This window comes from Mobula hypostoma, chromosome 8, assembly GCF_963921235.1.
Source record: "Mobula hypostoma chromosome 8, sMobHyp1.1, whole genome shotgun sequence".
Classification (NCBI taxonomy): Eukaryota; Metazoa; Chordata; class Chondrichthyes; order Myliobatiformes; family Myliobatidae; genus Mobula; species Mobula hypostoma.
The window spans coordinates 157,789,413-158,077,770 of record NC_086104.1 but is presented as its reverse complement, the minus strand read 5'-3'; the positions used below and the strand labels follow the sequence as shown (position 1 = coordinate 158,077,770).

At 44.9% G+C, this 288,358-nt stretch overlaps 4 protein-coding genes across 8 annotated transcripts in view; all 4 read left to right on the top strand.

The window, feature by feature from the left end:
* The window catches only part of sorbs3 (sorbin and SH3 domain containing 3), a 93,123-nt gene extending 17,954 nt beyond the window's left edge, over positions 1-75,169 (top strand). Inside the window, exons 3-22 of one of the 2 annotated variants that reach the window (XM_063057208.1) lie at positions 4,949-5,007; positions 7,017-7,259; positions 10,885-10,966; positions 13,663-13,814; positions 15,176-15,239; positions 15,624-15,665; positions 23,335-23,413; positions 27,012-27,123; positions 31,477-31,530; positions 32,248-32,346; positions 37,551-37,597; positions 42,491-42,624; positions 43,588-43,664; positions 45,974-46,020; positions 54,992-55,106; positions 56,001-56,126; positions 60,631-61,869; positions 64,146-64,246; positions 72,161-72,267; positions 72,363-75,169. In XM_063057208.1, coding sequence (XP_062913278.1) covers positions 4,996-5,007; positions 7,017-7,259; positions 10,885-10,966; positions 13,663-13,814; positions 15,176-15,239; positions 15,624-15,665; positions 23,335-23,413; positions 27,012-27,123; positions 31,477-31,530; positions 32,248-32,346; positions 37,551-37,597; positions 42,491-42,624; positions 43,588-43,664; positions 45,974-46,020; positions 54,992-55,106; positions 56,001-56,126; positions 60,631-61,869; positions 64,146-64,246; positions 72,161-72,267; positions 72,363-72,424 — 2,994 coding nt within the window. In that variant the 5' untranslated portion in view covers positions 4,949-4,995 and the 3' untranslated portion in view covers positions 72,425-75,169. Of the gene's footprint in view, positions 1-4,948; positions 5,008-7,016; positions 7,272-10,884; positions 10,967-13,662; positions 13,815-15,175; positions 15,240-15,623; positions 15,666-23,334; positions 23,414-27,011; positions 27,124-31,476; positions 31,531-32,247; positions 32,347-37,550; positions 37,598-42,490; positions 42,625-43,587; positions 43,665-45,973; positions 46,021-54,991; positions 55,107-56,000; positions 56,127-60,630; positions 61,870-64,145; positions 64,247-72,160; positions 72,268-72,362 lie in introns of both variants that reach the window. The other variant, XM_063057207.1, reaches the window with a different exon arrangement.
* An 11,213-nt stretch (positions 75,170-86,382) lies between these two features.
* On the top strand, positions 86,383-123,304 carry pdlim2 (PDZ and LIM domain 2 (mystique)). 2 transcript variants are annotated; one of them, XM_063057221.1, is made up of 9 exons: positions 86,383-86,537; positions 108,643-108,794; positions 110,369-110,429; positions 110,905-111,035; positions 113,860-113,938; positions 118,083-118,240; positions 120,474-120,619; positions 120,732-120,828; positions 123,007-123,304. In XM_063057221.1, the coding sequence occupies exons 1-9, from the start codon at positions 86,445-86,447 to the stop codon at positions 123,173-123,175; spliced, it is 1,086 nt and encodes a 361-aa protein (XP_062913291.1). In that variant the 5' UTR covers positions 86,383-86,444; the 3' UTR covers positions 123,176-123,304. The 2 variants fall into 2 exon arrangements, with proteins under 2 accessions (XP_062913291.1, XP_062913292.1); XM_063057222.1 differs by lacking the exon at positions 86,383-86,537 and adding an exon at positions 101,358-101,489.
* A 12,501-nt stretch (positions 123,305-135,805) lies between these two features.
* Positions 135,806-154,892, top strand: enkd1 (enkurin domain containing 1). 2 transcript variants are annotated; one of them, XM_063055349.1, is made up of 9 exons: positions 135,806-135,894; positions 136,352-136,454; positions 139,207-139,428; positions 140,403-140,575; positions 143,222-143,371; positions 144,782-144,951; positions 147,907-148,043; positions 150,553-150,726; positions 150,883-154,892. In XM_063055349.1, the coding sequence occupies exons 2-8, from the start codon at positions 136,370-136,372 to the stop codon at positions 150,711-150,713; spliced, it is 1,098 nt and encodes a 365-aa protein (XP_062911419.1). In that variant the 5' UTR covers positions 135,806-135,894; positions 136,352-136,369; the 3' UTR covers positions 150,714-150,726; positions 150,883-154,892. The 2 variants fall into 2 exon arrangements, with proteins under 2 accessions (XP_062911419.1, XP_062911418.1); XM_063055348.1 differs by having other exon boundaries at positions 154,732-154,877.
* Positions 154,893-159,033: 4,141 nt separating this feature from the next.
* Positions 159,034-286,646, top strand: polb (polymerase (DNA directed), beta). Of its 2 annotated transcripts, XM_063057206.1 has the most exons (15): positions 159,034-159,332; positions 167,363-167,420; positions 167,993-168,059; positions 168,426-168,500; positions 176,052-176,110; positions 181,732-181,781; positions 182,289-182,340; positions 188,033-188,087; positions 188,758-188,830; positions 190,512-190,582; positions 215,809-215,895; positions 265,972-266,036; positions 278,121-278,260; positions 283,020-283,153; positions 286,498-286,646. In XM_063057206.1, the coding sequence occupies exons 1-14, from the start codon at positions 159,272-159,274 to the stop codon at positions 283,112-283,114; spliced, it is 1,008 nt and encodes a 335-aa protein (XP_062913276.1). In that variant the 5' UTR covers positions 159,034-159,271; the 3' UTR covers positions 283,115-283,153; positions 286,498-286,646. The 2 variants fall into 2 exon arrangements, with proteins under 2 accessions (XP_062913276.1, XP_062913275.1); XM_063057205.1 differs by having other exon boundaries at positions 159,035-159,332; positions 283,020-286,646.
* The last annotated feature ends 1,712 nt before the right edge of the window (positions 286,647-288,358 follow it).

Here is a 288,358-nt window from a genome sequence, read left to right as displayed (position 1 = left end):
CTTTCCCTCTCAACCCCATTCTTCACTCTTTGCTCCATAACCTTTGATGCCTTTACTAATCAAAAACCTATCAATCTCCGCTTTAATTATACCCAATGACTTGTCTGGTTATGACAATGAATTCCACAGATTCACCATCCTCTGGCTAAGGAAATTCCTGCTCCTCTTTGACCTACAGGGATGTCCATTTCCCTGAAGGTGTGTCCTCAGGTCCTAGAACCTACCGCTATAGGAAACATCCTCCCTACACACACTCTTTCTAGTCTTTCAATATTTGATAGGTTTCAATGAGATCTCTATCATTCTTCTAAACACTGGTGAGCTGTCAAATGCTCCGTGTATGTTAAGATGAGAAAATCTGCAGATGCTGGAAATCCAAGCAACACACACAAAATGCTGAAGGAACTCAGCAGGCCAGGCAGCATCTATGGAAAGAGTAAACAGTCAACGTTTCGGGTCTCGCCCCATTGAACAAGTGTTACACCTGCCCCTATACCTCCTCCCTCATTACCATTCAGGGACCCAAACAGTCCTTCCAGGTGAGGCGACACTTCACCTGTGAGTCTGTCAGGGTCATCTGCTGTATCTGGTGCTCCCGGTGTGGCCTCCTGTATATTGCTGAGACTCGACATAGATTGGGAGACCACTTCACTGAGCACCTATGGTCTGTCCACCGGAAAAAGTGAGATCTCCCAGTGGCCACCCATTTTAATTCCACTTCCCAATCCCATTCCGACTTGTCAGTCCATGGCCTCCTCTACTAGAGTAGGTTACATGATCGGCACAATATTGTGGGCCAAAGGGCCTGTAATGTGCTGTAGATATCTATGTTCTATGTTCTACTGTTGCGATGAGGCCACACTCAGGTTGGAGGATTAACACCTTATATTCCACCTGGGTAGCCTCCAACCTGTTGGCATGAACTTCGATATCTCAAACTTCTGGTAATGCCTCCCCCCATCCTTTACCATTTTCCCATTCCCATTTTCCTCTTTCACCTCATCTCCTGGTTTGCCCATTGTCCTCTGGTGCTCCTCCCCCCATTTCTTTCTTCCATGGCCTTCTGTCCTCTCCTATTAAATTCCCCCTTCTCCAGCCCTGTATCCCTTTCACCAATCAACTTCCCAGCTCTTTACTTCACCCCTCCTCCCCCTCCCGATTTCACCTATCACCTTGTGTTTCTCCCTACCCTCCCACCAGCTTTCAACTCAACTCCTATCATTTTTTTCTCCAGTCCTGGTGAAGGGTCTTGGCCTGAAATGTTGACTGTACTCTTTTCCATAGATGCTGCCTGACCTGCTAAGTTCCTCCAGCAGTTTGTGTGTGATCCTCATCTGTTAACCACTTCAATCCTGGAATCATTTTTCATGAACTTCCTCTGGATTGTCTCCAATGGCAACACATCTTTTCGTAGTTAATGGGCAGAAACTGCTCACAATACTCCAAGTATGGTCTGACCACTGCTTTAAAGCCTCATCTTGCTTTTGTATTCGAGTCTTCTTGTAATGAGTGCTAACATTATATTTGCCTTCCTTACCACTGACTTGACCTGCAACTTAACCTTTAGAGAATCCTGCATGATGACTCCCAAGACCGTTTGCACCTCGGAGTTTTGGATTTTCTCCCCATTTAGGAAATAGTTCATGCCTTTGTTCCTTAGTGACCATTCACTTTCCTACACTGTATCCTATTGCCACTTCCTTGCGCGTTCTCCCAATATGTCTAAGTTCTTCAGCAACCACCCTGCTTCCTCAACACCTATCCATCCACCTATCTTCATATCATCTGCAAACTTGGCCACAAAGCCATCAATTCCATCATCCAAATCATTGGCATATAATATGAAAATAATCGGTCCCAATACCAACCCATGCAGAACACCACTAGTTACCGGCAGCCAACCAGAAAAAGCCCTCTTTACTCCCATTCTTCACCTCCTGCCAATCAGCAAATGTTCTATCCATGTTCTTCAGCGATTCCAATAACTTCCACCTTGTCAGCCTTATGGTGGAGCTCAGCCATCTGAGAGCGGGATGACACATGAGAAGGTTCAGATATCAAGAATCCCCACATGGGTACTTGTATTCTGAGTGACGCACACAAAATGCTGGAGGAACTTGGCAGGTCAGGCAGCATCTATGGAGAGGAATGAACAGCCAGCATTTTGGGCCAAGACTCGTCATCAGGATTTTTGTTCTGCACAGGCAATTTTAATCACACTCAGCGGCCGCTTTATCAGGAACACCTGTACACCTGCTCGTTAATGCAAATATCTAATCAGCCAATCATGTGGCAGCAACTCAATGCAAAAAGTATGCAAACGTGGTCAAGTTGTTCAATTGTTGTTCAGACCAAACATCAGAATGGGGAAGAAATGTGATCTAAGTGACTTCGACCATGGTATAATTGTTGGTGCTAGACAGAGCAGTTTGAGTGTCTCAGGAACTGCTGATCTCCTGGGATTTTCACCTGCAATACTCCCTAGAATTTACAGAGAATGGTGCAAAAAACAAAAAAAAATCAGTGAGCGGTTGTTCTGTGGGTGAAAACGCCTTGTTAATGAGAGAGGTCAGAGGAGAAGGGTCAGACGGGTTCAAGCTGACAGGAAGGTGACAGTAACTCATATAACCACATGTTACAACAGTGATGTGCAGAAGAGCATCTCTGAACGTACAACATGTCGAACCTCGGGCTGGTTGGGCTACAGCAGCAGAAGACCATGAATATACATTCAGAGGCCTAGTATAGGAGGTACCTAACAAAGTGGCCACTGAGTGTACGTTTCTGATTTAGGATAATGCTCACATTAGTGACTGACCAAACAAGGCAATTATTGCTAAATTTAGTTCTACGCCAAGTCACTGATTCAATTTAATCATTAATGCCTTCCCAGCCACTCTGCAAGGAGGAACTGTAAAATCCATTCACTGTGTGCTACCAATCTGGCATTAAAACAGGGAAAAGGCCTTGGATTTTAAGTGGATAAACCAAGGCGTGCGGATCAAAAGGAGAATTTTATTTGGATATCCCTGTGAATGAGCAATGCCCCAAGGTGGCATGAGAAACAGGAGCAGAATTAGGCCATTCGGTCCATCGAGTCTGTTCTTCCATTCCATCATGGCTGATTTATTTTCCCTCTGAACCCCATTCTCTCACCTTCTCCCTGGAACTGTTGATGCTCTGACTAACCAAGTCTATCGACCTCCACTTTAAATATACTCAACATAGCAGGTTACAGACAGCTCCCTTCGGACTTGGACTGAGAGGTCTCCCCAGCGTCTCCCTACCCCGGCCCGAGTGACAGAGGATGAAGCAAGATTCAAACACTGTCGAAGTTCTGGTTTCTAACCCAGGTTAAAACTGAAAACAAAGCCATTAAACTGAGTGTCCACATGAACCATCTGACTGCTGGGCACACTGGCTTCTTGTCTCCCCCCTGTGGTCAGAACTCTCCTGCTGTGCGAATTATCCTTTGTTTTTTAACTGCCTGACATTTTTTACAAATATATGTTGATTATAAATTCAAACTGCCTATTGTGTATTCTGTATTTGCCTATTACAAGCAAAAATCAGGTGAATCATAACTAACACTGTCGAAGGAAAACTGCATCCATCATCAGGGATCCCCACCACCCAGGACATACTCTCTTCTCGCTGCTGCCATCAGGGAGCCACAGGTCCCCCACCACCAGGGTCAGGAACAGTTATTACCCTACAACCATCAGGTCCCACACCACCAGGTTCAGGAACAGTTATTACCCCTCAACCATCAGGTCCCACACCACCAGGTTCAGGAACAGTTATTACCCCTCAGACATCAGGTCCCACACCACCAGGTTCAGGAACAGTTATTACCCCTCAGACATCAGGTCCCACACCACCAGGTTCAGGAACAGTTATTACCCCTCAACCATCAGGTCCCACACCTCCAGGTTCAGGAACAGTTATTACCCCTCAACCATCAGGCTCTTGAACCAAGGGGGATAACTTCACTCAGACCTCACTTGCCCTCACCACTGAACTGTTCTCATGACCTATGGGCTCACTTTCAAGGATTGTTCATCTCATGTTCTCAGTATTTATTGCCCATTTATTTATTATTATTATTATTATTATTATTAATTTTTGTATTTACACAGTTTGTTGTCTTCTGCTCTCTGGTTGATCACCGAAATTCGTGCAATCTTTCATTGATTCTGTTATGGTTATTATTCTATGGATTTATTGCATATGCCTGCAAGAAAATGAGTCGCAGGATTGTACATGGTGACATATATGTACTTTGATGATACATTACCTGAAACTTTGAACTTTTTAAACTAACACATTCCCATCTTCATTGAGGATGGCATTTATCTCCTGTGGTGCCCAATAGTCTCCGGACACCTCTGTGTTACCTGTGGGCGCTGCGTGTTCTTTTTCCACAGCGACCTGGACACAGACAAACCCGCTGAACATTGCCCATCAGTCAGTCCAGAGGGAACCCACACTGCCCATCTCCAGGGCCCGCGGGTAACTATCCAGTCAGTCCAGGGGGAATTCTCCACTGTCCTCCAGGGCCCATGGGTAATTATCTGGTCAGTCCAGGGGGAATTCTCCACTGCCCGTCTCCAGATCAAACAGATAGTTATTCAGTCAGTCCAGACAGAAGCCTCTGCTGCCCTCCAGATAGCTATCCAGCCAGCCAGCCCCGTGAACAGGTTAACTAGTGCCTCCCCCTCTCCCCTCCCCCCACCCCGCACTGGATGACCAAAGGTGAAGAGAATTAGGGCTAAGGTGCTGTCAGAAGCTGGGGAGCTTCCCTTTCAGATATGCGGATGGGGGCTGCAGCCTCCCACACTCCATGCCTGACTGGGGTTGGTATGTGTTGGACGGGGATGTGGAGATGTTTATGACTTTGTTTTTTACTACATTCTTATATTTACCCCTTCACTTTAACTCTGGACAGGTTTGTGACAGAGCCTGGGACCAGGAATACCCACTGGACTCCACACCATGCAGTCACAGGTAAGCGAATACCTCAGGCTCAGGTGTTTATTGCAGGTATTCCTCAGTGAAACATTCCTTCCTTGTGCAATTCTACACTGTCACCATACAGAGTGTCTTCCCATCAGCCATTACTGTCTGGGTTGGTGATTCCGTTGTCCCCAAAACACCCTGGTGTAATTCTACACTGTCACCATGGAGACCATTCTCACATCGGCCATTACTGTCTGGTTTGGTGATTCCAGCTTCTCACAATATACGAAAACTACAAACAAACTGTCAGGACAGCACAAAAGGTCATCACTGCAGGATTTGTGTGTGTCCGGGTCAAGGAAGCGGGAGGGAAAATCATTGCGGACACAACCCACCCAGCAAGATGCCTTTTCCAAAAGCTCCCTTCTGGAAAGTGCGATAGGGTAATTAAAACAAAAACTACACACCAGTTTAAAAATTCTTCCCCTAGGCCGTTAATCTAATCAACCATTCTAGTTAGCTCCCACACCCCCTCTATCTATTAGCCCTGTCACTGCACTGCACTGTAAACACTAAACTAATCTCACTAATCTCCTAATCCCACTATTCTGCCTCCCAGCAGTTATCCCTGCAAACAGTCAAAGTGCCCATTTACATCTTCCTTCACCTCCATTCAAGGCACCAAGCATTCCATACACCCATCACTCTCTGTGTAAAAAAACAGACCACTATTATTCACTAACCACCTTAAAATTATTCCTCCTCAGATTAACCATTTCCACTCTGGGAAAAAGTCTCTGATTGTCCACTCGGTCTCTGCCTCTTATCATCTTGTTCCCCTCTATCAAGTCACTTCTCAACCTCCTTCACTCCAAAGGGAAAAGCCCTCACCCACTCAATCTATCCTCTTAAAACATGCTCACTAATCCAGGCAGCATCCTGGTAAATCTCTGCCCTCAGCACCTTCACCCAAGCATAAATCATAAAGCTTTCAGAATGATATACAGAACATAGCCAAGTACAGTACGGGACAGGCCATTTGGCCCATAATGTGCCAGTCTTGATGTCCTCCTCCTGTGTGTCACCCATATCCCTCCATTCCCTTCATATTCATCTGTCTAAAGGCCCCACCAAACTGCCAGCTTCCATTACTACCCCTGTGCACCCAGTTCAGGCACCTACCACACTCTGTGTGACAGGTTAGCCCTGCACGTTACCTTTAAATTCACTTGTTATGGTCATTGCTTCCAAAGTGCTCACTTAGTATCGCTAGTAAATGTTGTGAAATGTGTTGTTTTGCTGCAGCAGTACAGGGCAATACATAAAAACTATAAATTATAATCAGAAATATATATATATAGATAATTTAAATTAGTGCAAAGAGAGAACAATAACATACTGAAGTCGTTTTCGTGGGTTCATTGTCTATTCAGAAATATGATGGTGGAGGGGAAGAAGCTGTTCCTGAAACATTGAGTGTGGGTCTTCAGGCTCCTGTACCTCCTCCCTGATGGTGGCAATGAGAAGAGGGCATGTCCTGGGTGGTGGGGGTCCTTAATGATGGATGCTGCCTTTTTGAGGCATCGCCTTTTGAAGATGTCCTCGATGGTGAGGGAGATTTGTGCCCCTGATGGAGCTGGCTGAGTTCACAACTTTCTGCAGCTTCTTCCAATCCTGTACGTTGGTCCCCGCCATACCAGACGGTGACGTGACCAGTTAGAAAGCTCTCCAGGGTACATCTGTAGAAATTTGCCAGAGTCTTTGATGACTTTCCAAAATCTCCATTACGACAATGTTAGGCAGGAGCTGTGGAGGGTAGGATGGGATTGGGGTTGAATCCATCTCTGACATATGGGGAGTGAATCCAGGACCAGTGTCCTCTCTCAGGTGAAAGGTCAGGATGGCAAAGTTCAGAAACACCAGATGGCAAGAGTTGTTGGAAGTTTTGTTAAAAAGTTAAAGGAAACAGCAACCCACCCCCACCCGATCAGAACTGACTGACTAATAGCTTGTCACTCCTTCAGTCACATCAACCCCTAACTCCCATCTTTTCACAGGATGCTCCCGCATCGCAGAACAAAATATTCCTGATTTCCAAGCACATGCCTTTCCAGTTGGCGGAACAAGCAAGCGGAACATTCCTGAAACTGACAGCTCCACGTTCAGACCTGGTCAGCCAGTCCCGTCTTGACCCCCCTGCAGTCAGTGCCTTCGCCTCCGGTGGGCTTCAGACAGAGCGGAATAAGGTTCTCCCAGTGGCCCCAGCAACAGGCAGCCTCAACCAGTCTGAACCATCGCAGGTAGGAACAGAGGTCAGCCTCTGACTACACAACTGATCTGCGACTATAACACTGGGCCACAATTCATTCAAGATTCAAGATGTCAAGTGTAAAGGAAAACAGAATAATTGTTACTCTAGATGTGATGCAGCACAAAAAACACAATAAGATAAAGAGCACAATAATAAAAAAACACAATATATATACAGTCTTAGGCACCCTGGCTACGGTATATATATGTCCCTAAGACTTTTGTACAGTAATGTATTTGTCAATGTGGAGAGGAGAACGAATTTGTAAATCTGGTGGGAGCAAAGGATGTTGGGAATGGCGAGGGTGGAGCACTGTGGGAGGGGTGAGGGACAGGTGGCAGAGAAGGAGAGCCAGGGGTGAGGGTGGTGTGGGTGCAGACACACCCAGTCCTGAGGCACTAGGCAAGGTCATTTCATTCCAAACAATTGGTTTATTGATCGTTACAGAATGTCTCTCTCGTGCTTCCCACTCCCTCCCTCTCCCTTCCCCTTTTCCCAACCATGAGTTCCCCTTCTCCGTAAGACCATAAGACACAGGAGCAGAATTAGGCTATTTGGCCTATCAAGTCTGCTCCACCACTCCATCGTAGCTGATCTTTTTTTACCCCTCCTCAGCCCCACTTCCCAGCCTTCTCCCCCTAGCCTTTGATGCTGTGTCAAGAATCTATCAAGCTCTGCCTTAAATACACCCAATGACCTGGCCTCCACAGTTGCCTGTGGTAATAATTTCCACAAATTTACCACCTTTTGGCTAAAGAAATTTCTCCGCATATTGGTCTTAAATAGATGCCCCTCTATCTTGGGACTGTTCCCTCTTGTCCTAGACTCTCCCACCATGGGAAACCTTTCCACATTTACCCTATTTTGGCCTTTCAACATTCGAAAGGTTTCACTGTTATCCCCCCCACCCCCGCATCCTTCTAAATTCCAGCGAGTGGACAGTGTCTGACATCATCATTTCTTTTGTCTTTTGGAAAGCCACCTGCCACTACTTTGTCCATGGCCATTCCTTCCTGATCTGTAGAAATGAATTCAAGGGGTGGAGCACAGTAGCCAGGTTTGGCAGGAACCTGTTATAGTAATTAACAAATCCTAGAAAGGACCGCGTCTGTGACAGGACTTTGGCTTGAATTTTCTCAGCACAGTTGTGTGAATCTTGTGTGTCAATGGTGTGACCACAGTAAGTGATGCTTGTTTTAAAGAATTCACATTTGTTGCATTGTACTCTGAGCCCATAATCTTCTAATCTTTTTAGCACTGTCTTGAGATTTTGGAGATGTTCTTTGTCATCCATACCAGGAGCAATGATGTCATCCAGGTAACACTGAGTGCCTGGGCAGCCCTGCAGCACCTGATCCATAGCTTTCTGCCAGAGTACAGGTGCTGATGCGACTCTGAAAATAAGCCTATTACAGTGATAAAACCCTTTGTGAGAGCTTCTGCTGAGAAACAGTTTGGACTCTTCTTCCACCTCCACTTGTAGGTGGGTCTCAACTAAGTCCACTAGCTGAAGTGTTTCCCTCCAGAAAAGTTTGCAAAGATATCCTCTATCCTGAGCAGAAGGTACTGATCTATACTTCTAGCACTGCGTTAATGATGGCCTTAAAATCACCACAGGTCCTGACAGACCCATTTTCCTTGGCTCCTGGGACCATCGGTGTTGCCCGTGGGCTCCACTCAACCTCGGAAGAATTCCTTCAGCCTCCATGTGATCGAGCTGACTGGCTACTTCATCATGGATGGTATAAGGAACTGGACAGGCTTTGTAAAACTTGTGTGTGGCATTGTCATTTAACACTGTCTTACCCTTGATATGTTTGAGCTTTCCAATGCCATCTTTGAGCACTGCTGTGACATCATCTAGTACCTTTCTTAATTCACTTTCAGTAGACACTATTGCAGGAGATGTGGCATGTAAATAGTGGATGGATCTCCAATCAAGTTGTAGCTGTCTCAGCCTCTCACGACCCCACAATGCTGGCCCTCCTGTTTTTACCACATACAAGCCCAATGTGGCTTGCCGGTTGTTGTATTTCATTGTTACAAATGTCATTCACCCAGGAGATACCTTTTCTCCAGTATAAGTTCTTAGTTGGATATCTGCGGCTTCTGTTCAGTATCTTTGAAATGCAGTTCAAGCTCATTTTGTGGAATGACTGAAATAGCCGAGCTAACGTCCAATACCATTTTAATTAATTAGCCGTTCATTGTGTCACTCTCATCATTATCAGATTTTTCATCAACAGTGTACAGCTAAAATCTCTTCGTGAAACTGAAATTTGACTTTTTATCTTTATCCCTGATTAGTCCACTTATTTTTGTCTGCCCAACATGCTCTTTGTATGTGTCCTACTTTGTTGCATTTTCTGTAAGTTTCGCCTTTAAACCAGCATTGGTCTGGTGTACGTGACCCCCTGCTACAACGGTTGCACAATTTGTTCAGCCAGGCTAGTTTCTGTTTAAATGTTGCAATTTTCTTCATGCTCACTTTCGTTTCTGATTGCAACTCAATTGTGTCTCTGGCTGCTGTTCTGTTGCTACAGCAATTTCAACTGCTCTTTTAAATGTGAATTGTGCTTCAGTTAAGAGTCAATTTTGAATGTTTTCTTGTAAGATTACACAAACTGAATGATCTCTTAGTTCACCATAAAGCCCATCACTGAACTGACGATGCTCAGACAATCTCTTCAATTCAGCCACATAAGCTAAAATGGATTCGCCTTCCTTTTGATTCCACTTATGAAACCTAAAGCGTTCTGCAATCTACACTGGTTTTGGTTCTAAATATTCCTGCATTACTTTCACGATATCATAACTTTCACAAGCTCATTTTAACTGGTTTGTGGAGCAGTCAAACTTCGAAGCAAACTGTATGCTTTTCCATCTTTTGCACTCAGCAACCCTGGCACTCGCTTTTCATCGCCTATTTCATTTGCTTCAAAATACTGCAGAATTTGCTCAGTATATATCATCCAGTTATCTGTTGTGCAGTCAAACTCATCTATCTTTCCGATGTAGCCAGCCATTCCTGCTTTTTATTTATTTATTATTATTATCACCCAGTACTCTCTGTTTATGAACCCTGAAATTCATCTATTTTCTGCCTTTTTTTAAAACCTGAATGTCTCCCTCCCTCCTTCCAAAGCAAAAACATGCAGTGCTTCAGCAGATAGGTGGCCATCTGGGGCTTGTTTTAAAACAATCTCGTTGCCACTGTTATGTTTTGTAACTCCAGAAGCTAATTGAAAGAAAAACACGGAAGCTGGGAAAATGGGTCTACTTAGTTTTACTTTAGTGAGGTGCTCACGTATATGATGTGGTGGTGTAATGATGTATGGCAATCATGTACTTTTACATATAACCCATAATTAATTATATAAGCAAACAAAGAATGCTGAATATAATCAAACAATAAATTTAGAATACTACTTAATTACTGAAATATTAAATACACAATATCCTCCTTCTCCCTCTTGATTTCTTCCCTTCCTTCTCCTCTCCATCCCCTCACTCTCCCACTCCTTCTTGGCTTGTCTCTTTCTCTTTTCCGTCCCATCTCTCTCTCCTCCTACCTCTCCTCTCTCTTCCCCCATCCTACCCTCTCCCCTCCCCAGGTTCCAGTGATTAATGGGGTTGGAGGACACACCCCACGCCCACCCTCTCCCCGCAGAGACGCAGATGAAGTGTCCACTGTAGGTACGTGACGATCCAGACTCACGCTAAGGGTAGGCATCAGTCAGCTGCAGGAGACATTACTTTCCAGCTGGTGTTTAACCAGGAGATTTCAAACCAATATTAGTGCAGAGATGATGACTAGAATAGAAAAGCAAGGATGTAATGTTGAGGCTTTATAAGGCATTGGTCAGGTTACATTTGGAGTTTTGTGAACAGTTTTGGGCCCCATATCTAAGAAAGGATGTGCTGGCATTGGAGAGGGTTCAGATGAAGTTCACGAGAATAATCCTGGGAATGAGAGGGTTAATATATGAGGAGCGTTTGATGGCTTTGGGCCTGTACTCACTGGAGTTTAGAAGAATGAGAGGGAATCTCCTTGAAACCTATCGAATCTTGAAAGGCTTCGATAGAGTGGATGTGGAGAGGGTGTTTTCAACAGTGGGGGAGTCTAAGACCAGTGGACACATTCTCAGAATAGAAAGATGTCCCTTTAGAACATAGATGAAGAGGAATTTCTTTAGCCAGAGGCTGGTGAATCTGTGGAATTCATTGCCACAGGCAACTGTAGAGGCCGAGTCATCAGTATATTTAAAGTGGAGGTTGATAGATTCTTGATTAGTCAGGGTGCCAAAGGTTACAGGGAGAAGACAGGAGAATGGGGTTGAGAGGGATAATAAATCAGCCTTAATGGAATGGTGGAGAAGATTTAATAGGCCGGATGGCCCATTTCTGCTCCTGTGTCTGATGGTTTCTGGATCCAGGGGAATCAGAGGATTGAGCAGATGGTGGCATTGAGTTTACCTCACCAGTTGGGCGACGGCTTTGGGGTAGGGACCTCAGAATCAGAACCAGGTTTCATACCACCGGCACTTGTCATTTTGTGGCAGTAGTACAACGCAATATATAATCACAGAAATTACCATAACTTTCAATAAGAAGTATATATTTAAAAATTTAATTGAATAAATAATGAAAAAAAGGGAGGGAAAAAAGGTAATGAGATAGTGCTCACGGATTCATTATCCGCTCAGAAATCCGAGGGGAAGAAGCTGTTCCTGAATCACTGAGTGTGTGTCTTCAGGCTCCTGTACCTCCCCTCCTGATGGTAGCATTGAGAAGAGGGCATGTCCTGGGTGCTGGGGGTCTTTAATGACAGATGCCGCCTTTTTGAGGCATCGTCCCTTGTATGATTTATTGACTGATTACCTCCCACTCCCTGGCTGTATTTGCTAGGGCGGTGGAAAGGCAGCTTTATAAACACAAGAGACTCTGTGGATGCTGGAAACCTGGAGCTGTGTGCACAAAATGCTGCAGGAGCCCAGCAGGCCAGGCAGGGAAACAGTCAGCGCTTCAGGCCAAGAGATGTTGGGATGTATTCATCAATGGCCCCAAGGAGAAGGGGGCACAGTGGCATAGCGCTAAGTGTAACGCTTTGCAGCACTAGTAATCGATTCCCACCGCTGTCTGTAAAGAGTTTGTACATTCTCCCCGTAACCACGTGAGTTTCCTCTGGGTGCTCTGGTTTCCTCCAACTTTCCAAGGAGGTATGGTTTAGGATTAGTGAGCTGTGGACATGCTATGTTGGCGCTGGAAGCATGGTGACACTGTCGGGCTATTCCCTAGAGCATCCTCGGGCTGTGTTAGTCATTGACACAGAACGATGCCTTTCACTGTATGTTTCAATGTGCATATGACAAATAAAGTTCACTGCTGGGAGGGTCATGAGCAAGAGGCCAGAGGTACAAAATAAATCATCCAGAACAGTGGTGGATGGGAACATTTCCCCTCTCGGAGGGAGCTGATTATCAGGAATTCTCCACCCGGGGGTGTTGGAGACAAGATTAGACATACCTAGGGTGGAGGTAGATAAATATTTGGAAGATGGAGGAATTGTGGAGTCTGAGAAACGGACACGGATGAGGAGTTGAAGCCGATGTAGGCAGGAGCAGAGTGACCTCCCGTGCCCCCGTGGCCCAGGGTCAGTGACGAGGGATTTCACTCTGTCAGTAGCTGGTGATCTAGAACACCCTCTGAAATGCCTGGGCCGACACGGAGTTGTATTTGTTGAATTGACAAGCTGCTTAAGAAGGCATATGATGTGTTGGCCTTCATTAATCGGGGGACTGAGTTCAAAAGCCGTGAGGTAATGTTGCAACTCTATAAAACACTGGAGAATCGTGTTCAGTTCTGGTCACCTCGTTATAGGAAGGATGTGGAAACTTTAGAGAGGGTGCAGAGGAGACTCAGGATGCTGCCTGGATTAGAGAGAAGGTCCTATGAGGACAGGTTGAGTGAGCAAGGGCTTTTCTCTTTGGAGCAAAAGGGGTAAGAGGTAACTTGGTAGAGATGTACAAGGTGATAAGAGGCATAGATCGAGTGGACAGTCAGAGACTTTTCCCCAGGGCGGAAATGGCTAATATGAGAGGGCATAATTTTAAAGTGACTGGAGGAAAGGATAAGGGGATGTTGGAGATAGATTTTTTTTTACACAGTGGTGGGTGTGTGGAACACACTGCCAGGGTGGTGACAGAGGCAGATACATTTGGGACATTTAAGAAACTCTTGGATAGGTGCATGGATCATAGAAAAATGGAGCCATAGGTGAGAGGGAAGGGTTAGATTGATCGAGGAGCAGGTTAAAAGGGCAGTAAAGCCATGTGGGCTGAAGGGCCTGTACTGTTCTATGTTCTATGACTGGCTTGTCTCATTCCCGTTAGATACAGCACCCCAGGGCTGTCATCCCCACCCTGTCACGATGGAATCAGCGGCACCCTGGAGGGAGAACAAACCTACACAGAACATAGTCTGGATAAAATACGATGGAGCCGGTCCAGTGGATGAAGTAGGGATGCCAATATCCTCCAGATCAGTAAGTGAGTGGGGTGACACCAGGCGTGGAGTGACCCGTTAGCCAGCTGACTCTTACACCACGCGCTTCAACACCTCCCGAGCTTACGGTCTGTGTGCAACCAACTGAAACAACTGGGTCCCCTGACTGGGCACCGCTGCCTGTCCCTACTGGGGGAGCAAAGGTTAACTTGCAGGTTGAGTCCGTGGTACAGAAGGTAAATGCAATGTTAGCATCCAGTTTGAAAGAAGACCAGAGAAGGTTCATGAGGATTATCCTGGAAATGAAAGAAGAATGTTTGATGGCTCTGGGCCAGTACTCACTGGGGTTTAGAACAATGTGGGGTCTCATTGAAACCTACTGAACATTCAAAGGCCTAGATAGAGTGGATGAGGAAAGGATGTTTCCTATAGCAGGGGGAGTCTAGGACTGGAGAGCACAGCCCCAGAATAGAGGGATGTCCCTTTAGAACAGAGATGAGGAGGAATTTCTTTAGCCAGAGGGTGGTGAATCTGTGGAATTCATTGCCACAGACAGCTGTGGAGGCCAAGTTATTGGGTACATTTAAAGCAGAAGATGATAGGTTCTTGATTAGTCAGGGCATCAAAGGTTATCGGGAAAAGGCAGGAGAGTGGGGTTGAGAGGGATAATAAATCAGCCATGGTGGAATGTTAGATCAGTCTCGATGGGCCAAGTGACATCATTCTGATCCTATGTCCGATGGTCTTATGGAGCAGCAGTACTGGGTGATTTCGCACTGAGGAGACCATGTTCAGCAAAAACTCGGCACACAGACTACCTGTACATCTGACAGAGGGATCAGCAACTGTATCGCCAGTACAAAGAGGGATGGAGCAAGCCCGGGAGGTGATCTCTGTCCAGTGAGAGGGAGGGAGGGCATCTCGGAGGGAGAAGGACCTGGGTCCGGTCGAGATCCCCATCCCTGTCGGATTTCAGTGCACATCTTATTTAGTTGTGTTGGTCAGCTCCCTGTCAGCTGTTCAGTGGTGAACTATGTTCCTTCGTTAAGGGAAGCAGTCAGGACCTCTTCAGTGGGAGGGTGGCGGAGATAATGGTGGGCCACGAGTGAGGTGTGTCAGGGTAAATGTTGATGACTTTCTGTGTCTCTCTCCCTCATTTCCACTCTCCACACCTCTCTTTCTCTCTCCCTATCTGTCTGTCTGTCTCTCTCTCTTCCCCCTCCCCCCTGTATTTGTCTCTGTCTCTCTCTCTCTCTCTCTCTCTAACTATCTTTCGGCTCTCTCTCTCTCTGTCTGTCTCTGCTGTCTCTAACTCTTCCGTTTGTCCATCTCTGCCTGTCTCTCTCTATTCCCCTGGCCTGCCTCTCCCCCTGTCTGTTTATCCCTTCCCCGGACGGACAGAGCGTGAACAAGACAAGAGACTGGTACAGGAAGATGTTCAACCACATCCACTGGAAGCCCACAGGTACCTGCTCACGTTGGCCGCCAGGAGATCGTGCTGGGAGGGGGGAGGTCGGGGGTGGAGGTGCGGGAGTGAGAGGTGAAGGGTCAAGGTAGAGGAGTGGAGGGGTGTACCAACGGAGAGCTCAGCCCTGAGCTTCAGTGGAGGCTGCTGACAACAAGTGCCAAGGTAGCAGAGGAAACACTCAGCTGAGTGCCACAGCTGTAAAAATCAGATCATAATCGGGTTTGTGGAATAGCCTCTCCCACAGATGGGGAGAGAAGTCCAGAGGGAAGGAATACCGTGTTCCTGGGCCTGTTTAGTGTTTGGGGAAACTTGGCACAATTGAGCTAATTTGAATGACTTTGTGTTGACTGTTTGCTGTGAGAGTGTACTGTTCTGTTACAGATGATAACTTTGAAATGGACGATGTCACCGGCTCATCGGACAGTAAGTGTCAGCCTTCGTTATTGCTGGTACATAGATGAGAGAACGTAGAACATACAACATAGACTGGAGAACATAGAACATAGACCAGACAGTATAGAACATACAACATAGAACATAGACCAGATGGTATAGAACATACAACATAGACCAGAGAACATAAAACATAGACCAGACTGTATAGAATATACAACATAAACCAGAGAACGTAGAACATAGACCAGACAGTATAGAACATACAACATAGGCCAGAAAGCATTGACAATACAACACAGACCATAAGAGTTTTGACCAGAGAGTATAGAACATAGATCCCAGGCCATGGAAGATAAAACATAGACCAGCACAGTGCAGGAACAAGCTCTTTGGCCCGCAATATCTGTACTGAACACAATGTCAAATGAAATTAATCCCACTGCCTGCACGTGATCCATATTCCTCTGTACATCTCCCTCCACCATCACCCCCAGCAGCCTGCTCCAGGCACCCGCCTCCCTCTGTGTAAAAAACCTGCCCCGCACCACCCTCTTCTCACTTGACACCTGTGCTCTCTGGGATTTGCTATTTCCTCCCTGGGGAAGCGGCTGCCAGTCTGGTTCAGATCTATCAGCAGATGGCGAGTGAGAGGTCTGACTGATGCGGACCTGTATTTCAGCTGTATGGGATCTTGCTGTATTGTGAGACAGTCCCAAGGGACTGAATGGCCTCAGCCTGTTGGTGCCCTGAATCCTTTCACACTGGTTACCGAGCAAGGGGTTTAACAGTGGACCAGCCCGTGGAAAATGGGGTTCAAACACCCCAGCGCGGGAGCTCACTCTTCTCCCCCCAAATAATAACAACCCCCAGCCCTCTACTCACCCCACAATCACTAACTCTGTCGCCACCCACTGACCGAGCAGACAGAGCAAAGAGTTAAATTGTACCACAGAGGCAAAATTCAAAAGGGTCAAGAATGCAGGACTGAAGGTGCTGAATTTAAATTCATGTAGCAGTCGGAATAAGGTGGATGAACTCGTGGCGTAATTAGAGATCAGTCGGTATGACATAGTGGGCATCACTGAGTCGTGACTGAAAGAAGGCCATGGTTGGGGGCTTAACATCAAAGGATATACTTTGTATTGGAAGGGCAGGCAGGAAGGCATAGGCAGTGGTGTGGCTCTGTTGGTAAGAGATGGAATTACGTCTTTAGAAAGAGGTGACATTGGGTCAGAGAATGTCGAATCTTTGTTAATGGAGTTAAGAATCTGCAAGGGTGAAAAAACCATTTTGGCAATCATATATAGGTCTCCAAATAGAAGTCAAGATGTGGGGCTGAGATTGCAAAGGGAGCTGGGAAAGGACTGTAATAAGGGTAACGACACAATTGTAATGGGGGACTTCAAAATGCAAGGGGATTGGGAAAATCAGGTTGGTGCTGGTTCGCAAGAGAGGGAATTTGTTGAATGCCTACAAGATGGCTTTTTAGAGCAGCTTGTGCATGAGCCAGTTCAGGGATAGTCTATCTTAGATTGGGTGTTGTGTAATAACCCAGATCTTATTAGGAAGCTCAATGTCAAGTAACCTTTAGGAGGCAGTGATCGTAATATGATTGATACTGCAGTTTGAGAGGGAGAAGCATAAATCACATGTATCAGTATCACAATGGAAAAGAAGGATTTACAGAGGCACGAGAGAGGAGCTTGTCCAGGTGGATTGGCGGGGGATATTGATGGGGATGATGGCAGAACAGAGGTGACTGAAGTTTCTGGGAATAGTTCACAAGGCGCAGGACAGATATAAGATCATAAGAAACTGGAGCAGGAGTCGGCAATCTGGCCTGTCGAGCCTGCTCTGCCAATCAATAAGATCATGGCTGATCTGGCCAAGGACTCCCATCTTCACCTAACTGCCTTTTCCCCATAACCCTTAATTCCCCCACTGTGCAAAAATCTATCCAATCTTGTCTTAAATATACTTACTGAGGTAGCCTCCACTGCTTCATTGGGAAGAGAATTCCACAGATTCACCACCCTCTGAGAAAAGCAGTTCCTCCTTATCCCTGTCCTAAATCTATTCCCTTGAATCCTGAGGCCATGTCCCCTAGTTCTAGTCTCACCTACCTCACCTACCTGTGGAAACAACTTACCTGCCTCTTATCTTATCTATCCCTTTCAGAATTTTATACGTTTCTATAAGATCTCCTCTCATCCTTCTGAATTCCAGCGAGACCAGTCCCAGGTGACTCAATCTCTCCTCATAGTCTAATCCCCTCATCTCTGGAATCAACCTGGTGAACCTCCTCCGCACCGCCTCCAAAGCCAGTACGTTCTTCCTCAAGTAGGAGACCAGAACTACACAGTACTCCAGGTACGGCCTCACCAGTGCCCTGTACAGTTGCAGCAAAACCTCCCTGCTCTTAAATTCAATCCCTCTAACAATGAAGGCCAACGTTCCATTTGCCTTCTTGATAACCTGCTGCACCTGCAAACCAACATTTTGTGATTCATGCACAAGTACCCCCAAGTCCCTCTGCACAGCAGCATGCTGCAAACTTTTACCATTTAAATAATAATTTGATCTTTCATTTTTCGTTCCAAAGTGAATGAACTCACATTTACCAACATTGTTCTCCATCTGCCAGACCCTTGCCCACTCACTTCACCTATTTGTATCTTTCTGCAGACTCTCTGTATCCTCTGTGTAAATTGCTTTTCCACTCAATTTAGTATCATCAGCAAACTTAGATACACTACACTCAGTCCCCTCTTCCAGATTGTTAATGTATATCATGAACGGTTACAGGCCCAGCACCGACCCCTGCAGCACACCATTCACCACTGATTGCCAACCAGAGAAACATCCATGTATCCCGACTCTCTGCTTTCTATTTTAACCAATCCTCTATCCGTGCTAATACATCAGCCCCAACTCTATGTATCCTTATCTTATGGATAAGTCCTTTATGTGTCACCTTATCGAATGCCTTCTGGAAATGCAAGTAAATAACATCTATCTGTTCCCCTCTATCCACTGCGCTTGTTATATCCTCAAAGAACTCCAGTAAGTTTGTCAAACGGGACCTGCCTTTGCCGAATCCATGCTGCGTCTGCCTGATGGATCCATTTCTTTCCAGATGCCTTGCTATTTCTTCTTTAATGAAGCTTCAAGCATTTTCCCAACCACAGATGTTAAACTAACTGGCCTATAGTTACCTGCCTTTTACCTACATTCTTTTTTTGAACAGTGCCGTGACATTCGCCTTCTTCCAATCTGCTGGAACCTGCCCAGAGTCCAGAGAATTTTGGTAAATTATCACCAAAGCCCCTACTATTACCTCTGCCACTTTTTTCAGTACCCTGGGATGCATTCCATCAGGACCAGGGGACTTGTCCGTCTTTAGGCCCACAAGTTTTCTCAGCACTACCTCTTCAGTTATAGCTATTGTATTGAGGTCCTCACCTCCCATCACATCCATATCATCTCTCTTTGGCAGTTTAGACATGCCCTCCACCATGAAGATCAACACAAAATAGTAATTCAAAGCCTCGGCCATTTCTTCATTACCCAATTTCAATTTCCCTTTCTCGTCCTCCAAGGGACCTACGTTGACTTTAGCCACCTTTTTCTGCTTTGTATAATTATAAAAACTTATGCTCTCCATTTTTATATTTTGAGCTAGTTTATTTTCAAAATCTATCTTCCCTTTCTTTATTGCTCACTTTGTGGTTCTTTGTTGCTTTTTAAAGTTTTCCCAATCTTCCAGTGTCCCACTACTCTTGGCAACTTTGTACACACAAGTTTTTAGTTTGACGCCTTCTTTTATTTCTTTAGTTATCCAAGGCTGTCTCTCCCCACCCTTACTGTCCTTGCCTTTAACTGGAATATACTTTTGTTGAGCACCGTGAAAAATCTCTTCGAAAGTCTTCCACTGTTCCTCAACTGTCCCACCATATAGCCTGTGTTCCCAGTCTACACTGGCCAAATCCTCCCTTATCCCATTGTAGTCTCTGTTGTTTAGACATAATACACTGGTTTTAGATTGAACTATTGCACCCTGCATCTGTATGAGAAATTCAATTATACAGTGATCACTCTTTTCAAGAGGATTCCTAACTACAACATCACTAATTTTACCTGTCTCATTGCACAAGACCAAATTTAAGATCCTTATAGGTTCAGTAACATGCTGTTCAAGAAAGCTATCACCTACACATTCCACAAAGTCTTCCTCAAGACTGCCTTGACCAACTAGATTCAGCCAATCTACGTGCAAGTTAAAGTCCCCCATGATATTTTTACATGCCTCAGATATTTCTCTGTTTATTGCCTGTGCCCACTGTAATGTTATTATTCAGTAGCCGATAGACAACTCTCACCAGTGATTTTTTTCCCCTTTACTATTCCTAATCTCCACCCAGCTGGATTCAACATTCTGCTCCTTAGATCTTATATCGTCTCTCACTATCACCCTGATCTCATCTTTAATTAAGAGCGCTACCTCACCTCCCTTACTGTCCTGCCTATCCTTCTGTATTACCTGATATCCTTGGATATTTAATTCCTAATTCTCTCCACCCTGCAACCACGTCTCTGTAATGGCCGCTAAATCATACCTCTTTGTACTGATTTGTGCCACACATCACTGACCTTGTTTCGAATACTACGGGCATTCAGATAAAGTGCCCTTGCACTCATCATCCCTTTAAAATCTAGTAATCTTTGTCTCTTAAGCACTTGACTTTTCTGTACTCCACCCTTACTTTTCTCCTTTTTAACTTTTGCTTTTACTTTATCTTTATCCACTCTTTTCTCTTTCTCTTTTCCTTTATACGTGCTTCTCCAATTTGATGAGCCCACACCCCTGCTATTATGTACTGGAATGGCAGGGATAGGCAACCGTGGCTGACAAAGGAAATTAAGGACTGCGTAACAGCCAAGGGAAGGGCATATAAGGTAGCAAAAATGAGTGGGAAGTTGGATGATTGGGAATTTTTAAAATCGAACAAAAGCAACTAAAAAAGCCATAAAAAGGGAAAAGATTAAGTATGAGGGCAAACTAGCCAATAATATAAAGCAGGATACTAAAAGTTTTTTCAGATATATAAAGAGTAAAAGGGAGGTGAGAGTTAATATTGGACCACTGGAAAATGATGCTGGTGAGGTAGTAATGGAGGACAAAGAACTGGCAGATGAACTTAATAAGTACTTTGCTACAGTCTTCACTGTGGAAGACACTAGCTGTGTGCCAGAGGACTGCGAGTGTCAGGGAGCAGGAGTGAGTGCCATTGCTATAACAAATGAGAAAGTGCTAGACAAACTGAAAGGTCTTAAAGTGGGTAAGTCACCTGGAGCAGATGGGCTACATCCCAGAGTTCTGAAAGAGGTTGCTGAAGAGAAACCGGATACATTGGTCATGATCTTTCAAGAATCACTTGATTTTGGCATGGTCCCGGAGGACTGGAAAATTGCAAATGTCACTCCACTCTTTAAGAAAGGGGTAAGACAGAAGAGAGGAAATGGCACTTATCCGTGTAAGCGGAACAAGTGCTACACATGCCCTTACACTTCCTCCCTTACCACCATTCAGGGACCCAGACAGTCCTTCCAGGTGAGGCGACACTTCACCTGTGAGTCGACTGGGGTGATATACTGCGTCCGGTGCTCCCGATGTGGCCTTTTATATATTGGCGAGACCCGACGCAGACTGGGAGACCGTTTTGCTGAACATCTACGCTCTGTCCGCCAGAGAAAGCAGGATCTCCCAGTGGCCACACATTTTAATTCCACATCCCATTCCCATTCTGACATGTCTATCCACGGCCTCCTCTACTGTAAAGATGAAGCCACACTCAGGTTGGAGGAACAACACCTTATATTCCGTCTGGGTAGCCTCCAACCTGATGGCATGAACATCGATTTCTCTAACTTCCGCTAATACCCCACCTCCCCCTCGTACCCCATCTGTTACTCATTTTTATACACACATTCTTTCTCTCACTCTCCTTTTTCTCTCTCTGTCCCTCTGAATATACCCTTTGCCCATCCTCTGGGTCACCCCCCCCGTCTTTCTTCCCAGACTTCCTGTCCCATGATCCTCTCATATCCCTTTTGCCAATCACCTGTCCAGCTCTTGGCTCCATCCCTCCCCCTCCTGTCTTCTCCTATCATTTTGGATCTCCCCCTCCCCCTCCCACTTTCACATCTCTTACTCACTCTTCCTTCAGTTAGTCCTGACGAAGGGTCTCGGCCTGAAACATCGACTGTACCTCTTCCTAGAGATGCTGCCTGGCCTGCTGCGTTCACCAGCAACTTTGGTGTGTGTTGCTTGAATTTCCAGCATCTGCAGAATTCCTCTTGTTAGAGGAAATTACAGGCCAGTTAGGCTAACCTTGTGGTTGGGAAAGTGTTGGAGTCCATTAATAAGGACGAGGTTTCGGGGTACTTGGAGACTAATGATAAAGTAACTCAAAATCAGCATGGTTTCTGTAAAAAGAAATCTTGCCTGACAAATCTCTTAGAATTCTTTGAGGAAGTAACAAACAGGGTGGACAAAGGAGAGGCAGTGAATGTAATTTACTTAGATTCTCAGAAGGCTTTTGATAAGGTGCCTCACATGAGGCTGCCTAACAAGATAAAATTCTATGGTGTAACAGGAAATAAACTGGATGGATAGAGGAATGGCTGATGGGCAGGAGACAGCGAGTGGGAATAAAGGGGACCTTTTCAGGTTGGCTGCCAGTGACTTAGTGCAGACTATTATCTAAATGGGGAGAAAATTCAAACATCAGAGATGCAAAGGGATTTGGAGTCCTCATTCATGACTCCCTGAAAGTTAATTTACAGGTTGAGTCTGTGGTAAAGAAGACAAATGCAATGTTGGCATTTATTTCGAGGGAGTAGAATATAAAAGCAAGGAGATAATGTTGATCCTTTATAAGACACTAGTCAGGCCGCATTTGGAGTATTGTCAACAGTTTGGGCCCCTTATCTCAGAAAGAATGTATTGTCATTGGAGGCTCACGAGGATGATTCCAGGAATGAAGGGGTTAACATATGAGAAGTGTTTGGCAGCTTTGTGTCTGTACTCACTGGAATTTAGAAGAATGTGTTGAAAGGACTAGATAGGGTGGATGTGGGGAGGATGTTTCCTCTGGTGGGGATATCCAGATCTAGAGGACACAGCCTTAAATTTGAGGGGTGACCTTTTAGATCAGAAGTAAGGAGGAATTTTTTTCAGCCAAAGAATGGCGAATCTGTGGAAAGCTCTGCACAGGTGGCCTCGGTGGTGGAGGCCAAGTCCGTGCATATATTTAAAGCGGAAGTTGGTCGGGTCATCAAGGGATATGGTGGGCAGGCAGGTGTAAGGGTTTGAATGGAATCTGGGATCAGCCATGATGAAATGGCAGAGTGGACTCGATGGGCCGAATGGCCTAATTCTGCTCCTCTGTCTTATGGACCCCTCCGTGTCGTCCCCCAACCCCAGCACGGCGTGACACACCTCCATGATCTGGATGTCCCACCATCGCCTCCTTGTCCCCAGGTCAGCAGGTTTTCATTCAGGATGGGGGTAGACCGTCCTGTTGTAGTCGACCCTCTGCCTGTGACACCGTTTACCAATACCCCCTTTGACAGTGATGCAGTTTACTTCACCCCAACCTCCCAGCTGATTTTCACTGGGCATCTCTCCACACAGGGCCGGAATCGGTGGGGCTGTCAGAGGGGGACCTGACACCTGACAGTGGACTGGCGGATATCGGCCTCTTCTCCGAATGGTGGGTCCCTGTTTATCCCTGCAGCGGGAATAAAGCTGAGACCTGCCTGGACATCGCTATGAGGTTACAGGCCGGACAAGGCCGATGGGGCTAGCATGGATGGGCAGCTTGGGTGATGTGAGCCAACTGGGCCGAGGGGGAGCCTGTCCATTCCCGTGGAGGCTCAGATGAGCTTTAATTCTCCCTCACCCTCTGCTCCCACTCACACTACCAACCCCTCTCTACCCACTTCCTCCTTCCTTTCTCGTTCCTTCCAAGCCCCCCACTCCCCTCTCTCCTCCCACATTCACTTCCTCCATCCCTCTTCCCCATCTGAACTCCTTCCTCCAAGCCCACCTCCCTCTTCCCTGCCCCCCATACTCACCTCCCCACACCCTCCTCCTTCCCCCATACCTTGCTCCATTCCCATCCCTCTATCTCCCCCTCTCCTCCCCTCAAACTCAGCCCATTCCCTTCTTCTCTTCCCTCTCCCTACCTCCTCCCTCTCCACCCTTCCTCATTCCTTCCCCCTACCCCACCTCCCACTCCCTCCTCCTTCCCCTACCCCACCTCCCACTCCCTCCACCTTCCCCTACCCCACCTCCCACTCCCTCCACCTTCCCCCTACCCCACCTCCCACTCCCTCCTCCTTCCCTCTACTCCACCTCCCAATCCCTCCACCTTCCCCTACCCCACCTCCCACTCCCTCCTCCTTCCCCTACCCCACCTCCCACTCCCTCCTCCTTCCCCTACCCCACCTCCCACTCCCTCCACCTTCCCCCTACCCCACCTCCCACTCCCTCCGACTCCCCTCCACCTTCCCCCCCTCCACCTCCCACACCCTCCACCTTCCCCCTACCCCACCTCCCACTCCCTCCACCTTCCCCCTACTCCACCTCCCTCCCTCCTCCTTCCCCTACCCCACCTCCCACTCCCTCCACCTTCCCCCTACCCCACCTCCCACTCCCTCCGACTCCCTCCACCTTCCCCCACTCCACCTCCCACACCCTCCACCTGCCCCCTACTCCACCTCCCACTCCCTCCACCTTTCCCCTACCCCACCTCCCACTCCCTCCGACTCCCTCCACCTTCCCCCACTCCACCTCCCACACCCTCCACCTTCCCCCTACCCCACCTCCCACTCCCTCCACCTTCCCCCTACCCCACCTCCCACTCCTTCCTCCTTCCCCATACCTTCCTCCATTCACCTCCTCCATCCCTCTATCTCCCCCACTCCTCCCTCCAACCTTGGCCTACTCTCTTCCTCTCTCCCCTGTCCCCCTTCTCCCTCCCCCCACCCTCCTCTCCTGCCCCCTCTTTCCCCCGCTCACAGTCCGCAGGCCACGTTATACTAGATGTTATGTAATGAGACAGGATTGGTGAATGTTCTCACCGTGAGGGACCCCTTGGGAACGTACGGTCATCCTATGGAAGAATTCCAAAGTGGGAAACTTGTGTCTGAAGACGAGTGTCCTAAATTTAAATAAAGACAATTCCAATGGTATGACTGCACACTTGAATGAAGTGAATTGGCAAATAGATTAAAGAGTTGGACTTGAACAGAGACAGGCGCTGAAGAACAGATTTCAAAAATCTAGAAGAAAATTTTAAAAAGCGCAGGATGAGATGTTAATGTCCCTCATGCCAATGGGTCGTGGGCACTTGCTGGAGACTGCCTTGATGATGGGAGTGGCTCAGGGTTGATGCGCAGGGGTTTTTCAAGTGGGCACCCTCCTTCCCCGGTGTTTCATTGAGTAGCCCACTGCACACTTACACCCCATCCGCCGCCCCCCCCCCCGTTGTGTCTTCCCACTCTCTTGATGCTATTGAGCCCAGGAGAGGTCTTTTCATTTGATCCAAAGACAGTGACTGCTTTTTTCCACCACCTCTGATGTGAGTCTGATGGTTTGCCGTCAAGTCTGACCATGGATCTCCTGCAGCAATTCGATGGTGGATGTGGCTATAAATCCCCTACAACCCACTTCCACAGGACAAACGTTGGTTTTCCAGCCCGTCGCTGAGCTTCAGCTGCTAGATCTGCATAGCATAGCCTCTTCCGCTCATATGCTTCAGCCACTGAGTCCTCCCACGGGGCTGTGAGTTCCATGATGTGGACCATCGGTGGTGAATTGGACCAGAGAACCAAGTCTGGCCTAAGGTTGGTGGCAGCAATGTCCGGTGGAAAAGTGAGTTGTTTATTGACATCCACCAGCATTTTCCAGTCACTGGCCATGTTAATCTGTGCTGTTTCCGGCTAAGGAGGGAGATTAGTTGGTCTTTTCTCTCCCTCCCAGACAAATACTGTTGACGTAAGAGCATTAGTCGTTCTAGGGGGCAAGGAGTTGGTTGCTATCCTCTTGACCTTGATTGCCGCTGTCAGACCCTTTAAGACTTGGTTGTGACACCATGTGTATCTGCTTTTTGTGAGGCTGGTTTTGCAGCTTGCCAGGATATGCTTGAGGGTTGCCGGAATCGGGCACAGGATATAAGTTGGGTCCTCGCCTTACCACAGGTGGAGGTTTTTTTTGTGAGGGAAGCATGTCACATGTAGCTCTGATGAGAAAGCTAAGTCTATCACACGTATATTGAAAGATACATTGAAATGCATCATTTGTGTCAATGGCCAACACAGTCCAAGGGTGTGCTGGGGGCAGCCCACAAGTGTTGCCATGCCTCTGGTGCCAACATGGCATACCCACAACTCACTAATCCTAACCAGTACAACCTTGGACTGTGGGAAGAAACTGGAGCACCTGGAGGAGACCCATGCAGTCACAGGAGAACGTGCAAACTCCTTACAGTCAGTGTTGGGAATCGAACCCTGATCAGTGATTGCTGGCGCCAAAAAGCCATTGTGCTCACCACTACGCTACTGTGCCATCACATTCACAGGAATGGAGGGCTGGAGTTATAAGGGGCGATTCAATTGGGTGCCACAGTGGTGTTGCCGTCAGTGTAGCTCAAGGCGTTCCAGAGCCCAGAGTTCAGGATTAAATTCCAGTGCCATCTGTAAGGAGTTTGTGACCTCCCCCCATGACCACGTCGGTTTCCTCCCACTCCCCACCCTCCTCCACTCCCATCCTTTCTACCTCACCTCCCTGTTTCCCCCTCCCCTCTCTCCCATTCCCCTAAATCCCTCCCCCTTCCCCACTCTCCTCTCATCCCTCACCACTCCCATCCTCTCTCCCCTCTCTGCTCCCCACTCCCCCAAACATCCTCCCCTTCCCCTCCCACACCTCTTCCCCTCCCTTCCCACACCCATATCCTTCCTCCCTCACCTCCCATTCCCTCCCCTACCGTCCCACACCCCTCCTGCTCTCACCCTTCCCGCCTCTCTGCTCTCCCCCACACCCCCTTCCTTCGCCCTCCTGTCAGTGTGGTTTGCAGTTGTGATGGGGAGGGTGGGGAGTCACTTTGGTCGGAGGGACGGGGTGGGGGAGTACAGAGATTGGCGCCTCTGTGGGTGTGGAATGTGAGAGTCTGTTTGCTCCCAGAGTTAGCAGACACACACTCACTCACTCAGTCTCAACGTGTTGTGAGATGTTCACTGGCTCAGACTCACTCGCGTCTCCCCGAGCAACCATAACACATTATCTGGCATTTCCTCGGCGGGCTGCAGGAGTGAGCTGGCGCCGGGAGAGGCCGGAGAAAGTCACAGGCTCCGGGCAACGCACAACAGTATCTTCAGCTACGAGCCGGGACGCTGCTCCGAGCGGCTGCGAGAGCCACAGGTCAGTGTCTGTTCGTGTTTTCTCTTGCTTTCTCTCTCCCCCCTCCCTCTCTCCTCTCTCTCTCCTCTCCCTCTCTCCATCTCCCTTCTCTCTCTCACTATCTATCTATTCCTGCCATCTTTTTATCTGCTCTTTGAACTGAAATTCCTACAAAATGCATTGGAATCAGCCCAGTCCATCGCGGGCAAAGTCCTCCCCACCATTGAGCACATCTACACGAAACGGTGCCACAGAAAAGCGGCATCCATCGCCTGAGATCCCCACCCCCAGGCCATGCTCCTTCTCACCGCTGCCATCAGGAGAAGGTACAGGAGCCTCAGGTCTCACACCACCAGGTTCAAGAACAGTTACTCCCCCTCAACCATCAGGCTCATGAACAAAAGGGGATAAGGGGATATACACTCTCTTGACCCATCATTAAAATGTTCCCACAACCAATGATCTCACTTGAAGGATTCTTTATCTCATTATCTCATGTTCTTGTTATTTATTGTTCTTTATTTATATTTGCATTTTACACAGTTTGTCGTCTTCCGCACTCTGGTTGATCTTTCACAGATCCTGCTACACTTACTATTCTATAATCTGCTCAGAATGCTTGCAGGAAGGTGAACCTCAGGGTTGTATATGGTGACATATCTGTACTTTGATAAGAAAACTTACTTTGAATTTACTACCTATCTACTCTTTCCTTCTCTCTCTCTATCTATCTCCCCACTCTATGTATCTACTCTGACTATCTCCTCTCTCTATTTCTCTCTGTGTGTGTATATATGTAATATCCTCTCTATATTCTTTCTTTCTCTTTCTCTCACTGTCTTTCTGATTCCCTCTCTCCCACCTCCCCTCTTCCCTCTCCCTCTCCCCTTTCTTCATCTCTCTCCCCCTCCCCCCTCACCCTCCCCCTCTTTCTCACCCTTCTACCTCTTCTCTCCCCTCCCTCCTCTCTCTCCCCTCCTCCTCTCTCTCCCCTCTCTCTCCCCTCCCCCTCTCTCTCCCCCTCCCCTCTCCCCTCCCCCCTCTCCCCTCCCCTTTCTCTCCCCCCTCTCTCCCCTCCCTCCTCTCTCTCCCCTCCCCCTCCCTCCCCTCCCCCCCTCTCTCTCCCACAACATATCCTCCATTTTTCGATCACCCAGGAGCCTATATAACAGTTTCTTAAATGTCCCTGATGTGCCTGCCTCCTTTTAACCCCTGTGAATGCCTGCAAGGAAACGTATCTCAGGTGATATATACACACTTTGATAATAAATTTGAACTTTGAAATGTCGGGGAGGTTGATAGAGTCATTGGCGGATGATGCAAAATTAACCGTCTGGCTGTCAGTGACAGGTAGAATGATGCTGACGGCTGGGCAGACAGGTAGGAATAGGAAATTAAATCATAGAATGTGGCCCCACAGTAGCGTAATAGTTAGCACAACACTTTTACAACACGGGGCGTCGGAGTGCAGAGTTCAGTTCTGACAATATCTGTAAGGAGTCTACGTTCTCCCCGCGGAATATGTGGGATTTCCGCCGGGCACTCTGGTTTTCTCCCATGGTCCAAAGGCTATCGGTTGCCAGGTAAATTGGTCATTGTACATTGTCCCGTGATTAGGCGAGGGTTAAACCAGTGGGTTGCCAGGTGGTGCGGCTCGAAGGGCCGGAAGGGTCTTATGGGAAATGGGACCAACTTAGGTGGGCATCTCGGTCAGTACGGACTGGTTGGGCCGTGGGGCCTCTTCTCCATAGTGTATTGCTCTAGGGCTCTCAGTAATTGTTACTTGTCAAGGTTCCTCTGTCTGAGTTAGTGTATATGTGTGCCTGCATCTGCCGCTTGGCCTCTCTCCTGCAGATTGTTGTGAGTGGCTCTAGCCAAGGCTTACCAGCCACTCTGGCCTTGCGCACCATGTTCCGGCTGTTTCGGTACAAGCCCGGTGTGTGCATCGTTAGCTTGAACATCTTATGTGCCCTGACTCGATTCTTCTTGCCCAGTAAAAGCTCAGTATATAGCAGCTGCTTGGGGATTCAGAACTCCTTCACACGCCTCTCACAGCCTGTCCGCTAAAGCTGTCCTTTCACAATCAAGGCCTCACCACTTGTGGACCCCGAGGTTTGTGACTCGGTCCAGCCAACGGATGCCAAGGTTCAATCTCAAACAATGCATATGCAATCCCTCTAGCATGTTGAGGTGTCTTCCGTAAATGGTCCAGGTGTCACATCCATTCGGGAGACTTCTGAGGACAACAGCATCAGTTCTGTGGACAGTCGGATGTTGTGCTCTTTCAACACATGGAATTGCAGTCGACCAAGGCTCTGGCCGTCCTTACAAATCCAAGAGATGATTCCCCTGTTTAGTGAGAGATATATATATGTTTATATGAAGACGATGGCATGGCTGGAGTCCATCGATGCTTCTAAAATCCAATTCATCCACTCCACAGAGATTTGGCCTATACAGTTTCACTAGAACCCTATGGCCGGCCTTACCATTTCCACCTCTCACGACAGAGATATAGGCTGGACTTTGAGAGGCATAAATTACAATAACATATAATTATTATATTATAATATATAAGTATCTCATTACTGTACCTGACAGTATAATTTATGTATTGACCAGTACTGCTGCTGCAAAACAACAAATTTCATGACATATATCACTGATAATAAAACCTGATTCTGATTGTGAATATTGTCCCCAGGACAGGTACACCAGGACCACAGGCGCTGGGGGTGAGGGGTTAATGGACAACAGTGTGCCGGAGATGGATTAACATTGGGCAGTACACAGGGTGCTGGGATTGGGTGTAACATTGGGGAGTACATAGGGTGCTGAGATTGGGTGTAACATTGGGCAGTATACAGGGTGCTGGGATTGGGTGTAACATTGGGCAGTACACGGGGTGCTGGGATTGGGTGTAACATTGGGCAGTACACAGGGTGCTGGGATTGGGTGTAACATTGGGCAGTATACAGGGTGCTGGGATTGGGTGTAACATTGGGCAGTACACGGGGTGCTGGGATTGGGTGTAACATTGGGCAGTACACGGGGTGCTGGGATTGGGTGTAACATTGGGCAGTACACGGGGTGCTGGGATTGGGTGTAACATTGGGCAGTACACGGGGTGCTGGGATTGGGTGTAACATTGGGCAGCGCACAGGGTGCTGGGATTGGGTGTAACATTGGGCAGTACATGGGGTGCTGAGATTGGGTGTAACATTGGGCAGTACATGGGGTGCTGGGATTGGGTGTAACATTGGGCAGTACATGGGGTGCTGAGATTGGGTGTAACAATGGGCAGTATACAGGGTGCTGGGATTGGGTGTAACATTGGGGAGTACACAGGGTGCTGGGATTGGGTGTAACATTGGGCAGTACACAGGGTGCTGGGATTGGGTGTAACATTGGGCAGTACATGGGGTGCTGGGATTGGGTGTAACATTGGGCAGTACACAGGGTGCTGGGATTGGGTGTAACATTGGGCAGTATACAGGGTGCTGGGATTGGGTGTAACATTGGGGAGTACACAGGGTGCTGGGATTGGGTGTAACATTGGGGAGTACACGGGGTGCTGGGATTGGGTGTAACATTGGGGAGTACACGGGGTGCTGGGATTGGGTGTAACATTGGGGAGTACACGGGGTGCTGGGATTGGGTGTAACATTGGGGAGTACACGGGGTGCTGGGATTGGGTGTAACATTGGGGAGTACACGGGGTGCTGGGATTGGGTGTAACATTGGGGAGTACTTAGGGTGCTGGGATTGGGTGTAACATTGGGCAGTACACAGGATGCCGAGATTGGGTGTAACATTGGGGAGTACACAGGGTGCTGGGATTGGGTGTAACATTGGGGAGTACACAGGGTGCTGGGATTGGGTGTAACATTGGGCAGTACACGGGGTGCTGAGATTGGGTGTAACATTGGGGAGTACACAGGGTGCTGGGATTGGGTGTAACATTGGGCAATACACAGGATGCCGAGATTGGGTGTAACATTGGGCAGTACACAGCGTGCTGGGATTGGGTGTAACATTGGGGAGTACACAGGGTGCTGGGATTGGGTGTAACATTGGGCAGTACACAGGGTGCTGGGATTGGGTGTAACATTGGGGAGTACACAGGGTGCCGGGATTGGGTGTAACATTGGGGAGTACACAGGGTGCTGGGATTGGGTGTAACATTGGGCAGTACACAGGGTGCTGGGATTGGGTGTAACATTGGGCAGTACACGGGGTGCTGAGATTGGGTGTAACATTGGGGAGTACATAGGGTGCCGGGATTGGGTGCAAGTGGTCTCTGCTTGGGGATTGGTTCTCAGACAAACAGTCCCCCCCCCCACCCCACTTACCGTTACCTTCTCTTGTTGACAGACGGACTCATCATTGGGCCATTCTTCAGCCAGGATCCAGGTTCTCTCTGTTGAGGTAAGGCCCAGGGACACTGTTCTGAACGGTCTTCAGTGCACCGCTTCGCCCCTCTCATCCCCTGCCCAGTTTGGGACCTGGCAACGTGTTCCCCGGACGCGCTGTGGGGTGACTTTCGTCAGTAGGAGGTGTGAGTGCAGGACTCTGAGTGCGCCACGGCTGAAGACCACTCCTCTCAGCCGTAACCCCCGACCATCCCACATTCCTGTCCGAGTGTCACAGTGGTGTAGTGATTAGCAGGAAGCTATGACAAAGCCAGGTTTAATTCTTACCATTCCCCGTACGGGGTTTCTACCTTCTCCCCGTAACTGTGTGGGTTTGCACCGAGTGCTGAGGCTTCCCCTGATGGTTCGGGTTAGTAATCTGTGGGCTTGTGTTGGTGCTCGAAGTGTGCTGACACTTGAGAGCTGCACCCAGCTCATTAGCAATTTGCTATGGTGAGTTGGCCAGGGTGCAACAATCAACAAAACCAACACTCAACAATTATAAACAATAAAGTTATATAAAAATAAAACTACATGTACAGATATGGAATAAAATGTATTTTAAATACATAAATTGCAGCGTGCAGTTCCAGTGCAAGCGGTGTTATAGAAAGTAGTTTGAAGTGTTTATCCCACGTAATAGGGGAGGGTGGGGGGAGAGGTGTCTTCACTCTGTTTCGATGTACATGTAACAAATAAAGCTCATCTTTAATATCTCTCCCCGTCGGCACAGGCATCCTTGCAGGAAGAGCTGAACCAGCTGGAAGCTGAGTTGGATTCCGACCTGCAGGAGATCGAGCGGCGGCTGGCACAGAGGGAGGGCAGGTCCCAGGTCTGTATCTGTCTCTGCCTCTGCTCTACCCTCTGTAAACGTCAGCCTGGCCGAGGTGCCAGTCTCACCCACCACTCACTGCTCACTGACTGTTGCAGCCAAGACTTGAATTAAAATTCTCACCGCTTTTTACTAACTCCTGCATGTCTTTTCCTTCCTCTTCCAGCCCTTCGAGCTGTTCTGCCCAGCAACCCCCAACAACCCTCGATTTAACCCTAGCCTAATCATAGGACAATTTACAATGACCAATTAACCTATTATGTCTTTGGACTGTGAGAGTAAACCAGAGCACCTGGGGAACACTCCCACATTCCACAGGGAGAACGTACAGACTCCTTACAGAGGACACCAGGGTTGAACTCTGACCCCCCCCCGAGCTGTAATAGTATCATGCTCACTGCTTTGTTACCGCGGCTGTAACCGTGTCCCCACTACCACCTCCGGGATCGCGATGCTCCTCCGATTCTGGCGGTTTGATGACTCAGTTGTCATGGTGCCTTCTGCCCCTGAGCACGAGGCTCAGTGACCAGCACCCCACCCGCCCCGTCCTCCTCACTCCCTTCCCTTTAACCTCTGGACTTTGACCCGAACTTTAGTCGTGCCCTAATGTCTCCTCTGACTCAATGTCAAATTTGATTGGAAATTACTTTGCTAATATTTCTAGTCAAGTCCACTCTCTGCTTTGCCGAATCCAGCAGAAATGGACATTGAGAGTGCAAAGAAAATTTACAAAGATGTTGCCAGCACTTGAGAACTAGAGTTACATAGAAACATAGAAAACCTATAGCACGATACAGGCCCTTCAGCCCACAAAGCTGTACCAAATATGTCCTTACTTTAGAAATTACCTAGGGTTACCCATAGCCCTCTATTTTTCTGAACTCCATATACCTGTCCAGGAGTCTCTTAAAAGACCCTATCATATCCCACTCCACCACCATTTCCGGCAGCCCATTCCACACACTCACCACTCTCTGAGTAAAAAACTTACCCCTGACATCTCCTCTGTACCTACTCCCCAGCACCTTAAAACCGTGCCCTCTCATGCTAGCCATTTCAGCCCTGTGAAAAAGCCTCCGACTATCCACACGATCAATGCTTCTCATCATCTTATACACCTCTATCAGGTCACCTCTCATCCTCCATCGCTCCAAGGAGAAAAGGCCAAGTTCACTCAACCTGTTCTCATAAGGCATGCTCCCCAGTCCAGGCAACATCCTTGTAAATCTCCTCTGCACCCTTTCTATGGTTTCCACATCCTTCCTGTAGTGAGGCGACTAGAACTGAGCACAGTATTCCAAGTGGGTCTGACCAGGGTCCTGTATAGCTGCAACATTACCTCTTGATTGATGAAGGCCAATGCACCATATGCTTTCTTAACCACACAGTCAACCTGCGCAGCAGCTTTGATGTCTTATGGACTCGGACCCCAAGATCCCTCTGATCCTCCACACTGCCAAGAGTCTTATCGTTAATACTATATTCTGCTATCATATTTGACCTACCAAAATGAACCACTTCACACTTATCTGGGTTGAACTCCATCTGCCACTTCTCAGGCCAGTTTTGCATCCTATCAATATCCCGCTGTAACCTCTGACAGCCCTCCACACTATCCATAATACCCCCAACTTTTGTGTCATGAGTTATAGGGAAAAGTAGAACATGTTCAGACTTCATTCCCTGGAGTGCAGGACAAAGAGGGGAGATTTGATAGAGGTATACAAAATTAAAACGGGTATAGATAGGGTAAATGCAAGCAAGCTTTTCCCACTAAGGTTGGGTGAGACTACAGCTAGAGATCATGGGTTAAGGGTGAAAGGTGAATTGTTTAAGGGGAACCAGAGGGGGAACTTTCTGAGACAGAGGGTGCTGCTAATGTGGAGTGAGCTACCAGTGGGTTCAGTTTCAACATTTAAGAGAAATTTGATAGGTATATGGATGGAAAGGATATGGTCTGGGTGCAGGCGGAATAACCGATTGGCAGACTAAGTGGGCCGAAGGGCGGCAGCACTCTTCCAAAAGGGCCTGTTTACATCCCCCCTCTGCTTTGCTGAACCTGGCAAAAATGGACACTAAGTCTTGCCGATTTTTCTCTTATTTGGCTCTTGGTCCCCTCTTGTACCTCCTTGTTACATTCCCCCTTTTCTTCAGGTTCTAACAAACCAAACCTTCTTCACTCAGATCCAATGGACAGTCTCAGTCTCACTCAGTGCCTGGTTTGCTCACCCAGTCTCAGACTCACCCAGTCTCAGTCAGTGCCTGGTTTACAGGGCTCACCCAGTCTCAGTCTCAGACTCACCCAGTCTCAGTCTCAGTCTCACCCAGTCTCAGTCTCACCCAGTCTCAGACTCACCCAGTCTCAGTCTCAGACTCACCCAGTCTCAGTCTCAGTCTCACCCAGTCTCAGTCTCAGACTCACCCAGTCTCAGTCTCAGTCTCACCCAGTCTCAGTCTCAGTCTCACCCAGTCTCAGTCTCACCCAGTCTCAATCTCAGACTCACCCAGTCTCAGTCTCACCCAGTCTCAGTCAGTGCCTGGTTTACAGGGCTCACCCAGTCTCAGCCTCACCCAGTCTCAGTCTCACCCAGTCTCAGTCAGTGCCTGGTTTACAGGGCTCACCCAGTCTCAGACTCACCCAGTCTCAGTCTCACCCAGTCTCAGTCAGTGCCTGGTTTACAGGGCTCACCCAGTCTCAGTCTCAGACTCACCCAGTCTCAGTCTCACCCAGTCTCAGACTCACCCAGTCTCAGTCTCAGACTCACCCAGTCTCAGTCTCAGTCTCACCCAGTCTCAGTCTCACCCAGTCTCAATCTCAGACTCACCCAGTCTCAGTCTCACCCAGTCTCAGTCAGTGCCTGGTTTACAGGGCTCACCCAGTCTCAGACTCACCCAGTCTCAGTCTCACCCAATCTCAGTCAGTGCCTGGTTTACAGGGCTCACCCAGTCTCAGACTCACCCAGTCTCAGTCTCACCCAGTCTCAGTCAGTGCCTGGTTTACAGGGCTCACCCAGTCTCAGTCTCACCCAGTCTCAGTCTCACCCAGTCTCAGACTCACCCAGTCTCAGTCTCAGTCTCACCCAGTCTCAGTCAGTGCCTGGTTTGCTCACCCAGTCTCAGTCTCACCCAGTCTCAGACTCACCCAGTCTCAGTCTCACCCAGTCTCAGACTCACCCAGTCTCAGTCAGTGCCTGGTTTACAGGGCTCACCCAGTCTCAGTCTCAGACTCACCCAGTCTCAGTCTCACCCAGTCTCAGTCAGTGCCTGGTTTACAGGGCTCACCCAGTCTCAGACTCACCCAGTCTCAGTCAGTGCCTGGTTTACAGGGCTCACCCAGTCTCAGTCTCACCCAGTCTCAGACTCACCCAGTCTCAGTCTCAGTCTCACCCAGTCTCAGTCTCACCCAGTCTCAGTCAGTGCCTGGTTTACAGGGCTCACCCAGTCTCAGACTCACTCAGTCTCAGTCAGTGCCTGGTTTACAGGGCTCACCCAGTCTCAGTCTCAGTCTCACCCAGTCTCAGACTCACCCAATCTCAGTCTCACCCAGTCTCAGTCTCACCCAGTCTCAGTCAGTGCCTGGTTTACAGGGCTCACCCAGTCTCAGTCAGTGTCTGGTTTACAGGGCTCACACGCTCTCAGGAAAACAGATTGTTATCTGAATGGTGGCCGATTAGGAAAAGGGGAGGTGCAACGAGACCTGGGTGTCATTATACGCCAGTCATTGAAAGTGGGCATGCAGGTACAGCAGGCGGTGAAAAAGGCTAATGGTATGCTGGCATTTATAGCAAGAGGATTCGAGTACAGGAGCAGGGAGGTACCACTGCAGTTGTACAAGGCCTTGGTGAGACCACACCTGGAGTACTGTGTGCAGTTTTGGTCCCCTAATCTGAGGAAAGACATCTTTGCCATAGAGGGAGTACAAAGAAGGTTCACCAGATTGATTCCTGGGATGGCAGGACTTTCATATGATGAAAGACTGGATCGACTAGGTTTATACTCTCTGGAATTTAGAAGATTGAGGGGGGATCTTATTGAAACGTATAAAATCCTAAAGGGATTGGACAGGCTAGATGTAGGAAGATTGTTCCCGATGTTGGGGAAGTCCAGAACGAGGGGTCACAGTTTGAGGATAAAGGGGAAGCCTTTTAGGACCGAGATTAGGAAAAACTTCTTCACACAGAGAGTGGTGAATCTGTGGAATTCTCTGCCACAGGAAACAGTTGAGGCCAGTTCATTGGCTATATTTAAGAGGGAGTTAGATATGGCCCTTCTGGCTACGGGGATCAGGGGGTATGGAGGGAAGGCAGGTACAGGGTTCTGAGTTGGATGATCAGCCATGATCTTACTGAATGGCGGTGCAGGCTCGAAGGGCCGAATGGCCTACTCCTGCACCTATTTTCTATGTTTCTATGTCTCAGTCAGTGCCTGGTTTACAGGGCTCACCCACTCTCAGCCCGGTAACTGAACGGGCAAGGTCTCCTGAGGTTACATAGCTCCTGAATCAGTCAATTCGCTTAACAAGGCTGTCTGCATTTCCAGTGGATACGGAGTTGGTTGGAACAGGCAGGTTTATTATCACTGACGTATGTTATGAAGTTTGTTTTGCAAGAGCAGTACAAAGTTCAGTGCATTCAAATGACTGGAAGTTACAATAGGAATTTTTTAAAAAAGTAGTGCAGGAATAGGACAAAACAGTGGAGTAGTGTGCGTGGCGAGGGCCCTTGACGGACCTGGCTTTTGTGAGGCATTGCCTTCGGAAGATATCGTTGATGGTGAGGAGGCAAGTCCCCATGGTTCTCTGCGTCACTGGGTCATGCACAGTGCAGATCAGATACCAGTAAATCTCACTTTATTTTGCCTCATCAGTAGCTCCCGGAGCACAGATTGGACACTGAGTAATTACTGCTTTCCACATTCCAACAAAAAAACCCTAGATGAGCGACCTCTCGGGTTAATGGTGTGAAACAGACAAGTATGACTGCTGTGGAACAGAAGGCAAGTGACTGCATCTTATGCGAGTAGAATTAGTTTATTGATGGTGAAGACGTGAAACAGGGTGGAGCTTAGGACCCTGTACAGACATGCTGGCTGACAGTGTCACGAACTGAGAGCTTCCAAGAATTCCCCATTCCACTCATTCCAGCCTGTCTCTCCTGGGTTCCAGGCTGTGATCTTCTGACACGTTTCTGTCTGCTCTCTCCCAGGGAAGCTCGGAGAACCGGCAGGTGGACGGAGAGCTCCGGAGCACCGGGTGAGTTGACCAGGTGTGGTGTGGGGGGTAAGCACCGAGCCGGGAGACTTTTCAAAGTGTTGCTTCAGGAACTTTCCGCTCTGAGTTCACAGCCACACAGTCCACGCAGACAGCCACAGAGACACAGGCTTATGAAATATTTATTGGTCTGCATGTTCCCCCCCACCGAATTACAGCCGGAACCTGTACAACACGACGTGTATATACATTGTGAGATGTGTCAGAGTGTTTCTGTAAGGGGTGTGGGGTGTGACAGTGTGACTGTGAGGGGTGTGGGGTGTGTCAGTGTCACAGTGAGGGGTGTGGGGTGTGTCGGTGTGTCAGTGAGGGGTGTGGGGTGTGTCGGTGTTACAGTGAGGGGTGTGGGGTGTGTCAGTGTGTCAGTGAGGGGTGTGGGGTGTGTCAGTGTCACAGTGATGGGTGTGGGGTGTGTCGGCGTCACAGTGAGGGGTGTGTGGTGTGTTGGTGTCACAGTGAGGGGTGTGGGGTGTGTCGGTGTGTCAGTGAGGGGTGTGGGGTGTGTCAGTGTCACAGTGAGGGGTGTGGGGTGTGTCAGTGTTACAGTGAGGGGTGTGGGGTGTGTCAGTGTCACAGTGAGGGGTGTGGGGTGTGTCTGTGTGTCAGTGAGAGGTGTGTGGTGTGTCGGTGTCACAGGGAGGGGTATGTCAGTGTCACAGTGAGGGGTGTGGGTAGTGTCAGTGTCACAGTGAGGGGTGTGGTGTGTTTCAGTGTCACAGTGAGGGGTGAGGGGTGTGTCGGTGTGTCAGTGAGGGGTGTGGGGTGTGTCAGTGAGGGGTGTGGGGTGTGTCAGTGTCACAGTGAGGGGTGTGGGGTGTGTCTGTGTGTCAGTGAGAGGTGTGTGGTGTGTCGGTGTCACAGGGAGGGGTATGTCAGTGTCACAGTGAGGGGTGTGGGTAGTGTCAGTGTCACAGTGAGGGGTGTGGTGTGTTTCAGTGTCACAGTGAGGGGTGAGGGGTGTGTCGGTGTGTCAGTGAGGGGTGTGGGGTGTGTCAGTGAGGGGTGTGGGGTGTGTCAGTGTCACAGTGAGGGGTGTGGGGTGTGTCAGTGTGTCAGTGAGGGGTGTGGGGTGTGTCGGTGTCACAGTGAGGGGTGTGTCAGTGTGGGGTGTGTCAGTGTCACAGTGAGGGGTGAGGGGTGTGGGGTGTGTCAGTGTGTCAGTGAGGGGTGTGGGGTGTGTTGGTGTGTCAGTGAGGGGTGTGGGGTGTGTCAGTGTCACAGTGAGGGGTGTGGGGTGTGTCTGTGTGTCAGTGAGAGGTGTGTGGTGTGGCGGTGTCACAGTGAGGGGTGTGGGGTGTGTCGGTGTGTCAGTGAGGGGTGTGGGGTGTGTCAGTGTCACAGTGAGGGGTGTGGGGTGTGTCGGTGTGTCAGTGAGGGGTGTGGGGTGTGTCAGTGTCACAGTGAGGGGTGTGGGGTGTGTCAGTGTGTCAGTGAGGGGTGTGGGGTGTGTCAGTGTGTCAGTGAGGGGTGTGGGGTGTGTCAGTGTCACAGTGAGGGGTGTGTCAGTGTGGGGTGTGTCAGTGTCACAGTGAGGGGTGTGGGGTGTGTCAGTGTGTCAGTGAGGGGTGTGGGGTGTGTCGGTGTGTCAGTGAGGGGTGTGGGGTGTGTCAGTGTCACAGTGAGGGGTGTGTCAGTGTGGGGTGTGTCAGTGTCACAGTGAGGGGTGTGGGGTGTGTCAGTGTGTCAGTGAGGGGTGTGGGGTGTGTTGGTGTGTCAGTGAGGGGTGTGGGGTGTGTCAGTGTCACAGTGAGGGGTGTGGGGTGTGGCGGTGTCACAGTGAGGGGTGTGTCGGTGTGTCAGTGAGGGGTGTGGGGTGTGTCAGTGTCACAGTGAGGGGTGTGGGGTGTGTCAGTGTCACAGTGAGGGGTGTGGGGTGTGTCGGTGTGTCAGTGAGGGGTGTGGGGTGTGTCAGTGTCACAGTGAGGGGTGTGGGGTGTGTCAGTGTGTCAGTGAGGGGTGTGGGGTGTGTCGGTGTGTCAGTGAGGGGTGTGGGGTGTGTCAGTGTCACAGTGAGGGGTGTGTCAGTGTGGGGTGTGTCAGTGTCACAGTGAGGGGTGTGGGGTGTGTCAGTGTGTCAGTGAGGGGTGTGGGGTGTGTCGGTGTGTCAGTGAGGGGTGTGGGGTGTGTCAGTGTCACAGTGAGGGGTGTGTCAGTGTGGGGTGTGTCAGTGTCACAGTGAGGGGCGTGGGGTGTGTCGGTATTAAAGTGTGTCAGTTTTCCTTAATTCTGCTTACCAAAGCCATCTCATGGTCCCTTCTAGCTCTCCTAATTTCATTCTTAAGTTCTTTCCCGGCAAACTTCTAATTTTCTAGAACTCTATCAGTACCAAGTTTCTTGAACCTTTCATAATTTTTCTTTTTTTCTTGCTAGACTTGTACACCATGGTACTTTTTCCCTGCCTCAATGGAACATATCTATGTAGGATGCCAAGCAAATTTTCCTTGAACATTTGCCACATTTCTGCCATGCATTTCCCTGAGAACATCTGCTCGCAACTTATGCTCCCAAGTTCCTGCTTGATAGCATCATATTTCCCCCGACCCCAATTAAATGTTTTCCCAATTGGTCTGTTCCTATCTCTCTCCAGCACTATGGTAATTTACCCTAGGAATTTACCGGGCCCTGTCCCCCTCCGATGCCCTGATGAGGACTGGCTCGTGGACCTCCAGTGCCCTCCTCTGCAGTCATCTGCTCATCTCTTTGGTCTTGCTGGCATTGAGTGAGAGCTGGCATCACTCGGCCAGAATTTCAAGCTCCCTCCTTTCTGCTGATTTCTCACCACATTTGATTCAGCCAACAGTGGTGTTGTCAGCAGGCTGAAACACGGCATTGGAGCTGTGCTTGGCCACACGGTCATGGGTGTTAAGCGAGTAGAGCAGGGGGCTAACGCACAGCCTTGCGGTGATGGAGATTGAGGAGATGTGGTTGCCAATCTGGACTGACTGAGGTGTACAGGTGGGGAAACCGGGGGAGCAGTTGCTCAGGGCGGTATCGATGTGTGGTATTGGAGCTTAGTGATGTGCTTTAAGGGGATGATAGTGTTCAGTGCTGAGCTGTAGTCCTGGTGAATGCATCTTCATTGTCTGGGCATCTGCTCCCTCTCTCAACCTGTGAAACTGGGTGGGACGGAAATCCAAGTACATTTGTTCAGCAATGATGCACATCTTACATCCGATGCACAAGTGTGGGGTCTAAGTGGGATTAATCTTGTTTATGTGTTGTAATGTAGCAGAATTTAAATGTATTGTGGGGTTTAGAGTTAAGGTTATCCCGGGATCACTCAGACTGAGATCATCAGGAGCCACAAACACTCCCGTAGCTGGTCCGCATTTGAGGACAGCAAGGTGTCCTGTCTGACGCAGGCTCTCAAGGTGGGAACAACCCACCAACCTAAAAGCAGGGCTTTCCCTTTGGGTTTTTTTTAAAAGTACATTTATTATCACAGTATGTATGCAGTATACACCCCTGAGATGCATCTTCCCACTGACAGCCACAAAAACAAAGAAAACCATTCAAAGAAAAACATCAACCCCCCCCCACCCACAAGAAAATACACACTGCTCAAACGTTAAAAAAAACACAAGGGACAAACACAGAATATAAAACACAAAATCAAAAGAGTCCAGGCACGTTCAGTTCATTTTTTATTTCTTTATTTAGCGATACTGCACAGAGTAGGTCACGCCGCCCCACAGCCCTGACTAACCCTAACCTAATCACAAGACAATGACCAGCTAACCTACCCGGTACGACCTTGGACTGTAGGCGGAAACGGGAGCACCCGGAGAAAACCCAAATGTTCCACGTCCAGAGGCTCCTTACACAACTCCGAACTGCGGAATGCCCCCAGCCGTAACAGCATTGAGCTCATTGCCACACCACCCCGGGTGATGGACAGGTAGAGGTTAAGTTGTCACAGACAGAAGTTATACCGCAGCTCCACACTGCTCCAGGTTTGGCCACACCTTGTCAGTGTTCTGGACAGTGCAGTCCATGCAGAAGTGGTTTATTTGATCTGCAAGGAGTCTGTTCAATAGTCATGTAACAGAGGGATAGAATCCATTGTTGAGACTGGTACTATATGCCTTCGTGCCTCTGTATTTTCTCCCTGATTGGAGTGGGGAGAAGAGAGAATGTTTGGGGTGGAGGTGTCTTTGATTATGTTGGTTGCTTTCCTGAGGCAGTGCGACGTGTAGACAGAGTCCATGGAGGGGAGGCTGTTTCTCTGATAGACTGCACGGTGTTCCCAACTCCACAGTACCCTGTGGTCATGCTGACATTTCACAGCTACCTTTACTGTGGCCCCTGAATTCCCAGATTTCCATATATTACTCTGGAATGGGGCTGGACTTAAGGATTAGCTTAACCTGTCGCCTGTATGTCGGAACATAGGGTGAGATGTGCTGTTTGCGTCAATGACCAGCACAATCTGAGGGTGTGCTGGGGGCAGCCTGCAACTACCGGCACTTTTCCGGCGCCATCATTGCATGCCCAAAATTCACTAGCCCTAAGCCATACACGTTTGGAATGTGGGAGGATCCGAAGCATTCGGAGGAATCTCATGTGGCCACAGAGAGAAGGTACAAACTCCTTATTGAGAGCGGGGGGAGGGATTGAACCCCGATCAGTGATCTCCGGCGCTGTAAAGCATTACGCCATCCGTGTCCCAGAATAATGGTTTTGGCCAAATTTCCCACAACACAGCCCTGAACTGGCTCCAAGTAACGAGGGTTTCCATTTTGCTGGAGGCGCCAGGAGGAGAGATTGTGCAGACATTGAACTTTGGACTGGGACGTCAGCAATAGCAGTGAGCAGTGTGTGCATCATAAACTTCCAACAGAAATCTAAATCCGTAAACTTCACCTTCCCCCCCAGACCAATGACCTCACCTCCCGGGTGGGAAAAGTCAGCTGTTAATCACGGACCCAACCACCAGCATGCTGTGTTGCCTAGCAGCAGGAATATCCAGAGAGGAGAAGATAGGACAGATCAGCCATCTTCCTCAAAAGGTACGCTCTTGCACAATGGGATTTCCACGGTGCCCTGCTTCACCTCAGCTAGAGCACAGGACTGTACAGGCCCTTCAGCCCACAATGCTGTGCTGACCATTTCACCTACTCTAAGATCAGTCTAACCATTCCCTCCTATGTGGCCCTCCACTTCTGCTTTCATCCAGGTTGCTATCTAAGAATCTCTTCGATGTCCCGAATGTATCTGCTTCTACAACCCCCTTCGGCAGGATGTACTTATACTTTATTGTCGCCAAACAATTGATACTAGAACATACAATCCTCACAGCGATATTTGATTCTGCGATTCCCGCACCCTGGATTACAAATATTAAATATTAAAAATTTAAATTATAAATCATAGATAGAAAATAGAAAAATGGAAAGTAAGGTAGTGCAAAAAAACCGAGAGGCAGGTCCGGATATTTGGAGGGTACGGCCCAGATCTGGGTCAGGATGTAGTTCATAATCAGAATCAGGTTTAATATCACGGCATATGTCGTGTAATGACTTGTTTTGCAGCAGTAGTACATTGCAATACATAATTTTTAAAACAAAGTTATAATATATATATTATATATAGTATATAAAATAAAATTAAACAAGCAGTGCAAAAAGAGAGGAAAATAATAACGAGGTGGTGTCCAAGGGTTCAATGTCCATTCAGGGGGGAAGAAGCTGGTTTTGAAGAGTTGAGTGTGTGTCTTCAGGCTCTACCTTCACCTTGATGTGAGGTGGAGAGGGTTTAACCCCTGATGGACTAACTTTTTGTAGGATTTTCTATTCAGGGCATTTTGTGTGTGTGCTTCTCTGTGTTAAGGTTGGCCGAGGGAGAATCCTCGTCTCAGGATACGTTGACTCTCCATGCTCCTTCTAGTGTGAGTGGGAGATGAGTCAATGGCTCGTCCAGAGTTTGATGCGTGCAAAGTTAGTGTCTCTCACTCTTCTTCTCTCTCTGTGTAGGTCCTTGCCCTTCAGGGCACAATGGAACGGGTCCTGACTGTGCCTCAGAAAGATCCAGCAACTCGGAAATATCAAAGGTAATGGTGGACACATTGAGGTTTACTGCCCATCTCTCTGTCTGGATGTAGCCTTGAGGTGTTGCCCTGACCTAGACAGGCTAATGAATGGTGACAGGGTTGAATCACGCCCGCGAGCTGTGGGCTAACACCCGTAACTAGTTCCCATTGTCTTTGTGAAAGGAAACCTGCCAATCTTACCAGCTGTCGCTGGCATTACCACAGAGAGCAAAGTTTCTTTTACACTATCCCACTAGATAGACAATAGGTGCAGGAGTAGGCCATTCGGCCCTTTGATACTGCCAGAGCTGGGAGACTATGGGTGAGGGACGTTAGGTAATGGACTTTCTATATCATTGTTCATTTCTTCAATATTAAACCATAAGACATAGGACAGAATGAGGCCATTTGGCCCATCAAGTCTACGATACTGGGGATTCCCTGGTTACTGAAGACCAGATTTACAGAAATCTGACAGAACAAATCCTCTCCAAAAAATTAAAGCATTTTTCAAAACAGGATAGTCAGTTACAGAAATGAAAACATCTTCAAGAGCTGTGGAATTTAAAAAGATAACCAGTCTCAGTAAAAGTGTGCACAGATAATCGGCCTGCAGTGACCAAACACGTACAGAGTTCTGATCCTCATAATCCGAACAGTTTGCAAATTGGAAATGTAGTCACACAATGAGGAGTTTCAGTAAACAACATATACAACTCAAGAGCAATGAAGGCCATTCCCAATTCTCTGCCAGATACGATGGTATTGCCACAAACCAATTTCTTACGCAACAGAAGATGCCTGGAGAGCCGTAGGAACCTGCGAATGCATTCCATACGCTCGTCCGTATGTACGGGCATTAGTACACATTCAGTGGCAACTTTATTAGGAACACCTGTACACCTGCTCGTTAATGCAAATATCTAATCAGCCAATCATCTGGCAGCAACTCAATGTATAAAAACATGTAGACATGGTCAAGGGGTTCAGTTGTTTATCAGACCAAACATCAGAATGGGGAAGAAATGTGACTTTGACCATGGAATGATTAATGCTGCCAGATGGGGTGGTTTGAGTATCTCAGAAACTGCTGATCTCCTGGGATTTCATGCAGAACAGTCTCTAAGAGTTTACAGAGAATGGTGTGGAAAAACACAAAAAAACATCCAGTGAGCGGTTGTTCTGTGGGTGGAAACACCTTGTTAATGAGAGAGATCAGAGGAGAATGGCCAGACTGGTTCAAGCTGACAGGAAGGTGACAGTAACTCAAATAATAAAATTACAACGGTGGTGTGCAGAAGAGCACAACATTGAACCTTGAAGTAGCAGAAGATCACGAACAGACACTCAATGGCCACTTTACTAGATTCAGGAGGTACCTAATAAAAGTGGGCACTGGGTGTATATTTTCCTGGGACAGTGCAGAGGGAGGTCTGCTATATGGTCCCTTCCCAGGAGTGCATGACAGAACAGAGCAGGGTCACAATGGTGCAGCTGTACAGCCCCTGTTTCACCGCTCCAGAGACGTGGCTTCAGTGCTGTCTGCGTGGAGTTTGCACGTTCCCCTACGTTTCCTCCAGCTGCCCCGATTTCTGCTTTCCACATTCCAATGACGTGCAGGGACAGGGGAAGCTGCAAACCCTGGAATATGTGGCAGGAACTCGGTGGCTCGAGCAGCATCCATGGGGGGGAGGAACAATGGAAGTTTTGGGTCAAAAGCTTGTATCTCACATCCCAAAGACATGCGGGTTGCTAGGTTAATTAGTCTCCATTAAGTACCCCTGGCGTGGAGGTGAGTGGGAGACTCTGGAGACGTGGTGGAGGGGGGAGATTAAGGAAAGATAGACTTTATTTGTCATATTTACACCGAAGCATCCTGTGAAATGCATCATTTGTGTTAACAACCAACACAGTCCGAGGATGTGCTGGGGGCAGCCCGCAAGTGCTGCCATGCTTCTGGCACCAACAGAGTACATCACAGCTCACTAACCCAAACCCGTACATCTTCAGAATGTGGGAGGAAAACGGACGACTCTGAGAAAACCCACATGGTCATGGGGAGAGAGTACAAACTCCTTCCACTCAGCAGTGGCAATTGAAACCCAGTCGCTGTTTCTGTAAGGCATTACGCTAATGTACTGCTCTGTGTGAGTGTGTGTGAGTGTGTGTGTGTGTGTGTGTGTGTGTGTGGCAGGATGCACTTGATGGGCCAAAGGGCCTGTTAGCATTCTGTCCAACTCTGACTCTAATGTAGCTGTGTGGTTTTACGAGGCTGTATTGTTACCCTGAGTCAAACCTTTTTCCTAAGCATTTCCTTATTGCTCCCACAGATGAAGGCAGCGCGGGCAATCTTTGATTTCCAAGCCCAGTCTCCCAAGTAAGTAGAGGCGGTGGTGTGTGGAGAAGAGGGTGGGGACCACTGCATTCATATCAGCCCCTCAGCGACTTTCACTTTACACTGACACTCCACACCTCATACCCACACTGACACACTCCTCTCCACAGTCCCTCACCACCCCCTTCATCCCCCCACTCACTGACACTCCACACGTCATACCCACACTGACACACTCCTCTCCACAGTCCCTCACCACCCCCTTCATCCCCCCACTCACTGACACTGTACACTGACACTCCACACCTCATACCCACACTGACACACTCCTCTCCACAGTCCCTCACCACCCCCTTCATCCCCCCACTCACTGACACTCCACACCTCATACCCACACTGACACACTCCTCTCCACAGTCCCTCACCACCCCCTTCATCCCCCCACTCACTGACACTGTACACTGACACTCCACACCTCATACCCACACTGACACACTCCTCTCCACAGTCCCTCACCACCCCCTTCATCCCCCCACTCACTGACACTGTACACTGACACTCCACACCTCATACCCACACTGACACACTCCTCTCCACAGTCCCTCACCACCCCCTTCATCCCCCCACTCACTGACACTCCACACCTCATACCCACACTGACACACTCCTCTCCACAGTCCCTCACCACCCCCTTCATCCCCCCACTCACTGTCACTTCACACTGACACTCCACACCTCATACCCACACTGACACACTCCTCTCCACAGTCCCTCACCACCCCCTTCATCCCCCCATTCACTGTCACTTCACACTGACACTCCACAACTCATACCCACACTGACACACTCCTCTCCACAGTCCGTCATCACCCCCTTCATCCCCAATTCACTGTCACTGTACACTGACACTCCACACCTCATACCCACACTGACACACTCCTCTCCACAGTCCCTCACCACCCCCTTCATCCCCCATTCACTGTCACTGTACACTGACACTCCACACCTCATACCCACACTGACACACTCCTCTCCACAGTCCCTCACCACCCCCTTCATCCCCCCATTCACTGACACTCCACACCTCATACCCACACTGACACACTCCTCTCCACAGTCCCTCACCACCCCCTTCATCCCCCCACTCACTGTCACTCCACACTGACACTCCACACCTCATACCCACACTGACACACTCCTCTCCACAGTCCCTCACCACCCCCTTCACCCCCCATTCACTGTCACTTCACACTGACACTCCACACCTCATACCCACACTGACACACTCCTCTCCACAGTCCCTCACCACCCCCTTCATCCCCATTCACTGTCACTTCACACGTCATACCCACACTGACACACTCCTCTCCACAGTCCCTCACCACCCCCTTCATCCCCCCATTCACTGTCACTGTACACTGACACTCCACACCTCATACCCACACTGACACACTCCTCTCCACAGTCCCTCACCACCCCCTTCATCCCCCCACTCACTGTCACTGTACACTGACACTCCACACCTCATACCCACACTGACACACTCCTCTCCACAGTCCCTCACCACCCCCTTCATCCCCATTCACTGTCACTACACACTGACACTCCACACCTCATACCCACACTGACACACTCCTCTCCACAGTCCCTCACCACCCCCTTCATCCCCCCATTCACTGTCACTTCACACTGACACTCCACACCTCATACCCACACTGACACACTCCTCTCCACAGTTCCTCACCACCCCCTTCATCCCCCCATTCACTGTCACTTCACACTGACACTCCACACCTCATACCCACACTGACACAATCCTCTCCACAGTCCCTCACCACCCCCTTCATCCCCCCACTCACTGTCACTGTACACTGACACTCCACACCTCATACCCACACTGACACACTCCTCTCCACAGTCCCTCACCACCCCCTTCATCCCCCATTCACTGTCACTTCACACTGACACTCCACACCTCATACCGACACTGACACACTCCCCTCCACAGTCCCTCACCACCCCCTTCATCCCCCATTCACTGTCACTTCACACTGACACTCCACACCTCATACCCACACTGACACACTCCTCTCCACAGTCCCTCACCACCCCCTTCATCCCCCCATTCACTGTCACTTCACACTGACACTCCACACCTCATACCCACACTGACACACTCCCCTCCACAGTCCCTCACCACCCCCTTCATCCCCCCATTCACTGACACTCCACACCTCATACCCACACTGACACACTCCTCTCCACAGTCCCTCACCACCCCCTTCATCCCCCCACTCACTGACACTCCACACCTCATACCCACACTGACACACTCCTCTCCACAGTCCCTCACCACCCCCTTCATCCCCCCACTCACTGTCACTGTACACTGACACTCCACACCTCATACCCACACTGACACACTCCTCTCCACAGTCCCTCACCACCCCCTTCATCCCCCCACTCACTGTCACTGTACACTGACACTCCACACCTCATACCCACACTGACACACTCCTCTCCACAGTCCCTCACCACCCCCTTCATCCCCCCACTCACTGACACTCCACACCTCATACCCACACTGACACACTCCTCTCCACAGTCCCTCACCACCCACTTCATCCCCCATTCACTGTCACTTCACACTGACACTCCACACCTCATACCCACACTGACACACTCCTCTCCACAGTCCCTCACCACCCCCTTCATCCCCCCACTCACTGTCACTGTACACTGACACTCCACACCTCATACCCACACTGACACACTCCTCTCCACAGTCCCTCACCACCCCCTTCATCCCCCCACTCACTGACACTCCACACCTCATACCCACACTGACACACTCCTCTCCACAGTCCCTCACCACCCCCTTCATCCCCCATTCACTGTCACTCCACAACTCATACCCACACTGACACACTCCTCTCCACAGTCCCTCACCACCCGCTTCATCCCCCCACTCACTGTCACTTCACACTGACACTCCACACCTCACACCCACACTGACACACTCCTCTCCACAGTCCCTCACCACCCCCTTCATCCCCCCACTCACTGTCACTTCACACTGACACTCCACACCTCACACCCACACTGACACACTCCTCTCCACAGTCCCTCACCACCCCCTTCACCCCCCCATTCACTGTCACTGTACACTGACACTCCACACCTCATACCCACATTGACACACTCCTCTCCACAGTCCCTCACCACTCCCTTCATCCCCCCATTCAATGTCACTTCACACTGACACTCCACACCTCACACCCACACTGACACACTCCTCTCCACAGTCCCTCACCACCCACTTCATCCCCCCATTCACTGTCACTGTACACTGACACTCCACACCTCATACCCACACTGACACACTCCTCTCCACAGTCCCTTACCACCCCCTTCATCCCCCCATTCACTGTCACTTCACACTGACACTCCACACCTCATACCCACACTGACACACTCCTCTCCACAGTCCCTCACCACCCCCTTCATCCCCCCACTCACTGTCACTGTACACTGACACTCCACACCTCATACCCACACTGACACACTCCTCTCCACAGTCCCTTACCACCCCCTTCATCCCCCCATTCACTGTCACTTCACACTGACACTCCACACCTCATACCCACATTGCAACACTCCTCTCCACAGTCCCTCACCACCCCCTGCACCCCCCCAGTCACTGTCACTTTACACTGACACTCCACACCTCATACCCACACTGACACACTCCTCTCCACAGTCCCTCACCACCCCCTTCATCCCCCCACTCACTGTCACTTCACACTGACACTCCACACCTCACACCCACACTGACACACTCCTCTCCACAGTCCCTCACCACCCCCTTCATCCCCCCATTCACTGTCACTCCACGCTGACACTCCACACCTCATACCCACACTGACACACTCCTCTCCACAGTCCCTCACCACCCCCTTCATCCCCCATTCACTGTCACTTCACACTGACACTCCACACCTCATACCCACACTGACACACTCCTCTCCACAGTCCCTCACCACCCCCTTCATCCCCCATTCACTGTCACTTCACACTGACACTCCACAACTCATACCCACACTGACACACTCCTCTCCACAGTCCCTCACCACCCCCTTCATCCCCCATTCACTGTCACTTCACACGTCATACCCACACTGACACACTCCTCTCCACAGTCCCTCACCACCCCCTTCATCCCCCCATTCACTGTCACTTCACACTGACACTCCACACCTCATACCCACACTGACACACTCCTCTCCACAGTCCCTCACCACCCCCTTCATCCCCCCACTCACTGTCACTGTACACTGACACTCCACACCTCATACCCACACTGACACACTCCTCTCCACAGTCCCTCACCACCCCCTTCATCCCCATTCACTGTCACTACACACTGACACTCCACACCTCATACCCACACTGACACACTCCTCTCCACAGTCCCTCACCACCCCCTTCATCCCCCCATTCACTGTCACTTCACACTGACACTCCACACCTCATACCCACACTGACACACTCCTCTCCACAGTCCCTCACCACCCCCTTCATCCCCCCATTCACTGTCACTTCACACTGACACTCCACACCTCATACCCACACTGACACAATCCTCTCCACAGTCCCTCACCACCCCCTTCATCCCCCCACTCACTGTCACTGTACACTGACACTCCACACCTCATACCCACACTGACACACTCCTCTCCACAGTCCCTCACCACCCCCTTCATCCCCCATTCACTGTCACTTCACACTGACACTCCACACCTCATACCGACACTGACACACTCCCCTCCACAGTCCCTCACCACCCCCTTCATCCCCCATTCACTGTCACTTCACACTGACACTCCACACCTCATACCCACACTGACACACTCCTCTCCACAGTCCCTCACCACCCCCTTCATCCCCCCATTCACTGTCACTTCACACTGACACTCCACACCTCATACCCACACTGACACACTCCCCTCCACAGTCCCTCACCACCCCCTTCATCCCCCCATTCACTGACACTCCACACCTCATACCCACACTGACACACTCCTCTCCACAGTCCCTCACCACCCCCTTCATCCCCCCACTCACTGACACTCCACACCTCATACCCACACTGACACACTCCTCTCCACAGTCCCTCACCACCCCCTTCATCCCCCCACTCACTGTCACTGTACACTGACACTCCACACCTCATACCCACACTGACACACTCCTCTCCACAGTCCCTCACCACCCCCTTCATCCCCCCACTCACTGACACTCCACACCTCATACCCACACTGACACACTCCTCTCCACAGTCCCTCACCACCCACTTCATCCCCCATTCACTGTCACTTCACACTGACACTCCACACCTCATACCCACACTGACACACTCCTCTCCACAGTCCCTCACCACCCCCTTCATCCCCCCACTCACTGTCACTGTACACTGACACTCCACACCTCATACCCACACTGACACACTCCTCTCCACAGTCCCTCACCACCCCCTTCATCCCCCCACTCACTGACACTCCACACCTCATACCCACACTGACACACTCCTCTCCACAGTCCCTCACCACCCCCTTCATCCCCCATTCACTGTCACTCCACAACTCATACCCACACTGACACACTCCTCTCCACAGTCCCTCACCACCCGCTTCATCCCCCCACTCACTGTCACTTCACACTGACACTCCACACCTCACACCCACACTGACACACTCCTCTCCACAGTCCCTCACCACCCCCTTCATCCCCCCACTCACTGTCACTTCACACTGACACTCCACACCTCACACCCACACTGACACACTCCTCTCCACAGTCCCTCACCACCCCCTTCACCCCCCCATTCACTGTCACTGTACACTGACACTCCACACCTCATACCCACATTGACACACTCCTCTCCACAGTCCCTCACCACTCCCTTCATCCCCCCATTCAATGTCACTTCACACTGACACTCCACACCTCACACCCACACTGACACACTCCTCTCCACAGTCCCTCACCACCCACTTCATCCCCCCATTCACTGTCACTGTACACTGACACTCCACACCTCATACCCACACTGACACACTCCTCTCCACAGTCCCTTACCACCCCCTTCATCCCCCCATTCACTGTCACTTCACACTGACACTCCACACCTCATACCCACACTGACACACTCCTCTCCACAGTCCCTCACCACCCCCTTCATCCCCCCACTCACTGTCACTGTACACTGACACTCCACACCTCATACCCACACTGACACACTCCTCTCCACAGTCCCTTACCACCCCCTTCATCCCCCCATTCACTGTCACTTCACACTGACACTCCACACCTCATACCCACACTGACACACTCCTCTCCACAGTCCCTCACCACCCCCTTCACCCCCCCATTCACTGTCACTTTACACTGACACTCCACACCTCATACCCACACTGACACACTCCTCTCCACAGTCCCTCACCACCCCCTTCATCCCCCCACTCACTGTCACTTCACACTGACACTCCACACCTCACACCCACACTGACACACTCCTCTCCACAGTCCCTCACCACCCCCTTCATCCCCCCATTCACTGTCACTCCACGCTGACACTCCACACCTCATACCCACACTGACACACTCCTCTCCACAGTCCCTCACCACCCCCTTCATCCCCCATTCACTGTCACTTCACACTGACACTCCACACCTCATACCCACACTGACACACTCCTCTCCACAGTCCCTCACCACCCCCTTCATCCCCCATTCACTGTCACTTCACACTGACACTCCACAACTCATACCCACACTGACACACTCCTCTCCACAGTCCCTCACCACCCCCTTCATCCCCCATTCACTGTCACTTCACACTGACACTCCACAACTCATACCCACACTGACACACTCCTCTCCACAGTCCCTCACCACCCCCTTCATCCCCCCATTCACTGTCACTGTACACTGACACTCCACACCTCATACCCACACTGACACACACCTCTCCACAGTCCCTCACCACTCCCTTCATCCCCCCACTCACTGTCACTGTACACTGACACTCCACACCTCATACCCACACTGACACACTCCTCTCCACAGTCCCTCACCACCCCCTTCATCCCCCCATTCACTGTCACACCACACCTCATACCCACACTGACACACTCCTCTCCACAGTCCCTCACCACCCCCTTCATCCCCCCATTCACTGTCACTCCACGCTGACACTCCACACCTCATACCCACACTGACACACTCCTCTCCACAGTCCCTCACCACCCCCTTCATCCCCCATTCACTGTCACTTCACACTGACACTACACACCTCATACTGACACTTACACACTCCTCTCCACAGTCCCTCACCACCTCCTTCATCCCCCATTCACTGTCACTGTACACTGACACTCCACACCTCATACCCACACTGACACACTCCTCTCCACAGTCCCTCACCACCCCCTTCATCCCCCATTCACTGTCACTCCATACTGACACTCCACACCTCATACCCACACTGACACACTCCTCTCCACAGTCTCTCACCACCCCCTTCATCCCCCATTCACTGTCACTTTAGACTGACACTCCACACCTCATACCCACACTGACACACTCCTCTCCACAGTCCCTCACCACCCCCTTCATCCCCCCATTCACTGTCACTTTACACTGACACACTCCTCTCCACAGTCCCTCACCACCCCCTTCATCCCCGCATTCACTGTCACTTCACACTGACACTCCACACCTCATACCCACACTGACACACTCCTCTCCACAGTCCCTCACCACCCCCTTCATCCCCCCATTCACTGTCACTGTACACTGACACACTCCTCTCCACAGTCCCTCACCACCCCCTTCATCCCCCCCATTCACTGTCACTTTAGACTGACACTCCACACCTCATACCCACACTGACACACTCCTCTCCACAGTCCCTCACCACCCCCTTCATCCCCCCACTCACTGACACTCCACACCTCATACCCACACTGACACACTCCTCTCCACAGTCCCTCACCACCCCCTTCATCCCCCCATTCACTGTCACTGTACACTGACACACTCCTCTCCACAGTCCCTCACCACCCCCTTCATCCCCCCCATTCACTGTCACTTTAGACTGACACTCCACACCTCACGTCAAGAGACTCTTAGTCACTTTATCGTCTGTCAGTCACCTTATACTACCATGTACGAAGTGAAATGAACTTGTGTTGTGAATGCACATTAGGGTTTTATTCTACGTTTCAAATGTACAGTATAGTTCAAATTGCATTGATTATCAATGTGTGTATACCGTATACAATCTTGAGATTCTTCTTGCAGGCAGCCACAAAACCAAGAAACACGATAGAATCCACAAACACCTCCCACACTGCAGATACAGTCAAACATCCCATGTACAAAAAAACCATGCAAACAATAAGAGTAAACAAATACCGAGGCAATCTTCTAAACATCAGTCTTCTGGAATATACTTCATTATTTGTTAATTTATTTGTGGTACTTGTACTTTATACGCACTCCCAGCCCTCATCCTTGCTACCTGTCTCCTTGTTATCTCTGTCTCTCCCCATCCCTAACCCAGCCCACACCTACAACCCTGAACTGTGCCCCGGTCTTCTCTTTTTGTGAGGTTCACACTCCCTGTATCCATCACACTGCTCGAGGGCCTTTCGCTGGAGCAGATCACCTCTCCGTCACTCACTCACTCACTCTCCCCCTCACTCTCGTTCTCTTTTGCTCTATCTCTCTCTCCCTCCTTATCCCTCTCTCTCACTATCTCTCTCTCTCTATCTATCTATCTCTATCTCTCTGCATTACATGCTCTTGTGCTCTGAGGACACTCTCGGAATAACCTTTCCCTTCATCAGGATACTTGTTGGTGAAGCTTTGTGCGTGGTTCTGATCATTCCTGTGCGTGGTTCTGGTTACTCCTGTGAGTGGTGTGTAACATTTCTCCCTGATTCTGCAGGGAGCTGACACTTAAAAAGGGTGATGTCGTTTACATCCACAAAGTCCTCGACCAGAACTGGATGAAGGGAGAGCATCATGGGAGACTCGGAATCTTCCCCATGTCCTACGTGGAGGTATGGCACGCCCGTTTCACCTTGCACTGGTTTCATTCCCAGAGCAGCGGGCTATTGGTTCGATGTGGAATCACTGGGGACGGGAGGGGAGGGGGCTGGTGGTCTGTACATCTTGGTTGTAGAGTCGTCAAAGTAAATTTATTATCAAAGTATATATGTCACCATATACAACCCTGAGGTTCATTTCTGCAGACATTCACACTAAATGCAAAGAAATGAAAAATAAATAAATAAATAAAAAGCAATAAATATTCAGAACATGAAATGCAGAGTCCTTGAAAGTGAGTCCATAGTTTGTGGGAACAGTTCAGTGATGGGGTGAGTGAAGTTATCCACTCTGTTTCAAGAGCCTGATGGTTGAGGGGTAGTAACTGTTCCTGAACCTGGTGGTGTGAGTCCTGAGGCTCCTGTACCTTCTTCCTGATGGCAGCACCGAGAAGAGAGCATGGCCTGGGGGTTGGAAGTCCCTGTTGATACAGTAGATGCTGCTAAACTGCAACAACACACTGTGTAGATGTGCTCGACAGTGGGGGGGGGGGGGTGGGAGGTGGGTGGGATTTACCCTGATGGACTGGTCCGCTTTCACTCCCAGTACAACACACTGTGTAGATGTGCTTGACAGTGGGGCAGGGGGGAGATTTACCCTGATGGACTGGGCTGTTTTCTATTATTACTGCTACTACTATTGGACCCCCACTGTTTCTGAAACCTCCCTCACCCCCTACACCACCTTATTCTGGCTTCCTGTGACTTCCTCTCCAATCCTGATGAAAGATCTCAGCCCGAAATGTCGTCGGTTTATTCCTCTCCATGGATGCTGCCCGACCTGCTGAGTTCCTCCAGCATTTTGAGTGCATTGCCCACAAACTCTGTCCCCATGTTTTCCTATTTCAGATTATTCCTGCTAATGAGAGACCGACTCCAATTAAAAGCCCTCCCACCCATCTGGTGGAGTATGGGGAAGCTCTGGCCATCTTCAACTTCAAAGGCGACTCAAATATAGAGTTGTCCTTCCGAAAGGTGGGTACTTGTGCATTTGTGTTGTGTACGGGTGGCTACATTTGTGTGTTTGAGCTGTACGTGGGTGTATACATGTATCTGTATACACATGTCCACATTCCTGTGTTCAAGTTCGAGGTTAGTTTGTTGTCATTCAACCATACACCGCCCAATGAAAGAACATTCCTCTGGACTAAAGTTTACAACACAGTACATATAACTCACACACATAACACAAAGTAATACCACCACAAACAAATTAGCAAATAATAAAATGCATTTATGACACAATTTAAAAAGTAAAAGTATGTGTGCAAATCCATATATGTACTGTATCTGCATACCTACAAGTTGGTCTTTATTTGTCTCTGTGTGTGTATGTGTGCATATGTGTGACCATGTGTGTTTATCCTTGTTTAGCGGTGTGGCGTGTGTCTATACATATATATGGCAGTGTTTCCCCAGGCATATTCTGTCCACACTCGTGTGTGTGTGTGTGTCTACATGCATATATCCACAGCTCTGTTTCCCCAGGCATATTCTGTTCACATTCGTGTGTCTGTGTGTGTGTTCATGTGCGTACATATATCCACGGCTGTGTTTGCCCAGGTACATTCCATCGCATCCGCATGTGCATGCGTATACGTATATCCACGGCCACGTTTCTGGCCACGTGCCTGCATCTGAGTCCGTTTCTCATGCCCACCTCACAGAATAAAGATGAAAGATCTTTAAAGATGAGCTTTATTTGAGACCTACAGTGAAATGTGTCATTTATATCAGCACAGTCTGAGGCCGTGCTGGGGGGCAGCCCACACATTCCGTCGCTAACAGAGCATGCCCAGTAGTAATATAAAGTACAAAAACAAGGAACTTGGGCCAAAGATTTGAAAATTTCTGATTTGATTCCAACTGCACTTTGCTCTCTGTATCTCTGTCTGTCTACCTGTTGTCTACCTTCTCACTTCCCCTGTGTCTCTCTCTCCGTTTCTCTCTCTCTCTCCTCTCTCACTGCAGTATGACACTCCTGCGGCCTAACCCGGCCTGTGTGAGATTCAGTTCCATGAAGAGGTTAACTGACCTGGACAACACGTTGTATGGGTGGGAGCAGAGGCTACGGCGTTCGTTCCAGGTTTGTGAATGGGCTGCAAGCTCAAGAATATAAGAACGGGAGCCAGCCACTCGGCCCCTCAAGCCTGTCCTGCCCCAGGCCGCCAGTTCCCCACAGACTGCTTTCAACAATTAAATACCCCAGTTATCCAGTCTCCACCATCCTGTGGGGTACACCTTCATTACCCTCTCTGAGAAATCTCTGCAATCTTCATTTTTTTTAAAAGCTGCCCTGTATCCTTTAACTCTGTTCTCTCGAACAGGGCTCTCCCACCAGTGGAAACATCTCCAGACCTACTCCTCGGGACCTGACTTGTTTCAGTCAGACTGTTCCTCCTCCTCAAAAGCTCTAAGGAACACCAGTCTAGTTTGTTTAGCCGCTCATGATCACATTACACCGCATGGTAACCGTTACTGCCTTATTGCTGAAGAAATGCTAAAGATATTTGCTATGTCCCCATCAACCAGGGGTTCCTAACCTTTTTTTATGCCATGGACCAACACCATTAAGCAAAGGGCCCGTGGATGCCAGATTGGGAGCCACTGCCCATCAACCCTCACCAATTTCTATTGATGCACCATAGAAAACATCCTATCCAGCTGCCTCACAGTTTTGTACAGCAACTGCTCTGCCGTGACAGCAAGAACCCGCAGAGGGCTGTGGACTCAGCTCAGCACATCACAGAAACTAGCCCCCCCTCCATGGACTCTGTCTACACTTCTCGCTGCCTCGTAAAGCAGCCCTCATCACCAAAGACCCCACCCACCCCAGATATCCTCCCATCTCCCAGCAGGCAGAATATTCTGAAGCATGAAAGCGCGTACCAAAGGCATAGCATTTATCCCTCTGTTATAAGACTATTAAATAGTTCCTTAGTATGATAAATTGGAATTTGACCTCACAATTACCTTGTTATGATCTCCACCTTAGTGCAATTTGGGTAAATAATTTCTCTGTAGCTGTTACATGTTATTCTGCATTCTGCTATTGTTTGACCTTGTTCTACCTCAATGCACTCTGTAATGATCTGATCTGTATGAACAGTGTGCAAGACAAGTTTCCCAGTGTATCCCAGTTTGTTCGTTAAGTGCCGTGTCGTATGATGTGGGCAGTCATGGTCTTTCTGTGACCTTGATTGTTCTTGGCAGATTCTTCTACAGAAGTGATTTGCCATTGCTGCCTTCTGGGCAGTGTCTTTACAAGACAGGTGATCCCAGCCATTATCAATACTCTTTAGAGATTGTCTGCCTGGCGTCAGTGGTCACATAACCAGGACTTGTGATCTGTACCAGCTGCTCATACGACCATCCACCACCTGCTCCCATGGGTTCACATGACCCTGATTGGGGGCTAAGCAGGTGCTACTCCTTGTCCGAGGGTGACCTGCAGGTTAGCGGAGGGAAGGAGCACCTTACACCTCCTTTGGTAGAGACATATCTCCACCCCGCATGATACCAGAGACGAATCTCCACCCCTCACCCAATATCCCAGGATGACAATAATAAACCAGTTATTATAGCCATTAGTTACACAAACTAGATCACTGAATCTTTGTGTGCTGAGCTTCCCCTAGTGTGGAACCAAGCTGTCTGTCTGATGGTGTCCAGGAACCCAGCGTCCAAGGACATGGTGTTGAGACCTTGAATAAGTTCAGGCTGACTGCCGAAGGGAGGGGTCCCAACCTCAGCTGCACAGACCCCTCGGTTAATGGTACAGGGAGGTGGGTGCTAATGGGACGCACCATACTCTGGGTCACAGACCCCTCGGTTAATGGTACAGGGAGGTGGGTGCTAACGGGACCCACCATACTCTGGGTCACAGGCCCCTCGGTTAATGGTACAGGGAGGTGGGTGCTAACGGGACGCACCATACTCTGGGTCACAGGCCCCTCGGTTAATGGTACAGGGAGGTGGGTGCTAACGGGACGCACCATACTCTGGGTCACAGGCCCCTCGGTTAATGGTACAGGGAGGTGGGTGCTAACGGGACCCACCATACTCTGGGTCACAGGCCCCTCGGTTAATGGTACAGGGAGGTGGGTGCTAACGGGACCCACCATACTCTGGGTCACAGACCCCTCAGTTAATGGTACAGGGAGGTGGGTGCTAACGGGACCCACCATACTCTGGGTCACACACAGAAAATGCTGCAGCAACTCAGCAGGCCAGGCAGCATCGATGGAAAAAAGGTACAGTCGACTTCTTGGCCCGAAACGTCGACTGTACTCTTTTCCATAGGTGCTGCCTGGCCTGCTGAGTTCCTCCGGCATTTTGTGCGTGTTGCTTGGATTTCCGGCATCTGCAGATTTTCTCCTGTTTGTGACTGGATATCTGGGTGAGGTTGAATCAGAACCAGAGTTCCCCATCTTTTTTATGCCATGGATCTACACCATTGGAGGGGTCTGTGGACCCAGGTTGGGAACCCCGGAATTCGAGTAGTAGGGAACAGAACAGACCCTTCTACACTCTGCATCCACGTTGACCAATAAGCAGCAGGGAACATAGTTAGCGTAAACACTATTACAATGCGTAGCTGGCGGGCCACATACCTCGGAGAAATAAAGGCGTTATTTTCTCATTTAGAGATACTGCACAGCCGCACCACACCAGCACCCCCCAACTACTCCGATGAAACTCTAACCTAATCACGGGATAATTTACAGTGTCTGTGGAAGGAAACTAGAGGACCCACAGAGACTCCTTGGAAAGGACACTGGAATTGAACTTTGAACTCCGATTCCCCAAGCTGTAATAGCCTTGTGCTAACCGCTATCCTACATGCCCGCCCCAGCATGTAAAGTCAGCTCCAGTGGACTGGGCGAATGAGATTTACAGTGCCATCTAACGGCCAAGATGGCGGTCCTGCAACACTCTGGACAGCAAAGAGCATGCCAAGGCACGGATGAAGCCATGGTCATCCACTGCAACCAAGGGAAACCCCGGTTGTGAAGATAGTTTGAGCCACTGCACTCGGTCTTCTCCACTTTGAAAACTTTCCCATACAGATTTCCTGTCATTGTCAGATATGATGGACAACCATTACTTTACGGTGCCAGCGGTCACCAATTAGGGTTCAGGGTTCTGACCACTGCCCATAAGGAATTGATGTAGTCTCCCAGTTTCTTCCCACATTCCAAAGATGTACGGTTAGGATTAGTGAGATTTCTCCCTTCCCCATCATTCTTCTGAACTCCAGCGAGAATGGGCCCAAGTCATGAAATGCTCTTCGTACATTAACCCTTTCATTCCTGGTATCATTTCTGTGAACTTCCTCTGAACCCTCTCCAATGCCAGCACATCTTTTAGATATGGGGCCCAAAATTGCTCACAATGCTCCATTTGTGGTCTGACCAATGGGAAGAGATGTTACCTGATGAGATGTCCATCTACTGAAAATCCTTTGTTTGCTACTCAGGGCGAAACAATTTCACTCATCAGACAAGTTGATGATAACTGGCTGGAGGGGAGAATAACTGGGACCAATCGACAAGGCATCTTTCCATCAAACTATGTGCAAGTGGTGAAGTTGCCAAAGATCAAGGTCTCTAGTGAATTTTCTATTGGCCCAACATCCCCAAATCCCAATTTCCCCAACCCTTCACCAAACCCCATCAACAAGCTCCACTCTAGCACCTCAGTAAAGCTCCCATCTCAGCCCTTCTCCACCTCTCCAACCACCACCACCCAATCCTACCCCAACACCTTACCGAGATCCACCAACACCCAGTCTCACCCCAACACCTTGGCAAGATCCACCAACACCCAGTCCTACCCCAACACCTTACCAAGATCCACCAATACCCAGTCCTACCCCAGCACCTTGGCAAAATCTAGCACCACCCAGTCCTACCCCGACAACTCACCAAGATCCAGTACCAAGCTCCAACCCTACACAAGCTTAAACCAGTTCTACGACAGCCCTTTGCCAGCCACCAAAGTCCAACCTTACGTAAATGCTCCAACCCCCACAGCTCAGCCCTACATCAATGCCCCGCCAAACCCCACAGCTCAGTCCTACGCCAATGCCCCACCAACCTGCACAGCCCAATCCTATGCCAATGCCCCACCAGTCACCACAGCTCAGTCCTATGCCAATATCCTACCAACCCCCACAGCTCAGTCCTACCATAACACCTCGCCAGCCCACATAAATCTGCACTATGCCAGCATTGCACTAACCTCACCAACCCAGACATACGCCAATGATTCAGCAACCTCCCAATCCCACCAATTCCCCAACCCACTGACTCCTACAGCCCTGTCTAACCCAAAAGCCTCATCTATTCCCCAAACCCAGCCATACATCAACTCTGAAAGTAAGCCCCATCCCATTGCCACACCACTCCCTACATCCCAGTCCTATCCCACCACCATACCACCCAGACATTCCCAGATGCATGCCAAATCCTCCACTATCTCCCAAGGCCATCCCTATTCCGGCACTTCACCAAGCCTACAAATGGATTCCTCAATGACCAGGGTACCAGCCAATCAGCAGCCACTTCCAGCGTCACTCACCAATCAGCACTCAGCGTCAGTTTTGTCGGCCAACCAGCACCATCCGACTAGGTTCTTGCACTCAGCATCATCACCAGAGGCTGGCCGAAGTCCAGTAACCATGGCATCAGCATCCTACACTCAACGTCCACTCCAGGTAAGGATCTTTAACTGAAATCTTTCTACTTATTACTAAAAAGGCCCACCAAAACTCATAAACCTCACATCCCAGAAATCAATCTAACAGCAGGAAATTGTGGGGAGGTGTGGGAGCTGTAACAAGGGCAGTGGGTGTCTCTCACTGTGGACCCTTGAAGGTAGCCGTCACGGAGAAACGCCATCTGCTGGCAGAACTCAGCAGGTCAACATAGAACGCTGAACGGTCTAGCACAGGAACAAGCTCTTTAGCCCATGATGTTGTGCTGAACCATTTGAATTAGTAATCGAATGGCCAACTAAACTAATTCCTTCTGCCCACACGATGCCCATATCCTTCCGTTTTCCTTACAATCAGTGTGCCTATCTAAACATCTCTTTTAAGTCTAATGTTTCTGCCTCAGGCAGTGCATTCCAAGCACTCGCCACTCTCTGTGTGTATATATATAAAAAAACTGTCCCTCTCTTCTCCTTTGAATTTACCCCCTCTCATGCCTTCTGGTTTTAGACATTTCAACTCTTGGAAAAAGGTGTTGTCTCTCTACTCAATCTATGCCTCTCATAATCTTGTGAACTTCTATCAGATCTCCCCTCAGCCTCCACGGTTCCAGAGGAAACAACACAAGTTTATGCAACTTGTTATAGCACATGCCGTCTAATCTAGGCAACATCCTTGTAAACCTCTTCTACACCCTCCCGAAAGCTTCCTATAATGGGCCAACCAGAGCTGTATGGCCAAGCAGCGTCTGTAGGGGGAGAGGAATTGTCAACTTTTCAGGTTGAAACTCTACCTCAGGATGGCATCAGGGTTTTGACTTGAAATGTCAGCAATTCCTCTCTCCCCGCCCCCCAGCAGATGCTGCCCAACCCGCAGAGTCCCTCCAGAAGATGGTGTTGCCCTGGATTCCAGTTTGTTAACTCTCCTGTATCTCCAGATACAGACCATCGCATCCCACAACCCTTCAACACAACTTAGCTGTAAACATGGCACATGTGATGGGGTTCAGGCCCAGTATTTCGGAGCAGTGGTGAACCACTCTAGTGCCAGTGACACCCATGGGTGCTGGGTGCTCTCTCTCCAGACACACATGGCCAGAGGGGCTAGGTGACTCTCTCTTCCTTGTTTGCTAAATAAAGATTAGCTTTATTTGTCACATGTACATTTAAATAGAAATGCACCATTTTGTATCAACGACTAATAGTCATAGTCATACTTTATTGATTCCGGGGGAAATTGGTTTTCGTTACAGTTGCACCATAAATAATAAATAGTAATAGAACCATAAATAATTAAATAGTAATATGTAAATTATGCCAGTAAATTATGAAATAAGTCCAGGACCAGCCTATCTGCTCAGGGTGTCTGACCCTCCAAGGGAGGAGTTGTAAAGTTTGATGGCCACAGGCAGGAATGACTTCCTCTGTGTTGCCTCTCGGTGAAATGAGTCTCCGGCTGAATGTACTCCTGTGCCCACCCAGTACATTATGTAGTGGATGGGAGACATTGACCAAGATGGCATGCAACTTGGACAGCATCCTCTTTTCAGACACCACCGTGAGAGAGTCCAGTTCCATCCCCACAACATCACTGGCCTTACGAATGAGTTTGTTGATTCTGTTGGTGTCTGCTACCCTCAGCCTACTGCCCCAGCACACAACAGCAAACATGATAGCACTGGCCACCACAGACTCGTAGAACATCCTCAGCATCGTCCGGCAGATGTTAAAGGACCTCAGTCTCCTCAGGAAATAGAGACGGCTCTGACCCTTCTTGTAGACAGCCTCAGTGTTTGTAGACCAGTCCAATTTATTGTCAACTCGTATCCCCAATATAATACAATCCAAGAATGCGCTGGGGGCAACCCACAAGTGTTGCCTTGCTTCTGGCGCCAATATAGCATGCCCACAACTCACTAACCCTAACCCTGGAACGTGGGAGGAAACTGGAGCACCTGGAGGAAACTCGCATGGTTCCGGGGAGAACATACAGGCAGGGGTGGGAATTGAATCCTGATTGTTGGAGTTACACCAACCGCTTCACTACCACGCCGCCCCTCTCCTCTACACCATCCATGGACAGATGGGAGGAAGTGTTGAGAGGTTGGGTGGAATGCAGACGGTGTTGGCAATTCCCAGAAGCAGAGGCTGGCACCGGTAGGGAATTCTGTCCCGTTATCATGAAAAGCGCACTCTGGGCCTTGTCCCGCCAGCCTGCATCACGTGGTCACTTCCTCTGTCCCCTCCTGGCGTAACACCTCTTCTCTGCTCCTTGAACAGTGCCAGCTGCCCTCTGACCCCAAACCGCAGGCAAGCACAACGTCCACCCAACCAACTGGAAGCACGATGGTGTTGCCAACTGCCGGTGTCAGCTGGAGCACGTGAGTAATCACCTCATTCAAACACCTCCTGTGGGACGGGCTGGAAAGTGTCCCTGCTGAGATCTGGTGCAGAAACCACAAAGGGCTCAGGACTGACAACTGCCTGGCGATCATGTAATTCAGGGGAGGATCTGAGGCTGGGCAGTCCCTGAGAGGGAGCCTCGGAGAGGGGGGATTCCTAATCAATAGGGCAGGATAGGATTGGAGCAATACGCATAAAATGCTGGAGGAACTCAGAGGCCAGGCAACATCTTTGGAAAAGAGTACAGTCGACATTTCGGACTAAGACCCTTCAGCAGGACCTGATGTGTGTGTTGTTTAGATTTCCAGCATCTGCAGATTTTTGTGATAGGATAGGATTGGATTCCACTAGGCCATTAGACATAGAATTCGGCCATTCAGCCCATCGAGTCTGCTCCACCATTCCATCATGGCTGATTTACTATCCCTATCAACCCCATTCTCCTGCCTTCTCCCCATAATCTTTAACACCCTTACTAATCAGGAACCTATAAACCTCTGTTTTAAATATACCTGATAACTAGGCTCCTACAGCTGTCTGTGGCAATGAATTCCACAGATTCACCACCCTCTGGCTAAAGAAATTCCTCCTCATCTTTGTTCTAAAGGGACATCCTTCTGTTCTGAGGTTGTGTCCTCTGGTCCTAGACTCTCCCAATATTGGAAACATCCTCTCTATGTCCACTCTCTCTAGGCCTTTCAATAGGTTTAAATAAGATCCCCACTTATTCTTCGAAACTCCAGTGAGTACAGGTCCAGAGCCATCAGAAGCTCTTCATATGTTCTTTCTTTTTTCTTTTTAAATCTTTTTATTGAGTAAGTATACAAAAAAGGTAAGCCATATAAACATTAATACAATGTTAAAGTATAATAAAATTCCAAAAGGTATCAATACCAAAAAAAAATACTACAAACAATGTAATTTAAACATAAGAAACCAAGATAACATAATAGTATACTAAATTTTATATATATCAATGGAAAAAAAGAAAAAAAAAACCCCCAAAAAAAACCCACCGTGCAACTAACTAAAAGCAAAGCAAAGCAATGGGCTAACTTGAAACCAAACAGAGTTAAACTTAAAATCATGTCCTCAATCCCGACCTCCATTAAAAACAGTGAAAAAAAAAACAAGGATAAATATTACATTAAATGAAAATATCGAATAAAAGGTCCCCAAATCTGTTCAAATTTAAATGAAGAATCATAAAGGTTACTTCTAATTTTCTCCAAATTCAAACATAAAATCGTCTGAGAAAACCAAAAAAAGGTAGTTGGAGCATTAAGCTCTTTCCAATGTTGTAAAATACATCCTTTCGCCATTAAAGTAAGAAATGCAATCATTCTACGGGCTGAAGGGGAAAGATTACTAGAAATTTTAGGTAGTCCAAAGATAGCAGTAATAGGGTGAGGAGAGATATCTATATTTAATACCTTAGAAATAATATTAAAAATATCTCTCCAAAAAGTTTCCAAAGTAGGGCAAGACCAAAACATATGAGTTAAAGAGGCTATCCGCCCCGAACATCTATCACAGAAAGGATTAATATGCGAGTAAAAACGCGCTAACTTATCTTTGGACATATGTGCTCTATTAAACACTTTAAATTGAATTAGGGAATGTTTAGCACAAATAGAGGAAGTATTAACTAATTGTAAAATCTGCCCCCAATCATCCACAGAAATGGTAAGCCCCAATTCCTGTTCCCAATCTACCCTAATCTTATCAAATGGAGCTTTCCTAAGTTTCATAATAATATTATAAATCATAGCCGATGCACCTTTCTGACATGGATTGAGGTTAATTATCGAATCTAAAATATATGTAGGAGGAAGCATTGGAAAGGAAGAAAGTATAGTACTTAGGAAATTTCTAACTTGTAAATATCTAAAAAAATGTATTCTTGATAAGTTATATTTATTAGATAATTGTTCAAAAGACATAAGGGAACCATCTAAAAATAAATCCAAAAACCGTAAAATACCCTTAGTCTTCCAAGTTTGAAAAGCGCGATCCGTAAAAGAGGGAGGAAAAAATATGTTACCTAAAATAGGAATCGCTAACCCGAAAGATCAGAAAATTTTCTGAATTGAAACCAAATGCGCAAAGCATATTTAACTATCGGGTTAGAGACCTGCTTAAGGCGTTTCGAATCAAAAGGGAGAGAGGAGCCTAAAATAGAGCCAAGTGTATAACCCTGAACAGATTGTAATTCCAATGCTACCCATTTAGGAATAGATAGTATGTCCTGGTCAAGTAACCAAAATTTCATATGTCGAATATTAATAGCCCAATAATAGAATCTAAAGTTAGGTAATGCTAAACCTCCATCTCTCTTAGCTTTCTGTAAATGTATTTTACCCAGTCTCGGATTCTTATTCTGCCAAATAAATGAAGAAATTTTAGAGTCAACTTTATCAAAGAAAGATTTTGGAACAAAAATTGGTAATGCCTGAAACACATATAAAAATTTTGGCAAAAAAGACATCTTAACTGCATTAATACGACCAATCAAAGTTAAATATAAGGGAAACCATTTAGATGAAAGTTGAGTAATATGGTCTATTAATGGTAAAAAGTTAGTCTTAAATAAATCTTTGTAATTACAAGTAATTTTAATCCCAAGATATGAAAAATAATTATTAATCAATTTAAATGGAAATTTATAATATAAGGGAAGATGTTTATTAATCGGAAAAAGTTCACTCTTACTAAGATTTAATTTATAACCTGAGAAAAAACCAAATTGTGCTAATAACTCTAAAACAGCAGGAATGGATTTCTCAGGATTAGAAATATATAAAAGTAAATCATCAGCATAGAGTGATAATTTATGGGACTTTAATCCCCGAGTTATCCCAGTAATATTTGAAGATTCTCGAATAGCAATTGCAAGAGGTTCTAATGCAATATCAAATAATAGGGGACTAAGAGGACAGCCTTGTCGAGTACCTCGAAAGAGAGGAAAAAAAGGTGAGTTTAAAGAGTTAGTACGAACCGAGGCTACAGGGGAATGATATAACAGTTTAATCCAGGATATAAATTTCAAGCTAAAATTAAACATTTCAAGCACCTTAAATAAATAAGGCCATTCTACTCTATCAAAAGCTTTCTCGGCATCTAAAGAAATAACACACTCAGGAACATTTTGTGAGGGAGTATAAACGATATTTAACAATGTACGAATATTATAAAAAGAGTAACGACCTTTAATAAAACCCGTTTGGTCTTCCGAAATAATAGAAGGAAGTACTTTTTCTAGTCTATTTGCTAATAACTTAGAAAAAACTTTAGAATCAACATTTAATAAAGATATTGGTCTATAAGATGCACATTGAGCAGGGTCTTTATCCTTCTTTAGTATTAGAGAAATTGATGCTCTATTAAAAGATTCAGGAAGTTTACCAAGTTTCAGAGAAGCCTCAAAAACCCTACAGAGCCAAGGAATCAATAAAGAAGCAAAACGTTTATAAAATTCAACGGTAAACCCATCCGGGCCAGGAGCTTTCCCCAGATTCATAGAAAAAATAACATTCTTAATCTCATCCATTGTAATGGAAGTATCTAATAAAGAAGACATATCCTGTAAAATCTGAGGGAAGTCTAACTTATCTAAAAAATCATTCATATATTTAGAATCTCGAGGAGACTCTGATTGATATAAAGAAGAATAAAAATCACAAAAGGTTTGATTAATCCCCACATGATCCAGTATCAATCGATCATTTTGGTTATAAATCTGATTGATTTGAGATTTAACATAATTAGATTTCAATTGATTAGCCAGCAGCTTGCCAATTTTGTCACTGTGAACATAAAAGTCACTTCTTGTTTTCTTTAATTGGTTTACAATCGAGGACGAGAGTAGTAAACTGTGTTCCATTTGAAGTTCAGTTCTTTGTTTGTATAACTCCTCAGAAGGAGCCATAACATATTTCTTATCAATTTCTTTAATCTTGTCCACAATTGCCATCTCCTCCTGCTTCTGTTTCTTCCTCAAAGCAGCAGAATACGAAATAATCTGACCCCGAATATAGGCTTTAAAAGTGTCCCAAAGAGTGTTAACCGAAATATCTTCTGTATGGTTAATTGTAAAAAAAAGCTCAATCTGTTCATTCATAAAATTAACAAAGTCCGAGTCCTGAAGCAACAGCGAATTAAAACGCCATTGTCTATTATTTGGTATATTGGCCATAATTTTAATAGAAAGCTTAAGTGGAGCATGATCCGAAATGGTTATAGAATCATAATCACATTTAATCACTGAAGGAATAAGACGAGAATCAATAAAAAAATAATCAATTCTTGAATAGGAATGATGAACATGTGAAAAGAAGGAAAAATCTTTTTCCTGAGGATGCAGAAAACGCCAAATGTCCGTCGACCCAGAATCAGAAAGGAAAAAATTAATCAAATTTGCAGATTTATTAGGTAAGGTCCGTAAAGGAGCCGAACGGTCCAAAGCTGGAGACAAACAGGTATTAAGATCTCCGCCCCAGATCAATGAAAACTCGTTCAAATTCGGAAACTGATTAAACAATGATTTATAAAATTCCGGACAATCCATATTAGGAGCATAAACATTAACCAAAACTACTTTTTTATTAAATAGTAAACCACTAACCAATAAAAATCTACCATTCGGATCAGAAATAATATCCTGTTGTATAAAAGTAACTGAGGAATCTATAAAAATAGAGACGCCTCGAATCTTAGCATTGGAGTTCGAATGAAATTGTTGTCCCTTCCAGAATTTAAAAAAACGTAGTCTGTCCCCCCTCCGTACATGGGTCTCTTGTAAAAATAAAATTTGTGCTTTAAGTCTCCGGAACACTTTAAAAACTTTTTTTCTTTTAATAGGATGATTAAGACCGTTAGTATTCCAGGAGACAAAATTAATAATAGACTCCATAAATCCTAAAGTCAACCCACAACAAGGAGGATTGACGATAGGCTCGACCCACAAACCCGGAGAGGAAACAGAACATACGAAAGATACCGGGAAAAAGGACGCAACCAGTACTTCAATAATGTATATAGCCCAAAGAGAAACAAACTAAAACGTGAAGCCCCTCCCACCACCGCCCCTCCCACCACCCCCCCGCCCCAAGACCCCAAGGCAAAATCTAAAGCAGACCTGCCCGAAAGAAGCAAGCGCTAAAACTACCCCCATGACTTCCGGTATATGCTCCCTAAAAAAAAAGGTATAAATATGAAAAAGATCAGCTAATTGTAAAACAGTAAAAAAGTAAAAAAAAGGTAGCTCAATTAAAACACACACACAACAGAACAAAAGCCAGAAAATATATATTAAAAAAAAACCACAATAAACCCCAAACCCATGAATAAACACAGCAACAAGAAAAAATAAGATTATTGACATAAAGTGGTTATAAAAAACAAAACAGAATAAAATTTTAAAAAACTACAAAATTTAAGGCCACACAGGAAATACGTAAGATGACAAAAAGGAAGTAACCACCCAGAATCCCCTGGAAAAAGAAAGAAATGATGCAGTTGAAAAGAAAGTTTAGCAACCATATTAAGAAATCAAAAATAAACTTTTCTGCCCAAATAGGGCACGAAAAAGTTAAAACCAACCAATTCACAGCCTCCGATCAACGGAGATAATTAAAAAAAATAGCAATTAAGATGTTGAAGGTGAAAATTGATCCAGATAACTCTGGGCATCCGATGGAGAATCAAAAAAACGAAGGACTCCATCTGACATGCGAATCCTTAGACGTGCAGGGTACAGCAATGCTGGTCTTAAATCCATCTTATAGAATTCCGACATCACAGATCTGTAGCGAACCCGTTGGTCCCAGATTGGTTTACTGAAATCTTCCACGAATCGGAACCTAAGATCCGAAAAATCAATGAAACCTTTAGATCGAGCGAATCGAAACAGTCTCTCCTTGTCTTGAAAGTAATGAAAACGTAAGATAACATGCCTAGGTCTATCTGACCTAGACGAGTATGATGGGATTCTGTGAACACGATCCAGTAGCGGTGGTTGGTCAGGAAATACAGTAGGGAATGCATCTTTTAAAAGTTGAGAAAAATACTTCATGGGGTTGTTAGATTCCACAGCTTCCCGCACCCCAATCATTCGTAAATTCTGCCGTCGCATTCTAGATTCCAAGTCAGAGTTTTTAAAAGTCAGAAAGTCAAGTTTCTTCTTCATTACATTAATTGTTTCTTCGATTTTCCCCATCTTAAGCTCACTTTGTTGCGCGAATTTTTGAAGATCAGATATAGCCGACTGATGTTCCGCAATAAATGTTTGCATCTTATCAATTGAATCGGCAATTTTCTGGAGATTAATTGAGATTTCCGTATGAATCAGGTCTTTAACAGAGTCTGCAATTTCCGTACGAATCATCTCCCTAACAGAGGTTGAAATTTCCCTCTGAATTAACTCCGATATAGCTTTCAAAGTCACCGGTGATTCAGTCAGGGGGAGATCCGTACCTTTCGGTTTAACCGGAGGTTTACCATCCTTGCCGTTTTTCCCGTTCTTAGACATAGCAGATCTAAGTTTCATCCAGTTGTCGGAGAATTCAGTTTAATTCAAAGTATTGTAAGAGTTGATGCCTTAATGGTTAATTAAAGTATAGCTGACCATAGAGAAAAAAAACTCAGAGGTAATGGAGCGAGTCAAGAACGCGACTTCACTCCATGAGCGCTACCGGAAGTCCCCCGCTCTTCATATGTTAAACCTTTAGTTCTAAGGATCATTCTCTTGAACCTCCTCTAGACTCTCTCTAATGCCAGCACATCTTTTGGAACCATATTGGGCCCATAACTACTTACAACACTCCAAGTGTGGTCTGACAAATGCCTTACAGTCACGCCATTATATTCTTGTCCTTTCGAAATGAATGCTAACATTGCATTTGTCTTCCTTACCACCAGCTCAACCTGCAAGTTAACCTTTAGGGAATCCTGCACAAGGACTCCCAAGTCCTTTTGCAATTCCAGTTTCTGAATTTGCTCCCCCCCCCCCCGTTAGAGAATAGTCTATGCTTTTATTCCTTCTGCCAAGGTGCATGACAATACACTTCCTTCTGCTCTATTCCATCAGACACTTCTTTGCCCACTCTCCCAGTCTGTCCAAGTCCTTCTGCAGACTCCCTGCTTCCTCAATACTACCTGCCCCTCCGTTTATCATGAACAAACCTGGCCACAAAGACATCAATTCCGTCATCCAAATCATTGATACATAATTTGAAAAGAAGTGGTCCCAATATTGATTCCTGCAGGCAACCAGAAAAGGTCCCTTTTATTTCCACTCTTTCCCTCCTGTCAGTCAGCCAATCTTCTATCCATACTAGTGTCTTTCCTGTAACACCATGGGCTCTTATCCTGCTAAGCAGCCTCATGAGTGGCACCTTGTCAAAGGCTTTCAGAAAATCCAAGTAAATAACATTCACTGACTCTCCTTTGTTTATCCTGCCTGTAATTTCCTCCAAGCATTCCAACAGATTTATCAGGCAAGATTTCCCCTGAAGGAAACCATGCTGACTTTGGCCTGCTTTGCCGTGTGCCTCCAAGTTCCCAGAAACCTCATCCTTAATAATGGATTCCAACATCTTCCCAACCACTGAAGTCAGGCTAACTGGCCTCTAGTTTCCTTTCTTCAGCCTCCCTTCCTTCTTAAAGAGTGGAGAGACATCTACTATTAGTCACCGGTAGCCAACTAGAAAAGGCCCCATTCATTCCCACTCTTCACCTTCTGTCAGTCAGCCAATCTTCAGTATGACCCCGAGGAGGGGTTCTGGGGGTTCTGATGTTGGGGTTCCAGGTATCGAGGGAGGGACGGTGAGTGAGGGTTGGTGGAATGCCTGTCAGGGGTACTGGGTCTCATGTTGACCCTGTTGCTGTTACAGGTATCGGGCACTGTACAGCTACCAGCCGCGGAACTCGGACGAGCTGGAGCTGAGGGAGGGAGACCTGGTGCATGTCCTGGAGAAGTGTGACGACGGCTGGTTCGTAGGTAAAGGGTGTGACTGTGTCTGCGTTAGGACTACAGCCCCAAACCAAACTCATTTTCATTCGCTCACTGGACCTTTCCACTTCTCCCCAACACAGGGACGTCTGGACGGACTAACGGCTTCGGAACATTCCCTGGGAACTACGTACAGCCAATGTGACCTTCCGCCATTGGCTACTGGACGTCTGGGAAACAGACTGGGCTCTCAATCTGTCTTGTCGGTTACCCCCCCACACGCTTGCGCGCTCTCTCTCCCTCCCTCCAGTCTGCTCCTATCTCTTATATATTTTTTTCTTTTATCTGTAATCTTTTTAACACCATTCTCCCTCTCATTCTCCTCCTCTGTATGTTTTTATCTCTCTCTGTCTCCACCCTGCACCTTCCGACCTGCCCCTCTTCTTCCTTTCTTCAGTAGTGAGCTTCTTCACCTGCGACCTCCGTCCCAACCTGGCCTCACCCCCCCCCCCAACCCCCAGAGTGGACACAGCAGCCTTACCCGGTTGCCCTAAATCCCCCTGTTGATGCAGGCTGTGGGAGATGGGACTGCGGTGGGTGGGGGGGGGGTGGAATCAGAGGTTTCGTGTGGTGTGAAACTCCGCCAAACACCCACCAATTCTCAGCCCTCTTTCCTGTCACAGTCTCGGCTGGTAACCCTTGCTTGGGAACAACAGGCTCCATCCTGTGTGGGTGTGCATGTACCTGAACCAGCGCTGGGCTGTAAAATTTCTGCTGCTTTTCAATAAAACAAGATCAGAATCAAACTCTTCCCTCTCGTCAGTAACAAGGTGAGCTGCCTACGTTTACAGCAAAGCCTCGTGCGAACGGTCAGGGTCCCCGCAACACCGTGGTCTCAACAAACCGTGTGGGGACAGCAGAATTCCCAAAGTTTTCAGCCAGGGGAGGGCCTGGAGCACCATCAGTGAAGGAGATTTTAAGAACACAGAACAGTACAGGCCCTTTGGCCCACAATGTTGTGTTGATCTTTCAATCTAACCTTTCCCTCACACAATAGCAGGAGGGAGAATTTTGAAGAATATTTTGTAATGTTGATGGCTGTTCAGCCCATCGAATCAGCCCCATCAGTCTCCTTGCCCCTCTCATTTCACTGGATGCCCACAAGCCCATATATACCCATTTGTTTTTACCAGTGATCAACATTACGGGGCAATTTGCAGCCACAATTAACTTTCGTACACACCGTTGGAACGTGGGATGAAACCGAAGTATCTGGGAGAAGCCAGCGTGGTCACAGGGAGAATGTAGCAACGGTCCCTGATGCTGAAAGGAATGGCTCTATCCACTATACCACTAGGCTGAGGTGGGGGAATTGGCTCATGAGCTGAGGGTACAGTTGTCAGTGGAGGGAGCAGTCTGAAGGTGTGGGGGAGTCCGATGAAGATTGAGCACGGGGCGGGGGCGGCTGAGAGCGATGGTGGTCCAGATAGTTGAGATATTGCCTGCATGACTGTTAAATGAAGCCTGTGAACCAAGAGGAGATGAGGAAACTTCCTGCCCAAAGAGGGTGGGTGGGAGGTGGGGGCAGACTCTGTCAATGGTGTAAGGCCCTTCCCTGTCCAAGCACAGCTGTACGGCAGGATTGTGGAGTGGAGATACAGTGCGTTCTGAGGTGCAAGGTGCTCCTTCCCTCTGCTAGCCTGCAGGCCACCCTTGGACAAGGTGTTGCCACCCCCCCCCACCCCCACACGAAGCCATGAGAGCCGGCGGTGGATGGTTGCATACAAGACCATAAGATATAGGAGCAGAACCATTTGGCCCATCGAGTCTGGTCTGCCATTTCATTGTAGCGAATCCAATTTTCCTCTCAGCCCCAATCTCCTGCCTTCCCCGTATCCCTTCATGCCCCGACCAATCAAGAATCTATCAACCTCTCCCTTAAATATACATAAATACTTGGCCCCCACAGCTGCCTGTGGCAAAGAATTCCACAGGTTCACCACTCTCTGGCTAAAGAAATTCCTCCTCATCTCTGTTCTAAAAGTACACCCCTCTATTCTGAGGCTGTGTCCTCTGGTCTTAGATTCTCCCACCATAGGAAACTTCCTCTCCACATCCACTCTATCAAGGTCTTTCACCATTCGACAGGTTTCATGAGGCCCCCTGGTGAATACAGGCCCAGAGCCATCAAATGCTCTTCATATGACAAGCTATTCAATACTAGAATCATTTTTGTGAACCTCCTTTGAACCCTCTCCAATTTCACATCCTTTCTAAGAGAAAGCACCCAAACCTGCTCACAATACTCCATATGAGGCCTCACCAGCACTTTATAAAGTTCCAATATTATATCCTTGTTTTTATATTCTAGTCCTCTTGAAATTTGCCTTCCTCACCACGAACTCAACCTGCAAATCAACCTTTAGGGAATCCTGCACAAGGACTCCCAAATCCTTCTGCATCTGTTTTTTATATTTTCTCTCCATTTAGAAAATAGTTAACTCTTTCATTTCTTCTACCAGTGCATGACCATACGCTTCCCAACAATGTATTCCATCTGCCATTCTTTTGCCCATTCTTGTCTAAGTCCTTCTGTAGCTTCTCTACTTCCTCAAAACTAACTGCCCCTCCACCTATCTTTATATTGTCTGCAAACTTTGTAACAAAGACATTAATTCCAGTATCCAAATCATTGATATGTAACGTAAAAAGAATTGGTCCCAGCACAGACCCCTGTGGAACACCACTAGTCACTGGCAGCCAACCAAAAAAGGCTCCTTTCATTCATCTTTCCTGTAATACCATGGGCTCTTAGCTTCTTAAGCAGCCTCAACTTTGGCACCTTGTTAAAGGCCTTCTGAAAATTAGAGTACACAACATCAACTGATTCTCCATTGTCTGTCCTGTTTGTTACTTCTTTGAAGAATTCCAACATTATGTGCCGTGTCACATGACGTGGACGATCATGGTCTTTCCATAACCATCATTGTTCTTGGCAGATTTTTCTACAGAAGTGGTTTGCCATTGCCACCTCCTGGGCAGTGTCTTTACACGATGGGTGACCCCAGCCATGAGGAAACCATGCTGACTACTGCCTATTTTATCATGTGCCTCCAAATACCCTGAGACCTCACCCTTAATAATCAACTCCAACATCTTCCCAACCACTGAGGTCAGATTAACTGGCCTATAGTTTCCTTTCTTCTGCCTCTCTCCCTTCTTGAGGAGTGAAGTGACACTGCAATTTTCTAGTCTTCTGGAACCATTCCAGAATCTAGTGATTCTTGAAAGATCATTACTAATGCCTCCACAATCTCTTCATCTTCAGACCTTACAGTTTTCCAAGAAGTTTCTCTCTAGTTATGGTAACTTCACACACTTCAGGATGCCTGACACCTGGACCTTCCAACATACTGCTAGTGTCTTCCACAGTGAAGACTGATGCAAAATACTTATTCAGTTTGTCTGCTACTTCATTGTCCCCAATCACTACCTCTCCAGCATCCTTTTCCAATATCCACTTTCACCTCTCTTTTACACTTTATATCACAAGTCCTGGTTATGCGACCACTGACGCTGGCAGTCAAATCTGAAGAGTATTGATAATGGCTGGGGTCACCCATCGTGTAAAGACACTGCCCAGAAGGTGGCAATGGCAAACCACTTCTGTAGAAAAATCTGCCAAGAACAATGATGGTCAGGGAAAGACCATGATTGCCCATGTGATACGACACGGCGCAGAATGATGATGACGATGACTGCAGGAGGTCCCTGCAACTACACACCATCTGGGGGCATCCGCAGGCTAGAAAGGGCAGCTCAGACATTGAGGGAGGGAGGGAGAGAGAGTGTGAGGCAGAGAAATACACAGACTGTGAGGAGAGAGGTAGAAATATGAGAGTGAGAGAGAGAGGGTCTGTGAGAGGGGGAGGGTGAGTGATGGAGGGGCTGAGAGAGAGGGTGTGAGAAAGAACTGTCAGCAGACTGAGGGAGGAACGGGAGGGAGACCTGTGCTGAGACTCCCAAGTTATTGTTGGACCGGGATGGTGAGGCACTGACTGCCCCAACCACAGGGTTCCTGTGTGTGGCTCTGACATTGTGATGCTGAGGCCTTGTGGAGATGGTAGGATGTGGGGGCATCAAATAATCAACTTTATTCACCACATACACTCAAAGGCCACTTCATTCGGTACCTCCTGTCTCTAATGGAGTGGCCACTGAGTGTAAGTCTGTGGTCTTCCGCTGCTGCAGCCCGTCCACTTCAATGTCTGACATGTGTATTCAGAGATGCTGTTCTGCACACCACTGTTGTAACACGTGGTTATTTGAGTTACTGTCACCTTCCTGTCAGCTTGAACCAGTCTGGCTATTTTCCTCCTCCTCGCTCACTAACCCAAGGCATTTTCACCCCCCACAGAACTGGCACTTACTAGATGTTTTTGTTTCTTGTTTTTCCATACCATTTGCTGTGAACTCTAACAACAGGAATTCTGCAGGAATTCAGGACAGTCCTGACGAAGGGTCTCGGCCTGAAACGTCGACTGCGCCTCTTCCTATAGATGCTGCCTGGCCTGCTGCGTTCACCAGCAACTTTGATGTGTGTTGCTGTGAACTCTGTTGTGCATGAAAATCCTAGGAGATCAGCAGTTTCTGAGATACTCAAACCACCCCATCTGGCACCAACAATCAAAGTCACTCAGATCACATTTTTTCCCCCATTCTGATGCCTGGTCTGAACAACAACTGACCATGTCTATATGCTTACACGTTTGGAATTTGCCGTGATATGCAAACTCAGAGTCATGAAACACTACAGCACGGAAACAGGCCTTTTGGCCCATCTAATCCATGCTGAACCATTATTCTGCCTAGTCCCATTGAGCTGCACACAGACCATCACCCTCATACCCCTCCCATCCATGTACTTATCTAAAATTCACTTAAATGTTGACATCGAACGCACATCTAGAACGGGCCAGATTGAGGCTCGAAATGTCAACAATTCCATCCCCCCTACACAGATGATGTTCGACATGCTGAGTCCCTTCCACAGATTGTGTCACTCCCTTATGTGCAGGTTGGTTTGGGGTGGCATCATAACTGTGTCTCAATCCTGGAACACCTCAACCAACCCTCCTGTATCCTGGCCCCTGACCTCAATCCATCAGCAGCCCAGCTCTGGCGTGGAGAGGGACTGTGGACGCTGAGGTGAAACTCCCTGTGAGACAGGAGGGAGGTCTGCTCCGTGAGCTGTGCAGGGATGTTACGTCAGATGATGCGGCCTTCTGGCGCCAATCGCAGAGAGATTCTCAGCTTCCTGTGTTTCTATTCCCTTTGACTGGTGAGGTGTACACCTCCCTGCCACAGCACCGAGGATGGGCTGCTACAACAGTCAGGGAGCCCCGACTATCTCACAGCCAGTGAAGTACAGTACATCTCAGGTGCAGTCACCGTAGGAGTGGGAAAATTGCAACCGTCACTCCACTCTTTGAGGAGGGAAGCAAAAGACTATTGAAGACTAGAGACTATTTGCGAAAGAACATTGAACTCATTGCCACAGTCGGCTGTGGAGGCCAAGTCATTAGGTTTATTTAAAGCAGAGGTTGATAGGTTCTTAATTAGAAAGGGCATCAAAAGTTACGGGGAGAAGGAAGGAGAATGGGGTTAAGAGGGATAATAAGTCAGCCATGATGGAATGGCAGAGCAGACTCGATGGGCCAAATGGCCCAATTTCACTCCTTTGACTTATGGTCTAGGAAGCACGGCAGGCAATTTGTACACAACAGGATCTCACGGAGACATACCAATTATAATCTTAGTGATAGAATGACAGATCCTTACAACATAAAACAAGCAGGCCTTTCAGCCCATCGAGTCCATGCTGAACAACTAGGATCATTAAGACTGATCCCATTTCATTCCCCCACCCCCTGTCTCTCCCCTCATCCTGCACCCCCGGACTGGGGGTGACTTACAGCTGCCAATTAGCACATATCGTCAGGATGTGGGAGGAGACTGGAGCACTGGGTGGAAACCCACACGTCGTCACAGTGAAAACGGACAGCGTCAAAGGCTGGGATCGAACCGGTGTCTCTGGAGCTGTGACGCTGCGGCTCCACCAGCCGTGCCACTGTGTCTGTCCGAGGACTCTCCGTCGGCTTCTGTCAGAGCAACGCAGCTTTGTCCCCTTGCTGTCTCAGCGTGAGCTCTCTCCACACACAAGCCCAGGGCCTCGTGCTTTCTCCTCACTTGCACACGGCAGCAGCTGTCTGGACTGCATGTAAAATAAGGTTCATACTGCATCGTGATACGAGTGAAAAGAAACCATAAAGCCCTTAATGCTGCTACGCAACTCAATAAGGTGGTTAGGGAGGAGTTTGGTGTTTTATCTATTTGTTTATTGAGATACAGTGCAGAAAAGGCTCGAGCTGCACTACCCAGCAATCCCCCAACCTAACTCTAGCCTAATCACCGGACAATTTACAGTGAACAATTCACCTACCAACTGGTACATCTTGAATTGAATTGACTTTATTTCTTACATCCTTCACATACATGAGGGAAAAAATCTTTACGTTACATGTCTGTCTGAATGTGCACCTTATAGTAATTTGTAATAAATAGTACGTACAACAGAACAGTCAATATAGCATAGAAATACAATCGTGTCAGTGGGAATTAACCAGTCCAATGGCCTGGTGGAAGAAGCTGTCCCAGAGCCCGTTGGTCCTGGCTTTTATGCTGCGGTACCGTTTCCCAGATGGTAACAGCGGAACAGTTTGTTGTTGGGGTGACTTGGGTCCCCAATGATCATTTGGGCCCTTTTTACACACCCATCCTTGTGAATGTCCTGAATCATGGGAAGTTCACAACTACAGATGCGCTGGGCTGTCCGCACCACTCTCTGCAGAGTCCTGTGATTGAGGGAGGTACAGTTCCCATACCAGGCAGTGATGCAGTCAGTCAGAATGCTCTTAATTTGTGAAGAAAGTTCTTAGGATCTGGGGACTCATGCCAAACTTCTTCAACCGTCTGAGGTGAAAGAGGCGCTGTTGTGCTTTTTTCACCACACAGCCGGTAGGTACAGACCAAGTGAGGAATTTAAAGCTGTTCACCCTCTCAATCCCAGATCCATTGATGTCAATAGGGTGAGCCTGTCTCCATTTCTCCTGTAATCTACAACCAGCTCTGGACTGTAGGAGGAAAGCAGTGCACCCAGAGGAAACCCACATACTAACAGGGAGAATGTACAAATCCTTTACAGGCAGCAGTGGGGATTGAACCCCATTCACTGGTTCTACGTGCTGGCATTTATTAGTCAGGAGACTGAGTTGAAGAACTGTGAGGTAATGCTGTAGCTCTATCAAACCCTGGTTAGACCTCACTGGGATTACTGTATTCAGTTCTGGTCACCTCATTATAGGAAGGATGCTGACACTTTGGAGATGGCTCAGAGGAGATTTAACAGCCTTCTGCCTAGATTAGAGAGCATGTTTTAAGAGGATAGGTTGAGTGAACTAAGGCTTTTCTCTTTGGAGTGAAGGAAGATGAGAGGTGACTTGACAGAGGTGTAAAAGATGATAAGAAGCATAGAAAGAGTGCCAGCCAGAGACTTTTTCCCAGGGCAGAAATGACTAATATGAGGGGGATCATTTTAAGGCGATTAGAGGAAAGTATAGGGGGGATGTCACAGGTAGTTTTTTTTTGTAAGAACACAGGAGTGGTGGGTGTGTGGAACACACTGCTAGGAGTGTACAGGATGATAAGAGGCATAGATTGAGTGGAGAGCCAAAGACTATTTCCCTGGGCAGAATTGGCTAATGTGAGGGGGCATAATTTTAACGTGGAAATTATGGTAGAAAGTGTTAGGGAGATGTCAGAGGGAGTTCTTTTTTTATACACAGAGTGGTGGGTGTGTGGAACACGCTGCTGGAGGCAGATACATTAGAGCAGGGACTCCCACCCTGGGTCCATGGACTACTCGGTTAATGGTAGGGGTCCATCCTGGGTCCATGGACCGTTTGGTTAATGGTAGGGGTCCATGGCATCAAAAAGGTTGGAACCCCTGCATTAGAGGAATTCAAGATAGTTACCCCTCCATTTTCCTTTCATTTATGTGCCTATGTGGGAGGGAAGGGTTAGATTGACTCTGGAGTAGGTTAAAAGGTCAGTACAACATCCTGGGCTGAAGGACCTGTACTGTGCTGTACTGTTTGATGTTTCAACAAGAGGCACCAGCTTTGCCTTGGAAGTCATTGACTGGACAACACGGTCAAAAGGGAATGGGAGAAGTTTCACAGGGGATCAGAACGAAGTACTTTGATAAAAAAAAATTGACTTTGAACTCCAATCACCTTTGTAAGGAAACTCCAGGACATGATGCATCTATAGAAGTTTATCAAAAGACTTTGGAACTTGGTGATGCTAGTCAGGCAGAGTGTGTGAACTATTGGTTGTTACCTTGACACACCACACAGTATTTCAGTTTTTTAATGTGCTACACAGCTGTGTAAAACTCTTTCCAGAGAACTCGCTGAGCTTAAGGGAAAGATACCAAGGGTCCAAATGCCAGCTCCATCCATGCTGTGGAGTAGCCATGTGTGGAATGTCAGGTCTGGATGACACACTAACAATGGCTTCTCACTGTGGCTCGACACACCCTGATTGTACGCCGCACCCTGAGGCTGGCCACAGATCCCCACCCCTTGTGCTCCAGAACCCAGCTCCCAGCTGAAATCCAGACCTTTGGCAATGAGTACACACCCTCCATATCCTCGGCTCAGATCCCCAGTGACTGAGTGAGCCAGCTGCTGAACTAGATTCAGATTTGTATTTATTTACCACGTGTCCCTCGAGACACAGAGTGAAATGCGTTGATCGCGTCAACAACCTACTGTCTGAGGACGTGCTGGGAGCAGCCCGCAGGTGTCACCACACATTCTGGCGCCAGCGTCACATACCAACAACGCTCAGCAGGACAACATGGCAAAATAAGCAACTCTCACAAAATGCTGCAGGAGCTCAGCAGGCCAGGCAGCATCTATGGAAATGACCCTTCTCTCGTCAAGTATCTTCAACTGTTAACTCTTTTCCATAGATGCTGCCTGACCTGCTGAGTTCCTCCAGCATTTTGTGTGTGATGCTCCGGATTTCCAGCATCCACAGAATCTGTCGCCTCCTACCCACAACATCCTAACTATCCACACATTATCACGAAATCTAAAAAGATATTTGTAAGTCTGGCTTTCTCTGGCCAGGAATGTTTTCCCCACTTGGAAAACCCCTCCTCCACTGAAGTCAATCCCCCTATTAAACTGAACCTTGCTCCCCCCATTACTCCCTACTTTGGCCAATCTCTTCACCAAGGTTCAACTCCTTGCTCCAGTCCGACCAACCAGTGGGATGATTTACAAAATAGGAAAAGTACATGCCTTCAGCCCCACAAATGTTGTGGTAACCTTTTAATTTACTCCAAGATCAATCTAACCCTTCCCTCCTACACAGTCCTCCATCTTTCTACCATCCATGTGCCCATCTAAGAGTCCCTTAAATGCCCCTAATGTATTTGCCTCTTCCCCAGCCCTGGCAGTGTGCTGCACACACCAACCAGTCTCTGTGTGAAAAACCTGCCTCTGACATCCTCTGTATACTTTCCTCCAATCACCTTAAAACAATTCCGCACCCCCCCCCCCAATATGAGCCAATTACACCCTGGGAAAATGTCTCTGACACTGTATCCACACCCCTGATCATCTTGTACACATCAATCAAGTCACATCTCATTCTCCTTCACTCCAAAGTGAAAAGCCTTAGCTCATTCAGCCTCTCCTCATAAGACACGCTCTCTAATCCAGGCAGCTCCTCTGCACCCTCTCTAAAGCTTCCACACCCTTCCTGTAATGAAGCAACCAGAACTGAACGCAGTAATCTCCATTCCTGTGCCTTCTCCCTGTAACCTTTGATGCCCTGACTAATCAAGAACCTATCAACCTCCACCTTAAACATACTCAATGACTCAGCCTCCATAGCCATCTGAGGCAATGAATTCCACAGATTCACCACCCTCGGGCTGAAGAAATCCTCCTCATTTCTGTTCTAAAGGGACATCCTTCTAGGCCCTCTGGTCCCAGACTTTCCCACTGTAGGAAACATCCTCTCCACATCCACCCTATCCAGGCTCTTCAATGTTCGATAGGTTTCAATGAGAAACCTCTTCATTCTTCTAAACTCTAGCACGTACAGGCCCAGAGTCATTATACATTAACCTTTTCATTGGAGAGGGTCCAGAACGGGGGTTCCCAACCTTTTTCAAGCCATAGACCCTTACCATTAACCAAGGGATCTGTGGACACCAAGTTGGGACCCTTGTTCCAGAAGACGTTTACAATCATTCTCGTAAACCTGTCTGGACCCTCTCCAATGCTGGCACATCCTTTCTCAGCTAAGGGACCCAAATGTGCTGACATACTCCAGCACAGCAGCATAGACTGGGAGACTGAGTAGACCCTTCAGCCTCTCAGATCCATGAAGGGTCCCAGAGGAGAAACCCCATCAGTCCCATTGCCCTGTATCCCTGTAACCTAGCAATTTCCCCCCTCATATTATGACAAAGGACATTCAGCCCATCATTGATGCTAGATCCAAAAACAATCTCATCAATCCATTTTCCCCTTTGATTCTGTCTGCGGTAGGCGGGCACCACAGTGCGATGCCATTATAGCTCGGGAATCACAAAGTCCGATCCTACATCCCCGTTGTGAGGGGTGAGGGGTGGAAACGGGCAAGGTCGGCCAACAGCGCTCCGGTGAAGCTGTGGAGGCCAATTCCCTGTACAGTGGATACGACGGATTACTTCAGCCAGAGCATCGACTTTGTGAGGACGATGGAGGCAAGAGGTCATCGACAGCCGACGCTCCACTGGGAGCTGAGGGCCCAAGCTGGCATTACAGCTCAGGGAGTTTGTACATTCTTCCCATGTGCGCATCGATTTCCTCCGGGTGCTCTGCTTTCCTCCCACAGTCCACAGCAGTCAGTAGGTCAACTAGTCACTGCAAACCGTCCTGCGACTAGGCTAGAGATGAGAGCAGGGCGACTCAGTGGGCCGAAGGGCTTGTTTCACTCTGCATCTCTAAGTAATAATTTATAAATCCATTAACCCTGTGTTGCCCAAGTTCCTGGTCACCGGCTCCTTTGATCCTCTATATACAGTTCCCAAGAAGTTAAACTGCAAGACACAGGCCATTCAGCCCATCAACTCTTCTCCACCATACCATTTTGGCTGATTTATCATCCCTCTCAACTCCATTATCCTGTCTAAGTTAACGAACAACATTTTGTATTTAATAATTTCGGAGAAATACACACAAAAATGCTAGAGTAACTCAGCAGGCCAGGCAGCATCTATAGAGGGGAATACACAGTCAACATTTTGGACTGAGACCCTTCATCAGGGCTGGAAAGGAAGGGGGCAGAAGCCAGAATATGAAGGTGGGGAGAGTTGGGGGGAGTAAAAACGGGCAGGTGATTGGTAAGATCAGGTGGGGGGGGGGATGAAATAAGAAGCTGGGAGGTGATAGGTGGAAAAGGTAAAGGGGTGAAGAAGAAGGAATCTGATTGGAGAGGAGAGTGGACCGTGACAGAGAGGGAAGAAGGGGAATAGGAGGGATATGAAGGGTGAGAAGAGGAGGAACAAGAGGGGAACCAGAAAGGGGAATGGAAAAAGAGAGGAGGAGGAGTGGGGAGAAATTACCAGAAGTTAGAGAATTCCACGTTCACGCTATCAGGTTGGAGGCTACCCAGCTGGAATATGAGGGGTTGCTTCTCCAACCCGAGTCTGGCCTTGTGGTGATTTCAGAGGAGGCCATGGACCGACATGTTGGAGAGTGAATGGATAGTGGAATTGAAATGGGTGGCCACTGGGAAATTCTACCTTTTGTGGTGGACCGAGTGAAGCAGACCCACCCCCCCAATCCATGTAGGGTCTCACCGATGTAGAGGGGGCCCCACCAGGCTGTGTTTATGTTTCAGGCAGTGACCACCTCCCCAGCCCACCTCCTTTGCCCATTGGTTCCTTACGACCTTGTAACCTCTGACCCATCCCAGTTCTGACAAGGGGTAACTGAGCTCACCATTGGCTGCTCCCTTCTCCATAGATGCTGCCTGACCTGCTGAGAGTTCCCTTTGTGTTGCTGGGTGAGGCTGGAACACATCCAGCTCATGCCCAGACTGTCGTTGGAACCGGTATGGCAGCATTCAGCTCGGAGCCAGCCTCACGAACAGCAACCTGATCTTGCGATTAGGTTCCACCCGCCTGCTGCCCTGCCTTCAAGGCCTCAGAGAAGCAGCTCTGTTTACAAAGTTACCTGTGTCCTGTCAAAGTGTATCTGCTGGCGCCCTGTGGTCGGCTATTCCGGACCAGTGTTCAGTAAACTTGTTAGCAAAGTGCACATATATCCCCATATACTACCCTGAGATTCACTTCTTGAGGGCATTTGCAGGAAAGCAAAGAAATACAATAAAATGTATGAAAAACTATACAAACACATAATGTGCACGAAGACAAACTATGCAACTGAAAACAAAGTAACACTAAGCACGTGAATTGTCGAGTTCTTGAAAGTAAGCGTGGTAAGTGAGGGTGGGAGGCTCCCGGCGATGGAGTAAAGGATAGGGAGACACTGGGCACATCTCCCTGGCGGCCACCTCCCACCATTGAGCCTGGGCACCCGAAATATTCTTCCGGGGGAGGACTCAGAGATCACACCTTCGACTTGTGCCAAAATGCGGGCACCAGGGCAGGGATCGACCTTGTTTATACATACATTCCACAAAACTCCTGAATACCTCGAACCAAACAATAACAAGTTCCAATGTCGGTCCTCCAGGGCACCATGCCTTTGTACATTGGCATTCACCCTGGTATGTACCTTTGGCACAGGACTTTTTCTCTTCCTGACCTCCGTTTCTGGTTGGAAATTGGTCGCCTCTGCCCGGGTAGTTCAGGGATGTTTCAAGCGTCCCGTATCTCAGTCCTTGCAGTTTTCAACTTCTCTCTCTCTCTCTGCGGTGTGGCCGCCAGTCCGATTACAAGGTAACACCATCCTTGGTATCTCTGCAACCTTTAGAAGCAGTCCATGTCCATCCCAGGTCGATCTGGTCTCCTCAGTCAATGCTCAGTTCACACAGGCTCCTTAATGACACAGCCAACAGGGTGGCGGAGAGCACAGCGGTTTACAGCGATAGTGGCCTGGGTTTAGTTCCTGCTGCCGTCTGTAAGCAGTTTGTACATTCTCCCCGTGACCATAGAGGCTTCCTCCTGCTACCCTGGTTCCCTCCCACACTCTACCAGTTAGGGCCTGTAAGCTATGGTTGTGCTACGTTAGCACCAGATGATGTGATACTGTACTTGCAGGCTGCCCTCAGCACATCCTCGGACCATGTTGGTCTTTGACAACAAAGCAACGCCTTTCACCGTTATGTTTCCCTGACCTGCACCCTTCCCTCAACAGTCAACCCCACTCGTATTGTGTGACCCTCCCTCAGTCCCGCCCCTCCCACAGCGCGACCCCCCTCAGTCCCGCCCCTCCCACAGCGTGACCCTCCCTCAGTCCCGCCCCTCCCACAGCGCGACCCTCCCTCAGTCCCGCCCCTCCCACAGCGCGACCCCCCTCAGTCCCGCCCCTCCCACAGCGTGACCCCCCTCAGTCCCGCCCCTCCCACAGCGCGACCCTCCCTCAGTCCCGCCCCTCCCACAGCGCGACCCTCCCTCAGTTCCGCCCCTCCTACAGCGCGACGCTCCCTCAGTCCCGCCCCTCCTACAGCGCGACGCTCCCTCAGTCCCGCCCCTCCTACAGCGCGACCCTCCCTCAGTCCCGCCCCTCCCACAGCGCGACCCTCCCTCAGTCCCGCCCCTCCCACAGCGCGACCCTCCCTCAGTTCCGCCCCTCCTACAGCGCGACGCTCCCTCAGTCCCGCCCCTCCTACAGCGCGACGCTCCCTCAGTCCCGCCCCTCCCACAGCGCGACGCTCCCTCAGTCCCGCCCCTCCCACAGCGCGACGCTCCCTCAGTACTACACCTTGGTCGTGGCGTCTCTCCAGCCCCTCCCTCCGGCTGCCGGCTAATGAGGTCGGAGGGCGGGACCTGCGGGGTGGGGCCGGTTTAAAGGAGGTGGGGCGGGCAAGTATTGCTCTCGGTGCTGCCGCTGTGGCCGACGAGCTGCGGGGCCATGTCTCGCTCCGTCACCTTACCGGCGCCAGGACCCTGGGGATTCCGCATAAGCGGTGGCCGCGACTTCAACAAATGCATTTCCGTGTCCAAGGTGAGCGCCAGGGGCGGGGGCGCCGCTCAGTCGGGGGCTCGGACCCTTCTCCTCCTGGATAACCTTCCATTCTGCCCGCTCCCCTTCTCCCGTCTACCCCGGAGACCGGTGCCGGACGTGGTGGGTGGTCGCTGGGTCCAAGCGAGCAGGCACTGAGGGCGAGGGGAGTTACACACCCTTCCCTGCCCAGGAGAGTGGCAAGGTAAGGCAGTTGGTGTTCCTCAGCCTCTGTCCCCCATCTGGGCTGCGTGGGCGCTTTCAACAGGGTCTGGGGTCTTTTGAACGTCCCCCGGATGGATGGTTGGAGAGTTGGGACAAGTACTGAGTTGACGATTTAGTCGGAGAGAGAGCACTGAGGCTCGGTGTCCCACTGCACCGGCTCCGGGAAGTTCTTTGGCAGGGCTCCTGTTGTCACCCGGTATGCAGGGGAGGTTGGGGGTCTGGCACTCGGGAGGTGTTTTGTGGGATCAGCGACAGATCACTGACTCACCTGACGACCTGGATCCAATGCTCAGGTGTATCTTGCTCAAAGGAGGACACTGAATCACCTGACGATCTGTGTCACTGCTCAGGCTTGTCCTGCCCAAAGGAGTGAACGTGTGACAGGCCTTTCGGCCCCAATGTCGACCCGAAGTGTTTATTGTCACGTGCACTGTGCAGAACTTTATTTGGCATGCCGACCGTGCCGATAGTTTTACCCATCATAAGCATACGAGGGAAAATGATAGCCGAGAGCAGATCTGTGTTAGAGTCACAGAGAGAGGGTGCGGGACAGGGCGTTAGGGTCACGGAGAGAGTGCGGGACAGGGCGTTAGGGTCACGGAGAGAGTGCGGGACAGGGCGTTAGAGTCACAGAGAGGGTGAAGGACAGAGTGTTACAGTTACAGAGAAAATGTTACAGTTGCAATGAGAATGTTACAGTTGCAGTTAGACAATAGACAATAGGTGCAGGAGTAGGCCATTTGGCCCTTCAAGCCAGCACCGCCATTCACTGTGATCATGGCTGATCATCCACAATCAGTATCCAGTTCCTGCCTTCTCCCCATATCCCTTGACTCCGCTATCTTTAAGAGCTCTATCCATCTCTTTCTTGAAAGCATCCAGAGACTTGGCCTCCACAGCCTTCTGGGGCAGAGCATTCCACATATCCACCACTTTCTGGGTGAAAAAGTTTTTCCTCAACTCTGTTCTAAATGGCCTACCCCTTATTCTTAAACTGTGTACTCTGGTTCTGGACTCACCCATCAGTAGGAACATGCTTCCTGCATGTCCAGTCCCTTAATAATCTTATATGTTTCAATCAGATCCCCTCTCAGCCTTCTAAATTCCAGTGTATACAAGCCCAGTCGCTCCAATCTTTTGACATATGACAGTCCCGCCATCCCGGGAATTAACCTTGTGAACCTACGCTGCACTCCCTCAATAGCAAGAATGTCCCTTCTCAAATTTGGAGACCAAAACTGCACACAGTACTCCAGGTGTGGTCTCACCAGGGCCCTGTACAACTGCAGAAGGACCTCTTTGCTCTTATACTCAATTCCCTTTGTCATGAAGGCCAGCATGCCATTAGCTTTCTTCACTACCTGCTGTACTTGCATGCTTGCTTTCAGTGACTGATGAACAAGAACACCTAGATCTCGTTGTACTTCCCCTTTTCCTAACTTGACTCCATTTAGATAATAATCTGCCTTCCTGTTCTTACCACCAGAGTGGATAACCTCACATTTATCCACATTAATCTGCATCTGCCCACTCACCCAGCCTGTCCAAGTCACCCTGCATTCTCATAACATCCTCCTCACATTTCACACTGCCACCCAGCTTTGTGTCATCTGCAAATTTGTTACAGAATGTTACAGTTGCAGAGAGAGTGTTACAGTTACAGAGACTTAGAGTTGCAGAGGGTGCTGGACAGAGTGTTAGAATTGCAGAGAGTGTTACAGTTGCAGAGAGGGTGCGGGACAGACAGTACGGTGTGAGGGTTAGGACGAGGTTGGAATATGTGGTTGATTGGAAGTGAAGCTCGCAGGTCCAGAGGCCTGCACTGGGGTTATTTATTGATTGAGATACAGTGCAGAATAGGCCCTTCGAGCTGCAACGCCCCACAGTCCCTGAATTTAATCCTAGCCTAATTGCAGGACCAATTAACCCACCAACTGGTACGTTTTTGGACTGTGTTATGGATTGTCTGTGGAAGTGGGTGGTTGGGATGGAGGCAAGAGCATATTGTGTTGTTAGTTTGTTGCTGGTTGTGTTCTGTGTTGCTTTGCCGAGCGTTGTGGGCACGTTGTTGGCACCAGAATGTGCAAGGACACGAGGGGGCGGCCCACAGCTCAGCTTTAGGGCGTGGAACATGGAATACTCCAGCACAGTACAGGCCCCTCAGCCTGTGATGTAAAGGCGTCTAGCCTTTTTATAGATGCATCTCTACCAAAGGAGGTGTAAGGTGCTCCTTCCCTCCGCTAGCCTGCAGGCCATCCTTGGGCAAGGTGTAGCACCTGCTTAGCCCCCGATCAGGGTCATGTGAAGCCATGGGAGCAGGTGGTGGATGGTCGTATGAGCAGCTGGTGCACATCACAAGTCCTGGTTATGTGACCACTGACTCCAGGCAGACAGTCTCTGAAGGGTATTGATATTGGCTGGGGTCACCCGTCTTGTAAAGACACTGCCCAGAAGAAGACAATGGCAAACCACTTCTGTAGAAAGATTTGCCAAGAACAATCATGGTCATGGAAAGACCACAATCACCCACGTTATACGACACAGAGCATAATGAACAAACATATTAGCCAATTCCGCCTTGGGAGAATGTCTCTGTCCACTTGATCTATGCCACTTATTGTCTCGTACATCTCTATCATGTCACCTCTCATCTTCCTTCACTCCAAAGAGAAGGGCCCTACCCAGCTCAGTCTACCCGTCCTCACAAGAGATAAGGTTGTGTTGTTTGTTAACACAGGCAATGGATTTCTCTGTATGTTTTGATGTCCATGTGATTGATAAATCTGAATCTGAGGACTCTGCCTTAAGCTGGAGAAGATGCTTTGCATGAATGACAAGATGTAAGGTCAGTGTGGGTAGATGGGAACGTGATTAAAATCTGACTGGCTGTGATCATGGAGATCTCCCAAAGGTGTGGGAGGGCTGTGGCCTCTCCTGCCTCTCGTTTGGACAGTGACTCTGACCAGGACTGGCTGAATGACCCTAACTGTCATTTTGAGTGCTGAATCTCCTGGCTGCACCCCTTCATTCATGGAAATGTGTCTGACATCCTGTTGGCAGGACGCGTGCGGCCATCGCAGTGAGTGTTTTGTGAGGAGTGCCGCAGGGTGCTGGGGACAGTGCAGCCCTCTCAGCCAGAAGCTGACCATGATGTGAAGAAGAAAGCCCGTGGCCTACAACTGTCGTGAGCACTGCCCCCATTCATGTTCATCAGAGCAGAATTAGGCCATTTGGCCCATTGATCATTCCATCAAGCTGATTTACTATCTCTCTCAACCCCAGTCTCCTACCTTCTCCCTGTTACCTTGATGCCCTTACGAACCAAGAACCTAGCAACCTCTGCTTTAAGTATACTCAACGACTTGGCCTCCATGGTCATCTGTGGCAACGAATTCCATAGATTCACCACCCTCTGGCTAAAGAAATTCCTCCTCATCTCTGTTTTAAAGAGACGTCCTTGTATTCTGAGGCTGTGCCCTCAGGTCCTAGATATTCCCACTATTGCAGCACTGGGGCTCCACAGGGGACTGTCTTGTCTCCCTTTCTCTTCACCATTTACACCTCGGACTTCAACTACTGCACAGAGTCTTGTCATCTTCAGAAGTTTTCTGATGACTCTGCCATAGTTGGATGCATCAGCAAGGGAGATGAGGCTGAGTACAGGGATACGGTAGGAAACTTTGTCACATGGTGTGAGCAGAATTATCTGCAGCTTAATGTGAAAAAGACTAAGGAGCTGGTGGTAGACCTGAGGAGAGCTAAGGTACCGGTGACCCCTGTTTCCATCCAGGGGGTCAGTGTGGACATGGTGGAGGATTACAAATACCTGGGGATACGAATTGACAATAAACTGGACTGGTCTAAGAACACTGAGGCTGTCTATAAGAAGGGTCAGAGCCGTCTCTATTTTCTGAGGAGACTGAGGTCCTTTAACATCTGCCGGACAATGCTGAGGATGTTCTACGAGTCTGTGGTGGCCGGTGCTATCATGATTGCTGTTGTGCACTGGGGCAGCAGGCTGAGGGTAGCAGACACCAACAGAATCAACAAACTCATTCGTAAGGCCAGTGATGTTGTGGGGATGGAACTGGACTCTCTGACGGTGGTGTCTGAAAAGAGGATGCTGTCCAAGTTGCATGCCATCTTGGTCAATGTCTCCCATCCACTACATAATGTACTGGGTGGGCACAGGAGTACATTCAGCCAGAGACTCATTCCACCGAGATGCAGCACGGAGCGTCATAGGAAGTCATTCCTGCCTGTGGCCATCAAACTTCACAACTCCTCGCTTGGAGGGTCAGACACCCTGAGCCAATAGGCTGGTCCTGGACTTATTTCATAATTTACTGGCATAATTTACATATTACTATTTAACTATTTATGGTTTGATTACTATTTATTATTTATGGTGCAACTGTAAGGAAAACCAATTTCCCCCAGGATCAATAAAGTATGACTATGCCTATGACTATTGGAAACATCCTCCACTCCGTCCAGGCCTTTCAATATTCAGTATCAAGAGAACTGGAAGTGATGATTGGACTGCATCCATTTGGAAGAAGAAACTTACCCCTGACATCTCCTCTGTACCTGCTTCCAAGCACCTTAAAACTGTGCACTCTCGTGCTAGCCATTTCAGCCCTGGGAAAAAGCCTCTGACTATCCACACGATCAATGCCTCTCATTGTCTTGTACACCTCTATCAGGTCACCTCTCATCCTCCATTGCTCCAAGGAGAAAAGGCCGAGTTCACTCAACCTATTCTCATAAGGCGTGCTCCCCAATCCAGGCAACATCCTTGTAAATCTCCTCTGCACCCTTTCTATGGTTTCCACATCCTTCCTGTAGTGAGGCGACCAGAACTGAGCACAGTCCTCCAACTGGAGTCTGACCAGGGTCCTATATAGCTGCAACATTACCTCTTGGCTCTTAAACTCAATCCCACGGTTGCTGAAGGCCAATGCACCATATGCCTTCTTAACCACAGAGTCAACCTGCGCAGCAGTTTTGAGCATCCTATGGACTTGGACCCCAAGATCCCGCTGATCTGCCACACTGCCAAGAGTCTTACCATTAGTACTATATTCTGCCATCATATTTGACCTACCAAAATGAACCACTTCACAATTATCTGGGTTGAACTCCATCTGCCACTTCTCAGCGCAGTTTTGCATCCTATCCATGTTCCGCTGTAACCTCTGACAGGCCTCCACACTATCCACAACATCCCCAACCTTTGTGTCATCAGCAAATTTATTAACACATCCCTCCAGTTTATAAAAATCATGAAGAGTAGGGGTCCCAGAACAGATCCCTGAGGCACACCACTGGTCACTGACTTCCATGCAGAATATGACCCGTCTACAACCACTCTTTGCCTTCTGTGGGCAAGCCAGTTCTTGATCCACAAAACAATGTCCCCTTGGATCCCATGTCTCCTTACTTTCTCAATAAGACTTGCATGGGGTACCTTATCAATGCCTTGCTGAAATCCATATACACTACATCTACTGCTCTTCCTTCATCAATGTGTTTAGTCACATCCTCAAAAAAAATTCAATCAGGCTCGTAAGGCACAACCTGCCCTTGACAAAGCCATGCTGACTATTCCTAATCATATTATACCTCTCCAAATGTTCATAAATCCTGTATCTCAGGATCTTCTCCATCAACATACCAACCACTGAAGTATGACTCACAGGCCTATAATTTCCTGGGCTACCTCTACTCCCCTTCTTGAATAAGGGAATAACACCCGCAACCATCCAAACATCCAGAACCACTCCTGTCCCCATTGATGATGCAAAGATCATCACCAGAGGCTCAGCAATCTCGTCCCTTGCTTCCCACAGTAGCCTGGGGTACATCATAAGACCATAAGACAAAGGAGCAGAAGTCGGCCATTCAGCCCATCGAGTCTGCTCTGCCGTTTGATCATGAACTGATCCATTCTCCCATTTGGTCCTACTCCCCCGCCTTCTCACCATAACATTTGATGCCCTGGCTACTCAGATACCTATCAATCTCTGCCTTAAATACACCCAATGACTTGGCCTCCACTGCTGCCCGTGGCAACAAATTCCATAGATTCACCACCCTCTGACTAAAAAAATTTCTTTGCATTTTTGTACTGAATGGCGCCCTTCAATCCTTAAGTCATGCCCTCTCGTACTAGCCTCCCCCATCATGGGAAACAACTTTGCCATATCCACTCTGTCCATGCCTTTCAACATCCAAAATGTTTCTATGAGATCTCCCCTCATTCTTCTAAACTCCAAGGAATACCGTCCAAGAGCAGACAAACGTTCCACATCCCGCCCTGTCCCAGTGACCTATCCAACTTGATGCTTTCCAAAAGCTCCAGCACAACCTCTTCCTTAATATCTATGATTTGCATCACAGTGGGTACAGACATTGTGGGCTGAAATACCTGTCTCTAATCATAAAGCTGGGTGTGAAGAAACCTGCTCAGCACCAGTTCTGCCCAGGGTAGGCCTCAGTATGCAAATGAACCATTCAAATGATCTCTCACTCTGTGTAACACACACAAAATGCTGGAGGAATAATGTTGAAAAAGTCCAGAGAAAATCCCCAAGGATATTGCTGGGTCTGGAGGGCCTGAGTTACAAGGGAAGATTGAATAGGTTAGGACTGTATCCTGTAGAACACAGAAGATGAGAGGAGATTTGATAAAAGTATACAAAATGATGTGGGGTATAGATAGGGTGTTGTAAGCTGGCTATTTCCATTGAGGTTGTGTGGGACTACAAGCAGAGGTCATGGTTTAAGGGTGAAAGGAAAAATGTTTAACGGGAGCATGAGGCAAAAACTTCTTTGCTCAGAGGATTGTGAGAGTGTGGAATGAGCTGCCAGCACAGGGGATTTAGCAGGTCAGGCAGTGTCTACAGAGTGGAATAAACTGTTGATGTTTCAGGCCATGACCCTTCATCAAGGCTCCAACTCTGCCCTGATGAAGGGTTTTGCTCAAAACATTGACTGTTTATTTCCCTCCCTAAATGCTGTGTGACTTGCTGACAGTGTTCCCTCTAAGCTGCGCAGTAACTGAAATGCCCCTACGCACATAGCCTTTGTTGCCACGCAGCTGAAATTTTTCTCTATTCAATGTTAATAGAAAGGGCCGTGCAGTTTTCAGGCCGTAAAAATGTCCTGCTCAGGGCAATGGTTGTTCTCCACAGTGTGAAAAATTAATTAAAGGTGACATGACCTGCTGAGTTCCTCCAGCATTTTGTGTGTGATGCTGAAGATTTCCAGCATCTGCAGAATCTCTTGTGTGTGTCTCCCATTCTGTGCATGCCTACTGCTCTGGTATCTGCCCCACTGGCCTGTGAGGGCAATTTTGCTCTGCATCTCTGTACCTTTCCCATGACAAGTGTCTCTACACTTCAACACTTGCCGTTGTCTGACGGGGAGGTTAGAGTCGGTCTACTGCTCGAGCTGGCAGCAGTGGTTTTGCTCATTTCACCATCGCTTCCTGGCCTCCGTGTCTCCGTGTCATCCAGCGTGGCTTCTCAGCAGCACAGACCAGATGCGGAAGAGTGGTTTGCTGATGGTGAGAGCGTGGCGGGGGAGGGGAGAGAGAGAGAGAATGGAAATGAATCAGAATCTGGTTTAATATCACTGGCATATGTCATGAAGTTTGTCGTTTTGCGGCAGCGCTACAGTGCAATCATCATTGTGTGACGTGGGCAATCCATGGTTTCCATGACTGTTCTTGGCAAATTTTTCTATAGAAATGGTTTGCCATTGCCTTCTTCTGGGTAGTGTCTTTACAAGACGGGTGAGCCCAGCCATTAACACTACTCTTCAGAGATTGTCTGCCTGGCGTCAGTGGACACATAACCAGGACTTGTGATCTGCACCGGCTGCTCGTACGACCATCCACCACCTGCTCCCATGGCTTCACTTGACCCTGTTCGGGGGCTAAGCAGGTGCTGCACCTTGCACAAGGGTGACCTGCAGGCTAGCGGAGGGAAGGAGGGACTTGCACCTCCTTTGGTAGAGACGTATCTCCACCCTGCCACCCAACATCACAATACAGAATAATAAAAAACTTTAAGTTACAAAAGTACATATTAAAAAAAAGTTCAAAAAGAGAGCAAAAATATAGTGAGGTAGTGTTCATGATTCATTCAGAAACCTGATGATGGAGGTGAAGAAGCTGTTCCTGAAACGATGGTGGCAATGAGAAGCAGGCATGTCCTGGGTGCTGGGGTCCCTAATGATGGACGCCGCCTCTTAGAGGCATCGCTCCTTGAAGATGCCCTGGATGCTGGGGAGGCTGGTGCCCATGGTGGAGCTGACTGAGTTTGCAACTTTCTGCAGCTTTTTCCAATCCTGTGCAGTGGCCCCACTGTACCAGACCATGAATGCAGTCAATGGTAGAGAGAGAGAGATGATAAACTCGAGATTCTGCAGGTGCTGGAAATCTTGATCAATGTGATTTGAGGGTTGATGGGCAGGAATTTCCAACCTGGGGTCCATGGTCCTCTTGCTTAACGGTATTGGTCCATGGCATAAAAATGTGGGAACTCCTGCCCTAGAGTGTAGGAGAATGAGGGGAGATTTGATAGAGGTATACAAAATTGAGGGTACGGAGGGGTATGCAAACAGACTTTTTCCACTGAGGTTGGGTGAGACTAGAACTAAAGGTCATGGGTCAAGGGTGAAAGTGAAATGTTTAAGGGGAACGTGAGGAGGAACTTCACTCAGAGTGGTGAGAGTGTGGAACGAGCTGATAGCAGAAGTGGTGAATGAGGGTTAGATTTCAACATTTAAGAGAAATCTGGATGGGTACATGGATGGGAAGGGTATGGTCCCAGAGCAGATCGATGACACTGTGCAGATTAATGGTTTGTTACCAAAGGTCTGTCTCAGTACTGTAGAGTTCTATGGCTCTATGACCTATGACCCATGACCTAAATCAGCCAGTCAGGCAGCGACTAAAGGTGAAATGTCTTGGCCCAAAATGTTGACTGTTTATTCTTCTCTGTAGACGCTGCCTGATCTGCTGAGTTCCTTCAGCATTTTTTGTGTCTGTCTGTATGAGAGAAGGAGATATCTAAAGATAAAAAGATAAGTTTGATTGGAGGTTGGGACAGAGATCAGTGTATGGGGCAGTTGCTGAGCCACTCCAAGTTCCTGAAATAATTGAGCAGAGCGCAGTGGAAGTTCCCCCAGTTGTAGCAGCAACAATGCATTCTGGGTAGGCACAGGAGGAGCCCATAGGTCGGGGGTAGGGTGGGGTGGGGTGGGGAGAGAACTACATTGCTTTAAACATCTCCGAGGAGAGGAAATGGTGGAGGCACAGGAAGAAGGAAGCTACATTACAGCAAGAAACTCTTGCACAGATATTAACTTGGGCTGTTGCTATGGTAACTCACCCTGAGCCTGTTTTGGCCTCCTGATCTATTCTAGAGTTCAAGAGCCATGGGGTCTTGGTATTGTTGAAGGTCTAGAAAACTCTGGTGAGACCTCCTGTAGGCCCCAATACACTGCCAGAGTTGGAAACTCGTTAACACTGCACCCAGTGTTGGGGCACAAAGGGTTAAATCATATAACACAGGTCAAGGGAGCTAATATCGGTTGGCGGGGGGGCTTCATATGCCTTTCTGGGCAAGAACAGGTTAATTCAGAGCAATTCAGTATCTCTTTTGATAGGTTGAGCAAGCTAGGGCTTGCCTCTTTGGAGCAACTTGATAGAGACGGACAAGGTAAGAGGCGTAGATAGAGTGGACAGTCAGACTTTTTCCCAGGGTGGAAATGGTTAATATAAGGGGGGGAGAATAACCTTTAAGGTGATTGGAGGAAAGTGTGGGGGGGGAGGTCAGAGGTAGGTTTACACAAAGAGGTGGGTGCATGGAACAGGCAGCTGTGGATGGTGGTAGAGGCAGATGCGAAGGCGAGGCGAGGCATGGCGGAGGTGCGAGTGAGGGAAGTCCCGATGTCTGAACGATTTAAGTGCCAGGCCGAATTGGAAAGGGCAGTCACGGGACGAATCGTGACGGTAGGGCCCAGGCTCCAGAGCTGTTTGGGAGCGAGGAACACCCTGATGTTTGGACAATTTAAGCCCCTGACCAGATTGTTGGGACGGGAGGCGCGGGGCCAGTTCTGTTCACCACTCCGTGTTGTTTACTCAGCTCTCCGATGAGCTGTGGGCCTGCTCCGACCGCAGTGATGCCTGGGTTCCTGTCCGTGGTCCCATGATATTTATCCAGCTCTGCACTGAGCTGAGGCTGAGGCTGTGGGCCTGCTCCGACCGCAGTGATGACTGGCTTTGAGCTTCAGTTCTGAATGCTATTTGCTTATTTTTATTGTTTGCGCGATTTTATTACTCTGCCCATCGAGTGTTTGATGATCTTTTTAATGGTTCCTATTGGGTTTCTTTGTCTTGTAGCGGCCTGTAAAGGGACGAATCTCAAGGTTGTATAATATATTCATACTTTGGTAATAAATCTACTTTGAACTCTGAACTTTAGACACGTGGATGATAGAAGAATGGAAGGCTATGTGGGAGGGAAGGGTTAGATTGATATTGGAATAAGCTGAAGGGTCAGCACGATGTTGTGGGTTGAAGGGCCTGTACTGAGCTGTGTTCTACTGTTTGTTTATTTATGTATAGATGTCTAGGGCCCTTCGAGCCACTCTATCCAGCAACCCGCAACAACTCCAATTTAACCCTAACTTAATCATGGGACAATTTACAATGACCAGTTAGCCTACTAACTGTACGTTTCTGAACTGTGGGAGGAAACCAGAGCACCCGGAGGAAACCCACGCATTCCATGGGGAAGGATGTACAGGGAGACTCCCTATAGTGGATGCCGGGACTAAAGTCTGACACCTCAAGCTGTAATAGCATTGCGCTAACTGCTACGCCTCGTGGCTTGACCAGTGACTAGATGTTCTGAGAGGTAACCAGGTGTGTCGATGAGGGTTGGACGTGGAATTTGGAAAAGTATTTGGCAACTCGCACTCGCAGAGGGATCCCTTGAATATAGTGTGATGGGTTGGTGGTGAGGATGTGTCAGGGCTGTACAACACTGGATGGGGCACCGCTGGAGCTCAGCCCACTGGTCACCCCAGCACAGGGAGCACTTGGCAACAGTGGGAAGGGTTTACAGGGATGTTGCTAGGGCGGATATCTGGAATGAGAAGAGACTGAGCAGGCCAGGACTCTTTCATTTATTTAGAGATACAGCACGGTACAGGCCCGTGGTAGGGGAGTCCAGGACAAGAGGGCACAACTTCAGGATTGAAGGACGTCCATTTAGAACAGAGATGTGGAGAAATTACTTTAGTGAGAGGGTGGTAAATCTGTGGAATTTGTTGCCATGAGTGGCTGTGGAGGCCAAGTTATTGGGTGCATTTAAGGCAGAGATAGATAGGTTCTTGATTAGCCAGGGCATCAAAGGGTATGGGGAGAAGGCGGGGGAGTGGGGATGACTGGAGGAATTGGATCAGCCCATGATTGAATGGCGGAGCAGACTCGATGGGCTGAATGGCCTGCTTCTGCTCCTATTATCTTATGATTTTAAGGTCTGGCCCACCAAGCCTGCACCACCCAGTTATACCCATGTGACCAACTAACCTGCTAACCCATACATCTTTGGAAGTTGGAAGCCCTCGTGGTCACAGGGATAATGTGCAAAGTCCTTATGGGCAGTGGCAAAATTGAACCTGGCTCATTGGCAGAGTAATAACATTACACTAACTGCCCTGTTACCAACCAGGTAAATGTAACTGGATCAAATGTATTTATGTGTACGATATAACTAACTTGGATAGGTATAGAATATTAAACAGGGCTATTATAACAAAAACTTCACACCATTTTAAAAGTTTCTTCCCCCAGGCAGTTAATCTGATCAACCATTATAGTTAGACCCCCTCTATTACCCCGTCACTGCACTGTAAACACTTTAAACCACTTTTTATAAAGCTGAGATATATTGTAAATTACTTAATACGTACATTCTCATAATTTATGTATTTATGCACATTTTATTCCAAATCCATGCTTTAACCTCCAACTTTATATAATTCTTTATTCATTCTAATTGTTGAATGTTTTTTTTATGCTTGTACTTTGAAGCCAGAGCACATGGTTAGTTGTAGGATTCCTAACAGTGTATCGAACAGGGACATATTGAGGTCCACATCCATAGGCACCTCGAAGTTGCCGTACAATGGTTAAGAAGGTGTATGGTGTGTTGGCCCTCATTAGTCAGCGATTGAGTTCAAGACCAACACAACACAGTAATTTTCAAATACTTGGTGAATAGAGTTGATCTTTGATACACTGAGATCGTTGTGTATTGTAGGCCCACATCCTCCTAAATCGGTGGCAACTGCATGTTGTTAGCATAGTTACAGACTAGCTCAGTCTGCTCTGCATACCATAAGGCCGTGTTCACAGGAGCAGAATCAGGCCACTTGGCCCATTAAGTCTGGCCCCACCATTTGATCACGGCTGATTTATTATCCCGCTCCATTCCATTCTTCTCATAACCTTTGATTCTCTGACTAATCAAGAACCTCTCAACCTCCACTTTAAATATACCCAATGACTTGGCCTCCACAGCTGCCTCTGGCAATGAATTCCACAGATTCACCACTCTCTGGCTGAAGAAATTACTCCTCATCTCTGTTTCTAAAGAGATGTACTTCTATTCTGAGACTGTGCCCTGTGGTCCTAGACTCTCCCACCATAGGAAACATCCTCTCCACGTCCATTCTTTCTTGGCCTCTCAACATTTGATAAGTTTCAATGAGATCTCCCTAACCCCCCCCCACCCCATTCTTCTAAACTCGAGCGAGTACAGGCGCAGAAGCATTAAGTGCACCTCGAGCGTTAAGTGCAGTTATACTGTGATACTGCACAATTGGCAGCAGCAGGAAGTGTTGTCGGGAAACAGAGCTGGGCTTTGGACAGGATGCAGAGCTGGGCGAAGAAGTGGCAGATGGAGCTCAAGACAGTGAAGCGTGTACTGATTCACTTTGGAAGGCAGACTACAGGGTTAGTGACAGGATTCTCAGCAGTGTGCGGGACAGGGGGATCTTGGGGACCATGTCCGTAAATCTCTCAAAGTTCCTGTGCAGTTGATGAACGATGTTAAGGAGGCATATGGTGTGTCGGCCTCCATGAGTCAGGGGATTGAGTTCAAGAGCCATGAGGTAATGTTGCAGCTCTCTAAAATTCTGGTTAGGCCACACCTGGAATATTGTGTTCAGTTCTGGTCACTTCATTATAGGAAGGATGTGGAAGCTTTAGAGAGGGTGCAGAGGAGATTTCCTAGGATACTGCCTGGATCAGAGAGCATGTCTTATGAGGAAAGGTTGAGTGAGCAAGGGCTTTTCCCTTTGGAGCGAAGGAGGCTGAGGTGTATCAAACGATAAAAGGCTAGATAGAGTGGACAGACACTGACTTTTTCCCAGGGTGGAAATGGCTAACATGTTGGGGTATAATTTTAAGGATGTCAGAGGTAATTTTTGACACTGAGTGGAATGCCCTGCCAGGGGTAGTGGTAGAGGCAGATACATTAGGGGCACTTAAGACACACTTAAATAGGCAACATGGATGATTAAAAAAAAAATGTAGGGTTATGTGGGAGGCAAGGTGTAGATCAGAGGTCCCCATCTTTTTGATGCCATTGACTGAGGGCTGTGTGGACCCCAAACTGGGAGCCCCTGGCTGAGACCGATCTTGGAGAAGCACCCATAATGTGCACCTCCAAGTACTCGCACCTCTCTCAAAGTCATCTCAAGACCACTCCAGATGCTGGTGGCTGGCGAGGCAGAACGCCTGAGTGTGGGGATGAGTCACTGACTGGCATAGGTTCTGCCAAGCTGTTCCCTGAGTGAGCAGGGGTCCGGACAGCAGGTACAGCGGGTCCCCTGTCATCGAGCACACAGGGAGTGTGGCCACAGTGGTTGGGTTTTGGCACTGGACGCAGTCACTCAAGTGCAGGCAGGCAGTCTGAGGCCTGTGGGCTCTCCTGGAGAGAATGGAAACTTTTTTTTCTCCTGGGTCAATGATATCACTCAGCACAGGGTCGTGCTGAGAATGTGCAAGTCTTCAGCATTGCAGAGAGAGTGAAAGGGGAAAAAGAAATGTTCAGGCTGCAGAAATCTGCTCTGAAATATATCACTCGCTCTAATCTCCTGCAAAGCCACAAGGTTGAATATCCTGTTTGAGAGACGTTGGAGCCACAGCTTTTTGTAGCAGCAGAGAGTCATGAAATTAACACTCCTAAAATGCACGAAACTGTGTGCAATTTTAAGCTGAAAAGTAGCAACTTTATTGAATTGAGAGAGTCTGTTTTGCATATGGTGCTGGAGGAATATGTTCATCACAAAATGTCTCACAGCTGTTTGGAATGTAGTGTTGTGGCTTCAATGGAGACAGCAGCCAAAATATGCTGAAGGACTCTCTTTTGCCAGGTGCAAGCATTAGGTTGCTTATATCAAAAGCAAAGGCTTTCAGTTTCAGTCCAGAGGTGGTGCCAAATAATGTTGCCACGGTAATGGCAAATGTCCCTGATAGGACTGCTATTTTTTTTAAGAAGCTGTAGAGAGGTGCAGCCATTTTAGCTGCCACATCATGGAGCTAGGAGCCCTGGCTCGATTCGGAAGTGGGTGCTGTGTGCAGAGTTGTGGCCCCTCTCAGTAATCGTGTGGGTTTCAGAGACAAGATGGTGCTGACATCGTAAGGTGATGGGTGAAGCCAGGTGGGCGGGAAAGGTAAAAGGCTGGAGAGGAAGGAATCTGATCGGAGAGGAGAGTGGATCATAGGAAAAAGGGAAAGAGGAGGGAACCTGGGGGGAGGTGATAGGCAGCTGAGAAGAGGTAAGGGGCAGAGTGGGGAAAAGAAGAAGGGAGGGACAGGGAGTTTTTTAAAACCGGAAGGAGAAATCGATACTCATGCCATCAAGTTGGAGGCTACCCAGACCCCGATGGAATTGTCAACTTTCAGTTACTGAAAACAGCTCCTGGTAATGGCTTGCATGTAAAGTTGGAATTTAATTCTGTAAGGGTCTTTCTGCAGAAACCGAGAACTGCCAGGAGAACAAGCACATTCCAAACTGAAATAACCTCCATCTGCTGACAAATTACCCAGATACCTGTGATCACTCAGTGATAATGGATGAATCAAGATTCCTGTGATCGCTCAGTGATAATGGGTGAATCGAGGTTCCTGTGATCACTCAGTGATAATGGGCGAGGACTGGGCAGGAATGTAGTCAGCTAATGCCCCCACCGTGAAGTTACTGGAACAACTGCTCTACTTTCTGTTTTAACACGGGCAGCAAAAGGCAATGGTCTTTCTCTCTGGTGAAGGAAGTGGGGTGGTGGGCCCCAAGAAGCTGGGTGGATGAACTTCAGGAGTAAGGTTGGGGTGTTAGATGATGGCTTCAGTGGTGGGTAAATTACAGGAGGGATTCTGAGGGACAGAACCTGCCAGTGTCTGGACAGATCGAGTCTGATGTAGGAGAAACAGCAGGGATTAGAGAGGCAGTGCGGAATAGGCCGTTCTGGCCCTTCGAGCCGTGCTGCCCAGCAACCTCCGATTTAACCCTAGCCTAGTCATGGGTCAATTTATGATGACCAAATAACCTACCAACCGGTACGTCTTTGGACTGTGGGAGGAAACCGGAGCACTCGGAGGAAACCCACGCGGTCAAGGGGAAATCGTACAAACTCCTTAGACAGTGGCGGGATTTGAACCCGGGTCACTGGTACCGTAAAGTGTTGTGCTGACCACTATGCTGCTGTGCTGATCTGTGTGTGGGAAGTTGTGTCTGAGAAATTTCTCGGTTCTTCAGGGAGGTTGCTGAGAGAGTAGATGGGGTTAGGGCAGTGGATGTTGTCAGTATGGACTCTCTGGCCTTTGATGTTGTCAGTATGGCCTATTGACAAGGTTCCTCAAGGCAGGCTGATCTACAAGGTTAGATTGCATGGAATCCGGGGGCAGATAACAGATTAGATTCATAAGCACAAGATATTCTACAGATGCTGTAAGCCTTGAGCCACATACATAGAATTTTATGCCATGGGCCAATACCATTATGCAAGAGGTCCGTGGACCCCAGATTTCAAACTCCTGTTGTAGAGGAGCTCAGCAAGGGTCTCGGCCTAAAGTTTCGCCTGTTTATTCTCCTCCGTAAGTGCTGCCTGACTTGCATAGTTCCTCCAGCATTTTGTGTGTGTTGCTCAGTTTTTTCGATTTAGATTATTCTTTAAATTAGACTCGCAACTTTCTTGGTGGTAGGAAGCAGAGAGTAAGGGTTGAGAGTTATTTCTCAGACTGAAGGCCTGTGTTTAGTGGTAAGCCACAGAGTCAGTGATGGGACCTTTTGTTGTTTGTAATTTCTGTGAGCGCTTTCGATGTACAAGGCATACTTGTAAGTTTATAGATGATACTAAAATATCTGGTATTGTAAACAGTGTAGAAGTTATGAAAAATGACAAGGGAGTCTAGATCTCCAGGTGTGTGGGCTGAGGATTGACAAATGGTTTACACTGAACTGCAGTAAGATGTTAAATTAAACAAGTAGTGAGGTAGTGTTCATGGGTTCAGTGTCCATTCAGAAATCAAATGGCAGAGGGGAAGAAGCTGTTCCTGAATCATTGAGTATGTGCCTTCAGGCTCCTGTACCTCCTTCCTGATGGTAGCAGTGAGAAGAGGGCACGTTCTGGGTGATGAGAGTCCTTAATAATGGACGCCGCCTTTTTGAGGCATTGCTCCTTGAAGCTGTCCTGGATACTACAGAGGCCAGAGGCCATGATGGAGCTGGCGAAGTTTACAGCTCGCCGCAACTTACTTCAATCCTGTGGCACAGCTTCCCCCAACCCCACCGTACCAGACGCTGATGCAGCCAGTCAGAATGCCCTCCGTAGTACATCTGTAGAAGTTTGAGTGTTTTAGGTGACAAACCAAATCTCCTCAAACTCCTGATGAGATATAGCCCCTGTCGTGCCTTCTTTGTAGCTGCATCGATGTTTTGGGACCAGGTTAGGTCCTCAGAGATCTTGACAGCCAGGAACTTGAAATTGTTCACTCTCTCCACTTCTGATTCCTGGATGAGGACCGGTGTGTGATCCCACTTCTTGCCCTTCCTGAAGGTCCACAATCAACTCCTTAGTCTTGCTGACTTTGAGGTGGTTGTTGTGACACCACTCAACTAGCCGATATATGTCACTCCCGTAGGCCCTCTTGTCACCGTCTACCAACAATCCAGATAGACAGATGTATATTTGTTTTATGTATTGCACAGTACTGCTGTCACAAAAAAAATCAAATTTCATGACATGTGTGAGTGATGATAAATCTGATTCTGATATGTGTCTCGATTGTGGACTGAGAGTGGAAAAGGGGGCAGGGAGAGGGTTATCCTGGTTGGGAAAAGGGGCAGGGAGTGGGAAGCACCAGAGAGACATTCTGTAATGATCAATAAACCAATTGTTTGCAATCAGATCACCTTCTCAGGGCTGGATGAGCCTGCACCCGTGCCATGGTGCCCCCCCACACACACTTGGCACTCCTCTGCCACCTGTCCCGCAGCGCTCCACCCTTGCTGTTCCCAACATCCTCTGCTCCCACCAGATTTACAAACTTGCTTTTCACTTTCACTGACAGAGAGAGTCCTGTGCAAAAGTCTCGGGTACCCTAGCTAAGAATACTGAGACTTTGCACAGGACTGTCATTCACTGAAAGAGACATTTCAGGAAGATAGGGTAACGCAGAGAGCATCTGGCACACTGGACTCCATCAGTCAGGACATTGAGTACAGGAGCTGGGAAATTATGTTGCAGCTACATAAGACACTGGTGAGGGCACACTTGGAGTATTGTGTGCAGTCTTGGAAGAAAGAAGTTTTTAAACTAGAACTGTAGAAAGATTTGCCAGGATGTTGCCTGGACTTGGGGGACCTGCATAGACAGGGCCTCTCGAACGTAGGAGATTGAAGGCTGAACGAGATCATGGTGGGGAAAGGGGGGCATGGATGTTTCCTCCAGGGATTGGTTGCTAAAAACAAGAGGGCGTAGGTTAAGATCAGACGCAAGCAATTTAGATGGGACATCAGGGGCAGCTTCTTCATGCAAAGGGTGGCCTGTATTTGGAATGAGCTGCAAGGCATAATGGCTGAGGCGGGACATGAGTGATGTTTAAAAGCCGTCTGGATAAGTACATGGAAAGAGGTTTATAGTGGGCTATAGGCCGAATGTGGACAGGTGCAGTTGGTATGGGCAAGTTAGGACAGAGGACCTGCTTCTGTGTTGAAGAGATGGATCTCCTGACGATGCTGGGGCGAGTCATAACGCTGAGGGTCTACATGGCATTGGTCAGATCGCGCTTGGAGTATTGTGAGCGGTTCTGGACCCTTTATCTAAGAAAGGATAGGTTGGTATTGGAGAGAGTCCAGAAGATATTCACAAGGATGATCCTGGGAACAAAAGCGGAACATATGAGGAGAGTTTGGCTCGGCCTGTGATCACTGGTGTTTAGAAGAATGGGGGGGATCTTATTGAAACATTTTGGATATTGAAAGTCCTCGATGGAGTGGATGTGGAGAAAACGTTTCCTCTCGACCAGCGGTTCCCAACCTGGAGTCCATGGACTCCTCGGTTAATAGTAGAGGTCCATGGCATAAGAAGATTGGGAATCCCTGCTATAGTAAAGTCTAGGACCAGAAGGTACAGCTTCAGTTACGAGGACGTCGCTTTAGAACAGAGATGAGGGTGGTGAGTCCGTAGAATATTTTTACCACAGATGGCTGTGGAGGCTACGTCACTGGGTATATTGAAACTGAAGTTTGATAGGTTTTTGATTAGTAGGTCAAAGGTTATGGGGGAAAGACAGAATGGGGTTGCGAGGGATAGTAAATCAGCCATGATGGAATGATGGCGCAGACTCAATGGGCCGAATGGCCTAATTCTGCTCCTGTGTCTTGTGGTCTTGTGCAAGGCAAACATCTGATGCCACACTGAGATAGGAGGGTGCAACGACTGAGGAACCAAATGCAGCAGATTGTTGAAAAGCTCATTTAGAAAGCGAAAAAGCTGTGCAATGTGTATATATGTACAAGTCAGTCACATGGGTGTGGGATGAGGCAGTGCCATCAATCATGTGTGCATTGGAGATTATGCTGCTGTTGGGTGATAATGTTCTGTAGACTGTCCACACCCCGGTTCTGTGCTCCTGTTGTCTGAGCATTATTGCTATTGTTTGACCTTGCCAGCACTCTCAGCTGAGTCCAATGTCCACCCTTAGGTGCTGGCGTTTATTTACGCACGTCTTTTTCCATGTCAGTCTTTAACCTCCGACTTTATTAGCCTTTTAAATTTCTTTTCTTTCATGTTGAATTTGACACCAGCACACCACAGCAAATTTCTAATCCATGGAAATGTACCTCCTGTACCTAATAAAGTGGCCACTGAGTGTATGTTCATTGTCTTCCCCCTCCCCTCTTCACTATTCCCTACTTTGGTATCTTGCCTCTTTTCACCTTCCCTTGGGTTCCCTCCTCCTCTCCTATCAGATTCTTTCCATTCCAGCCCTTGACCTTTCCCACCCACTTGGCTTCACCTATCACCCAACTATCCTCCTTCTCCCCCCCCACCTTTTTATTCTGCCATCTTCCCCCTTCCTTCTCAGTCCTGAAGAATGGTCCTAGCCTGAAATGTTGGCTGTTTATCCATTTCCATGGATGCTGCCTGACCTGCTGAGTTCCTCCTGCATTTTGTTTGTATTGCTGTGGATGTCCAGCATCTGAAAACTTCCTTGTGTTCGTGGTCTTCTGCTGCTGTAGCCCATCCACTTCAAGGTTCGACGTGTTGTGCGTTCAAAGATACTCTTCTGCACATCACTGTTGTAACATGTGGTTATTTGAGTTACTGTCACCTTCCTGTCAGCTTGAACCAGTCTGGCCATCCTCCTCTGACCTCTCTCATTAACAAGGTGATTTTGCCAACAGAACTGCCACTCACTGGATTTTTTTTTTGTTTCTCTGTGAACTCTAGAGAATGTTGTGGGTGAAATCCCAGGAGATCAGCAGTTTCTGAGATACTCAAACCACCCCTTCTGGCAACAATCATTCCACGGTCAAAGTCATTTAGATCACATTTCTTCCCCATTCTGATGTTTGGCCTGAACAACAACTGAACCTCTTGACCATGTCTGCATGCTTTTATGCATTGAGTTGCTGCCATGTGATTGGCTGATGAGATATTTGCATTCATGAGCTGGTGTGCAGGTGTTACTAATAAATCAGGGTCACGTAAAGCCATGGGAGCAGGTATGAGCGGCCGATGCATATCACAAGTCCTGGTTATGCGACCACAGTTGCCACGCAGACAATCTATGAAGAGTGTTGATAATGGCTGGGGTCACCTGTCTTGTAAAGACTCTGCTCAGAAGAGGGCAATGGCAAACCACTTCTGTAGAAAAATTTGCCAAGAACAATCATGGGAAGACCATGATCGTCCATGGTATATGACACGGCACATAATGAGTGAACACCACAGTAACGGGTCCTTCTGGCCCAATGACCTCTGTGACCTATTAACCTAGCAACCTGTCTGTCTTCGGATTGTGGGAGGAACCAGCGCACCTGGGGAAACCCAATTGGTCACGGTCAGAGCAGACCCATTCCTTACAGGTCGCTGGTACTGTAAATAATGCTATGTTAACCACTACGCTCCTGTGCCTGTCAACTAGTAAAGTAGATTCTAAACTGATCCTGATTCTGGTTACATAACACTCACAACCAGATACACAGTCAAGGTGGTGAACGGGAAAATGGGGGGTGTTGGCGAATGCGGGGAAAGTACGAGAGGTGTCAGGTAGGATTTTGTGCGGAGTGTGGTGGGTGAGTGGAACACGATACCAGGGATGGTGGTGGAGGAAGATGCATTAGGGACAATTAAGAGATTCTTAGATAGGCAGATGGATGATAGAAAAGTGGAGGGCTACGTGGGCGGGAAGGGTTAGATTGATCTTGTAGTAGACTAAAAGGTCAGCACAATATTGTAGGTCAAAGGATCTGTACTGTACTGTTCTACATTTGCCCAGGAAGTCGTTAATGGATGATGTGGGCAAAAGGGAATGGAAGAAGTTTCACAAAGAGGGGACATTCTTCACCCAGAAGGCAGGAGGAGGTGGCGAGGGGGTGCCTGTTCCTCACAGTGCTGGAGACACAACCTTCCCTGCACTTAAACCCCACTAGGTCACGTGAAACATGAACTTCTGAAAGTCGATGAGGTGGGAGGTGACAGTGTTCCCACCTCCAGCCGGGTGTCTGTCCCTTTGCTGCTGACACCTCTGTTCTGATACCTGGATTCCTTCCCTCGGGGAGTTGGTAGGATTCTTATGGTGATCTGACCTCCTGGCCACTTCACTTCAGGTTCTGGGATGGGAGTTTTGTACTGTTGGGCCAGCCTGGGTCTACATCATCTGTTCCCTCCACCCCGTAAAGTCGACTGTTCATTCCCCTCCACAGACACTGTCTTACTGATGATTTCTGCCAGTATTGTGTGTGTGTGTGTGTGTGTGTGTCTGTCTGTCTGTCTCCACCCCTCAGCTGAACCTGTACCCTGTGATCGGAGGGTGGGTTCCTTTGAGGGGTGTGCTCCCTCACTGTGACTAGGCTCCCTCTCCCTATGCAAATGCAACCTGGCCATTTCCCCAATTCTCCTCACAACCAAACGTCAACCACTAGCTGGAGAGTAATTAGAACAATGGAGGCTTTTCGACGTAGAGTCTGTCTCCCTGTGGCTTGTTGCGTCTGCTTGGCCCCCGCCTCCCTTGGCACTTGCTGTGCTTTGACTGGACTGATTCCCCTCCCTTTGTTTCCCTGTCTTGCAGGTGGTAGTGGGGAGTAAAGCAGACCTGGTGGAACTGAAGCCCGGAGATGTGATTATCACCATCAATGGGGCTGAGACATCAGAAATGATCAACATGGAGGCACAGAGACAGATTAAACAGTGTCGGGGAGACCTGGTCCTTGGTATCGAGAGGTAGGCCATATGGGCAAGGTGGAGGGATCTGTGGGCTGGAGGAGGAGAGAGGGTTGTGGTTTGGGGAGGGGCGAGGGTAGAGAGTCAACAGTTGACCTCATGTGGAAATCAATTTAAGCCTGTCCTCCTCTCCCTCCCAGCCCGATACCCTCTCCCCCTTTCCCCACGAAGGAAAACCCGTCTGTGCCTGAGCCGTGGTCCCTCTGGAGAAGGGGAAAGATTCGCTTTAGTTCTCACGTGTGTATCACACACAAAATGCTGGAGGAACTCAGCAGGTCAGGTGGCGTCTATGGAGGAGAATAAACAGCTGACGTTTCTGAAGAAGGGTTTCGGCCCAGAATGATTATTTCCCCTTCATAGCTGCTGCCTGACCTGCTGAGTTCCTCCAGCATTTTGTGTGTGTGTGTGTTACTCCAGAGAGTCAGTAACGTCGTCTATAACCTAGCGATTCTGGCGAGGGGAGCCTGAATCTACTCCCCCCCCCCACCAGCAGATCCTGGGGAGGGGTCCCAGCCCAGGGTCCTGCTGTACTACTGAGAGAGGGCTGCACTGCAGGGATCCAAACAGACCTCTTAATACAGAGCCTGGGGCCCAGGCGAGGAGGCTCATACAAGGCCCTGTCCTATCTGAGTCGCTGTGGCTACAGACAATGTTTACCCACAGGGCCACACCCAGTCAGTTTAACCCTCACCCAGGTAGCAGAACCCAGCGCCTCCATCCTGCAGAGATTGAAATTGAGGCCACCGGTGCTGATGCTGGTTGAGATTCAGGTTCATTAATTTAATCGACGCAGTGAAATGCATCATTTGCGTGAATGACCAATACGTTCCGAGGATGTGCTGGGGGTCAGGATTGCACCGTCCACCACGCTTAGCAGAATGACATGAGCAGCAGCAACAATGAATAAACAACAGCAAAACAAGGGTTTTTGCCCCCTCTCTCGCACCCCTGCCCCACACGCACACACCTCCAACCACAGGACAGGATGCCTCCAGGCCTCCAGCAGACCTGAGTACTGCACTGATGCCTTTACACCGAATGCCATCCCATCAATGATCGGGGATCAATTCCCACCGCTGCCTGAAAAGAATTTGTTCTCGCTGTGACTGTGTGGGTTTCCTCTGGGTGCTCTGGTTTCCTCCCACAGTCCAGGGGGTTAGTAAGTTGTGGGCTTGCTTTGGTGCCGAGGTATGGTGAAGGATGTGGGCTTCTCCTGGCACATCCTCGGGCAGCGTTGGTCGTTCCCACAAATGACACGTCTCACCATCTGTTACAATGTACAGGTAACAGATAAAACGAATCTTTATCCTTATGAACACGTCCAAAATCCTCTTACATGTTAGAAATGAACCCACATCCGCCTCGTCCTCTGGCATGAGGCAGAGGCGGTGGTGGAAGTGAGATTGGGGGAGGGTAGATGTTTCTGGGGGAGAGGAAGGAGGGATTGCTGGCATGAAACCCCAAATGAGGTCTCGGGAGGGGGTTTCGAAGGGAGCAGATGGGGAGGGGGGGATGAGACTGGAAGCTCACCAATGTTATGTCCTTCTCATGACTCGGATCTACATTTGACACAGGCCAGAATCGAACGCGCTCAATGGATCTCCCACAGACACATTTGTCGCACAGAGATTCCAGGTCAGTCTGTGGCGGAGAGGTATTGAGGGGTGGGGGGGGGGAAGTGTTATTATGGGGTTATTGGGGAGAGGCTGGGTCCACACCAGTGAGGCGCTGATTGGCTGGTGTGCTCTTCCTGTGACTGGGCGCGATGGCCTCTGACCCCTGAGCCTTGCTTCTCTCGGGCGCATGATGACTCTCTAGGGAGCCTGGTGACCCAGGACAGCGGTCGAGGTCAGTGCCCCAGAGGGTGTTGAAGGGATAATTCTACTGAGTGGGTTGGGTTCTTGACCATATTGGCTGGAAGTGTGAGTTGGGTGGGAGGGGGTCATTATTTATACATCGGCCCCCACTGCTGAAAGAAATGGTTGGGACATTATCTGAGGATTGGAACTGAGCCCTCAGCCCACTACGCCTCCAGTGAACAGAGCAGTAGGTGTTCCTAGGAGGGAAACCTCACATGAAATTGGTAACTCATGTACTTCACCTTCACCAGGCCGTCCTTCATGTGGGAGAGGACGAGAGCCAGAGCACCAGGGAGCAATCCTGGAGGTCAAGTCCGAGCAGGAGCCCAGCCGTATCTCCCACAGCTGAACTACAAGCTGCATCTCAGGGCGTGAGCTGGAGGTGAGTCCATAAGACTGCCAGGCCTCGGGAGCCCTCCCTCCGCCAGGCCTCGGGAGCCCTCCCTCCGCCAGGCCTCGGGAGCCCTCCCTCCGCCAGGCCTCGGGAGCCCTCCCTCCGCCAGGCCTCGGGAGCCCTCCCTCCGCCAGGCCTCGGGAGCCCTCCCTCCGCCAGGCCTCGGGAGCCCTCCCTCCGCCAGGCCTCGGGAACCTTACCTCCGCCAGGCCTCGGGAACCCTACCTCCGTCAGCTTGGTTGGCCAAGCCCCAGATCTAAACAGGCCCTGTTTGAATTGAATTGACTTTATTACTTACATCCTTCACATACATGAGTAAAAATCTTTACGTTATGCCTCTGTCTAAATGTGCAATGTATAGTAATTTGTAATAAATAGTATGTACAACAGGACAGTTAATATAACATAGAAATACCATTATAACACTGTGAACTAATCAGTCTGATGGCCTGGTGGAAGGAGCTGTCCCAGAGCCTGTTGGTCCTGGCTTTTATACTGTGGTACCGTTTCCCAGATGGTAGCAGCTGGAACAGTTTGTGGTGACTCGGGTTCCCACACACCTGTCTTTGTCAATGTCTTGAATAGCGGGAAGTTCACATCTACAGATGCACTGGGCTGTCCGCACCACTCTCTGCAGAGTCCTGCGATTAAGGGAAGTACAGTTCCCATACCAGGCAGTGATGCAGCCAGTCAGAATGCTCTCAATTATGCCCCTGTAGAAAGTCCTTAGGATTTGGGGACTCATACCAAACTTCTGCAACTGTCTGAGGTGAAAGAGATGCTGTTGTGCCTTTTTCACCACACAGCCGGTATGTACAGACCACGTGAGATCCTCAGTGATGTTTATGCCGAGGAACTTAAAGCTGTTCACCCTCTCAACCCCAGATCCATTGATGTCAATAGGGGTTAGCCTGTCTCCGTTCCTGCTGTAGTCCACAAACAGCTCCTTTGTTTTTGCGACGTTGAGGGAGAGGTTGTTTACTTGGCACCATTGTGTCTGTTCCACCTATTGTACTGACCTTCCATCTTGGCTCACTAATTTAATTTGGCCTCTAGCTGGGCACCTCACTGCTTTGAATGTCTTACTTTAGTTCTCGAATCCCTCCATGTTTCTAAATGTTTCTCCGTCCACACCAGCTCTGTCCTCCTCCTGACCACTCAATGTTCCAATGGATATTTATTTATGAAAGGCGTTGTGTTGTGAGGAGGGATGGCGTGGTTAAGAAGAGCAAATGAGGCAAACAATAAAACCATAAGACGTAGGACCAATACACTCAAAATGCTGGAGGAGCTCAGCAGGCCAGACAGCATCTAGTAAAAGAGTACAGTTAATGTCTCAGGGCTCGGATTTCCAGCATCTGCAGATTTTATCTGGTCTGAGATAGGACATTAGGCCATCCAGCCCATTGAGTCTGCTCCACCATTCCATCACGGCTGCATTGCATCTGAGGTAACAATTATTTCGTACTCCTTTACACTTGTGTACCGGACATGACAGTCACAATCTTGAATGCATCCGTACCCAGACCATATCCCTCCAAACCCCTCCATGTACCTATCCAAACTCTTAAATGTCACTATTGAACCCCCATCCACTACTTCCACTGGGAACTCACACCACCCTCTGAGTTAAGAAGTTTCAAGAGACAATAGACAATAGGTGCAGGAGTAGGCCATTTGGCCCTTTGAGCCAGCACCACCATTCACTGTGATCATGGCTGATCATCCACAATCAGTATCCAGTTCCTGCCTTATCCCCATAACCTTTGATTCTGCTATCTTTAAGAGCTCTATCTAAGCCTTTCTTGAAAGAATCCAGAGAATTGGCCTCCACTGCCTTCTGAGGCAGAGCATTCCACAGATCCACAACCCTCTGTGTGAAAAAGTTTTTCCTCAACTCCGTTCTAAATGGCCTACCCCTTATTCTTAAACTGTGGCCTCTGGTTCTGGACTCCCCCAACATCGGGAACATGTTTCCTGCCTCTAGTGTGTCCAATCCCTTAATAATCTTATATGTTTCAATCAGATCCCCTCTCATCCTTCTAAATGCCAGTGTATACAAGCCCAGTCACTCCAATCTTTTCAACATATGACAGTCCCGCCATCCCGGGAATTAACCTCGTGAACCTACGCTGCACCCCTTCCATAGCTAGAATGTCCTTCCTCAAATTTTGAGACCAAAACTGGACACAATATTCCAGGTGTGGTCTCACCAGGGCCCTGTACAGCTGCAGAAGGACCTCTTTGCTCCTATACTCAACTCCCCTTGTTATGAAGGCCAGCATGCCATTAGCTTTCTTCACGGCCTGCTGTACCTGTATGCTTACTTTCAGTGACTGATGAAAATTGGCCTTGGATTCCCCCGGAATATTCCAGCATTCATCCTGAGCCCATGACTTCTAACTCCAGTCTCACCCAACCTCGGTGGAGAATGCCTGCTTGCGTCCGCCCCAACAACTGTGAGGCTCTGTTCCTTTTCTGGACGTTGGGACTGGCGCCTGGGGATACCACTCCGGGGCTGCTGCAAGACTTCATTCACTTGACCATTGAGGCGTTGGGCACTTGGGTGACGATTGTGTACATTCAGAGCTGGTCACGTACACAGTTCCGCAGGGGTTTGATCTTGGGCCGTTGGCAGGAACTGGGTTAAAGGGTCAGCTGCAAGGAGGGGTGCCTTCTCTGGCCTTAAAGTGTTATGCCAACCGCTGTGCTGCTGTGCCCTGTGCTCTGTCATCCAGGCAGCACTGTGTCAAACCTCCACAGTTCATTGGTTTTTTATCACTAACTCCTCATGTACCTGTCGATGTTTCAGGTCGGTGTCCCCAGTCTCAAGTCAGTGGAGGCCAATCGAGAGGACTCCATCCCCAGTGGATCTGGCACTGAAGGTGAAGGTGAGTTTTCTAGGGGCTGGGATGGCAGTGGGTTGGGAGGGTGACGAGTCTGACCGGACGGGGGAGAAGGGACCCCCTCGAGGTGCCAGTGAAGTATATTGTGGCTGTGATGAGGTGGTTAGCACGATTCTATTGCAGCTCAGGGTATCGGAGTTCAGAGTCAACTTCTGGTGCTGCCTGTAAGGAATTTGTACGATCTCCCCGTGATTGCGTGGGTTTCACCTGGGTGCTTCAGTTTCCTGTCACATTCCAAAGACGTACAGGTTCGTAGCTTGGTTGGTTATTGTAAATGGTCTGCTGATTAGGCTCGGGTTAAATAGGGTTGCTGGGCAGTGCAGCTCGTTAGGCTGGAAGGGCCTGTTCTGCTCAGTAAATACGTTACATTGCGGTCTGTTCATGCATAGTGACATTACACAGGGCAGTGTCATAATGATAAATCGGGCCCAGGGCTCTGGAGTTGAGCTCCCCTAAGAAAAGTTTAGACTGAGTAGTCAGCGCCTCCTCTTGGACCCTTTCACTGCCAGCGTTCCCCCAGCGCTGCACGAGATGTCTTACGCCGAACCTCCCAGTGCACCTAAAGATCCCACACATTATTGAAGCAGGACAGGGCTGCAGTTAAATTGCTGAGCCAACCTTCCAGAGGATGAGAGGTGACCATTAATCCCATGCAGGTTGATGGGACTAAGTAGGATAATAGTTTAGCATGGATTAGATGGGCCGAAGGGCCTGCTTCTGTGCTATAGTAACCTATGACTCCGGAAGTAGTATAATGTGGCATCCGTGCAGGGTTGGAGGTTGGCCTGTCCTGTCAGTGCTGCCATCCAGTGTTCGATCAGTGGAATGGCAGGCTGGATTGCCAGGAACTATGACATCAATTTGCGAGACATTTCACTCAGGGTCTTGGATTATATATATGCTTTTTTTGCATGACTGCTTTTTTTTTGCTTGCTATTTTGAATGTGCTGTGTATATTTTGTACCTTGGCCTCAGAGGAAGGCTGTTTCATTCAACTGTATCCACGTACGGTTGAATTATAATTGAATTTGATTTGATGAGTCAGTGACTCGATTGAGGTGCACAAGTTGATACGAGGCATAGATCGAGTGGAAAGGCAGCACTTTCTCCCCAGGGTGGAAATGGATCATACAGGGGCATAATTTTAATGCAATTGGAAGAAAGTACAGGTGTTTTTACAGTGATATCTGCATGAAACAAGGGTTGGTGGTAGAAGCAAATACTTCAGGGATATACAAGAGACTCTTGTATAGGCACTTAGAAAAATGGAGGGCCGTGTGGGAGGGAAGGGATTAGATTGATCTTGGAGAGGTTAAGAGGTCGGCATAACGTCATGGGTCGCAGGGCCTGTACTGTGCTGTACTGTTTTGTGTTCTAAATCTCAGCAGGGCAGCTGAAGTGTTTAATGGTCATTACAGTAAATATATTGGTATATTACTGCAACATAACAAGGTACAGTGAGAAACCTGCCTTGCACACACGTATAGAACACTGAGCTAGAGCGGGGCTCGGGGCACTGAGGTGGGGGCGAAGCACAGAGCGTTGAGGTGGGGTGAGTCGAAACAATAACAAAGCTGTCCTTCTGTGAGTTTACAGTCAATACTTGTGGATACAGTTATTGGCCCAACTTTTAAACCATTTCTTGCACTGCTAATGATGAAATCATTCACCCCAGGTATGCAAAGCTGGAGATGTCACTCTGGTGGGGAAAATTGGCCAAAGTGGCTCTTTCACATAAAGCTGAACCATTCTAAAGATAAAGAATAGCTTTATTTGTCACGTGTACATTGAAGCATCCAGGGCATGTTCAGGCAAAAGCTGATGTGTGGCAGGTCTCACTGATGCTGCGTACCAAGCTATAAATAACTGTAACTGCTGACTCAAAACTTTTAAAGTTCAAGTAAATTTATTGTCACAGTACATATTTGCCCCCGTATACAATCCTGAGATTCATTTTCTTGTGGGCATAATCAATAAATCTATCATAGAATAATAACTATAATAGACTCAATGGAACACCACACAACTTGTGTGTTCAACCAGTGTGCAAAAGACAACAAACTGCAAATAATAAAAGACAAATAATAGTTAATAGGTAGGCAATAAATATCAAGTACGAGATGAAAAATCTTTGAAAGTGAGTCCGTTTGGTTGTGGGAACATTTCAATGATGGGGCAAGTGAAGTTATTCCCTCTGATTCACAAGCCTGATGGTTGAGGGGTAATAACTGACCCTGAACCTGGCAACGTTGGTCCTGAGGCTCCAGTACCACCTCCCTGATGGCAGCAGCAACAAGAGAGCATGTGGTGGGAGTCCCTGGCGACGGACGCCGCTTTCCTGCGACAGCGTTTCGTGTGGATGTTGTCAATGGTCAGGAGAGCTTTACTTGTGATGGATCGGGCCAAATCCACTTTTTTCTTTGTTTGTTTGAAGACATTCCTGCCAGAGTTGGTACCAAACTATCCTGTGTTTGACTGCTGACCAGAGACTCGGTAAGGATACGGTGGCTACAAGGTGGGGATGCAGAATCAGGATTGGACTCAAGTTTGTTATCAGTGACATAAACAAGCTACTGAGGAAGTGCTCATGGGTTCAGTGTCCATTCAGAAATCTGATGGCGGAGAGGAAGGAGCTGTTCCTGAATTGATGAGTGTCTCCTCAGGCTCCTGTACCTCCTCCTCTAAGGTAGTAATGAGAAGAGGGCACGTCGCAGATGATGGAGGGTCCTTCACGACGGATGCTGCCTCCTTGAGGCATCACCATTTGGAGATATCCTCGATGCTGGGGAGGCTAGTGCCCATGATAGAGTTGGATGAGTTTGCAACCCCTCCATACCAGATCCGTCAGAATGCTCTCCGTAGTACCTCTGTATAAAATTGTTAGAGGGGAGAGAAAATTTGGGGTCATCCGAGTCGGTGAAGGAAGAGGCCTGTGAGCTGGATGACATCCCAAATCTCCTCAGACCCCGATGAAATGTAGCCACTGGCAATTTGGTGGGGAGTGACTTGCCTCCTGACACTGTTCACCCTATCTTCAAGACACAAGGAGAGTGATGGGACACTCTTGGCTTGCCTAGATGAGGGCAGGACCAACTTAGATGCAGTTCAACAACATCTAGGTCCAAGCAGTCCAGTTCCTCATCAACCTTCCCAGACTCTCTCACCATTACTGTCACACTGCGGCCACAGTGTGCACCATCTATAAATGTAGGAGAAATAGCGACCGTACAGGGGTGTTGAAAATGATGAAGGCGGATAAGCTGGATGATGTCAGTCTTTCCCACCGGGTAGCAGAGTCCAAAACTAGCATCATACTTTAGGTGAGAGTGGAAAAATTTCAATGTTTATGCAAAAACTGGTGAGTTAATGGAAGGAGCTGCCAGAAGAGGTGGTTGATGCTGGTACAGTGGTATCATTTCCAAAGCTCTTGGAATGAATGTTTTAGCTGTAGGAACAGTCTCCTAACTCAAAGGATCTAATACTCTTCTTCAGTGAATGGATGCAAGGTTTCTGGGACAAGGTATCTCTTTATACCCAGGAAGAAATCAGGCCCAGAGTCTGATATGTCAATGGTGTCAGTATTAGAGTCAACCTGGTGGACAACTGGGCTGGGCCTACCCGTGCTGACAACTGGGCCTGGGCCTACCCGTGCTGACAACTGGGCCTGGGCCTACCCGTGCTGCAGAGATGGCTGACAACTGGGCCTGGGCCTACCCGTGCTGCAGAGATGGCTGACAGCTGGGCCTGGGCCTACCCGTGCTGACGGCTGATAGCTGGGCCTGGGCCTACCCGTGCTGCAGAGATGGCTGACAACTGGGCCTGGGCCTACCTGTGCTGCAGAGACGTTGACCCAGTTGCCAATTCTGTATCCAGAATGTCTCTGCTGAAGCTTTTGAGTCTCTGTCAGTAAGCTGCAGATCTTCTTGTGCTGAAGTCTGTTCTCAATTAGCAGAGTTATAGGGACAGAAAAGTACAGCACATAAACAGGGCCTTCAGCCCATCTAGTCCATGCCAAACCATTTAAGCGGCCTACTCCCATCGAACTGCACCAGGACCAGAGCTCTCCATGCCCCTACCCTCCACGTACCTGTGCAAACTTCTCTTAAACATATCCCTCCTTGTTTTCCAGGATGTCTCGTCAGGTCCCGGACAGCGGAGGAGCCTGTCGCCCGCCCACATCTCCCAGCCCGACCCCAGGCTGACCCGTTCGGCAGAGTCCAGCCCCCGAGAGATGAGGGGTCCTGTTGCCAGGTCACTCTCGCCCAGCCCGGTGTCGGTGAGCCAGGGGTACGTGATGTCACTGTGCGGATTCACCCCCCCCTTACTTCGTACTTGTGGGTGACACAACATTCGTGTCGTGTTACCTCCCATGGACAGGAGCGATGAACCGGGGGAGGGGGGAATGGATGGAAATTGTAGCTTTGAAGGGTGACTATTTTTCCCAAAAGCGGGCAGCAGTAACGGGCCAGGGACACGTGTATGTTGGGATGGTGATTGAGTGTCAGTGAATCTGTGGAATTCACTGCCACAGGCAGCTGTGGAGGCCGAGTCATTGGTATATTTAAAATGGAGGTTGCTAGACCCTTGGCTAGTCAGGGCGTCGAGGGTCATAGGGAGACTGCAGGAGAATGGAGTTGGGAGAGAAAATATGTCAGCCATAACAGAATGGTGGAACAGACTTGATAGGCTGAATGGCCTAATTCTGCTCCTGTGCCTTATGATTTTTTGAGGATTGTGAGTCTCTCTGGAGCAGGGTTTCCCAGAATGTTTATGCCTTGGAGCCCTACCATTAACCGAGGGGTTCACGGACCCCAGGTTGGGAACCCAGACCTGGTCCAGAGTATCTGTTGGAACCAGAAGCCGTCCGATTCCTGGCAAGTGTGCAGAGTTATGTATCGGGAGACCTGATAGAAGTTTATAGAAGTATGAGAGGGGTAGTCAAACAGACCTTTTCTCCCCAGGCACGAAATAACAAATACTTTAACTTTAAAGCTTTCCCTCTCTTACCTTAAGGTTATGTAAAGTCACAACACTTGGATAGTTGTGTTCCGCTCTGGTTGCCCCAATATAGAAGGGATGTAGAAGCTTTGGGGTGGCCAGGCGGAGATGCGTCTCCACAAAAGGAGGTGTAAGATGCTCCTTCCCTCCGCTAGCCTGCAGGTCACCCTTGGACAAGGTGTAGCACCTGTTTAGCCCCCGATCATGGTGACGTGAAGCCATGGGAGCAGGTGGTGGATGGTTGTATGAGCAGCTGGTGCAGATCACAAGTCCTGGTTATGTGACCACTGACGCCAGACAGACAATCTCTGAAGAGTATTGATAATGGCTGGGGTCACACGTCTTGTAAAGCCACTGCCCAGAAGAAGGCAATGGTGAACCACTTCTTCAGAGAGGTTTGCCAAGAACAATCATGGCCATGGAAAGACCATGATCACATACACCATACGACTCAGCACAGCGAATGGACATAAAGCTTGAGAGAGGGTACAGAGGAGATTTACCAGGACGCTGCTTGGATTAGAAAGCATATCTCATGGGGATAGGTTGAGTGAGCTAGGGCTTTTCTCTTTAAAATGAAGGAGGATGTGAGGTGACTTGATAGAGGTGTACAACATGATCGATTGTGGACAGCCTTTTTCCCTGGGCAGAAGTGGCTATTACGATGGGGCATAATTTAAGCAGATGGGCGGAAAGTATTGGGGGGGAGGGGTGTCGGAGGGAAGTTTTTTTTAAAGAGTGGTGGGTGCATGGAATGCACTGCCAAAGTTGGTGCCAGATACATTAGGGACATTTCAGAGATCTTAATAAGCACATGGATGAAAGAAAAATGGAGGACTATGTGGGAGGGGAGGGTTGGATTGATCTTGGAGCTGGTTAAAAGTTGGGGAGGGTGTACGGATCAGGGCTGGAACTGAACTTTGAGCTTGGGAATGCTCCTGAAAGAGTGCAGGGAAAATTTACCAGGACTTGAGGACATGAGTTAGAGCGAGTGGTTGAATAGGTTCAGACTTCATTCCCTGGACCTTAGGAGAATGAGGGGAGATTTGATGGAAGTATACAAAATTATGAGCGGTATAAATAGAGTAAATGCAAGCAGACTTTTTCCGCTGAAGTTGGGTGAGACTCAAACTAGAGGTCATAGGGTATGGGTGAAAGGTGAAATATTTACAGGGAACTTCCTTCACTCAGAGGGTGATGAGAGTGTGGAACGAGCACCCAGCAGAAGTGTTGGATGTGTACAGTATTCGATGGCAACAATTCAGAGAAGTTTGGATGGGTACATGGATAAGAGGGGTATGGTTGCAGTGGAACTGGGCAGAATGACAGTTCAGCACAGACTAGATGTGCTGAATGGCCTGTTTCAGTGGTGTAGCTCTCTGTGACTCTACACGGGGGCTGTAGCGTCAGTCAGTTTTGACCATCTGAGGCAAGACTGTCTTAGCTGTCTCCTACACCCGCACAAGAGGACACAGTGTCTGCTGGTTGCTCTTTAGCCTGTTTTTCTCCCTGGTCCCCTAAGAACCACAGAGCACCGGCCAGTCAATCGGATCGACAAAGACTCCGAGGTGTATAAGATGCTTCAGGAAAACCGCACAGCAAAGGAGCCACCTCGCCAGTCTTCTCGCTTCCGGCAGCTTCAGGAGGCACTCGACACCGATCAGGAAGGTGAGCTGGCCCCAGCGGGGTGCGTGGCAAGGGTACCGGGGACGAGCTGGGGTGGGGGGGGGGGCGCTTGTGGCTGGCCTGGCTGACTGTTCATCCTCTGTTCCCCTTTCAGCGGCCGCGGCTCAGTTTCCGGGCAGACTGTCACCCTCTGCCCCACGCTTTGGCATCCCCAGGTACCACGTGTGTGAGAAGTGTGGCTCCAGCATTGTGTGAGTATCCAGGCAGCGTTATCCATTAGAGCTCCACAAAGGGTGGGGTCTGGGAGTTGTGCTTAAAGTTGCAGTCCCTCGGTCCATCTAACTTCAGTGGGAACCTGCCGTTCACCCTGGACTTGTCCCAACCAATTCCTCTGCCCTGTCCTTTCCCACAGCCCTAAACTGCTTCTCTCGTCCATTTCATCCTGTCCCTCTCCGTCTCTCACCATTCGAAACGTTTCCCAACCCTTTCCCCATGGCTTTGTATCAACCCCACACTGACAACACGTTCCACCCTCCCCACACTCGACCCCTTGGCAGGGCACAATCCTCAATCGGTCTGGGGTGGCGGGAGTGGACGCGGTCTCTGTCGGTGTGTGTGTGTGGGGGGTGGACGGTCTCTGTCGGTGTGTGTGGGGGGTGGACGGTCTCTGTCGGTGTGTGTGAGGGGTGGACGCAGTCTCTGTGGGTCTCTGTCGGTGTGTGTGAGGGGGTGGACGGTCTCTGTCGGTGTGTGTGAGGGGTGGACGGTCTCTGTCGGTGTGTGTGTGTGGGGGGTGGACGGTCTCTGACGGTGTGTGTGAGGGGTGGACGCAGTCTCTGTGGGTCTCTGTCGGTGTGTGTGAGGGGGTGGACGGTCTCTGTCGGTGTGTGTGAGGGGTGGACGGTCTCTGTCGGTGTGTGTGAGGGGGTGGCCGCGGTCTCTGTGGGTCTCTGTCGGTGTGTGTGAGGGGGTGGACGGTCTCTGTTGGTGTGTGTGGGGGGTGGACGGTCTCTGTTGGTGTGTGTGTGGGGGGTGGACGGTCTCTGTCGGTGTGTGTGAGGGGGTGGACGGTCTCTGTCGGTGTGTGTGAAGGGTGGACGCAGTCTCTGTGGGTCTCTGTCGGTGTGTGTGTGGGGGTGGACGGTCTCTGTCGGTGTGTGTGTGGGCGGTGGACGGTCTCTGTCGGTGTGTGTGGGGGTGGACGGTCTCTGTCGGTGTGTGTGTGTGGTGGGGTTGGACGGTCTCTCTCGGTGTGTGTGGGGGTGGACGGTCTCTGTCAGTGTGTGTGGGGGTGGACGGTCTCTGTCGGTGTGTGTGTGGGGAGGGTGGACGGTCTCTGTCGGTGTGTGTGTGTGGTGGGCTTGGACGGTCTCTGTCAGTGTGTGTGGGGGTGGACGGTCTCTGTCGGTGTGTGTGTGGGGGTGGACGGTCTCTGTCGGTGTGAGTGTGGGCGGTGGACGGTCTCTGTCGGTGTGTGTGGGGGTGGACGGTCTCTGTCGGTGTGTGTGTGTGGTGGGGTTGGACGGTCTGTCTCGGTGTGTGTGTGGGGAGGGTGGACTGTCTCTGTCGGTGTGTGTGTGGTGGGCTTGGACGGTCTCTGTCGGTGTGTGTGGGGGTGGACGGTCTCTGTCGGTGTGTGTGTGGGGAGGGTGGACGGTCTCTGTCGGTGTGTGTGTGGTGGGCTTGGACGGTCTCTGTCGGTGTGTGTGGGGGGGGTGGACGGTCTCTGTCGGTGTGTGTGTGGGCGGTGGACGGTCTCGGTGTGTGTGGGGGTGGACGGTCTCTGTCGGTGTGTGTGTGTGGTGGGGTTGGACGGTCTCTCTCGGTGTGTGTGGGGGGGCTGGACGGTCTCTGTCGGTGTGTGTGTGGGGGTGGACGGTCTCTGTCGGTGTGTGTGTGGGGAGGGTGGACGGTCTCTGTCGGTGTGTGTGTGGTGGGCTTGGACGGTCTCTGTCGGTGTGTGTGGGGGTGGACGGTCTCTGTCGGTGTGTGTGTGGGCGGTGGACGGTCTCTGTCGGTGTGTGTGGGGGTGGACGGTCTCTGTCGGTGTGTGTGTGTGGTGGGGTTGGACGGTCTCTCTCGGTGTGTGTGGGGGGGCTGGACGGTCTCTGTCGGTGTGTGTGTGGGGGGTGGACGGTCTCTGTCGGTGTGTGTGGGGGGGTGGACGGTCTCTGTCGGTGTGTGTGGTGGGGTTGGACGGTCTCTGTCGGTGTGTGTGGGCTTGGACGGTCTCTGTCGGTGTGTGTGTGGGGAGGGTGGACGGTCTCTGTCGGTGTGTGTGTGTGGGGGGGGGTGGACGGTCTCTGTCGGTGTGTGTGTGGGGAGGGTGGACGGTCTCTGTCGGTGTGTGTGTGTTGGGGGGGTGGACGGTCTCTGTCGGTGTGTGTGGGGGGTTGTCTCATGCTCTCTTGCCCTACTGTCTGTTGCAGAACGGAAGCGGTGAAAATCCGGGATGGGTGTTATCGTCACCACGAATGCTATGCCTGTGCTGACTGTGGCCTGAACCTTGGCATGAGAGGCCACTTCTGGGTCAATGACACGATGTATTGCGAGAAGCATGCACGGGAGAGATACCAAGCTGCTGAGGGAAGCTCGTGACCCAGCCGCTTGGGGCCAACACACACCTGACCTCTAAGACCATAAAAATCAGCACAATGCAGATCCTTGTAATGTATAGAGTGAATAATTAAAAGAAAGAAATAGCAGTTTGTGGATGATTCTCTCTTCTGCCCTGCCTTATCCTTATCCAGAATGTTACTGTTTTCATCCCCAAGACAGGGTGCATTCTGTTTGTCGACTTAATCAGTGTCCTTGGCACTGTTCCAATTGTCTTTCTGCAGTCTGTCAAGGACTCGGGATTTGTCGCACGATGATGTGTGAACGCTATTAGCGAAGCACTATGGTACTACACAGGTTCCATTTTGTTACAAAAATATCATTTTGTTACTACAGGGAAGGTATATTTCTGCATGACAAATGACAATGGGCCCCAGCACCAGCCTCTAGGGATCATAGAACATAGAATAGTACATGACAGGAACAGGCCATTTGGCCCACAATGTTGTACTGACCCAGCTAAAAAGCAAATCAAAAACACCCAAACACTATTCCCTCCTACCTACACCATGTCCATATCCCTCCATCTTCCTTACATCCATGTCCTTATCCAAACATCCCTTAAAAGCCTTCAATATATTTGCCTCTACCACCACACCAGGCAGAGCATTCCAAGCATCCACCACTCTGAGTAAAAATACTTGCCCCTCACATCCCCCTTGAACCTCCCCCCACCTATCTTCAATACATGCCCTCTGGTATTAGACACCACGTTACTGGCCTTCAGTCTGTAAAACAACTCTCCAGCATCAGCTCGTGTGTAATGCCATTAAGCCAATCATGTCCATATGATCTAAGCTTCCAGAGCAGCCTACCATGTCCAACCTTCTCAAAGGCTTTCTCAAGTCCACGTAGACAAGGTCTGTAGCCCTGTCCTCATCTTTTTCTTGGCCATATCATCATTTTAATAAAAACTCAAGTTTGTAGGATGGGATCTCCTGCTCACAAAGCTGTGCTGACTACGCTTGATCAACCCCAGTATTTCCAGGTATGTTTGTATCCTGTTCCTTGGACTCCCCTTCAACTTGCCAACCCACACATGATCGACATACTGGTCTCTAGTTCATAGGTTTTCTTTTGCTCCCCTTCTTAAATAATGCACAACATTCGCAACCCTCCAGTCTTCCGGTACCTTAAGATGCAAATCTTGGCCAAGGGAGATGTAATTTGTGTAGTTTCCTACACTGTTCGTAGATACACCTTATTATGACCTGCCTGCGTACATTTTAAGACACCCTGCAGCATATTTGCCATAATGCAGAGCATCTCTAAGGCCATCCCTAGTTCTGAATTCGTCTCGTCTTCCTCCATGGTAAAACCAGAGAGGAAATTCATTAAGGACCTTGCCCATTTCTTGCATTTCCACACAAGGATGTCCTTTTTGGTCTCTTCTCTGTCGTTACTCCGGCTTAAGACGATGCTGCTGAAGGCGGGGTACAACTTACTGGCAGTTAACAAACAAGAAATACAACTAAATACTTTATTACATAAAGTGTTATTAACAGGAAAAATATGGTAAATGATTACCGCAAGCAAAGGTGGGGCTGGGTTAAGGGTCGAAGATTGTGGGTGCGAGGTGAAGTTGGGGTGAGTTTGAGGCATCTCCAAGAAGAAGTTGGAGTGAGGTAGAGGCAAATTCAGAATGAAGTCGGGACGAGTGGAGTGGTGTAGAATCGGAGTGAGGTCGGGACGAGCGGAGTGGTGTAGAATCGGAGTGAGGTCGGGACGAGCGGAGTGGTGTAGAATCGGAGTGAGGTCGGGACGAGCGGAGTGGTGTAGAATCGGAGTGAGGTCGGGACGAGCGGAGTGGTGTAGAATCGGAGTGAGGTCGGGACGAGCGGAGTGGTGTAGAATCGGAGTGAGGTCGGGACGAGCGGAGTGGTGTAGAATCGGAGTGAGGTCGGGACGAGCGGAGTGGGGTAGAATCGGAGTGAGGTCGGGAGGAGCGGAGTGGTGTAGAATCGGAGTGAGGTCGGGACGAGCGGAGTGGTGTAGAATCGGAGTGAGGTCGGGACGAGCGGAGTGGTGTAGAATCGGAGTGAGGTCGGGATGAGCAGAGTGGTGTAGAATCGGAGTGAGGTCGAGGCAGATTCAGAATGAAGTCGGGACGAGCGGAGTGGGGTAGAATCGGAGTGAGGTCGGGAGGAGCAGAGTGGTGTAGAATCAGAGTGAGGTCGGGACGAGCAGAGTGGTGTAGAATCGGAGTGAGGTCGGGACGAGCGGAGTGGGGTAGAATCGGAGTGAGGTCGGGAGGAGCGGAGTGGTGTAGAATCGGAGTGAGGTCGGGACGAGCGGAGTGGTGTAGAATCGGAGTGAGGTCGGGACGAGCGGAGTGGTGTAGAATCGGAGTGAGGTCGGGATGAGCAGAGTGGTGTAGAATCGGAGTGAGGTCGAGGCAGATTCAGAATGAAGTCGGGACGAGCGGAGTGGGGTAGAATCGGAGTGAGGTCGGGAGGAGCAGAGTGGTGTAGAATCAGAGTGAGGTCGGGACGAGCAGAGTGGTGTAGAATCGGAGTGAGGTCGGGACGAGCGGAGTGGTGTAGAATCGGAGTAAGGTCGGGACGAGCGGAGTGGTGTAGAATCGGAGTGAGGTCGGGACGAGCAGAGTGGTGTAGAATCGGAGTGAGGTCGGGACGAGCGGAGTGGTGTAGAATCGGAGTGAGGTCGGGACGAGCGGAGTGGTGTAGAATCGGAGTGAGGTCGGGACGAGCAGAGTGGTGTAGAATCGGAGTGAGGTCGAGGCAGATTCAGAATGAAGTCGGGACGAGCGGAGTGGTGTAGAATCGGAGTGAGGTCCGGACGAGCGGAGTGGTGTAGAATCGGAGTAAGGTCGGGACGAGCGGAGTGGTGTAGAATCGGAGTGAGGTCGGGATGAGCAGAGTGGTGTAGAATCGGAGTGAGGTCAGGACAAGCGGAGTGGTGTAGAATCGGAGTGAGGTCGAGGCAGATTCAGAATGAAGTCGGGACGAGCGGAGTGGGGTAGAATCGGAGTGGGGGGGGGGTAGAGAGGCAGATTTGGGATCCATCCACCCAAACAGAGAGTGAGGTTTGATCACCGGGTCGGTTTGGGAAGATCGGGTATGGGCCGAAGTGTGGCAGGGGGGTCCAGGCCCAAAGTGGATCAATGCAACGGGGCCATGGTTCTAGAGTGAAGAACAAGCCCAAGTTTGGACAATTTAAGTGCCGGGCCGGATGGCAGGCTGTCGGGACCAAAGGTGAGGATCAGGCCGGTTTGGCTCACTGCTCGACACTGCACAGAGATGGAGGCTGCCCCAGGCGTTATGTCTGCAGGCTCACTTTTGTTCTAAATGCTATCTGCCTACTTTCATTGCTTGCACTATTTGTTTCTCTCTCTCTGCACATTGAGCGTTTGTTGGTCTTTTATTAATGGGCTCTTCCGAGTTTCTTGTTTTGTGGCTGCGAGTAAGGAGATGAATCTCACGGGGTCTATATCGTACACAAACTTTGATAATAAATGTACTTTGAACTTTGAAAACCAAATTGGAGAAATGATTCAAACATTGGTGCGGTCTTCCATTGATTCTATTATAGTTATTATTCTATAGATTTATTGAGCATGCCCGCAAGAAAATGAATCTCGGGGTTATATATGGTGACATGTATGTTCTTTGATAATAAATTTACTTGAACTTTGAATTCAGTTGGTTGAGCGGCATCCGTAGGCTGAAAGGAAAGGTCAACGTCTCCTTTGAAAGGTCAAAGGAAAGGAAAGGAAAACCTGAAATTTAGGTTTAACATGGAGGACAACAGTTTAACAAAAAACATCAGTTTGATGACTTGCAGATGGTTCTACAGTTGAAGAACTTAGCATTGAATCTGGACGGCTGTCACATAGTCAGAAGGAAGATGAGATAAGCCCATAAAATTTGGGAGCAGAGGCAGGCCATTTGGCTTATCGAGTCTGCTCCGCCAATTCTTCCAGTCATCCCCACTCCCCTGCCTCCTCCCCATACCCTTTGATGCCCTGGCTAATCAAGAACCTATCAATCTCTGCCTTAAATACACCCAATGACTTAACCTCCACAGCCGCCTGTGGCAACAAATTCTACAGATTTACCACCCTCTGACAAAGTAACTTCTCCACATCTCAGTTCTAAAAGGACATCCTTAAATCCTGAAGTTGTGCCCTCTTGTCCTAGAATCCCCTACCATGGGAAATAACTTCGCCATATCTAATCTGTTCAGGCCTTTTAACATTGGGAATGTTTCTATGAGTTCTCCTCATTCTCCTGAACTCCAGGGAATATAGCCAAGAGCTGCCAGACGTTCCTCATACAGTAACCCTTTCAATCCTGGAATCATCCTTGTGAATCTTCTTTGAACCCTCTCCAATGTCAGTATACCCTTTCTAAAATAAGGAGCCCAAAACTGCACACAATACTCCGTGTGGTCTCATAAGTGCCTTATAGAACCTCAACATCACATCCCTGCTCTTATATTCTATACCTCTCCTGCCTTCTCCCGGTAACCTTTGATGCCCTGACTAATCAAGAACTTATTAACTTCCACCTTAAATATACCCAATGATTTGGCCTCCACGGCTGTCTGTGGCTTTAAATTACGTAGATTCACCATCCTCTGCCTAAACAACATTTGCCTCATCTCTGTTCTAAATGGATGTGCTTGTATTCTGAGGCTGTGCCTATGGTCCTAAACTCCCCCACTGCAGGAAACATCCTCTCCATATCCACTCTATTCGAGGCCTTTCAATATTTGATAGGTTTCAGTGAGAGAAACCCTCACATTCTTCTAAACTTCAGCAAGTACAGTCCCAAAGCCATCAAATACTCCTCATGTTAATCCTTTAATTCCTGGAATCATTCTTGTCAACTTCCTCTGGACCCTCTCCAATACCAACACATCTTTTCTCCGATATGGGGTTCAATACTGCCCCCCACTACTCCCAGTGTGGCTTGACCAATGCCTTATGAAGCCTCGGCATTACGCCCCTGCCAACAGGAACTTGGTAGGAAGCAGCAAAGCATCCTAAAGTACAGTGACCGACAGCAATCCGTGCATGTGACAGGGCAAGTTGAGGAAGTGGGAGAGTTTGTAACGTGGAAAAGCCCTTGCACTGGGTCAGCTCTACACTCTGGACCTTGGAAGTCCGGATTCAGTGGGACAGACAAGCTCCACAAACGGGGGTCTTCCTTGGTTACAGTCGATGCCCGTGACGTCTCCTGTGCCTTGCGATGTCTTTCTAGCTAAATCAGCATTTCTAGAACAAAAAACATACATTGCTGTCTCACTCAAAATGCTGGTTTTTAAAGTTGTTGTAAATAACTTTCTTTTATGTATTCAGTAGTCCTGATTATTTTACAACTATTCATTTGAATGAGCAACTTGAGTTTGAGAAATTGCACACAGTTGTATAACAAAAGGTGGACAGAATATGATATGCGAGGGGTGACTGATAAGTTCGTGGCCTGAGGGAGAAGGAGTTAATTTTAGAAAACCTAGCACATTTATTTCTCAACATAGTCCCCTCCTACATTTACACACTTGCAGGGAGGGACGAATAGATAAGGGAGTGGCGTAGGGAGTGATCATTGTGGAAAGCAGAAAGTGGGGGGAGGGCAGATGTGTTTGGTGGTGGGATCCAGTTGGAGGTGGCAGTAGTTTCGGAGAATTATGTGCTGGTTGTGGAGGCTGGTGGGGTGGTAGGTGAGGACAAGAGGAACCCTATCCCTGGTAGCGTGGCGGGAAGATGGGGCAAGAGCAGATGTGTTTGAAATGGAAGAGATGCCGGGATGCCCAATTTCTCCTCTCCTTTTTGCGCTATATATTGAACCACTTGCCCAACTAATAAGACAGAGCGAAATCGTAAAAGGTATCAAGGTGGCAGGGATTGAACAGAAAGTGGCGTTATTCGCAGATGATGTTTTGGTCTATCTGAGTGAACCAGAAAAATCATTTATAGGATTGTTTACACTGTTGGATGACTTTGGGAAAATATCAGGTTATAAAGTAAATGTAAAGAAAACGCAGGTTATGTCCCTAAATTATACACCATCCAAAAAATTGCAGGATACATACGATCTTAAGTGGGAAGCTAAATCATTAAAATATTTAGGAATAACCCTGCCGAAGGATCTTTCAACACTGTCACAGGTAAATTATGGGCCATTAATCTCAGAGATAAAAGCAGATATGCATAGATGGAATCTTATCCCCTTTTTAAGTTTAAATTCAAGGATAAATACTATAAAAATGAATATTCTTCCTCGGTTATTATATCTTTTCCGTACTTTACCAGTGGAGGTGGATGATAATCAATTCAGGGAATGGGACAAATGGATTTCCCGCTTCATTTAGCAAGGAAGGAAACCTAGAATTCGATATAACACCTTACAGTTAGGGAAGGAAGGAGGAGGTATGGTTCTTCCTTGCCTGAGAAATTATTTTTATGCCTCACAGATAACCCCTCTGTTATATTGGTGTAATAGGGAATATAAGGCTAGATGGAAGGAAATAGAATTTGGATTAGTTGACAGTTTTCCTCTTCAGGCCTCAATAGCTGACAAAGGATTGATGGCCCAGTTGGAAAAATTTAATAATGCTTGGATAAATCTTACATTAAAAGTATGGCAGAAGGTGGTTAATTCATGTGGAATTAATAACATGTTAAAACTCTTTAGATGGTGTGCATATGATACCGAATTCCTTCCCAACAGAGGAGATAAAAGATTTGAGCTATGGATAAAGAAAGGTCTTACAACCTACCTCTCATTTATAGATAAAAGAGTATTACAAAGTTTCCAAATCCTGCAGGACAAACATGGCCTAGAACATAATGACTTTTTTAGGTACCTTCAAATACGAAACTATGTTAACCAGAGTTGTAGATATACAGACCTATCAACAGTAGAATTAGAATTTTTCAAGATTCTGAATTCGGCTTGCAGTTCAATACCTAGTAAATCAGTTTCTCGCCTATATAATGCACTCTCCCATGCTAAAAATGTAAATACACTGTATATTAAAGAGAAGTGGGAGAAAGAAGCGGGGTTGGTACTTTCAGAGGAGGCTTGGGGGAAAATCTGCAGCTTTCAATGGTCCTCGACTAATTCTTTGACTTGGAGAGAACATTGTTGGAAAAACATTATAGAAACATAGAAACATAGAAAATAGGTGCAGGAGTAGGCCATTCGGCCCTTCGAGCCTGCACCGCCATTTATTATGATCATGGCTGATCATCCAACTCAGAACCCAGCCTTCCCTCCATACCCCCTGACCCCTGTAGCCACAAGGGCCATATCTAACTTCCTTTTAAACATAGCTAATGAACTGGCCTCAACAGTTTGCTGTGGCAGAGAATTCCACAGATTCACCACTCTCTGTGAATCTCTGTGAATTATAAGATACTTCAAGACCCCATATCAGGAAAAATATAAAGATACAAATGTGATGTGTTGGAGAAGGTGCGGCTCCAAGGAGGCAAATCATTTTCATATTTTCTGGGATTGCCCTAAATTGTCTATTTTGGGAAGGTATCCATAGAACATTAGTTAAGGTACTTAGGTCCCAGATACCTCTGAACTTTGAGACGCTCTATTTGGGGCATGTATTGTTCCTTGAACAGAAGGAAGATATAAAGTTGCTGCAGGCCCTCTTAGCGGCAAGTAAGAAATCAATCACTAGAAAATGGCTAAATCTAATACCACCTACATTAGAAGATTGGTACGAAATTATCTTGGAAATATTTAAAATGGAAAAGTTGACTTACTCACTGAGAACTCAAAAAGAAACATTTTATCAAATCTGGAATAAATGGATTGAATATATAACCCCAATGCGAGCAGACTTTAGATGACTCTCCTAATGATTTATATTGCTCTTCTCATCAACACAGTAATATTGCTAACGTAAGCACCCCTAGTCTAAATGTTTGTTTTTTTTTTTGGAAAATAGAGAATTAACACAAGTAAAGGGAAAGATTTGGGAAAGGGATAAAAAAAAAATGAAAAAATTAAGTAAATAAGTACATAGGGATTGGATAATTATGTCTGCGGGCAGGAACAAGCACGAACAAATTGGGATATAAACACCTACAATGGTTGGTATATAGGCTTGTATGCAACATTTTGGACCAGTGGAAATGGTCCAGAAGGGTTGTATGGAAACTATTATTACCATTTTTCTTAACAACTAATTTCATTACTTAACCTAATAGGTTAGATTTACCACAATACATAATTATCTATTTAAATGTTTATTTTCCTTTTATATCATCTCAATGTGTACTTAAGAATGTATAACTAACTTTAGTTTTATACATATAAAAAAATGGAAAAGGTTATATGTGTGAAAAAAGTACATGATAATTGTGAATTCCTTATCCAAATAAAAATAAAATTAAAAAAAAAAGAAATGGAAGAGATGCCGTTGAGGGCAGCATTGATGATGGAGGAAGGAATTCCCTTTCTTTGAAGGAGGAGGACATCTCCTTTGTTCTAGAATGAAAAGCCTCATCCTGAGAGCAGATGCGGCAGAGATAGAGGAACTTAGAGATGGGGATGGTGTTTTTACAAGTAACAGGGAGGGACGAAGTATGGTCCAGGTAGCTGTGAGAGTCCGTGGGTTTATAATAGATATCAGTGGATAAGCTGTCTCCAGAGGTAGAGACAGTGAGATCGAAGAAAGGGAAGGGAGGTATTGGAAACGGACCAGGTGAATTTGAGGGCAGGGTGGAAGTTGGAGGCAAAGTGGATGAAGTCAATGAGTTCAACATGGGTGCAGGAAGCAGCACCAATGCAGTCTTTGATGTAGCGTAGGAAAAGTGCAGGATGGTCTCCAGTGTAGACTTGGAACATTGACTGTTCCACGTAGCCGACAAACAGGCAGGCATAGCTGGGACCCATGCGAGTGCCCATGGCTACCCCTTTTGTTTGAAGGAAGTGGGAGGAGTCAACCTTGTGTTCTGTTTGGGTAGCCTCCAACCTGATGGCATGGACATTGATTTCTCTAATTTCCAGTAATGCCCCCCACACCCCTTCCTTCACCATTTCCCATCCCCTTTTCCCTCTCTCACCTTATCTCCTTGCCTGCCCAGCACCTCCCTCTGGTGCTCCTCCCCACTTTTCTTCTTCCACGGCCTTCTGTCTCTTTCACCAATTAACTTCCCAGCTCTTTACTTTATCCCTCCCCCTCCCGGTTTCACCTATCACCTGGTGTTTCTCTCTCCCCTCCCCAACTTTCAAATCTTCTCCTTAGCTTTTTTTCTCCAGTCCAGCTGAAAGGTTTCTGCCTGAAACGCCGACTGTACTCTTTTTCATAGATGCTGCCTGGCCTGCTGAGTTCCTCCAGCATTTTGCATACGTTGCTCCATTCCAGAATCCAGTGGTACTTGAAAGATCATTACTAATGCCTCCACAATCTCTTCAGCCACCTCTTTCAGAACTCGGGTGTAAATCATCTGGTCTAGGTGACTTATCTACCTTCAAACCTTTCATATTCCCAGAAACCTCTCTAGTTAGGGTAACCTCACATACTTAATGATCCTTGTAACCTGGAACTTCCACCATACCTGGAACTTCCCAAACCTGTGTCTTCCACAGTGAAGACTGATGCAAAATACTTATTCAGTTCATCCGCCATTTCCTTGTCCCCCATTGCTACCTCTCCAGCATCGTTTTCCAGTGGTCCGGCATCTACTCTTGCCTCTCTTTAACACCTCATGTACCTAAAGAAACTTTTGGCATCATCTTTAGTATTATTGGCTAGCTTACTTTCAAATTCCATGTTTACCTTCTAAATGACTTTTTAGTTGCCTTCTGTTGTTTTTTAAAATCCAATGCTCTAACTTCCCACTAATTTTTGCTCTATTATATGCCTTCACTTTGGCTTGTATATTGGCTTTGACTTCCCTTGTTAGCCCTGGTTGAGTCACCCTGCCTTTAGAATATTTCTTCCTCTTTGACATGTATGTATCCTGTGCCTTCCGAAATGTTTCCGGAGATTCCAGCCATTGCTGCTCTGCCGTCATCCCTGCCAGTGTTCTTTCCAATCAATTCTGGCCAATTCCTCTCTCATGCCTCTGTAATTTCCTTTACCCCACTGTAATACTGATACATCTGACTTTAGCTTCTCCCTCAAATTTCAGGGTGATTTTGATCATATTATTATCACTTTCCCTTAAGATTTTTTTTAACCTTAAGCCCTCTAATCAATTTTGGTTCATTGCACAACACCCAGTCCAGAGTAGCTGATCCCCTAGTGGGCTCAACCACAAGCTGCTCTGAAAATAAATCTCGTAGGCACTCCAGAAAATCCCCCTCTTGGAATCCCGCACCAACTTTCGGCATGCATTTTCTATCTCCCATTGTAACTTGTAGATCACATTCTTACTTCTGTTTGGGGATCTGTACGTATCTCCCATCAGGGTCTTTTTACACTTGCAGTTCCTTAGCTCTATCCACAACGACTCAACACCTTCAGACCTTACGTCACCTCTTTCTAATACTTGCACAGTATTACACTTTCTACCATCAGAGCAATGCCTTGCTACCCATCCTTTCAATACAATGTGTATCCTTGGATATTAAGCTCCCAGATACAATCTTTCAGCCAAGATTCAGTGATGCCTGCAACATCACACACGCAATCTGCAACTGTGCTACAAGTTCATCTACCTTATTCCATCCATATACTGTACTGAGCGCATTCAAATAGAACACTTTCAATCCTCTATTCATGCTTTTTGAGTTTGTCTGCCTTTTACGTTACAACTCAACCTGTTGGCTGTAGTTTTGCCCTATCATCAGCCTCTCCTTGCTAGGAGTCTCAGTTCACATTGCCTTTGTTTGTAACCCAACCACCCCATTTTCAGAACGATCCCCCTGCCAAATTAGTTTAAACCCACTTGAACAACTCTAGCCAACCTGTCTGCAAGGACGTTGGACCCCTGCGGGTTTGGGGTGTAACCTTTTGTTTAGTCCTGATTATTTTACATCCATTTGAGAAATTGCATGCTGTTGTACAACGAAAGATGGTCAGAATCTAATGGTTTCTTGAGCAATAAAAGCATAATTTGCAATTTCTTCAAAAACACTTGAAACTTGTTTTAAACAGTTATATTTCATGCATCTCATGCTGTAGTGTTTTAGAATTAATTATAACATTGTGTAACTTAAGTCTGAGAAGTCACATGCAGTTGTTTAACAAAACGAGCACCGCAAACGCACAACATACATCAAAGTTGCTGGTGAACGCAGCAGGCCAAGCAGCATCTATAGGAAGAGGCGCAGTCGACGTTTCAGGCCGAGACCCTTCGTCAGGACTAACTGAAGGAAGAGTGAGTAAGGGATTTGAAAGCTGGAGGGGGAGGGGGAGATGCAAAATGATAGGAGAAGACAGGAGGGGGAGGGATAGAGCCGAGAGCTGGACAGGTGATAGGCAAAAGGGGATACGAGAGGATCATGGGACAGGAGGCCTAGGGAGAAAGACGGGGGGGGGGGTGACCCAGAGGATGGGCAAGAGGTATATTCAGAGGGACAGAGGGAGAAAAAGGAGAGTGAGAGAAAGAATGTGTGCATAAAAAGGAGTAACAGCTGGGGTACGAGGGGGAGGTGGGGCCTAGCGGAAGTTAGAGAAGTCAATGTTCATGCCATCAGGTTGGAGGCTACCCAGACGGAATATAAGGTGTTGTTCCTCCAACCTGAGTGTGGCTTCATCTTTACAGTAGAGGAGGCCGTGGATAGACATGTCAGAATGGGAATGGGATGTGGAATTAAAATGTGTGGCCACTGGGAGATCCTGCTTTCTCTGGCGGACAGAGCGTAGATGTTCAGCAAAGCGGTCTCCCAGTCTGCGTCGGGTCTCACCAATATATAAAAGGCCACATTGGGAGCACTGGACACAGTATATCACCCCAGTCGACTCACAGGTGAAGTGATGCCTCACCTGGAAGGACTGTTTGGGGCCCTGAATGATGGTAAGGGAGGAAGTGTAAGGGCATGTGTAGCACTTGTTCCGCTTACACGGATAAGTGCCAGGAGGGAGATCAGTGGGGAGGGATAGGGGGGACGAATGGACAAGGGAGTTGTGTAGGGAGCGATCCCTGCGGAATGCAGGGGGGGGGGGAGGGAAAGATGTGCTTAGTGGTGGGATCCCGTTGGAGGTGGCGGAAGTTACGGAGAATAATATGTTGGACCCGGAGGCTGGTGGGGTGGTAGGTGAGGACCAGGGGAACCCTATTCCTAGTGGGGTGGTGGGAGGATGGAGTGAGAGCAGATGTACGTGAAATGGAGGAGATGCGTTTAAGAGCAGAGTTGATAGTGGAGGAAGGGAAGCCCCTTTCTTTAAAAAATGAAGACATCTCCCTCGTCCTAGAATGAAAAACCGCAAACGCGCCCCGGCCCTCAGTCTCAGGACCGTCAACCAGATCCGAGCTTTGGCCCCCTCTTCCCCAGTCCCGTCACTCCACCCCTCCGTTCCGAGTTTCGGACCCCAGCTTCGACAGTCCTCCCCTGCTCCCCGGGCCCGGTACTAGAGGGAGCGGCGGCCCGGGCCTAGGGACGCCGAGGTGCGGGGCTGCCATGACAACGAACCAGACGTCACAGCGTCGTTCAGCGCACGCGTGCCTGGGGGACGCCGAAGGTTCGGGGCTGTCATGACAACGAACGCGACGTCACAACGTCGGGCATCGCGCGCGTTCCCGCGGACGGGCTGTTGGGCTCGGGGTAAGTGGGTCGGGGTCGGGGGCGAGGATGGGGTGGTAGGCCCGGGCCTGATTACTACCCGTGTCCATAACGTAGAGCTGGGCTGGGCTGGGCTGGGCTGAGGGAGTTTATGGGTGGGGGCTGATGAGCGGGGAGAGGACTGTGGGGTGATTTGATGGATGGGGGGGTGTTATGGATGAGGGAATTGGTTGTTTGGGGGAAGTTTGTGGATTATGACCTACAGAATGATCAAATTAATGATCACTTCTTCATTGTGCCTTCACGATAACCATCAGGACTCTTCACCAGGTCTGAGTCCCGTTGAGGGGTCTCAGCCCAAAGAGTCGGTTCTTTATTCTCTGACCTGCTGAGATCCTCCCGCATTCTGTGTTACTCAGCATAATGTGCTTGCCAGACTTGAAAGGATTCCAATTCCTGAGTTCCTATTTTTAATCAAGCTATTTGTGCCCTGTTGCAGTGTCACCGGCACGGAAAGATGTGTGAAGGCCCCTCCAACATTTCCGGCCCTATTCCACCAGATCCAACGCTATTCCCGGACTTTTACCATCGGCCAGTATCAGGTAAAAGAATATTTTGTTTATTTTTTTAAGATGAATTGCTCCAAATTTTTCTTTTGGAGGCATGGTTCAATTGCCAGTCTGATCCGGATGGGCATAAAGCAGAAGGCAGTGCAACTGTTTAGCAAGGCAAGGAAGTACTTGGTTGTTGCACGTGATCACCTTTCAGTTGTTCTACATCAGAATCAGAACTCAGCAAGAGTATGAAAGAAACAAAAATTAATTCCATAAGATCATAAGACATTGGAGCAGAATTAGGCCATTTGGCTCATTGAGTCTGTTCTGCCATTTCATCATGACTGATCCAATTTTCCTCTCAGCCCCAATCTCCTGCCTTCTCCCCGTATCCCTTCATGTCCTGACTAAACAAGAATCTATCAATTTCTGCCTTAACTATACCCAATGTCTTGGCCTCCACAGAAGCCTGTGGCAATGAATTCCACAGATTCATCACTCTCTGTCTGAAGAAATTCCTCCTCACCTCCATTCTAAATGGACATCCCTGTGTTCTGACAGTGTGTCCACCGGTCTTAGACTCCACCACTATAGGAAACATTCTCTCCAAATCTACTCTATTAATATCGTTCAACATTCGATAGGTTTCAATGGGATCCCCCTCCCCATTAAGTTCTCTTGTTATTAAAAGTAGAAAATACTGGAAATGGTCAACAGACCAGGCAACATCTGGGGACAGAGTTACAGTTACAGTTTCAGGTTGTTAGTCTTTTATCAGACATTCATCTTGAGGAATGGCTGACAGGCAGGAGGTGGTGAGTGGGAATAAAAGGGGCCTTTTCTAGTTGGTTGCCAGTGACTAGTGGTGTTCCTTGGGGGTCAGTATTGGGACTGCTACTTTTCACATTGTTTGTTAACGATTTAGGTAATGGAATTGATGGTTTTGTGGCAAGGTTTGCGGATGATATGAAGATAGGTAGAGGGGTAGATAGTGCTGAGGAAGCAATGTAATTGCAGCAGGACTTATACAAATTGGAAGAAAGGGCAAAAAGAGTGGCAGATGGAATACAGTGTTGGGAAATGTACGATAATGCATTTTGGTAAAAGGGACAATAGTGCAGACAGAAGGTTCAAACATCAGAGGTACAGAGGGACTTTGGAGTCCTCATGTGAGACTCCCAGAAGGTTAATTACAGGTTGAGTCTATGGTAAAGAAGGCAAATATAATGTTGGCATTTATTTCAAGAGGAGTAGAATATAAAAGTAAGGAGATAATGCTGAGGCTTTGTAAGACACTATTCAGGCTGTACTTGGAGTACTGTCTACAGTTTTGGGCCCTATATTTCAGAAAGGATGTGTTGACATAGGAGAGAGTCCAGAGGAGGTTTATGAGGATGATTCCAGGAATGAAGGGGTTAACATATGAGGAAATTTGGCAGCTTTGGGCCTGTACTCACTGGAATTTAGAAGAATGTGTGGAGATCTCATTGAAACCTACTGAATGTTGAAAGGACTAGATAGGGTGGATGTGGAGAGGATGTTTCTTGTGGTGGTGGTATCCAGAGCTAGAGGGCACAGCTTGAAAATTGAGGGGTGACTTTTAGAACAGGTAAGGAGGATTTTTTTTAGCCAGAGAGTAATGAATCTGTGGAATATTCTGCCACAAACTGTGGTGGAGGCCAAGTCCGTGGGTATATTTATGGCGGAAGTTGATAATTTCCTGATCGGTCAGGGCGCTAAAGGATATGGCGAGAAGGCAGGTGTATGGGGTTGAATGGGATACAGGATCAGCCATGATGGAATGATGGAGTGGACTCGATGGGCTGAATGGCCTAATTCTGCTCCTATGTCTTGTGGACTGTTTTGCAAATGGACCGATTGGGCAAATGCATTACTATCTTGGGCACCATGAGAAGTATTACAGATGGAATCTTATTAGAAGTTTAAAATGTTTTATTTATAGAATAGTTGGTGTGATTGCAGGGCAGATTTTTCATCAAACAGTTGGAATTGTGAGGATGGATCTCCCCTTTATTACTCAAAATGGTGAAACTTTTATTGGACATGGTTAAAGCATTATAATTATAAAACTATGATCTTGTTCGGAATTGTGCCTTTTTTTAGTGAGTGGATCCCGTTGATTTGTGATATGACAGACAAATGTTTGTAATTGATTACCAGTAGCTACCTTGTCCAGCGTGTGTTATACAGAGGGCAAGTGATTTTCTGGATGAGGTTATAATACACTTAAGTCTTGAATGGAGATGCAAGAGACTGCAGATGCTGGAAATCTGGAGAAACTCAGAAGGTCAGGCAGCATCTATGGAGGGAAATGAACAGTCAAACGGTTCTTCGGTTCATTGTTCATTCAGAAATACGATGGTGGAGGAGGAAAAAGGCAGCTCCTAAACCAGTGACTGGGTGTCTTCGGACTCCTGTACCTCCTGCCTGATGGTAGTGATGAGAAGAGGGGATGCCCTGGATGGGGAGGGTCCTTGATGATGGATGTCGCTTTCTTGAAGCATTGCCTTTTGAAGATGTCCACAGTGTCCATGATGGAGCTGACTGAACTTACAACCCTCTGCAGCTTTTTCCGATCTTGGGCATTGACTCCTCTATACCAACTGGTCAGAGTGCTTTCCATGGTACATATTAAATAAGAGAAAATACAATTCAGCATCTTTCTGTTATCTGTTGCTGAAATCTGATCGTCTTTTGACCACATTGCCAGCTTTGTGGATAGTGATGAAACGTGATTGATGTCCATCTAACTTCTCTTTCCTTCTGTTTATGTCTGCAGCTCGGGGAAGGTTAGAAGGAAACAGCCTGAAACTTGACTTTCTCTCAGGGCCGTTACCTCCGGATCCCACTTTGTACCCGTCGTGCTACAGTGCCAGGCCTCAGCCAGCTCCTCGTGTGCGTCCAAATGCTAGAGAGATCCTGGAGAGAGGACAAAAGGGTTCTGTTGGTGTGCTGCTGCAATTGGAGGGAGTGTCACTACACAGACAGTTCTCACCAAGAAGTAAGTGGACTCCTTTATTGCTTAATTTATTTCAGGGAGTTACATTGCTAACAATTGTGTATCCATTAGTTTTGGGTCTGCAATTTCCTGTGCTAAACAGCCTAATTGCTGCAGTGGGATATCTCTGTTCATAAAAAAGCAGACAAAAAATGACTGGAGATATTATGTGAGGCGAGGGACCTAGGCAAGGATGGTTAGGACCCAAGTGCTGGAGTGAAATCGAGATACGATACGAGACTGGAACATGAACAGGGTACGAAACTGGAGGCTAGATGAGAATCCAAGTGGAGCTGGCGATTGAGCACCGAGCCTCAGTTCAGGTGCTCTTTAAATATTAAAATCCTATCACCAAAACATTGCTGCCAATTAGCGGGCGGGCCTGATCTTTAAAGGGGCTGCACCAGTGTCTAAACCCCAGCAGCTGGCGCTGTTCGGTGTGTATCATAACATTATGAGTATGCTTTGTCTAGGTTTTAGTTCTCTGTTGGTTGGTGTTGTCTGTAAGGAATTTGTATATTCTCCGGGTGCTCTGGTTTTCTCTCATATTTCAAAGATGTATGGGTTAGGGTTAGTGAGCTGTGGGCATGCTATGTTGGCACTGGAAACGTGGCAACACTTGCAGGCTGCCCCCGCACATCCTTGAACTGTGTTGGTAGTTGATGCAAATGATGCATTTCACTGTATGTTCCGATGTACATGTGACAAATAAAGCTAACCTTTATATTCTTTAATCTTTACGTTCACTTCCTGTGGTGGGGTAGGGTGGGGGGTGACCATCCCTTAACTACAGGTCTTTTTTTCCTTCCCAGCCACTCACTGGCTATTCACTCTGTGTGAATGGAAACAACACATTTGAGTGTATGTGACAAATAAAGCTAATCTTTATACTTCAGCAGTTAGCACTGTGAAAGTCAGGAGGTCTCTTGGTAGTTCATAGTCACTGGAACATTTACATTCCATCTTGTTCCTGGCAGAGAAGGAACCAAGGGATCATGAGAAGGAGAACGTGAGACGAATGCGTGAGATCCAGAAGAAATGCAGGGAGAAGGACCAACAGCGTGAGCAAAATGGCCCCAAACCGGTCAAAGCCCTGTGGAAGTCCCAGAAGTATGAATCTGTTCCTTCCAAAGTGATGGCCCGCTTACAGGTAGATACTTGTGAAAGCAGTAATGAACTGATGGAAAGTTCCTGAATGAACATAGAACAATGCGGCCCACATTTTAACCTACACTAAAATCAATCTAACACTTCGCTCCTACATTTTTCCATCATCCATGTGCCTATCTAAGAGTTTCTTAAATGTCCCTAATATGTTTGCTTCTACCACCACAGCTGGCAGCCTCTTCCACACACTCAGCACTCTCTGTGTAAAAAACTTATCTGTGACATTTCTTCCCGCCCCCCCCCCCCAATATTTTTCTCTACTTACCTTAAAAATATTCCCATTGTATTAGCAATTTCTTCCCTGGGAAAAAGTCTCTGTCTGTCCACTCAATCTTTCCCTCTCATCATCTTCACCACTATCAAGTCACCTCTCAGCCTTCATTCCAAAGAGGAAAACTGTAACTCACTGAACCTATCCTCATAAGACACTTTCTGTAATCCAGGCAGCATCCTGGTAAATCTCCTCTGCACTCTCTTGTAAAGATTCCACATCCTTCCTATGAGGCGACTAGAACTGGACACAATATTCCAAGTGTGGTCTAACCAGGGTTTTATAGAGCCGCAATATTACCTCACGGCTCTTGAACTCAATCTCCCAATGAATGATGGCCAACACATCATAACCCATCTTAACAACCCTTATCAACATGCACAGCAACTTTGAGAGATTTAGATGTGGACCCACAGTGGGAGGAGAATTGTCTGATAATGACTAAGCAGAACACAGTAAATGACTGGTGTCTGTAGGAGGAGGTGCTGGATTAAGATTTACTGGGGCTCTGGATATTGGAGGAACCCTTCCCCCTGACACCCCGCACCATGACAGGCAGTGTGTATGTGTAGCAGAAATACTTGGGACAAATTGTGCCCAATAACTGTGGCCAATGTATAAAATTAGAATAAGAATCTGGATTATCATCACTGACATGTTGTGAAAGTAGTTGTTTTGCAGCAGCAATACAGAATAATTGATAAAATAATTACTACAAGTTATACTAAGAAATTTTTTTAAAGTGCGAGAAGTGAGCAGAATAGTCCTGATGAAGGGTCTCAGCCTGAAATGTCAACTGTTTACTCATTTCCATAGATGCTGCCTGACCTGCTGAGTTCCCGCAGCATTTTGTGTGTAGTAGACACTAAGACCATAAGACAAAGGAGCAGAAGTCGGCCATTCGGCCCATTGAGTCTGCCCCGCCATTTTATCATGAACTGATCCATTCTCCCATTTAGTCCCACTCCCCCGCCTTCTCACCATAACCTTTGATGCCCTGGCTACTCAGATACCTATCAATCTCTGCCTTAAATACACCCAATGACTTGGCCTCCACTGCTGACCGTGGCAACAAATTCCATAGATTCACCATCCTCTGACTAAAAAAATTTCTTCGCATCTGTGTTCTGAATGGGCGCCCTTCAATCCTTAAGTCATGCCTTGTCGTACTAAACTCCCCCATCATGGGAAACAACTTTGCTGCATCCACTCTGTCCATGCCTTTCAACATTCGAAATGTTTCTATGAGGTCCCCCCTCATTCTTCTATACTCCAAGGAGTACAGTCCAAGCGCAGTCAAATGTTCCTCATATGTTAACCCTCTCATTCCTGGAATCATTCTAGTGAATCTTCTCTGTACCCTCTCCAACGTCAGCACATCCTTTCTTAAATAAGGAGACCAAAACTGCCCACAGTACTCCAAGTGAGGTCTCACCAGCGCCTTATAGAGCCTCAACATCACATCCCTGCTCCTATACTCTATTCCTCTAGAAATGAATGCCAACATTGCATTTGCCTTCTTCACCACCGACTCATCCTGGAGGTTAACCTTAAGGGTATCCTGTACGAGGACTCCCAAGTCCCGTTGCATCTCAGAACTTTGAATTCTCTCCCCATTTAAATAATAGTCTGCCCATTTATTTCTTCTACCAAAGTGCATAACCATACACTTTCCAACATTGTATTTCATTTGCCACTTCTTTGCCCATTCTTCCAATCTATCCAAGTCTCTCTGCAGACTCTCTGTTTCCTCAGCACTACCGGCCCCTCCACCTATCTTCGTATCGTCAGCAAACAGCCACAAAGCCATCTATTCCATAATCCAAGTACTTTAGCAAAGTAATGGGGTAGTGTTCATGGTTTCATGGACCGTTCAGAAATATGATTCTGGAGGGAAAGCAGCTGATCCTAAAATGTTGAGTGTGTGTCTTCAGGCTCCTATACCTCCAGAAGAAGGCATATCGTGGATGGTGAAGGTGCTTTATGCTGGATGCTGTCTTCTTGAGCCATCAGCCCTATAAACTATACGGACACTTTAAAAGTGCATTTTTAAGAAAATGAACTAAAATTATTTAATCATGCCTGTAAGTATCGTTGGGAAGTCAAATAAGCTTACTATACTGGGAACCGTAACCTTGGTTTTCATCTCTGCATTTCCTAATTTCTCCTGCGTAACAGTGGTAGAAGTTAGAGTAGAGCGAAGTTACAAGAGGTATTTCCAATTTGTACCCAGCCAGTGGCCTAGCACAAAACATGAGGTGGATTCTTAAATATATGCCAGTTACCACTGGCACAGTGTACAGATTTTCCCAAAATCTACCTGATTTCCTTTCCATTTTTGATTTGATTAATCTTCAGGAGAACTCATCGGTGAAGCCTTTGGATAAACAGCACTACCTTAAAGCACATTCACGATGTGGGACTGGGATTAGCCCAAAAAGATCCCCGTCGCCAAACCCAACAAAAGCGGAGATCTGTGCCGAAGCATTAGAGAAGGCTAACCTCGATGTGAGTGTACTATTGGACAAAATTCACAGGGTACTTTAAGCATGACTGTTATATTCTGAATAAGATGAAGCTTTATTCTAACTGAGCAAAAGAATCAAAATTAACTTTATTATCATTGACATATATTGGGAAATTTGTTGTTTTGTGATTGCAGTACCATGTAATACATAAAAGGTACTATGTTATAAGAAATGTATGAATATTTCTTATTTATATTATATTTATATACCGCATGTACACTCTGACCACTTTATTAGGTACAGGAGGTGACCTGGTATTGTCATCTGCTACTGAAGCCCATCTACTTCAAGGTTTGACATGTGCATTCAGAGATACTCTTCTGCACGCCACTGTTGTAACATGTGGTTATTTGAGTTATTGTCATCTTCCTGTCAGCTTGAACCAGTCTGGCCATTCTCCTCTGACCTCTCTCATCAACAAAGTATTTTCACCCACTAGACTGCTTACTGGATTTTTTTTTTGCACCACTCTTTCTCTTTTTGCCTTATGTATATAGTGCAAAGGGTGGCGGGATGGGGTTTTGTCTCTACCAAAGGAGGTGCAAGGTGCTCCATCCCTCTGCTAGCCTGCAGGTCACCCTTGGGCAAGGTGTAGCACCTCCTTAGCCTCCCCCCACAACCCTATTGGGGTCAGGTGAAGCCATGGGAGCAGCTGGTGCATATCACAAGTCCTGGTTATGCCAGGCAGACAATCTCTGAAGAGTATTGATAATGGCCGGAGTCACCCATCTTGTAAAGACACTGCCCAGAAGAAGGCAATGGCAAACCACTTCTGTAGAAAAATTTGCCAGGTACAGTCATGGTCATGGAAAGACCATGATTGCCTATGTCATATGACATGGCACATAATGAACAAATGATATAGTGCATAACTAATTAGGTAGTACTCATTGGTCCATTGTCTGTTCAGAAATGTGATGGTGGAGGGAAAGAAGGTATTCCTAAAATGATGAGTGTTCCTTCAGGCTCCTGGACTTCCTCTGTGATGGTAGTAATGAGAAGAGGGTGGTGGGGGCCCTCAGTGATGGATTTTGAGGCAAGACCTTTTTTGGATGACCTGGTTGCTGGGGAGGCTAATGCTCATGATGGAGCTGGCTGCATCTACAACTTTTTCTGATCCTGGATTGTGGTCCCTGCATAGCAGACAGTGATGTAACCAGTCAGAATGCTCTCACAGTTCACCTGTAGAAATTTGATAGAGTCTTTGACGACATACCAAATATTCCAAAAATCCTAATGAAATTGGAACTTGGAAGCATGCTGCCCAGAATAGATTTAGGAAGCCTTTAGTGTGGAACCATCTTGGTAATTAACCTTTTTTTGCGATTGTGTAACTAAATCACTATCACTGTTGTTAATTACCAATCTGCTTGTTTTTGTTTTATTACAGACTCAGGTCAAAGGTGTAAATATAGATTTCATTAGGCACAATGCACAGAATGCAAGAAGAATGCCAGTGCGACGCTCCAAGTCCCTACAGTCCCTTGCAGATGTTCTGGACAGGAAAGCAAAGGAACAACAGGAGTACATAAGCAAGAATAAAGGACAGCTACCCCAGTAGTAAGCATAGATTATTGGGGAACTTAATTCATCCTTTTTCCTTTCCTCCTTCTGGTTTATTTAAAATGGTGCACTCAAATAACTCCCTCCATTTCCTTCATATTCCCGTGTCTACCTAAAAGCTTTTTAAAAAAAAGATTCTTTCTTTCTTAAAAAGAGAAATAGTGGATTATCTTTATTTGTCACATGTACGTTGAAATATACAGTGAAGTGTGTCATTTGCATCAATGACAACACAGTCCAAATGTGGGCCGAGGGCAACCCCTCACACCTTACTAATTGTAACTTATACTTCTTTGGAATGTGGGTGGAAATCGGAGTATCCGGAGAAAACCTATGGGGCCACAGGGAGAACATACAAACTCTTTACAGACAGTGGCGGGAATTGAGCCCTGACCTTAGAGCTGGTGCTGTCATGGCATTACGGTACTGTGCCACCACCAAACTGTCTGCTTGGTAATCCATTGCAGCTATATACACTTTCTGCGTAAAAGAACACTTACCCCTTAGATCTCCTTTAAAATTCACCTCTCTAGCTTTAAAACTATTGTTCTCTGGTGTTTAATATTTCTAGCCCAGGGTAAATAATCTGACTGTCTACTTCAGGGATCTAACCTGGGACCCACGGACCCCTTGGTTAATGGTGTTGGCCCATGGTATAAGAAAGGTGAACCACTGGTCTACTATATCTATGCTTCTTAAAATTTGAAAAAACCTCTATCAGGTTCAGCCTCAGCCTCCAACGTTCTAGGGAGAACAACCCAAGTTATTCTAACCTTTCCTCATAGGTCATACCCTTCCATCGAGGCAGCATCCTGGTAAACCTCTTCTCCACCCTGCCCCGTCTCCACATCCTTCCTGTAAAGGGGTGACCAGAACTGTACACTCAATAAATAGTGATTTGACTAAAGTTTTACATAACTACAGAATAACCTGCTTACTCTTATTCTCAACTCCCCCACCAATGAAGGCAAGCACCTTCTTAAAGCCATTTCATCAAAGCTGATCCAATTTTACTCTCAGCCCTATCTCCTGCCTTCTCCCCCTGTTCCTTCGTGCCCTGACCAATCAAGAATCTATCAACCTCAGCCTTAAATATACATAGGGACTTGGCTTCCACAGCTGCCCATGGCAAAGAATTCCACAGATTCACCACTCTCTAGCTAGAGAAATTCCTCCTCATCTCCGTTCTAAAAGGACCCCTCTCTATTCTGAGGCTGTGTCCTCTGGTCTCGTACATCCCTACCATAGGAAACATCCACTCTATCAAGGCCTTTCAACATCCGATAAGTTTTAATGAAGTCATCCTCATTCTTCTGATTTCTAGTGAGTAAAGGCCCAGAGCCATCAGATGCTCTTTTTATCCCGTCTATATCACTCATAATATTGTGTACCTCTATCGACTGTCTTCTCATTCTCCAACCCTTTAGGGAATAAAGTCCTAAAATAGTCAACCTTTCCCTGTAATTGAGGTCCACAGGTCTTGGCAACATCCTCGACCAACCTCCCATCCGGGGCCTTGTCAAAGCCCTTGCTAAAGTCCATGTAGACAACATCCATTGCCTTGCCTTCATCAACTTTCCTGGCAACTTCCTCGAAAAACTCTATAAGATTGGATAGACATGAAATACCGCATACAAAGCCATGCTGACTACCCATAATCAGTCCTTGCCTCTCCAAAGACTTGTACGTATGTCCAGTCCCTTGGAATTCCTTCCAATAACTTACCAACTACTGATGTGGATAAATTATTCTTACACGTATTTACAGGAAAATAAAAAATACCATAGAATTTATGAAAATCTATACATAAATGAGGTCTAACAAGACAAATTATACAAAAAATACTAAGAAGCTGAGTTGTAAAAAGTCCTTGAAAGTGAGTCTGTAGGTTGTAAAACAGGAGTTCTTAACCTTTGGCAGTCCAGTGAATCCGATAGACGCCTTCTCAGAATAATGTGTGTAGATATATAAAATAAAATACCTAGGATTATAAAAGAAACCAATTCTATGGAAATACAGTTATCAAAATGTTAAAAAAAACAAACTTGTGATACAGCAATATATGTGCTTTATTTACACAATAAATAACAAGACTATATATTTAAAATATAGGCAAGTTTAAAATAAAATTTTATTTCTTTAAAAACATATCAGTGTTAAGGACCATCTGTCCTACTTGCAGAGATAAGTTGCAGGAGGGAGGTCAGAGGGGAGGGATGTGTGAACAAGGGAATCATATTGAATGCAATCCCAGTGTAAAACAGAGAATGGAGGGAGGGAAAGATATGTTTATTCCTCTCCATAGATGCTGCCTGACCTGCTGAGTTCCTCCAGCAGCTTATGGGTATTGTAAATGGTAGTATATGTACTTTGATAATAAATTAACTTTGAGCTTTGGGTAAAGACCAGTGTGAAGGTTCACCGTCCTCTGGTTAAGAACCCCTGTTGTAGAATCAGATAAGAGATATGGTAAGTGAAGATATCCACGCCAGTTCAGGACCCTGATGGTTGAAGGGTAATAACCATTCCTAAACTTGGTGGTGTAGGACATATGCTTTCTGTACCTCTTTCTTGATGGTAGTAGCACCTTATCCAAAACACAAGAGGTTCTATAGATGCTGGAAATCCAGAGTAATGCACACTAAATGCTGGAAGAACTCAGTTGGTCGGGTTGAATCAATGGAAAAGACATTTGAGGTGAGGCTCTTCATTAGGACTGAAAAGGAGGAAGAAAGTTCCTCTAGCGTTTTGTATGAGCACTTTAATCACTAGCATAACCACTTTCAGTGAATTATGAACTTGGACCCCAAGATCCCACTGTACCTCAATGCTATTAAGGGGCATTCAAATTGGAATTGCCAAATTAAATGCTATTTGCTTCCCTACCTGTAACTTTTCTGTGATCTTAGTTTTTCGTTGAGAATATCCAAACAATATTTGCTTTGTTTCCAGCTTAATTGAACGGCGGAACCAGTGGAGGAAAGAGGAGGAGGAACGACAGAAAAACATCCCTGATCCAAGCATGCCTCCGGGTCACACTAGGATGCCAGAGGATGAAAGGCTGGAAACACTCAGCTCCCTTCATCAAAGTACGTCCGTGTGCTCTCCTTACTTTAGAGGATAACATATTGAACTAAGAATTTGTTAATTACTCTGCAGCATACACAGCACAAGACACATATAGCACATATAAGATAGTAGTAAAATACAGTCACACAAAAAATATAGTCCAAAGCCCTAAGGTCATGAATGTTGCATCAGTCTGCAGTCGAACACAACACCATTTGTTTAATGCCGAGCGAACACTGGAGAGCAACACCGGTGCCTCTCTCTTGGACGGCTACTAACAGGCGACACTGCAGCTTGAGGCCTAGTCCTCTCTGTGACCAAGGCCATGGAGCTCCTCTGCTGCCCGCACACCACACAGCAAATGTAGCACATATAAGATAGCCATTAAATACAGTCATACAAAAAATATATGTAGTTCAAGTCCATGACTCCATGAATGTTGCAGCAGTCTGCATTTCAACACAATATAGCTTGAGGTCTAGTCCTCACAATGACTGGGGCCATGCAGCTCTTCCACTCCCTCTGCCAACTGCACAGCACAAGGCACATATAAGATAGCAGTCACACAAAAAAATAGTCCGAGTCTCTGAATCCATAAATGTTTCAGCAGTCTGTAGTCAAGTACAATACGGCTTGCTTTCTGCCGGGGGCAGCACCAACAACTCTCTCCTGGACAGCTGCAAACAGGCGACACTGCAGTTTGACGCCTAGTCCTCCCTATGACTGAGGCCACGCAGCTCCCCACCATTCACCAACAAGCTACCGAACTGGCTGGAATGGTTTTTCACTCTGGGTAATCCCACACACTTATACCTTAATACCTTGTGTAAATCAATTTCAGACAAAATAATGCTCAATGATTATAAATCTTAAAACAAATAAGTGAAATTGTTTGGAAGTTACTGCAAAAGCAGAATGTGAATGCACATGTCATCATTGATTCATCGGACTCTTTGAGAAACTCTCACTCGTTGCTCAATCACCTTATTTATTTGTGCACGGGGGGAACAACGTGACCCCTGACACCACATTGTTCTGAAGTCTGAACAAAGAAATGCCATTTTTACACAGAATTGACTAGTTGCATACAGATAATGACCAATTGGTAACCTTGTGGACATTTAGGTCCCTTATTTACATAATCAATCACTGCAATAATACAGATATTAAGTGAATAGAAACTATAAGCTAACAACTGATGATACGTTGAAGTTAATAAGGTAATTGTCCCCTCGTTTGTGTGTGTACCTTGCATCCTTGCATTACATCCTTGTCTCTGTATGCCAAATGGCTTTGGTTCCCTGCTGTGCAAAGGGATGCGAAGCACTTCAAAGACCTCTCTTGCCTGGGCTGACTGCACTCTATCCTTGCCTAGACATTGTCCTAATCTTGGGCAACTTCCACACATAGAACACATCTTTGAACTTGCTTTACCTAAAAATGGAAGTGTTTGTTGGATAAGTGATTTATACCTTCTGTTCCATGGAGATCTGTATGGTAGCTCTCCATGTGGATAGAAGCAAAGCGGAGGGAAGAGGTTTGGATTAAATACAACTCAACTCAGCTGCTAACAATCGAACTAATTATAGAGCAACACTTCTAGAAATCTTATAGTAATTTTTGAAATGGATGATAAAATGTGGTACAGACTAAACTTTACAGATTTAAAATTTTTTTTCTAGATGATGAAACCTCTTTCCTCATCATAACAGCACTAGTGTTGTTCAGTTTTCCTTTAATTTTGTGAGAGCCATTTTTTTCCTCTTCTTGTCCAAATCCAAGAAAAAGTCTTTTCAGGTCAGGCTTGGCCAGAGTAATTGCAGTGTTTTCTTCGGAGAGCTCCTAGATGTGGTAAAAAGGAATTTTTTTTTTAATTACACAAGAGAATGACCTTTGAAGTAAATTACTAAGTGTGCATTCAGAAAATTAGAATAACAGTTGCTGGAAGTTTCAAATAAAAGCAGAAGATACTAAAATACATAGCAGACCAGTCATTGTCTGATGTTGGTTGTCCATTGATGATGATAGGAACCTGTGTGGGAAAGCTTTTAAAGTGGAAAAGCCATTGCACTGGGTTAGTTCCACTCCCTAAACCTCACAGGCCCCATTTCAGTGGTACAAGTGATCATCACAACTGGAGGCCTCTTCGGTTGCAGTGGGTGGCGATGACATCTTCTGTGCCTGGCCCTCCATGGAGTGTTGTAGAACCGCCATCCTGGCCATTGGACCTCACTGTAGATCTCATCCACCCAGTCCAATGGATCTAACTTTGTAAGCTGGGACAGGCATATCCCTAACTCACCGGTGTCTGAGGCATACCCTTCACCCTCAACTGGCTTAGCCTGCCCGTTGAAGCAGTGTAGCGGGGTGTGGCTGCTATCGCTGAAACCTGATGAAATATCATTCACCTGGAGCATTAACCCTGTTTCTGTCTACACAGGAGCCATTTTATTTGTAGTTCCTGTGTTAGTTAATCTGAACTAGCTGCTCACCTTGCTTAATCTGCTTCTTGCCATCCCTTACCTACAGCTCAAAAGCAGCTGACCAAACAACTGCTGATGTTTCCCGTACAAGTGGATACCATTGGCATGCAGAATCGACGCACGGACCTTGAGAAGAAGCTGGCAGAGATTGAAGAGGCAATCAAAATCTTCTCACGACCCAAAGTTTTCATCAAAATCAATGACTGAGCAGCTCTATGAGGTAAAAATCCAGTTCATAGCAACATTTCTGTTTATAATTTGGATTAACATTTTTGATCAATATGGAAAGGGGAGAAGAGAATTAAGTAGGTTGTTAGCTGTTAGACTATATATGATTTATTGCAGATTGACAGTTTATTATCATTTATTTATTTAGAGATACAGCACGTTGACAGAGATCCTGCCCAAAGAGCCTGCATAGCCCAATTACACCCAATTAACCTACTAACCCATATTCCTTTGGAATGTGGGAGGAAACTAGAGCACCTGGAGGAAATCCACACGATGACAGGGAGAATGGTAAAAACTCCATATTGTACAGACAGCGACGAAATTGAACCTGGGTCACTGGCGCAATAGCATTATGTTAACCACTACACTACCATACTGCTCCTAACTGTTTGTGACATTAAGCCCAGAAGATGGATTGTTTGACATCTTTTTGGCCCTAAATGAAGAAGAGGGAATCAAACATGGTTCTGGTCCTAATGGCCTTATAATAACTATTATTATAAGTGTGAATTGTCTATACCCTAATTGTTCTGATTCATGTTTTCGTATGTCGCCAAGGTCTCACCACTTACTATTACAACTTTTTCCAGCTATATAACTCTCAAAGAAAGATATCCCCCTTTTTAATTAATATCCCCCTGATGGGAGTTATCTACAGGCCCCCAAACAGTAGCCTGGATATAGAGTGCAAGTTAAATCAAGAGTTAAAATTGGCAAGTAGCAAAGGTAATTCTACGGTTGTTACAGGGGATTTTAACATGCAGGTAGACTGGGAAAATCAGGTTGGTACTGGACCCCAAGAAAGGGAGTTTGTGGAATGTCTCAGAGATGGATTCTTAAAGCAGCTTGTATTAGAGCCTACCAGGGAGAAGGCAATTCTGGATTTAGTGTTGTGTAATGACCAGATTTGATAAGGGAGCTCGAGGTAAAGGAGCCATTAGGAGGTAGTGACCATAATATGATAAATTTTAATCTACAATTTGAGAGGGAGAAGGGAAGATCGGAAGTGTCAGTATTACAGTTGAACAAAGGGGTCTATGGACACATGAGGGAGGAGCTGGCAAAAGTTGACTGGAAAATACCCTAGCAGGGATGACAGTGGAACAACAATGGCAGGTATTTCTGGGAATAATACGGAAGGTGCAGGATCAATTCATTCCAAAGAGGAAGAAAGATTCTAAGGGGAGTAAGGGGCGACCGTGGATGACAAGGGAAGTCAAGGACAGTATAAAAATAAAAGAGAGGAAGTATAACATAGCAAAGATGAGTGGGAAGCCAGAGGATTGGGAGACTTTTAAGGAACAATAGAAGATAACTAAAAAGGCAATATGGGGGGGGGAAAGATGAGGTATGAAGGTAATCTAGCCCAAAATATAAAGGAGGATAGTAAAAGCTTCTTTAGGTATGTGAAGAGGAAAAAATTAGTTAAGACCAAAGTTGGGCCCTTGAAGACAGAAACGGGTGAAATTATTATGGGGAACAAGGAAATGGCAGACGAACTGAACAGGTACGTTGGATCTGTCTTCACTAGGGAAGACACAAACAATCTCCCAGATGTAATAGTGGCCAGAAGACCTAGGGTAACAGAAGAACTGAAGGAAATTCGCATCAGGCAGAAAATGGTGTTGGGTAAAATGATGGGACTGAAGACTAATAAATCCCCAGGGCCTGATGGTCTACATCCCAGGGTACTTAAGGAGGTGGCTCTAGAAATCGTGGATGCATTGGTAGTCATTTTCCAATGTTGTATAGATTCAGGATCAGTTCCTGCCGATTGGAGGATAGCTAATGTTATCCCACTTTTTAAGAAAGGAGGGAGAGAGAAAACGGGCAATTATAGACCAGTTAGTCTGACATCAGTGGTGGGGAAGATGCTGGAATCAATTATAAAAGATGTAATAGCGGCATATTTGGATAGCAGTGGCAGGATAGGTCCGAGTCAGCATGGACTTACGAAGGGGAAGTCATGCTTGACTAATCTTCTGGAATTTTTTGAGAATGTGACTATGAAAATGGACATGGGAAAGCCAGTGGATGTAGTGTACCTGGACTTTCAAAAAGCCTTTGATAAGGTCCCACATAGGAGGTTAGTGTGAAAAATTAGAGCAAATGGTATTGCGGGTAGGGTACTGACATGGATAGAAAATTGGTTGGCAGACAGGAAACAAAGAGTAGGGATTAATGGGTCCTTTTCAGAATGGCAGGCAGTGACTAATGGGGTACCGCAAGGCTCGGTGCTGGGACCGCAGCTATTTACAATATATATTAATGATTTAGATGAAGGGATTAAAAGTAACATTAGCAAATTTGCAGATGACATAAAGTTGGGTGGCAGTGTGAAATGTGAGGAGAATGTTATGAAAATGCAGGGTAACTTGGACAGATTGGGTGAGTGGGCAGATGCATGGCAGATGAAGTTTAATGTAGATAAATGTGAGGTTATCCACTTTGGTGACAAGAACAGGAAGGCAGATTACGCTCTGGATGGTGTCAAGTTAGGAAAAGGGGAAGTACAACGATATCTAGGTGTCCTTGTTCATCAGTCACTAAGCATGTAGTGAAGAAAGCTAATGGCATGCTGGCCTTCATAACAAGGGGAATCGAGTATAGGAGCAAAGAGGTCCTTCTGCAGTTGTACAGGTCCCTGGTGAGACCACACCTGGAATATTGTGTACAGTTTTGGTCTCCAAATTTGAGGAAGGACATTCCAGCTATTGAAGGAGTGCAGCGTAGGTTCACAAAGTTAATTCCCGGGATGGCAGGACTGTCATATGTTGAAAGATTGGAGCGACTGGGGTTGTATACACTGGAATTTAGAAGGATGAGAGGGGATCTGATTGAAACATATAAGATTATTAATGGATTGGACACGCTAGAGGCAGGAAACATGTTCCCGATGCTGGGGGAGTCCAGAACCAGAGGCCACAATTTAAGAATAAGGGGTAGACAATTTAGAATGGAGTTGAGGAAAAACTTTTTCACACAGAGGGTTGTGGTTCTGTGGAATGCTCTGCCTCAGAAGGCAGTGGAGGCCAATTCTCTGGATTCTTTCAAAAAAGAGTTAGATAGAGCTCTTAAAGATGGCGGAGTGAAGGGATACGGGGAGAAGGCAGGAAAAGGGTTCTGATTGTGGATGATCAGCCATGATCACAGTGAATGGTGGTGCTGGCTCGAAGGGCTGAATGGCCTACTCCTGCACCTATTGTCTATTATCTATTGTCTAATTGTTGCGCCTTCGGTGGTTGTGGCTCATTCCAAAGTTCTGGAACTCCTAACATAGGCCTTGTTAACTCCATTGTTCCTTAAAGCCCATTTAATAAGTGTGCTTTAATTTTTCTTTCCGTAAATTGAGTCAAATGTTGAAATATAACACACTTGTAACTCTCACAAAATGCTGGAGAAACTCAGCAGGTCAAACAGCACCTATGGAGGGGAATAAAGAATCAATGTTTCAACTGAGACCCTTTATCAGGATGAGGATCTCAGCTTGCAACACCAACTGTTTATTCCTTTTCATAGATGCTGCTTGACCTGCTGAGTTCCTCCAGCTTTGTGTGTGTGTAACTTTGGATTTCCAGCACCTACAGAATCTCTTGTGTTTATAACACACTCTGACGTACTTTGATATTTTGAAAGATATTTTGTTCTGTTAAAGAAGCTGTTAAAGTACAAGTCAGTAATGAAGTGGAATGAATATAGAAAGATTAAATTGAGCTTGTTCTTGGGCTTGACTAAAGTGAATCCCTTTGGAAGCTGGCTCACTTGCACCTACTATGAATACCCAAGTGTGATACTGATTCTGTTAAAGTTTAGGAGAGATGACAGTGAAGGTGAGAATGTTATCTGAAATTTATCTTTAGAAAGCTTGTGATTTTGTTCATCTCTGAACTAGAATTAGAGAGATGTTATGGAAGATGAAAATGGAACCCGTTTTATGGTCTAATTACTTGACTCCTCTGAACTGTTTGTTGGTTGTGGTCCCTCTACATTACAGGCTTTGAGCCGAGATGTTGCTGGACGCCAGAAACCTACATGAAGGCAAGGCACACTGTGATTCCTGACTCTGATGATAATCTGTCCCACAGATCTGTAAATAAATTATCAGAATATTTTTAAAAAAGAATTACATGTTAATTTTGTATTATCAATGTTATTAAATTCATTAATTTTTGAAAGAAAAGTGATTTAGTTTATTTTATTTACCTAATAAAGTAGTGACTGAATGTATAACTGTATGTTGGCATAGACTCAATAGGCCAAAGGGCCTGCTTCTGAGATGATTCTGGCTATGACTCTATATTGGTGCAATTTCAACCCTAGTTCTTTGATGAACATTACCAGTTTTATAAAATTGCTTTTGAATTTACACATGTGCATGTCAAGGTAAGTTGACACACACTCCAATGCAGTGGCCACTCTGGGTCCGACTAAAGGTGTATTAGTTTGTCCTCTACCTTTTTTAAGATCTCAAGTTATTGGTGGATACTAAGAATATCACACACTGCAGGACTACCCCATCAGTGTTATTCAATAGCAATGGAGCTGGACTTACGGTGTACCGTTGTTGTGTTGTCACCTGGACTTGCTGCATACCATTATGCTGAGATGGTGCACGATGTGAGTGATTGTCTTGGAGGTTTTTTATTGCAATCACAAGACTCTGTTGGACTTCAGTAACATAGAATACTGCAAGTCTGGTTCACTAGTTCATTGGTGAGACCGACAGCAGGGGAGCTGCTTTGCCTTGGTAGTGGCAAGGAGTAGGCCCTCACAGTTGCCTGGGGGTGGAGATGCCGGAGGTAGTGTGGGAGAGAGCAGAGGCCTCTGTGTGCTGTGTTGGTATCCGTACAGGCCCCACCTGTCAGTGCTGCCCTCCAGTGTTTGCTCAGTGGAATGACAAGCTGGACCAGAACAACTTGCCATCAATCAGTCATGCCACTCAGGGACTTGGGCTATATTATTTTTTTCTTTGTAACCATATATTTTCCTGAAATCGTAACCTTATGTGTTACTTGTAGTATGTGCAGTGTGTTGTGTGTTGTCGGTAATTTGTTTCGCAGCTTGGTCCCGGAATAACACTGTTTTGTTTGGCTGTATTCATATATGATTGAATGATAATTAAGCTGTACAACAGATTAGAGGGGAGCTACAGCTGTGTGTTTCTCACCTTACTGATGGCATTTGACCATGGTTCACAGCTACCCTGTACTTGTAACAAAGTAGGTACCTGGCACTCTAATCAAACACAAAACAATTCTGCCCTCCAAATACTTACTTTCAGCTTTTCGTTTTGTAGCTGATTTTCCTATTTGGTCAGTCATCTATATTCCCATCACCTCACACACATACGAAAGAAATCAGCTGGAAATAATGTCTATGTGTTGAACATATGAAAAGATAGAATACTACAAATTGATTTCTTCAGGTCAGCAGTGGAGATGAAACATTTCTTCCTTGTATTTGTGCTTGTAATGACAATACTTTAAAATTTGTTACTGATTCCTTTCTAGTTCCACAACAAAAGGTATTTACAAACAGAGCACTGTGCATGCATTAAAGGTTATAAGAAATTACCTTTATTGGAATGATATAAAATACAGAAAGAAAGAAAAATGGTTAATAAAGTAGTAAAATACAAAATAATAGTTATCAACCAATCAGTAAAGCGTGTCACACAAAATACTGCCAGAAGGAACAGCCTCTCTCCCTCTCCTTAGCCCCATCTCCAGCTGTGGACTGGTTCCACTTCTCAAAACATTCCCAATTCCAGACCAACACCGCATTTTTCCTATAAATTTCCATTTTGTGTTACGCATTTTAGCAGATAACCAGGGAGGATGTAGTGGCACAATTAATGTACACCAAGGCATCCTGCATGCATGTGAAGAACAGGAGGATGACCAGAGTGAGGTTAGGACCAATCAGAGTTAAAAGAGGAAACGTGCCTGGAGATGGAGGAGGTAGGGGAGGTCCTTAACATTGCTTCAGCATTCATCAGTGAGAGGGACCTGTATTAATACGAAGACAGGCTAATATTAGAGAGCATCTGATTGGAAGAAAGCATTGGGACGATGTCAGGCAGTTTATTTTACACAGGGTGGTAGGTGTACAGAACTCCTCGCCAGGGCAGATATTAGAGATGTTTAAGAAACTTTTAGATGGCCACATGGATGGTAGAAACATGGAGGATTATGTTGGAGGGAAGGGTTAGATTGATCTTTGACTTACTCAAAGGTCATGCGACATTTTGGGCCATTGAGCCTGCACGTGCAGAGGACCCGTCCTTGGCCCAGTATGTAAGTGCAATTATGAAGAAAGCACAAATACTTCCTTTGTAGTTTGCGGAGATCCCGCATGACAGCTAAAACTTTAAAAAACTATAGATGTGTAATGGAAACTATATCGATTGGCTGTATCACATCCTGGTGTGGAAACGCCAATGACCTGGAACCGAAAATCCTACAAAAATTAGTGGATTGAGCTCAGTTCATCACAGGTAAAACACTTCTAGCCATAGGAAAGCAGCATCTATCATCAAGAACCTTCACCACTCAGGACAAACTCTCTTCTTGGTAACATCAGGTAGAAGGTACAAGAGCCTCAGGACTCACACCACCAGGTTCAGGAACAGTTCCCCTCAACCATTAGGCTTTTGAACCAGCGGGGATAACTTCCCTTTCCTCATCATTGAAATGTTCCCACAACCTATGGACTCACTTTTACGGACACTTCATCTCATGTTCTCAATATTTATTTATTTTTTGTTTCATTTGTTTCTTTTAGTATTTGCAGTTGTCTTTTGCACTCTAGTTGAGCACACTAGTTCTGCATCTTTCATTGATTCTGTTATAGTTACTATTCTATAGATTTGTTGAGTACGCCCCCAAGAAAATGAATCTGAGTTGTATAAGGTGACATATATGTAGTTTGATAATAAAATTTACTTAGATTTTTGGTACGCTACTATGCATTACGTATTGTATTTCCCGCAGATCTTTGACGTTCTGATGAAGGGTCTCGGCCTGAAACGTTGACTGTTCATTGCCCTCCACAGATGCTGCCTTGACTTGCTGAGTTCCTCCAGCATTTTGTGTGTGTTGCTCTGCATTGCAAGCACCTGCAGCATCTCTTGCATTTATATATAGCCATATAACAAATACAGCACGGAAACAGGCCAACTCGGCCCTTCTAGTGCGTGCCGAACTCTTACCCTATCCTATTCCCACCAACCTGCACTCAGCCCATAACCCTCCATTCCTTTCCTGTCCATATATCTATCCAATTTAACTTTAAACGACAACATAGAACCTAACTTGTTCAACCTTTCTCTGTAACTTAGGAGATGAAACCCAGGCAACATTTTAGTAAACCTCTGTACTCTCTCAATTTTATTGACATCCTTCCTATAATTTGGTGACCAGAACTGTACACAATACTCCAGATTTGGCCTTACCAATGCCTTATACAAATTCAACATTACATCCCAACTCCTATACTCAATGCTCAGATTTATAAAGGCCAGCATACCAAAAGCTTTCTTCACCACCCTATCCACATGAGATTCCACCTTCAGGGAACTATGCACCATTATTCCTAGATCCCTCTGTTCTAAAGCATTCTTTAATGCCCTGTCATTTACCATGTATGTCCTATTTTGATTAGTTCTACCAAAATGTAGCACCTCACATTTTTCAGCATTAAACTCCATCTGCCATCTTTCAACCCACTCTTCTAACTGTCCCAAATCTCTCTGCAAGTTTTGAAAACCTGCCTCATCATCCACAACACCACCTATCTTAGTATCAACTGCATACTTACTCATCCAATTTACCACCCCATCATCCAGATCATTAATATATATGACAAACAACATTGGACCCAGTACAGATCCTTGAGGCACACCGCTACACACCGTCCCTCAGTCTGACACACAGTTATCCACCACTACTCTCTGGCGTCTCCCATCCAGCCACTGCTGAATCTTATGAAATAAAAGTACTTTGCCTCTCCTCCACTGGGACTTCCCTCAGCCTGCAGAACATTTATCCCTACCCTGGCGCCCCACGCACTGAGCTTGATGCAACCACAAACAAATAAGCAGATGATCTAAACGCTCCTTCTCTTTATCGATTTACCATGGACCGCGGCTGGAGCCGAGGGTTTAAACGCTCCGGTGATGGCAGGTTACGCGCGAGGGGTAGCGACGTCACTAGAGCGCGTGTCCGCGATGGTTTAAATGCCCTGGTGCCGGGTCGCGCGCCTGCGGCTCTTTAAACGTCCCTCTGACGATTATCGGGTCGCGCGCGCGCTGCTGGAGATACCACGGGCGTGCGCGCTCGCGACGGGTTAAATGCAGCTGTGACCGTTGTCGGGCCGCGCACGCGCGCCGTCTGTGATGTCACGCGGGCGCGCGGGTTAAATGCTCCGTCCGGTTGGCGGGCCGCGCGCACGCGGCCTGTCGACGCAGCTGCAGCCTCGGTATTGTCCTGAGCCGAAGCTCGGGTCGACTCTCTGCGGGTCTGAGCGCCGCCACCATGAGCAAACGGAAAGCGCCGCAAGAAACGCTGAATGAAGGGATCACCGACTTCCTCATCGGTAAACGGCGATCCGGGGGACCGCGGCCGGGGCCATAACATCAATGCTCTGTCAGAACTGAGGACATTAATCCTCCACTCCTCTCCTCCTTCCCTTTCTCTCCTATCAGATTCCTCCTTCAGCCCTCTGTCTCTTCCACCTATCACCTTTCTCCCCACCTGCCTTCCCCTTCACCTGGTTCACCTGTCACCTTGTATTCCTTCCTCTTCCGCCACCTTTTAAATCTGTCTTCTTCCCCCCCTTTTCCAGTCCTGTTGAAGGATCAAGCCCGAAATGTCGACTATTGACTCATTTCCGTAGAAGCTGCCTGACCTGCTGAGTTCCTCTAACGTTTTGTGTCTGTTGCTCGGGACTAATTCCTTTGCACCATTAGTGGGTTCCAATATTAACCCCGAGTCTCTTCTTTTAAGCACTAAGTCTGTTGTTCAACTTTATGTTTATTGTTATGGCCAACTCTGAATCTCACTGTCATTATGTTCTGTGTCATATGAGATGAGCAATCATAGTCTTCCCATCTTGATTTAATGATCAATGGGAAGTTATAATGGGCTCTTCAGAACTTTTGCCTCTCAGTCCCTTGATTTAAATCCTGAATGTCAAGCATTGTCAACCACAACTTTTTTTTCCATTAATTTTTGCCATCTCTGCAAGGTGTTCGAGCTTCTCTTTCATGGTAAAAAGTTTTCATTTTAATCACCCTTAACCTCAATCAGTTCCAAGTTGGAAGGTGTCAGTGGTTATTGTAATATATATAGATATATGGATGAAAGAAAAGAGAGCTATGTGAGATAGATGGCGTACATTAATCTTAGAGTTAGTTGAAAGGTTGGTGCAGCATTGCGGGACGAAGGGCCTGTACTGTGCTGTACTGTCCTATGCTCTATTACTGATGTGGGTTGACTACTTTGTCAGTAATCATTGCCTTATCTCTAGTAAAATTCTACTTTTAATGTGGATGGGAAAAAAGATAGCCTTATTAAATAATTTATATTAGATTAAGAAATTAGTCAACTACTGTCATATTTATAAAGTGATAATGCAGAAAATAAACTCTGTAGAAATAAACAATGTAGAGAATAAAAAATGATCTGATCTGTAAGAACATTGAAATGAATAGAGGGGTATATGGGCGGTGGGGTGGAGATACGTCTCTACCAAAGGAGGTGTAAGGTGCTCCTTCCCTCCGCTAGCCTGCAGATCACACTTGGGCGAGGTGTAGCACCTGCTTAGCCCCCGATCAGGGTCAGGTGAAGCCATGGGAGCAGGTGGTGGATGGTCGTACGAGCAGCTGGTGCAGATCACAAGTCCTGGTTATGTGACCACTGACGCCAGACAGATAATCTCTGAGGAGTATTGATAATGGCTGGGGTCACCCATCTTGTAAAGGCACTGCCCAGGAGAAGAAAAAATTGCCAGGTGCAATCATGGTCATAGAAAGACCATGATCGCCCACGTCACAACACATAATGATGACGATGATGAGAAGGGCATGAATCGCACATGAATTAGAAATGCAAAGACGAGGAATTCTGCAGACGCTGGAAATTCAAGCAACACACATCAAAGTTGCTGGTGAACGCAGCAGGCCAGGCAGCATCTCTAGGAAGAGGTACAGTCGACGTTTCAGGCCGAGACCCTTGGTCAGGACTAATGTTATGGTTCGTCTGAGACGAAGGGTCTCAGCCTGAAATGTCAACTGTACCTCTTCCTAGAGATGCTGTCTGGCCTGCTGCGTTCACCAGCAACTTTGATGTGTGGCACATGAATTAGACCTTGTTTTGTTCTGTTTGTAGAGCAGCACATTCATTGGAGAACTGAGTTCAGAGTAAAATGTGAGCTGATGAACAAGGCACTTTGGATTTATGAGTCAAATCAAAGAGGTGGTACCCCTTGAAGACTTCCTTGATGGCAGGAACTGGCCAAGTCTTTTGATCCTGTGTGTTGGAGTTCTTGTTGCAGGGAATGATAAAGCCAATAAGAATGCTCTCCACACTACATCTGTAGCAATTGGCAAGATACCAAATCTCCTCAAATTCCTAATGAAGTAGAGCCCCTGATATGTCTTCTTCAATGATTGCATTAATGTGTTGGGGCCAGGTTAGATCCTTTGGGATGTTGAGTTGAAACTGCTCACCCTGTCCACCACTGACTTCTCAATGTGGACTGGCTGTGTTCTCCTGAATTCCCTCACCACAATCTTGGTCTTGCTGACATTGAGTGTGAGGTTGTTGTGACATCACTCAAACAACCAATCTATCTCACTCCTGTATGCCTCCTTATCACTATCTGAGATTCTGCCGACAACAGTGATGTCATCAGTGAACTTATAGGTGGCCTTTGAGTATGCCTAGTCACATAGTCATGATTGTAGAGAGATTGGAGCAGTGGGCTAAGCCTACGTTCTTGAGGTCTGCCTGTGTTAATTGTCAGTGAGAAGGAGATTTTATTACTGATCTGTACTGATTGTGGTCTCACGATAAGTAAGTCAAAGATCCAATTGCAGAAGCCCAGATTTTGAAGCTTGGTTTTTAGTAGTGAGGGGAAGGTGGTGTTGAACACCAAGGCTACGTCCACACTACGCCGGATAATTTTGAAAACAAAGCTTTTTCTCTTAGTTTTGACCCTCCGTCCACATTGAAACGTCGTTTTCATCCCCGAAAATGGAGCTTTTCTAAAACACTCTCCAGAGTGTGTAAATTTGAAAATGATTGTTGTGCGTTGTAGTGTGGACGGGGTAAACGGAGATATTTAAAAACATTGTCATGACAACACTACAACAACAATGTTTTTTCTGCTTCTGCTTGGTACTGCACAAGCCCTGCGGGACGGCTGTTATAATGCGCAGTTGGTGTGAACGGCGTGAGAGTTAAATTGTAAAGTGAGCTTTTTTGACTAGAACCCCTAAATTGATTTGATTGAGCCTATCTTAAAAAATATTAATGTCAGAAATACTGTGCAGGTCTGGCGGCAGAAGATTCCACTCTCTTGCTGATCTTGGGTAGAGGACGGCTTCATGCATGTGATGTTTTCTTTATTGTCTACGTTAATAGCTTGTTTGGAATTAAACATCTCCACGTTCTCCACTGCTTTGCTGACTTTGTAGTCGTTTGTAACTCGCACAAACAGCTCGACTTCATTGTCTGTCTAAACGAAGAAGTCCGGTCTGCTTTTTCCAGCGGAGGTTTTCTTTGTATTCCTCGAAGACATTGTTGAAAACTTTCTTTTGCTGTTGTTGTTGGACCTCTAGTTTTTGACCAATGGGAATAGCACAACGCCGCTGCGGAAATGTAAATATTATACTGTTTCCTCTTCGCTTGTTTTCTGTAGATATGTCTGTGCATGCCCAGTAGGAGTAGATTTGCCCAAATATCCGTTTTACTGTGGACAGAGATATTGTGAAAAACGCCTAGTGTGGACACCTGTCGTTTTCACTCGGAAACCGGTGTTTTCAAAATTATCCGGTCTAGTGTGGACGTAGCCTGAGTTGTAATTGATAAATAGCAAACTAGCATGTTTTGCTGTTATTTAGGTGCTCCAAAAGTGGGTGGGGATCCAGAGAGATTGCATCCGCTGTAGACCTGGTAGACAAATTGTAACAGGAGATGAGCTTTTCTGAAAAAATGAAGATTTATTGGAATTTTGCAACATTTGGCTGTAAAACTATTTATCTTTTGAAATGTTCACTAATGTAGTATTTTTTCAAATTGAGTTTTCTACAAATAATTTAAAAAGAACTTAAATAAAAGTGTATTCAAAGAAAAGTTACAGCAACACACACAAAATGCTGGTGGAACTCAGCAGGTCAGGTAGCGTCTATGGAAGTGAACAGATAATCAACGTTTTAGACCGAGACCCTTCTTCAGGAAAAGTTATAGCCAGCTCAACCAAAATTTCAATATTGTGGAATTGTTGCTGGGTTGGAAATGAACAAATGTGATCTTGCTTCTGTAGAAAGGAGGGAAAGGGAAAAGTAGAGTCACAAGACCAGTTAGCATCAATAATATTGGAATCAGATTTTAATATCATTGGCATATGTCGTGAAACTTGTTGTTTCATGATAAGTGGTGGTGCAAAAAATAGTGAGGTAGTGTACATGAAATCTGATGATAGAGGGGGAAAATCTGTTCTCAAAATGTTGAGTGTGTGTCTTCAGACTCATATACTACCCTCTTGATGGTAGCAATTAAAAGATGGCATATCCTGGGTGATGGGGGTCCTTAACGATGGATGCCGCCTTTTTGAGGCATTGACTTTTGAAGGTATATCCTGGATGCTGAGGAGGGTAGTGCTCATGATGGAGCTGGCTGATCTTGCAACTTTCTGCAGTGGCCTCTCCGTACTAGTCAGTGATGCAACCAGTTAGAGTGCCCTCCATTGTACATCTAGAAATTTGCGAGTGTCTTTGGTGACATACCAAATCTCCTCAAACTCTGAATGAAGTATAGCCACTGTCATGCCTTCTTTGTAATTGCATCACTATGTTGGGCCCAGGATAGGTCTTCAAAGAAGTTGACACCCAGGAACTTGAAACTTCTCATCCTTTCCTCTTCTGATCCCTCTATGAGGATGGGTGTGTGTTCCCTCGACTTCCCCTTCCTGAAGTCCGCAATCAATTCCTCGGTCTTACTAAGGTTGACTGCAAGGTTGTTGTGACACCACTCAACCAGCTGATCTATCTTACTCCTGTACATCTCCTCGTCACCATCTAAAATTCTGCCAACAATGGTTGTGTAATCGGCAAGTTTATAGATGGTGTTTGAGCTGTGCTTAGCCACACAGTCGTGAGTGTAGAGAGAGCAAAGCCACACGGTCAGGCCACACTTAGATCCCCTCCAGTTCGTCTACCAGGCCCGATTAGTCTACCTGCTGAACCATGTCTACGCCCACCTGGACAAGCCAGCGAGCACTGTGAGGGTCATGTTTTTTGACTTCTGCAGTGCGTTCAACACCATCCACCCTGCTCTGCTGGGGGAGAAGCTGACAGCAATGCAGGTGGATGCTTTCCTGGTGTCATAGATTCTTGATTACCTGACTGGCAGATCGCAGTACGTGTGCTTGCAACACTGTGTGTCCGACAGAGTGATCAGCAGCATTGGGGCTCCACAGGGGACTGTCTTGTCTCCCTTTCTTGTCACTATTTACACCTCGGACTTCAACTACTGCACAGAGTCTTGTCATATTCAGAAATTTTCTGAAGACTCTGCCATAGTTGGATGCGTCAGCAAGGAAGATGAGGCTGAGTACAGGGCTACGGTAGGAAACTTTGTCACATGGTGTGAGCAGAATTATCTGCAGCTTAATGTGAAAAAAGTCTAAGGAGCTGGTGGTAGACCTGAGGAGAGCTAAGGTACCGGTGACCCCTGTTTCCATCCAGGGGGTCAGTGTGGACATGGTGGAGGATTACAAATACCTGGGGATACGAATTGACAATAAACTGGACTGGTCAAAGAACACTGAGGCTGTCTACAAGAAGGGTCAGAGCCGTCTCTATTTCCTGAGGAGACTGAGGTCCTTTAACATCTGCCGGACGATGCTGAAGATGTTCTACGAGTCTGTGGTGGCCAGAGCGATCATGTTTGCTGTTGTGTGCTGGGGCAGCAGGCTGAGGGTAGCAGACACCGACAGAATCAACAAACTCATTCGTAAGGCCAGTGATGTTGTGGGGATGGAACTGGACTCTCTGACGGTGGTGTCTGAAAAGAGGATGCTGTCCAAGTTGCATGCCATCTTGGTCAATGTCTCCCATCCACTACATAATGTACTGGTTGGGCACAGGAGTACTTTCAGCCAGAGACTCATTCCACTGAGATGCAACACAGAGCATCATAGGAAGTCATTCCTGCCTGTGGCCATCAAACTTTACAACTCCTCCCTTGGAGGGTCAGACACCCTGAGCCAATAGGCTGGTCCTGGACTTATTTCCTGGCATAATTTACATATTACTATTTAATTATTTATGGTTTTATTACTATTTAATTATTTATGGTGCAACTGTAGCGAAAACCAATTTCCCTCGGGATCAATAAAGTATGACTATGACTATGATAAAGCAGTGGGCTGAGCACACATCAGGTGTTGTCAATAAGGAGGAGATGTTATTTTTAATCCACACTGACTGTGGTCTCCCAATGAGGTAGTGAAGGATCCAGTTGCTGAGGGAGGTACAGAAGCCCAGGATTTGTAGTTTGTTGATTAGTACTGAGGGTGTGATGGTGTTGAATGTTGAGCTGTATTCAATAAATAGTAGCTTGATATAGGTAATGCTATTGTCAAGGTGGTCCCAAGACCGAATGGAAAACCAGTGAAATTGCCTCCACTGTAGACCTATTGTGGTGATAGGCAAATTGCAGCGGGTCCAGGTCCTTACTCAGGCAAGAGTTGACTCTGGCCATGACCAAACTCTCAAAGTACTTCATCACAGTAGATATGAGTGTAACTGGGTAATAGTTGTTGAGGCAGCTCACTCTGCTCTTCTTGGGTGTTGATATGATTGCCACTCTTTTGAAGTACCTCTGACTGCTGCAATGCGGGATTGAAGATTTCCTTGAACACTCCTGCCAGTTGGTTGTCGGAGGGTTTCAGTGCCCTATCAGGTACATCATTGGGGCCAGACGCTTTGCAAGGGTTCACCCTTATGAAAGGTGTTCTGGTGTCAGCCTCTGAGACAGAGATCAGAGAGTCACTATATACTACAGGAGTTTGCACAGGTGTTGTTTTATTCTCCCTTTCAAAGCATACATAGAAGGCATTGAGCTTATCAGGGAGTGAAGCATCGCAGCCATTCATGGTATTAGGTTTCACCTTGTGGAAGTAATGTCCTACAAACCTACCAGAGCTGACATGCATCCAATTTCATCTCTAATGTCAATCAGAATTGTTTTTTCACTCTTAAGATAACCTTTCATAGTTTGTACCTGGAGTTCTTGTATAGTTCTGGATCACTGTTCTTGAATGCTTCAGATCTTGCCCTACAAATCTCCAGGTTCATCCACTGCTTTTTGCTTGGGTATGTCTGGTATTTTCTTGAAGACACACAGTCAACCACACAGGTCTTGATAAAGTTGGTGATAACTATGCTGTATTCATTCAGATTCGAAGATCAATTCCTGAATATTATCCAGTGCTCTGATTCAAAGCAGTTGTATAAGTGTTTTTTTGACTCCCTTAACCATACATTTGTGGTCACCACCACTGGTGCCGTGGTCTTTGCCTGTTTGCCAGACTTGCCAAAGTGTGGGTGTGGGATGACATGGTAAGCATTCTTAATGATGGTGGTGTAACAGTGGTCAAGGGTGTTGCCTCCTCTTGTTCCACAGATGACATTTTGGTGGTAGTTGGTCAGAGACTTCATCAAGCTGGCTTGTTTGAAATCTCCTGCAATGATTGAGAAAGCATCAGGGTGCACTGTTTTGTGATTGCCTTTCATGGTGCTCAGCTTCTCCAGTGCCTTTCTGATGTTGGCCAGGGGTGGAATGTACACCACTACTGTAATGAGGGTGGATAGCTCCCTCGGCAGATTAAAGGACTATGATCAGAATCAGAAGGAGGGAAAATATTAATTCTTTTTATGAAGAAATGATAACAAAGTGCTTTATAAAACAGGATGTGCATAGTTATGAGGGTGTTTATTTATTTAAGTCTATTACAAGCCTTGCGGACTGTGAGGGTGGGGTTCACCAAGTTGTTCCTGGCATTAAATGAATACATTATCAAGAGAAGCTGAGAGCTGAGTCTCTTCAATCTTGGTGGTAAATAATTGACAATCTTGTTCAAAAAAATTCAAAATATTAAACAGCGTAGATCATGATAATGGGAGACAAGCTAGTATTAGTAAAGAGGATAGTTTGGAGCAGTTTCTGAAAAAAATCTTTAAGAAAAGAATGATATATACAGTACCTATGAACAATTGAAGTATTGGAGTTGAAGATTGTTTGAAACTTTTTTTGATGTGTTGAAAGATGTTCAGTGTGGCTTTGGAAAAGCTTCTGTACACAGAGTTTGAAGCAAAGCTTTGTCTGTTTTGTTTACAGAGCTGGCGAACTTTGAGAGGAATGTGAATCGAGCGATGCATAAGTACAATGCTTACAGGTAAATCCACTCACGAACAAGAGAAAATCTGCAGATGCTGGAAATCCAAGCAATAAACTCAAAATGCTGGACGAAGGGTCTTGGCCCAAAAATTGAGCTGTAATTTTTTCCATAGATGCTGCCTGGCCTGCTGAGTTCCACAAGCATTTTGGTTCCAAGATTAGCTAGAGTTTAAATTAATTTCTGTCCAGGGTTCGTGACTTAATGTTGGCCCACTCAGTTTCCTATCAGGTGATGCATCCAATTGGATCTAGTATTCTCACCACAGATGAGGTTCTTATGAGCTGAACTCATGCAATGGTTACCAGTATGAACCACATGATTGAGTACAACTCAAGCTTAATCTTTCATTTTATTTGTAAATAAAAATGTATCTTAAATCTGATTTTGCAATTTTAGATTCTTAATAGAAAAGTATACTGTACTTGTTTTCTATTTGAGACTCCACTAGTATGAGAGAGCACATGTAATACAATTTTTTGAAATATTTTTAACAGCTTTTTGTTCTGTAATACCCCTGACAATGTACACATTTCCAATGCTAGCGCTTTTTAAAAATTATTCTCTTGCAGGAAAGCAGCTTCAGTTATAGCAAAATATCCAACAAAAATCAAGAGTGGTGCAGAAGCTAAAAAGCTGGTGAGCTTTTTCATTCTTCAAAAAAAATGAGAATTGTTGTGATATTAAATTTATTTTGTATAATTTAAATTATTTTTGCAACATCCTTTTGTAATATTTATTGTATTACCATATATATATATATATACACAGTTTACTCTGTGGTTTTAAGTAATTAGATTGCGTCAGAATGTATATGACAATAACTTAAATTGTCTTTGCACCGTCCTGTTGTAGTATTTATTATTGTATTTGTTTTACTATATATACAGTTCATACTGTGAGTTTTATGTAATTTTATTGCACCATGATGTATATGATAATAATCTAAAATGACAGATAATCTGAACACAGGTCCTCTGCATATTATATTTCCAATACTTTCAGGAAGGTGTTGGTGACAGGATTGCAAAGAAGATTGATGAGTTTCTAGCGACAGGAAAGTTGCAGAAACTGGAAAAGGTAAGTCATTGATTTATGTTCAATTAACTCCTTCAAGTATATTGATCACCATACTGTTAGGGGTCTAGATGGTTTAGAGTTTGTAAAATGTGTTCAGGAAAGTTTTCTAAATCAATATATAGAGGGACCAACTAGAGGGGATGCAATATTGGATCTCCTGTTAGGAAACGAGTTAGGACAAGTGACAGAAGTCTGTGTAGGGGAGCACTTTGGTTCCAGCGATCATAACACCATTAGTTTCAACTTGATCATGGACAAGGATAGATCTGGTCCTAGGGCTGAGGTTCTGAACTGGAAGAAGGCCAAATTTGAAGAAATGAGAAAGGATCTAAAAAACGTGGATTGGGACAGGTTGTTCTCTGGCAAAGATGTGATCGGTAGGTGGGAAGCCTTCAAAGGAGAAATTTTGAGAGTGCAGAGTTTGTATGTTCCTGTCAGGATTAAAGGCAAAGTAAATAGGAATAAGGAACCTTGGTTCTCAAGCGATATTGCAACTCTGATAAAGAAGAAGAGGGAGTTGTATGACATGTATAGGAAAAGGGAGTAAATAAGGTGCTTGAGGAGTATAAGAAGTGCAAGAAAATACTTAAGAAAGTAATCAGGAGGGCTAAAAGAAGACATGAGGTTGCCTTGGCAGTCAAAGTGAAGGATAATCCAAAGAGCTTTTACAGGTATATTAAGAGTAAAAGGATTGTAAGGGATAAAATTGGTCCTCTTGAAGATCAGAGTGGTCGGCTATGTGTGGAACCAAAGGAAATGGGGGAGATCTTAAATAGGTTTTTTGCGTCTGTATTTACTAAGGAAACTGGCATGAAGTCTATGGAATTAAGGGAAACAAGTAGTGAGATCATGGAAATTGTACAGATTGAAAAGGAGGAGGTGCTTGCTGCCTTGAGGAAAATTAAAGTGGATAAATCCCCGGGACCTGACAGAGTGTTCCCTCGGACCTTGAAGGAGACTAGTGTTGAAATTGCAGGGGCCCTGGCAGAAATTTTTAAAATGTCGCTGTCTACAGGTGAGGTGCCGGAGGATTGGAGAGTGGCTCATGTTGTTCCGTTGTTTAAAAAAGGATCGAAAAGTAATCTGGGAAATTATAGGCTGGTAAGTTTAACGTCGGTAGTAGGTAAGTTATTGGAGGGAGTACTAAGAGACAGAATCTACAAGCATTTGGAGAGACGGGACTTATTAGGGAAAGTCAACATGGCTTTGTGCATGGTAGGTCATGTTTGACCAATCTATTGGAGTTTTTCGAGGAGGTTACCAGGAAAGTGGATGAAGGGAAGGCAGTGGATATTGTCTACATGGACTTCAGTAAGCCCTTTGACAAGGTCCCGCATGGGAGGTCAGTTAGGAAAATTCAGTCGCTAGGTATACATAGAGAGGTGGTAAATTGGATTAGACATTGGCTCAATGGAAGAAGCCAAAGAGTGGTAGTAGAGAATTGCTTCTCCGAGTGGAGGCCTGTGACTAGTGGTGTGCCACAGGGATCAGTGCTGGGTTCATTGTTATTTGTCATCTATATCAATGATCTGGATGATAACGTGGTAAATTGGATCAGCAAATTTGCTGATGATACAAAGATTGGAGGTATAGTAGACAGTGAGGAAGGTTTTCAGAGCCTGCAGAGGGACTTGGACCAGCTGGGAAAATGGGCTGAAAAATGGCAGATGGAGTTTAATACAGACAAGTGTGAGGTATTGCACGTTGGAAGGACAAACCAAGGTAGAACATATAGGGTTAATGGTAAGGCACTGAGGAGTGCAGTAGAACAGGGGGATCTGGGAATACAGATACAAAATTCCCTAAAAGTGGCGTCACAGGTAGATAGGGTCGTAAAGAGAGCTTTTGGTACATTGGCCTTTATTAATCAAAGTATTGAGTATAAGAGCGGGAATGTTATGATGAGGTTGTATAAAGCATTGGTGAGGCCGAATCTGGAGTATTGGGTTCAGTTTTGGTCACCAAATTACAGGAAGGATATAAATAAGGTTGAAAGAGTGCAGAGAAGGTTTACAAGGATGTTGCTGGAACTTGAGAAACTCAGTTACAGAGAAAGGTTGAATAGGTTAGGACTTTATTCCCTGGAGCGTAGAAGAAAGGGGAGATTTGATAGAGGTATATAAAATTATGATGGGTATAGATCGAGTGAATGCAAGCAGGCTTTTTCCACTGAGGCAAGGGGAGAAAAAAACCAGAGGACATGGGTTAAGGGTGAGGGGGGAAAAGTTTAAAGGGAACATTAGGGGGGGGGCTTCTTCACACAGAGAGTGGTGGGAGTATGGAATGAGCTGCCAGATGAGGTGGTAAATGCGGGTTCTTTTTTAACATTTAAGAATAAATTGGACAGATACATGGATGGGAGGTGTATGGAGGGATATGGTCCGTGTGCAAGTCAGTGGGACTAGGCAGAAAATGGTTCGGCACAGCCAAGAAGGGCCAAAAGGCCTGTTTCTGTGCTGTAGTTTTTCTATGGTTTCTTAGGTTTATACCAGATTAATGGTAAGGGGATGCTTGGACATTTATTTCAAAATAAGAAATTATGTTATATTTGTGGAGAATGTAATTAACTTCTGTTCTCTTGGAAGGATGCAAACTAGCCTCAACCCCATGTACTCACCAGTATTTATCCCTCATATAACACCTCAATGTGGAATCTTGCTCTATATGAATTCATTTCCACATTTCAATTCCACTCTAAGTATTTAATTCATTATAAGCTGTTCTGGCACACCCTAAGAGTTTTTTTTTAGTGCAGCAGAAGTGCTAATCCACCTTCATGTCTGGCATCATGCTTTATTTGCTGTGTTCTCATCTATTTTGTTAAAAGCATGCTGAAGTTCTGCATTGTGTCCTTGGGCATTTACTCTGCTTTTACAAAAAAAATGTTATTTTTTATATAAGTGATTGCACTGCAAATTATCATTTATACTTATGAGTACAAAGTATTAGTAGCATCGACTGCAACGATGGATTGTGCCTTTATTCAGAATATACACATCATGTTTTGTTGGGGAAATTTTCTTGCAATGGGCATTCATATAGTAAATCTGTCAAATTTTCTTTCTCCTCAGTGAGAAATAGCTACAAATTTTCTGATCAAAATTGTAATTCTCCTTTTCCGTTGTATGCAAATATAAACCATTGTTCACCTCACTAGTTAGTAACAATATGTTTCTTTGGAAAAACAACTTAATCCTTTTTATTATGTTTTATTTTATGGCAAGAACTGTACAGGTACTTATGAGGGTGTGTTACAAGTGAAAGTGCAAGGTTACAGCTGGCTTCTCTTTGGAAATGAAGATTGAATAGGATAGCTAATAGAGATCCTTTAAAATTATAAAAAAGATTGTGAAAGAGTAGACAAAGGGAAATCAACAACATTCAAAGTACATTTATTATCAAAGTATGCATGCAGTATGTAACCTTGAGATTCATCTTCCCAACAGACAGCCATGAAACAAAGAAAAACCATGGAATCTGTTCAAAGAAAAAACATCAACCCCGCCCTACCTCCCCGCACAAAAAAAAACACATCATGCAAATGGCAACAAAAAAAAGAGCAAAAACCACAGAATATAAAACACAAAATCAAGAGTCCAGGCAGGATCAGTTTCGTTCAGTGTTTGTTATCTACAGGGCACCCCATTCAAAATCGCCCAAAATAACAACAAAAAGAGCAGCAACTAGAAATCAATGGTTCAGTGATTCAATTTAATATCAGAGAACGTACACTATGCATTCGTTTGCAGACATCCATGAAACAGGAAAAAGCCTAAAGAATGATTGACAGAAAACCATTAGAACCCCAAAGCCCCCCTCCCCCATGCACAAGCAGCAGCAAAAGCTTCAACCCTCCCCACCCCCACCACTTGTTCCAGCAAAACATCAATAGCAAAAGCAATAGACCATGATCTAGAGTCCATCAAAAACTACTGTCCATCCCAACACTTCGAAATCTCAGACAGGCTCTCTCTTTCATGAGGGAGAGAGATACTGCTCCTGCCACAATGAGAGGGGTGACCAACAGCTTGCTGTTTCGATGTTGCAGTCTGCTGTGTTGCTTGTCTGAGTTCCCCTGACTCGAGGACCAACAGACTCTCACTCACCATTACGTTGCACATTTAGATGGAGATGTAGCATAAAGATTTTTACTCATGTATGTGAAGGACGTAAGAAATACAGTCAATTCAATTTGAGAGATAGAGATTTCTCGAGTGCTGGGGCCTTCTTTCGACAGCAGTGTACACTGCCTGCCTGCTGTCTCAATGTTTCAATTTCCTGCGACACTTCAGTTGGTGACATTGGCGAGGAACTAAGTCGCCACAGGGCCACGCCCGGAAGGTGCATGTCTTCCATGCTGTACCTGGAGGTATTAAAAAGTCAGGCCATCTGGTGAGTTCTAAAAGTGAGAACCCACCTCCCAAGAAGAACCACAGTTTGAGCTGCAACTGTAGATCATGGACTCCTACAGGACCCCAGCCTCCTTGAAAAAGAAAAAACAGACATGAGAAGAGAAAAATTAAACTGTTTCACAGACGAACTGGAAGAAATCTCCCAGGTTCACAAAAACCTCTGGAGCCTTCTTTAGCTGCTCTCACTCCAGAACCAGAAACACATCATCATGTGAACTACAGAGGCCAATCCACATCACGTTCATTGTCATGAACATGATTTAGCAGAACTAGAGGCAATCAAGTCAGAAGAACACTAAGAAATCATGTAGGGAAATTTGGAACAAACATTTCTCTAGAAAGTTGTGGACATGTCATCTTGCAAATTTAGCCTATGATCTCTTTTTGGGTTTGGGAGCAATTCTGAACAGGAAGCTTGCATTTTTATCATGCACGAGGTCTAAGGTAAAATAGCTTTTTAAAGTGAGATATTATGTATGTGCAGCGAGTTGGCAGATCCGAGGGGGGTTTACGCAAGTGACAGAAGTGTATAGGAGATAAGATCAAGGAATGTGCATTGACACTTTGGAGTGAAGAGAGGAAAGAGTGGGCAACTTCAGGTTCCTGGGTGTTGATATCTCTGATGTTCTATTCCTGGGCCCAACATATTGATGCAGCTACAAAGAAAACACAACAGTGGCTGTATTTCATTAGGAGTTTGAGGAGATTTGGTATGTCACCAAAGAGACCGTGGAGAGCATTCTAGCAGGCTGCATCACAGTCTGGTATGGCAGGGGGTGCTACTGCACAGGACCAAAACAAGATGCAGAGAGTTATAAACTTAATCCGCTCCATCATGGGCACCAGTCTCTGTAGTGTGCAGGATATCTTCACGGAGAAATGCCTCAAAAAGGTGGCATCTATCTTTAAGGACCACCATCATCTTGAACATGCCCTGTTCTCATTTCTACCATCAGGAAAGAGGTTCAGGAGACTGAAGATACACACTCAATGATTCAGGAACAGTTTCTTCCCCTCTGCCATCCGATTTCAGAATGGACATTGAACCCATGAGCAATGCCTCACTTTTTTATTTTCATTTTTGCATTACTTATTTAATTTAACCATTATATGTTCATATTTCTTCCTATTATTATGTATTACTTTATATTGCTGCTGCAAAGACAACAAATTTCATGATATATGCTGATTCTGATTCTGAAGATTGGTGAGGTCACCGTTTGGGTATATCATTGGGAAATGGACAATGCAAATACTGAGGTATTGGCAATAAGTAGATCGCTGTGAACGCTTACAGTAGAAACTATACTTTAAAAAATCTACCAGAAGGGCAAATGATACCCTGGTCCCATAGTAAGTCAACTCAAGTCAAGTCACTTTTTATTGTCATTTCGATCATAACTGCTGGTACAGTACGCAGTAAAAACGAGACAACATTTTTAAGGACCATGGTGCTACATGAACAATACGAAAACTACACTGAACTACGTAAAACAACACAAAACTACACTAGACTACAGAGCTACCCAGGACTGCATAAAGTGCACAAAACAGTGTAGGCATTACAATAAATAATAAACAAGACAATAGGCACAGTAGAGGGCAGTAGTCATAGTCATACTTTATTGATCCCGGGGGAAATTGGTTTTCGCTACAGTTGCACCATAAATAATTAAATAGTAATAAAACCATAAATAATTAAATAGTAATATGTAAATTATGCCAGGAAATAAGTCCAGGACCAGCCTATTGGCTCAGGGTGTCTGACCCTCCAAGGGAGGAGTTGTAAAGTTTGATGGCCACAGGCAGGAATGACTTCCTATGATGCTCTGTGTTGCATCTCAGTGGAATGAGTCTCTGGCTGAAAGTACTCCTGTGCCCAACCAGTACATTATGTAGTGGATGGGAGACATTGACCAAGATGGCATGCAACTTGGACAGCATCCTCTTTTCAGACACCACCGTCAGAGAGTCCAGTTCCATCCCCACAACATCACTGGCCTTACGAATGAGTTTGTTGATTCTGTCGGTGTCTGCTACCCTCAGCCTGCTGCCCCAGCACACAACAGCAAACATGATCGCTCTGGCCACCACAGACTCGTAGAACATCCTCAGCATCGTCCGGCAGATGTTAAAGGACCTCAGTCTCCTCAGGAAATAGAGACGGCTCTGACCCTTCTTGTAGACAGCCTCAGTGTTCTTTGACCAGTCCAGTTTATTGTCAACTCGTATCCCTAGGTATTTGTAATCCTCCACCATGTCCACACTGACCCCCTGGATGGAAATAGGGGTCACGGGTACCTTAGCTCTCCTCAGGTCGACCACCAGCTCCTTAGTCTTTTTCACATTACTTTGGTGTCAGTCCAGGCTCTGGGTATTGAGGAGTCTGATAGCTTGGACTGTTACATAGTCTGGTCGTGAGAGCCCCCAATGCTTCGGTGCCTTTTGCCGGATAGCAGGAGGGAGAAGAGTTTGTATGAGGGGTGAGTGGGGTCTTTCATAATGCTGTTCCAGTATTGATCCAGATAAGGCAGATCCCTTTTCAATAAACGAGAAGAAGTGTACAAAGTCCTGTCATGCAAGGTAGAATATTGCGTGTGATATTAAACATTTTGTGCAGTTTAATGCCACTGCACATTTCCTTTACCACTCATGTGATAGTCTGTCCTGTAAATGAAAGAGCAGGCAAAGACTTCGGCTCCAGGTTGTCTTCATTTATCTTAATAAAAGTGATGGCACCTGTAGGGTAAACATATGAGTGAGAAGAAATAGAGGGTTATATTGCTGGGTGGATGAAGAGGGATGTGAGGAGTGAATTATAAATTAATTTATAGACCAGAAAGATTGACTGAACCACCTGTCCAGCTCTTGGCTCCATCCCTCCCCCTCCTGTCTTCTCCTATCATTTTGGATCTCCCCCTCCCGCCCCCCAACTTTCAAATCTCTTACTAACTCTTCCTTCAGTTAGTTCTGACGAAAGTGCTTGGCCCGAAACGTCGACTGTGCCTCTTCCTAGAGATGCTGCCTGGTTTGCTGCGTTCACCAGCAACTTCGATGGAGACTGTACCTGTGGTGCATTTGATTCTGCTTTTTCACATTCTCAATGTAACATTGAAATTCTGCTTTATTTTCTTTCCAGATTCGTCAAGATGACACCAGTTCATCTATTAACTTTTTAACAAGAGTGACTGGAATAGGGTAAGGACACAATCATCTATCAGAGTATTTCTTTTGTTCTGTTATGCATATCCTAATCATTTTACTCCTATGATGCCCCAGTGTTTAATCTTGAATCTACTTTATTAAAACACCCAAGAAACAAAATGTTGACAGAACTGGTACAAATGACAGGAAATTAAATGCATTGCATTATTTGCTATCAAAGGAGAAGAATTTCTTTAAAAGCATTTGCAAGTTATCATGAAACAACATGCTCTAAAATAGTGGTCACCAACCCGTCGATCACGATTGACCAGTTGATCTTTGAGACTTTCCCAGTAGATCCAGAAAAAAATCAAAAATAAATGCACAAATACTGTTGTAATGTGAGCATTATAAAAATAATCAATACTAATTAGGATAATGGTAATATAGCAATAGAAACATAGAAACATAGAAAATAGGTGCAGGAGTAGGCCATTCGGCCCTTCGAGCCTGCACCACCATTTATTATGATCATGGCTGATCATCCAACTCAGAACCCCGCCCCAGCCTTCCCTCCATACCCCTTGATCCCTTTAGCCACAAGGGCCATATCTAACTCCCTCTTAAATATAGCCAATGAACTGGCCTCAACTGTTTCCTGTGGCAGAGAATTCCACAGATTCACCACTCTCTGTGTGAAGAAGTTATTCCTAATCTAATCCTAAAAGGCTTCCCCTCTATCCTCAAACGGTGACCCCTCGTTCTGGACTTCCCCAACATCGGGAACAATCTTCCTGCATCTAGCCTGTCCAATCCCTTTAGGATTTTATACGTTTCAATCAGATCCCCCCTCAATCTTCTAAATTCCAACAAGTACAAGCCCAGTTCATCCAGTCTTTCTTCATATGAAAGTCCTGCCATCCCAGGAATCAATCTGGTGAACCTTCTTTGTACTCCCTCTATGGCAAAGATGTCTTTCCTCAGATTAGGGGACCAAAACTGCACACAATACTCCAGGTGTGGTCTCACCAAGGCCTTGTACAACTGCAGTAGTACCTCCCTGCTCCTGTACTCGAATCCTCTCGCTATAAATGCCAGCATACCATTTGCCTTTTTCACCGCCTGCTGTACCTGCATGCCCACTTTCAATGACTGGTGTATAATGACACCCAGGTCTCGTTGCACCTCCCCTTTTCCTAATCGGCCACCATTCAGATAATAATCTGTTTTCCTATTTTTGCCACCAAAGTGGATAACTTCACATTTATCCACATTAAATTGCATCTGCCATGAATTTGCCCACTCACCCAACCTATCCAAGTCACCCTGCATCCTCTTAGCATCCTCCTCACTGCTAACACTGCCACCCAGCTTCGTGTCATCCGCAAACTTGGAGATACTGCATTTAATTCCCTCATCCAAGTCATTAATATATATTGTAAACAACTGGGGTCCCAGCACTGAGCCTTACGGTACCCCACTAGTCACCACCTGCCATTCTGAAAAGGTCCCGTTTATTCCCACTCTTTGCTTCCTGTCTGCTAACCAATTCTCCACCCACACCAATACCTTACCCCCAATACCATGTGCTTTAAGTTTGCACACTAATCTCCTGTGTGGGACCTTGTCAAAAGCCTTTTGAAAATCCAAATATACCACATCCACTGGTTCTCCCCTATCCACTCTACTAGTTACATCCTCAAAAAATTCTATGAGATTCGTCAGACATGATTTTCCTTTCACAAATCCATGCTGACTTTGTCCGATCATTTCACGGCTTTCCAAATGTGCTGTTATCACATCCTTGATAACTGACTCCAGCAGTTTCCCCACCACCGACGTTAGGCTAACCGGTCTATAATTCCCCGGTTTCTCTCTCCTTCCTTTTTTAAAAAGTGGGGTTACATTAGCCACCCTCCAATCCTCAGGAACTAGCCCAGAATCTAACGAGTTTTGAAAAATTATCACTAATGCATCCACTATTTCTTGGGCTACTTCCTTAAGCACTCTAGGATGCAGACCATCTGGCCCTGGGGATTTATCTGCCTTCAATCCCTTCAATTTACCTAACACCACTTCCCTACTAACATGTATTTCGCTCAGTTCCTCCATCTCACTGGACCCTCTGTCCCTTACTATTTCTGGAAGATTATTTATGTCCTCCTTAGTGAAGACAGAACTAAAGTAATTATTCAATTGGTCTGCCATGTCCTTGCTCCCCATAATCAATTCACCTGTTTCTGTCTGCAGGGGACCTACATTTGTCTTTACCAGTCTTTTCCTTTTTACATATCTATAAAAGCTTTTACAGTCCGTTTTTATGTTCCCTGCCAGTTTTCTCTCATAATCTTTTTTCCCCTTCCTAATTAAGCCCTTTGTCCTCCTCTGCTGAACTCTGAATTTCTCCCAGTCCTCAGGTGAGCCACTTTCTCTGACTAATTTGTATGCTTCTTCTTTGGAATTGATACTATCCCTAATTTCTCTCATCAGCCACGGGTGCACTACCTTCCTTGATTTATTCTTTTGCCAAACTGGGATGAACAATTATTGTAGTTCATCCATGCAACCTTTAAATGCTTGCCATTGCATATCCACCGTCAATCCTTTAAGTGTCATTTGTCAGTCTATCTTAGCTAATTCACGTCTCATACCTTCAAAGTTACCCCTCTTTAAGTTCAGAACCTTTGTTTCTGAATTAACTATGTCACTCTCCATCTTAATGAAGAATTCCACCGTATTATGGTCACTCTTACCCAAGGGGCCTCTCATGACAAGATCGCTAATTAACCCTTCCTCATTGCTCAAAACCCAGTCCAGAATAGCCTGCTCTCTAGTTGGTTCCTCGACATGTTGGTTCAAAAAACCATTCCGCATACATTCCAAGAAATCCTCTTCCTCAGCACCTTTACCAATTTGGTTCACCCAGTCTACATGTAGATTGAAGTCACCCATTATAACTGCTGTTCCTTTATTGCACACATTTCTAATTTCCTGTTTAATACCATCTCCGACCTCACTACTACTGTTAGGTGGCCTGTACACAACTCCCACCAGCGTCTTCTGCCCCTTATTGTTACGCAGCTCTACTCATATCGATTCCACATCTTCCCAGCTTATGTCCTTCCTTTCTATTGCGTTAATCTCTTCTTTAACCAGCAACGCCACCCCACCTCCCCTTCCTTCATGTCTATCCCTCCTGAATATTGAATATCCCTGAACGTTGAGCTCCCATCCCTGGTCACCCTGGAGCCATGTCTCTGTGATCCCAACTATATCATAATCATTAATAACAATCTGCACTTTCAATTCATCCACCTTATTACGAATGCTCCTTGCATTGACACATAAAGCCTTCAGGCGCTCTTTTACAACTCTCTTAGCCCTTGTACAATTATGTTGAAAAGTGGCCCTTTTTAATGCTTGCCCTGGATTTGTCGGCCTGCCACTTTTACTTTTCTCCTTTGTACTTTTTGCTTCTACCCTCACTTTACACCCCTCTGTCGCTCTGCACTGGTTCCCATCCCTCTGTTGTGAACTAACCTCCTCACGCCTAGCCTCTTTAATTTGATTCCCACCCCCCAACCATTCTAGTTTAAAGTCACCTCAGTAGCCCCCACTAATCTCCCTGCCAGGATATTGGTCCCCCTAGGATTCAAGTGTAACCCGTCCTTTTTGTACAGGTCACGCCTGCGCCAAAAGAGGCCCCAATGATCCAAAAACTTGAATCCCTGTCCCCTGCTCCAATCCCTCAGCCACGCATTTATCCTCCACCTCATTGCATTCCTACTCTCACTGTCGCGTGGCACAGGCAGTAATCCCGAGATTACTACCTTTGAGGTCCTTTTTCTCAACTCCCTTCCTAGCTCCCTATATTCTCCTTTCAGGACCTCATCCCTTTTCCTATCTATGTCATTGGTACCTATATGTACCACGACCTCTGGCTCCTCACCCTCCCACTTCAGGATATCTTGGACACGATCAGAAATATCCTGGACCCTGGCACCAGGGAGGCAAACTACCATCCAGGTCTCTGGACTGCGTCCACAGAATCGCCTATCTGACCCCCTTACTATCGAGTCCCCTATCACAACTGCCCTCCTCTTCCTTGCCCTACCCTTCTGAGCTACAGGGCCAGACTCTGTGCCGGAGGCACGGCCACTGTCGCTTCCCCCGGGTAAGCTGTCCCCCCCAACTGTACTCAAACAGGAGTACCTGTTGTTAAGGGGCATAGCCACCGGGGTACTCCCCATCACCTGACTTTTCCCCTTTCCCCTCCTAACCGTGACCCACTTGTCTGCCTCCCGTGGCCCTGGCGTGACCACCTGCCTTCCACTCCTCTCTATCACCTCCTCACTCTCCCTGACCAGACGAAGGTAATCGAGCTGCAGCTCCAGTTCCGTAATGCGGTCCCTTACTTTCGCTACTGAAAACTGTTTGTAAAGAGAGATTGTTTCCGGGTTGCGGGGTTTTAGTTCTGTCCTTTCTGCCCAGTGCGCATGTGTGTAGCACCCCGGCCATGCACCGCATTTTCAGCGTAGCTTGTGCTGCATCAAAGTGACCAATTAGATTAAATAAGAGTACAGACTGTCGCAAACATCAATATATATGTCACTCGCTCATGATATCCTGATAGCATGGCGGAGGCTCCACGAAAGAAGGCGAAAATGTACAAATTCCATCCAGAATGGGAAGAGGAATTTCTGTTTACCTTGGTGAAAGACAAGTGTGTATGTATGTTGTGCCACCAAACACAAGCACTGACTAAAAGAGGGAATCTGGAGCGGCACAACACCAACCACCAGAAATTTAAAGAGCGGGAAAGGTTTGTCTCATGGCATCATTGTAGAGAAGATGACCTATTGACTGTGGAGGCAGATGGTGAGGATAGAGGAGAGCTTTCTTTGTTCAGCATTGTTACAATTAAGATTGAGAGGCTGTCATGTGGTGGAGGGGAGAACAGTTGAAGGAAATAAAATAGGCACATTGGAAGGTGGCTTTGTCAGAACTGTGCAATAGAGACGGAAAAGCTAGGTTACTAGTATCCCAGTTGAAAAAAAATGTGAAGAATCCTCGTCAGGGTAGGTACTGCAGTCCTTGTACTTGTAGGGGGCTCTGATTGTTGGTTTATTCTCTCAAATGGAAAGTCAAGAAAGAGACAAGAAAAAATTAAATGAATCAAGTGTAAGAGAGAGAGCAAAGTAGAATGTGGGAAGTGATACTGAAGCAGTTACTGATGAACCAGAAAAAGAGAAAGAAAAGGCTTGAGCTGGACTGAAACAAAACATATACACAATGAGCTGGGGGCAGCTAGGACCCCTACACATTCGCAATGGTATAGGAGCAAGGAGCAGCACAGACATAGAGGTGTGGATCTTTAAAAACTGATAAAGTATTTATATTATGTATGGGATGTTTGGTTTTGTAAGTAGGAACATTGAATATAAAATCATCTAAATCCTTGACAAATCATTTGTTAGGTCACAAATACAATGTGTATAGTTCTGGTGGGATGTCAAAACCTTGAGACAAGAATGAAATTTCATGACATATATCAATGATAATAAATCTGATTCTTATTCTGGAATTAAGAGGTTGGAGAACCTGGAGGTGTGTCTATAACTTTCAGAACAGAAAGTTCCCTGCCATGCGCACTAATACTTGTTGTCATTTTACAGACCTGCAGCGGCAAGAAAGTTTGTGGAGGAAGGAATCAAAACTTTGGATGGTATGATTTTTAAGTCCCATTGATTTTTTGATTAAAATAGCAAGTCTACTATTAACTACCAATAGTAACTACCAATAAATAACCAACATATGAAAATGTTTCTTTACTTATTTGGTATAGGTAACTTACCTATATTATAGAAGTTACACAAGTAATGTAAGTTTTCAAACTGCAGGATATCTATTTCACTTTATATGCTGTAGTATTCTGTAAATCATTAATGTATTCATGATGAAAAGCAAAATTCTGAAGTTACTGGGAATATAAACAAAAAGTGCAGGAGATGCATAGCAGGTCAAGCAGCATCTTTGGAGGCTGAAACAGTTAGCTTGAACTAATCTGTACTTTTCAGATCTGATGCAGGGTCTCAGCCCGAAAATTGGACTGTTTATTCCTTCCATAGATATTCTATGACCTACTGAGTTCCTCCAGCATCTTGTGTGTTTCTATACTTTTGAAATTTAAGTTCTGGATAATGATTTAAAATGTAATTTCTTTGATATATAGATCTCAGGGAAAATGAACACATACTCAATTATCATCAGCGGATTGGCGTGAAGTAAGTGTTTTTGTGATGGAGATTTTTCATAGCTGAAATGGGAAGCAGTGTAGGATTGAACATTAATGGTTTAAAATTTGCTGCTATTGAAAATTGTTTGCCTGTTGTCCATTGTTTATTGGGATGTCTACAAGTGTTATATGAAAAATTAAACCCAATACTTTAAGGCCCTCCATTGGCTGGGGTCAAACATGGATGTTGCAACCTATCTGCCTATGTGATGAGCAAGCCAGTATGCAAGCCAGAGCAATGCAATATCAAGAGCAAACGGATGCCTACGTAGCAGGCTCCCCCTGTCCATAAAGCTGATGAATCCAAAGGAACAGCAGAGACCAATGCAGTTTGGCACCAGTGGCGTCACTGGAGTTGCTAATCAGCATAGGACTTCATTAGGGGCTCATCTCTGGATTTTTCCTTGGAGTTTACTCCTGAGGCTTTTCCTACACACGGGTATAGCTGCAAGGCAGCTGAGGTTTAAGATCAGAGTTTTCCTTCTCCTAGATGAGCTACCAACCAAAGCTGACAAGCTCTAACTGCCTGAAGTGAACAGTTTTAAGGCACTAATAACCCATCTTTGCCCCTTATCCTGCCAGTAGAAATGTTTCAGCTGGGGTTGGTAGCTAAGCCACATGTGAAGGCTAGAAGCTGGACTTGGTTGTCTAAGGCTATTTGAGATGCATGTCATTGGGAGCATTTAATAGGTAGTGGAAGCTTATCCCCACTGCACTCCCTCCCGGCTATAACAGCCTTAAGGAACCAATCCCAATACTGCAGCGGTCCCCAACCACCGGACCGCAAAGCATGCGCTATCGGGCCGCAAGGAAACCTTTCCTCATTCCCTATCATGGCCACTGTTGAGCCATTATGCACGTGAGGTCATTACCTGCGCGTCATCCATGTCAGCGTGGGAAGGAGATCAACTCCTCGAGCTTGCAAATGACAGCGGGCCGAAAAGTATGTTTGACATAACATCTTTGCTGGCATTCTGGATCAAAGTAAAGGCTAAATATCCTGAGATAGCCACGAAAGCACTGAAAACTTTGCTTCCATTTCCAACATATCTCTGCAATGAATGCAACGAAAACTAAATTGCGGAATAGACTGGACATAAGGAACCCCCTTTGAGTATCGCTGTCTCCCGTCACCCCTCGATAGGACCATCTTGTTGCAGGAAAACAAGCCCAGGGCTCCCACTGATTCAGCGATATTGGTGTGTTGCAATGATTTTAAGTGTTCATACGGGGAAAATATGTGCTGCGTGTTTAATATCCAAACGTTACTTAAAATGATATGATGCTATTGACTTACTTATATAACCATATAACAATTACAGCACGGAAACAGGCCATCTCTGCCTTTCTAGTCCGTGCCGAACTCTACCTTGTCCCACTGACCTGCACTCAGCCCATAACCCTCCATTCCTTTCCTGTCCATATACTATCCAATTTTTCTTTAAATGATAATATCAAACCTGCCTCTATCACTTCTACTGGAAGTTCGTTCAACACTGACTTCAAGCTTCCCTGTCCTCCCCTGATAATTGACTTATCACTATATTCATGCGAGGAAAATTTGCGCTGTGTGTTTAATATTAAGTTCGTTAGATAAACCCTTTTAGGAAGGAAATTGAGTGTATTAGCCACTTATCACCTATATTCTGGCCGTGATTAACAGAATCGCCAAAAACGATTTGTAGAAAAAAAATCGGCACATACACACATGCGCACTGCTGCCCGCACAAGGCTTCATGGTCATTGTAGTCTTTCTCGGGGTAAACACAACGTATTTGACTGCTACTCTTGTCCGTTGGCAACCGTACCCCCCCCCCCCCCACTGCCCCCGGGTTGGCTGGTCTGCAAGAATATTGTCAATAATAAACCGGTCCGCAGTGCAAAAAAGGTTGGGGACCCCTGCAATACTGTAAATCAAATTACTGGAAATACTGGGAAATACTTGGGAGTCAGGCAGCAGAGCAAAGACCTGTGCTGGAAATGTTGGATAAAATATGTTTTCAATTCCAGTGGAAGATGGGGTTGGGGAAAGAAGGTAGGAGAGAGTTGGGCAGTTTTTTAAAAAGTTGCTTAGAGATACAGCATAGTTATAGGTCCTTCCAGCCCAATGAGCCTGTGCCACCCAATTACACTCATGGGACCAATTAACTTACTAATCGGTGTGTCTTTGGAATGTGAGAGGAAACTGGAGCACCTGGAGGGAACCTACACAGTTACAGGGAGAATGTATACACTCTTTACAGACAGCGGTAGGAATTGAACCCTGCTTGCTAGTGCTGTAAAGTAATATGCTAACTGCTACGCGATCATGCTGTCCCACAGTAGAGTAGCGATTAGTTTTGTGGAATAGAAGCACAAGGATAGAATGAACCAAAATGAAAGTCTATGACCAGGTATACATACTGTAGCCAACTTTGTTGTTAATCACCAGAACCTTTATAATCCTCTTTGGCCTGCTCTATCATCTCCTTTGTCCTTTGTCATTCGACCTTTCCTGCCATCCACTGTATCTCACACCTTCTATTTTTTCTGCAATTTATTTCTACTGGTCATTTTGAAGGGGCAATAATAAAGGACAATATTACCTCCATGGGATGTTTCAGAAAAAAAATCAGCTTTTCAGCAAACTGACAGGTGGATCTAAGTTTCTTTCAAACTGGAAGCGTAGGGTGGAGTATATCCTGGTAATCACAGCATTGCTTCTTATTGTCGAAGTTTCATTATACCAGTGGTAATTTCAAGTGGAAGGAAGATTATAGTTTTGTGGATTTCAAGATTCAACTGATTTGGTACACTGGCAAAAGATGGAATTGGAATGAACCTTAATGATTTGATATAATTTTATTATTCTGAAATCTTGAACAATAGAGTAGTGCAGGTATGTGTTTAATGTGCTGATGTCCTCTGGTGGCAGTAAAAGAGATAGCAAAATAACTAGAGAAACAAGAGACTACAGATAAATCGTAATCAGAATCAGGATTAATATCAGTGACCTATGTTGTGAAATTTGTTGTTTTGTGGCAGCAGTGCAGTGTAATACATGATAATCTGGAGCAAAAAACTAACTGCTGGAGGAATCCAGCGGGTCAGGCGGTATCTGTGGAAAGAAATTGGCAAACAATGTTTAGGGTTAAGTCCTATCATCTGGATATTTCCCTTCTCCGTTGCTGCCCCATCTCACTGACTTCCTCCGGCAGCTCATATTGGCTTATAACAAAGTAACTTCTTGTGTCCACAATAACTATGCAACAGTCTCTGAAATATTTTTATTGAAACCAATCTCAAAATGGAAACGCACACTGCTGACTGAACTGAGGGGGCTATGGATCAAGAGATATGGCCCGTGGATCAATGCTGTTGAGTCATAAGCCAGAGCCTGATCAACCCTGGCTGGGTTGCTTGGGCGAGAGTGCCTTGATGTTGAAAGACCTGATACACACAATGTTCCCAGGTTACATGACTGATGATGTGTCCCTGCACATCCTAGGTTGTATCTTATCATTAGACTTGGCAATATACATTGTTTGATATATCACTCAAATGACAATTTATAATTTGGGTTTTAAACTTGAATTCCTACCTTATGCTTCACTTTTGTTGAAGTGCTACAGTTTATCTTTAATTTGCATGTTTGTTGTTGTTGCAAAGTTGCTGTAATTTCTTCTTGGTGCTAAACTTGATCCACATGGCTGCATTACATTTACGACTTGGGGGTCTAGGAGAGGGTGCAGAAGAGGTTCACCAAGTTGCTGCCTGGACTAGAGGCTGTTAGCTGCAAAGAGAGGTTGGGCAAATAGGGGTAATCTGATAGATATATATATATATAGTTGTGAGAGGTATAGATAGGGTAGATCAGGGGTTCCATATGCCATGGACCAATACCATTAAGCAAGGGGTCTGTAGAACCCTGGGATAGATAGTTTTTTTCTGAAGGTGGAAGTGTCAAATATTATAGGCCATTACTTAAAGATAAAGTTTAAAGGAGTTTTACCGGGCAATTTTTTTGTGGAGTAGTGGGTGGTAGTGGTTAATTCCTTGAGGTTGTTGTAACTGGGGGGGGGGCAGTGGTAATGGGGATAAGCTCCCACTACTTAGTAAATGCTCCCAGTGGTTAAGAAGGCATATGGTGCATTGGACTTCATCAACCTTGGAATTGAGTTAAGATGTAATATTAAAGCTATATAGGACCTTGGTCAGATCCCACTTGGAGTACTGTGCTCAGTTCTGTACCTCTGCACCTCACTACAGGAAGGATGTGGAAACTATAGAAAGGGTGCAGAGGAGATTTACAAGGATGTTGCCTGGATTGGGGAGCATGTCTTATGAAAACAGGTTGAGTGAACTCTGCCTTTTCTTCTTGGAGCGACGGAGGATGAGAGGTGATCTGATAGAGGTGTATAAGATGATGAGAGGCTTTGATGGTGTGGATAGTCAGAGGCTTTTTCCCAGGGCTGAAATGGCTAGCATGAGAGGGCACAGTTTTAAGGTGCTTGGATGTAGGTACAAGGGAGATGTCAGGGGTAAGTTTTTTATGCAGAGTGGTGAGTACGTGAAATGGGCTGCCGGCAACGGTGGTGGAGGCGAATACGATAGGGTCTTTTAAGAGACTTCTGGATAGGTACATGGAGCTTAGAAAAATAGAGGGCTATGGATAACCCTAGGTAATTTCTAAAGTAAGTACATTTTTGGCACAGCATTGTGGGCCGAAGGGCCTGTATTGTGCTGTAGGTTTTCTGTGTTTCTATGGTGTGCTCCTCAAATAGCCTCTGACTACTAAGTCCAGCTCCTGGCCTTTGCGTGTGGCTTAGCTGCTAAGCCCAGTGGAACTGTTTCTCCTGACAGGAGAAAGGGCAAAGGCGGGTTACTGGCACCTTAAAACCAATCGCTTTAGGAAGATGGGGCTCATCAGCTGTGGTTGGCAGCTCACCTAGGAGAAGGAAAACTCTGATCTCAAACTTCCACTGCCTTGCAGCTGTACCTGCTCATGGGGGAGACTTCAGGAGTAAACCCTGAGGGAAAAATCCAGAGCTGGAGTCCCTAAGTCACTCCTACATTGAGTTCAGCACTGACTGACAATTCCTGTAATGTTGCTGGTACCAAACTTTGTCGGTCTCTGACTTTTCTTTGGCTTCATCAGATACATGCAGAGGGAGAGCTTGCTGTGTGGACATTTTCCTATTATTTTGGATCTCCCCTCCCCCTCCAACTTTCAAATCCCTTACTCACTCTTCCTTCAGTTAGTCCTGACGAAGGGTCTCGGCCTGAAACGTCGACTGCACCTCTTCCTATAGATGCTGCGTTCACCAGCAACTTTCATGTATGTAGCTTAGTCTCCATATTGTATTGCCCAGGTTTGCGTATCTAGACAACGTCCATGGTTTACCCTGACCGATAGAGGCCTCGCTCAGGTGCCTGGATTGTGGTGCTGGGAAAGGGGTGGAACCCAGTATATGGTAATGTTTAAGAGGCCTTTAGACTGGCACTTGAATAGGCAGTGAATGGAGGCTTAGGCATTGTGGGCCTGTTACTGTGCCTAATTGTTCTGGGCTCTAAAAGTAAAGCCTAACCTGACTGAAGCGACACAGTGTAAGGAGGGAATTGTTAACTGAACACTTAATGATCTCTTGATAAGACAGTTCACAATGACTGCTTGCTCATTGACATTTTATTGATCTCCAAAGGTATTTTGAGGATTTTGAAAAGCGAATTCCTCGGACAGAAATGGTGAAAATGCAGGTAAGATGAGAGCTAAGACTACACCTGGTCCTGATGCAGGGTCATGCTCCAAAGTGGCAAACATTCCCCCACCCTCCACAACAAACAGGGTCATATGAAGGCAATGATAGTTATTTGAGCAGTTGATGCATATCGCAAGTCCTGGTTATGTGACCGCTGATGCCAGACAGACAGAAGAGTTTTGATAATGGCTGGGGTCACCTGTCTTGTAAAGACACTGCCCAAAAAAGGCAATAGATAAAATTGCCATGAACAGTCATGATCATGGAAAGACCATGATCATACACGTCATGTGACTTGGCACATAACAATCAATCTAAAATATTCCCAATTCAGCAACTTCCAATATCTCAATATTCCTAATTCATCGATATCTCACAACTCGCTATCAATGTCCTAAACTACCAACCTCATATCCTGCATCCTTGCTTCTCATTTTAGTCACTCACCTAAAGGAAATAGCCTCTTATTACCTATCATGTCAATCCATCTTGGAATTTTCACTCCGATGTCTTGTTCTGCAGTTAATCTAGGGCCAGCTTACTAAAGCTTTCTTTGCAGGGAAGCCATGAAGCTGAGATTTTAATACATTAGAGTTGCGGTGAATTGCACTCACCTGAAACATCTATACTCTCTTAAACTTTAATTATTTTTGTCCCCTTTTACTCAGGCGATAGTTCTGCAGGAGGTGGAAAAGCTAGATCCGAAATATATCGCCACTGTTTGTGGCAGTTTCCGACGAGGTGGGTATATTCTTTCAGCATTAGCAAAATTGGGATACTTGCTCTTGTCCTTTTTAGTTAATGCAGGATCCCATTTCATTATTTAACCACTTTCTCAACTCCCTTTTGCAGATAATTGGAAATGTCACCAATTCTTTTTACGTTGTCTGTGTGAAAATTAACAAAACAAAAAGTAGATTATGAAATAGAAGTTACTAAAAGTGGATGGCCTTCAACAGAGAATAAATATTACAAACGTTTATCATAAGGAAATTAATCATTAGCATAACTGTAATTCTATGAAAACCTTTTCTTTTGTATCAGATCACAGAAAATTCACAGCATGGAATGAAGATATCTTGGTCTACTGAGTCCATGATGACTCTCCTGTATATAAGAATAAACTAGCTTGACCTTGTCCATAGTCCTGCAAATTCTTTCCCCACCCACCTTCTCCCTCACCTGGCTTTACCTATCATCTGCCAGCTTGTACTCCCTCCACTTTCCCCACCTTCTTATTCTGGTTTCTTTCCCCGTCCTTGCAGTCCTGATGAAGGGTCTCTGCCCAAAACGTCAACGGTTTATTCCTCTCCATTGATGCTGCCTGACCTGCTGAGTTCCTCCAGCATTTGGTGTGTATTGCTCAAGATTTCCAGCACCTGCAGGATCTCTTCTGTTTAACACTACCTCACTTTTTGTTCTCTTTTTAATACAACTTGTTGTAATATGTAGTAATTTTTTTTATATTTTGCTTTATTCTGCTGCCACAAGACAACAAATTTCATGGCATATGTCTTTGATAATGAATCTGATTCCGATTCTTCTGTATACTTCCACCAGTTTAAAAAAACATGTTTGCTATATTTACATTGTCATGTGTATATTAAAGAAAGTAGGAAGTAACTTTATTATTTAAGAGCTGCGAGTGTTGGAAATCTGAAAGAGCACAGAGGTTCTGACTTTGAGGACTACAGGATGTATATGTAAGTTAAGCAAAAAACTGCAATTGCTGGAAATCTGAAATAAAAGCAGAAAGATTAGGCAGTATCTGTGAAAACAGACACCAAATTAATGTTTTGGGTCAAAGACCTTTCATCAGAACTTGCAAAGAGAGAAAATGGAAACCTCATTCTTCTCCTTCTCAGTTCTGACAAGGTGTAAGATTCTGTTTGCTTTCAGGTTTTTGTTGCAAAGAGTCATCTGCCTCCATCAAATGGTGGCATTTGCAGAAGTACTAATTCACTCTGTATGCATGCAAACTGAGACTGGATGTGTTGTGGGGATGGTTGATCATGGAGCTTAAATATCAGATGGGCTAGTTGAAATGTAGAGCAACAAGCACAAAATGCAGGAGGAACTTCAAGTCAGGCAGTATCTATGGAGGAAATAGTCAATGTTTCAGGCCAAGGTGCTTCATCAGGACTAGAAAAGAAGGGGGCAGAGAAGGGTCTTGGCCTGAAAGATAAACTGTTTACTCCCCTCTCTCTTGATGCCTGGCTTGCTGAGTGAGTGTGTGAGTGTGTGAGTGAGTGTGTGAGTGAGTGAGTGAGTGAGTGTGAGTGTGTGTGTGTGTGTGTGTGTGTGTGTGTTGCTCAAGATTTCTAGCATCTGTAGAATCTCATGTTTAATATTTGAGATGTAGCCGTGGTTGCTGGTTAAGGGGTGTTTTGATTAACTCACTATTTTTCCCTCTTGTTTGCAGGTGCTGAGTCCAGTGGTGATATGGATATTCTTCTGGCTCACCCAGACTATACTTCAGAAACAGTAAAAAGAGTAAGTGTGGATTAGAGGAGATACCACTTTATAGTAGCCACAATGTCAAGTGTTGTTTGTTCAGCATGTGTATATTCGCCAAGTCACGTGACAGAGTTGCAGATGATGCAGCTCTTATGATACTTAAGCACATGGTCATTGACTTTATATCATATGGTTTATGTTTTTGTTTAGCAAAGATCCAATCTGATCTGATTAGTTGTACACGGACTCTAGTAGTCTAGAACTTATTCAGCAAGATCCACGAATAGTTTGGCAGCTTGCCTTTATAGATGCAGGTTCAACAGCGTTCAGGACAAGAAGTCCATTCAATCAGCACTTTTCTCCCCTTCCTCCCCCCCTTCGCTCAGTACAATCACACAAGTACCACCTGTAAAATTCACAATGGCTGCTCACCAAAATGGTTCAACAGCACTTTCAGAAGTCATGAAGGACCACCTGGAAGGAGTAATAGGCATATTGAAAGAAAAAACAATTTCCTGTTTATTTTAAGGGTATGACATCAGCGATCAGAGTTTAATTCCCACTGCAGTCTGTAAAGGGTTTGTGTCCACATGGGTTTCCTCTTTGGTGCTCCAGTTTCCTTCCACAGTTCAAGAATGTACGGGGTAAGGGTGGGACCTGAAGTTATAAATCCATGAATTAATTAAAATGGGTGAATTGATTCCTTCCCATTTTATTTTTTCTTGTGACAGGATGTAAGCTTCCTATACCGAACCAAAATCATATACTTCCATTGTCTCCCACACCATCACCGACTTTATCCGCTCAGGGGATCTTCCATCCACTGCTACCAACCTTATAGTTCCCACACCTCGCACTTCCCGTTTCTACCTCCTACCCAAGATCCACAAACCTGCCTGTCCTGGCCGACCTATTGTCTCAGCTTGCTCCTGCCCCACCGAACTCATTTCTGCATACCTCGACACTGTTTTATCCCCCCTTGTTCAATCCCTTCCTACCTATGTTCGTGGCACTTCTTACGCTCTGAAACTTTTCGATGATTTTAAGTTCCCTGGCCCCCACCGCTTTATTTTCACCATTGATGTCCAGTCCCTATATACTTCCATCCCCCATCAGGAAGGTCTCAAAGCTCTACGCTTCTTTTTGGATTCCAGACCTAATCAGTTCCCCTCTACCACCACTCTGCTCCATCTAGCGGAATTAGTCCTTACTCTTAATAATTTCTCCTTTGGCTCCTCCCACTTCCTCCAAACTAAAGGTGTAGCTATGGGCACCCGTATGGGTCCTAGCTATGCCTGCCTTTTTGTTGGCTTTGTGGAACAATCTATGTTCCGTGCCTATTCTGGTATCTGTCCCCCACTTTTCCTTCACTACATCGATGACTGCATTGGTGCTGCTTCCTGCATGCATGCAGAGCTCGTTGACTTTATTAATTTTGCCTCCAACTTTCACCCTGCCCTCAAGTTTACCTGGTCCATTTCCGACACCTCCCTCCCCTTTCTAGATCTTTCTGTCTCTGTCTCTGGAGACAGCTTATCCACTGATGTCTACTATAAGCCTACTGACTCTCACAGCTATCTGGACTATTCCTCTTCTCACCCTGTCTCTTGCAAAAACGCCATCCCCTTCTCGCAATTCCTCCGTCTCCGCCGCATCTGCTCTCAGGATGAGGCTTTTCATTCTAGGATGAGGGAGATGTCTTCTTTTTTTTAAAGAAAGGGGCTTCCCTTCCTCCACTATCAACTCTGCTCTTAAACGCATCTCCCCCATTTCACGTACATCTGCTCTCACTCCATCCTCCTGCCACCCCACTAGGAATAGGGTTCCCCGGTCCTCACCTACCACCCCACCAGCCTCCGGGTCCAACATATTATTCTCTGTAACTTCCGCCACCTCCAACGGGATCCCACCACTAAGCACATCTTTCCCTCCCCCCCCCCGCCGCATTCCGCAGGGATCGCTCCCTATGCGACTCCCTTGTCCATTCGTCCCCCCCATCCCTCCCCACTGATCTCCCTCCTGGCACTTATCCGTGTAAGTGGAACAAGTGCTACACATGCCCTTACACTTCCTCCCTTACCACCATTCAGGGCCCCAAATAGTCCTTCCAGGTGAGGCTACACTTCACCTGTGAGTCGGCTGGGGTGATATACTGCGTCCGGTGCTCCCGATGTGGCCTTTTATATATTGGCGAGACCTGACGCAGACTGGGAGACCGCTTTGCTGAACACCTACGCTCTGTCCGCCAGAGAAAGCAGGATCTCCTAGCACTGCACGAGATAAGACCATAAGACACAGGAGCAGAATTAGGCCATTTGGCCCATGGAATCTGCTCCACCATTCAATCATGGCTATTCCTTTTTTTAAAATTCCCCTCCTGAGACCCACTCCAAGGACTTCTCCCCGTAACCTTTGATGCCATGGCTAATCAAGAACCTATCAATCTCTGCTTAAATCCACCCAAAGACCTGGCCTCCACGGCTGTCTGTAGTAACAGATTCCAGGAATGCACCACCCTCTGGCTAAAGAAATTTATCTGCATCTCTTTTTCAAATGGACACCCCTCTAATCTTGACTATCCCACCATGGGAAACATCTTTTCCACATCTACTTTGTCTAGGCATTCCAACTTTCGAAAGGTTTCAGTGAGATCCCCCCTCATCCTTCCAAATTCCAGTGTGTACAGGCCCAGAGCCATCAAATGTTCCTCATACGGTAACCCTTTCATTCCTGGAATCATCCTTGCGAGCCTCCTCTGAATCCTCTCCAATGGCAGCACATCTTTTCTTAGATAAGGATCCCAAAACTGTTCTCAATACTCAAGGTGAGGCCTCACCAGTGCCTTATAAAGCCTCAGCATTACATCCCTGCTCTTGTATTCCAGACTTCTTGAAGTGAATGCTAACATTGCATTTGCCTTCCTCACCACTGACTCAACCTGCAAATTAACCTTTGAAGTCCCTTGGCATCTCAGATTTTTGGATTTTCTCCCTGTTTAGAAAATAGTCTGCACGTTTATTTCTTCTGCCAAAGTGCATGACCATGCATTTTCCATCATTGTATTTCATCTGCCATTTTCTTGCCTATTCTCCTAATCTAAGTCCTTCTGCAACCTTCCTGTTTCCTCAACAATAACTGCCCTTCCATCAATCTTTGTATTATTTGCAAACTTTGCAACAAAGCTATCTATTCCATCATCTAAGTCATTGATATATAGCATAAAAAGAAGGGATCCCAACACCAACCATTGCGGACAGCACTTATCACTGGCGGCCAACCAGACAAGGATCCTTTTATTCTCACTCGCTGCCTCCTACCAATCAGCTCTAACTATGTTAGTAACTTTCCTGTAATACCATGAGCTCTTAACTTGGTAAGCCCCCCCATGTGTGACACCTTGTCAAAGGAAGGCCTTCTGAAAGTCCAAATAGACAATATCAACTGCAACCCCTTCATCTATCCTGCTTGTAATCTACCCAAAGAATTCCAACAAGTTCATCAGGCAGGATTTTCCCTGAAGGAAACCATGCTGACTTTGTACTATCTTGTCCTGTGTCACCAAGTACTCCATAACCCCATCCTGAACAATTGTCTCCAACATTTCCCCAACCAATGAAGTCATGCTAACAGGTCTATAAGTTCCTTACTGCACCTCCCTCCTTTCTTAAAGAGTGGAGTGACATTTGCAATTTTCCAGTCCTCCGTGCCAGAGTCCAATGATTCTTGAAAGATCAATACTAATCCTCCACAATCTGTGCCGCTACCTCTTTCAGAACCCTAGGGTGCAGTTCATCTGGTCCGGGTGACTTATGTACCCCAGGGTCTTTCAGCTTTTTGAGCACCTTCTCCCTTGAAATAGTAACTGCACTCACTTCTCTTCCCTCACACCCTTAAACATCTGATACACTACTAGTGTCTTCCACAGTGAAGACTGATGCAAAATACTCATTTAGTTCATCTGCCATCTCCTTGTCCCTTGTTATTATTTCTCTAGCCTCATTTTCTAGTGGTTCTATATCCAATCTCATCTCTCTTTTATTTTTTATGTACTTGAGAAAGCTTTTTCTATCCACCTTGATATTGTTTGCTAGCTTGCTTTCATATTTTACCTTTTCTCTCCTAATGATTCTTTTAGTTGCTTTCTGTAGATTTTTAAATGTTTCCCAATCCTCTACCTTCCCGCTAATTTTTGCTTTGGTATATGCCCTTTCTTTGCTTTTACATTAGCTTTGACTTCCCTTGTCAGCCATGGTTGTACTATTTTGCCATTTGAGTATTTCTTTGATTTTGGAATACATCTATCCTACGCCTTACTTATTTTACCCAGAAACTCAAGCCATAGCTGCTCTGGTGTCATCCCTGCCAGCATCTCCTTCCAGTTTACTCAGGCCAACTCCTCTCTCATACCACAGCAATTTCCTTTACTCCACTGAAATACTGTCACGTCAGACTTTACCTTCTCCCTATCAAGTTTTAAGTTGAACCCAATCATATTGTGATCATTGGCTCCTAAGGATTCCTTTACCTTAAACTATCCAATCACCTCTGGTTCATTATAAAACACCCAATCCAGTATAGCTGATCCCCTGGTTGTCTCAACGACAAGCTGCTCTAAAAAACCATCTCATTGGCATGAAACACTCTCTTGAGATCCATTACCAACCTGATTTTCTCAATCTTCCTGCATGTTAAAATCTCCCATGACTATCATAACATTGTCCTTTTGACACACCTTTTCAATTTCCCATTGTATTCTGTAGTCTATATCCCAGCTACTGTTAGGAGACCGGTTATATAACTGCCATCAGGGTCCTTTTACCCTTGCAGTTTCTTAACTCAACCCATAAGGATTCAACATTTTCCGAAACAATGTCAGATCTTTCTAATGGTTTGATGCTATTTTTTTTACCAGTAGAGCCACAACACGCCCTCTACCTAGCTTCCTATCCCTCCGATACAATGTGTAACCTTGGAAGTTATTCTCCCAACTAAAACCATTGTTCAGTGATGGCCACAACATCATATCCAACAATTTAGATTAAAATTTAGAATGAAGATTGGATGCTTTAATGTAATAAATACATTTTGCAAAAAGGGCATCAAATAAGACGGAGTCGAGAGATTGCAGGTGCTGAAATAGGGCAAAAATGAGCTGCTGGCAGAATTCAGCAGGTCAGGTAGCATCCATGGGTAGAAATAAACAGCTGATGTTTTGGATAATGAATCTCAGAAGATCAGGATCCAGACCCTATTTCTGTCCAACACACATTGGCAGCTTGTTTTTGTGTGTTTCAAGTAAGGTTGCTTCAGGATTCTGAAAGGATTTGGGGAAAAGAGAGCATGTTATTGGACTTTAATGAAGAACATACATTTTTAAAAATGGGACCAATCAAAGCTAGTCAAAATTTTGAACTGTAAACATACAGTTTTAGTAGTAGAACAGCAATTCAGATTGTTTATACGTAAATTGATTTCGAGTGAAATCTTGGAACCTTATTATAGCCCAGTGCAATGAAAGTAAAAAAAAATGTTTGAAGTACTTAGCAGGTCAAACAACATCTGTGGTAGTGAAAATAGTATTACTATTTCTGATCAATGACCTTTCATCAGCATGATGTTTCATTGATCTGAGCAGATGAACATTCTCCAATGCATCTTCACCACAGTAAAGGGTTTTATTTAATTCGATCTTAACAAAGATTTTGGTGGCTACATTCAAGAAAAGGGAGCATATTTCACTTCTTGTGGCACAGTTATATGCATCTACATAACAAACATAAGAACATAAGAAATAGGAGCAGGAGTAGGCCATCCAGCCCATCGAGCCTGCCCCACCATTCAATAAGATCATAGCTGATCTGTCCGTAAACTCAGCTCCCTCTACCTGCCTTTTCAAAATCTATCTGAACTCAGTGTTGCCTCTTGCCAATAAGCCTGCATCGTGAGATCAATGGGTGCATGTGCTATGACATCAAGCTGTGAGGTCTCTACAGGGGAATTGGTATTGGTGCAATGATGGCACTGAATGGGCAGCAACTTTCACATGAGGGCAGTAAGTGCCCTCATTGACTAACAAGCAGTGCAAAACTAGTGAATGAGGTTCTGTAAACTCAATCTTCTCTGAAACCTCCTGTGAGCATGGGATTAGTGTCCTGATTCTGTCACCTTCTCGTGTTCATTACCACCTGCTTAGCACAAGGTACCACACTGATTTTTTGCTTCCTACAGAAAGTAGTGAAAAGCCAAGCGTCACTTAAAATGATTTCACATAATGAAAGGTTCTTTTGGGTCATAATCCTTTGTTAACAGGGGAGGTCTATCTTTCTAGCATTTTTTGTTTTAATTCAGGCTTTCAGCAACTGACATATTTTGCTCTTACCTTACCCTTTAATGCTCTCATAATGACCCACAGTTTTGTGAAAGATGCTGGTTACTTTAGGGTGGCAGGGTGGAGATACGTCTCTACCAAAGGGGGTGTAAGGTGCTCCTTCCCTCCGCTAGTTTGCAAGTCACCCTTGGGCAAGATGTAGCACCTGCTTAGCCCCCCGATCAGGGTCACATGAAGCCATGGTCGTATGAGCAGCTGGTGCCTATCACAAGTCCTGGTTATGTGACCACTGACACCAGGCAGACAATCTCTGAAGAGTATTGATATTGGCTGGGGTTACTTGTCTTGTAAAGACACTACCCAGAAGAAGGCAATGGCAAATCACTTCTGTAGAAAAATTTGGCAAGAACAATCATGTTCATGAGACGACACAACACATGATGATGATGTTGTTGGTTACCTTTTGATGGATTGCTTTGCTGAGTTTTGGGGATGGAATCCAGAATTAGATATAACTACTTCACTGAAACATCTATAGCACAGTGAATGGGAAATGGAAACCTGGAGTTAGGCAAGATTCCCTCTGCCTTTTGTGTAGCAGACAAATAAGAGCCTTCAGCTGAATCTCAGTAGGCATGACAGTCCCAAGTAATAGATGCAGTCTGGCTGTAGCTTCCCTGTATGCTGATACTGTCACTCTCTTTTGCTTGGCCTGTGCCACCACCTCAGGTGGGTTGTGCTTGCCAGTACAACAGGTGATATCTAGGAATCATTTATGGCTGCATCAAATATATAGAGCAACACACACAAAATGCTGGAGGAACTTAGCAGGTCAGGCAGCATCTATGGAAAGGCGTAAACAGTTGATGTTTTGGGCCAAGACCCTTGTTCAGGACTGAATAAAAGGGTGGGGATGGGGAAGAGGTGAGCTGGAAGTTGATGGGCGAAACCAGGTTGGTGGGAAAGGTCAGGGGCTGAAGAAAGAATCTGATTGGAGAGGAGAGTGGACTGTAGGAGAAAGGGACAGAAGAGGGGACCGGTGGGTGAGGGTTGGAATTAATAGGCAGGCGAGAATCAGTGAAAGGCCAGAGTGGGGAATAGGGTGTTGGGGAATTGTTCACCGGAGAAGTTGATATTCAAGCTACCCAGATGAAATCCTCCATCTTGCGGGTGGCCTCATCTAGGCATGAAAACAGGAATCGGAATTTTAAAAATGTATATATAAAATGTACATATATATAAATAAAAGTTAATTTAGATAAGTAGTGCAAAAAATGTAGTGAGGTAGTGTTCATGGGTTCATTGTCCATTCAGAAATCTGATGGCAGAGGGAAAGAAGTTGTTCTTGAATTGCTCAATGTGTTTCTTCAGGCTCCTATACCTGCTAGCTGACGGTAGCAATGAGAAGAGGGCATGTCCTGGGTGATGGGGTCCTTAATGATGGATACCGCCTTTCTGAATGCAGTTGCATAAGTCCGTTGTTCGACTGGTCTCTGAAACACATCTCCCAGTTTAGACACTGCTCCATAGATGCTTCTGAGGAGGGCTTTGCCAGGTTAACTAGGCTGGAATGCTCCCAGTACGTCTTTAGGTTGTGTTGGTTGTTAAATGGAAACAGCAGGTTTCACTGTAGATTCCGATGTGATAAATACTGTAAATGAACCGGAATGTCGACATCAGCTGCTGCATCCTACTTTATTCTGTCAGGTTAATGCTGTGGAGTGGACCATTGTCAGAATCAAATCAGGGTAGATGGAGAATCACTGATATCATATAACTGTTTGATAACCAGTCCTCAGAAATAACGATACAGGTGTTGAGGAAGAGAGGGTCAAGATTTAGAACAAAAATTGGAAGAAGATTTTGTACTTGAGAGCAAGACGTGAATGTGAAAGGTAATCTTTATTGATCTGGAACAAAAGATGCTCTGCTGGAAGGCAGATGTAACAAGGATTCTTTTTATGAAAGGAATGGAAAGAGAAGTTATTCCCTGAAAGAGATAGAGATATTCAAAAATTTTATTGTTGGTGTTCAGAAAATTAAAAAGGGGAGAAGCAGATGATGTGGGCTGGAAGAGACTTGGTTGGGGAAAACTAGGTTCCATGTGGCAAGAACATACTTATAGATATATTAGGGTTGTCATGTTTGTAGATTTTGAGCAGCAAAGAGAACCTCTTCATGTGTGTCGCAACCACCTAGCACAGCCACTAGGGTGCAGTAGAGTATCTCTCTCTCTCTCTCTCTCTCTCGCAAATATTTCCTACCATTGCCTGAAACAAGAGAAAATGTTGTAAGTCCTTACCTGCACAGATACTGTCAGCTCTGACTTTACATCAATTTCCTAAGAAAGCCTCTTCCTTTCATTTCTTAACTTGACCTCTTGAGTTTTCTGTCTTCTACTACAGACATAGTTTTCCTCTTTTTAATCTAGATTTCCCCTTTTTCCCTGATTTTGTAATTCAACCAATACTTCAGAGGCATGGATGAAACAATATGTTAAGAGTAAGAACTCTTACAGTAGTACTACAGTAGTAATTGGGAAATTACATTTATAATTGAGGACATGGGAGCCTGGGACATACATATGCAAGTTTTTCTGGGCCTTGGATTAACAATCTGGAGACAGCAGTTCAGATCCCACCACAGAAGCTGAGAGACTTGAATTAATTTAACTTTGAATAAAATATTTAGTATTGGTAAAAATGACTGTGATACCACTGGATTATTATTGAAAACATATCCAATGCACTGACATGCTTTTGGGAAGGAATTTTGCCTTCTTGACTTGGATGGGCATACATATGGTCTGAAACCCACAGTAATGTCCATTGAGTTGAGCTGATTTGGGTCTGTAGTTATGCTTATTTCATAGTCTTAACTGCAACAGTTGACTTTCAAAACAATTCCTGATCGAGAATCCTGTGATTAAATCAGTGCTGGAGAATTGGAGCAGCAAGGTAGTGTTGTGGTTAGCACACTGTTTTACAGTACCAGCGACCCGGGTTGAATTCTCACTGTTGTCTGTAAGGAGTTTATACGTTCTCCCCTTGATCAATGTGCTCCGGTTTCCTCCCACATCTCAAAGACCTACCAGCTGGTAGGTGAATTGGTCACTGTAAACTGTCCTGTGATTAGATCGGGAGTTGCTGGGTGGCGTGGCTCAAAGGATGGAAGGAACTATTCCACGCTGTAACCCAATAAATAAATAAAATAATTCTTTTGATTGAGTCATTATCAATCACCTCATTATATTTCCTTAATATTCTCAAAACATTACAGACCATTAGCCATTCTTGTTTGTTGCATCAGAATTCTGATATGGAATTCCAATTGACCTTATGTAGTTTTACAAGGCTGTGTGTGTCTTTATTGGAATACATCAAGGGAGAAAAAAAACTCTGTGAGTTGGCTAATGGAACATAGTATAGCGATGTGCTACACACAGAGCTAGAAATAACGGCACGCAGTCTGTAAGTTGCACTTGAGACTAGCTTATTCAAACTTCGCGGCACTGGCTTTTACGCAGTTCCGTTCCCCCCCTCTCCGGGCAGAAATGAAGTCAGAGGTGCATTACAAAAGTCTCTTCCCGGGCGCGGGCTTTCTCCCCTTGCTGGTGAAGAAGAAGGTCCAGCGCCATTTTGGGGCTGGCCTCTCTGCTGACGCGTGCGCCATCTTGTGAGCCGATTCGCCTGTGTAGAAAATGGGTTGCCACAATAGAACAATATAGCACTGTACAGATCCTTCAGCCCATGATGTTGTGCCAACCTTCTAATTTACTCCGAGATCCATTTAACCTGTCCCTCTCACAGAGCCCTCCATTTTTCTTTTATCTATATGACTATCCAAGAATCTCTTAAATGTCCCTATTGTGTCTGCCTCTATTATCATTCCTGGCTATGCCTTCCTTGCACCCACCAGTCTGTGTATATAAAAAAAAACTTACCTCTGACATTGCCCTTATACTTTCCTCCAATCATCTTAAAATTATGCCCCTCATATTAGCCATTTCCACCCTGGAAAAAATCTGGCTATCCATTCTATCCATGCTTCTTCTCATCTTTAATAGAGATCATAGATTTAAAATAATTAACGAATGATATGGAGAGGCTATGAGTTTTTTCAATGTTGTTGAGACAAGGTGTTCTACCATAAGTAGATTTAAAATTGAATTTAGGATGAGAAACTTACTACTGTGTTGAAACCTGGCCCCTTGAGACTACTCCTCCATTCAATATGATCTGCCCAATTCTCACCACTTCCTTCTCAGAGGGAATTAGGAATAGCCAATGTCCAGATCTTCAAAATTAATTTTAGAGGGCTGTACTATTCATTGTATTATTCCAGAATAACTTTTTTATTTCATTTTAATTTTAATTAATATTTATGCCATCACGTTAATTTGATTAAAGTTAAGGTAGAGTAACTATTTAAAACAAATCTTCTAAGAATATCATTTCATGAATTTAAAACTACCCAAACATGAGTAGTAGGCATTATTAGGCCTATTCCTTGCATTGAAGAGATGGTTGATATTCCAGTTTAAATGTTCTTACTTTTATAACTATCGCCTGGGTGATCTCTTCCCATGGAGCAGCACCTCGCAGAAAAGGTATGAGAGAATTGGCTGGGAAGGGAATGTGACAAAAATGTTGAACCAGTTAGGAGATTTGTTTCAAATCCATTAAACATTTTGGGCGGCTTCATGCAAACCTCATGCTGAGTGAAATTACCGCACTTGGAAATAAATTTTATAAGCGTTGAGGCCACACATGCGTTTAATTTTAATCCCACTTCACTGGAGATGGCAAGGTACTAATTCCCATTTAAGCTTTTGCCTCATTAACTGTTTATAATAGTGCCATTATTTTATATCATTGCAGAAATGGCATTCTGATTTGAATTCTGAGGTTTACACAGTTGGCCATGAGGAAACAGAACAATGAAAACAAAGCAGAACTGGTTGCTTTTCAGCTGTTTACTAGACTCTCAGAAGATTGAAAACAAATTTACTTGCATTGCCATTTAGACTACGAGACCATAAGAATAGGAGTTGAATTAGGCCATTCAGTCCATTGTTTGTCTGCGATTCCATCAAGCTGATTTATTATTCATTTCAACCCTACTCTCCTGTTGTCTTTTCCCTGTAACCTTTGATGCCGTGACTAATCAAGAACCTATCAACCTTCACTTTAAATACACCCAATGACTTGCCATCCACAGCTACCTGTGGCAATGAATTTCACAGATTCACCACCCTCTGTCTGAAGAAATTCCTCCTAATCCCTATTCTAAATGGATATACTGCTGTTCCAGGGATTCCCTATCTTTTTTATGCCATGGACCCCTACCATTAACTGAGGGGTCTGTGGACCCCAGTTTGGGAACCATTGCTTCTGAGGTTGTGCCTTCTGGACCCAGATTCCCCTACTATAGGAAACATCAGCACAGGAACACTGCAAGGGTGTGTACTTAGCCCCCTCCTCTACTCAGTTTACATCTATGACTGTACGGCTAAGTACAGTTACAACACATTTTAAAAACGTAAACACGAGGAATTCTGCAGATGCTGGAAATTCAAGCAACACACATCAAATTTGCTGGTGAACGCAGCAGGCCAGGCAGCATCTCTAGGAAGAGGTACAGTCGACGTTTCGGGCTGAGACCCTTCGTCAGGACTGACGATCCTGACGAAGGGTCTCGGCCCAAAACGTCGACTGTACCTCTTCCTAGAGATGCTGCCTGGTCTGCTGCATTCACCAGCAAATCTGATGTGTGTTGCTACAACACATTTTACAAGTTTGCTGACGACACCATTGTTAGGGGCTGTACCAAAAGGAGTGATGAATCTGCGTACAGGAGGGAGATTGGAAACTTGGCTGAGTGATGTAATAACGACAGCCTCTTACTTAATGTCAGTAAGTCCAAGGAACTGACTTCAGGAGAGGGAAAGTAGAGGTCCATGAACCCATAATCATTGGAGGGACAGAGGTGGAGAGGATCAGTAATTTTAAATTTGTCACTACGTTCGGATATAGCCCAAGTGTGGAGCGAGAGACACTAAAGTTCACAGACTTTAATGCGAACAGCGTTAGAAAGAAAAGAAAACAATAAGTGCTAGGCCAAATAGGGACGTTAACTAAAATTTTCAAATGGAAAACAAAGCCTACACTGCGGCTGAAATGAATAACCAAATATAACATGAATACTGGTAGTCTTTGGAGTCATTTGACTCGACAGTCCAATTTCTCTGGCAAGGCTGAATACAAGCAGGCAGCGAAACATTGCTGTCCTTTTCTCAAGTCTCGACAAGCACTGAGTTGAAAAGAATGGAGTTAAGTACCATAACAATGAGATAATAATTAGCTGACATGTTCATATTCACGAGCACAATTGTTCTATCTGCTGCATAGCCGAATCCTCCCTAGGCACAGCCCCTGAAGCGCCACAGACCTACATCCGCTGGAAGTTCCAGATGAGTGATTTGTTCAAGATGTCCTTTGCCGGAATCCAAGTACGTTCTTCTGAACCATACCCTGCCCAGTCCACAAGGTACTGGACCTTTCCACGTACCCGGTGTGATGCCAGGAGGCATTGTACCATACAGACAAGGGAGCCATCTGTTAAGCAGGGAGGAGGGGGAGGTAGGGTAACTGGGGCCAGAGGAGAGGTTGTAACCAGCTTGAGCTGGGAAACATGGAATACTGAGTGGATCTTCAGTGATGCTGGTAGATGCAATCTATAGAACATCTTGTTGACAGCCTTTTCCACTACAAGTGGTCCCATGTAGCGTGGTGCCAATTTGCGGTTCTCGACTTTCAGGGTAAGATCCCTTGATACTAACCAGACCTCCTCTCCTGGCTTGAATGGCCTTACATGTCAGTGGGACCGATCAGCCTGCCGGGAATGTTGTTTCTGGGTGCGCAGCAGAGAAGCCCTGACTCATTTCCCCGTGCGCTTGTAGCCCTGGATCAGCTGTTCAGCAGCAGGAACTCCTATGTCGATCTACTGATCAGAGAAAAGCGGGTTCAATCAAAGGGAGGCATACCCCTGGAGGATGAGTGGAGGTTATTGTGGGTGATCTCTGCCCAAACTAATTGGGAGCTCCAGGACATGGGGTCGGAGGACTGGTTGCAAGGCAGTGCCGGGTTGTCTCCAACTCCTGGTTCACACTCTCAGTCTGGCTGTTGCATTCGGGTGGAAACTAGATGAGAGGCTGGCCGTGGCTCCTATAAGAGAGCAGAAAACCTTCCAAAAGCAGGAAGTGAACTGTGGTGCACAATCAGACACTATGTCTTGAGGAAAGCCATGGATCCTGAACACATGTTGAACCATGAGTGTGGCAGTCTCACGAGCCGATGGGAGCTTGTGGAGGGCAATGAAGTGGGCAGCCTTGGAAAATCGATTCACAACGGTCAAATGGTGGTGTTTCCGTTAGATGGGGGCTGCCCAGTGATGAAATCTACTGAGAGGTGGGACCAAGGGCGGTGGGGCACAGGCAGTGGGGATGTAACAGACCTGAAGGATGCTGGTGTGATGTCTTGTTCTGAGTGCAGGTGGGACAGGTAGGTACAAAGTCGCGGACATCCTGGGATATAGATGGCCACCAAAATTGTCTCTTTATAAACTCCTTTGTCCGTTGAATTCCCCGATGTCTAGCCAGACGGGAGGAGTGACCCTACTCCAACGCTTTGGAATGCACTGCAGCAGGGGCAAGCAGCTGGTTGGGAGGTCTCCCACGCCGGCATGGGTCCAAATGTTTAATGGCCCTCACCTCTGTCTCTATTGCCCAGATCACTGGAGCAGCAATACACGAGTGAGGAAGAATGGGCTCTGGATTGCCTTTTTGCCCTCCCCCTTTAGAAAGCTGTGGACCTGTTCTGAGACATCCCTGACCCTGACACCTGGGAGGCAAGATACCATCTTGGTGTCCCCTTCACATACACAGAATATCCTCTCTGCTCCTCTAACTAAGGAATCCCCTGTTACTGCACTTCTCTTATTCCCACTTCCCTTCTGAGCCACGGATCTAAACTCAGTGCCAGAGATCCGGTTGCTGCAGCACTGGCTGTCTATTCCCTTCCCCTCTCCTGACAGTCACATAGCTACCTGCCTCCTGCAGCTTAAAGGTGACTCCCTCCCTGTAGCTCCATGAGCCAAAGGTCATCCGGTTGCAGGTCCAGTTTCTTAACATGGTCTCTAAGGAACTGCAGCTTGATGCACTTTGTATAGATATAGTTATAGAGACTGGAGGACACACAGAATTCCTACATTTTACACAAAGAACTGACATGTAACCCTGGGTCCATTCTCAACACACTAGCTATGTACTAATACACAAAGGAAGAGAGAAAAAAAACTTGCTTAGAACCTCTGCCTGTTCTCACTGAAGCCTTTTGAACCAAAGCCTCCCACTTTAACCCTGGCCCACTGACACGATAGCCACTCCGCTTATACCTCACTTCTTTTTATTAGCCTTTGCCAAGTTATTAATAACCCAAGCAATCTCTCATTCTGTAGCTAAGTACCGACATGGGGAACGATTGGAATGGTTGACCTTGTTTTCCCAGGATCAAAGAAGTCTGAGTATAAATAGGCTAGGTACCAGAATATACTTCCCATGATTGTCAACATTATGCGCTGTGTTGTATGAAGTAGGATATCGAGGTACATGACATGATTGTTCTTGGAAAATTTTTCTGCAGAAGTATTTTACCATTACCTTCTTCTGGGCAGTGTCTTCCCATGGTAGAGGTATCAAAAACAAGTAGTCAAAGGTGAAAGGTGTTCTAAAGTAGATTTGTGGGAAAGGCTTGCAGAAAACGTGTCTCCAGGACAACATCCTATGCACCGTCAATCTACAGGCCTTGACAGTCAGGCACTTGGGCTATAGTTGTTTTGTTGTGATTGTATGTTTTACTGCTATCATAATTATATGTGCCTTGTACTATGTATGACTGTTGATACTGTGTTTTGTACCTTGGCTCCAGAGGAACACTCTGTTGTTTGGCTGTATTCATGTGTACGGTTGAAGGTCAATTAAACTTGAACTTTATGCATAGAGGTGGTGCATCTGGAATATGTCAGAGGAGGTGCATTCAGAAGGCAGTCACTACTTTTAAGAGAGACACTTCTGTAGGCATCACGTAACAGGATGTGGACTTACTGCAGGCAAGTGGGATTAGTGCAGATGAGCAAGAAATTCAGCATGGACAAGATGGGCTGAAGAACCTGAATAGCAGGTTCATCTGATTTTGACAATTTTCCTTGACTTTATTTATCCATAAACAAGCTGTCCTTTTTATTCATTTCTTTTAGTGGTGGACTCCAAGTCCACACGCTTTATGTTATTTCTTTTCAAATTTAGTTTTGGAGAATGACAATAGCGAAGACCACAGGTGGAGTAGAATTCACACATTTTGATGAGGTTATGTAAACCCATTTATAAAGATGCAACACAATTACACTGTCTCATTTTCTACAAACCCCATTTCCAGAAAAGTTGGGATATTTTCCAAAATGCAATAAAAACAAAAATCTGTGATATGTTAATTCACGTGAACCTTTATTCAACTGACAAAAGTACAAAGAAAAGATCTTCAATAGTTTTACTGACCAACTTAATTGTATTTTGTAAAGATACACAAACTTAGAATTTGATGGCTGTAACACACCCAACAAAAGTTGGGACAGAGGCATGTTTACCATTGTGTTACATCACCTTTCCTTTTAATAACACTTTCTAATCGTTTTGGAACTGAGGATACTAATTGTAGTAGATTTGCAATTGGAAATTTTGTCAATTCTTGCTTGATATAAGACTTCAGCTGCTCAACAGTCCGTGGTCTCCGTTGTCTGATTCTCCTCTTCATGATGCGCCATACATTTTCAATAGGAGATAGATCTAGACTGGCAGCAGGCCAGTCAAGCACATGCACTCTGTGTCTACAAAGCCACGCTGTTGTAGCCCGTGCAGAATGCGGTCTGGCATTGTCTTGTTGGCACCTTGATGGCAACCTATGTCTCTCTAAAATCCTAATATACGCCTCAGGGTCAATGGTACCTTCACATACATGCAACTCACCCATGCCGTGGGCACTGATGCACCCCCATACCATCACAGATGCTGGCTTTTGCACCTTTCGCTGATAACAATCTGGATGGTCATTTTCGTCTTTGGCACGGAGAACTCGACGCCCGTTTTTTTCTGAAAACTAGTTGAAATGTGGACTCATCTGACCACAGCACACGGTTCCACAGTCTTTCGGTCCATCTGAGATGAGCTCAGGCCCAGAGAACTCGCCGGCGTTTCTGCATAGAGTTGATGTATGGCTTCCTCCTTGCGTAATACAGTTTCAGGTTGCATTTCTGGATGCAGCGACGGACTGTGTTGAGTGACAATGGTTTTCCGAAGTACTCCCGAGCCCAGGTGGCAATAATTGTCACAGTAGCATGACGGTTTCTTAGGCAGTGCCGCCTGAGGGCTCGAAGATCATGCGCATTCAACAGTGGTTTCTGACCTTGCCCTTTACACACTGAGATTTCTCTGAATTCTCTGAATCTTTTCACAATATTATGTACTGTAGATGTTGAAAGACCTAAATTCTCTGCAATCTTGCGTTGAGAAATGTTCCTTTTGAACTGACTAACAATTCTCCCACGAATTTTGGCCCATCCTTGCTTGCAAAGACTGAGCCTTTGATGGACGCTACTTTTATACCCAGTCATGATATCTCACCTGCTACCAATTAGCCTGCTTAATGTGGAGTCTTCCAAACCGGTGTTACTTGAATATTCTGTGCATTTTTCAATCTTATTTTAACTGTGTCCCAACTTTTGTTGAGTGTGTTGCAGCCATCAAATTCTAAATTTGTGTATATTTACAACATACAATTAAGTTGGTCAGTAAAACTATGGAAAATCTTTTCTTAGTACTTTTGCAGTTAAATAAAGGTTCACGTGAATTAACATATCACAGATTTTTGTTTTTATTGCATTTTGGAAAATATCCCAACTTTTCTGGAAACGGGGTTTGTAGTACAGAGACAACAGTAAAGACAGAAAATGCTGGAAAAACTCAGTGGTTCCAGCCATTTATGTTGAAGTTGACACAGATAAACATATAATATATAGTTAATGGTTGTCAACTATTTTGTTGTGATCTGTGTTCTTTTGCTGGAACATTGTGGGCCTGGAATGCGCAAAAGGTGCATTTTACTCTGTGTTTCCAGGGAGACTTTTGATAAATAAATCTGGATCAAACAGTCTATGTCAGCAATAGACACCATATGTGCCTAATCAGAATCAGGTTTAATATCACCAGCATCTGTTGTGAAAAGATGTTGTTTTTAATGTCTTTGTGCAGCAGTATAATGCAATATATAATAATAAAAACATGAATCACTATGTGTGTGTGTGTGTGTGTGTGTGTGTGTGTGTGTGTGTGTGTGTATATATGTAAAATAGTTACATGAAATAAATAGTGTAAGAATTGAAATACAACAGTAGTCAGGTAGTGTTCATGGGTTCAATGTCTATTTAGAAATTGGTTGCAGAGGGGGAAGAAGCTGTTCCTGAATCATTGACTCTGTTACTTCAGGCTTCTGTATCTCATTCCAGAAGGCAACAATGAGAACAAGGCATGACTTGGGCGATGGGGGTCCTAATGGATGCTGCCTTTTTGAGGCATTGCTCCTTGAAGATGTCCTGGATACGACAGAGGCTAAGACCCATGATTGAGCTGACTAAGTTTACAACTCTCAACTCTGCACCTTATTTTGATTTTGTGCAATAGCCCCTCTCCTCCCATACCAGATGGTAATGCAATAAGTTAGAATGCTCTCCATTGTACATTTGTAGAGATTTGTGTGTCTTTAGTGACATATAAAATCTCCTCAAACTCCTAATTAAATATAACCCCTGCCATGCCTTCTTTCCAGCTGCATTAATATGATGGGTTCAAGATAGATCCTCAGAGATATGGAGGACTTTAAATTGCTCATTCTTTCCACTTCCGATCCCTCTCCGAGGACTGGCATGTGTTCCCTTGTCTTACCGTTTCTGAAGTCTACAATCAGTCTTTTGTTCTAACTGATATTGAGCGCAAGGTTGTTGCTGTGACACCACTCAAGGCGTGATACATCTCGCTCCTGTACACCCTCTTCTCACCATCTGAAGTTCTGCCAACAATAAGAATATAAGGAATAGGAGCAGGAGTAGGTCATCTGGCCTGTCGAGCCTGCTCCACCATTCAATAAAATCATGGCTGATCTGGCCACGGACTCATATCCACCTACCAGGCATAACCCTTAATTCCCCAACTATGCAAAAATCTATTCAACCTTGTCTTAAATATATTTACTGAGATAGCCTCCACTTTTTTGGGCAGAGAATTCCTGTAGATTCACTACTGTCTGGGAAAAGCAGTTCCTCCTCATCTCTGTCCTAAACTTACTTCCCCGAATCTTGAGGCTTTATCCCCTAGTTCTAGTCTCACCTATCAGTAGAAACAGCTTTCCTGCCTCCATCTTATCTATCCTTTTCATAATTTTATATCTTTCTATAAGATTTTCTCTCATTCTTCTGAATTCCAGTGAGTACAGTCCCAGGCGACTCAATCTCTCCTCCTAGTCTAACCCCCTGATCTCTAGAATCAACCTGGTGAGCCTCCTCTACACTGTCTCCAAAGCCAGTATATCCTTCTTCAAGTAAGGAGACCAGAACTGCAATAGAACTGCACGTGTGGCTTCCAGTGCCCTGTACAGTTGCAGCATAACCTCCCTGCTCTTAAATTCAATTCCTCTAGCAATGAAGGCCAATGTTCCATTTGCCTTCTCGATAACCTGCTGCACCTGCAAACCAACCTTTTGTGATTCATGCACAAGCATCCTCAAGTCCTTCTGCACAGCAGCATGCTGCAAACTTTTACTATTTAAATAATTGATCTTTCATTTTTCCTTCCAAAGTGAATGAACTCGCATTTACCAATATTGCACTCCCATGTGCCAGACCCTTGCCCACTCGCTTAACCTATTTGTATCTCTCTGTATCCTCTGTGCAAATTGTTTTTCCGCTCAATTTAGTGTCATCAGCAAACTTAGATACACTACACGGTCCCCTCTTCCAGATCGTTAATGTATATTGTGAACAGTTACAGGCCCAGCACCGACCCCTGCAGCATACTGCACACCACTGATTGCCAACTAGAGTAACACCCATGTATCCCAACTCTCTGCTCTCTATTAGTTAACCAATCCTTTATTCATACTAATACATCAGACCCATCTCTATGTATCCCTATCTTATGGATAAGTTTTTTATGTGTCACCTTATCGAATGCCTTCTGGAAATCCAAGTAAATAACATCCATCTGTTCCTCTCTATCCACTGCGCTTGTTATATCTTCAAAGAGCTCCAGTAAGTTTGTCAAACAGGACCCGACTTTGCTGAATCCATGCTGCGTCTGCCTGATGGATCCATTTCTTTCCAGATGCCTTACTATTTCTTCTTTAATGAAGCTTCAAGCATTTTACCAACCACAGATGTTAAACTAATTGGCCTATAGTTACCTGCCTTTTGTCTACATTCTTTTTTGAACATTTGCTGTCTTCCAATCCGTCGGGACCTGCCCAGAGTCCAGAGAATTTTGGTAAATCATCACCAAAGCCTCTACTATAGCATAGAACATAGAAAGCCTACAGCACAATACAGGCCCTTTGGCCCACAAAGTTGTGCCAAACATGTCCTAACCTGAGAAATTACCTAGGGTTACCCATAACCCTCTACGTACCTGTCCAGGAGTCTCTTAACAGGCCTATCATATCCGCCTCCACCACTGTTGCCGGCAGCCTATTCCACACACTCACCACTCTCTGCGTTTAAAAAAAACTTACCACTGACATCTCCTCTGTACCTCCTTCCAAGCACCTTAAAACTCTGCCCCCTCGTGCTAGCCATTCCAACCCTGGAAAAAGCCTCTGACTATCCACGTGATCAATGCCTCTCATCATCTTATACACCTCTATCAGGTCACCTCTCATCCTCCGTTGCTCTAAGGAAAAAAGGCCGAGTTCATTCAAGCTATTCTCATAAGGCATGCTCCCCAATCCAGGTAACATCCTTGTAAATCTCCTCTGCACCCTTTCTATGGTTTCCACATCCTTCCTATAGTGAGGCGACCAGAACTGAGCACAGTACTCCAAGTAGGGTCTGACCAGGGTCCTATATAGCTGCAACATTACCTCTCGGCTCTTAAACTCAATCCCACGATTGATGAAGGCCGATGCACCATATGCTTTCTTAACCACAGAGTCAAACTGCGCAGCAGCTTTGAGTGTCCTATGGACTGGGACCCCAAGATCCTTCTGATCTTGCACTGCCAAGAGTACTATATTCTGTCATCATATTTGACCTACCAAAATGAACCACCTCACACTTATCTGGGTTGAATTCCATCTGCCACTTCTCAGCCCAGATTTGCATCCTATTAATGTCCTTCGGAACTTCTCCCATCCCCATTGATGATGCAAAGATCATCTCCAGAGGCTCAGCAATCTCCTCCCTTGCCTCCCACAGTAGCCTGGGGTACATCTCGCCAGGTCCTGGTGACTTATCCAACTTGATGCTTTCCAAAAGCTCCAGCACATACTCTTTCTTAATATCTACATGCTTAAGTTTTTCGGTCCGCTGTAAGTCATCCCTACAATCGCCAAGATCCTTTTCTGTAGTGAGTACTGAAGCAAAGTACTCATTAAGTACCTCTGCTGTCTCCTCCGGTTCCATACACACTTTTCCACTGTCACACTTGATTGGTCCTATTCTCTCACATGTTATCCTCTTGCTCTTCACATACTTGTAGAATGCCTTGCGGTTTTCCTTAATCTTGTCCGCCAAGGCCTCATGGACTCTTCTGACTCTCCTACTTTCTTTCTTAAGCTCCTTCTTGTTAGCCTTAGAATTTTCTAGATCTCTGTCATAACCTAGTTTTTTAACCTTTCATTAGCTCATCTTTTCTTCTTGACTAGATTTACAACAGCCTTTGTACACCACGGTTCCTGTACCCTACCACCCTTTCCCTGTTTCTGCCATTTCATTCAGTACCCTGGGATGCATTCCATCAGGTCCAGAGGACTTGTCTATTTTCAGGCTCACAAGTTTGCTCAGCACTACCTCTTTAGTGATAGCTGTTGTATTGAGGTCCCCACCTCCCGTCACATCCATATCATCTCTCTTTGGCATGTTGGACGTGTCTTCCTCTATGAAGACTGACACAGAATAGTCATTCAAAGCCTTGGTCATTTCCTCATTCGCAATCCTCATCCTCCAAGGGACCTACATTCACTGCATTCTACATTCTGCTTTACTATCTGTTTTAATATTTTGTGCTAGTTTATTTACATAACCTAGCTTCCCTTTCTTTATAGCTTGCTTAGTGTTACTTTGTTGATTTTTAGTTTTCCCAGTCTTCCAGTTTCCCACTGCTCTTGGCGACTTTGTTTGCACAAGGTTTCAGTTTGATGTCTTCTTTTATTTCCTTAGTTATCCAAGGCTGTCTCTCCCCACCCTTACTGTCCTTGCTTTTAACTGGAATATAATTTTGTTGAGCACCATGAAAAATCTCTTTGTAATTCTTCCACTGTTCCTCAACTGTCCCACCATATAGCCTGTGATCTCGGTCTACACTAATCAAATCCTTCTCATCCCATTGTAGTCTCCGTTGTTTAGGCATAATACATTGACTTTAGATTGAGCTATTGCACCCTCCATTTATATAAGAAATTCAATCATACTGTGCTCACTGTTTCCAAAAGGATCCCTAACTACAAGGTCACTAATTTTACCTGTCTCATTGCATAGGACCAGATCTAAGATAGCATGTTCCCTTGTAGGTTCAGTAATATGCTGTTTAAAATAGCCATCAGGGATGCATTCTATAAAGCCCTCCTCAAGACTGCCTCAACCAACTTGATTCACCCAATCTATGTGCAAGTTAAATTCCCCCAGGATAACTGTTGTTCCATTCTTACATGCCTCAGATATTTCTCTCTTTATTGCCTGTGCCACTGTAATGTTATTATTCGGTGGCTGATAGACAACTCCCACCAGTGTTATTTTACCTTTACTGATCCTAATCTCTACCTAGATGTATTCCAGATTCTGCTCCTCAGATCTTATATAGTCTTTCACTATCGCCCTGATCTTATCTCTAATTAAGAGCGCTACCCCACCTCCCTTACCTTCCTGCTTATCCTTCTGTATTACCTGATATCCTTGGATATTTAATTCCCAGTCCTCTCCACCCTGCAACCACGTCTCTGTAATGGCCACTGAATCATACCTCTTTGTACTGATTTGAGCCACATTCACTGACCATGTTTCATAAGACCATAAAATATAGGAGCAGAAGTAGGTCTTTCGGCCCATCAAGTCTGCTCCGCCATTCAATCATGGGCTGATCCAATTCTTCCAGTCATCCCCACTCCCCCTGCCTTCTCCCCATAGCCTTTGATGCCCCAGATAATAAAGAACATAAATACTAGTTTCAAATACTACGGGCATTCAAGTAAAGTGACCTTAGTCTTGTTGTGCTTTTAAAATCTTGTAACCTTTACTGTTTTGTACTTGACTTTTCTTCACTCCACTCTTACTTTTCTCTTTTATTATCTTTTGTTTTTTCTTTATCTTTATCTACTTCTTTTTTACTTTATCCGTACTTCTCCAATCTATTGAACTCACCCCCTGCTGTGTAGTTTAAAGCCCTACCCACAGCCCTAGTTATGCGATTCACTAGGATACAGGTCCCATCAGGGTTCAGGAGGAGCCCGTCCCATTGGTACAGCTCCCTCCTTCCCCAGTACTGGTGCCAATTTCCCATGAATTCAAACCCACTTCTCCCACACCAATCCTTGAGCCATGCACTTAACTCTCTAATCTTCTTGACCCTATGCCAATTTGCAAGTGGTTCAGGTAGTAATCTCTGGATTACTACCTCTTTGGTTCTACTTTTTAATTTAATCCCTAGCTGCTCAAATTTCTTCTGCAGAACCTCTTTCCTCGTACTACCTATGTCGTTCAGTAATAGTTGTATCATCACCAAATTTATAGATGGCATTTGAGCTGTGCCTAGCCTCACATTCATGGTGTAGAGAGAGTAGGGCAGTGGGCTAAGCACACATCCCTGAGGTGCACCAGTGTTGATCGCCAGTGAGGTGGAGATGTTGTTTCTCATTCACACAGATTTGTGGTCTTCCGGCTCCCGGTTAGGAAGTCAAGGATCCAGTTGCAGAGGTGCTAATGCCTCGATCTTGAATTTTAATGGCGTGTCATTTGGAATAAGGAGAGATTTACAGAACAGTTGCAAATGCAATGGTGATAAAGGATTCAGTATTTTTTCCCATCAGACTGTACTTTTTTCCATCAATGCTGCCTGGCCTGTTGAATTTCTCCAACAATTTGTGTGTGTTGCTTGAATTTCCAGCATCTGCAGATTTTCTCTTGTCTGTGATTCACTATTTAGACATTTTGCTCTTTTACAGTCTAAATTGAAAGTATTAGAATTTTTTCTACTAGGGCATAGGCCGCCGATAGCAGTTCACCAGATTCCTGTGTCTAAGGCCAGTCTTTCAAATCCAGGTGTAGCCCATCTATATGTCTCCCAGGTAAAGATACTTTCTGTTCCAGGGATGAGGCCTTTGGAGCTTCTATTGGTGTTTCTGTAGCACCCATACCCAACCCCCTTCCTTTTGCAGCCAGGCTTGGGAGCATCCGTGGTGGAGTTAAAATATTAGAATACATTGTAGGTTTTCACATGTTAACTAGAGTAAAGGACAATTTGGATACACTGGATATACAGCATGGTGTAGTAGTGTAGAGAGAGGAAGTAATTTTTTTCTGCATAATTTTGGAAAAGTACGAAAAACTCTATTTTCGTTTTGGAACACCTCTTAAAGCAGCACTATCAGGCAGTGATGTCAAATTACTTCCGTAATTGTTCTCTAGAATAGGAAAGGGCATGGGCTATTTCTCAGATGCTTGCCTCACCTGAAAAGAGAATATGTTAGTGCAGTGGGAGAACGGTTACACAGGGAGTGAGGTAATTTAAACTGGATCTTGGGATGGTCCTCAGTGTGGCCTTCTCAAGATATAAGTTGGTCCGGTGATCTTGCGCCATTTCTGTTATTTATCCCTGGGTATTATTTCTTTCAATGTTCTACACCTTCTGTAAACTGCAGTTTATTGAATTAACACTAGCTATCACTGTTAGCAGAGTTATGAAGAGCAAAAGAGATACCTACCCAGTATCCAAATGAATTGTAAAAAAAGACTCAGCAAATCTAAAAATTAGTTTTATTTTAAATTTGCATTGGAGTTGAAGAAAGCATTAGCATAATGCTTTACAGTACCAATGACCTGGGTTCAATTCCCATCACTGCCTGTGAGGAGTTTGTACATTCGCCCCATGACTGTGTATATTTCCTCCGGCTGCTCTGTTTTCCTCCCACAGTCCAAAAGTAGTACCGGTAGGTATGTTAATTGGGCATTGTAAATTGTCCTGTGATTTAGTTAGGATTAAATTGGGCGATTGCTGAGTGGTGTGGCTCCAAGCGCTGGAAGAGGCTATTTTGCGCTATTTCTCAATAAAATAAAATAAATTTTGAGTTCTATAGGAATAAATTGAAGAACGTGGTGATTAAGAATGAGGTGCAAGTGTGCTGGTTTATTAGATTAGATTTATTTATTAATCACATGTACATTAAAACATGCAGTAATATATATGTTTATCTGATGTACTGGGAGAGTTTCGCCTCAAATTATTGATTGATGTAAATAAATTTGTTCTTGCAAACTAAGTATTCTTAATAGCAAAACTGAATAATAACATCTGTATAAGGAATTCAGCACAGCTTAATTGCTGAGATTGTTGTTTGATCTTTTTCAGCCAAAGCTGCTTAATAAAGTTGTGGAGTGCCTGGAAGCAATAAATTTTGTCACCAACACACTTTCCAAGGGAGATGCCAAATTCATGGTAAGTAATATTTTTCCAGATCCCAAAATTAGATAATGATATACAAATGCTGAAGGGTTTAGTTTGGAACTAACTGTTGTATGTTGTGGAAAAATTAATTTTGAATTACCTCTTTAAGTGTTTGTAGGGTGGTATCTATTCTACATTATACCTTTGGTATTTTGCTTTTTAAATTACCTAACATGTAGAACAGTACAGCAAAGAACAGGCCCTTTGGCCAACAGTATATTACTGAACTAACTAAACTAGTAATCAAATGCCCAATTAAACTAATTATTTCTGACAACTCAATATCCATATCCTTCCATTCCCTACCTATCTAAGAGCCTCCTGAATGTCTGTGTTGTTTTTGCCTCTAAAATTGCCCAAGTCAGTGCATTCAGGCACCTACCACTCTCTGTGGGGGATAAAAAAAAACTTGCCTCTCACATCTTTGAATTTACTCCCTCTTAACTTAAATGCTTGCCCTCTGGTATGAGACATCTCTGGGGGAAAAAGATACTCGGCAATGACTCAGTGCCACTCATAATCTTATAAACATCGATCCGATCTCATCTCAACCTCTACTGCACCAGAGAAAACAACCCAAGTTTGTCCAATCTTTCCTTACAACACATGGCCTCTAATCTACTCAGCATCCTGGTAAACCTCTTCTGCACCCTCCTCAAAGCCTCAACATCCTTCCTATTATGGGGTGGCCAGAAATGAATACAATACTCCAGATGTGGCCTAATGTTTTATAAAGATGCGAAAATTCCTTCCTGATTCTTGAACTCAGTCAGTTTTCGTGACTAATAAGGGCGAGCATGACTATGCCATCTTTACCATGCTATCAACCTGTGTAGCCACTTTTCAGGGAACTATCAACTTGGACCCAGAATCCCTCTGCTCATCAACACTGTTATGGGTATTGCCATTAACAGTGTGCTGTCTCTTTACATTTGATCTCCCTGAATGCAACACTTCACATTTGGCTAGGTTAAACTCCATCTGCAACTGATCTATATCCTGCTGTATCTTTTGCCAGTCTTCTGTGCTATCCACAACACCACCAATCCTGGTATCATCTGCACACTTACTAACCCACGCATCTATGTTTTCATCCAGGTCATTTTTATATATCGCATATAACAGACATCCAATACAGAACTCAATAGAACATCACAGACCTCAAATCAGAATGACTCCCATCAACCACTATGGGCAAGTCAATTCTGAATCCATGAAAGGCCTTGTCAATTGCCTATCTAAAATCCATGTAGACAACATCCACGGCTCAATCACCCTCATCACCTCATCAAAAAACTCTTATCAAGTTAGTAAGACATGACTGGTTCTGCACAAAGCCATACTGACTGACCCTAGTTCAACTGTGGGCTTCCAATCAACTTCTAAATCCTATTACTAAGAATCTTCACCAGTTATTTCCCAACCATTGGTGTGTGCCTCACTGGTCTATTGTTTCCAGGATTATCGTTCTTGAATAACGGAACAAAAACAAGAGTGTATTAGCTACACACCAGTCCTCTGGACCAAGCCTCTGCTAGAGAGGACACAAAGTTCTTGGTCAAGGCCCCAGTAATCTCATCTCTTGACTCTTAGTAACCAGAGATACAATATCTCATCAAGTCTTGGGAACTTATCTATCTTAATGGTTTTTAACAGACCACACACTACCTTCTCCTTTGGAGCGTGCAAATTAGCATACTCTGTACTAATCTCCCTTTCCGTCATGCCCTTCTCCTTAGCAAATACTGATGCAGTGTACACATCCTCTGCCTTTAAGCACATGTCCCTCCTTTATCCCTGAGGGATGCTACTTGCTCTCTAGTTATCTTCTTGCTCTTAATGTATGCAGAATTTCTTGGGACTTTCTTGTAATCCTACAAGCCAAAGGGACTTTGACTGTCTCTGCTGGACAAGATAAAGCAATGGGATCTGTTTCGGCTTAATTAAATAATGCATTCACCTGGCCTGCCAAATGTAACTGAAAAATATCACATGCATGTGAAGTACCAAGTAGCAATAAAATAATATAAATGTTAGAGAGCAGTCAGGCTTGTTAGGAATGGTCAAGGAATGATGAGAAGAATGACAGAAAGACGGGGTGACTAGAATCCATTCCTCTGCCTTCGATCTCTGTGACAGCAACTCATTCACCTCAAACTCGTTGGTATGTTTATTTAGCTTATACGAATTGTATCTGTGCTTTGGAAATCCTTTGTGTTTTATAATTCATTTGTAATTTGGAAATCTTTTACAAGATAGAAATCCTCTGAGTTTTAATTGTGTATCAAGAAGTTTATCGAAACTTAAAAGTGTATCACTAAAAGTAAATTACTGTGTTTAAATTACTATGTTAGCTGTAAGCTTATTGTCCTTGCTAGAGCGGGGTACCTCTATACTATCTAATCTAAAGGCATCTGTTAGTCTTGCGTGACCATGGATATGCGCCTGGAAAGTCTTCACTCTCCAGGGTGCAGGCCTGGGTAAGGTTGTATGGAAGACCAGCAGTTGCCCATGCTGCAAGTCTCCCCTCTCCACGACACTAGTGTTGTCCAAGGGAAGGGCATTAGGACCCATACAGCTTGGCACCGGTGTCGTCGCAGAGCAATGTGTGATTAAGTGCCTTGCTCAAGGACACAACACGTTCCCTCGGCTGGGGCTCGAACTCAGGACCTTCAGGTCGCTCGTCCAATGCCTTAACTACTTGGCCGCATGCCCACACCTCTATACTAGTGAGTATACTAATATCAAATATTAGTTGGTATTGGCAGCTAATCTCACTGTGGAGCATCCATAGTGAAATGATCTAGCCTTGAAAAATAGGGTGCTATAGTATAACCTCCCTTTTTGTAAGGGTACCCGTGTCTATCTATATTAGATTGGGCTTAAGATCTTCGTTTACTTCAGAACTTTGTGGACAGCAATCCAAATACCACCAAAAGCCTGATGGTTGAGGAGTGGTAACTGTTCGTGAACCTGTTGGTGTAGGTCCTGAGGCTCCTGTACCGCCTCCCTGATGGCAGTAGTGAGAAGACAGCATGTCCTGGATGGTGGGGTCCTTGATGGATGCTGCTTTCCTGTGACAGTGCTCCTTGTAGATGTGCTTAATGGTGAGAAGGGCTTTACCCGTGCTGGACTGGTGAACAACACACACAAAATGCTGCAGGAACTCAGGACTAGTCTGTAGAAGGGTCTGGGCTTGAAATGTTTACTGTTTATTCATTTTCATAGATGCTGACTGACTTGCTGAGTTCCTCCAGCATTTTAAGTGTATTACTCTGGATTTCTAGCATCTGCAAAATTTCTCGTGGTATAATTTGCTTAATAATTGACTGTTTAGGAAAGATACCTGAATATTGATAAGGAACATGAACCTTCACTGGGTTGTGAGAGAATATGCTGTTACTCCTGCTTCAACTACAAAGTTGTTTTTGTTTTAAGCTTTTCAGCTCTTAGAATTTAGAATTTATTTAAATCTTACATCCATCCCACAACATGAGGGAGTATAAATCTTTGCGTTATGATTCCATTGCAGTGTACAGACATGTGAATTTAAAAGTCTAATGGCTTGTAGAAAGAAGCTGTCCCATAGCCTGTTGGTACTGGCTTTAATGCTGCAGTAGCGTTTGCCAGATGGAAGCAGTTGAAACAGTTTGTGGTTGGGATGACTGGTGTCCCTGATAACCTTCCAGGCCTCCTTTCTGGACCTGCTGCTATAAATGTCCTCAGCGGAGGAAAGTTCATATGCACAGATGCGCTGAGCTGTCCATATCATTCTCTGCAGTGCCTGGTGATTGAGGTTGGTGCAGTTCCCGTACCAGGCAGTGATATAGCTGGTCAGTATGCTCTCAGTGGTGCTCTTGTAGAAGGTCTTGAGGATTTGGGGGCTCATGCCAAGCATAAATCCTAGTGGTATCCATCGAGCTCCTGTTGGTCTCCGGAGGTGAAGGCTTTATCCCTTGTGCCTAGAGCCACACGCACTGAACTATTTATGAAAAGCAAACAACTGGAATTCTGCAGATGCTGGAAATTCAAGCAACACACATCAAAATTGCTGGTGAACGCAGCAGGCCAGGCAGCATCTCTAGGAAGAGGTACAGTCGACGTTTCAGTCCGAGACCCTTCGGCAGGACGAAAAGCTTCAGGTTTGGGTAGACCCGGACCGATTTTTGGGGAACATGTCTTCATTGCAGTTCTGAATGAAGTATTTGACCACCTCAGTGTATTCGGAGAAGTTCTCAACTCGAAATAACTTCTAGGTGATGCTATCAAAGTAGTCTTGTAACGTTGAGTCTGATTGGTTGGACTAGCAGTGGTTAGTGTTCACTATGGCCGCTTCCTGCTTCAATGTCTGCTTGTAGGTGGGTAGGAACAAGATGGAGGAATAGTCAGATTTCCCATATTTCTCAATTTCTTACGGTCAGACTTTCTTAATTGCTAAGAATTTGATTTAACATAGCTAGGGTCATCTCTAATATTTTAAACTTGGATTAATGTTTTTACCTACGTTTCAGAATCTTAAGTTTCATAAATCCTTCCCAGTAGTCAGCACTATATTAGCAACACACACAAAATGCTGGAGGAACTCAGCAGGTCAGGTAGCATTTAGGGAAAAAAGTACAGTTGATGCTTTGGCCCGACTGTACTTTTTTCCATAGACGATGCCTGGCCTGAGAGTTCCTCCAGCATCTTGTGTTGTGTTGCTTAGATTTCCAGCATCTACAGATTTTTTTCTTGTTCAGCACTTTATAAGCACTTTTTTTTTAACTTGACTTTCAGAATAAGAAAAATTTTCTCCATATTTCAGCAAAATAAAAATGCTTTGATTGCTGTAATGCAGACGTGGATAAAGATAGCAATATACATTCAGCAGGCTCTTTGTTAGGTACCTCCTGTACCTAATAAAGTGGCCACTGAGTGTATATTCATGGTTAGTTGCTTTACCCCATCCACTTCAAGATTCGACGTGCTGTGAGCTCAGAGGTGCTCTTCTGCACACCACTGTTGTAATGTGTGATTATTTGAGTTATTGTCACCTTCCTGTCATTTGAAACCAGTCTGCCCATTGTCAGAGAAACATAGAAAACCTGCAGCACAATACAGGCTCTTCGGCCCACAATGCTGTGCTGAACAAGTACTTACTTTAGAAATTACCTAGGGTTACCCATAGCCTTCTATCTGACCTCTCTTATTAACCAGGCATTTTCATCCACGGAACTGGATGTTTTTGTTTCTTGCACCATTCTCTGTAAACTCTAGAGACTGTGGTGCATGAAAATCTCAGGAGATCCGCAGTTTCTGAGATACTCAAACCATCCTGTCTGGCACCAACAAACATTCCATAGTCAAAGTCACTTAGATCACTTTTCTTCCCCATTCTGATGTTTAGTCTGAACAACAATTGAACCTCTTGACCATGTCTGCATGCGTTTAAGCATTGAGTTGCTACCACATGACTGGCTGATTAGATATTTGCACTAATGAGCAGGTGTACCTAATAAGGAGGTCACTTGGTGTATGTGCAATTTATCTGAATACTTAACTTAATAATGTTTCGTGGCCACCCGTGAGCAAGTAAATCTCAACGTTGTATAACTTGTAGACTCTTTGATAATAAATTAATCTTGAAACTTGTTAATTCTTTTGGAAAGCATTTTGGATTGAATAGTACCTTTCTGTCCATGTGGGCCTGAGTAGCTTTTAAAGATGATTTTTCTGTATCTTTGTTTTCAGATTGTTACTATGAATTCTACCCAATATGGTGTAATTCTTATTCTTAACCAGTTCAGCATGGTCAGGAATAATTTCATTCGCTATAATCTGTGGATTCTGAGGTGGCAGAAGTGTCCAATGTATGATATGAAGACGTTGCCTCTGGTGGGACAGATAATATTCAACAAGGCAGCTGGGGATAGTACAGGATCCTTTCCTGAGGCATGAGAAAACGATCCCCAAATGTTCCATTGCTATTTTGACTGGCCACGGACCAGATATTCTCTATAAGCCAGTGACGATCTTCAGTTTCTTTCAGGATACTTTGAGGACATCTTTGAAATGTTTTCTTCATTTGCATGAAACTAAGCTAGTCTTTGGATTGTGGTGTCAGGTATACAAACAATGTGGCCTGCTCAATTGTCGACTATCATATAAACAAATTTAAAGCATCGAACGTTATAGCATAGTACAGACCCTCTGGCCCATGATGTTGTGTCAACCTTTTAATCTACTCTAAAATCAATCTAACCTTTCCCTCCTACGTAGTCCTCCATTTTTATATCATCCATGTGCCCATCTAAGAATTTCTTATATTCCCCTAATGTATCTGCCTCTGCCACTAACCTTACATGCACCCACTGTTCTCTATGTTTAAAAAAAGGCTACCTCTGACATCGGCCCTATATTTTCCTCCAATCACGTTAAAATTAGAGAAGGCCTCTGATGGTCAGGTTTGATCATGGTTGTTGCATCGTAGCTGTCTAGATATGCAAGCCTGGGCAGCGCAATATGGAGAGCAAGCAACCCTTCACTACACATCTGAGGAACCTAAAGGAATAGAAGTGTCGCAGGAGTTGACAGTCATCCTTCAACTCAATGTAGGACTGTCTATGGGACCAGCTCCAGATTTTTCCCTCAGAGTTCACTCCCAAAACCTTGCCCGTGAGCGGGTGTAGCTGCAAAGCAGTGGAGGTTTGAGATCAGAGTTTTTCTTCCCCTAGATGAGCTGCCTCCTGTGCCTGATGAGACCCATCTGCCCAAAGCTACTAGTTTTAAGGCACCAGTAACCCGCCTTCATTCCTTCTCCTGTAAGTGGAAACAGCTTTGCTGGGCTTAGTGCACATGAAGGCCAGGAGCTGGATTTGGTGGTCAGAGGCTATTTGAGGTGCACGCAGTTGGGAGTATTTAATAGGGAGCTTGTCTCCATTACCACCCTAGGCTATACAAAGTTAAGGAATCACCTTGAAATTATGCCCCCTCATAATAGCCACTTCCCCCCAGGAAAAAGTCTCTGGCTGTCCATTCGAACAATACCTCTTATTATCTAGTACACTTAACTTTCTGGGTGGATATAGAGTTAAAGTGCGCTAGAGCACAGAAAGGTGCCCCTTGGACCATATAGTTTGTGCCAAACTGTTACTCTGCCTAGTCACTTTGACCATTTACAGTACATCTGTGAAATAAAATTAACCTAGTGTGTCTTGGTAATCATGTAAATGACCTTTGGGTGTACTATTGCATAATTGGAGTTTATTGAACTATCATTATGCTAAGTCACCCATCATCATCATACATAATAGTTTTCTTTTTGCATGTAAGTACTTAGCACACACAAAGTGCGATTTTCAAAAAAAATTCTGTAACTCTTGTGAACCATTACTTCAAAAAGCTATCAGGTTATGGTTTTGAATATTCATAGAAAACACACCTTGTCCCTCAACTTGTTACTCATAATCAAAGAGAGAATTTCTATGTTTCTCATTACCCAAAAACTATTTGACTTGGTAAAGTATAATTATGCAAAAAATGTATTACAACTCAGGTAGATGTCGATGGCCTTAAGTGTGAGTCTTGAAAGTTTACCCCAAACAACTTGCTCATTTTCAAAGGAATTCAAGGGAAATAACCTTTCAGGAACCATTTTGTAATCCCCTTCAGAATTCTATACTTCAATAGTGAAAATCTTTTACTGTTCCAAGCTCTAGAGAATGTACCTGAACTTTCCTTACAAGACAGTTCTGATATTCCAAGAACCAGTTTGCTGCATTGCATTTGAGGACATCTTGTTCCTGAATCAAAACTATAACTCTTACCCAAGACTCCAAAGTCTTGTATAACTGCAGAAAGATGTCTACTGATCACCTTCTTAATATGGCATTGATAAGTCTGTATTGCTCAGATCTCTCCTGAATAAATCTGAACAATGCGTGAGCTGACCAATCTATATGTTTCAGCTGCTCCTATTTTGAGCTAGAGAGATGGAAAGCCTATTTTTTTTCTTCATTATTGTTTTCATTGTTGGGTAGTGATGGGTATTTCACCAGTTAAGCCAAAGGAAGCATCTTGTGGATGTACTGGAAATAATCACTAGGAAATGTGGATTTTGCAGATAAATGTAGATAAAATTTGATTTTTAAATATAAAAACAACTTGAATGTACTTGAGTACTTGAATACACCTTGTATTCTGACTGGGTAGCCTCCACCGGATGCCATGAGTATCGATTTCTCCTTCTGGGAAACAAATTACCCCTCTGCTCTTCCTCTATTCCCCTCTCTGACTTTTTAACCTCTTCTCGCCTACCTATTACTTTCCCTGTTCCCTTTCTCCAACCCTTTCTGCTACGGTTCGCTCTGTCTCTTATCGGATTCCTGCTTCTCCAGCCGTCGATATCTGGCTTCACCTATCACCTTCCAGCTAGCTGCCTTCCCCTGGCCCCACTTTTTTTATTGTGGCATTTTCACTCTTTCTTCTCAGTCCTGAAGAAGGGTCTCAGCCCAAAACGTTGAGTATCAACTCACTTCCATAGATGCTGCCTGACCTGTTGAGTTCCTCCAGCATTTTGCATGTGTTGCTCTGGATTTTCAGCATCTGCAGAATTTCTCATGTTTAAAAGTTGAATGCGAATGTTCTATATATACTAAATATTTTAGGAATATGATTGGAATTTAGCCTTATTTTGTTTTATGCAGCCATTACCATTTGTCAAAGGATAAATTTGCTTATAAACTTAAAAAAATGCCTGGCCCTTGAATAAGTATGAAAGAGATTGACTTCACTGCTAGGAATTGACATCTTATCAAACGCTGATCTTTGTGTACATGGCTCTTGTAGTCAGGGCAACTTTTACTTTGTTTATTATATGTGATTTTACACATCTGTTTCAGAACATCTTGGCACAAAATCTGAGTACTGAAACTGCCTGTTATAACACTACGTTTTGAAAACATGGTTTACTAGATACTTACATAAAATTAAATATGGTATGGAATCATGCCACCTGGCTCAACCAGTCCATGTTGGTGTTTATGTCCCAGTCAAGCTGCTACTTCATCTCTATCTATGAGCATTCTTTTCTCCCTTGCCTGCTTGTCCAGCTTCTCCTTAGTTGCATCTCTACTATTCCTTTCATCTTTTTATCTGTAGTAGGGTGTTGCATGGTCTCGTCCCTCTCACAATACAGCAGCTTTATTAGAACTTTCTAATGGATTTCTTGGTAACATGTATCATAGTTTTTGCCTCTAACCAAGCTGCTTCCCAAGTGGGAACACTTTCCTAAATCCACTCGATCAAATTTTTCTAATATTTTTGAGGAATTTTATTAGTTTGTTCTTTGAAAAGAAAAGAGACCCTTGAAACAAATAGAGTTTAAGTAATTGCTAATCAATCTGCAGTCCTACAAAGGAATGTAAGAGGATGCACTTTGGGTTTCATCCAGATCTTTGAAATCAAGTCAGTAATATTTATCTCAAATTGTTTCCTGTGTGTAAACTAGCACCTCCATTTTCTCATTTCAGCCCTTGCTATTCTTTTAAATTTGAAGCACCTGATCTGAGGGGTGTTTTGAACTTATAATCACATGTTTGCCTCCTGCTTTTGAAGTAATCTGACAAGTGCGGTGAGGTTTCTATAGGAGTGGCGGAACACGGCTGGTTTACACCTTAGAAGTCTGTTCATTGATCTTGGTTTAAGATCAGCATAAAAGACTGGTCGTCTATTCATCTGCTACTCTAGTGGCTTTTGAAAACACAAATTAGTTGACTTTATTCCTAAAGAGGTGTGCAATATATTTGGATATAAATATCAAAATTAATTTTTGTGTTGAATTATAAGCACAATTACAGTGACTTCCAAGCAGAGAGCTTATTATCTTGTCAGGATATTAAGTGAACTTGCTTCTCTTCATTTGGAGAATGGAGGTGCAGGAAGGGTACCTGCACTTGCCCCACCATTGAAAATATTTATATGGTGTGCTGCCACCAGAAAGCAGCAAGAATCATCAATACTCTCATCATCCGGGCCATGCTATCCTCTTGCTGTTGCCATCAAGCAGGAGGTACAGGAATCTTGGGTCCCACACCATCAGGTTCATGAACAGTTATTACCCTACAACCATCAGGCTCCTGAACAAACTTGGATAACTTCACTACCTGAGCGCTGTTTTCAGGGACACTTTATAACTCATGTTCTCAATATTATTTAATTTGTTTTTACTTGCACTATTAATTTTCTTTTGCACATTGGTTGTTTTGTCATCTTTGTTTATGTGTAGCTTTTCATGCATTTATTTATTTTCCTGTAAATGCCTGCAAGAAAATTAGTATATGGTGATACACACATACTTTGAGAATAAATTTACTTTGACTTATGACCAAATCTACATGTTATATTGAAACAGATAAACTACACAAGATGTGGAACGATTTAACAATAATCAGCTTCCTTCCCTGTTTTGAACTGTACGGTTATGTAAATGGTGCTTGTGTTTGTCCGTGCTCAGAGGCTGAGCTCTGTCATTGTTGACTCTACCTGAACTGCGTAAGATGATAGGTTTTATATTCAACATGGCAAGACAAGGGCCTCTACTTGCCTTCCCTGCACACTATTGCCCTCCAGTGATGAGAACCCATAAAATGTAAACTACGTACAGTGGGCATTATTACAAACCTCTGGAAATATACCATCCAAAGTATCTTTACAAAGTTCTCAATCAATATTAGCACCTTCTTCATGGCCAATATCCCCAGTATTGACTCCTTAGTTCCATTGGGCAGATTGTGCCAATTACTGCCTTACACCAGATTCCCTGAACAGAATCTATTGCAGATATGAAGATGTTACCAGTCATACAGAGCAAAAGGTTCAACCATGTGATCAAAGCTTCTTTGAAGAGATGAGGCATCCCCACTGAGTGCTGGGAATTTCTGTCCCTTGACTTGCTCAAAGTGGAGAAGCAGCAGTGGGGGCTGTTTAGAGTCAGTTGAGAGCACACAGAGGCCCTGAGTAAGTGGCAGAAGAGCGGACCACTTCACAATTTATCCAGGTGCTTGCCCCTTCAGCCTGTATCATCAGTGGGAAAACTCTGCAGTTCCAATCTTGGCCTCATCAGCCAACTCAGAACCCAGAAACTGACTTGGAAGTAAATCATCCTTTATCCTGCCTAGGAAGAAGTGGAACAGGTTTAATCCTTCCTCTTTATACAGCTTATTTGTGATTTTACCAACCAGGAGTACTTTTGGCACTGGTGAAATCATTAAATCTAATACTTCAAATTGTCTCAGTAATGGATATGAAGTCTAGATTTTCAGTTCCCTTAATTCATCTTCCAGTCATTTCATGTCCTCATCAACCTTCAGTTCTCTCTCAACATCAGCCTTCTACAATCCCATATTTCCCACACACCCAACTTCTTAAATCTCCACCATTCACAATGATGTTTGTGTACTGCATGCCATTCACATCTACAAGTTTTTCATTGATCTACCGAGAGAATTGCCATGGGCCATGTAATTTACGAGGTAAATTAACTAACAAAATGACTTAGAAGTAACTTTTGCATTCTTCACAATTAGAAGGGATTTAATGTTTTGGTCTTCCTCGATGTGGCACTTATAATCACTTTATAAATGAATATATACTCAGTGGCCCTTTATTAGGTACAGGACTGGAACCTGGTACGATCTTCTGCTGCTGTAGCCCATCAACTTCAAGTTTCAACCTGCTGTGCATTCAGAGATGGCTTTTTGGCACATCACTGTTGTAACACACAGTTATTAAATGCCATCATGTCGTTTTTAGCACCTTTCTCTTGGTATTAGTACCTAACACAAGAATCTGTGTTGGAACTGATTCTTTTTACCCTATGTCAATGGTTTGGTTGATGGAATTGATGGCTTTGTTGCAAAGTTTGCAGAGAATATGAAGGAAGTAGTTTTGAGGAAGTAGGCTACAGAAGGACTTTGACAGATTAGGAGAATGGGCAAAGAAATAGTAGATGGAATACAGTGTTGAGAAGAAGAAATGAAAGGGTTGACTGAGTTTTTGTGCAGTATTCCCTAAAGGTTAATTTGCAGGTTGAGTCTGTGGTGAGGAAGGCAAGTGCAACGTTAACATTCATTTCAAGAGGACTGGAATATAAAAGCAAGGATGTAATGCTGAGACTTTATAAAGCTCTGGTGAGGCTTCACTGGGAGTACTGTGAGCAGGTTTGGTCCCCTTAGAAAGGATGTGATGAAACTGGAGAGGATACAAAGAAGGTTCACAAAAATGATTATAGGATTGAATGCCATGAAGAGTGTTTGATGGACCTGGGCCTACATTCACTAGAATTCCGAAGAATCAGGGGTGAAACCTCATTGGAACCTATTGAAAGGTGAAAGGCCTTGATAGAGTGGATGTGGAGAGGATGTTTCCAGTGGTGGGAGATCTAAGACCAGAGGACACAGCCTCGGAATAGAACGGAGATGAGAAGTAATTCCTTTAGCTAGAGAGTGGTGAATTCGTGGAATTCTTTGCCACAGGCAGCTGTGGAGGCTAAGTCTTCATGTATATTTAAGGCAGAGGTTGATAGATTCTTGATTGTTCAAGGCATGAAAGGATACGGGGAGAAGGCAGGAGATTGGGGCTGAGAGGAAAATTGGATCAGCCATGATGAAATGGTGGAGCAGACTCGATGGGCCAAATTGCCTAATTCTGCTCCTATATATTATGGTCTTGTGTTCTAACTGCACTTAACTTTACATTGTGACTTTGTAGGTCTTGCCAGCACGTTAAGGCTTTGTTCCTCAGCCCACATCAAACTGCCGTCATCAAATTTTATGATGTTGCACATTCCTGCCATTAACACATTTTTTGGATTGTAAATTGCCAATTCAGGATTAAGGTAGAATGTTATATAACAAATTTCAAAGCAAAATCTGCTGAAAAGCTGAAATACAATTAGGAAATGCCAGAAACACTCAGCATATTATAATGTTCTTGCAAAGTCCTTTTGATTTGAAATATTACTGTGTATTTATGAGCATTAATTTATCTTTATGAAACCAGTTAAATTAGTATTTGCAGTGAAATTAGAAATGAGACAAAATCTGGATTTGTGAAATGTACCTTAAAATTATACCATTTTTTGTATGAAACTAAATTTAGAATAATTTATCTAATGCGCTGCCTTCAGATTGTGGGAGTGACATATGATTAAAGATTACTTCAAAGCAGGGATATTTATCTTGACTGAGTACACATATTTTGTTTTTAAACTCATGTTAATATATATCAAGTGAATTACAATGTTGTGGTAACACAGAACAGGTCAGAACTTTACTGAACCAAGCATGATTCAAACCCAGTTTAATATAACTTGTTTGCTTTCTCCCTGTGGAAATAAACCATTGTAGCTTGCCAGCTTTTTAAAATGTTTTTTATTAACCCACATCACCTCTTTTTAGTGATTTCTGGATTTGTATCTACACTTTAGGCTAACATATGAAGTGACCTTATTCTTCCTACAAAAACCTTACATTTATCTGTGTTCAAAGTTCAAAGTAAATTTATTCTCAAAGTACATGTGTCACCATATATAACCCTGAGATTCATTGTCTTGTGGGTATACTCAATAAATCCATAGAATAATAACCATAACAGAATCAATGAAAGACTGCACCAACTTCAGCATTCAACCAGGGTGCAAAAGTCTACAAACTGTACAAATACAAAAAAAGAAAGAAACAATAATAAACAAATAAGCAATAAATATTGAGAACACGAGATGAAGAGTCCTTGAAAGTGAATCCATAGGTGTGGGAACATAGGGCAAGTGAAGTTGAGTAAAGTTATCCCCTTTGGTTCAAGAGACTGATGGTTGAGGGGTAATTCTGTTCCTGTTTGCTGAAGATTATTTGCATATTACACTTTCTTCAAGTTTATTAACATGACCCTATATTTTTATGCAGACTGCTTAAGTGGTAATTGTACCAGCTCCCTGGTTTAATAGTATCCACAAATTTTGAAATTACATATTATCCATTACTTAACTGAATTATTTCCACCAAACTCTTCTGTTTGCTTTGATTGTGCTCAGCTTGATTCCATTTCTTCTACTTACCCATTGACCCCATATCTTCTACCATGTCAATACAGTACCTTTCTGAACTCCTTCTGAAAACCTCATTCCACAGCCTAACCTAGAAATCCTTTCTGTTATCTATTCCAAGTTTTCACCAGGCTGCCATTCAGAACTTGTGAACTTCTCCTGATCATCATCATCATTATGTGTCATATTGTATGACATAGGGCTGTCATGGCCTCATGACCATGATTATTCTTGGCAATTTTTTCTACAGAAGTGGTTTGCCATTGCCTTCCTCTGGGCAGTGTCTTTTCAAGATGGGTGACCCCAGTCATTATCAATACTTTTTAGAGAGTGGTCACATAACCAGGACTTGTGATATCAACCAGCTGCTCATGTGACCATCCACCTTTTGCTCTCGTGGTTTCATTTGATCCTGATCGGGGGCTAAGCAGGTGCTACACCTTGTCCAAGGGTGACCTGCAGGCTAGCGGAGGGAAGGAGCACCTTACAGCTCATTTATTAGAGAGGTATCTCCACCCTGCCACCTTACAACTTTTATTTCAAGTTCTTTTTCTTAGTATTTTTGATTTGTTGGGAAAATCCTATCCCAATTTCATATGACATTCAGGAAAAGATGCCATAGTAACTGATGAGCCACTTAAATGTTCTTTGTTTCAGAAATTTCTTGTCAGCCTGACTAATCCATATTTTAGTGTTTAGGCAAAGATGAAAAGATAAAATTTGAGAACACAAAAATGTTTGCAAACTCCTTCTGATTCTTTATGGCTGTTTATGAAATCAATGTAGAAATAAGCATTTAAATAAAAGCAAAATATTGAAAAGTTTTAATTAGAATCTCCAGAGTATAAACAGTTCAATACTTAAAGCTTTCATCAGTTACCACCTTAAATTATTGCATTCCTCCTAGTGATGGAGTTCCTGCAATGTTTCTGGTTAGCTAATTCCAGAATTTAAATCTAGTGATGGAACATAGCCATATATTTCATTGTTAGGATGGTATTAACATGGAGGGAATCTACAAGTGGTGGTGTTTCCACACACTTGCTTACCCTGGTCTTGGTAGTAAAAGTCACAGCTTTTTGTAGAATCATCTTCTACTTTGCCGTTTGGTTCAGTAATTCTGAATATTAAATAGGAAACCCCTTAGTATAGCTTTCCATTTTCACAGCTGGGCCTGGGACTGCTGAGAAGTTGTGATAGTTTTAGGTTGAATTGTGGGCATAAGATCATCACAGTGCAGACATGGCAACCTCCACAATGCTACCATCTTTTAAAAAATTGTAGAAGTGGCTTTTGGAGAGTGATGACATGTTAGTACGTAATGAATTATTTTAAACACTGGACCATATGAAACTGAGTTGTGAAAGCTCAAACTTGTTTCATCATTTGGAGTACTTGCACTCATTCTGTAGTCTGAGGATTCTAATTTACATGTATGTTCAAATGCACCAAATTTGTGCTGTAAATGTTTGGAAATATTACTGTGGTACTGAATAAAAGATATCAAATGGACATTAATATCTGTGAAAATAGAAACAAAATAATCATTTCAGTCATAGAGTCACAGACCACTACACAACAGAAGCAGGCCCTTTGGTCCATCTACTCTGTGCTGAATCATTATTCTACCTAGTCCCATTGAACCGTACCTAGACCATAGTCCGCCATACATCTCTCACCCTTGTACTTATGCAAAGTGAACCTCCACTGGTCGGGGTCAATCAAGGATGTTGCATCTCAGCTGTCTGTAGGATACACAAGCCAGTCTACAAGCCAGGGCAGTACGATATGGAGAACAAGCCATTGCCCATATAGCAGGCTCCCCCGCTCCATGCAGCTGATGGATCCAAAGGCAATGCAGAGACTGATCAGTGTAGGACTCAATGTAGGTCTGCCTTAGGGACTCCAGCTCCAGATTTTTAACTCCTGAAGCCTTCCCCATGAGTGGGTACACTCGCAAGGCAGTGGAGCTTGGAGCTCAGAAGTTTCCTTCTCCTAGATGAGATATCAACAACAGCTGATGAGCCCCATCTGCCCGAAGCAGCTGGTTTTAAGGCTGCTTTGCCCCTTCTTGTATCAATAGAAACGGTTCTGCCGGGCTTAGTAGCTAAGCCACACGTAAAGTTCAGGACCTAGACTTGGTTGCCAGAGGCTGTTTGAGATGCACACCATTGGGAGCATTTACCACCCCTGGCTATAACAAACATGACCTTAAAAGGAAGGTTATTACCCAGTTATTTTAAATTTTGCTGGCTGGCTTAGTGAATATCTCCAACATTTTCTGGTTCATTTCTGATACTGCAGTGTTTTGCTTTTGAAATGGCTTGACATTCATGCTGCTTACAAGCCCAAAGGCATGCGATGATTTACGAAAAACTTAAAAAATAAAATGTACCTGTTCCTCTGTTTCTGTGAAAAAATGTGGGAGTGGGAGGGATGAATGGAAACTAAAGAATCAGTACAGCTGCTGGCATGCCAGAGGCAATGGCTCTGGAAGCAAATTAAACTAGAAAATTGTTGTGTGCTCACCTATTGAAATTTTTGGATTTTGCCATCTATGACTGACTGTGCTTAGTATAGCTATGCAGTTTTCTAATGGAGCTTTTAATGTGTTAACTTGAAAATGATTTGAGATGATGTTAAAAGGAGAGTTGCAGAATCATTTTGAACATTGATATGAGGTTTGCATGTGATCTGTGTTTACTTGTAAGTGGTTTGAGATGGTATCAAACCAGATTTTGAACGTTGATGTGAGGTTTGCTACAAAATCTGCTCCTGGTTTGCAGCCTGTGGAACAATGATGGGGATTAGTTCAAAGCAGAATTTGATAGCTGGAGTGAGCACACAAGGAAAAAGAAGGTAATTCTGAGGTTCCCTCCCTCCCCAGTTAGATCCTTCTAGTATTTGTGAGTGCCTTAGATGGCATGCCAAGGTTTTGTTCTCATCCTCTGTGGGCAGCACAATGGATGTGAATGCGGTCCTGAATGATATGCCCTTCCTGGATAAACACTTATTTTACATTTTTCGTCTTTGCTCAACTAAAACAGAGAACTGATTCATATAGAGTCATCCAGGTCCTTTGACCCACCACATCCATGTGTCCGTTGTTGTACTACATTTATCGCCTCCTATAGCTGGGCATTTCAAGAACTTCCTGAATACTTAAGCATTGCGAGAATGTCTGCCTTGATCATCTGTTCAGCAGTATTAGCCATTCTCCACAACCTCCTGTGGAAAATTTCCTCCTCAGTTTCCCAATAAACTTTTTACCTCTCACCTTAAACCTATGACTTTTACTCCTCTTCCTAAATGTAGAAGCCCCTTGGATTCTTCTGTTCCATGGAAAACAAACCCAGTCTATTCAGTCTCTTGTTGTAACTGAATTCTTCAATCCAGGCAATATCTCCAACACAATCACATCCTACCTATGATGTGACCAGAACTGCACACAGTGTACCAAGCGTGTCCTCAGCATGTTTATAAAGTTGTTACGTGATAGAGCACAAGACAGTGCAGCACAGTACAGGTCCTTTGGCCCATGATATTGTGTCAACCTCTTACCTACTCTAAAATCAATCTAACACGTCTCATGTAGCCCTCCATTTTTCTTTCATCCATGTACCTATCGAAGAGTCTCCTAAATGTCCCTAATGTATCTGCCTCTACCACCATCCCTAGCAGCTTGTTCCACACACTCACTACTCTCGATGTCAAAAAAACAAACTTCTTGCGACATCCCCCTTTACTTTCCTCCAATCACTTTAAAATTATATCCTCTCGTATTTGTTATTTCCATCCTGGGGAGAAAAGGGCTGGCTGTCCACTCTATCAATTCAGCTCTTTCTTCTTCCCCTCCCCTCCATCCTTTTCTTGTGGTGTCTTTTCCCTTTTTGTTTTGTCCTAAAGGATGATCTTGGCCCAAAACATCAATATATGATGCCTTACCTGCTGTGTTCCTCCAGCATTTTGTGTGTATTGCTTTGGATTTCCAGCATCTGCAGAATTTTTTGTATTTATGATTTACCACACTATCAATACCTCTTATCATCTCATACATTCTGTCAAGTCACCTCTCAATCTCCTTAGCTCCAGATATGTCTTATTCTTGTATTCCATGCCAGAGCTAATGAAGTTGGGCATCACATTTGCCATCTTTTCACCTTCAGTCACCTGTGCTAGAACAATCAGGGATCAGTGATCTCCTACTTGGCTGCACAAACCAATAGAGTGGTAAAGAAGGAGTATGGCACGCTAGACTTGATTGGTTGGGGCACTGAGTTCAAGAATCAGGAAGTTATGCTGTGGAAGTCGAATCTGGATAAAGTCACCCAGAGACCGTATTAAGTATAAACTCTTTATTCAAAGCCTCCAGGGTGCTTCTGTTGGTCGCTCAAACAGGAACAGTCTGTGACTGTTCCTGCTCGGTCCACCAACTAACTTACAATTCCCCTTACAAAATGGATATAGTCGTTAAGATACCCCCACACAAGACAGGCTGGAGCCAAGCTTATCTATGTATATGACAGTCCCAAGAGACAAATTATAGATTAGGCATAATGGTTCACATACACAAAACAGACTGGAGCAGTCTTATCTCTGCACATGACTACACAAGGACACAAGCATCCTAAAACACTAGCTAGCTAACTTTGAGAAGAAATATTGCTCAGCATTGAATAGCAAAATTAGCACATCTGTTGATCAGAAAAAACAGGCTGCTATGTTTAATGACCGTGTTAACCTTTTACATACTAAATCAATGCTGCAGCTTTATAAAACTCTGGTTAGACTGCATCAGGAGTATGGCATTTCATTCTGGTTGATGGCTCTGGATCTGTACTCACTGGAATTCAGAAGGATGAGGGGGGATCTCATTGATACCTTTCGAATGTTGAAAGGCTTAGACAGGGTAGATGTGGAAGGATGTTATATGAAGGATGTGAAGGCTGTGGAGGGGCTTCAGAAGAGGCTGACTAGAATGTTGCCTGGATTAGAGCAACATGCCTGTAAAGAGAGGATGGATAAACTAGCATTACTTTTTCTGGCGCGGCATAGGCTGAGGGGCATTGGTAGATTAGAAGCTAGTATATTTTTACCAGGATGGAAATGCCTAATGGTAGAGAGCATGATTAGAGGGAAAGTTCAAAAGGGATGTGTGGAGCAGGGTTTTTTTTGTATATACAGAATGTGGAGGATGCCTGGAGTGCACTGCTAGGGGTGCTGATGAAGGCAGATATGACAGAGGCATCTATAGACCATAAGACATAGGAGCGGAATTAGGCCCTCTGGACCATCAGGTCTGCTCTGCCATTCAATCATGGCTAATCCTTTTTTCTATCTCCTCCTCAACCCCAGTTCCTGGCCTTCTCCCTGTAATCTTTGATGCCATGTCCAATCAAGAACCTATTCATCTCTACCTTAAATACACCCAAAACCTGGCCTCCACAGCTGCATGTGGCAACAAATTCCACAAATTCACCACCCTGTGGCTAAAGAAATTTCTCTACATCTCTGTTTTGAAAGGACGCCCCTCTATCCTGAGGCTGTGCCCCCTTGTCCTAGATTCTCCCACTATGGGAAACATCCTTCCACATCTACTCTGTCTAGTCCTTTCAGTATTTGAAAGGTTTCAATGAGATCCCCCCTCATCCTTCTGGATTCCAGTGAGTACAGACCCAGAGCCATTAAATGTTCCTCGTATGATAACCCTTTCATTCCTGGGATCATCCTTGTGAACCTCCTCTAGACCCTCTCCAATGCCAGCACATCTTTTCTAAGATGAGGGGCCCAAAACTGTTCACAATGCTCAAGGTGAGTCCTCACCAGTGCTTTATAAAGCCTTAGCATCACATCCTTGCTCTTGTATTCTAGACCTCTTGAAATGAATGCTAAAATGGCAATTGCCTTCCTCACCTCCAACTCAACCTGAAAGTTAACCTTCAGGGTGTTCTGCACAAGAATTCCAAAGTCCCTCTGCCTCTCAGATTCCTGGATTTTCTATCCGTTTAGAAAATAGTCTGCACATTTATTTCTACTACCAAAGTGCATAACCATGCATTTTCCAACATTGTATTTAATTTGCCACTTTCTTGCCTATTCTCCTAATCTGTCTAAGTCCTTCTGTATCTACCTGTTTTCTCAACACTACCTGCTGCTCCACCAATCTTCGTATCATCTGCAAACTTGGCGACAAAGCCATCTATTCAGTCATCTAAAATATTTATATACAGCATAAAAAGAAGTGGTCCCAACACCGACCCCTGCAGAACACCACTAGTCACTAGCAGCCAACCAGAAAAGGATCCTTTTATTCCAACTTGCTGCCTCCTACCAATCGGCCAATGCTCTAACCGTTTTAGTAACTTTCCTGTCATACCATGGGCTCTTAACTTGGTAAGCAGCCTCATGTGTGGCACCTTGTCAAAGGCCTTCTGAAAGTCCAAATATACAACATCCGCAGTATCCCCTTTATCTATCCTAGTTGTAATCTCCTCAAAGAATTCCAACAGGTTTGTCAGGTAAGATTTTCCCTTTGGAAACTGTGGTGACTTTGTACTATCTTGTCCTGTGTCACCAAGTACTTCATCACCTCATCCTTAACAATTGACTCTAACATCTTCCCAACCACTGAGGTCAGGACAACTGGTCTATAATTTCCTTTCTGCTGCCTTTCTCCTTTCTTAAAGAGTGGAGTAACGTTTGCAATTTTCCAGTCCTCTGGCACCATGCCAGAATCCAATGATTTTTGAAAGATCATTTCTAATGTCACCACAATCTCTAATGCTACCTCTTTCAGAACCCTAGGATGCAGTTCATCTGGTCCGGGTGACCTATGTACCTTTAGGTCTTTCAGCTTTTTGAGCACCTTCTCCCTTGTAACAGTAACTGCACCCACTTCTCTTCCTACAGACACTACAATATCAGTCATACTGCTAATGTCTTCCACAGTGAAGATTGATTGAAAATACTCATTTAGTTCCTTCTCCCCCATAATTATTCCTCTTACCTCATTTTCTAGCGGTCCTATATCCACTCTCACTTCTCTTGTTATTTTTAACATACTTGAAAAAACTTTCATGATCCACTTTGATATTATTTGTTAGCTCGCTTTCATATTTCATCTTTCCCCTTCTAAAGATATTTTTAGTTGCTCTCTGTAGATTTTTTAAAAACTTCCCAATCCTCTATCTTCCCACTAATTTTTGCTTTGTTGTATGCCCTTTGTTTTACTTTTACAATAGCTTTGACTTCCCTTGTCAGCCATAGTTGTACTATTTTACCATTTGAGCATTTCTTCATTTTTGGAATGCACATGTCCTGCAGCTTCCTCTTTTAGTTCGGTATATATGTAGAGAATGGAGGGATATGGATCATGTGCAAGCAGAAGGGATTCAGTAGTTTGGCACAACATGATGGGCCGGAAGACCTGCTCCTGTGCTGTACTGTTCTATGTTCTACCCCAAGGACCCACTGTTCATCAGTGCTTCTTAGGACCCTATTATTTTCTGTCTATCCACTCTTCTTCTTTACCATCCCAACATGCATCAGTTGCATTTGTCAGGATTAAATCGCATTTGCCATTGCTCAGGCCAATTGATTTAGACATGTTTCCAAGCTATCTACAGCACTGCCAGTTTTCATATCATCTTCAGCTTGCTTAGCATTGCCTCATACATGCACATCCAAGTCATTGATATAGATCACAAACAACAGAGGTCCCAGCTCCAATTCTTGTAATCACAGACTGGTGCTGGAGGATAAACATTGTCCATTATTTAATAGCCTAGAGAGATAGGAACAGACAAGTTAGAAAAGTGTTTAATTGGAGTAAGGGGAATTATGAGGCTATCAGGCAGGAAATTGGAAGCTTAAATTGGAAACAGATGTTCTCATGGAAAAGTTCAGAAGAAATGTGGCAAATGTTCAGGGGATATTTGTGTGGAGTTCTGCATAGGTATGTTCTAATGAGACAGGGAAAGGATGGTAGGGTACAGGAACCGTGGTGTACAAAGGTTGTAATAAAGCTAGTCAAGAAGAAGAGAAAAGCTTACAAAAGGTTCAGAGAGCTAGGTAATGTTAGAGATCTAGAAGATTATAAGGCTAATAGGAAGGAGCTTAAGAAGGAAATTAGGAGAGCCAGAAGGGGCCATGAGAAGGCCTTGGCAGGCAGGATTAAGGAAAACCCCAAGGCATTCTACAAGTATGTGAAGAGCAAGAGGATAAGACGTGAAAGAATAGGACCAATCAAGTGGAAAAGTGTGTATGGAACTGGAGGAGATAACAGAGATACTTAATGAATACTTTGCATCAGTATTCACTATGGAAAAGGATCTCGGTGGTTGTAGTGCTGACTTGCAGCAGACTGAAAAGCTTGAGCATGCAGATATTAAGAAAGAGGATTTGCTGGAGCTTTTGGAAAGCATCAAGTTGGATAAGTCACCGGGACCGGATGGGATGTACCCCAAGCTACTGTGGGGGGGCGAGTGAGGAGATTGCTGAGCCTCTGGCGATGACCTTTGAATCATCAATGGGGATGGGAGAGGTTCCAGAGGATTGGAGGGTTGCGGATGTTGTTCCTTTATTCAAGAGAGGGAGTAGAGATAGTCCAGGAAATTATAGACCAGTGAGTCTTACCTCAGTAGTTAGTAAATTGATGGAGAAGTTCCTGAGAGGCACGATATATGAACATTTGGAGAGGTATAATATGATTAGGAATAGCCAGCATGGCTTTATCAAGGGCAGGTCATGCCTCACGAGCCTGATTGAATTTTTTGAGGATGTGACTAAACACGTTGATGAAGGAAGAGCAGTAGATGTAGTGTATATGGATTTCAGCAAGGCATTTGTTAAGGTACCCCATGCAAGGCTTATTGAGAAAGTGAGGAGGCATGGGATCCAAGGGGACATTGCTTTGTGGATCCAATACTGGCTTGCCCAGAGAAGGCAAAGAGTGGTTGTAGACAGGTCATATTCTACATGGACATCGGTGACCAGTGGTGTGCCTCAGGGATCTGTTCTGGGACCCTTACTCTTCGTGATTTTCATAAATGACCTGGATGAGGAAGTGGAAGGATGGGTTAGTAAGTTTGCTGATGACACAAAGGTTAGAGGTGTTGTGGATAGTGTGGAGGGCTGTCAGAGGTTACAGCAGGACATTGATAGGATGCAAAACTGGGCTGAGAAGAGGCAGATGGAGTTCAACCCAGATAATTGTGAAGTGCTTCATTTTGGTAGGTCAAATATGATGGCAGAATATAGTATTAATGGTAAGACTCTTGGCAGTGTGGAGGATCAGAGGGATTTTTGGGTCAGAGTCCATTGGACGCTCAAAGCAGCTGTGCAGTTTGACTCTGTGGTTAAGAAGGCATATGGTGTATTGGCCTTCACTAGTCATGGAATTGAATTTAGGAGCCAAGAGGTAATGTTGCAGTTATATAGGACCCTGGTCAGACCCCACTTGGAGTACTGTGCTCATTTCTGGTTGCCTCACTACAGGAAGGATGTGGAAGCCATAGAAAGGGTGCAGAGGAGATTTACAAGGATGTTAGACCATAAGACCATAAGACAAGGAACAGAAGTCGACCATTTGGCCCATCAAGTCTGCTCCACCATTTTATCAAGAGCTGATCCATTCTCCCATTTAGTGCCACTCCCTCACCTTCTCACCATAGCCTTTGATGCCCTGGCTACTCAGATACCTATGAATCTCTGCCTTAAATACACTCAATGACTTGGCCTCCACTGCCGCCCGTGGCAACAAATTCCATAGATTCACCACCCTCTGACTAAAAAAATTTCTTCACATCTCCGTTGGGGATTGGGGAGCATGCCTTATGAAAACAGGTTGAGTGAACTCAGCATTTCCTCCTTGGAGCGACAGAGGATGAGAGGTGACCTGATAGAGGTGCATAAGATGATGAGAGGCATTGATCATGTGGATAGTCAGAGGCTTTTTCCCATGGCTGAAATGGTTGCCACATGAGGACACAGGTTTAAGGTGCTGGGGAGTAGGTACAGAGGAGATGTCAGGGGTAATTTTTTTACTCAGAGAGTGGTGAGTGCGTGGAATGGGCTGCCGGCAACAGTGGAGGTGGATATGATAAGGTCTTTTGAGAGACTTTTGGATAGGTACATGGAGATTAGAAAAATAGAGGGCTATGGGTGAGCATAGTAATTTCTAAGGTAGGGACATGTTCGGTACAACTTTGTGGGCCAAAGGGCCTGTATTATGCTGTAGGTTTTCTATGTTTCTATGTTTTCCTGCTTGATGCTTTCCAAAAGCTCCAGCACATTAAGGTATAGACATCTTAATGTCGATATGCTCAAGCTTTTCAATCCGCTGTAAGACATTCCTACAATCGCCAAGATCCTTTTCCGTAGTGAATACTGAAGCAAAATACTCATTAAGTACCTCTGCTATCTCCTCCAGTTCCGTACATACTTTTCCACTGTCGCATTTGATTGGTCCTATTCTCTCACGTCTTATCCTCTTGCTCTTCACATACTTGTAGAATGCCTTGTGGTTTCCCTTAATCCTGCTCGCCAAGGCCTTCTCATGGTCCCTTCTGGCTCTCCTAATTTCATTCTTAAGTTCCTCCCTGCTAGCCTTATATTCTTCTATATCATTACCTAGTTTTTGAACTTTTCATAAGCTTTTCTTCTTGACAAGGTTTTCAACAGCCTTTGTACACCATTGATCGTATACTCTACCATCCTTTCCCTGTCTCATTGGAAAGTACCTATGCAGAACGCCGCGCAAATATCCCCTGAACATTTGCCACATTTCTGCTTTAGATTTCCCTGAGAACATCTGTTCCCAATTTATGCTTCCAAGTTCCTGTCTGATAGCTTCATATTTGCCCTCACTCTATTTAACCACTTTCTTAACTTGTCTGTTCCTATCCCTCTCCAATGCTATGGTAAAGGAGATAGAATTATGATCACTATCTCCAAATTGCTCTCCCGCTGAGAGACCTGACACCTGACCAGGTTCGTTTCCCAATACCAGATCAAGTACAGCCTCTCCTCTTGTAGGCTTATCTACATATTGTGTCAGGAAACCTTCCTGAACACACCTAACAAACTCCACCCCATCTAAACCCCTTGCTCTAGGGAGATGCAATCGGTATCTGGGAAATGAAAATCTCCCACCACGTCAACCCTTTTATTATTACACCTTTCCAGAATCTGTCTCCCTATCTGCTCCTCGATGTCCCTGTTACTACTGGGTGGTCTATATAAAAAAAAACACCCGGTAGAGTTATTAACCCCTTCTTGTTTCTAACTTCCACCCACAGAGACTCAGTGACTTCCATGACGTCCTCCTTTTCTGCAGCCGTGACACTATCTCTGATCAGCAGTGCCACGCCCCCACCTCTTTTGCCTCCGTCCCTGTCCTTTCTGAAACATCTAAAGCCTGGCACTAATAACCATTCCTGCCCCTGAGCCATCCAAGTCTCTGTAATGGCCACAACATCATAGCTCCAAGTACTGATCCACGCTTTAAGCTCATCTGCTTTGTTCATGATGCTTCTTGCATTAAAATAGGCACATCTCAAACCATCGGTCTGAGCAGATCCCTTCTCTATCACCTGCCTATCCTCCCATTCGCACTGTCTCCAAGCTTTCTCTATTTGTCAGCCAACAGCCCCTTTCTCCATCTCTTCAGTTTGGTTCCCACCCCTCCAGCAATTCTAGTTTAAACTCTCCCCAATAGCCTTAGCAAACCATCCTGCCAGGATACTGGTCCCCCTTGGATTCAAGTGCAACCTGTCCTTTTGGTACAGGTCACACCTGCCCCAAAAGAGGTCCCAATGACCCAGAAATCTGAATCCCTGGCCCCTGCTCCAATCCCTCAGCCAAACATTTATTCTCCTCCTCAGTCTATTCCTATACTCATTGTCGTGTGGCACAGGCAGTAATCTCGAGATTACTACTTTTGAGGTCCTGCTCCTCAACTTCCTTCTTAACCCTTTGTAGTCTGTTTTCAGGTCCTCCTCCCTTTTCCTACCTATGTTGTTGGTACCAATATGTACCACGACATCTGGTTGTTCACCTTCCTACTTCAGGATATCATGGACGCAATCAGAAATATCCTGGACAACGGCACCTGGGAGGTAAACTACCATCGATGTTTCTTTCCTGCGTCCACAGAATCGCCTGTCTGACCCCCTAACTATAGAGTCCCCTAATACTGCTGCCTTCTTCCTTTCCCTACCCTTCTGAGCCACAGGGCCGGACTCATGTTCTTGTTATTTATTGCTATTTACTTATATTTATGTTACTATTTGCTGAGTATGCCCACAGGAAAAGGAATCTCAGGGTTGTGTATGGTGTCATATATGTACTTGACTAATAAAATTTACTTTGCACTTTTTACTTTGTATTGTATATACATAAAAACATACAGTAAAATGCATCATTTGTGTTAACAACCAACACTCCAGAGGCTGTGCTGGGGGCAAGTGTCGCCACACATTCCAGTGCCAACATAGCATGCCTGCAATGCTTGGTAGAACAACACAGAACACAGCAAGCTATAGAAAAAAACCCAGCAAAACAAACCCTGTTCCTCCCACCCACCCAAGATAAATACTTACTTTGATGAGAAAACCCTGAATCCTTAGTGTATCAATATTATTGAGCAATTTGTAATACACATTTTTACTGATTTATTCTAAAATAGTTCCCAGGCAGTTCAGATCAACTAAGTTTGACCTGCTTATGCTGAGAAAGGCTCAGTACTATTGTAATTGACTTCCCGGGGAGCTTTTGTGGCACTGAGCATTACAGGCCTGGTTGGAGGGGTTGGTGTCTCTCACTTAGCCTCAAGAATTACAAGGACTGATGGATGGGCAGGATCGTTCAAAACAAAATAAGCCAATTTGTGAGTGTGCTATTTAAACCTGCTTGCCATGTAAGCAGCTGACAACTTTGTAGGTATGTATGTCTGTCTGTCGGATGAGATGAAGAAGTGAGATTTGAGTGCTACATAAGAAGGGATGTAAAAACAGGAAAATGCAGGATATGGTCTCTCCAGAGCCTGATAATGGTTGGCATTGTAGGAAGCATGAAGTTTCAACCTAATTGTCTACAGTCTCATTTCGAGTTGATAATTGATTTAATTATAACTTTAAACTCAGTTGCTCTTTTTGGCAGTGGAAGTTTATTACTTGCTGCTGTAATTTATAGGGCTGATGAAATATCTTGCACAAATAGTTTGGCAGTAATGCTTGTTAATGTTAATCCTACAGTGTACTAATATGTTTATATCAGTACTTTAAGACAAAGGTTCCAGACATTAATTGATTTCCTCTTGTACAAGTGGAATTGCAGCTGCCCAAACCAACTTCATTTTGAACTCTTGGAACAGAAGGAAATTTTGATTTCATGAGCCATTTCAAGATTTTAACTTGCTGGCTAAAATTTTCAAAATCAATGAAAGCTTTTAAGTATATAAGTTAATAATGGAGTCAAAGAACACTGCTCACCACTGATTGTCAACCAGAATGACATCCGTGTATCAAAACTCTCTACTTTCTTTTCAAATCTTTTTATTATTATTATCCAAAATTTATAAGAGTACATTGAAGTAAACAACACTTACAATGTCTCAAGAAAAAAAGCATTATTATAAAGATTTAAAAAATTTTTGGTGACGAAAAAGAAGAGAAGAAAAAAACCCCAACTGAGCAAGAAAAAGTGAGAAAAAAGAAAAAAAATCATACTCTATTGGTTAACCACTCATCTATGTACACTAGTACATCACCCTCAACTCTATGCATCTTTATCTTGTGGATAAGTCTTTTATGTGGCACCGTATCGAACGCCTTCTAGAAATCCAAGTAACTAACATCTATCTGTTCCCCTCTATCCACTGCGCTTGTTATATCCTCAAAGAACTCCAGTAAGTTTGTCAAACAGGACCTGCCTTTGCTGAATCCATACTGCGTCTGCCTGATGGATTGATTTCTTTCCAAATGCCTCGCTATTTCTTCTTTCATGATAGCTTCAAGCATTTTCCCAACTACAGATGTTAAACTAACTGGCCTATAGTTACCTGCCTTTTGCCTACATCTTTTTTTTGAACAGTTGCGTGGCATTCGCCTTCTTCCAATCAGTGGGGATCTGCCCAGAGTTCAGAGAATTTTGGTAAATTATCACCAAAGTCTCTACTATAGCCTCTACCATTTCTTTCAGCACCCTGGGATGCATTCCATCAGGACCAGGGGACTTAGCTATCTTCAGGTCGACAAGTTTGCTCAGCACTACCTCTTTAGTGATAGCTATTGTATCGAGGTCCTCACTTGCCATTGTATCCATATCATCTTTCTTCAGCATGTTAAACGTGTTCTCCACTGTGAAGACCGATACAAAATAGTCATTCAAGGCCGTGGTCATTTCCTCATTATGCAATATCAATCCCCCCTTGTCCTCCAAGGGACCTACATTCACTTTAACCACCTTTTTCTGCTTTATACAATTATAAAAACTTCTACTATCTGTTTTTATATTTTGTGCTAGTTTATTTTCATATTCTAACATCCCTTTCTATATTGTTCTCTTAGTGGTTCTTTGTTGCTTTTTAAAGTTTTCCCAGTCTTCCAGTTTCCCACTACTCTTGGCGACTTTGTATGCACGAGCTTGATGGCTTCTTTTATTTCCTTAGTTATTCATGGCTGGCTCTCCCCGCCCTTGCTGTCCTTGTTTTTAACTGGAATGTACTTCTGTTGAGCACCATGAAAAATCTCTTTGAAAGTCTTCCATTGTTCCTCAACTGTCCCACCATATAGCCTGTGTTCCCAGTCTATCCTATCCAACTCCTCCCTCATCCTCTTGTACTCCCTCTTGTTTAGGCATAATACACTGGTTTTAGATTGAACTATTGCACCCTCCAATTGTTTAAGAAACTCAGTCATACTGTGATCATTCTTTCCAAGAGGATCCCTAACTACAGGATTACTAATTTTACCTGTCTCATTGCACAGGACCAGATCCAAGGTAGCACGTTCCCTTGTAGGTTTGGTTACAGGCTGTTCAAGAAAGCCATCATGGATGTATTCTACGAAGTCCTCCTCAAGACTGCTTCAACCAACTTGATTCACCCAATCTATGTGCAAGTTAAAGTCCCCATGATTACTGCTGTTCCATTCTTACATGCCTCAGATATTAAAGTTGCTGGTGAACGCAGCAGGCCAGGCAGCATCTCTAGGAAGAGGTACAGTCGACATTTCAGGCCGAGACCCTTCGTCAGGACTAACTGAAGGAAGAGTTAGTAAGAGATTTGAAAGTGGGAGGGCAAGGAGGAGATCCAAAATGATAAGAGAAGACAGGAGGGGGAGGGATGGAGCCAAGAGCTGGACAGTTGATTGGCAAAGGGGATATGAGAGGATTGTGGGACAGGAGGCCCAGGGAGAAGGAAAAGGGGGAGGGGGGGAAATCCAGAGGATGGGCAAGGGGTATAGTCAGAGGGACAGAGGGAGAAAAAGGAGAGTGAGAGAAAGAATGTGTGTATAAAAATAAGTAACGGATGGGGTACGAGGGGGAGGTGGGGCGTTAGGTGAAGTTACAGAAGTCAATGTTCATGCCATCAGGTTGGAGGCTACCCAGACGGAATATAAGGTGTTGTTCCTCCAACCTGAGTGTGGCTTCATCTTTACAGTAGAGGAGGCCGTGGATAGACATGTCAGAATGGGAATGGGATGTGGAATTAAAATGTGTGGCCACTAGGAGATCCTGCTTTCTCTGGCGGACAGAGCGTAGATGTTCAGCAAAGCGGTCTCCCAGTCTGCGTCGGGTCTCACCAATATATAGAAGGCCACATCGGGAGCACCGGACGCAGTATATCACCCCAGCCGACTCACAGCTGAAGTGTCGCTTCACCTGGAAGGACTGTCTGGGGCCCTGAATGGTGGTAAGGGAGGAAGTGTAAGGGCATGTGTAGCACTTGTTCTGCTTACAAGGATAAGTGCCAGGAGGGAGACATCGGGAGCACCGGACGCAGTATATCACCCCAGCCGACTCACAGGTGAAGTGTCGCCTCACCTGGAAGGACTATATCAGGAGCACCGGATGCAGTATATCACCCCAGTCTTCTAATCTTTCAAATCTCTTACTAACTCTTCCTTCAGTTAGTCCTGATGAAGGGTCTCGGCCTGAAACGTCGACTGTACCTCTTCCTAGAGATGCTGCCTGGCCTGCTGTGTTCACCAGCAACTTTGATGTGTGTTGCTTGAATTTCCAGCATCTGCAGAATTCCTGTTGTATGCCTCAGATATTTCTCTGTTTATTGCCTGTGCCACTGTAACGTTGTTATTACTCCCACCAGTGACTTTTTTTCCCCTCTACTACTAATCTCTACCCAGATGGATCCCATCAACCTTCATCCGCACCATAGCCCTGCATACCCCTCCTATCCATGTACCTATCCAAACTGCTCTTAAATGTTGAAATTAATGTAGAAATTGCATTCATCACTTCCACTGACAACTCATTCTACATTCGCAGCACCCTCTGACTAAAGAGGTTCCCCCTCATATTTCCTTAAACATTTCACCTTTCAGTCTTAACCCATGACCTCTAGTTCTAGTCTCATCCAAACTCAGTGGAAAATGTCTGCTTACATTTACCCTAGCCCTCATAATTTTGAGTACCTTATTAAATCTCCTTTCATTTTCTTATGCCCTAGAGAATAAAGTCCTATCCTATTCAACCTTGTATCTCAGGCCCTCAAGAGCTTGTAAATTTTCTCTGTACACTTTCAATTTTATTGATATGTTTCCTGTAGGTACATGTCCAGAACTGCACATAATACTCCAAATGTGGTCTCACTAACATCTTATACAATTCAACATAACATCCCAACTCCTGTACTCAATAAACACACACAAAAATGCTGGTGGAACACAACAGGCCAGGCAGCATCTATAGGAAGAGGTACAGTCGACGTTTTGGGCCAAAGCCCTTCCGGAAACGTCGACGGTACCTCTTCCTATAGATGCTGCCTGGCCTGCTGTGTTCACCAGTATTTTTTATGTATGTTGCTTGAATTTGCAGCATCTGCAGATTTCTTCGTGTTTGCGTCCTGTACTCAATAGATTGATTTATGAAGGCCAGTGTGCCAAAAGTGCACTTTACAACCCCATCTATATTCTGTGATGCAGTAATAAATCATGGTGCTCGGAATACTTTACCTTGTTACGTGAGGCTGAATGGGCTGAAATGGCCCTCCATCTAGATGTGTCTTTTGTATCTCTTTTAGAAAGTGAGATCTCAATGATACCCAGCCCTAGATTGCTGTAGATGGGCTCTGATAGAAAATAAACCGGGATGCAGAGCTTTTTCTTCTGTGAAAGCTATCAACAATTCTCAACATTTTTAGTCTCTGACACTTAAAATATTAAATTGTTCATAAAAGGATAAAAGTTGCTTTACTTTAGGTATAAATATTGCACTGAAACAGGTAAAACATAGAAAAGAATAGCATCATTTTAAACTGGGAAAACATCTGCTGTCAGCTTGCAATGGTGGTAAAAGTGGAATGCTTTTTAGCACAAGAAAGTGAGGTGTGTACTGATAATTGAACTGAAGCCACAAAAGTGCATTACATTGCCGTCACATGATGCAGCATGAATAGGAAAGAAGAGAATCTATCCTAAGACATATAGAAAAGTCAGATTTTAGAATGATCTTTGGAACATTTCCTTTTTTCACTTATTTTCTTTCCCAAAGTCACTTTTTAGCCCTTGTAAAGCAAAAAAATAAATTGTATATACACATTGTTGTGGCTATCCCTCGAGGATGAAGATGATGGTCTTCATTCCGTACAGAGCGAAGTCGCCTGTGCGTGTATTTGTTTAACGTGTACTTGATGTTGCACTCCAAGAAGCACACGATACTTCACAAATCAACCAACTGGTTCCAATGGCATGGAAACCACGACGATTGGAGCTGATGGATTTGTTGCAGCCTTCATCCGCCTTCACAGCCATTGGGTTCGAAGTAACTTCGTCTGCCTGTTCCACCGTTGAGGTCTTGGTTGGATTGTTCTTTGTCAGAGACCTCACCCTCAACCTTACCGCCACGGGTGACCCTAGCAGGAGCATAGCTCCAGACGGCATCGCTCTCGGGATCACAGGACCACACAAGCCTCTCCACCACAACAAGGTGACAATCCACAGAGAAGATATACATGCATACATACAGTATATATATTTACATACATACAAATAATCCTATAAAACATTACGGTTAGATACACCTAGGTAAATTAAATTTATTTTGACAGACTAGCATTAAATACATTATCTAATCCAAGCAATTCCAAGCAAGCACTCATGCAATTTGTAACCCAAGTCCTTTCCGTTAGTTTCCAGATCAGATTCATTAGCATAATCACCTTCTTCCCCTTTTTCCTGTACTCCAGAAAGGCTTTGGCTAGTTATGCCACCCAATGCATTGTGCAACAGTAGCTTAATTACCTTCTGAGCCTTAGGAATGAGAAGTTCATGTTCAACTCCAAGCACTTGGGTATACTCTAGTACAGGGGTTCCCAACCTTTTTTTATGCCTTAGACCATGGATCCCAGGACCAATTAAAAAGTACATTGCAGTAATCTAGTCTATTTGATATGAAGAGGTGAATTAGTGTTTCAGCATCATTATGTGTGTCATATTATATCATATTTGTGTGTCAATGCGAGGAGCATTCGTAAAAGGTGGATGAATTGAAAGTGCAGATTGTTATTAATGATTATGATATAGTTGGGATCACAGAGACATGGCTCCAGGGTGACCAGGGATGGGAGCTCAACGTTCAGGGATATTCAATATTCAGGAGGGATAGACATGAAGGAAGGGGAGGTGGGGTGGCGTTGCTGGTTAAAGAAGAGATTAACGCAATAGAAAGGAAGGACATAAGCTGGGAAGACGTGGAATCGATATGGGTAGAGCTGCGTAACACTAAGGGGCAGAAGACGCTGGTGGGAGTTGTGTACAGGCCACCTAACAGTAGTAGTGAGGTCGGAGATGGTATTAAACAGGAAATTAGAAATGTGTGCAATAAAGGAACAGCAGTTATAATGGGTGACTTCAATCTACATGTAGACTGGGTGAACCAAATTGGTAAAGGTGCTGAGGAAGAGGATTTCTTGGAATGTATGCGGGATGGTTTTTTGAACCAACATGTCGAGGAACCAACTAGAGAGCAGGCTATTCTGGACTGGGTTTTGAGCAATGAGGAAGGGTTAATTAGCGATCTTGTCGTGAGAGGCCCCTTGGGTAAGAGTGACCATAATATGGTGGAATTCTTCATTAAGATGGAGAGTGACATAGTTAATTCAGAAACAAAGCTTCTGAACTTAAAGAGGGGTAACTTTGAAGGTATGAGACGTGAATTAGCTAAGATAGACTGACAAATGACACTTAAAGGATTGACGGTGGATATGCAATGGCAAGCATTTAAAGGTTGCATGGATGAACTACAACAATTGTTCATCCCAGTTTGGCAAAAGAATAAATCAAGGAAGTAAGTGCACCTGTGGCTGACAAGAGAAATTAGGGATAGTATCAATTCCAAAGAAGAAGCATACAAATTAGCCAGAGAAAGTGGCTCACCTGAGGACTGGGAGAAATTCAGAGTTCAGCAGAGGAGGACAAAGGGCTTAATTAGGAAGGGGAAAAAAGATTATGAGAGAAAACTGGCAGGGAACATAAAAACGGACTGTAAAAGCTTTTATAGATATGTAAAAAGGAAAAGACTGGTAAAGACAAATGTAGGTCCCCTGCAGACAGAAACAGGTGAATTGATTATGGGGAGCAAGGACATGGCAGACCAATTGAATAATTACTTTGGTTCTGTCTTCACTAAGGAGGACATAAATAATCTTCCAGAAATAGTAAGGGACAGAGGGTCCAGTGAGATGGAGGAACTGAGTGAAATACATGTTAGTAGGGAAGTGGTGTTAGGTAAATTGAAGGGATTGAAGGCAGATAAATCCCCAGGGCCAGATGGCCTGCATTCTAGAGTGCTTAAGGAAGTAGCCCAAGAAATAGTGGATGCATTAGTGATAATTTTTCAAAACTCGTTAGATTCTGGACTAGTTCCTGAGGATTGGAGGGTGGCTAATGTAACCCCACTTTTTAAAAAACGAGGGAGAGAGAAACCGGGGAATTATAGACCGGTTAGCCTAACGTCGGTGGTGGGGAAACTGCTGGAGTCAGTTATCAAGGATGTGATAACAGCACATTTGGAAAGCGGTGAAATGATCGGACAAAGTCAGCATGGATTTGTGAAAGGAAAATCATGTCTGACGAATCTCATAGAATCTTTTGAGGATGTAACTAGTAGAGTGGATAGGGGAGAACCAGTGGATGTGGTATATTTGGATTTTCAAAAGGCTTTTGACAAGGTCCCACACAGGAGATTAGTGTGCAAACTTAAAGCACACGGTATTGGGGGTAAGATATTGGTGTGGGTGGAGAATTGGTTAGCAGACAGGAAGCAAAGAGTGGGAATAAACGGGACCTTTTCAGAATGGCAGGTGGTGACTAGTGGGGTACCGTAAGGCTCAGTGCTGGGACCCCAGTTGTTTACAATATATATTAATGACTTGGATGAGGGAATTAAATGCAGCATCTCCAAGTTTGCAGATGGCACGAAGCTGGGTGGCAGTGTTAGCAGTGAGGAGGATGCTAAGAGGATGCAGGGTGACTTGGATAGGTTGGGTGAGTGGGCAAATTCATGGCAGATGCAATTTAATGTGGATAAATGTGAAGTTATCCACTTTGGTGGCAAAAATAGGAAAACAGATTATTATCTGAATGGTGGCCGATTAGGAAAAGGGGAGGTGCAACGAGACCTGGGTGTCATTATACACCAGTCATTGAAAGTGGGCATGCAGGTACAGCAGGCGGTGAAAAAGGCGAATGGTGTGCTGGCATTTATAGCGAGAGGATTCGAGTACAGGAGCAGGGAGGTACTACTGCAGTTGTACAAGGCCTTGGTGAGACCACACCTGGAGTATTGTGTGCAGTTTTGGTCCCCTAATCTGAGGAAAGACATCCTTGCCATAGAGGGAGTACAAAGAAGGTTCACCAGATTGATTCCTGGGATGGCAGGACTTTCATATGAAGAAAGACTGGTTGAACTGGGCTTGTACTCGTTGGAATTTAAAAGATGGAGGGAGGATCTGATTGAAACGTATAAAATCCTAAAGGGATTGGACAGGCTAGATGCAGGAAGATTGTTCCCGATGTTGGGGAAGTCCAGAACGAGGGGCCACAGTTTGAGGATAGAGGGGAAGCCTTTTAGGACCGAGATTAGGAAAAACTTCTTCACACAGAGAGTGGTGAATCTGTGGAATTCTCTGCCACAGGAAGCTGTTGAGGCCAGTTCATTGGCTATATTTAAGAGGGAGTTAGATATGGCCCTTGTGGCTATGGGGGTCAGGGGGTATGGAGGGAAGGCTGGGGCGGGGTTCTGAGTTGAATGATCAGCCATGATCATAATAAATCGCGGTGCAGGCTCGAAGGGCCGAATGGCCTACTCCTGCACCTATTTTCTATGTTTCTATGTTTCTATTATGTGACAGAAATGGACATGTTGTATCTTTGCAATATTGGTTAAGTATAGAAAAGCTGTCTGGTCGCTTTCTTTATCTGAGATTTAAAATTCAAATCTGAATCAAGGATAACAGTCAGATTTGTTACTCCTGGAAGTCAGAAATACACCCAAAACTGCTAGTTATCTGAATTATCGAAGCAACACACATACAGTGCTGGAGGAACTCAGCATCTGCAGATTTTCTCTTGTTTATGATCTGAGTTATTGATCTCAGTAACACCTAGAAGTCTCAGATTTAACCCATTAGAAGACGAGGTGTGTAGACATAGAGCTTCAACAGAATAACACGTCATTTGATGCCAGGTCACAACCCATATTTTCAACAATTCTAACCCACAATGGATGCTGCTTAACCTACCGTGTTTCTCCAGTATTTCACTTCTTGTGAAATATCACAAACCTGGCTGCCTTCTTAGAATCTCTCTGAGATGCTCTTTGTATCTATTATTTTTTATTTTAACTTTTTAGTTTGAATTTAACTTTCCCTTTTTTCAAATCTCACGAGAACAACCATTCTGTGAATGCATTTCAGTGCAAAATCATAAACACACGAGATTCTGCAGATGTTGTAAATCTTAAGCAGGGCTTGAATACAATCACCTCTTATAAAGTTAAATCAAGCGACATAGGCAACAGCAGGGCTTCGCTTCCAGATGAGCTTCAATGCCTCTGTGCTTGCTTTGGCCTTCAAAACATGGAGAAACCATCATGAACTCCCACGGCCTCCAGTGATCCTATGATTTCAGTCACTGAGGCCAAAGGGGATAGCTTCACTTAACTTCCCTTGCCCCATCATTGAAATAGTCCCATAACCAATGGAATCTCTTTCAAGTGCTCTTCATCTCATTTCTCAATATTTATTGCTTATTTATTCATTATTATCATTTCTTTCTTTTTGTAATTGCACAGTTTGTTGTCTTTCACACTGGTTGAATGCCCAAGTTGATGCCATCTTTCGTTAATTCTGTTATAGTTATTATTCTATGGATTCATTAAGTATGCACCCAAGAAAATGAATATATGTATGGTGACATATATGTATTTTGTTAATGAATTTACTTCGAACTTTGAACAAATGCTGATGAAGGGGTATCAGCCTGAGGTATCGTCTGTTTATTCGTTTCCATAGATGCTGCTTGACCTGCTGAGTTCCTCCATCATTTTCTGTGTGTTATTGTGAAACCTTGCTAATTTCTCATTCATTGGAACAGAGATTCTTTATTTTTAAAACATAAATAAAGGAAAGTTGTTTACAAAAAACATAAAAATGACAAAATTGATAGTCTTTCATTCTTGGCTCTTCCTGCTTTGGCAACTTGTTGGGTAAGTTTAATTCTAAAATGAAAATTTGGAAAATGCTTGTGCTTGCAAAACACTAAAATATTTGGCTTGTTGCTTGTAATTATAACTAACCACTTTTAAAAATTATAATCCGTTTCTGAGCAGAATGATCCGTGACTGCTATTTATAATAAATGTGGAAACTGGGTGGCATGCATTGTGGTTAGCTGTAACTGAGTTAAGTGAAATATAGCGTTATTAGTGGTTAGGCAGCAGCTGCCTCTTGTCTGTTAGAATGAACCATTATCAGATACTTTTGCATCTTTGAAGTACTAGTGGAGACTTTGCCCCAAGCTTTGATAGTGCAGAGGCACCGGACAGTAGTCTGTCTTACTACCTTGTCTGAATATTGATTGCTTACTGAGTCACCAGCATGTAATCTGCAGTCTTTGCTTCCTGGCCTACCTGCTGGAGCAGCCTGCTCATTTCGTTTCCTCAGGAGTTTGGTTGTGACAGCTGCTTTGGAGACACTGATGAGAAAGTATTATTAAGCTTTGAACAACAGAGCCTTTGTAAACTTTACTTGACTCAGACTAAACGTTTCCTTGCTGTGGTCTTAAAGCATATTTTAAAAAATTAATATCCTGATTAACCCATAAGCTTCCAGATCCTCACTGTACTAATGATCCATAGGATAGATGGTGAGAAATAGGGTATATGCTATGTCAAAGTAAATTCATTATCAAAGTACATATCAATATACTACCTTGAAATTCACTTTCTTGCAGACATTTACAGAAAAATAAAATATAATAGAATTTATGAAAAATACATAAAGCAAATACTGACAAAGAACCAACTGCAGAAAAAAGACAAACTGTGCAAATAAAAAAAATGAATAATACTGAGAACATGAATTGTAGAGTTCTTGAACATGAGTCTATCAGTTGTGAAATCAGTTCGGTGTTGAGATGAGTTGTTATCCACACTGGTTCGGGATCTTAATAGTTAAAGAGTAATAACTGTTTCTGAACCTGGTGGTGTGGGGTCTAAGGCTTCTGATGGTAGCAGCGAGAATGTTGGGTGTCCTGGAGGATGGAAGCTGCTTTCTTGCGGCAGTGCTCCATGTAAATGGTCTCCCAATTTGACCAGAATTTCAAACACCCTGAACTGCTCATCAATATGAAATGGGGTTCCACACAGAGAAATTGCAACTGGATGAAACAAGGGTAGATGGTTAGCAGGCTTGATACTTGGTCTGTCAAATGGACCATGTAAACATTCCAGGTACTTTTTAACCATATATTGGTAAATTAACATGACAAATGATTTTTAAGAACTATTTAATAGATCCTCAACTATTTACAGGTTTCAGGAATTAGAGTCATAGAGGCATAGAAAAGTTGTGGGTGAGCTAGTATTACAGAACTGGACTAGGGGATGAAATTTGGGTTATGGTCTTTGGCCAGAAAGGTCTATTTTAGAAGCAACCCTATTTCCACCTCCAGAAACAAAGATTTGAAAGGAGTTGGCCAATGGATTACTGTTTGCTAAAGGCAAATCTCCAGTCATGAAGCTGTTTCTAGAATACTTTGCCTTTAACAAAGTAACCCTGAATTACTTGGCCTCTGGGTAATTTCAGGCTAGTAACTAATATGCGCCCGCTTTGCGATCCATTATTTTGTTATGAATATCGTGAGGCCATCGAACGGGACTGGAGGATTATTCTCCTCATGTAAGAGGCAACAGACATGAGGATTTCCCAAAGTAATGGGTGTCTTATGAGGCTGAATTTGATAAACGGAGCTCATGTGATGCCAAGAGTTCCATATACAAATAAATGGTACATATAATTAACTTCCTGCTTTTAACATCTTAGCCTCACACATTCATGAGCTGCCAATGGAAGTGGTGGAGGTGGGCTTGGTTGAAATGTTTAAGAGAAGTTTGGATACGGACATGGGTGGGAGGGGTATGGAGGGCTATGGTCCAGGTGTGGGTCGATAGGACCATGCAGATTAACAGTTTGCTGTGGACTAGATGGGCTGAAGTGCTTCTGTGCTTTAGTGCTCCAATAACTCTCTATGACTGTAAAGGCAGATGTTAGAATGTGAGAGGGAGAAAAGTTGAAGTTGCAGAGATGAGAAAAGGTTAGAGAGGACAAAGAAAATATCTTTGGGGTGAGTCAAGGTAATGAAAATGTTTTCAAGTTGTTTGGTTAATGAGAATATCCGTTAGTCTTGCGAGACCATGGATCTGCGCCTGGAAAGTCTTCACTCTCCAGGGCGCAGGCCTGGGCAAGGTTGTATGGAAGACCAGCAGTTGCCCATGCTGCAAGTCTCCCCTCTCCACGACACCAGTGTTGTCCAAGGGAAGGGCATTAGGACCCATACAGCTAGGCACCAGTGTCGTCGCAGAGCAATGTGTGATTAAGTGCCTTGCTCAAGGTTGCCAACAGGTTGCCTTGGCTGGGCTCAAACTCACGACCTTCGGGTCACTAGTCCAATGCCTTAACCACTTGGCCACATGTCCACTAATGAGAACAGTTGGATAGAAAATGAAGGGATATAGTGAAGATATGAAATGCAGGCCAGCTGTGGGTGAATCTTGAAATCAAAAGAGATGTGTTAAGAATGTCCAACAAACCAGACAGTGTCCATGGAGAGAGTTAACATTACCGATAGGTAATTTTTACTGCAGATGCATTTCCTTGGCAAACTGGTCATTGGCTTTCTTTGATGGAATAGATTTAATTATGAATACAATTGCCATTTGGCAGACTAAGACTATACAGTTTTAGTTTGTCATTCAGATGTAGAACATGTGCTATTGAGAATTTGTCTGATGGCTGGATGATGTAAATGTAAACCCTGGGGGATGTATGTTTGAAAATATTGTGTTCCAATTAACTTTATATTTAAAGCAGCTGCTGTAGTTTGAAAACCCATAACTTTGCTCTTATGCCATTGAAGTAATGCCATTATTGAAATGTTGTCAAGATGATGTCCTCTAATAGTCTTGTTCTTTCAAGTCTATGATATCCAAACATTTGTTTTACAAATGAGCTCTTACCACCTTGCAATTTTGTCAGCTTTAGAGACTATCTATAGTTAATTGATGCTTTGGCTTCTGGTGTTTATAGTCCCAACTGTAGAATTTAATTTGTGTGTTGAGTTGAAGTGCTTTTGCCAAACATTTCTAAGTAGTAGTTTTGTTTTCATAGCATCGTGTTCCAGGTCTGGGTTCCCAACCTGGGGTCCATGGACCCCTTGGTTAATGGTATGGATCCATGGCAAAAAAAAAGGCTGGGAACTCCTGTTCTAGATAATCAAGTGATGAAATGTGATTTGCCTGAAGAAAGGTTCATGCAAGAGATCAGTCTGAAATTTAGCTCCAGGACTTTCCTAACAGAAGTGTTTTTTTTTCCCCCAGGTATGGCAATAAGCTATCTGGCCATGAGGCTGTCTGTGTGACAGAGATTCCAGACTTTACAATTTAAAGATTCTTACATTCAATTAGAGTCACTCCAAAGTGACTCCATACAGTTGTTTCACACTTGATATTTTCTAAGAAATTAATAGTTGCAAAACTTTTCATTTCTTTTTCTTTGAATTCCAGCATGTTTTTCTGGAGAGGCAGTAGTGTGCATGGTTGTTGGTGAAACCCATTGGTTCCAATAATTGGTGCTGCTGTGACTGACTTCTCCAAGAGGACCACAACATTGTCGTTGGGTTTGGAGGCTTGCGTGCTTCAGTGATCTGAAGAGTTATGTTGATTGGTGTCTGGACTTGGTAGACTTTTGGTAGGGTCACCCATGCCAAACAGGTCAAAGGGTAGAGGCCAGACTGAGAGTGGTTCAGGGTGCTCCAGATTTGGGGGGGTCAGCTCAGGACTAACAACCCTGACTGGTAAAACAAAACTGTTCCACAAACAGCAATGAAGAATACTTCTACATTGCAAAAAAAGAGGGCATACAACAAAGCAAAAATTAGTGGGAAGACAGAGGATTGGGAAGCTTTTAAAAACCTACAGACAGCAACTAAAAGAATCATTAGGAGGGAAAAGATAAAATATGAAAGCAAGCTAGCAAGCAATATCAAAGTGGATAGCAAAAGCTTTTTCAAGTATATAAAAAAAAAGATGAGAGTGGATATAGGACCACTAGAAAATGACACTAGAAAAATAATAACGGGGGCCAAGGAGATGGCAGATGAACTCCCTCAGTGTCGCAAAAACAAAGGAGCTGGTTGTGGACTACAGGAGGATTGGAGACAGCCTGACCCCTATTGACATCAGTGGATCTGGGGTTGAGAGGCTTTAAGTTCCTTGGCATACACATCACTGAGGATCTCACGTGGTCTGTACATACTGGCTGTGTAGTGAAAATAGCACGAAGGCGCCTCTTTGAGAAAGGAGGAAGGCAGCAGAAAGGGAATTGTAGACCAGTTGTCCTAACCTCAGTGGTTGGGAAGATGTTAGAGTCAATTGTTAGAATAAGGTTACAGAGTACTTGGTGACACAGGGCAAGACAGGACAAAGTCAGCATCGTTTCCTTAAGTGAATATCTTGCCTGACAAACCTGTTGGAATTCTTTGAGGAGATTACAAGTAGGATAGATAAAGGAGATGCCGTGGATGTTGTATATTTGGACTTTCAGAAGGCCTTTGACAAGGTGCCACACATGAGGCTGCTTACCAAGTTAAGAGCCCATGGTATTGCAGGAAAGTTACTATCATGGTTAGAGCATTGGCTGATTGGTAGGAGGCAGCGAGTGAGAATAAAAGGTGCCAGAAAACTTGGAAATTTGCAACTGTATATTAAGTAGTTAAATTAAAAATAGTGCAAAAACAGAAATAATTTTTCTATAAAGTGAGGTAGTGTTCATGGGTTCAACATCCATTTAGCAGAGGAGAAGAAGCTGTTCTTGAATCACTGAGTGTGTGCCTTCAGGCTTCTGTAACTCCTTCCTGATGGTGAGAAGAAGAAGAGGGCATGCCCCGAATAATGGGGGTCTTTAATGATGGACACTGCCTTTCTGAGGCACTGCTCCTTGAATATGTCTTGGATACTACAGAGGCTAGTACCCATGATGGAGCTGACTAATTTTACAACTTTCTGTAGCTTTCTTTGATCCTGTGCTGTAGTCGTCCCCCCCATACCAAATGGTGCTGCAGCCTGTCAGAATGCTCTGCACAGTACATCTGTAGATGTTTTTGTGTGTTTTAGGTGACACACCAAATCCCCTCAAGCTCCTAATGAAATATAGCCGCAGTCTTGCCTTCTTTATAGCTGCATTGATATATTGAGACCAGATTAGACCTTCAGAGATATTGACACCCAGGAACTTGAAATTGCTCACTCTCTCCATTTCTGATCCCTCTATGAGCATTGATGGGGAGGGCGTTACCAGTGATGGACTGCATTGTATCCACTACTTTTTGTGGGCTCTTCCATTCAAGGGCATTGGTGTTTCCATGCCAGGCTATGATGCAGCCAGGCAATATACTCTCCAGCACACATCTATAGAAGTTTGTCAAAATTTTGGCTGTTATCCTGAATCTTCGCTAACTTCTAAGAAGGTAAAGGCACTGCCATGTTTTCTTTGTAATGGTACTTACATGCTGGACCCAGGACAGATTCTGTGAAATGATAACACTGAGAAGTTTAAAGTTGCTGACTCTCTACATCTTGATCTCCTGATGAGCACTGGCTTATGGACCTCTGGTTGTGGATAGTCAATTCATTGGTTTTGCGACGTTGAGTGAGTGGTTGCTGTTATGGCACCATTCAGCCAGATTTTCAATCTCCCTCCTATATACTGATTCTAAGCACACAGCCTACTGGTGCACCAATACTGTTGGAAATTGTGGAGGAGATATTTTTTGCCAATCTGAACTGATTGGGGCCTGCAAAGGTGGAAATTGAGGATCCAGTTGCACGAGGAAGTCTCGAGGCCTAGGTCTTGGAGCTTATTGATTAGATTTGAGGTGATGATAGTATTGAATGCCAGTAAGTTGAGTGAGGAGCCAATGAAATGGCGTCTGCTGTCAACCACTTGTAAGGAAATTGGAGCAGATCCAGGTCGCTCCTCAGGAGTTGATATGTTTCATCACCAAACTCTCAAAGCACTTCATCACAGTAGATGTAAGTGCTGCTGGACAATAGTCATTGAGGCAGTTACCACATTCTTCTTGGGCACTGGTTAATTGAAGCCTGCTTGAAGCAGAGGGGTACCTCAGATCGCCAAAGTGAGAGGTTAAAGATACTGAAACTCCTTTTTACTGGGCATCTGTAGAGATGCGGCTCATTAGCCCTTCGCTAACAGCCACTGGACTCTGCAGTGATAAAGCATCTTTCTCAGGCTCTGTATGTCTAGGGTCGATATGACCTGGACCTCAGCAATCTCGTGAGGTTGGGATATCTTGCCCACACGAACCCCGACTTGTGTGAATGCTGTATAACTTGCTGCTCCTGCGCAATCACCCATCGGCAAGAAATAACAGGCTGTACACTGCATACAATTATAAAGAAAATATATTTAAGAATGTTAACTTAACCAAACAGTTATTAAAGAAAAGAAAGAAGAAAAAAACAATGGGTCCATCATAATTAAACAGTCAAATATACAGACAAGTTGGAGCTCATCTTGAAGCTGTCTGTAACTCATGAGCTGGACCCTTGGTCTGCATGAAAGCACACACACCACCTTCTGAATGTCGCTCGAAATCCATCCCAAACAAATGGGGTCGCCCACAGGAGTATTAGTCCTTCCTTCTTGAAATATTCTTCTGCACAAAGCACCTTGTGCAACAGGGACGGCATCCTCAGCCATCTTCCCTCCTGTCTTCTCCCAGTTCCTGCCAAAAGCATCTTAACCCACAGCAGCGTCCGTCACAAAAACCTCTCCTCCCAGGTACTCTAGAACCTTCTCCCAATTCCACCACCCTGATTGGCTGACACTACATTCCTAGGGTGAACAACAAAACCCCTTATCTCAGCTCAAACTCAAATAGGCTGAAAGCAGAGCAGACTGTTCTTACAGAACTGCTAAAATGAAATACCTATAGCATAGCAGTAAAAATCATAACCACGGTGTTACCATACTATCAGTGAACTCCCCAGTCAGTTGATCAGCACAGGTCTTTAGTACTTGGTCAGGTACCCTATCTGGGCCAGATGCTTTCCATGAGTTCCGTGGGCTGCTTGCACGTCGGCTTCAGAGACTGAAATCATAGGGTTGTTGAAAGCTGTGGGAGTTTATGAATGTACCTCCATGTTTCATTGGTCAAAGTGAGCATAAAACGCATTGAGCTCATCTTGGAGCAAAACCTTGTTGTCACCTATTGTCACCAGGCTTTACTTTGCAGGGAGTGATAGCATTCAAGTCCTGCCACAGCTGTTGAGCATCCTTTCCCATAGATGCTGCCTTACCTGCTGAGTTCCTCCAGCATTTTGTGTGTGATCCTTTCGCGATTCCAGTTAGGTCTGGAATTGCCACTTTACCTTGACCTCTTGTATCTTACTTGGTCGCCAGACCTAAACGCCACTAATCTGGCCCTTAGCAGATAGCAAAACTCTTGGATCAGTTGGAAGTGAAACTGTGTACAGGATTTATTTCCTGAAGACTGGGTCTCATTTTAGTTAATCCATAATTACGCTGCCAAAATGTCATAACTATCAGTGCAAAAGAAGTTTATAATTTAATAACTTCTAAATAACAACTTGCCGAGAGTGAATTTTATGCTATATTGCTCTTTTGAAATACAGAATGTTGTTTATAATAAATGATTAGCAAGATTACAGAATGATCCCTTCATGATTACTATGTACAGTCCAATCCGTTCTATTCAGTAAATGTTTTTAAAGATTGCAAATGTTTTTAAAAGTGCAAAAGTTTTAACTTGGAATTATATCCCAAGCTCAGACATCTGCAGAGATGATTCAGAGATGTGAGGTGCATTAAGGTGCAAGGGTATGAAATTGTTTTTATATGTTCACTGCTGTTTCAGTGATATGTGGACAAATAAAGTCTTTTTTTCCCAGTAATCATTACTTGATGAGGAACACTTAAGATTGTTAACTATCACCATGAAAGAGGGCAAAAATTATTATGCCCTAGAACAAGTACAAAGTTGGAAAAAGGAATGTATAATGAAACATAAGGGCAAGATTTTTAACTGGTTGATTCTGCTCTTTTCGTGTCTTTTATCCTGTTCTGTGATAGCATAGCTATTACAGCACCAGCAGTCTGTTTCAGTTCCCACCATAGTATGGAGGGAGTTTGTATATTCTCCCTGTGACTGTGTGGGCTTCATCTGGCTTCCTCCTATATTCCAGGGATGTTTGGTTGGGGTTAGTGAGGTGTGGGCATGCTATGTTGCCACTGGTGAGACATGTAGGCTGCCCAGCACAGGCCCTGCTGAATTGATTTGCTGCAAATAACACATTTCACTGTATTTTTGATGTTTATATGTGTATACATGTAATTATGAGGCTATCAGGTGGGAAATTGGAAGCTTAAATTGGAAACAGATGTTCTCAGGAAAAAGTACGGAAGAAATGTGGCAAATATTCAGGGGATATTTGTGTGGAGTTCTGTATGGGTACGTTCCAAAGAGACAGGGAAGTTATGGTAGGGTACAGGAACCATGGTGTACAAAGGCTGTAATAAATCTAGTCAAGAAGAAAAGAAAATCTTACAAAAGGTTCAGAGAGCTAGGTAATGTTAGAGATCTAGAAGATTATAAGGCTAATAGGAAGGAGCTTAAGGAGGAAATTAGGAGAGCCAGAAGGGGCCATGAGAAGGCCTTGGCGGGCAGGATTAAGGAAAACTCCAAGGCATTCTACAAGTATGTGAAGAGCAAGAGGATAAGACGTGAAAGAATAGGACCTATCAAGTGTGACAGTGGGAAAGTGTGTATGGAACCGGAGGAAATAACAGAAGTACTTAATGAATACTTTACTTCAGTATGCACTATGGAAAAGGATCTTGGTGGTTGTAGTGCTGACTTGCAGCAGACTGAAAAGCTTGAGCATATAGATATTAAGAAAGAGGATGTGCTGGAGCTTTTGGAAAGCGTCAAGTTGGATAAGTTGCCGGGACCAGCTGAGGTGTACCCCAGGCTACTGTGGGAGGCGAGGGAAGAGATTGCTGAGCCTCTGGCAATGATCTTTGCATCATCAATGGGAATGGGAGAGATTCCAGAGGATTGGAGGGTTGCAAATGTTGTTCCCTTATTCAAGAAAGGGAGTGGAGATAGCCCAGGAAATTATAGACCAGTGAGTCTTACCTCAGTGGTTGGTAAGTTGATGGAGAAGATCCTGAGAGGCAGGATTTATGAACATTTAGAGAGGCATAATATGATTCGGAGTTGTCAGCACAGCTTTGTCAAGGGCAGGTCGTGCCTTTCGAGCCTGATTGAATTTTTTGAGGATGTGACTAAACACATTGATAAAGGAAGAGCAGTAGGTGTAGTGTATATGGATTTCAGCAAGGCATTTGATAAGGTACTCCATGCAAGGCTTATTGAGAAAGTAAGGAGGCATGAGTTTCAAGGGGACATTGCTTTGTGGATCCAGAATTGGCTTGCCCACAGAAGGCAAAGAGTGGTTGTAGACGGGTCATATTCTGCATGGAGGTCGGTGACTAGTAGTCTGCCTCAGGGATCTGTTCTGGGACCCTTACTCTTTGTGATTTTTATAAATGACCTGTGGAGGGATGGGTTAGTAAGTTTGCTGATGACACAAAGCTTGGCGGTGTTGTGGATAGTGTGGAGGGCTGTCAGAGGTTACAGCGGGACATTGATAGGATGCAAAACTGGCCTGAGAAGTGGCAGATGGAGTTCAACCCAGGTAAGTGTGAAGTGGTTCATTTTGGTAGGTCAAATATGATGGCAGAATATAGTATTAATGGTAAGACTCTTGGCAGTGTGGAGGATCAGAGGGATCTTGGGGTCCGAGTCCATAGGACGCTCAAAGCAGCTGCATAGGTTGACTCTGTGGCTAAGAAGGCATACGGTGTATTGGCCTTCATCAATCGTGGAATTGAATTTAGGAGCCAAGGGGTAATGTTGCAGCTATATAGGACCCTGGTCAGACCCCACTTGGAGTACTGTGCTCAGTTCTGGTCGCCTCACTACAGGAAGGATGTGGAAGCCATAGAAAGGGTGCAGAGGAGATTTACAAGGATGTTACCTGGATTGGGGAGGATGCCTTATGAGAACAGGTTGAGTGAACTCGGCCTTTTCTCCTTGGAATGACGGAGGATGAGAGGTGACCTGATAGAGGTGTATAAGATGATGAGAGGCTTTTGGATAGTCAGAGGCTTTTTCATGGGGCTGAAATGGTTGCCACAAGAGGACACAGGGTTAAGGTGCTGGGGAGTAGGTACAGAGGAGATGTTGGGTAAGTTTTTTACTCAGAGAGCTCTGAGTGCGTGGAATGGGCTGCCGGCAATGGTGGTGGAGGCGGATATGATAGGGTCTTTTAAGGGACATTTAGATAGGTACATGGAGCTTTGTAAAATAGAGGGCTATAGATGGGCATGTGGCCAAGTGGTTAAGGCATTGGACTAGCGACCTGAAGGTCGTGAGTTCGAGCCCCAGCCAAGGGAACGCATTGTGTCCTTGAGCAAGGCACTTAATCACACATTGCTCTGCGACGACACTGGTGCCTAGCTGTATGGGTCCTAATGCCCTTCCCTTGGACAACATTGATATCGTGGAGAGGGGAGACTTGCAGCATGGGCAACTGCTGGTCTTCCATACAACCTTGCCCAGGCCTGCGCCCTGGAGAGTGAAGACTTTCCAGGCACAGATCCATGGTCTCGCAAGACTAACGGATGCCTTTATTTTAGGTAAGCCTAGTAATTTCTAAGGTAGGGACATGCTCGGCGCAACTTTGAGGGCCAAAGGGCCTGTATTGTGCTGTAGGTTTTCTATGTTCTATGTTTTATGTTCTAAATAAAGCTAATCTTTAAGTAATCATGTTTAGTGAAGATACTGGAATAAAATATAATTATTACAATATCTTTTGGAATTTCTTTTAAAATTGTCCTTCATTGTGCTTCCAAAGAGTGGGTCCAGGTGAATTTTAAAACTAAGTGGTTGTGCTTTTTCATTCTTGCATAGATGGCTATTTTGAAAGTTACCTTCATTTTCTTTTGATTCACAAACTTGCATATGGGGCTGTAGTGTTGCAGTTCAGGAGAATGAGAGACGAACATTGAAAGGTATATGATCCTAAGGAGGATCACAGGGTAAATGTCAAAATGTTTGAGTCTTGAACAATGGGACATAGTTACAACTTAAAGGAGCAGTCATTTAAAGCTGAAATGCATTGCAATATCATCTCTCAGGGTGGTGTATCTATAGAATTCTCTACCCTAGAGGTTCTTGGAAATTTGATCACTAAAGGTAGTTAAAGAGAAAGTGGATATGTATGAGAAAGATTGTGGAACTGGGAGCTATGTGGAACAGAAGAGTTGGGGACTGGGATGGGTCATGAGGAGAGACCTGCTCCTGTTTTCCTAAGTGCATCTTGCCTGTATGCTCTATGCCTCGACAAAGTCAAGAATGCCAAAGAAGTTTCTTTCACAACTTGCATTGTTATTTCCAATAGTTTATACATCCATGCTCGCATATGCTGCTGCTCATCCACTCTTTATAGAACAGTGTCCTTTGTTTTATATAGTCTCCCCCCACCCCCCCACAGATTTCCTTCAAAAATGTATCAGCTAGTGTCAAATTGATTTCAACTCCACCCACCACAAGTTTGTTCATTCTATCAAATTGTTATATCCTCCTGTGGTTTATCGCTGTTCTTTTTGCAATTCATAATACTGACAAAAATTGCCCATGAACTATTTTAAAAGAAAGACTTGCATTAGATTGAAATGAATTATCTGGGAAGAGTTTAATCTTAAGAGAACTGAATTGTTCCCTTTTAAGTGATTAATGAATCAGTGTTATGATTATTGTTTAGAGCAAGTTGAAACTATTCCCTGGTTGCCAATTGGCAAGAACTACATTGTTCATAAATGCTGTGGTTCATGATGGGAGATGAATATCAAAGCAATCTGTATCATTCAACTCATGAAGTTTATTTCTTCCACAGACACATTGACTTTACTACAATTTAGCCAACTTCGTGATGCAGTACTTTATAAAGTTGCTGCTTGATCACCAAATCCAGCAATTGGAAAATGAGGAGTATTAATCTGCCTAATATGATCTGTAAGAGATTCAGATTAAGATTAGATATTATCTTTATTTGTCACATGTACATTAAAATATACAGTGAAATGCACTGATTGTGTCAAATCAAAGCAGCAAAGATTATGCTGGGGGGAGCCCACAAGTGTCCCCGTACTTCCAGCATCAACATAACATACCCACAACTAATGCACCATGGTTATGGTGAAAACCCCTGACCGACAGCAGCAGGAATTGAACTCCAATCTTACAGCCAGTGCTCTATAGCATTGTGCTAACTGCTATACTACCATGCTGTCACTTTGTAGAATACTGGTGTTAAACTAACGATGACAACAGGGTCCAAGCCCCAAGCGTATTGAAGCAACAGGGCCTAGGTCTAAGAGCAAGGAACGACCCAATGTTTGGATGATCTAAATGCCGGGCCAGGCTGAAAAGGTCAGGGTGTTGGCTCGCTCTGGCTGCGATGATACCTGGCCCTGTGCCTGTGCACTTACTTTTGTAATACTTTAGTTCTGAATGCTATTTGCTAACTTTTCTAGTTTGCATGTTTTTTCTCGCTCTCTACACATTGGATGTTTGACGATCTTCTTTTTCTTAATGGGTTCTATTGGGTTTCTTTGTTTTGTGGCTGCCTGTAAGGAGATGAATCTCAAGATTGTATATAGTGTACATACTATGATAATAAATGTACTTTGAACATGCGAGTATAATTAATTCCCAGATTTTTCTTTCATTTCCTAAGTACCAAAAAAATTCATTGTTTTGCCATACTGTTTTTGGCAATGATTTTGGTCCATGCTGATTTTATGATAGTTACTTAAGACTGTTTTGTTAGTATCCCTAACCAGTTTTCTCTGCTTTCTTTGAACAGGGTGTCTGCCGATTGCCAGATGACAGTGATGGCAGCGATTATCCATTCAGGAGAATTGACATTAGGTGCGTTAATTCCAGAGTATTTAAAGCTAACTGGAATATCTACTAATTTCCATAATGTACCTCTCTTGTGGTCTACAATGTCCTGATTCAATGTTTAGAAATCATGAGAATGATCCCAGAAATGAAAGGATTTACATATGAGGGCAGTTTGATGGTTCGCTGGATTTCAGAAGAATGAGGAGGGATCTCATTAAAACCTATTGAATATTATTGAATAAAGTAAAAAATGGACAGCTACCACAAAGTATCCAAAGGTTGTTTAAAATGAGAGAAAGTCAACATGATTTGAGAGGAACGTGTATATTTCAAAAACAAAGGATAAGAACAAATGTAAAAAATCATTGTATTTCAATCAGAGAGGTGAATCTATGGAACAGTTGTAGTGAGAATTTAAAAACATGTACCACACTTAACAAGTTTAAAAAATATTTTAAAATAATTTAATGAACAACTATAAAATACATAATTTAAAATGAATAGGAGTAATGTTAATAAGTGACACTTGGAATTGGATTTGTGTTAAAAGATTATGAAATTTTTTGTTTTGATGTGATGATTGATGCCAAATATGTTGTTGTATAAGTAAGAGGGGTAGGTGTAATAAGCTGTAGCTTCAGCCTACACCCTTTCGGTCTGTTTTAAAGAATATCTTTTTTTTTGTGTAATTTTGTCCTGTGAAATCATCGTTGAAAATGATGCTTTTTGTTATGTTTGTACTGACCGAAATAAATTTCATTCATTCCCAATATTGAGATAGAATGGACGTGGAGAAGATGTTCCCTGTAGTGGGTTATTCTAAGACCAGAGGGCAGAGTCTCAGAATAAAAGGATGTCCCTTTAGAACAGAGATGAAGAGAAATTTCTGTAGCCAGAGTGTGATGAATCTGTGGAATTCATTGCAACAGGCAGCTGTGGAGGTCAAGTCATTGGGTATCTTTAAAGTGGAAGTTGATAGGTTCTGATTAATAAGGTGTCAGAGGTTACAGGGAGAAGAAAACAGAATGCGGTTGGGATGGAAAATAAATAAGCCATGTTGGAATGGTGGAGCAAATTTGATGGGCCCAAAAGGCCTAATTCTATTCCTATGTCTTGTGGTCTTAGGGATTTTTTTCAGAAAAATGTCATGGAAAAGACTGTTGATAAAGCTGTTGCGTAATGTATTTCATTGGCTTGCTTTTCTTTGTTTTTTTTTCATTTAGTTTTTCACCATTCTGCTGTGCATGCTTTGGAATCATTAAACAGATAAGAAACTGATTTAAATTCTAAATCAATGGACTTGAACTTACCAGGGAATGTCTTTGTAAATTGTGGATATTCCCACTCAAGCAAGAAGTTTCAAACTTGCCAACTGTTCCTCATTGGTGATTCTCCAATATTATTTGTGTAATGGATTCATTGATGCAGCCTGACCTGCTGAACATTTCATGATGTTAGTTTTTTATTTCTGAACATTATTATTCTCTGATTAGAAAGGCTTTTTCTCTGACCGTCTTCAGAATCAGAGCTAGGTTTATTATCACTAACTATCTGGTGAAATTTGTCAACGTAAACACGAGGAATTCTGCAGATGCTGGAAATTCAACAACATACATCAAATTTGCTGGTGAACGCAGCAGGCCAGGCAGCATCTCTAGGAAGAGGTACAGTCGACGTTTCAGGCCGAGACCCTTCATCAGGACTAACTGAAGGAAGAGTTAGTAAGAGATTTGAAGGTGGGGGGGGGGGAAGATCCAAAATGATAGGAGAAGACAGGAGGGGGAGGGATGGAGCCAAGAGCTGGACAGGTGATTGGCAAAAGGGATATGAGAGGATCATGGGACGGGAGGCCCAGGGAGAAGGAAAAGGGGGAGGGGGGAAAACCCAGAGGATAGGCAAAGGGTATAGTGAGAGGGACAGAGGGAGAAAAAGGAGAGAGAGAGAAAGAATGTGTGTATATAAATAAGTAATGAATGGGGTACGAGGGGGAGGTGGGGCATTAGCGGAAGTTTGAGAAGTCCATGTTCATGCCATCAGGTTGGAGGCTACCCAGACAGAATATAAGGTGTTGTTCCTCCAACCTGAGTGTGGCTTTAAGGTGTTGGGCTCAGATGGATGCTCTGAGATGTTGATACCCGGAACTTGAAGCTGCTCACCTTTTTCACCGCTGACCCCTCACTGAGGGCTGGTATGTGTTCTTCCATTTTGTATTATGGCAAGCTGTCATCAGAGATGAGTGGTGGAGGGTGGTTAACCAAACAATAAAAATACTGAACAAAACTGAGAGAGGAGTTGGCCAGATTTGATTGGAAAAGAACACTGGCACAGATGACAGCAGGGCAGCAGTGGCTGGAATTTCTGGAAGCAATTCAGAAGCCGCAGGATATTTACATCCCAAAGAGGAAGAAGTATTCTAAAGGCAAGATAACACAACCATGGCTAACAAGAGAAGTCAAAGCCAACATAAAGGCCAAAGAGAAGGCATAAAATAGAGCAAATACTAGTGGGAAGTTAGAGTATTGGGAAGTTTTTAAATACCAACAGAAGGCAACAAAAAAACCATTAAGGGGGTAAAGATGGAATATGCAAGTAAGCTAGTAAATAATATTAAAGAAGATACCGAAAGTATTTTCAGATACATCAAGTGTAAAAGAGACGCAAGAGTGGATATTGGACCGCTGGAAAACAATGCTGGAGAGGTAGCAGTGGGGAGACAAGGAAATGACAGATAAACTGAATAAGCGTTTTGCATCAGTCTTTACTGTGAAGAAACTAGTAGTATGGTGAAAGTTCCAGGTGTCAGGGGTCATGAAGTGTATGAAATTACCATTACTAGGGAGAAAGTTCTTGGGGAAACTGAAAAGTCTGAAGGTAGACAAGTCACTTGGATCAGATGGTGACCAGGGTTCTGAAAGAGGTGGTTGAAGAGATTGTGGAGGCATCAGTAATGATCTTTCAAGTACCACTAGATCCTGGATGGTTCCAGAAGACTGGAAGATTGGAAATGTCAGTCCGCTCTTCAAGAAGGGAGAAGAAAGGAAATTATAGGCCAGTTAGTCTGACCTCAGTGTTTGGGAAGATGTTGGAGTTGATTATTAAGGATAAGGTCTCAGGGTACTTGGAGGCACATGATAAAATGGGCCATAGTCAGCATGGTTTCCTCAAGGGAAAATCTTGCTTGACAAATCTGTTGGAATTCTTTGAAGAATTAACATGTAGGATAGACAAAGGAGAATCGATTGATGCTGTGTACTTGGATTTTCAGATGGCCTTTGACAAGGTGCCAGACATGAAGCTGCTTAACAAGCTATGAGTTCATGGTATTATGGGCAAGTTTTAGTATGGACAAAATGGTAGCTAATTAGCAGGAAGCAAAGAGTAGGAATCAGGGAGCCTTCTCTGGCTGGCTGCTGGTGACTAAGAACCTAGTGTTCCAGAGGGGTCTGTGTCGGGACCTATTCTTTTTACGCTATATGTCAGTGATTTGGATGATGGAATTGATGGCCTTGCTGCAAAGTTTGCAGATGATACAAAGATAGGTGCGGGCAGTTTTGAGGAAATAGAGCAGCTAGAGAAGGACTTGGATTCGGAGAATGGGCAAAGAAGTGGCAGATAGAATAGTGTTGGGAAGTGTGTGGTCATGCACTTTGATAGAAGGAATGAAAAGGTTGATTATTTTCTAAATGGAGAGAAAATACAAAAGGGATTTGGGAATCCTCGTGCAGGATTCCCTAAAGGTTAATTTGCAGGTTGAGTCTGTGGTGAGGAAGGAAAATACAATGTTAATATTCCTTTCAAGAGGACTGGAATATAAAAGCAAAAGTGTGATGTCGAGACTTTATAAAGCACCTTTGAGGCCTCACTTAGAGATTGTGAGCAGTGTTTCGCCCCTTATCTTAGAAAGGATGTGTTGAAACTGGAGAGGGTTCAGGGCATGAAGGGATATGGGGGAAAGGCAGGAGATTGGGGGAAGGCAGGAGACTGGGGAAGGCAGGAGACAGGGAAGGCAGGAGATTGGGAGAAGGCAGGAGATGGGGGAAGGCAGGAGACGGGGGAAGGCAGGAGACTGGGGGAAAACAGGAGACTGGGGGGAAGGCAGGAGACTGGGGGAAGGCAGGAGACTGGGGAAGGCAGGAGATTGGGGGAAGGTAGGAAATTGGGGGAAGGCAGGAGACTGGGGAAGGCAGGCGACTGGGGGAAGGCAGGAGACTGGGGGGAAGGCAGGAGACTGGGGGGAAGGCAGGAGACTGGGGAAGGTAGGAGACTGGGGGAAAGCAGGAGAGGGGGGAAGGCAGGAGACTGAGGGGAAGGCAGGAGACTGAGGGGAAGGCAGGAGATTGGGGGAAGGCAGGAGACTGGGGGGAAGGCAGGAGACTGGGGGAAGGCAGGAGACTGGGGAAGGCAGGCGACTGGGGGAAGGCAGGAGTGGGGAAGGCAGGAGACTGGGGGAAAGCAGGAGACTGGGGGGAAGGCAGGAGACTGGGGGAAGGCAGGAGACTGGGGGAAAGCAGGAGACTGGGGGGAAGGCAGGCGACTGGGGGAAGGCAGGAGACTGGGGGAAAGCAGGAGATTGGGGGAAGGCAGGAGATTGGGGGAAGGTAGGAGACTGGGGGAAGGCAGGAGAATGGGGAAGGCAGGAGACTGGGGGAAAGCAGGAGACTGGGGGGAAGGCAGGAGAATGGGGAAGGCAGGAGACTGGGGAAGGCAGGAGACTGGGGGGAAGGCAGGCGACTGGGGGAAAGCAGGTGACTGGGGGAAGGCAGGAGACTGGGGGGAAGGCAGGAGACTGGGGAAGGCAGGAGACTGGGCAAGGAAGGAGACTGGGGAAGGAAGGAGACTGGGGGAAGGAAGGAGACTGGGGGAAGGCAGGAGACTGGGGGAAGGCAGGAGACGGGGGGAAGGCAGGAGACTGGGGGAAGGCAGGTGACTGGGGGAAGGCAGGTGACTGGGGGAAGGCAGGAGACTGGGGGGAAGGCAGGAGACTGGGGGAAGGCAGGAGACTGGGAAAGGCAGGTGACTGGGGCTCAGAGGAAAGATGAGTCAGCCATGATGAAATGGCAGAGCAAACTTAATGGGCCAAATTGCCTAATTCTGCTCCAACAGCTTATGGTCTTATTGAATGTAGATTCAAGGAAACATGCTCTTTTCTTCAATGCCAGGGTACCCGATTATGGTTTTTTTAATCCCAAGTTTAAAAATTAACAGGGTTGATTTGCTAGTAATACTTGGAAAAGTATGGCTGGACCAGGTTCTCAATCGTTCCTGTCTGGACATCTGATTCTGTTTACTGAATGTCTTCAAATGGCTGCTTGAATAACACTGAATGTGGTTGACCCATATGAGAATGTTTTTAAAAAAGATCATTTTTATTAGCAACTACATTTCTGTCTAGCATCAGAGATCAAACCATGTTTCAGAAAGATGCAAGGATTTCTCTATTTATGAAAATACTGCTTTTTCATGAATAAAAGATCTTACTTTGAGTAAGGAAGTTCTTGGGATGTAGGCCAGGGTGACATTTAAGAAAAAATGTAGTCCATCAAATGGAACAATACACTCAGATTTTAGGAACAATCTCTTCCCCTCTGCTATCAGATTTCTGAATGGTTGATGAACCCATGAACACTATCTCACAATTATTTTGCTCTCTTTTTTTGCACTAATTTAATTTTGTATATACTGTATATAAGTACCACCTGAACCTAATGAAATAGCCACTGAGTGTATGTTTGTGGTGTTCTGCTGCTTTAGCTCATTCACTTTAATGTTTGATGTGTTGTGTTCAGAAATGCTCTTCTGCACATCACTGTTGTAATGCGTGGTTATTTCAGTTACTGTCTCCCCTGACCTCTCTAGTTAACGAGTCATTTCCCCCCCCCTAGAACCACTGCTTACTAGATGACTTTTCTTTGCACCGTTCTCTGTAAATGTTAGAGACTTTTATGCGTGATCAGCAGTTTCTGAGATTCTCAAACCATCCCATCTGGCACCAATAATACAAAACCACGGTCAAAGTCACTTAGATCACATTTCTTCTCCATTCTGAAGTTTGGCCTCAGTGACAACTGAACCTCTTGACAATGTTTGCATGCTTTTATGCATTGAGTTGCTGTCACATGATTGGCTGATTAGATATTGCGTTGATGAGCTGGTGTGCAGGTGTATCTACCAAAGTGGTCATTGAGCGTACATAAAGCAATGTGACCTTCTTTCCAAGATCCCAGATCAAAGTCTCAAACCCTCGTCCCAAAGTGCCTCGCGGGGTTTTCACCATACTAACTGTGGTGGTTCAGGAGTAGGTTCACAGCTGCTTTTCCAAAGCCAGTTAAAACAATGAGTGTCATCTTTGCACCAGTCACATACCCTGAGAACAAATCTTTAAACCCTCAGCAACTTAATCTCTAAATTCAAAGTTAACAAAAACCTTTGCTGCATCTCTTTTGTTTCTATACTTTTGGATAGGTACATGGAGCTTAGAAAAATAGAGGGCTATAGGTAAACCTAGTAATTTCTAAGGTAGGGACGTGTTTGGCACAACTTTGTGGGCTGAAGGGCCTGGATTGTGCTGTAGGTTTTCTATGTTTCTATGTGTTGGCACGTGGCCCAGTGGTTAAGGCATCAGTCTAGTGATCTGAAGGTCGCTAGTTCGAGCCTCAGATGAGACAGCGTGTTGTGTCCTCGAACAAGGCACTTAACCACACATTGCTCTGCGACGACACTGGTCCCAAGCTGTATCGGCCCTAATGCCCTTCCCTTGGACAACATCGGTGGTGTGGGGAGTGGAGACTTGCAGCATGGGCAACTGCTGGTCTTCCATACAACCTTGCCCAGGCCTGCGCCCTGGAAACCTTCCAAGGCATAAATCCATGGTCTCATGAGACTAACAGATGCCTATATTTTATTTTTCTATGACAAAGTCTTTGATTAAATATTTTCATTAAATTCTCTGAGTTGTTTGTCCATTTATCTGTTAAGTAACATTCACAACATCAGCTTAATATTATCAGAGTGAGTAGCATTACTTTTTTAAAAACAATGGAATTGGCAATCTCCAAGTGGAGCATTTTTGTTACTGTACAAATGCACCATTCCTAGCAGCATTCATCAGTAATTTATATGAACTTTGCTCAATTTATCTAAAGTCAGGTCAAAATACTTGCAATAGCTTCCAACCGTCTAGTCGTATATAAGGATTTTCTCATGCAAAGGTGAGCTTGAATTTCTTCATTGGATGATCAAATACGCACACCATCTCAGTAGGGTAACAGCAGATGTGATTTCTGTAGCTCTTTTTGCTGTGGACCATCTAGGCAAAAGGAACTCATGGCAGGCTGCTGTTCATTGACTGTAACTGGGTGTTCAACATAATCATTCTATCAAACTCACCATCAGGTTTCAAGATCTGGGACTCTTTACCTCCCCCTGCAACTGGATACTTGACCTCAAGCAGTGAGGATTGGTAATAGCATCTCCTTGCGGACCATCAATTCACAATCAATACAACGTCGAATAAACTTCTCAGGCTTCCAGTCGAGTATCAGTATCGACTGACCGATGTTTCCAGGACAAACTCTGCAGAGTTTGTCATCGAAACATTGGTTAAAATTGACACCTGTACTCAGCTGGAAGCCCGAGAAAAGTTTATTTGTCAGAAAAGCTGGGAAAGCATTAGATCCTTTTTCAGTGCAGCATGCTTAGCCCCTTGTTCTACTCTCTGTACATGCGTACATAGTTAACTCTGATGCAAGAGCCATCTTCAGATTCACCAATGACATTATGTTGGACGTATCACTGGTGGCAATGAGTCAGCTTCCGGGAACAAAGTAGGTTACTTGGTTGAGTAGTCCCTCAAAAACAACTTCTCACTCAATGTCAGCGAACTTAACGGGTTGATTATTAAATTCTGGGAGGAGACAGAGGGCGCACCCGTACCAGTACACATTGGGGGATCAGCAGTGAGAGTTGATAGTTTTAAATTTCTGTGCATTAACATATTGGATGATCTGTCCTTGGGCAACACATATATGCAATCACAAGGGAAGAGTGCTAGTATCTTTACTTTCTTAGAAAGTTAAGAAACTTCCAACCTTCCACAGATGTCCTGTTGAAAGTACCCTGACTGGTTTCATCATGGTGTGGCATTGCGGTTCAAATCAGCAGGAACACAAGAAACCGCAGAGAGTAGTGGACTCTGTGCAATACTTCACAGACCTCAAGTTTGTAAAGATAGGTGGAGATTTGCACAAACAGAAGGCAGTGGAGGGTAGAGCAATGGTAAATTGATCAGAATCATTTTTAATATCACCGGTAATGTCGTGTAATTTGTTAACTTTGCAGCAGCAGTACAAAGTAATACGTGATAAAAATAGAAAAAACTGAATTACAGTGAGTAATATCTGTGTATATCAAATAGTTAAAATAAGTAGTGCAAAGACAAAATCTTTTAAAAAGCAGCGAGGGAGTGTTCATGGGTTCAGTGTCCATTCAGAAATTCAGTGGCAGAGGGGAAGAAGCTGTTCCTGAATCGCTGAGTGTGGGTCTTCAGGCTCCTGTACCTCCTCCCTGATGGTAGCAATGAGAAGAGGGCACGTCCTGGGTGGTGGGGGTCCTTAATGATGGATGCTGCCTTTTTGCGACATCACTCCTTGAAGATGTCTTGGATACTATGAAGGCTATCACCCATGATGGAGCTGACTAATTTTATCAATCTCTGCAGCTTACTTTGATTCTGTGCAGTAGCCCCCCCCCCACCTATACCAGATGGTGATGCACCCTGTCAGAATGCTCTCCACTGTAGATCTGAAGAGGTTTTTGAGTAGTTTAAGTAATAAGCCATATTTCCTCAAACTCCTAATGAAATATAGCCGCCGTCTTGCCTTCTTTATAGCTACATCGATATGTTGGGACCAGGTTAGATTCTCAGAGATATTAACACCCAGGAACTTGAAACTGCTGACTCTCTCCACTTCTGATCCCTCAATAAGGATTGGTTTGTTTTCTATGAGGACTGGTTACTCACGAGACATGGAATGGACACTGTGTTGCTCTTCTTCATTGGGATTAGAGAGGATCAGGGATTGAATGTTGTTTAAAAAATCTGAAGTTGGTTAACCCTTCTTCGATCTGTGCTAATCATTCACTGATTCAATTTAAAATTGTACATCATTACTATTTGACAAAGGAGAGATTGTCTAAAATGTTTTCTAATGTTGATAGTTATTGTGATAGATATAAAACTGAGACAGCTGCACTAACACACGTTTTGTTCCTGTTCTATACTGGAACAGTTCTGGAAGTCAGTTTTTTCTACATTTCTAAAGCACTTAAAATTAATTTACAACCTAACAAATTAACTGTGCTTTTTGGAATAATTCCTCAAAATATCCGTGGTATCTCTTTGTCTGACCAACATGTTATATTGCATTTGTTACACTGATAGCTAGGAGGGCTATTTTGTTGAAGTGGAAGGATACGCTGGCTCCCATTTTGTCACAATGGTTCTCTCAAGTGATGCTGTGTCTTAGTTTGGAGAAAATTAGAAGTCGAACTTTTGAACCTATGTTTGATTTTGAGAAGAGATGGGGTTCATTTGCTCGTTACTATTAATTGAGTTAATTGATAGATTTCCTCCACGATCTAATTGTAAATTTTTGGTACATTTTTGTTTCTTGCTGGTGGTTTGATGTTTATCTTTAGAAGCTTTTTGTATGACGCATGGCTCCAGGGTTGAACACCTAATGGGTTTTTTTTCTCACTTTTCTTTGCTTTAGTAGAGTTTTTTTTTCTCTTTTTTTGTCACCAAAATTTTTTCAATCTTTAAAACAATGTTTTTTTTCTTGAGAATTGTGTTTCCTACTTCAATGTACTCTTGTTAATTTTGGATAATAATAAATAGATTTGAAAAGAAAGAAAGAATCTGTCATTTCAGGGGGTAGATTATCAGTGGTGATAGAGGGGAGGGCACCTCTTAAACTTGACACCTACATATCCACAGGTGCTTTGCTGTGGCTTTAAAACTGAATAGTGAGCTCTTCTTTTGTGTTTGTTCAACAGCTTAGCAGAGCTTCAGGAAATGTCCTCCCTTGTAGTGTGCCTCTGAAATGCCTTGGTGGCCTTGAACAATCTAACGTGTCTAAAATAATTTAAAAATATAATTAAAATTTAAAGAAGTCTATTCAGGCACACAATAAACTGAAATTAATTAAATTATTTTAAGATAAAAATAATACTAATTTTAATATTGGAATAATGTGCCTAATTGGTGGCAGGGTGGAGATATATCTCTACCAAAAGAGGTGTAAGGCACTCCTTCCCTCCACTGGCCTGCAGGTCACCCTTGGGCAAGGTGTAGCACCTGCTTAGTGCCCCAGTCAGGATCACAAGACGCCATGGGAGCCGGTGGTGGATGGTTGTACGAGCAGCCAGTGCATATCACAAGTCCTGGTTATGTGACCATTGACGCCAGGCAGACAATCTCTGAAGAGTATTGATAATGGCTAAGGCCACCTATCCTGTAAAGACACTGTCCAGAAGAAGGCAATCGCCTGTCACTTCTGTAGAAAACTTGCTAAGAACAATCATGGTCATGGAAAAATCATGATTGTCCACATCATATGACGCGGTACATAATGATGATGATGGAGGAAAGTTTAGGGAAGATGTCAAAGGTAGGTTTTTTTTTACACAGAGAGTGGTGGGTGCCTAGAATGTACTGCCAGGAGTGGTGTAGAGGCAGATACATTGAGGCCAATTCTGAGATAGACACATGGATGAAAGAAAAACGGAGGAAAGGTTTATGTTAACAACAGGAATTCTGCAGATGTTGGAAATTCAAGCAACACACATCAAAGTTGCTGGTGAATGCAGCAGGCCAGGCAGCATCTCTAGGAAGAGGTACAGTCGACGTTTCAGGCCGAGACCCTTCGTCAAGTGCAAAGGTTTATGTTAATTGTGAGCATTTGTATAGGTCAGCACAATGTTGTGAGCCAAAGAGCTTACTGTGCTGTACTCTTCTGTATTTTGTGTTTCATCTCTGTCGCAATGGACAGCCTTTTGTTCCTCCCAACTATACTGAGTCTATAGTTGGTTTTATGATTATCTTTACCATTCTAGTGTTAATTAGTGTATATTTTCCTTTTAGGTAAATTTACCACTCTTGTTGATCTTCCAGCATAATATATCTGTCTAAATTGTCATTGTGTTTAGCTTTGTTTTTAGCTTAAGAACAGTGGATATCTTGAACTCTGTTTTCTTTCCTCTTTCAATTCACATTTGATACCACAGGCTGAGCATTTTCCACCAACAGAGTGCAACTGGCAAGCTTCAAAATGAAGTCAATAAAACCATCTTGAAACATGTCCAGTGTTATATTATTCATAAATTAAATGTTGAGGAAAACTTATTAAGGTTAAAATATAATAAGAGCTGTGAGTCTGTTCCAGTGAGGACTTTTGATCTGGCAATAAGAAAACAGGAACTTCTGTAAATAATTTTGATGTTCTGTCCTAATGTAGCAGTTAGTGTAAGGCTATTACAGCACCAGCAATCTCCAGTCGGGTTTCAATTCCCGTTGCTGTCCATAAGGAGTTTGTACATTCTCCTCTTGACTGTGTGGATTTCCTCTGGGTGCTCCAGTTTCCTCCCACATTCCAGTGACGGACGGTAGTATGCCCACGACTCATTAACCCTAAGCCATACATATTTTGGAACATGGGAGGAAATCGGACCACCCAGAGGAAACCCATGTGGACATGGGGAGAACGTTGAAACTCCTTACAGACAGTGGTGGGAATTGAACCCCAATCTTTCAACTGGTGCTAACCACTGTGTAAACGTGCTGCCCCTCTATGCCTTTAACTTGATTGCAGGTACTGTTGATAAAATGCCTGAATCAGAATCTGTGGATAGACTATGCTAAGGAGGAAGCAGGTCTGCTTCTAAAGGGTATTTTGGTTGTTACTATGTTTTTGAAAAGGAAGTTTCTATTGACATTATTTCAGAAAATGGTCAAGTTAGCATACAGGTACTACCCATTAAGAATAAGTGTAAGATTCAAACATTTCCATTATCTGCCAACTTATTGTCCTTTGGCTTGTGTTTTTCTTTTAGGCTTATTCCAAAAGATCAGTATTTCTGCGGTGTGCTTTATTTCACGGGCAGTGATCTTTTTAACAAGAACATGCGGACCCAGGCGTTAGAGAAAGGCTTCACCTTGAATGAGTACACTATTCGCCCACTGGGAACCACAGGTAGGAGCAGAATGATACTGGAAGTCTCAATGTAAACATGGATTGAGTATTTCTTTAATAAACTAATTTTAAAAACCAAACAATTAAGCTGCTTTAAGAGTGGGCCTTTGATTTTTAATTATGAACCCCACAGCAAATGATAAATAAAGGATTTTGATGGAGAACTCTTCAGAAAATATAAAAGTCAGGAATAATTACCAACTAGAGGTTTACAATTTGAACTATTTTATCCTCTCTATAAATGAGGTAGAAAACGTTGGTATGTGAGTCGTCAACACATTGGATTGGATATATAATCAATTTCAGTTAATTAGGCCATTGGTTAATCAGAGCAACTGTTTATTTGGGACAACTTTTAAAGAACAAAAACTAATTGAGAAAATATCTGGGATTCCCTTCATTGATTTGGGACACTTAATTGGGACAGGACACTGTTGCCAAACAGTTTCTAGGTAGCATCAGATACGTGTCCTTGTGTGGCCATCAGACACTACACTGTGCTTAGAGCAAACAGATTTTAAATAGCATAAATTACACGTGCTTGTGTTCAAAAATCAGTGATTTTTGTTTCTGATTGTTGGCAAGAAATAAGCAATAAGGCAATTCAGAATTGTTTTGCTCACTGTGGTTCTAAGCATTCAGGCTTGGAGGTGCCAGAAACGGCCAGCAATGAAAATGAAACTGTTTTATGACTTCAACAAGTTAGGGACTATGAAGAATTTGAAGGTATCAACAATCATTTTGAATGGTAAAATGAAAATGAGGATGAAATCAAGAGCATTGTATGAAGGCAGTCCATTATCTACACTAGGAGTTTGTGCTGGTTGTGTTCATTTACACTCTTTCAAAAGAACGGTATACACCTTATGAATTCCTCCATCGATAACTATTAGGAACCAATGTACAGTTTTATAGTACTGTAGTGTTCCAATTTGTTCTGTATTTCATTTAAATATATAATTTGTTACTCAGTTAAATGGTAGTTTGTCTTTTTTATACCTTTTTAACTATTTCCATGAAACTTTGGTTAATTAGGGCAGCTGCTTAATTGGGCCAAGGTGTACTGGTCCTGATGTGTCCAAATAAACTGGAATCCACTGTATTTCAGAAATATTTTGTTAAATGGATGTCAAAGACTAGTGATTCAATAAGCGATTGAAAATCTGTTTCCTAGACCCCTTCCAGCTACATTTACTACTGCAGTGAAACGTAGAATCAGAATGAGGTGTTTTATCATTGACATAACCCTAAGTATAAATCTAAACTCTTCTAGAACCTGCTACAGAATCTTCAAATGGGTTATCCCTAATTATTAGGGAATTAGTGCATCAATTCTGTTCCCTATTAACATCTGTTCAAATCAAGGCTGACCTACAGAGTTGTGTTAAATTACTGGCATTAGCTTTGGAATTCCTCCATTTGGGTAAATGTCTGTAAGTTACTAATGGTTTTGTAGTGCAAGGATGGCAAATACAATGAGATTTCTGGCATTGCTAATACAAAGTTTAGACGATGGTGTATCTGGAGTACTGTGATTATTCTTTAGGAATGCGTGCTTTTTTTGCCCAGGAGTATTTTCAGGATTTCAGAGTATAATGAGCAGTATTGAGAGAGCAATGCAAATCCTGTCCTCCCCCTTTAACTCCATTAGTGTTCCTTTTCTGCCCGCCTCAGAAACTATGTACATTAGTTCATCTTTCTTCAACTAAATCCAGAGTAATCTATAAGCTTTTTAACTTTTCTGCAGTTAGATCATGTAAATCACTACTGCCATGTCATTCTAAATACAGCAATTCTTTTTATCGTGACATAAATTTACTATTATTTCTTTGAGTACAGGATTCGTTGTTTATTAAGTTTTAATTTTCAAAGGAGGCTTTCGATTTCTGCATGATGGTGTTGAAAATACAAAGAATGTGACTAGAATATAAGACATTAATAAATTTACTGAACGTGCATGGAATTGAATGTTGAGTAAATGTAAGATAGTGTTAAATAGGGTCGAGGACAGAGAGGACATGTTCACCAAACAATGGAAAGCTACTAAAGCTTTATTGAAAGGCCTTCATCTGTTCACAACCCCATATTTTTTTTATTGCTGTAGTGTTTTTTGTAAAGGAAATTAAGTTAGAAGTTAGCATAAAAAGTATATTAAATGCATCAAAGCACCGTTAGATGCCACGGTGAGTACTGCACATAGTTTTTGTCTCCCAAATTGTAAGAAAGGAAATGGGGAGGATGCAAAAGTGTTTCATGAGTCTGATACCAGACCTGAGAGGATATTACTTTGCAGATAAGTATGATTAAGTGCAAAATCAGAATCAGAATCAGGTTTACTATCAGTGCCATATGTCGTGAAATTTGTTAATTTTGCAGCAGCAATACAATGCAATACATAATAAATACTTTAAAAAATGAATTGCAGTAAGTATATTAAATAGTTTAAAATATGTAGTGCAAAAACAAAATAAAAACTAGTGAGGTAGTGTCCAAGGGTTCAATGTCCATTTAGGAATCAGATGGCAGAGGAGAAGAAGCTGTTTTTGAATCACTGGGTGTGTGCCTTCAGGATTCTGTACCTCCTACCCGATGGTAACAGTGAGAAGAGGGCATGTCCTGGGTGGTGGGAGTTCTTTCTGAGTTACCGCTCCTTGAAGATGAAGTTGAATTGGATACTACAGAGGCTAGTACCCATGACGGAGCTGACTAATTTTACAACTTTCTGTAGCTTCTTTCGATCCTGTGCAGTAGCACCCCCCCCCATACCAGACGGTGATGCAGCCAGTCAGAATGCTCTCCACAGTACACCTGTAGAAGTTGTTGAGTGTTTTCACTCTTTTCAATCTTTTGGCTTAGAGATACGAAGACCGGTAAAAAATAATTACAAAATGTTTTTGTGTGTTAGAATTGTTCAACTTATTGAAAACCTGATCAGATATTCTTCATGTGCCAATCGTTCAGTACCAGTTCTATTGTACATGATGTTCAGGGTAAAATTTAACCGTCAAGGAATTGCGGTCAGAGCTGGGTATATTCCCTGCAGAGTGACAGTTCAGTGGTGTCTTAAAGCGATGAAAATTTTCTAATCCTGTATTTTCCTGAGCAATTATTGATGACTTCTCAGATAATGAATTAGTTTAATGCAGTAGATGTATAGAAAATGTTCCTACTACTGTGGGATTTTAAAACCATATATGTTAAGTGTAGGATGGTCACTAAAAATTCATTGGGAATACAAGGAAAAGTAATACAGAGGTAGTGACATGTTCCTAGTGTAATGGCTAGAGGGTGGGGGCACGTGTAGTGCATGAAAACTTAGCTAAATAGTAAGTTTGTTGTAGATTTGATACAAAGTTTGTTACACAACATTTGAAAATGTTGTTTTCAACAAAGAATAATCTTTGTTCCTTCATTCAACGAAACTTTGGTGAGATCTGCTGGTGCTGTGAATCTAGTGAACTTCACTGTGTTTCCTCTTTGCAAGTATAGTGTAATCTTTTAATTATGTAAGGAGAGCAAAACTGATGCAGTTAGTCTCACCTCAGCCTATATCACTGCAACAGTGTAGTCAGACCCTCTTGTAATAAAGGTCAACGTACCAATTGCCCTCCCGTCAGTGACTTTGGTCCCTTTAAACATCAGATTACCCATTCCCTAATTGATAAATAGACTTTACATTTCTGTTTTGTGCATCCTAGTGGAAAACTTTGTATTTTTTTCACGCTCTATTACATCTGTCATGTTCTTGCCCATATACTCAATTTGTTTGTATTCCATTGAAGCATTTCTACATCTTTCTCCAAACTCAGACATAGAAATTTGAGATTTAGTCTCCTCTGCCAGACCATGGATATCAGAATCAGATTTATTATCACTAAATTATATTGTGAAATTTGTTGTTTTGTGACAGTGGTACAGTGCAAGGCATAATCAATTTCTATAAATTGCAACAAGAAATATATGATCAATGAACCAATTGTTTGTAATCAAATGACCTTGCCTGGCGTGTCTGCACCTACCCCTGGCACTCCTTCCTGCCACCTGTCCTATACCACTCCAGCGGTGCTCCACCCTTGCCATTCCCAATATCCTTTACTCCCACCATATTTACAAGCTTGCTCTCCACTCCATGTTGTCAAATACAGTACTGTGCAGAAATCTTATGCACATTTAGTTTTCATTGTTATTCCCTAGCTAGCTTTAATAGGGAAAGTGAATGCCGAGGTCCAGCTTCTCCAGGTCAATCATACTTCATCACCCTTTGTCTCAGTCAGTCACTTTTGGGCCACACTCTATTCAAGACTTTCCCAGTGCTGTCTCTGCATTTCTCCCTTTTTTGCAACTGAAAGCATAATTTATTTTAAGCTTTCTTGGTTCAGATAGAAGCTGTTTGTGCTAAAATACTGAGAATCTCAGTAAGTCAGGCAGCATCTATGTAGAAGAGTAAATAGTCAACATTTCAAGTGAAGAACCTTCATCATCAAGTCTGGATGAAGAGTTCTGGACCAAAACATCAACTCTCTACTCCCCTCTATGGAGCCTGGCTGCCTGACTTACTCCAGCATTCTATACACGTTGCTCAGCATTTCCAGCATCTGCAAAATCTCTTGTGTTCTGAAGCATTGAATCTTTCTCTGTCTCCACAGAATCTACCTGGCCTGCTGAGTATTTCCAGTGTTTTCTGGTTTTATTCCACTCTGATGTGATGTATATTTAAAAAGTTTCCTGTCTCATTAATGCTGTATTGTTCTGATTGCAGGAGTCCCAGGGGAACCACTGCCTGTGGAAAGTGAAAGAGACATTTTTGAATATATTGAATGGAAATATCGAGAACCGAGAGAGCGAAGTGAGTGAATGTCCATGAAGATCAAGCTGAGAAGCTCCAAACATTCAGTATGTGTGAGAATCTGATGATCCTGATAAGTGAAGAACTGAGTGAAAAATTCCAGAAAGAATTCTCCATTCATTTACTCATTACCTGTAATGCATATATGGATGGTATATAGTGGCTGAGCTTTACATGTTGAGATCAGCTTTTGTATAAGGTGCAGGAAAAGCAATAAAACACATTCAGGATACTTTGGTGCAGTATTTAATAAGGAATGAAAAATAATAAATACAAATATTATACATAATAATTGATTGTAAAACAAGCAAGATGGAAGGTATGTACTGGTTGGGTAACCTCAAACTCTGCGAACTACAATGACGTTCACAATTAGACCTTTTCCAAACATAGAAACAATACCCAGTAGCTAATTTGAATAATGAGAACAGTATGTAGATTATATATTTAATTGATTATTGCAAAGCCAATAAATCTTAGTGTCCTATTTGTTACTAGGCCTGTGTGCAATGTAATCTAGCAAAAAAGATGCATGTGTTACTATGTATTGGTAATAGACTGTCAGTCGTTCTTAACTGGTTAATATGGATGCTCTGTTTAGAGAGTAATACTATGCTCTCACCTGCCTGTGTCTTGAGTTTGGAAGCTGTAGCTTACCTGCAGTAGTGCTTGGCACACAGCTTCTAAACACCATTCAGCTTCTATGTAGAGTGCAAACTATTTCTGGGTTATTTAGTTATATTTAAACTATTTCTTAATCAGTTCCGGATGTTATAGGATATTGCATTAAAAATCGGGTGATTTAGAATTAGATTTTTGACGTTAGTGCAGAATTGCAGTTTAATTTTATTGTGTCCTTAAAAATGTGGATATACTGGACCTATTCCACAGGTGAATTTCAGCTTTCATTACACAATATAACTTTGAAGTTAATAAAGTTTCAGAAGAGCAGTCTAACTTATTTATGTGTGGACATTTTTACAAGATAAGGGAGTAGTCATTTAAACCTGAGCAGTGTAGGAATTTTTGTGATGAAATCTCTTGAGTTCTCTGCCCCAGAGAGTTATGGAGGCTAGATCATTAGTTATTTAAAGAGTAGAATTTCTGAAAGATTGAGCAACTGAAACTATGTGGAAGTGGCTGAGAAGAGCAGTAGAGACCTGGGACAGCCAGCCATGATCATTTCGAATGGCAGAGTAGGCTTGAGGGGCCCAATAGCCTACTCCTGCCTACTTTCCTTTGTCCTTCTATTCTTTTATTATAATGAAAAATGATCCTAATGTATAGAGTCATAGTCATAGAAAAGTACAGCACAGAAACAGGCCCATCTAGTCTATGCTGAACCCATTTAAACTACCTACTTCCATTGACTGGCTATTCGCCATTCTCTGAGTCCTCTTAAACCTCCTATCCCTTCACCTAATTTTATGTTCTCTTGTTTTTATACACTTACGTTCTGGAGAATGGTGTTCTATGATCTGCTCTATCTGTAATCTACCCTACATAATGTTATCTGCTTCAGCCATATCCCGCTTAATTTCCTCTGCACCCTCTCTGGCATTGTCCTCTTTGAGAGGCCAAGTAATAAAAAAAAATCAGGAGATTGCAAAGATAGTGTGATTTTGATCAGTCTTCAACAATGAAAAAGAATAGAAACGTGGAAATCCTAATGAAGGGTCTCAGCCCAAAATGTCAACAAACCCCTCCATAAATGCTGCCTGACCTGCTGAGTTCCTCCAGCATGTAGTGTGTGTTGCTGTAGCTTTCCAGCATCTGCAGAATCGCTTGTGTTTGTGAAACACGATGAATGACAGACTGAGTGAACGATAATGACCACGGCAGTTTTTCTGCCAAATTGCTTGCTTGTTCAGTCAGTGTCATTAGTTGTTGGGCTTGCAGATTTGGAAGCCACTTAAACTTTTGTAGTTTCATCTTTGTGGCTGGAAATAGTAAAGTCTGTATTTTAAGAAGCTTGAGAGACATAGTTCAAAATTGAGTTAAACTCTGTGAAATATACCCAGAAATCTTGAAATGCTATCTGAGATTTGGCAAATTATTAACCCAGTACATGCATCAGAATTTCCAAGTTACATGTAAGTAATAGATATGTGTTGGTTTTCCAGTTTGATAGATCTTTAAACAATGGACTGGTCTGGGGCTGAGGATAAATTCTAACTAGATATTGGATGATTAAATTGAAGATCACAGAGGGGAAGCAGTGAGAGAGAGTCTCACTGAGCTCCCGTTGAAGAGAAGATTTAACCTTCTTCAGGGTAGGCAATACCCTGAAAAAGTTTAAATCCTGGTGAAGGGTTTTGGCCCGAAATATTAACTATTTATTCCCCTCCATAGATGCTGCCTGACCTGCTGAGTTCCTCCAGCAATTTTGTTTGTGCTGATTTCCACTATCTGCAGAATCTCTTGTGTTTTAAATTGGAGATAATCTGTTTTGTCTGTAGGACTTCTGTTGGATACTTTCTTCAGAGTTTGGATATACAAGAGGCTGAAGACATTATAACCTGGAGCAACTGATTGGAGGAACTCAATGGGTCAAGTGTCAGTACAGGTGCAGAGTCTCAGTCTGAAATGTTGACCATCCCTCTGCCTCCACAGATGCCACCTGACCTGCTGAATTGCTCCAGCAGTTTGCTTTTCAGAAACAAGATGAGGCCTTGAAACCTCTGTCCTTAAGTTAAGCAATTTATGTTCAAGCTGGCGTTCAAGCAATTATGTTAGTAATTTGGTTGCAGTTAATAATTGTTTTGGTCTCAAAGTTTAAATTAAAATATGCTTATTTAGAACTAATTGAAAATGTTCAATTCAGGTACTGTATAATCAGAACATGAGCGATTATACATTTTAGATTTGGTTCAGAACTATTTCCTAATGGAATAAAAAATGCGAAGTGAAAAATTCTGCCAGTTTCTGAACTTACTATATGAATGATTTCTTTCATATTTTAAGGATTGTGTTCCTTTAAAAAAAACATTAAACTCAGCAAACTTATAAATTGTCTGCAGTTCCCCTATCTTTTCTCCTCTGGTATATGTGTCAGTGTACTGTTTCATGGAGGTTGTTGTTTTTAATTTTTACAATATTTGCAAAGTTGCTCGAAGAAATAACAACATGATTTAATTGCCTGTTTTGGGAGCAATTTGTTTCACTGTGCTTTAAAAAAAATACATTTGTTTTTGTTATTACTTTTGGGTGGTTTTTGAACCGGGGCAGTCTGCAGATAAAGAACACTGAGTGGAAATGAACTGAACTGAAATGAAATATGCCTTTTGATTTTGTGTTTTGTATTCTGTGTTTTTGCCCTTTTTTGTTGCCGTAAGCGCAATTTTTTTGCTCTGGGAAGGGGATTTGATATTTGATATTTTTCTTTGAACAGGTTGGTTCCATAGTTCTTCATTGTTTCGTGACTGTCTGTGGGGAAGACAAATTTCAGGGTTGTATACTGCATACATACTTTGATAATAAATGTACTTTGAATCTTGGAAAATATCTTTTCAGTTAATAAAATATTAATTTGAATTAAAATTGAGAGGGGTTGTATGAATAATTTCAAAATTGTCATGTGAAATTCTATTTAGTGTGGAAAATAATTATACAGAAAGTTAATTTACATCTTGGGACATTAGAGATGATTTATTTGATCTTAATTGGTTTGAAGTATCTTTATGAAGTTGCTATATAAATGTGAAATAGATGTCAAAGATGGAATGTGCAGCTGTGGAATATTGACAGTTCAAAAAGTTACCTTTTTCAAGAATTTTTTCATCTTTTTCAGGAGTAGAACCATTCCCAAATTACATCCAAATTAATCTTCAATGTTTATACATTGGTTCTTCTATTTTCTGTCACGTGGGTGTACACAGCTTTATCCCTTTATAAACTGTCCCTCTTGAAACCTTGCCTACAAAGCTATTGACTGTCAGATTACTAACAAAAATAGGTCTTTATACTAAAGTTAAACTTGATCTGCAGCTGAGATTTTATGTTGAAGTTGTATACGACGTTGATGAGGCTGAACGGGGAGTAATGTGTGCGGTTCTGGTCACCTACAGGAAAGATTCAATAAGATTTCAAGAGTGCAGAGAAAATTTACAAGGATGTTGCCAGGACTTGTGGATCTGAAATATAGGTAACGGTTGAATAGGTTAGTACTTTATTCCCTAGAGTGTAGGAAGATGAGGGGGGATTTGATAGACATAAACAAAATTATGAGAGGTATAGATTGGGTAAGTGCAAACAGGCTTTTTCCACTGAGGTTGAGGGAGACTAGAACTAGCAGTCCTGGGCTAAGGGTAAAAAGTGAAATAGTTGAGGGGGATCTTCTTCACTCAGAGGGTGGTGCGAATGTGGAATGAGCTGCCAGAGGAAGTGGTGGATGCAGGTTCAACTTAAGAGAAATTTAAAAAGCTACCTGGATGGAGGGGTATGGAGAGTTATGTGCCAGATGCAAGTTAATGGGACTAGCCAGAACTTCCCAAGCTGGGATCCATGAACTCCTTGCTTAAGGTATTGGTACGTGGCATAAAAAAAATTGGGAACCGCTGGGCTAGACAGGCTAATCATTCAGCACAGACCAACTAGGCTGAAGAGCCTGTTTCTGTGCGCTATGACTTTGTGAACTAATGCTTTGCCCATAGGTCTGACATCCACTCTGACAAAAGGTCCCAGTGTAAAGCATTAACATTTGCTACTTCTCTTCAGGACTGCTGCCTACAGGAACATTATCTTTGACTATCAATACTTGATGAATTTATTTGACACAATCACCCAATCAGACACTCTATGTGGCAGTTAGGGATTACTCTGTACAGAGCAAGTTTTATAATTTATACCATTTGATGCACAATGTTTGGTATTTTTGGCTTTGTATAATGACAGTGTTTTATTTGAACTAGTGCAGTACTGATCTGGTTAATTTGTGACATCATTACAAGTGTTCAGGGTTAGACCTCTCTAGATACGTTGGCAGATCCATAGCCTGGAGGAACCCTGGGAAGATTGTCGATTTTGGTTACGGCAGGCTAATCCTGATCCACAAGCACACCGCTGGAAGATCTCTGGCCCTTGAGGACCCTCCTTCCTCCCCCGTTTTGAGCAGACTTGGCCCTCTTTCAGGACAGGCCGGCAGATCTTTGACCAGAAGTGACGGGCACAGCACAGTCCAGTGGAGCAATCTGATGTTCGTAAGCAGGTCTCTCCTTCCAGCCCTGCAAGGAAGAACATTGATGACAATGTAC

Excerpts from the sequence above, each read along its gene's own strand:
- pdlim2 (XM_063057221.1), top strand. The coding sequence starts at position 86,445 with ATGTCTCGCTCCGTCACCTTACCGGCGCCAGGACCCTGGGGATTCCGC. Across the intron at positions 86,538-108,642 it reads AATGCATTTCCGTGTCCAAG|GTGGTAGTGGGGAGTAAAGC; the intron begins GTGAGCGCCAGG and ends CCTGTCTTGCAG. Across the intron at positions 120,620-120,731 it reads ACTCGACACCGATCAGGAAG|CGGCCGCGGCTCAGTTTCCG; the intron begins GTGAGCTGGCCC and ends TTCCCCTTTCAG.
- enkd1 (XM_063055349.1), top strand. The coding sequence starts at position 136,370 with ATGTGTGAAGGCCCCTCCAACATTTCCGGCCCTATTCCACCAGATCCA. Across the intron at positions 139,429-140,402 it reads CAGACAGTTCTCACCAAGAA|AGAAGGAACCAAGGGATCAT; the intron begins GTAAGTGGACTC and ends TGTTCCTGGCAG. Across the intron at positions 144,952-147,906 it reads AAAGGACAGCTACCCCAGTA|CTTAATTGAACGGCGGAACC; the intron begins GTAAGCATAGAT and ends CTTTGTTTCCAG.
- polb (XM_063057206.1), top strand. The coding sequence starts at position 159,272 with ATGAGCAAACGGAAAGCGCCGCAAGAAACGCTGAATGAAGGGATCACC. Across the intron at positions 168,501-176,051 it reads AGTTGCAGAAACTGGAAAAG|ATTCGTCAAGATGACACCAG; the intron begins GTAAGTCATTGA and ends TTTTCTTTCCAG. Across the intron at positions 278,261-283,019 it reads TCGCCCACTGGGAACCACAG|GAGTCCCAGGGGAACCACTG; the intron begins GTAGGAGCAGAA and ends TTCTGATTGCAG.